This window comes from Rhineura floridana, chromosome 14 (genome assembly GCF_030035675.1).
Source record: "Rhineura floridana isolate rRhiFlo1 chromosome 14, rRhiFlo1.hap2, whole genome shotgun sequence".
NCBI classification, from domain to species: domain Eukaryota; kingdom Metazoa; phylum Chordata; class Lepidosauria; order Squamata; family Rhineuridae; genus Rhineura; species Rhineura floridana.
In genome coordinates, this window is record NC_084493.1 from 2,065,148 (window position 1) to 2,287,697 (window position 222,550).

Consider the following 222,550-nt stretch of genomic DNA (forward strand, 5'->3'; position numbering starts at 1 on the left):
AAGCCAACAGCTGCTCCTGAGACATCTCGCTCCTTGCAGGAGAGTGGCGTGGGTGATGCTCTCTCCCGTCTTTTCATATTTGGAACTCTACGTGAGGCCTATTGGTCCCCTGGAGAGGGAAGCCCCAGACCTGCTGAACAGCAACAAGACAACTATATTCTGTGCTGTCAGACCAGACCATAGTTCCCTCCTCGTTGGTTTGGCCTCATTCTGAGGTCTGTCTTGCTGACTTCCAGCCCTCTCACGCCAGGTTTCATCTCCACCCAAAGCCCAAGAGAGCATCATCCCGTTGACTTGTTCACCCTGGGCAGCAGCAACTGCCTCCTTAATCAAACCAGATGCATGAGAGAGAGATCCTTCTGCCTACCATACACTCGGCATACCTGGAGCTGTGCTAATTTGGCTCAAGGCAGGATGTTGTTTCCTTTTTTTTGTCTTTTCAAAACTGTTAGGAAGAATCCAGCCAGCCTTGATCTTAACAGCTCCCACAGCCGCGGCCATTAACATCGTCATCTGCTTTGGATTAAAGCAGATCTCATCACTGTTTGGTTTGGGAGCTGCAAGAAAAGCTTTTGAGTCGTTTCTACTTGTGCCAAGTATGAAGTGAATGCAGTGAGCAAACACAGCTGAAATGGGTCTCGAAAGATGCGAGTGGGTGTGTGGACGTCTGTGCTCTTTGGGGAGGAAAGAGGGGAGAGAGAGACAGAATGAAGAGTCTTCGTGTTTAGATGTACAGCAGATCAGGAGATAGGGTGGGTTGCCTCTCTTTGCTTCTTGCTAGCTCAAGGAAATGTGGTGCCAAAAGTCGTGTCATTCCAGGGCTGTTCAGTGCAGGGCGAAGAAACGTTTCAGACTGTTCTCCGTCACCACGCTGGAGACTGTTAGTGGAAGCAAGTTCTGATGCTCTTATCTCTTGAGGAAGGGTGGAGCTGTCCAACTTTCTCTGTTTCGATATGTGTAGGCTGTCCGGAATCTGGTGCCTGGCACAACATCTAGATTCCTGAGTATGCTGTCTGCACATGGCAAGAAAAAGAAGAGAAAGTAAATGAGCAGAGCTGTTGCAACGCGTCAGACCTAGAAGGCCCGCTCCATGCTGCCCTGGGCCGACTGGGAGGAAGGGCGGGACATAAATCTAAATATACATGCATAATCCATTGCTTTTAATATGTTTTTTTTTTTTTAAATTTAACCCTTTTTAAAAGATGTTTTTAAAGCTTTTTTAAAAGATGTTTTTAAAGTTGTTTTGTTTTAATGTATTTTAAAGTCTGTTTTTATGATGTTTTGATGTGTTTTTAGTGCTTTTGTTTGCCGCCCTGGGGTCCTGCTGGGAGGAAGGACGGGATATAAATCAAATAATAAATAAATAATAAAATAAATTAGCCCTGCACCTGCTGCCACCAATAAGATAACTGGGTGGTGAGATGAGGTGTGGGCTGCACCAGGCACCGCAAACCCTCTTGTGCTCTCCTGCCGGATGTTAAGAAAAACAAACATGCGGCAGGTTTGGATCTTTGGGAGGGCAAGGGTGCCCTCTAGTGGCCAAACAGTGCACATGGCGTGTGGTGGCAATTTGGATGTTTATCATCCGGGCCAGCCTTGCAGGGCAGCTGAATGAAGTGACCTGTTCCAGGTGGCACCAGGAGGGGGAGATGGAGACAGGAACGTCCCCTGCCTGAAGTAGCCCTGCCGCCGTCACCAAGGACACAGTCCTGTTCAGAGAAACCTCCATGCACACAAAAAGCCCGTCCCGAGTCAGAGGGTTTCAAGAGGGCATGCCTAATTGTGGCAGCAATGCTCAGCTTGAGTAGTCATTCATGCTCATGTAGAGACACAGAGTGCTGTGTAATCTGTAAGATGATCGAAACTCTTTGAACTGAGATTCCACATTAAACATAATGGGGGGAAATACACCACTGAGTCCAAGCCTGAATCTAATGGGGTTGGCCAGGACACTGAAGGCAGGACCCTCCCTCTCTGAGCCCCCCCCCACACCCTTTTGACTGCATTCATTATGATTTTTGCACCTGATGCTATTGCGGCAATCATCCACAATCTCACTTTCCTGCAGCAGTTTCAGGGCAGATGTACCACTTCCTTTCCAATCTGTGCATGTCCCGCAGCTGCCCACTGAAATCCTGTAACCACTTCAGCAGCCCCTTCTACTACAAACTCCCACCTTACAGCTACCAATCCACAGGCTTACAGGGGATCCACAGGCATCATCTGAACCAACCAACCCCCAATCCTGTAACAACAGATACTGTAAAAGTTACCAGAGCGCCGTCAGAAATATCACATCACCCTTCTAAGCAGACCTTTAATGGAGCACATACACACTTTAATGATTCATCATCTGCCTGAAAGATGAATAATGATAATAATGAATATGGCAATATGGTTTGAAGCATGAATAAAACAGGAATTCAATGAATAACTTCTTTTCTGGAAAGGGAGGCAGGAGAAAGAATTTTGCTAGGAGCAGATGGGCAACTGGAGGGGTGGGAGGTGCCTGGATGTTTTCCCACTTCTCCTGGATTAGAGAGAATCTTCTTTGGAATTCAGCCTGGGCATGTGGTAAGCACATTTAGAGGAAAGAATGAACTATAGGAAACAGCTATATGCAAAAAGTGTTCCGTTCATTTGACTCTAGAATGGCTCTTAATGGAAGAAAACCAACTCAAGGCCTTTCCAGAGAATCTATTTTTAGGAAGCTAAATACACACAGTTGTTTCCCATTTGCTGCAGCCTGTCCAGACACCTTTCTTCATGGCCATACCGCCTTTTCTGAATGCTCTAACCACAACATTTTGTAAGTGGGAAAATGTTATTCTTGCCCCTACTCCCCAGATTGCCAGATGTTGGGACGGCTGTATAGAAGATGAGCTGGGTCTGAGCATGAGCGAGGAGTTCAAAATGCCTTGTTTAGCCTTGAGTTCATAATCTCTCAGTGCAAGGAAGGGGTGACACCCTGTAGCCCCAAGGAGTAGACTTAAGAATGTAACAGCCCTGCTGGGTCCGACCAAAGGGAGGGCATATCTAGTCCAGCATCCTGTTCTCACAGTGGCCAGCCAGATGCCTCTGGGAAGCCTGAAAGCAGATGCACGACAGCAACTCTCCCCACTTGTGATTCTCAGCAACAGGTATTCAGAAGCACACTGTGTCTGACAGTAGAGGTAGAATATAGCCATCATGCCTAATAGCCACTGAGAGCCTTATTCTCCATGAATATGTCTAATGGTCTTTCAAAGCCATCTAAGTTGGTAGCCATCACTATTTCTTCCTGAGCCAAATTCTGGATAGTTGTGTCCATCCTTGGGAGCCAACCTTCTCCTTTCCCTCTCTCTTGAAGCTGAATGTGTATAATCTATTTATGTAGCTGAAACTTTTTGTGACTGTTGTTATGTGCCTTCAAGTCGATCACAACTTATGGCAACCCTATGAATCAGCAACCTCCAAGAGCATCTGTCATGAACCACCCTGTTCAGATCTTGTAAGTACAGGTCTGTGGCTTCCTTTATGGAATCAATCTATCTCTTGTTTGCCCTTCCTCTTTTTCTACTCCCATTTTCGCCAGAATTATTGTCTTTTCTAGTGAATCATGTCTTTATGTGTCCAAAGTATGATAAACTCAGTTTCATTTTCCCTTCTAGTGATAATTCTGGTTTAATTTGTTCTAACACCCAATTATTTTGTGGCAATAAGCACCTAATTTGGGAGCTAGCAAAGCCAGTCTCAAAATGTGTCAGTGGATGTGCTTAGGCATGTATTGATAAAAGAAATACTTTAACAATTGACACACTGACACATAACAGAAATGATTCCCTCTTTAAAACTAGAGCAGCCTTCCCCAACCTGGTCCTCCAGATGTTTTTTGACAATAGCTCCTATCAGGCCCAGCTAGTCTTGTGGCCCAAAACATCTGAACCAGAGTTATTCTGAAGAGATTATAGTTTTAGAAACAAGCCAGAAAGTCATCTGCCTCAAACCAGATTCCTCTCCCACTTTCCACCTTTTTTTTTTAAAAAAAGCTTTTTTAAAATTTGCTTTTTTAAAAAAAAAACTTGCTTTAAAAATCTCTTGCTTTTTAAACATTTATTTCTTTTAAAGATTAGAAGGAAGGGAGAAAAACGGAATGGTTTGCATTCAGTGTCAATCACACTCAGAGGAAGCCCACTGAAATGAATAGAGAAGACTATCCTAGTTGGATGCAAATTAATTGGATGCAACTCAATGACTTCTAGTTACATGTAACTCAAATGTTATGATCAGCAATCATATCAGGTCTTTCAAAAAAATAAATGCTAGGTGTCTGGGCAGATAATCGTCCTCAGGAATTTAATATGTGGATTGGGGTGATTTAAGCCTTCCCTCCATAGTCACGATACTGGAGAAAATCACATATCAGGTAGCAATTTATTTTAAGAAAAAAGTAAATGGGATTCCCCCCCCAATGTAAACAGGGAATGGATGAGAAATTTGATTCAGTTTGCATTTAAAGGTGAACCTACCAAACTTGCATTTTGGAAACAAAGTTCAAACTGAACACAGCCATCCTTTGACATTCACAGTTCTCCAAATTTTGCAGTGCAGTTCTCTAGCCATATAATATGTACCAAAATGCATATACTAAGCTAAAGGGTGCAAAAAAAATTCATATGTTTGTGAAATTAACATATAAAATGCATTCTAGAAAATTGCTTTGGAAAAACGTATAAGGCAAAATTGCACACAAACGTGAACGTAAAGGAGAAATTTGCGTCAATAAAAGCAGATGAATTTTCAAGAAGAACTTTCTTTAAAAATCACAAACTGATGTAGAAACATGAAGAACTTTGAATTTAAGACTGGAAAAATGAGAAATGGAGGAAAACCAATATACTGACAGTTTTCTCTGTCTTTAAGGATACATTTACCATGGGGTTGGGGGAGGCTATTTTCACCAATATTGTGGTGGGGAGGGAACGTTTTAAACTCCCCTCTCCACATGCTGAGTTCCTATGGACAATTGGGTACCCCTTATGGCTAGTATTTAAGCTCTTAAAAACCCATGACATGATTGATAATCATGTCATTTGCACCATGTGCCATTAGGACTTCAAAGGCTGGAGGCAGAGGGGACATTAAACTACACCGCTGCAGTAATTTCTCTGTCCACACAGGAAGAAGCTTGGATATTTCCTGCTGATTTGTTTTCATGGAGGGCGGGCGGGCGATGTCATTCTGGATGAATAGGAGCCAGTCTGCATTTTGCCAACACATCTGGGAACCCTTGCCCTGGAGTGATGGGACCAAATGAGTTGATGGGCTTCTAGGTGCTGGCTGAGCCTGTTGCAGAGCTTTCTTTGCACAGCCAAGTCTGCAACGAGTGAAAGACTTGGGGGGGGGAGGAATGTAACCAAAGCAAACAGACAAGGAGCCTGGAAGCAAATTCATTTGCTTTAGCACATCCATCTTGAAAGGAATTCTGCCACATTGCCATCTCCACAAACTCTCCCCAAATAGTCTCCTTGAAGCCACACCAGGGAGGGGGGTCAATGAAGGGCTATTTGGCTGCATCTTCATGGAATCATAGAATTATAGATGGACTAGGCAGATAAATGTTCACGGGATGCCCAGGGGATCTGCTGCTGTAACTCTGCTTGCCTCATAGCGGCAGAAGGAAAAAAATTTTTTTCTCTTGAGTGTGAGGGCATGGGGTGAAGCTGGCAGAGAGGTGGTCAGAGGGAAGGTTCTGTCCTCCTTCCCTGATGGAATCCAGAGGAATGCCTCCTCTGTGACCCGGTTAACCCATGCAATTGAATCACTTGATGGCTGGCTTGCATGAGTGAATGTGTCCAAACAGACCAAACAGACCAGAACCAACTTTTATTTTGCCTCCAACTCAAAATGCCCTTCAGTGGAGTCAGTTCACACATTCAGCTGTCAATTGTCAAGCACTTTGGGCCAGTCACTGCCTCTCAGCCTAGCCTACCTCACCTGCTTGTTGTGGGGATGAAGTGAGGAGGGGGAGAGCCATGTACGCCACCTTGGAGAAAGGTTGGGGTCTGAATGCAGTTAATAATAACAAGAAGATGAGCATTGTGACATTTCGTGCTCACTTCATTTGGAGACCAAAGAATACGCAGAACAAGGAAAGAGTGGAATGCGAGTAAATGCAGGCACGACGGCAGCCCTATAGCTAGGGATGGACAAATCTGTCAGTTCTGGGTTCTATCCATTTCTTATTTTCCCAGTCTTCAGCTCAGTTTGCCACATTTCTGCATCAGTTTGCAATTACGGGTTCAGAGGAGGGCAACGAGGATAATCAAGGGACTGGAAACAAAGCCCTATGCGGAGAGACTGAAAGAATTGGGCAAGTTTAGCCTTGAGAAGAGAAGACTGAGGGGGAGATATGATGATAGCACTCTTCAAGTACTTGAACGATTGCCACACAGAGGCGGGCCAGGATCTCTTCTCGATTGTTCCACAGCCCAGGACACGGAATAATGGGCTCAAGTTGCAGGAAGCCAGATTTTGGCTGAACATCAGGAAAACTTCCTAATTGTTAGAGTGGTACAACCATGGAACCAATGACCTAGGGAGGTGGTGGGCTTTCTAATACTGGAGGCATTCAAGAGGCAGCTGGAAAACCATCTGTCAGGGATGCTTGAACTTGGATTCCTGCATTGAGCAGGGGCTTGGACTCACAGCTGGTCGTTATTCAGCATTTATTCTGATTTCTTTGCAGTGAAGTTATAAGCAGCAGTGTAGTGGCAAATTCAGAAGTGCAAGGTTTGCATAATAGTCAATGCCACGTCCCCTTTTTTGCTGCTGGGTTGAGAATGAGATCCTTGTTATTGCCTTTTCTCACAATAACAGATGTCCTCAGGAGCCACTCAGCATGACAGGGGAGAGGGTTAGTTACTGAGAAGAGTCTTCTCAGTGGGTGACTTGCCCCCTTTCACTCTTATTGGCTCCCATCATCAGGAAAGCACAAAGAAACATGCTAGAAGACTCTTCTCAGTGGCTAACACATTCCCCTTTCATGCTGATTGGCTCATGGGATGCTGGAGACATAGAGACCCTGCTCCCAAAAAAGTAAGGGGTCTAAGATCCCCTGAGACCATGGACGACTACACCCCTGGTTATAAGACAATAAGCATTTGCCCTGCCTTCATCCTGAATTGCTTGCTGGGTGTTTACACATCTTCCTGTTAGTTGTTTGTTCATCCCACACTTTTCAATGCTTTCCATCACTTTCCAAACTGCAAATAAGTCCATTTCTTGTAAAAGTAGATTTGTTGAGCTCAGATGACAGAGGACTTCGATCCACTACAGCTGTGCGAACCTAACATTCCAGTATGCACTTAAATCTCTTCTGCAAAACTGGTGAACGTCTGGAGGGGCCCCCTGCACTTTTTATATTTTTAACAGAACTGTTCATTCACCCCAGGAGGGCACCAGGACTGCAGGTTACATATCCCGGATCCTCCTGACGGTGAGGTGAGGCCTCCGTGGACCAGGGGAAATCCCTCCACTTTCCACAAGAGGGCATTTCCAGGATATTGAAGAGAGATGGGTCTGACCTGAAGCATCTGGATTCTGAGGCTGCAGCTGCGCTCCAAATCCAGAAGCATTTTCGATGTGGGTTTTTTAGGTTGAGCTCATCAGGGGCTCCCAGCCAAGACAAATAATCTCCTCCATTTTTCTTGAGAGGAATGAAGTTCCACTGCCTTTGAAATTGACGTCTTGCTATGGATGACCCGTCCCTTCGCCTGCTCCTTGCCAGTAAAGAAGGCGCTTCGAGTCTGGTGCTGCAGGAAGACCATAAAAGATTATTTCTCACAAGGGGTGGTGGTGGAGGAGGAGTGCAGATTAAATAATGCAAGGCTAGGACAGGCTGCCAAATGCTTATGGCGGGGAAACCAATCAGTTGCCCCAGATTAATGTCTCTAGCAGACCCTGGTGAGTTCATGCAGCTCCAAGTGCCTTTATGACTGTTATTCTAGAGCTCTGCTAAATGGCTTTCAGGTGCAACAAGAAGACAGAATGCAAGATCTTGTCAGGCTCGTCCACTGCTTTCACTCACTAGAGGACATAAATATCCGGCCTTGGAGTGCTGTAGAGGAGATGACAGTGGGGAGAGGGCTTAGGTGATCACTCTCGCCCTTTTGCATGTTTATCCATTTATTTGCATACATTTCTAAGCCCGCTAATACAAAAGTTTCAAAGCAGCATACAACATGTTTAAAAACAAAGTTAAACAAAATACAGTGAGTAAAACAATACAAGTAAAAGTCAAATCTGTATGGACCAGCCAAAATCAGATACCAGCTCACATTGCTATTGCCTGACAGCTTGTTTAATGTTTTTTAAACATATGTCAGAAATCAGGGTTGCATGTCACACATCCAAAGGGAGTGTTCTCCATCTTGTTGGTGCCATCACAGTAAATGGTCTCTTCGAAGTAACCACCAAGTGGATCCCGGGAGTCTGTGGCACCACCAGGAAGTGCTCTTGGGATGACCCCAGTGACCCAGCTCCCCAGTTCTACAAGCTGTGAGATATTCCCTATGTCCTCACTGTGGGAGGCTGTGTGGATCCAGAATTGGCCGCCAGAGTCACTTACGGACCCACCACTGAAGACCTTACCTGGAAGACAATCTTACTCGGCCACGAGTGATCGCCAATGAATGAATGCTTTCCCAAGCTTGATTTCCTTTCGAAGGAGGCCACTGGAGGCTCACTGGCATTTTCTAATACTTGTGTTCATTTACAAACATACAGATTGAGCAACAGTTGACCTTTGCTTTTATTGTATTTTTAATGGTATTTACTGTACACTTGTTATTTTTTGTAAATCGTTTTGATTCTTCTTACAAAATGAAATAGCAGCATACAAATATGTTTGCACTAGGAGGCGTCTGCCTCCCTTCTCACTCTGCTCACAACCCCCCCACCCCCACCACCCCCCACCCCCAACTCCTCCCGTCACCCCTCAGCACCCTCACTCCCCTTGCCAACCTGCTTGCCTCGCCTGTTCCTAACAAATAGTGCTGTCGTGAAGTGCAGCCGGGCCGCAGACCGGCCTCCCATGCACCTTCCTAGGCTGCTGCTGCTCCTTGCCTCCACCTCGCCTGGGCGAATGTCGCCACTGTGCAGTGTGCCACCTGTTGCCTTCCCGCTCCAGCCAGGCTGCCATTGCTGCCTTGCCTGCTTGCCAAGGCGGGTGATGTGAGTGGCATGCAGGTGGGGTGGAAGCATTCAGGCTACAGTTCACAGTGCCACCTGTCTGTGGTGCTGCAAACTGCAATGCAACACTTACGTTCTTATTTAGATAGATATTGATAAATAGTGGATGTTATGGCAATAAACCACTCCAGCAGACACCAAACATTTACTGTGCCCGTATCAGGTCTTCTAGGGCAGCATTCTTTCACCTTGGGCCCCAAGATGTTGGCTACAACTGCCAATGGGCAGGGAAAGAGATAATGTGGCTGAGTGAGATGCTTTTCTGACAGTTTTCTGGAAGAGAGTAAGAAAGTAAATCCATCAGGGCGCCAGGAGTCCAAGGTCATGAATCTTTGAGATCTTGCTGATAAGGATTTGGAGATGGTACTTGAGTTGCCTGTCACTCATTCACTTAGAAATAAGTTGTTGTTATATGCCTTCAAGTCAATTTCGACTTATGGCGACCCTATGAATTAGCGACCTCCAATAGCATCTGTCATAAACCACCCTGTTCAGATCTTGCAGGTTGAGGTCTGTGGCTTCCTTTATGGAATCTATCCATCTCTTGTGTGGCCTTCCTCTTTTTCTACTCCCTTCCATTTTCTCCAGCATTATTGTCTTTTCTAGTGAATCATGACTTCTCATGATGTGTCCAAAGCATGATAACCTCAGTTTCATCATTTTAGCTTCTAATGGTAGTTCTGCTCAGAGCTTGGAAAAGTTACTTTTTTGAACTACAACTCCCATCAGCCCTAGGCAACATGGCCACTGGATTAGGCTGATGGGAGCTGTAGTTCAAAAAAGTAACTTTTCCAAGCTCTGGTTCTGGTTTAATTTGTTGTAACACCCAATTATTTGTCTTTTTCGCAGTCCATGGTATCCGCAAAGCTCTCCTCCAACACCACATTTCAAATGCGTTGATTTTTCTCTTACCTGCTTTTTTCACTGTCCAACTTCCATACATAGAGATCAGGAATAGCATGGTCTGAATGATCCTGACTTTGGTGTTCAGTGACACATCTTTGCATTTGAGATCCTTTTCTAGTTCTAGAAGTAAGTACCAGGACTGTTCCTGGGCTAGGAATGTAAATCGTTTAATGGTTGCATATTAATATTTGTTCACCTTTTCATATATTGTTTCCATCCATTTGATTGGATTGTAGGGGCATTATCCTGATATATTGATATTGTTATGAAATTTCCACCTTAGAGGCAGGATTAGAACACAGAGCAACTTGTTATGTTTAGCCTGGAGAAGAAAGAAGGCTGGTCTGGGGTGGGGGAGGAGAGTTGGTAGCACTGACTGCCAGAACCTCTCCAGGGATTCAGGCGGGGACATTCACAGCTCTACCTGGAGAGGCTAAGGATTGAAACTGGCACCTTCTGCATGCAAAGGAGACGCTCTGCCCCTGAGCTGTGGCCTTTCCTATCAGCCCCAGCCAGCATGGCTGTGCTGGCTGAGGCTGATGGGAGTTGCAGTCCAAACCACCTGAAGTGCACCAGGCTAGGGAAGGATGGGGTATCACATAGAAGAGGGGGGAAATTGTTCTCCACTGCCAGTGGGCTTAAGTTGCAGGAGGTAGGTTTTAGTTGCACATGTGCAGAAGCCTCTTGATGGTAAGAGCGTTACAGGTGTAGGCTTTCTTGACTTGATTCTGGGACTGCCTCGGGTAAAGAGGGCCCAAAAATTGGTTTATATGGAAAAGTGGCCAAGATGAGATTCTTCGAGTAGGGTAAAGAGTCTATAGCAAATGCCCTCGTTTCTCTTTCTTTGTTTCTCCACCTTTGAGGGGAGTGAGAAGGAGCCTGCAGCCTCTGCAAGTAAGTAGTCTTGGGCTAGGTAGTATTTTATATTTCCCTCTCGAATATGTTCAGCTAAGAGCCAGTGTGGCCTAGTGGTTAGAGTGTTGGACTACGACCTGGGAGACCAGGGTTCCAATCCCCACACAGCCACGAAGCTCACTGGGTGACCTTGGGCCAATCACTGCCTCTCAGCCTCAGAGGGAAGCAATGGCAAACCCCCTCTGAATACCGCTTACCACAAAACCCCCATTCATAGGGTCGCCATAAGTCGGCAGCCCATTTCCATTTTCAAGCATTCAGCAAGGTTTCCTTTTTACATGATGTGACATCATGAGCTGCTGGCTTGAAGAGTTTGCATGGCCTTCAGCATTTCAGTGGGTTTGACATTTGCCTTTGGGACTTAACCACGTGTAGAGCTTTGCAAGTATTAAACTGGCAAAGAGCAAAATATAAGTCTCTATTTCTGTTGAACAATAGATGCCTTTGCAAAAGGGGTCATTCTCCAGACAGACAAATGGTGGCAGCAGAAACGCCACTCAGCAGAGCACTTCCAGGGGAAAAGAGATAGAACCATCATAATTACAACCATACAATGCACAGCTTTGTATCCACATAAAGGATTTTATGGAAACATTTCCTCAGGGGGAGAGATCCTATTTTATTAATGGAATATTTAATTCATTTTTGCAGACTGAAAGTGTCTAAGTTGCACTTTGGACTGCAATGACTTTTGAGTGTTGGTGTACAGTGGAAATTATAAGGATTGAATATTCCTGGCAAGGGATAATCTGCAATTCAAAAGGGATGCTTGATGTTTTACAGGTGGGACCTGCAGCAAATGTTACAGCATGGAATGGTCCTGTTCACTGTTCCAGCCAGCCATGCCCTCCTCCAAGATACTCAATTTTATTCTCCCTCCCACATGATTTTCCATGTGTTCCTCCCAGTATGTGTGGCCATTGAACACATTGGGATTTTTTTGGGGGGGAGGAGGTTCCCCTTGGGTATTTTTTCCTAAGAATAATTTTACTTTTATAAATTTCACAATTCCTTTGAGTCTGCCAATACCCCTCCCCCCACTTGTGCATGAACAGTGCTGTTCAGCTAGAGAAGGATCCATGCTCCCACTCTGAACATCAGAAACAGAGGGAATGACACAGACGAACTTTAGATTATACTATTTGTATTGACAAGTTTTTTCCACTTTTCCACTGCAGCAGGTTTAATTATGCTTGGGTTAGAAGAAACATTTTGCAGAGTGGCCCAGAGCATTGCAACTTGTGCACGTAGCCATTTGGAAGGCATGGGATCAACCCAATGTTACTTTTTCTGTGGGTTTTGGTGGACTGAACCAGTCTTGTGAATGTGCTCGGCTTGTGATCCTCAGCCCACATTTTGTAAACTGCCTTTTTATTTATTTATTTGTTTGTTTGTTTATTTATTATTTGATTTATATCCTGCCCTTCCTCCCAGCAGGAGCACAGGGCGGCTTTTAGGATGTGGACACTCGAGGTATTGATGTAAAGGTGAGGTGTCCCACCCCTTAGCTGCGCACCCAGGTGCTTCCCTCATGATGCCTTGTGACAGATTAGCAGAGAATGGGGATGAGGACCCAAGAGCCCTGGGAGAGAGCAGTGCTGAACACAGCCCTCCAGGCTTCTCCATCTGGCCCACAGGACAACCTCCAGGGTGCACACCCTCCTGCATTGCCACCCTCACCAGCCCTGCTTTGCATCTTCCTCATGTGTTTTTGCCTAGCTGGAATGTGCCCTTGAAACGTGATGACGCCTCTTGCGTTCCTGTGAAAGATGGAGAGATCATGTGCGGCGTGTGACCCGTAGCACTATAGCAAATTCAGAAGTGCGGGGTCCCTTCATGATCATCATGCCATGCCCCCTCACAGCCACACCCCCTCACTTGCTTGCTGGCTCGCCAACGTCATCTCCACATGCCTCAGTCCTCCCCACGCGTGCCTTCTCCCACAACAACAGATGTCCCTAGGAGCCCATCAGCATGAAACGAGAATGTGTTACCTACAGAGAAGAGTCTTCTCAGTGGCTGACTCACTTCCTTTCACTCTGATTGGCTCCAATGTTATGTTAATGTTTATTTATACCCCGCCTTTCGGCCAAAAGGCCCTCAAGGCGGCTTACAGAAAAAGTAAACACAAATATAAAAATACATCAGCAAGGCAATACATCAACAAAGCAATACGTTGTACAAAAAATTAAATAGAAATAATATTATATTAAGAAAAAATATCCAGGAAGGCATTCTGTCTCACCTGTACTTACAACTATTTCAAGGGCGGTACACCAGTCCGAAACGGCAATGGCCTGCGCCAAGAGTAGTACAGCTTAAAGCTTGAGGATCTCCATCTGCATGCAGTGGCCCATGACGATGAGGATGCTGGTAGAGTGGAAGCAGGGAGGCGGCAACTGGCAGGCTGACCAACTGGTCTGGCCCGTGGGCCCTCTGACGCTGCAGTGGCAGCTCCCAGACCTTGCAGTCCTGCAGCTCTTCCGGGGCGGTGGGTGCCACCGTAAGTTCCCCTCAGGCTGGCCAAATGACTCCCCGGCAACGGGCAGGCAAGGACAAGGAAGCAGGTTAGAAGCTTTTTCTCAGTGGCTAACACACTCCCCTCTCATGCTGATTGACTTGGAGGATGCTGGAGCCATAGGGACCCTGCTGGGACCCTGATCCCCCCAAAATAAAGGGTGTCAGACACACACCCCAAGACCCCAATGACTGCACCCCTGCATGTGACTCTGACTTTTGCAGGGTTGGAATGTGACCTATCGTACAGAGATGCATCACAGTTGAGGCTCCACCCACCTCTTTTGTGATCAATTTCATTCGACATCCACCCTTCATCAAAGAAGTGATCCCATGATATAATGACTATTAAATGAAAGTAAAATATAGCCAGTTACTTTATTATTAGTTTTACACTATTTGAGCCCAGGGTGGCAACACCCACAAACTAAAACAATGGAGACATCGAGAAACACACAGAGAACAATTCCATGACACATGCAGTTTCCAGTAAAGTTGTGGCCCGAGTGCATCGAGAACCTACATCATTAAAAATGTAGCAGAAGTTGTTTGGTTTTCAGCGCCAGCTAAAATCTTAGCCAAAGAGGTAAGTTTTTAGCTGGTGCTGAAAACCAAACAATGTCGGCACCAACCAAATTTCAAGAGGGAGAGCATTCCAATGCCAGGGAGCCACCACTGGAAAGGCTCTTTCATGAGTTGTAGGGGTACGAACCTCACTCAGTGATTCACTAAGAAGTAGAGCATCCTTGGCAGATCTTAATGCCCAGGCAGGATAGGAACGTAGGAGGCAGACTTATACCAGGTGAGCCCAGGTCTCTACGGCCAAGTTCCACTAAACCACCTTTGCTTGCTCACTAGTCCATGGCTGTCATAGATCAACACAGCTTTCTGTGGGGGCATATGGGCGATTGCACCTGAAAACATATCACGACACCACTGAATCCAAGATTTCTGTTCAACTAAGCCCTACTCAGCACAGACCCATTGAAATGTATGGACCTAAGTAAGCCATGAGAGTCAGTGTGGTGTAGTGGTTAAGGTGTTGCACTACGACCTGGGAGACCAGGATTCGAATCCCCACACAGCCACAAAGCTCACTGGGTGACCTTGGGCCAGTCACTGCCTCTCAGCCCCAGAGAAAGGCAATGGTAAACCACCTCTGAATACGCTTACCATGAAAACCTCATTCATAGGGTTGCCATAAGTCAGAATCATCTTGAAGGCAGTCCATTTCATTTTTTTTCAAGTTAGCCATGTCTGTTAATTTCAGGGGCCCTACTCTGTGTAGGGCTAGTTGGACAGACCTCCAAGACTGAAGGCAGGGCAAATGGGAATCCACCAGAGTCCTGCAAACCACTTGCCCAGTGCCACTCAAAAGGATTGCTTCTTAGGAGGCATGATCAGAAAAGCCAACGATTATCCCAGAAGATGTATTGTTTCAGGAGTAGAGGCATCCCTAAGCAGGGCTCAGCTTGACTGCATTCCCCAAGACCCTTTTCAGTTCCAAGTATCTTCGACAGAATTCCATCACGAAACTCCAGTCACCAGGCACATGCTAAAATTACCAAAGGAAGTGAAGCATCCCCCAGGATCACTGTGGTGAAAAGCTTTCCAAACCGAAAGAGAGTTTGCCATTATTGTGGGGCTGGAGGCTGTGCAGGAAAGGGAGGTAGGGATGTTGAGATGTTATTTGCACCAGGCTGAGCTATGCAGTCAGTTTTTTTCCTGTGCAGCCAGCCTCACTAATGAGCACCATGTGGGCTCCAAGTCACTTGCTGGATTTCCCCCTGGCTTGGAAGCAAAGACTCGTCTCCTCCTTGGCACCAGTTCGTTGTCAGGCTAACTTTGGCAAAAAGGGATTCCATTTACTCCCTCGAGGTACAGCACTGGCCCTTGAGTGGCCCTGCCGGACTGTTAGGGTTACTCTGCCATTTGTCTGGATTTATCAACCTCTTAGGAATTCTCCAACTCATTTGAGAGATTCCAAAAAAAAATAAAAATATTTTTTTAAAAAGAGGTGGATTGTTGAGGAATCTTGGCAGGGTCCAAATGCTAATTCTCTGAAACAATATTATATAGATTATTGTCTTCTTTCCACTGGAACAGGTTCACAAGTAAAGGCATTTCAAAGGGAGCCAAGTCTTCCACTGTAGGCTTCTGCAAAAAAGAAAAAAAGGAGGTATTGTGAATGTGCACAGACAAATGTTTAGCAGGATCTTTTGCAGATTGCTTGGCCAAGCTGGAAATGGGCCTGCTGTCTCAAAAACAGGTCTGGTAAAGGTATATCTAGTATTTGCTATGAAGAGTTAGCAAGATATTGATTTCATGGTGGAAATCTTTACAGAGCTGTGACGGGTTGCCAAAACAACCCATCTTGGAAACACAGCTGTGGCTGGGGATCAATTTTAATTGTTGCATTGGCAGTTTAGTTGGCAAGTCAGATAGAAGCACAGGATCAATTCTTCACAAGAAGAATGAGGCACTTGCTTGCTCCAATGAATCTGAACGTAGGAAGATTCAGGGCAGACAGAAGAAAGCACTTCTGCATGCAGCACATAGTTGAACAACGGAATGGCAATGATGGCCATCAACTTGAATGGCTTTAAAAGAGGATTAGACAAATTCATGGAGGAAAAGGCTATCAATGGCTACTAGCCACAATGGTGATGCACTGCCTCCACTATCAGATGCAATATGTCTCTGAATACCCATTGCTGGAAACCGCAGGCGGGGAGAGTGCTCTTGCCCTCAGGTGCTGCTTTTGCACTTCCCATAATGGGCATCTGGCTGGCCACTGTGAGAACAGGATGCAGGACTAGATGGGCCCCTTTGGCCTGATCCAGCCTCAGGGCTCTTCTTATGTTCTTGTGATGTGTGTCCTGCACTTTGCCCCAGAGAGGAACACGCCAGGAACGAAGCACAGGAAGGCATGTTGATTCTTCACCAGGAAAATCTCAGCTGGATAAAGCATTGGCTGGTGGAGGAGCCTGGGCATGAAAGCAATGGTTTCTGCATTGTGTTCTGGGGAACTCTCAAGTTCCTTGAATGCTTATCAAAGTTTCTTTGGTAAGAAGATCAGTAACAGAGCATTTGCTTTGCATGTAGAATGTCCCAGGTACAATCCCTAACTTCTCCAGGAAAGACCCTGCCCACCACCTGTTCTGAAACCCTGGACAGACACTGCTGGTCAGCACGGAAAATACTGAGCTAGACGGTCTGTTATAAGGCAGCTGCTTCGTTCCTATTAAATCAGACCTTTGTTCAGAACCATGAGGACTGGAACCTCACTTTATTTTGAAGGAAAGGACTGTAGCTCAGTGGCAGAGCATCTGCTTTGCATGCCGCAGGTCCCAGGTTCAACCCCTAACATCTCCAGGTAGGGCTCGAAGAGACCCCACCTGAAACCCTAGAGGGCGGCTCCCAGTCAGTGTAGACAATACTGAGCTGTATAGACCAGTGGTCTGACTCAGTGTGAGGCACCTTCTCCTGTTCCTAATATGGCAACCCATGATAGCTTCACGGGCTCCTTCTGGGAGGAAGGGCAGGATATACATTTAATAAATAAACAAACAAAAAATAGCTTTGGATGGTCATTATTTATTAAGTGCATGTATCTAACATAAAATGCCTCTGTGCAACTTACAATTTAGAAACAAAACATACAATACCAAAAATACTTGGTGTTTTTTTTTTTAAAAAAATAATACATAAACTAAAAATCATAAAACAAACACTGACAGCATACCTACTTTGAGCCAAACGTCTAAACACAAAATCCCCAATTAACAAATTGCAACCTCAGTGAGCAACATTAAGCCACGACATCTGAAAGAGACTAAAAAAACAGGCATTCCTCAGATTACAATATCCATCCGACCAAATGAAGACAACAACAACAGATCAACAGGGCCAACTTGGTTCTGGGTACCAATCAGCTACTACAGGACAGACCTAGAAGCCAAAATGACAGACCACCACTTGTTGTCCCTTAAAGCTCCCAGTTGAAACCACTCAGATATATAATGTTATCTATATTGCATCCGAGGCAATGACACCTCCCTCTCACAGACAGACTTTGGGCAGGAGGAGGAGCCCTGTATGCTTGCTTACCGGCAGCCCCCAACCCAAAGCAGCTACTCACAGTGATACAGACCCAGGACCAGCTCCTGTGGCAGATCCAGATGCCAACTCTGTCCCCATGTCTACTCTGGCAGCACAACGACAGGAGCAAATAATGTCATCCATGACATCAGGGGTTTATTCGCCTGCTCATGCTCCAGTGTGACCTACCCCATCATCGGCCAGCGATGCCTTTCCACATTCTGCCAAGGACAAAGAGGCTGGTCTCTACTCCAGTTGTGGAGAACCTGCGGATGCTTCTGGACTACAGCTCTCATCAGCCCCAGCAAGCATAGCCAAGGATGATGGGGGTTGTAGTTCAGCACCATCTGGAGGACCAAAGGTCCCCCACAACTGCTCTACTCAAAAGTATAAATGGGCACACATCTGGCACTAGAAACAGCAATATTCAAAAGCCGGTGGGGGAGCATTTCAGCCTCCCAGCACATTCTGTAACTGGCCTTAAAGTTGCTATTCTTGAACTTCAAAGGGAGATGTCATGACCCAGGGCTCAGAGACACCATCCTTGGGGAAAGAAGCCATGGGTTCAGAGGACCTCTCAAAGTAGGATAAGAATGTGTCCTCGGAACCAGCCTTTGACATCTCTGCATATTACCATCTTCAGTTTCCAGATCAGAGATAGAATCACAGCCTGTCCCACAGCACCAGAGTACATGGCTTCTAAAATAGGCTGGGTGCCTTTATGTGTAAAGGCTCCACCCATTAGGGGCCCAGCTAGCTGCTGAAAGGAAGCTGCAGGCCTATTTAAGGGTAGAGACATGCTCACTGTTCTGCTGGTTCCAGCACTTCTCCTCCTCAGACTTCTGGAAATGGGGGCATGTGGTGCTAGTCAAACCCAGACCCTTTTTACTGCAAAATCTGGTGGGAGCAGCTTGATTGTGTTTAAAAAACAAAAAACAATCAGCTTCAAACAGATTTCACAACTGATTGGCAGATCCATCCATTCCCCCTCCAGGTGTGGCCAATGGAAATGCTTTGCTGTAGGCAACTAGTGTGTTCACAGGCGAAGGCTCAGTCTGGATTTGCTGGTTATTGGAGCAACGTTCAAGCCTGCCTTGCCTGATGGCTACCCTTGGTGTTACTTGGAGACAAAGGCATGGAGGATAAGGCTATCAACGGCTACTAGTAGCCACAATGGCTATGTTCTGCCTCCACTGCTGGAGTCAAGTGTGCCTCTCAATACCAGTTGCTGGGGATTGCAGGTGGGGAGAGGGCCCTTGTGCTCAAATCCTTCTTTGAGGCTTCCCATGGGCATCTGGTTGGCCGCTGTGAGAACAGGATGCTGAACTAGACAGGCCACTGGCCTGACCCTGCAGCCTCTTCTTAATGACAATTAAAAAAAAGTAAATCTGAAATCTTGAATTTGACTATTTTCATATTTTCAACTATTGATCCCCCCTTTTAATTCCTTTCAAAATCAATGTGAATTTGCATTTTTTCTTATTTATTTATTTTATTTATTTATTTAATTATTTGATTTGTATCCCGCCCTTCCTCCCGGCAGAAGCCCTTAAAAAACGAAAACAAGGCCACCTCCATCCTTAAACTCAACGTCGTGGGTGCTCCTTAATTAGGGTTTTGTTTTTAGTTGCCAGCAACTTTAGTTGTCCCACAGGCAGAATATACTTTGTTTTTTTCTTTTTGTACTCCTAAAGTTGTTGCAGATCTCCACAACCAGGGAAAGGGGGGCATCCCGCCAGCTCCCGGGGTGGCCCCTCCAGGGTGTTGAGAATCTATTTCTTGCCTGGTCCTCTCTCCACTCCTCCCCCCCCCTCCTCCTCCTCCTCCCCCCCCTCCTCCTCCTCCTCCTCCTCCAACGTATTCCCTCCCACTTCCTTTCAAGAGCTGCTTCTTTCAGGGAGCGAAGAACTGCTTGTGGGATAAGCAGAGAGCTCCCCCCCCCCGTGGAGGTGCCGGTCTGCCTCGGTGCCTCAAGCGGATGGTTTGGGAAGAGGACCACCAGAAACCTCGCCGTGCACATGGACTTCTACAGAGGGCTGGCTGTCGCCTGGGTTCTCAGCCTCCTACCAGGTAAGCCAGCCTGCGGAGCTGGATCCTGCAAAGGGGCACAGCCAGGCAGTGCACAGTGGGCGAGGAGGAGGAGGAGGAGGAGGAGGAGGAGGAGGGCTGCTAAGGAGGGAGAAAGCGCTTAGGTCAGCGATAAGATGCAGTTGCTCAGATGATGAAGACTGGAGGGAGAGATTTGTCTCTGATACACACCAGGATGGACTGGGAATGTACCCCCCTTTTTTAAAATGCAAAGGGACAAAATCTTGCTACGCTGCGGAGGAGTTCTGTGCATCTCCAATACGCTGGGCTGTTGGCACCTGGACCCGGCTTTGCATTTTCCAATATGCTCCCTTTTTATGCTTGCTTTGGCACGGGGGCCACCCGAAGGGTTTCTTAAGGGGGCTTTGCTTGCGTTTTCCTGCTTTCAGAGTCTCTGCCATTGCCAAAGGGATGAGGAGGCTTCTCTAGTCCAATGAGTAACTTTGCGCTCCTCTTATTTTTGTTTTTAAAGATGCAGCCCCGGCCCCTACATATGGTTTGATGCGTGGCTGAAGGCGGCCGTGTTAAATTACAGAGGAGGAGGAGGAGGAGGGAGGGAGCGACATTTCGACTTTTTATTGGCTGCATTCCTGCAAAGTAAAAACTCTGTTAGATGGGGGGGGTCCTGATGGAAGGAGATGTGTTTGCTTCAGTTATGTTTGACATCCTTCTGTGTCCAGTTCCAGCTCAGAAGCAAAGAGGGGTGGGAGGGGGGGCTGTGTTGAGATTCCAGAACAAAAGGGAAACTTTTCCGGCTTCTGAACAGAACAGTGGCCCAGTTGGCCTTGGGGAGGGGTTCCAGTCCGTGACTACTCCTGGGAAGGTTTCAGATGTAAATATGTCCCTTTCTCCAAATTGAACAAAACTGGAAAACCTGGAGGCAGCCCAAGGAAGGCGAATTGCGGCTCATGGAGAGAAGTGGTATTGCGCCTTACACGTGGACACGTTGCTGTGTTGTGCTGTCGCCACCCAGCTGAGCGCAGCAACGGGGGACAGCCCTTTGCTTCCGAGGGAGGCTCTTGTGACTCTTGGGGCTTTTGGGGAAAGTTACCCCAGCATCAGACAACCATAGTAACTAGATGGAACGGTTGCATTTGTATTTTTAAGCCATTCGGGTCCTCGTGCACGCTCAAAAGTCTGTGGCATCATCAAATCAAGGGAATCTCAACTGTCAGGCTGCAAGCTTGCTTTTTATTTGCTTATTTCCGTGACAGTATGAATGTTACAGCCATTCTGGAGGGCGAGTGTAGAGCTGAATCGGAAGGATAGGTAGGGTACAGGTGAGGACCGGCATGTCAATGTGGAGCATGTCATTGTCTTTCCAGGAGGCTGGGAGAGGTGCCTTTCAATTCTATACTTCTCTGGCTGTCAGCCCTCAGCTGTGTCTGTCTGGTCGGTCTTGCTCTTTTGTCCTGACGCCAGGCGTGTCCTGTGGTTCTTTCATGCCCGCTCCAGACTTATGTCCAGGATAGGCTCTACCCATATGCCCCAGGATATGGTCTGAAGGCCCATGAGGCCAGCTCCTTGCTGAAGCTAAGCAGGATCAGGTCTGGTCAGTGCCTGGATGGGAGACCGCCTGGGAACCATACGTAAGCCACCTTGGGTTTCATGAACAAAGAAAGGTGGCGTATAAATGTAATAAATAAATAAAAATAAATAATATGTCCCTATCTGGAGGCCTTTTGTTCTGACAGGCACCTGGATCCACCTTTGCCAACCTGGGGCTTCAATTCTAGAATTTCATGCCTTGGGACAGGGAGGGGGAATCTGCTGGACTCCATCTCCACTCAGCCCCAACCAACTTGTCGCAGACTAGCAACATCTGAAAGGCCGCATGCCTACCTTAGTGGGATAGACAACTTTACTGAACAATTAGCAGACACCTGCTTCTGCATCGCTCTGAAGAGCAGGACGGTCACAGCACCCTCCTCTCTCCCATTTTACCCACAGTGTAACAAAGCATGCAGCGTGGAGTCATCCCATCCTGAATTTTCATGAAAGTTGTAAGGATCTGTCAATTCTGGTTCTCTCAGTTTCTCATTTTTTCCAGTCTTAAATTCAGTTCTCCACATTTCTGCAGCAATGGGCTTTTTAAAAAAAAACAAAAAAACACAAAACAACCCCCAAATCCTCATGAGAATTATTCAGCATTTTAGTGTGCATTTCTCCTCCTAAACACATTTTTGTCTGTAGTTTTGACTAACGTGCATATTTTTGCAAGCAATTTCCCCAAATATAATGCATTTTGTATGATTTTCACCAATATATTCATTTTTACGCACACTTTTTCTTAACATATGTGCTTTTTTTGTAAACATTGTTTGGAGAACCACATTGTAAAATTCAGATAAGTGCAAACTTCCCTGCCCCAAGGAGTTTACACACTAAAGTTTGACACGAGGAAAGGGAAGGAAGGCCACAGCTAAACAGGGAAGCCAAGTGTGGCTGTTTCAGTTCCACATACAGTACTTAAATATAGTTACAGGCTTAATTGCAGCAGGGCCCAGAACCTTTGGGTTGTGCCAAAGGCTTCATGGAAAAGGTGGTTTTGTGGAGGGATCAGAAGGAAGTAAGAGGATGCATCTAGGCTTGGGTTGAAACTTCTCAGAAAAGAGAAATATTTTGGGGTGGGAGGGTTGACTCCAAACCACTGGAGAATTTCAGGGAGCCCTGGAGACTATTCAGATAAATGCCCCCCTCCCCACTTCTCTGTCTGAGAATACAGTGGCATAGCTATGGATCCAGTTTCCATAATGTTATATGTCATTTTAATATTATTGCAAGAAGCACTGAGCTTGGCTACTCCTCCTTTCAGTGTTCCTCTCTTAGCCAGTAGTGTACTGGCAAATTCAGACGTGCAGGGCCCCTTTATGTTAATCACAGCTATGCCCCCTCCCAATTTTTTTTGCTGAGGGGTTCAGAATGAGACCCTTGATAATGCCTAGGAACCAATAAGCATAAAAGAGGAGGGTGTTAGTACTTAGAAAAGTCTTCTCTGTGTTTAGGCTTGCCTCCTTTCACTCTGATCGGCTCCAGACAAGGAAGCATGTTAGAAGACTCTTCTCAGTGGCCAACACCCCCCTTTCATGCTGATTGGTTTGTAGGATGCTGGAGACATAGGGACCCTGCTGGGACCCTGGTCCGAAAAATGTAAGATCCGCCGAGACCCTGGACAACTACACCCCTGCTCTTAGCCCATAGCTTGTGGCATCCACCAGGATAAACTAACAGGGTTGCATTCAGTATTGACTTGAACCAAAATTTCTCAGAAGAGAATTTTCTAAGTCTTCTTGAGAATTTTCTTTTCCTGTCGTTCCAAAACTTTTGGAGAATTCTGCTTGCCTCCAGAGAATGTTTGGAGAATTCCCTCCCACGCACATAATTTCACCACCTGGGGAAATGGATGGAGAATTTTTGGGAGCTGACTTCCATGCAGCTCCATTTGCAACATGGTGGGTGTGGGTGTGCTGGAAGAGAAATCCCAGCATGAGGAGCAAGAAGGGAGGCAGGCAGGGAGGGTGAGGTCTTTTGAGGAGAGGGGGCTGGGGCTGGAGGAGTGGAGGTCACATGCAAAGGTGCGTCAAGATGCAAAGATGAGAAGTAAAGTTCGTGGGCAGGGATTTAAGAGTAGAGAGATCCAATACATCCAGGAATGGGCAGGAAGGACATCACGCTATCAAAGTGATGAGAGAGGTGAATGACTTTGGCAGCATAAGACCGTAAAAAGAGTGCTGCTGCCAGATCAGGCCAATGGCCCGTCTAGTCCAGCTTCCTGTTCTCACATGACCAACCAGATGCCTGTTATGGGGACCTGCAGGCAGCAGCGCCTGAGCGCCATAGCACTCTTCCCACTGGTGATTCCTAGCATCTGGCATTAAAGGATGCTGGATAGACATGAAGGGACCATTGTGAGTCAACACACTCAGCATTCGCATAGAGGAAATCTGAATGGGGCTGGTGCACTGAGCAGGAAGCTGGAGCCCCTGGGAGGGGGCACTCAGCCAGTTCGAGATGGAGCTGCATTCCTGCGAGGGAGCAGCTTCCCAGCTTGTGGGCCTTCCTGGATCCAGCTTTGCTGCTGGAGCAAAGGGGAGGTACCTCCAGCCTGAGGGCCAAATGTGGCCCTCCAGTCCTCTCTGTCTGGCCCTCAGGACTCCCCCAGGCTACACCCCTCTCCTTGGGCCTTGCCTCCCATGGGCCCTGCCTCCTCAAGTGCTTTTTCTTGGCTGGCATGTGCCCTTGCACTGTGATCATGCCACTTACGTGCCCAGATGGAGAGATGGAGGCAGTGGGCGGGGGAGAAACGTCTGGCCTTTGTGATGTTGGAATGCGGACTGCTGTACAAATGTAAGAGTCGCATCCATTTCTCAGCGCACAGAAGCATAGAATCATAGGACACTAGAGTTGGAAGGGGCCTATAAGGCCATCAAGTCCAGCCCCCTGCTCAATGCAGGAATCCAAATTAAAATCCCCGACAGGTGGCTGTCCAGCTGCCTCTTGCATGCCTCCAGTGTTGCAGAGCCCTCCATCTCCCAAGGTCATTGGTTCCATTGTCGTACTGCTCTAACATGTAGGAAATATTTCCTGATGTTCAGCCGAAATCTGGCTTCCTGCAAATTGAGCCCGTTATTCCGTGTCCTGCACTCTGGGACGATTGAGAAGAGATCCTGGCCCTCCTCTGTGTGGCAACATTTCAAGGACTTGAAGAGTGCTATCCTATCTCCTCTCAGTCTTCTCATGAAATCATAGAATGGTGCAGTTGGAAGGGGCCTACAAGGCCATCGAGTCCAACCCCCTACTTAATGCAGGAATCCAAATTAAACCATCCCAGACAGGTGACTGTCCAGCTGCCTCTTGAAGGCCTCCAGTGTTGGAGAGCCTGCCACCTCCCTAGGTCATTGGCTGCATTGTCGTGCCGCTGTAACAGTCAGGATGTTTTTCCTGATGTTCAGCCGAAATCTGGCTTCCTGCAACTTGAGCCCATTATCCTGTGTCCTGCACTCTGGGATGGTCTGGTCCTGCCCTTTGCCTGTAGCCCTGCCCACCACCAGCATGTGGTTGCCCATGACAGAATGTGGCCCTTGGGTTGCAAAACAATGCCCACCTCTGAAGGAGAGGCTCACGTAGCCTTGGTGACACAGACATCCTTATCAGCCTTGGCTGATTCACCAGGTGAAGCCTGTCTTGGGCAGTGACAGTCTGGCCGAAATCCTGGCAACCTCTGGACAGAATGGCTGCAGTGCCTTATATGTGGGGCCGCCTTTGGAGGTGGCTCAGAAGCTTCTGCTAGGACAGAATTTAGCTGCCAGAATTTTGACTGCCTTGGCTTATCCAGATCATATTTTGCCAGAGTTAGAAGAGCTCAATGGCTGCCTATTCACTTCTGAGTCCAATTCAAAGTGCAAGTATTGACTGGATTATTTGGATCCTTTCCGAGGATCCAACCCTCACAGGGTTGTTCTGAGGATAAAATCAGGAGGGGGAGAGCCATGTTTGTACACCACTTTGAGGTCCTTGGGGGCAAGGTGGGCTATAAATGTAATAAATAATGGTGGCTTGGAAACTTCAAAATGGAGCCACCAGTGGAGGTAGGACAGGGAAGGTGGCAGTGAGGTTGGTGTGGTCTAAACGCACTAGCAGGAGTGCTGGATTGGCTCTGCCAGTGTGTTTGCACTATATCAGCCACCTCCTTTCTGCCTCCTAGTAAGCAGAAGCAACATGACTGACCAGAGGTGAGGTGAGTGCCAATCTCTCACCACAACATTTGCTACTCGCAGCAGCCCAGATACTACTGGAGGGCGAGACAGCCAGTTCACTGGTTGCCAGTGCGTTTCTGGACCCAGTTTAAACTGATGACATCAACTTTTTGGGTCCTAAATAGCTTAGAGCAAGGTTATTTTAAAGGACTGACTTCACTTATACAAACCTGCCTGCATCCTAAGATTAACATCAGAGACCCTGCTCAAAGTTTGCCTTGGAAGATCAATTGAATTGGCAGGCAAGACAGACGGGGCCTTCTCAGTGGCTGCCCCTTGGTTATGGAGTTGGCTTCCAAAATGATATGCATATGGCTCCATCAGTACATGCTTTTAAATGATTGCTGAAACCCCACTTATCTTGTGTTGTTTTCTCAGCTTGGAGCATTTATATTGCTGCTAATCTGGAAATATTTTCATTGGCTTTTCGTTAATTTTAAATAGTGTGTTGCCTTCCTGTGAATTGTTTTTGGAGAGCTGTTTTAAATTACTGCTTTTATTGAAATTTGATGCTATATTCTATGCTTGTTTTGTTTTTATGCAAGCCATATTGTGGGGGCTGTGCTTTAAAAGGTGGCCTAGAAATACTTAAGTCAGTATAAGCCCTAATTGTTTTAGGACCCAGATTTCTGAAGGGAATGCCTTCCCCCCTACACCATTCTGCATTCTGATATCAGCCACTGAGGCCCTTCTCTCCATGCCATCTCTGTTAGAGGTGAAATGGATGAGGATGAGCGGGTGATCATGGGGAAGGACCCTACCTCAGTGGAGGAACACCTGTTTGGCATGCAGAAGGTCCCATGTTCAGTCCCCAATGGCACCTCCAGGTAGGGCTGGGAAAGACCCCTGCCTGAAAATCTGGAAAGCTGCTGCCAGTTTGTGCAGACAATACTGAGCCAGATGGATCAATAGTCTACCTTGGCACAAGGCAGCTTACTCAGTTTGGCTGGAGCTCTCTGTCTTCGGAACGCCTTCCCCAGGAAGACTTGCCTGGTGCCTGCCCTGATTTCTTTTTGGTGCCAGGTAGAAACCATTGTGGTATTTTTAAGTCTTGTTAGCTGCTCTGTCTTATCTGCCGGTTGAGTGGACTTTTTAATGTTATTTTACTGTACTTTGATATTTCTAGCTTTATTATTTTATTATCATATTTATATCCCATCTTTCCCCCAAGGATCTCAAGATGGGATACATGGTCCTCCCCCTCCCCATTTATCCACACAACAACCAAGTGAGGTAGGCAGGGCAAAGGTACCCTGGACAGCTCCATACAAGGCTCAGGCTGAACATTGCATGAGCACAGAGCTCAGGTGTTGTTTCAGCAGCACGTAGGCTGAGCCTTAAAGAGGAGCTCTGGCTCTACCTGGCAGATAGCTCCCCCTTCACGGAGAGGTGCTGCTTCATTTAAAGGGCCCAGCCTTCAGCCACAGACATTTACTGTGATGCAGCGCAGAGATTCTGGCTGTGCTGGGGCTTTTGAAATGGAGTCTTCTGAGTCAGAGAAGAGCAGCGTGACATCCTCAAACCAGAGGCGGCTGGTGGAAGTAATTCCATTTGCATTTATGCATTACTTACTACAAAAATGTCTCAAAGCACCGTACAACTATAAATGCATACATGATACGAAATTTAAAATACACCCAAAAGATATTGACTAAAAGTGCTCATCCTGCAAAAATGTCACAAAGTACAAACCCTACCCCACCCTGTTGTTGTTGTTATGTGCCTTCAAGTCGATTACGACTTATGGCAACCCTATGAATCCGTGACCTCCAAGCCCACCCTACTAGAAGATAAACACTAACACAAGCTTGGGTATCTTTGTATCCTGTGACCCCAGTTTAAGAGCCAAATGCTTAGGTGAGCAGAGACATCTCTGCCTGGAGCCTAAAAGTTGACGATGATGGTGCCAGGTGCGTCTCTCTGGGGAGAGCATTCTACAGTTGGGGACCCACCACTGAAAAGGTCCATTCTGGCGCCACTAGCTCTTCTTGTGGAGAGTGCTTCCAGTAGGCTAGATGTTTCTAGGGCCAGCCATGAGGGCAATTCCTTCTCCCACTCTGAATCCCCAGAGTCCACTCCCAGGGTCATGATTACACCTTCTGGGTTGTTTGGGAGCAACCTGGGCTGTGGTGTCCCCAGAAAGCTACCTGGTAGTCCAGTCCTCCTAGCAGTGTGACTGGCTGTACAGTCAGGTCCAAGCAAAGCAGCTCCATGATGGATCAGTTCAGAACCTGCTGTCAGCAGCCAAAACACTTTCTGCTACACCTAGTGGAAAAAATAACCACATGCCCTTTCCTTAAAAACATGCTTATCCAAGGTGTGGTATGCAGCAGAGATGGCAAAAAATGTTTGAATGCGTTTAATTAAAGGAAGAAAGGGAATGGATAGGGACATTTTATAAGAACTGGCTGTCATCTCATCAGTTTTATGAAGAGAAGATGTCATCTGAGCATTGTTAGATTTTGTGCAAGTTGTGTCTTTGATATATTATGTGCATTTTATGTTTCCAGTGGCTCGCAACTACTAACTTTACCATTCCAAGGCTGTTCCGACACAGCCCTGATTCAGCGCTTAGCTTCAACATTCATTCTGTATAAACAAATCAGACCAATATGTCGGCATAAATTAATCCCTACAGAATTTCCACTGGCTTACTTGGCCCAGTTTGAACTTTAAAACTGCTGATGTATGAATTCAATGTCTATAATTGTGTGTGTCACTTCCTACAATTTGTGCAGTTCTTCAGTAACTGGTATCTTCTCTTGTTAAGGAGTTGCTATAGTGACTTGTTAATAAATACGTTAGTTCCAACAATTACGTAGATACTAGGCAGGAAATATCTCCCTTTTCTTGCTTATTCATTCTGTTAATTGTAGTCACAGAACTATCCAGAAGTTAAAAAGCAAAGCAAAACAGAGTTCTAGAGAGCAGGAGGGGGGCGCAGCAGTCAGAGTTATTCTGTATTTTCAGATTCACATGAGGAAACTTGTGGGTGGGTTGAAATTCTGGTGATCTCAAGTTATACAGTACATTACAAATTTGAATTGCATGCTTTGAGTGACATGTCCTTAAGAGTCCTGTAATGGCACTTTTGAATAGTTGTATGACAGTTTCACGTGTGATTCATTCCTGAGAGTGACACATAGAAAGCTAACTTGTACTAAGCCATTGGTCCATCCAGCTCAGTATTGTCTACACTGAATGGCAGCAGCTCTTTAGGATTTTAGGCAGGGGTCTTTCTTTACCAGTCCTACCTGGCGGCGCTGGGTGTTGAATACATCTAATTAAATGAGGAAAAGAAATGGATAGGGACATTTGATAAGAACTGGCTGCCATCTCACCAGTACTGAACCTGGGACCTTCTACATGCAAGGCAGATGTTCTATCACTGAGGCCTCCCCTACTGAAAGGCGCCCTGACCGGCCACAAGAGAAGGTCTTTAACTGAGGATTCTGGCAACCCATAGCTGCACTCTGGCAGTTTGCCAGAAGGTGGAGCTGCTGATCCATTCTCAGCCATACATAAGTCTCACCAGTGCTGCAGTAACTGGCACAACCACAGTCAGGTGACACAAAGGGCCAATAGGATTGGCCCTATCAAGCCTCAAAGCTCATCCATACCATACAAAAAATCAACCATACCATACAAAAAAACCCCTGTGTTTTCCATACTGGAATTGTCCTCTGGAGTCCAAACCTGATTGTTTTGCACTTTCTTTGTAATCGAATTGTCTGTAATTGTAGGCATGCCCTTTTTTATTGACAACCCCCCCCTCCCTCCTTCTCATCTTGTGTTGCTGATTGGCTCAGATCAGAAGGGAGAGAGTGAGGGAGCCAATGGGAAGCAGGAGGCATGGAAGGAGGTGAAAATGGAAGAGTGTGCACCCTGCATCCTTCCTGAGCAACTCTTTGTAATCGCTGTTTCTCTCCTTTTCGGTGGATAGTTGGCACTGGAAAGTTCAGATCAAGGGAGGGGAAAGTGTGGCAAGGCAGTGATTGGAGGACGTCATATGGGTGAGGGTTAATTAATGCAGGCACAAAGGGCTCATGCTGGGAGGAAGGGCGGGATATAAATCAAATAATAAACAAACAAACAACCAAATAAAATTACAGATTATATGCATGTATGGAGGAGCCTTCAGATTTCAGGCTGCCTCCTTCCTCTGAACTTGCTGGCTGAGTTAAGACCAGCCCACACTGAGCTTTGCTTTTCCTCCAGACCACCAGCATTTTTGGGTATATCAGCTGGTTGACACTTGCAGCTCCTTACAGCACAGAAACCTTGTGAACCACTCAGGCAAGTGAGTAGCACTTGCCTGAGTGGCCCACTCTGCCTGAGTGGTGTTAAGTAGCATTGGGACAAAATGGATGAAAGAGTGATGGCAGCCAGGAGCATGCACCAACTCTGCTCTTTCATACTCCTGGCCACTCCCTTAGGGTGGGGGTAGGGGTGATGCCCGGTCCTGCTGAGGCAGTCCTCCAACGGATCAAGGGGAGGGGTGTGAACAGGCAGAGGTGGTGGCCATGGTCCTTCCCACCACCACTATGGTTGGGAGAGCAGGCCAGGAAGATGGAGGGGCCCATCCAAAGCACGTTGTTGGGAGCCCCCCAAACATGGAGCCTGCCCTGGTTCTTCGCGTGGTTTATAAGTTCCTTTGTGGCCATAGACAAGCACGGCCATCATCATCCAAGCAATTCAGACCTTCCCTCCTTTTCTCTTAAAAGGAAAAGTGTTTGTGCCTTTGGCATGCAGAGTTAGCATACAGGCCCATTTAACGGTTTTGACAAGAGTCATTCTGTATGCAGAACTAGAAGCAGAGGTTCTCTCTGGGGAAGAATCACATGTGCAAGTTGGATGGTTTCAAAAGAGTGAATTGGATGACTCTAGAAGCCAAATGCATGGAGGATAGGGCTAACAATGGCTACTAGCCATTGAACGTGGGACCTTCTGCATGCCAAGCAGATGTTCTGCCAATCAGCTACAAGCCCCTCCCCTGGAGAGGGTGCCAGGGTCACCCTGCAAGAAAAAGGGCAGTGCCCGCTAGCCAGGCTGGCCCTAGAGCCAGGCTATCCCTAGTCAAAAGACATACAGATGAGGGTTTTCAGAAAGTCAGAGGACAAAATATCAGTTGATCCTCACGTCCAAACAACGGCTGCAAATTCAACTCAAGTTATATCCCTTCTCCTCTCTGGGCCAATTCCTTTCCGCGTTGACAAAGACCAGACACTGCTTTGGTCTCTTTTATTTCCACTATATTATAAGACTGCAATTATGCACGGCAACAAACAACTGGTCCAACATTCCGCTGAATCTCTTCATCCATTGCTAATGCTTAAAAATAATTTGGGCGGGGAGGAAGAAAGGGCAACATTCCTGATTTCTCCTGAATCACTCGAGAGCTGGAATGATGTTGTGGGCAAACGTGAGAGGAAGGGCCACAGCTCGATGGCAGAGCACAGGCCTCATATGTAGAAGGTCCTCAGTTTGACCCCCAGCAACTTTGGGGAAGAACCTCAGAAGAGTCTGCTGGAGAGAATAAAGGAGAAAAGTAACAGGTAAAAGAAACAAATTAATATACCAGTTTCATTCCCCCAGCCTTTCTAGATGACCAGGAATGCAAAAATGAGTGGAGTTTATAGCCTAGTTATTAGCTCAACAGAACTGTGTGGCAGAGTGCTGCTTGAAGCATACCACTGCAGATGAGGTGAGCTGTGTGGACTTTAAAATGTGCCTCCATGCGAAAAACTCCCTGTTATTTAGAAAAGTTGCAAGTGAGAGACAATTTCCGGAGGAGTAGCCATGTTAGTCTTTTGCAGCGTAAGAACCTAAGAGCCTGCTGGATCAGACCAAAGGAGGCCATCTAGTCCACCCTCCTGTTCTCACAGTGGCCAGCCAGATGCCCGTTATGGGAAGCCGGCAAGCAGGACCTGTGCTCAAAAGCCTTTCCCTCTCCTGCTGTTTCCAGCAACTGGCATTCAGAGACAGGCTGCCTCTGACTATGAAGGCAGAGCATAGCCATTGTGGCTAGTAGCCATTGATAGCTTTATCCTCTATGAAATTGTCTAACCCTCTTTTGAAGCCGATCACTGCCTCTTGTAGGAGCGAGTTCCATAGTTTAACAATCCGCTGAGCGAAGAAGTTCTTTCTTTTGTCTGGCATGAATCTTCCAACATTCACCTTCATCGAATGTCCACGAGTTCTGCTGTTACGTGAGAGGGAGGAAAACTTTTCTCTATCCATTTTCTCCATGCCATGCATAACTTGTATCATGTCACCATATGCATAACTTATAAACTTATATCATGTCACCACTGACTCGCCTTTTCTCTAAACTAAAAAGCCCCAAATGTCGCAACCTCTCCCCATAGGGGAGTTGCTCCATCCCCTTGATCATTCTGGTTGCCTGTTTCTGAACCTTTTCCAGCTCTACAATATCCTTTTTGAGGTGAGGCCACCAGGAGGTAGGACTGGGGAATGTTCCTTGCCTGAAATCCTGGACAATCGAGACAATATGGACTGATGGTTTGACCTGGTATAAGCCAGCTTTCTAGGTTCCTATATGAGTCATGAAGTTCAGACTACACCAGGGCTCCTGTGTCTTGTAGACCTTAAGCAAGGCATTCTTTTTTTCGCCCTGCCTCCCCTTTCCCATGTGTAAACTGGAGGCAAAGACCTGGACTAACTTAACTGGTTTCCTGTAAAGATTACTGAGATATGGTTGAGGCACTTCGAATAGGGTGTTGGTGGGAGTCACTGCCTGGTTCAGCAGCAGGGAAGAGTGAGAACGAGGGCAAGGAAATGCTGCCTGGATCATCCTGGTTTCATGTAGACACCATGTAAAGTCTGTTCCTGTTCTAGATTTGAATGGTAGTATACTGGACAGCCCAGTATAAATCCACTACTAATGCACTGTTATTCCATCAATAACATGTTGCAGACTGAAATGGAAATGGGCTGCCTTCAAGTCGATCCCGGCTTATGGCAACCCTATGAATAGGGTTTTCGTGATAAGCGGTATTCAGAGGGGGTTTCCCATTCCCTCCCTCTGAGGCTAGTCCTCCCCAGCTGGCTAGGGCCTGCTCAGCTTGCCACAGCTGCACAAGCCAGCCCCTTCCTTGTCCACAACCGCCAGCTGGGGGGGCAACTGGGCTCCTTGGGACTATGCCGCTTGCCCACGGCTGCACAGGTGGTAGGGCACGTAATCCCTGAGCCACTCACTGTGGGGGTGATCTTTAGCTGCCCTTTACACCCAGGAGACACGAGCGGGGATTTGAACTTTCAGACTCTGGACTCCCAGCCAGGCTCTCCTCCCCACTGTGCTATACCAGCCCTATGTTGCAGACTACACCTGCAAAAAGCACCACCAGTCTGGAGGGGCCCCTTGACGGAAGCCCTGGGTGGGGTTGGCAAGAGTCTGAAGGTTTCCAAACTCCTCCAGATTGCTTATAAGAGGAAGACATGGAAAAGAGGCAGAGAAGTTTGACGAAGGCTGAGGCTGCCTCTTCAGCAGTGCCGGCTGGTGTCACCATGTTGGTGGGACACTGGAATCCGCTCTGGGTTTTAGTCTGAACCTTCAAGGAGCTGAAGCACCTCGGACAGCTCCCTGAAAGTTCTGATTAAAACCCAGAGCAGATTGCACTTTCCCATTGACATGGAGCCATTGGCTGCCACAGCTGGGAACTGTAGTTTAACCCTCTCAGAGCTATAATTCCCAGAACCCATAACAAACTACAGATCCTTTGGAGGAAGTCTTGTGCTTTAAAAGTGCTTCAAATATATGGTGTGTACGTTATTTTCCCATCAAACTAGAGAAGCCCTGTTTGTTCATCATGGGTTCATCATGGACTAAACCCCCCAGCGGATTCCATTGCCCCACTGACATGGAGCCACCACAGGTCCCCAGGATTCTTTGGGGGAAGCCATGTGCTTTAAATGTGTTTTCAGTGTATGTTGTGTGTGCGTCCAGAAAAACAGAGAAATGGCGGAGGGGATTTCAGCCTGTGCTCCTGAAAGAAGGGAACAGCAGCTGTGGTCAGGGGTGTGGGACCCAGCAAACTGTGACAGCAGAATAGAAGTATTCTAAATAAATGTATATATGTATGAAATGAATCTAATGCAAGTGCTCTGTTTTGGAACATTTCCCCTGCGAAATAGATGCCGGCTGTCACTGTGAGAATCAAGAAACCCCAGTCAGGCAGCAGCCACTTCTGGTCAAAAGGTTCTCCTCCTTGCCAGATCAGCATCCCTCCAGTTCAGAAGCCATGTGGCATCCTTATCATGAAAAAATGTTAATAATGTTTCTTCAAAAGAAGAAGAAGAACAGGGATAAACCCCAGATTTTTGGGATTCCTGGAAGACACTCCTGGCTCTACTCTATGCGGGAGGGGGGAATCAACAAATTCTGATGAAGCAAAACAATGAAAAAGAGCTTTATCTTCTGTCCATTGAAAATTCCATTCTGGATTTATAGCAAAAAGACTAACCCAAAAATATGATTGCAGCCCTTCCTTTCCAAGCTGCAAGAATTATCCTTTTATTTGTCACGACTGTCTAGAAATGGGAGGTGTGAAAGAGGGAGAAATGGTAGACGCTTTGATCCAAGTGTAAACCAAGCCAGGCAGCCCTGTCTCTTTCCCTATATATGTTCTTCCTTAATGGCTTGGCACAGATAAAGACTCGGTTCCTTTTCAGAGCCTGGGCACTGAGAAAGAAAAGCAAGGACTGCCCTTCGGAGCCCCGCTCCCTTTACACCCCAGCTCTTTTTCTATGTCTGTGCACAGTGGGGGCTAGTTCATTAGGGCAAAGGGGGAGCTGCCCCACCAAGCCCAGCCCACCCTCAGCCACCCCCCACTTGCCTGCCGCCTTACTTGCAACCCATCTAAAGGGGGGCCCTGCCTGTCAGATTCCTTCTCCTCCTCCTTCGTCTCAGTGTTGCTCTTGTAGAATTCCCCAGGGAGGAAGATGGGGACAAAACTAGAGTTGAGTTGGCTCTGCCTGTCATTGCCTCTGGTGCCACCTACTGTTGGGCTCCCTGCCTTCCGCCCTGCCAATTGCCATTGTCTGTGAAGGAAGCCATATGCAGTACACAAGGCGTTAAGTGCTTTCCTCACTTCAGAAAATTGCTCCTGTAATAAGCAGGCTTTGCCAGACTTAACATATCCCATTTTTGGTGCTTTCCTTTTAGTGCAGCTCAGCGTGGACTCCAGCAGCTGTGCATACCACTGCAAGATGGACAGTTTTCACGGGCCTGACCTCTGCAGACCGCAGCGGACAGCCGGGTTGAGTGGGTGGGGCTGCTTTATTCTGCTGACTTCCAAACGGCACGTGCCTCCGCCATCTACCAAGAGGGAGAGGGACAAGGCAGCAGGGGGTTTGGCATTGTGTGGGCGCAGCATTTGAAGTGCCAAATTGGCTCCATCGCTATGGTACCTGCATGGCCTGGCCCTTCAGATGCTGTCCAAGGAGCTACAGGGCTGCATCCCAGCTGACTAATGTAACCAACGAAGCAACTAAGCCACTGCAGCCTTAATTATGGCCCTGAAATTTTTAACTACAAAGACTTGAGTTGCAGTTTCTAAAAGTGTTCCTCAAAAATGAATTTTGGAATAGAAATTTTTTTTAAAGAGCCCAATCTTAGATTTTCTTTTTATTTACTTATTTTAAATTATATTTATTTTATTAATTTAGAATGGCCATTGTAGCCCTCTTTCCTGCACAACTGAATTCTTTTCATATTTGTTTGTCTCAGGATTCTGTGACGCCTTCAACATTGACACAAAGAAGCCACGAATTATACCAGGCTCTAAAGAAGCGTATTTTGGCTATACGGTTCAGCAGCATGAAATCAATGGGAAGAAATGGTAAATGAATACCATATTGTTCCTAAAGTGAATGCTTATGTTGTGGTGTTGCTTCCTACACTGATGGCAAGTAATATGTCTTTTATTATGTCTCTTAATACCGTTCTGCATCAAAAGTTGATACATGGATGTTTGTTGTTGTTGGCCCTGCTTACACATAACACTAAACCATGGTGAGACGCTACATAGAAAAGCCTCCGTGAGCCCCAATAAAGTGTCAGTCTCATGCACTTCCCCATTCTTCTTCCTCTCATGCAGCTCGGGGGGGGGGGGGAGAGGTTTTCTGCTGAGTTTAGTTTGATTTCAAAGAACCTCGGCTTAGCATTGCATGCAAACCAGGGGCTATGTTTTACAATAGTTAGCTGCTAAACAAGCCAGCTTCAAACCCTGGGTTGTGCAGCTGACATAAACCACAAGCCCCAGTTTGTATGTAATGCTGCACCATAATTGTTTGAAAGAGCAACACAATCTTTCAGAAATCATCCTGCTGGCTACTCAGGAAGAGAAAAGAGACCAAATGAGTTTAACATTTTGCTTCAGCCCATGGAGGCTTACCCACCTAACACTAAACCACAGTTTAGCCTATTAAATGTGAATGCAGCCATTGTATGTGTTGTGAAGAGCTGAAATATCAGTGCTAGGTGTTGTTTGTCCAAATTGCATCACATATTGTTTTAACTAAAGAAGAAAAGGAAAGAAGCTAATTCCATCCATACACAGCAAAACCTGCCCTTCCTTTTCAAGAAAGGATGGAACAGCACAGGACCTTCACACGTTCTTGGGCTTAGGCCCTTAGTGCACAGATTGAACTTCAGGAAGCAAAAGGAAAGGTTGACTACATTGTAGAAGGGTTTGTACCACTGTCTGTTTTATGAGTTTTGCTAATGATGCTGATATGATCATTCGCCCAGCATGTCCTTCAGACCACCAGGAAACTGCTGTGGTCAGTGAGGGGGGCATCTGGTTGTTTGTGAGGATCAGATGCACGGAACTGGAGTACCCAAAAATGTCTGTGATGTATGCTTGCTGGTTGCTTTCCCTTCCCAATCTTGTCACATTGTTAGGTGTCTGGCCTGTGCTCAACGAGAAATTCTCTGTGTGTGTGTGTGTGTGTAATACAAAACAGTAAAGGTAGCTCTGTTGGCCCACAAGAAAAATCCATATTGCCGCCCTTGGCTCCTACTGGGAGGAAGGGCAGGATATAAATTTAATAAAGTCTGCTTCCGTGTTGGAATTGCTTTTTAATGTGTTTTTAAACTTTTTTTTAAACAATGTGTTTTTTAACTTTTTAAAAGATGTCTTCAAAGCTTTTTTAAAAAAATGTTTTTAAAGTTGTTTTGTTTTAATGCATTTTAAAGTCTGTTTTTAGGATGTTTTAAAGTGTTTTTAGTGCTTTTGTTTGCCACCCTGGGCTCCTGCTGGGAGGAAGGACAGGATATAAATCAAATAATAAATTAATAAATAAATAAAGACTGGGGCAATGTCTTTGTTTAGACCAACCAAAATGCCGCAAAATAATGTGAAAGCTTTCGAGTTGTCCAGAACTCTTCATCAGGCTAGGCGAGTGAGGGTGAGGGGCAATTGACTGGTGGTTTAGCCATTTGTGTCTTCTGCATCTGGTAAGAATCTTAAGATGGAAACCGGGAAGAGGCAGGAGACATTAGGAATGCAGGAGAAGAGGAAGTGCCTTATACTGAATCAGACCATTGGGCCATCTAGTTCAGTATTGCCTATCCTGACTTGGGTTTCAGACTGGCGTCTCTGCCAGGGGCTGAATTTGAGGAGTTCTGCATGCTTTTTCCTAGTGAGCTGCAGCCCCTTCTCTAAATGCAAAACCTTTTGCTCCCTGAGGTAAAGGACAAGATGGTGCCCTCCAGAAACCGACTGGACTGGCAGCTGAACCTTCTTGCTAGTGGTGAGGCAGTGTCCACCATGGCACCCGAGGCCAACAGTCTAGCGGAGGTCAGGGCATACCGAACTCGCCATTGCCACCCCCTGAGCATCTGCTGCCTGAAGCAGCCGCCTTGCTTTCCTAGTGGTTGGCCGGCCCTGTGTAAAGGAAGCCTTGTTAGGTGTTCTTCAGGTTTCCGGTTTCACCAAAGCATATTGGGAAGAAGAAACCTATAATGCCATATCCCCCATCTCTGTGTGTGCAGTGTAGCGTTCACTGACAGCTGGATGTACTGACTCCCCATGACATATATTTCCTTTGAGATGGTATGAAAGATTTATCTGGGGCGTTACATCTGTGGAGATGTTGCAGTTCTCAAATCATGGGCACGCATGTGTGAGGAAGCCCTTAAAACTCTTTTTCTTCTCCTCAAATGCCTAAAATGAACACCCAACAATAAAATAAGTAGTTAAAGATATTTGTTTTACCCCAAACCAAAAAGAAAAAAAAAGGAAAAAATGCTATTGTAAAGCCACCATGACTCACTATGGTTAAACTATGAATCACTAAACAAACAAGCCATCTATACTACAAAACCGACAGGCGTATGTTGTGCTACCAAAGAATCCAGTGGCCCAGCAGCGATTGTGGTGCCCAGAGTGAGCCAGCAATGCTAGATCTGAAATCCGCAGGAGGCAGCGCAATGGAAAGAGAGCAAAACCACAGCATGATGTTTAAGGGGGAAAACAGGCAACTGTCCTTGACTGGCGGCCTGCAGGGATTCCAAAATTCCAGCAAGACTCATTGGGAACGAAAAGGAGGGGGGACATCTGAATGACAAACTGAGAAATGCCAGGCTGTGTCGGAAAGACCCTTCTAATGACAGCTCTTACAAATCTTGGCATCCTACCAAGTATTTCAAGAGGAATTTAAACTCGCTTCTCATCTTTGGATTCTTTCGAAGTCTTTCGTCTCCTTTCCCAAAAAGATACTTTTTTTTAAGACCGGAACTTCTCTCGAATATCTTATGCATGTCACAAGTCCTAATTCGCACTTTCTGAAACAGTATGCAAACCGAAATGCAGCCGTCCTCAAAATCCACACTGCTCCTAATTTTGTGATACAGCTCTCCAGCCAAATAATGTCTGCAGAAATGCGAATATTAGGGAACAGTGAGCATAAAATTAGTTAAAATAACTTCTAAAATGCAGTGTAAATATTTGCCAGAAATGCATACAGAAATGAGAAATTTGTGGTAAAGGGCTGGTGGATTTTCATTAGGACTTTGTGGTAAAGAAAAATGAAAACATGTGGAAATGTGGAGAATGGAAGGCTGGGAAAATTAGGAACTGAGAGAAAATCACACTGAGAGATTTGTCTGCCTCTTTGTTTAGGGTTGGGCACCTGTTTGTGGGCTAGACAGAGTCCTTCTGCCTACGGTTCTTCTAGAGGCTTTGAGGATCTTTGCCCCAGGGCTGGCACCAGACATGACTGGGTCCTTGGGCACCAGCCTGCCCCAGGCCCACACCATGTGCATGCACGCCCCACTTACCTCTCCCGTCGCCTCATGTGAATGCCATGTGCGCACATGTCTACCGTCAACCAAGATGGCAGCAGAAGCATCAGCCCTTTAGGGAAGCCTCCGCCACCATCTTGGTTGATGGTAGGTATGTGCACGCAGCGTGCGCAGCATTCACAGCAACAGGAGAGGTAGGTGGGGCATAGGTGCAATCTTATTGAATCCCATGCAGTCTGTATGGGGGGCGGGTGCCTAGGAGCTTCCTCTCCTCGATCCATGGCAGGGTTGGGAGCTGCTGCTGCTGTGAATCATGGAATGGTAACGCTACCTTCCCACCCTAAGGAGGGCCACAGGGGCCCTCTGCCAGGGCCTGACCTGGCCACCCTCTGCCACTGGCCCTATTTGCTCCAACCCTCAGCCCAGGGATAGAGGGGATTTTTTGTCTGATCCTCATCTTTATGCAAACGTACCTAAATACCCACTCCCCCCCCAAAAAGAAAACTCCAAAAAGAAGTCAGGAGATGTATTTTATGCCTTTCCAGATGCTGTCTTCATCTTAGTTTGCTCCCACAACTTACTGCCTTCCCCACATCACATCCACACTCAACCTAGCAAGGTCATCATCAAGAAGTGTGTTGCTATCAGCTTTGGACTTTCCAGCAACATTAGGCATATATCGTTAGGAGGAAGTGTTGTTTTTAAGTAGTTTTTTTTAATTGCATGATTTCATTATTACAAAATATGAATGTGGAGGAAGAGTTTACTTTTGGAAAAGTTTGAGATAGTTTGCCCCTGCAAACAGTTATTGAAATTGGTGTTACTGAGGACTATGAGAAATACAAAATTAATAAACAGCAACAGTAATTTCACCAAGTCAGTGGGTTAACCTCAATAGTTTTGGTCCAAGCCCCCAAATGGTGAAATAACACTAGGTTGCAAATATTTTTCAAATCTTTTGAGCAGCTTTACCTGAACTGGTGCCCTCCACATGTTTCGGACTACAACTCCCATCAGCCCCAGAGAAGTTGTCATTCGAAACATCTGAATGGCACCAGGTTGAGGAAGGCTGCTTTAGAGGACAGGTGACTAATATTGACAAGTGACTACTGTTGTGTCTGTGCTTATGCACATATAAAAAGATCTAAGCAGGGACTGTTTTATTCATTCTGGACTGTGGGGACAGACAGCCAAGAGTTCCACATTTGGGGGAGAGGGGGGTTCAAGAATAACCGAGGTAGTGGAAAGTCTGAAAGGAAGGAATCCAGATTACCAAATTCTGGGAGGGGGGTCAGAAGAAATCATTTAGACTGCTCCCAAATACAGCCAGCATATTAGATCATCTTCTGCCTTCATGGTCTTTCCAGATCAACCATTCAGTCTCATTCTTTCCAAATTTAGTGGGGTTGGCTCCCTTTTCCCTCTTCAAAATGATCCCACGTGTTTGGACCCCTTTTCCTTTCACAATGAGCACAGCAGTCACAGGCTGTTGGTATAATAAGGGTTGCATCAGATGAAGTTGCTCTTTCTTCTTCTTTCATGCTCAAGCTATTGAAATATTCTGAAACATTTTTAACAGGTGTCCCGTCTGTTGAAACTTGAGCACTGAATGCAAGCTCCACATGCCCATGTTGATAAATTAACTGATTTCCTTTACAAGGTTCAATGCAGCTCCCTGGCAGGGATCCTAACACAGGCCTGCATGGGGGCGGGGGGCCGCTTGTGTAAGGCACGGAGATAGATAATTCTAGAGATGGTTCGTTTTGATGCCCCCCTTCACCTGGGCAGAAGTAAGACTCATATTTTTCAAAAATGGGGAAATTCAGGATTTTAGCATAGTTGTGATTAGGCAGCAGGCTGCTATGCCCCCCCCAAAAAACATAGGAATCTGCCTTATATTGAATCAGGGTCCATCTAGCTCAGTGTTGTCTGCACTGACTGGCAGCAGCTCTCCAGGGTTTCAGGCAGGAATCTCTCCCAGCTCTATTTGGAGACGATGTTGGGGACTGAACCTGGGTCCTTCTACATGCAAAGCAGGTGCTCTGACACTAAGTTATGGCTATTTTACCCAAACAAAATGAGCAGCAGAAACAGCAGCTCGTGATCTAACTTAGGCATTTCATTTGAAAAAAATTTAAAGAGAGAGACAGAGAGTTTTAAAATATTTTTATTTGCCCTGCCAATGCAAATACATTATCCACATCAGATGGGGTGGGAGACTGGCTAACAGCTAGAGGGAGAAGGATCTGTCGGTTTTGGTCCTCTTAGTTCCTCATTTTTCCAATCTTAAATTCAGTTCTCTGCATTTTTGCAGCAATTGGTGTGTGCACGCGCGTTTAAATCCTCATGAAAATTCTTCAGCATTTTAGTGTGAATTCCTTCTAATAAACACATTTCTATGCAATTTTGACTAATATACACAATTTCTCCTATTATTACGCATTTTTGAAGGTGTTTTCACGAATGCAGTCATTTTTAGGCACGCTGCTTCCTAACATATGCATTTTTGTAAGCATTGTTTGGTTGGAGAATTGCATCACAAACTTTTGAGTAGTGTGAATTTCGAAAGATGGGTGTGTTTCAGTTCTCATATTGTTTCAAAGCACGAATTTGCTAGATTCACCTTTAAATGTGAACTGAATCCGGTTCCACCTCCCTCCATCCCTACTTACAGCAGACCGCAGCTGTAGTCCAAATTGATCATATTGCATCTTAGACATGTGGCTGAGGTTCCACTGGATTTCCACTCCATAGTTTCCCGCATATAAAACACCCCACAGGTTGCAGCAAAGGTCAGCCTGTTTAGATGCTAACTACCACTGCCTCAGGTCCAAGGTACCCTCTCCACCCAAATCTAGTGCTCAGGTGCATGCTGAAGCCTTTTGCTCCAGGAACTTTCAGCACAAAATAAGGCCTGTGTTGAAAGGAGCAGTGATTCCCATCTTCCCTACAGCCTCGTGTTGGAATGCTTTGATTTGGATTCCTGCATTGAGCAGGGGGTTGGACTCGATGGCCTTATAGGCCCCTTCCAACTCTGCTATTCTAGGGCACCCAGCTGCCCAGTCACAGCCATGCTACAGTCTAGGGTTTGTTTGTTTATTTATTGCATTTATATCTCCCTCTTTCGTTGAAGGAGCTAAGGAGGTGTACATGGTTCTCCCTCCCAAATTTGTCTGCACAACAGCCCTATGAGGTAGGTTAGGCTAAGGGACAGTGATTGGCCCAAGGTCACCCAGTGAGCTTTGTGGCCAAAAGGGGATGTGAACCCTAGTTTTCCTGGTCCCGGTTTGACAATCTAACCACTGCACCACCACTTGTGTTTTCCATGGATAGCTTTCACTTTATAGTGGGATGCGTCCACCTTTCTCTGGCTGCTAGCACGAAAGGGCTGTTGCACTAATGGATGGGTGAGTTTTAATGCTGTGCAAGAAAGGAATTCCAACACAATAGCTGGTGCTAGTGAAAACTCATTGCACAATCTATTGCGCAGCAAGGTTAGCAGCAACTTGACTGTGCTTTCTCTTGCACAACAACTTTTCACTGGTTCAAAACATTTCACCAGCAGAACAAGTATAGTGCTCCCAGTGTTCATGTATCATCCAATAACTAACATTCTCTTGGAGCAGGAGGATGGAATGCCCTACCCTCCGACAGAGATCCAAAAATGGCTTCCAAAGCCAAGGCAGAACCAGGGCACTAGGGCATCCTCCCCCAGACTGGCTCACCAAGGGATGAGAGGGCACAAAGAGGCTGGTCTGTACTTAAGAAGACAGTGCATAGTTCACTTAATGCGGTGGTAGTGATGATGGGGAAAGCGAGTGCATAACTAAGCTGGTGGTTGCACGCAAGAGAGGTGAGAAATATGGAATTGATGGAAGATGGGCGTGTGACCCAGAGCCTCCCTAGAGATTCCTTAGACAGGACTGGCAGACACATGTTTAAGAAGCCGCAAGAGACATTTCTGGCACTCGGGAAAAGAGAGCGAAGTGTTACTTTCCCCTTGTTAATTGTCATAGCACACTCTTCCCGCCCTGGCTCTCTAGAGGAGGACTTCATGACAAATGTTGAAACTGGGGAAGCATCAGCCTCTGTGTGGGGAGAACGGAAAGGCAGGCCATGGCGGCAGGCCAGTACCTTGCAGGATGATAAAAATACTGCTTAATACTGGCCCAGCCTGTCCATCCACTAAGCCCAGGACTGCCCAGGTAGCCTGACTGGCTGTAGGGTCAATCTATTTCCTCTCAGTTTCACATGTGTGCGTTCCTAATTCTATTCCATCCCATTTCTGTACTAATCTGTGAATTATTGGGTTTATCTGCATGAAAATTTGTATTGAAATACATAATTAAATACATAGGGTTGTATTCAATTAATTTTTACTCATTGTCAACCTATTAAAATTAATAGCCATGGCTAACTGAGCTCTATTAATTTCAGTGGGTGTACTCTGAGCAAAGGTTGTTTGAATACAGCCCATATTTGATCACAAAAAGATACATATTGGAATACACATTTTTGTCTCAGTGTGTGCAAGTCTAAGCATGTCATCCTAAAATACACAATTTTTAAAATGTATTTTGGTACATCTTTTGAGCTGAGAGCTGTATTGCAAGATCCACAGAAATACAACATGCAAAGGCTGACTATGTTCCGATCCATGTTTAAGTCCAGGAGGCAGATTAGTTCATTTAAAAATGTGAACTAAATGAAGTTCTCCTTTCCCCCTAGCAGTGTTGGCTGGTGCCCGCTGGGCTGGTGGGGCGGAAGGCAGAGAGACTAACAGTAGATGGAGCCAGAGCCAATTACAGGCACAGCCACCTCCTGTCTGGTTATAAGCAAGAAGGCAGGCAGGTGGGGGTTGGTGGGGCAATGCCTCATTTGCCCTAATGGATCAGCCTCCATTCATTGGCGATCACTTGTGGCCGAGTAAGATTGTCTTCCAAGATAATTTGGTTGGAAGACACCTGTGCGTGAATTTGTTTTATGTGGGGAGATCGGCGCACAACGATCCACACACAATCTTGACAGAAAAAGGCTTTGATCCAATGGCATGGATAGCACGACGATTGGAAGTCTTTTATCTGCTGCAGCCTTCATCTGCCTTCACAGCCATTGTAACATACACATTGTTATCCTCTACCTGTTCTGCCATTGAGGACGTTCTTGGATCGTTCTTTGTCTGGTTCCTCTCCCTTGACCTTACCACCATGGGTGACCCTGCTGGGAGTGCATGACTCCTGACGGCATCGCTCACAGGGCTCATTGGAACATGCAAGCCCACTCACCACTACAAGGTGACGATCCATTGAGTGGGAAACGCCTCTGCTGGCTCCTAACTGCAACTGCCATGGCTCTCCTCCCCAAAACCCCTTTAAGTTGCAATATCAGGAAAATGCTTCTGCAAAGCATGTTGAGCCACCTCTGAACTATGAAATTCCTGCGCCAAGCCCCTTCCAACAGCTCTCCTCAGTCTTGTTTCAGGGCACAAGTAATTCTTCCACACTGTGCATGACAGATATCGCCTGGCCATTACTATTTCTCTGGTGAAGGTGAGGCAAGCCCATGTGTATGATTATTTATTTGGAATGTTCATATCTTACCTTATAGTTGCATGAGGCTCTCAAAAATGGCTCATTTATTTATTTCATTTATTAATTGCTGCTTACAAAGCTTCTCGAAATGATTTCATAATATAATAACAACCGTAAACAAGCAACTGCACATATAAGAAGTTAAAACTGTCTAAAAACAACTGAATATATATGCACAAATTAATAAATTGCATATATACACACCCAAATTAAAGCAATACACACACACTCACAATTATGTATATAAACACAATTTCAAATAAATTCAAATACCGAAAGTCTTCCACAGGAACCAAAAAGGCAAGGGACGGTGCCTGTGTGGTATGTAACATGAGGGAGTTGCAGAAGGGAAGTGCGGCCACACTAAAGGCCCAATTCTTATGTTGCGTGGAACGGATCTCTGGAGAAGACGGGATCTGCAAGTTGCCCTCTCCTGCACAGCACAGCGATCAGCTGGGTGTCTAAGGCATGGTGGCTGAACAAAAGAGTCGTGCTTACAAAGTAAGTGGAATGATGACATTCCATAAGATTGGGGCATATAATCAGAAGTCATTTTTGCCTTCACTCCTGCCTTCCCTGGTGTTGTCAGGCAGCAGACCCACTGAGGCTCTCTGGAGGGAAGGGAAGGTGGCTGGGCAGCTGGATCTCACTGAGCCCATGATGGGGCAGGTCTTCCTCCTGTCCCACCCGAAGCACCAGTCTGGGTCACTAGGGGAGCCCTTGGAGGGGGAAGTGGCCCCAAGCCTTTTGACTGGCTGCTAAAGACCAAGTAGGACTTCCCTCCTTGCCCCCCGGCCTTTCTTTGCTCTGTCATTATTTCATGTGGATCTCCTCTTCTCTAACCATCCTGCTCAGCCACATCTCCAGAAAAAGGAAGAGTCTGCCTCACTTCCTCTCCTCTCCTGGAGCCTCCACTTCACATGTGTGTTTCCAAATGCTGATGTGACCATTTTCTAATCCTGGATAAAAATAAATCCAACCTAATTGCAGACTCTACCCTCAGATGTTCTGCAACAGCCCATTTTTCATCCTGGAAAAAAAAATGACATCTCCTCACCAGAGCAACGCAGTCACTGAAATGGAAACCTGCCCTGGGCCCCAGAGGGTGAAAGAAATGGGGTCACTAATGAGTTTTGATGCGCAAGGCTGGCTAACCATGATCCGATTACTGCAGCTGTTGTGTTCGGCACCTGGGCAAATCATGAAAGGCCTCCCCACCAGCACCACCAATCTGGGGCTTTTTAGATTAAAGTAAAGGCGACTGAGAGAAGACATGATAGAGGTGTATAAAATTATGCCCAGTGTGGAGGATATGGACAGAGAAACGTTTTTCTCCCTCTCACACAATACTAGAACTTGGGTATACCCAACGAAGCTGAATATTAGAAGTTTCAGGACAGACAACAGAAAGCACTATTGAATTTGCTCTGACAAGAGCAGTGATGGCCAACATTTTGGATGGCTTTAAAAGAGGCTTAGACAAATTCATGGAGGATAAAGGCGATCAATGGCTACTAACCCTGATGGCTCTGCTCTGCCTCCACTGTTGCCGGCCAAGGCCTCTAAATGCCAGTTGCTGGAAACTGCGAGAAGGGAGAGTGAGTGCTCTTGTATTTAGGTCCTGCTTGTGGGCTTCCTATTGGGGGCATCTGGTTGGCCAATGTGAGGATGCTGGACTAGATGGGTCACTGGCAGGATCCAGCAGGCTCTTCTTGCGTTCTTATATTATGTAGCCCCCACCCCACCTCTGAGCCCTTTCACACATTACACAGCAACCAACCTGGCTTGGACCCTGAATTCGTACTCTGAAGAAAGCTGCTGCCCATTTGGGTCTCTGATGAGTGTGCTGGTAAAAAGCGTGTGCTTTCAAGCCCCTGTTTGTGGCATTTGCCCTGTACCTTTTTATGTGTATATTTTGAATACCTTAGGTAAACATCTACATCCTCGTCTTTCAAGAGCCCTTTTGGCACATAAGCAGTATATAAACTTATTATTATTATAATAATAATTAGCAGCAGCAGCAGCAACAGTAGCGTTTGCCTGGCTGCAAGGTGTCCTTGAACTCCAATCATTCGTGTTAACGGGCTGGATGGAGAGAGGAGGTAGGAACGTCTGACCGCTGTGTGGTTGGAATGTAGCTTCCGATACAAAGGTAATGCCTCCCTGCTTAGTTTTGCCTCTGCCCCCAGCCACCCCTGGCATGTGGTCCCCACGAGGCTGCCCATGAGGGAATGTGGCCCTCAGGCTGAAAAAGGGTCCCCGCCCCTGATCTAACCTGCTTAAGAGTTCTGGAGGACTCAAATGCTTGAGCTCTGTTTTCATGGGTCTAATAAAGGGGTTGCCCTAATACACATTTTTCTCAACGGCCTTTATTTAATTTTGTGTGTATGTGTGTGTGCCATTTGTTACTTAGCAATGCCTTTCGGTAATCTCTAGTACACTTCTGTGCACAAAAGACTTCTCTGGGTCCCTTGTCCCTCTGATCCTTGAAATCACCCAGAGAACGAAGCAGGAATCTAAAAGAGGCCGATTCCAGCCAAAGAGGCGCGAGGCTTCCAGCCCTCTCTTGTTGCGAGTTAGTTACCACATGGGCTTGGAGAGAAGCTAGTGGCAAACCCCCATATACTTTGGGTAATCACACTGCAGGAGCAGACATGACGTTCTCTGTCTTACGGTAATGTGAAAAAAAAGCAAAGGGACTCGGGGGAGGCAGCATCAAATCTGCTCTGAAGATTTACAGCAACGATTGGGCTGATCTGGAAAAGCAGTTAGTAATTTCTCCAGCTTTCTTGTCTGTCAGTCTCTGGTGGTCTGGCTAGCAACTGCATGCACCAGTGGGGGGGTTGGGGGGAGGCCTTCTTTTGAAGGGGATAGGATAGGAAAGGATAGGATATTAAAAAAAATTGCAACTGGTACAATAAAAGAAAAATACTTCTGTGCAAAAAAGGAATAGAAGGAGAAAATAAACATGTAGAAGAAGCAATAAGGTAGGCTTAACTATACCAATTTCATTCCTCCAGCCTTTCTCGATGACCAGGAATGCAAAACCAAATGGGGTTTATAGCCTAGCTCAACAGAACCGCGTGGCAGAGTGCTGCTTGTATCATACCACTGCAGATGAGGTGGGCTGTGTGGATTTTAAAATGCGCCTCCGTGAAAAACTCCCTGTATTTAGAAAAGTTGCCCTAAGGCTGTAGTCCTAAACACACTTTCTAGCGAGTAAGCCCCATAAAAGATGGTGGGACCTGCCTCAAACTGAGCTGTTAACCAAGGAAAATGCATGATCGTACTCAAGGCAAATGAAATGGTTAAAAAGGAGGAACAGGGTCTTAATGTTGTAGCTGGATGTTCACAACTTGATTTCTTTTTCAGTGTGAAAAGTGCTGTGTCAAAGGTTGTGAAAGGTCTGTGAAAAAAGTTTTACTTCCGCTGTGTTTCACAAATCCCTACCACCACCCAATGCCTGCTCATTATTTCCCTCATTATTATTTTGCATCCTAAAAGACTTGTTTTAGGAATCCCTCCTTGCGTACTGCTAATGTGCATAAATGCCTAGCTTTTAAAATATAATTAAAACTCTCTTTTTAAAAACTTTATTGCAGAATTGTTATTGCGCATAAATACCTGAACATATTTTTTTTTAAATCTGGGTATATTTCCCTTCCCCACCCAAAAGTTATGCCTTCTGAGTGCCCATCCCAACAGGACAGAAAATAGGCGAAAATCTTTCTGAACCACCCCCACCCCAGTTCAGCTCAGGACTTCTGTCGCAAGGAACTCTAGAAAAAACAGACTCTTGCCAGAACTGAACTGTTGTTCCTGAATTTGTTTCAAATGATGGGAGCCAAAGAGATTTTTAATAGAATAGTCCCGCAAACATTTTCCCCACCCTGGAAATTCTAGATGTCCAAAAAAATTGGTTTTGTCTTCTCTTGTGTTGGGATATACTGTTACTGCAGTAGTCACTGCAAACTACAATTCCCATTGTGCTCTCACAAGAAAGGGATGGGGAGTTTCAGGATTTTCTGAGGCCTTGCTTTTATGGTCAGAACAAAATGAGATTTCTCATCGCATATGGACTTGATCACCAACTGTTCTATGCCGTATTTTTGGTTCTGCGACATTGCCGTGATATAGCTAATGATTGCTGTCATTGGGTTCCTTTTGCTGAATTAAGCAGAGCTGACTTAATCAACACACCGTTATCTAGCATGTAGGGCTATCTATCCATATCAGCCTTCTCCAACCTAGTGCCTCCCTGATGTTTTGGTCTACAACTGCCATCAGCCCCAGCCAGCATGTCTTGAAGAACCCATTTTATATATTGATTTTTTCTCCCTTTCAAAAGCGTAGAGAGATGATTCAAACAAGCTTTTATATGTCAAGCAGTGAATTAAGAGATGCACTCCTTTGAAGATGCTATGTAATTAGAACTATCCCTTCCAATCCCAAAGCCACAGTCACTGAGAACATCTGTTTGGATTACAGTTGTGTCAGATTTGGATGAGAGGGCTTGAGCAGGAAGAAAACACTAATTATGATTTGGGAAAAGAAAGCAAGATCACCTCATTGCTTGTTAGAGATTAAAGGGAATATTCATATGGGTTTTCTTCCATTGGGAAACACCTTTTTTTAAAAAAAACTGCAGGATTTTCTAAGGGAAGGTATGAGCTACAGGAAGGAATACCAGCTGTATACATTTGGAGTAGCTCAGTGGCAGAACATCTGTGCTGAGGTCCCAGTTTCAATCCCCAGCATCTCCAAGTGAGGACCAGGAACGAAACCTTGGAGAGATGCTGTCAGACAGTGTAGGTAATGCTGAACAAGATGGACCAACGCTCTGATAGGCAGTTCTCTGTCTTCCTGAGACACCGGTGAAAATAAGAAGGAAGGCTTCAGAAATTGCTTTCTGCATCCTCTGTAGAAATATCTGTTTTATCTTCTGCGTAAACCACTCTGGTTATAAGCGGAGAAGTCAAAGCAGGAATGAAGGAACCAGTGGACCTTCAGATGTGGCTGGACTCCACCTCTCACCATCCCTGGCAACGCTGCCTGCTGGGGATGATCGGAGTTGGAGTACAACAGCATCAGCAAACCCTGTTGTGGTCCATCAGCCTGGGACCACGGGTTCCTTGTCGCTGTGCTAAAGCACAGAGCTGTAGTAACCAGGTGATGATACCAGCACATCTTGCTGTGGGTGGGGCTGAATGTCAGGGATCAAAGTGCAGCCTTCTATCCCAGAAATGGGGATGGACAGGTCCATCAGTTTTGGTTTCTCTCACTTTCTCAGTTGTCCAACGTTAAGTTCAGTTGCAAATGATTTTCTTTTAAAATCCTAGTGAAAATTCGTAAGCATTTTCGTGCAAATTTCTCCTAATATGCACATGTTTGCATGCCATTTTGCCTGATATACATGGTCCGTATGTTTTCACTAATATATGCACTCTTTACCACACTATATGCATTTTTGGCATGAGAACTGCAATGCAAAATTTGGAAAAGTGCAAATTTCAAAGGATGGCTGTGTTTCAATCCATGTATTGTTTCAGAAAGGGTAAATTCGGTACCTTCTCATTTATATGCAAACAGAATAAAATGTCTCCACCATCCCTAATATTTCTGCCTGCACCTGCTCTTTCTTTCTTGGAAACAAAGGACCGATTTTCCCCATTTTGAAATGGCTGCATACTGGCTTCTTTTCACCGTTGGTATGAGCCTAAACATTCTCCTGCCTGAACAAGGAGACGCTAATTGATTTTCCACATGGCTTTGGTCTGGTTTCACAGGTATTAGCTCAGGAATCATTTGCAGAATGGGACAACCCCAAGAGCACTCTCCCAAGCTTGTTTCCTCCCAAGGCATGTGGCTGTTTTCATCTTGTAAAACTCCCAAATGTCTTTCCCACCCCTTCCCAACCCACAAGCAGATCCTTCACTAACAATGATGCTGTAAAAAGTGACAATGAGGACTGCAGTCCTGAGCATACTGACTCCGGAGCAAACTGCTTTGAGCTTGAAAATGAAGGGAAAGAGGGGATGAAAATGATAGACCGTTACAAAGGAGAGCTATGATTACGACTGCACAATGCATTGTGCATTGTCTGTACGTTAAAAAAAAATCCCCCTGGGACAGAGATTAGGATGACTACATGCTCCTAATGCAATTGCCAGAGAAGAAGCTGTAGGACCTATTTCTACAATTAATCATCTGTTTAAGAAATGTGTTTTATTGGAAGTATTATCCTGAAAGGAACATTTTGCAAAAGGGGACTTTACAGCAGTGCCTGAAGCCCCGGACTGTTTTGCATGCAATGTGTCCTTGTAGGACTGCAGGTTCAAGGTTTCCGATCACAAGACTGCCAGTTTCTTAGGGAAACGTTTGGCAGCCAGCTGGAGGGAGGGGGATGATTAATTTAAAGTGTTAAGTCCCTAATGGCCTTTTCAAATCCATCCTGTAAATGCAACAGAACACGATACCCTGCTCTGGAATTCTCGTTGCAACGCCCGTCAGAAGAATGTCATTTTCTGCCCAAGTCTTGCGGATTTTTCGAGGCGCATTCCAGCAGAGCAGCCATGTTGTTCAATAGCACCGAAGAGTTGCTGAACCAGAACAGCTGAGGACTGAATCACACGTGCCCTTAATAACGCCAACCTCTTGTGACAAATTGCATGCACAGCATTGTCAGAGCTTCAGAGAGTGCCAAAACCTTCCGGTGTTGTGTGGTCCAAGGCCCAGCTCTTCAGGACTCTGGTCCAGACTCCACATCTCCAGGCCACCTGCTTCCTTGAGTCTAGCAGGAACATCAGGGGAGGAAGGAACATGAATGTGCACCACCGTTCCACAGTGCCCTCTTCTTCCCTCTCCAGTTTGCCCCGCTGCGCTGACCTGCCTCCTCTTCCTCCTTGAAGTTGCCTCAAAGAAGAGGAGATGAAGCCGTGTCATGGGGACAAACGGGGCAGAGCAGTGTGGTGCACTGGTGTGTTCACCCAACCCCTTGCCTGCTCCACAGTTTGACTCCAGCGGGGGGCAGCCACCTCCCCCTTATCTAAAGCACGCAATGGTACAGAGGTGGCGGTGGCAGGAGGAACATAAGAGCATAAGCAGGGCCTTGCAATTGGATCAGGCCAAAAGGAGCCCTCCTGTGCTCACAGTGGCCAGCCAGATGCCCATTATGGGAAGCCTGCAAACAGGGCATGAGCACAACGGGGCTCTCCCCAACCCACTGCCTGTGCACGAGTTTTGGCCACACAATAGTTCCAGCTGCTCGTACAGACAATGAGGGCCCATCTTGAGTATGCCAAGCGGCAGGGTAGGGAAGGTTATGTAGTGGCAGATTCAGAAGTGCAGGGGTCCCTTCATGCTAGTCAAAGCTACACCCCCTCCCCTTTTTTCTTCTGCTGATGGGTTGAGTCCTGGCCTTGGCCAAAGGTGGTGGAACTATCAAGAGGGACCCCTCTGCTGATCTCAGCACCTGAGAGGGTTTGAACAGGAGCACACTGACTGAGACGAAATAAAAGGAAGATGGAAGCAATATAATGAAGAACTCTATAAAAGAGATGACAGGATGACAGATTCATTCACGGAGGAACCCTATGATGAAGAACCAGACATTTTAGCATGTGAGGTAAAAGCTGCTCTTAAAACACTTGGAAAAAACAAAGCACCAAGAACAGATGGCATACCAATAGAGTTGCTACAAGCAACTGAGACTGAATCTGTCCAAATTTTGACAAAAAATTGTCAACAAGTATGGGTGTTAGAACAAATTAAACCAGTACTATCACTAGAAGCGAAAATGATGAAACTGAGTTTATCATACTTTAGACACATAATGAGAAGACATGATTCACTAGAAAAGACAATAATGCTGGAGAAAACAGAAGGGAGTAGAAAAAGAGGAAGGCCAAACAAGAGGTGGGTTGATTCCAGCCACAGACCTGAATTTAAAAGATCTGAACAGGGTGGTTTATGACAGACGGAGGTCACTGATTCATAGGGTCGCCATAAGTTGTGATCGACTCAAAGGCACATAACAACAACAACTAGCTCTGAGTGTAATTTGTTTTAAACTGTTTTTAATGTTGTATTTTATATTGCTGTTACCTGCCCTGGGACCTTGTGGTGAAGTGGTGGTAGTAGTAGTAGTAATAACTATTATTATTGTTGTTGTTGTTGTTGTTCTGGACACTGCACTATAAGAAGAATGCAGACAAACTGGAACGGGTTCAGAGGAGGGCAACAAGGATGATCAGGGGACTGGAAACAAAGCCCTATGAGGAGAGACTGAAAGAACTGGGCATGTTTAGCCTGGAGAAGAGAAGACTTGAGTGGAAATATGATAGCCCTCTCCAAATACTTGAAAGGTTGTCACACGGAGGAGGGCTCGGTTCTCTTCTCGATCGTCCCAGAGATCAAAACACAGAATAATGGGCTCAAATTACAAGAAGCCAGATTTCGGCTGAACATCAGGAAAAACTTCCTTACTGTTAGAGCCATACGACAATGGAACCAATTACCTGGAGAGGTGGTGAGCTCTGCAACACTGGAGGCATTCAAGAGGCAGCCGGACAGCCACCTGTCAGGGATGCTTTGAGTTGGAGTCCTGTAATGAGCAGGGGGTTGGACTCGATGGCCTTATAGGCCCAATATTCTAAGATTCTATAATACACCCCTAAACTAGTTTTCTGTCCTCATGTGCACCAGGAGATGCGATCCCTTTGCCATTTTAAAAAAATATTTTAATTACTTGTTTTAAACATTTTTATTGATAATTTTAATGTTTTCTGTAAACCACTTAGTTTTTTTACAATCAGTTGGCATACAAATTTTGTTAAATATATAAATAATTGTTGAAGTAAGATGCAACTGCCAATCCAGTCAGTTTCTGTACATGAAGAGAGTGTGTGTGCATGTGTGAGTGTGTGTATGTGCGCGTGTGTGTGCCATCTTGCCTTTTGTCTCAGTCAGCAAAATGTCTTTGGCCAGCCCTGATGTCCAGACCACTTGGTGAATTGACTGCTCACTTCATCTCAGTTCAACTCATGTTCAGAACGTTTATCAGGACCACGGATAAAAGATCTGAGAATTTGCAAGGTTCAAACATGGTTGAGTAGATCAATCCTCTGGCCTAGGGTGAATTAGGAAGCCTGTAGTGTGGAAATGACTCTGCCCTCAAGGTCCTGTGGATAGAAAGCTACATTCTGGGGGTGGGGGGGGAGAGTAAGAAGTGCAAAATGTCAATAGTGCAAAATCTCCTGTATCAGGTCTGCTTGTGATAATTAAAGCAAATAAAAGGTAAGTCTCTTCCGACAGCAATAATCCAACAGCCATCTGTGTATAGTCTTCTCCTCTCTTACAGGGTCCTTCATGCCAAAGCAAAATGGAATGGCTACGCATCACAATTCTGTGGTTACTTCCAGAATTTTAATAATGCTGCCCACTCAAGCCTAAACTTCTCCCACAGAATTCCAGAGGCATCACAATTCCAAAGCTATATAAAGCATTAAGCAGTGAGTCATTCAAGCTCAAAGCTATGGGGGAAACCAAAACCTGTAACAGCCATGACAATGAATGTGGCAAAATCTTGAAATGAATGGAAGCCACATTTTTGTTTTCTTTCTGTCTTTCTTGGACAATGACACATTGTTTTCCACTGGGGTTGAACTTTAGGTTGTTAATGATCTGCGGCAATTGAGCCTCATGGAAACTTGGCAGTCATGAAAATATTTTCATGACTTTAAAGGTGGATATGAGGATTAGTTACTGCAGATGTCTGACTACTGTTTAAAAGGAGTTCTCCATGAGGTGCAGCAACATGGTGTGCTGAAAATGTTCTCTCCTTCATTTGGTTGGTTGGATGCCCTATCTGCAATTCAGATGCTTGGTTCAGTTGTCATATCTGTAGCACAGTGACATTTGGAATGGATGAAAAGCAAGTACCTTCTGATTTTTGCTCTTGATGACAAAGGAATTCATAATGGCAAGGTCCACGGGGATCTAGCCCCTAGGTTTATGCTGCATAATGACTGTGTGATTTTTTTAAAAAATGGGAGCACCTCAGTCACAGAGCTGAAAGGAACTGAAAAATTGGTCCATCTACCAGTCAGGCCCTACCAACCACTCTGTGTCGCAACCAGGGAGCCTGCTTGTCTCCAAAGGAAAACAGCTCCAGAAAAGCTATCTAGTGTGAGCATGGCTAAACGCAGCAGGAACAGCTGGAGGTGATGCCTAAAGAATTCAGGATGTAGGCCCACCTTTCCAAAAGGAGGGACGTTTGACACTTCCTGTTCGCTTTGTTACACACACATACACAGGCACACACCAACAAGTAGAAGAAGCACTTCATTGTAGGCTTTGGCACAAATTATGAACCTGTTCCAGTATTAGGGCTGGCCCTACCATTAGATGCAATGAGGCAGCCACCTCAGGTGGCACTTACTAGAGATAGGGAGGGGGGTCAGGAAAAGAGTTGGCGTACAGACTTGAGTGTGTCCTGCGTCCACTAAGGAGCCTGCTCCCTTGGGTGGGCGGGAGGATGTATCAGGCAGGAAAATGTCTTGAGACGGCCGTCTCCAGTATCAACCAGTGATGTGCTCCAACAGCATCGAGAGCAGGCCAGGAGCAACAGAATGCACACGTCCAGGATTTCATTTGGCCAGAAAGTCTTGCCCCTGCTTGGGCAAGTCTACCCAACCCCACCATAGACGGGTCTACTGGATCAGGCCAGTCTCTCTTCTAGTCCAGCGCCCTGTTCTCACAGTGGCCAGCCTGTTGCCCATTATGGGAAGCCTGAAAGCAGGACCTGAGCGCAAGAGCACTCTTCCTTCCTGAGGTGTCCAGCAGCTGGTATTCCGCAGAATGCTGCCTGCAACCTTACCTCGATAGTATGTGGTACCTTACCCATTGAGCAGCTTGTTCAGGGGGGGAGGGGACGCCTGACCAGATTCCAACCCCTGATTCAAAGCCCTCATCAAAGATAAGGGGGACCTTCCATCTAATCCCCCACACAATATATGAAGACCAACTCTGTTGCCAGGAAATTACACTGAGTGACGTTGTTTCCTGCTCTCCATTGCAATTTGTTTTAAAAATCAGCTGATATATTTCGGTCCCAGACTCTCAGCTCTTGCCAGATTTGGATCTGGGTGATTTGAAAAAGATTTCAATTCCAAACAGGAGTTAGTCATTGTTTAGATTTCTTTATGATTCTCGGCTGTTGTGGGGCACTGCTGGAGCCAAATGAACTCTGTCCTGCTCTGTGAATGTGCTGGGTGGCAGGGAATTAATCTCCTTTCTTATTCTGAACCAGTGACTGCAAACATCCTCTACTACAGTGTGACATGGTGTAACAAGGGTATCTGCAGTGTCCAAATATTGGAAGGTTTTTTAAAAAAAGGAAATTGCACACTTAACTGAATTGAGTCCTTACTGTAGGAATGAGGAATGTGTGGCCCTCCAGTTTATGATAGACTCAACTCCCATCAGCCCCAGCCAATGGGACAACCTCAAGAGCACTCTCCCAATGGCACAGTCCAGAAGTGCAGATGCAGCACTGTTGAAGTATTTTTTTTAGCTGTCCTCTACCAAATAGGGATGGGGTTCACTGCCTGGTTCCGATCCACTTGTATTCCGGCAGTCCGCCATTCCATCCCGATCCACCTCTTTTTTGTTCCCACTTGCTTTGGTGCTTGCCAGTTCAAACCGCTGTCATTGGTTTGGTTGCGGGGGAAATTGTGTAATATTTAACATAAATACCATGAAAACCCTATTCATAGGGTCGCCGTCAGTCGGGATCGAAGGCAGTCCATTTCCATTTCGCCCATGCAGATAACCATGGTCTTCCACGTGGTTTGTTTTTTCCTGTTTATCAAACCTACACACTGTTACAAATGCATCAACGTAGAGGAAATTATGAAGATAATTATGTAAAATTGGGGAGGGAACTGAACAAAAAATCCTTACCGATTACAGTCGCAGCCTGTTGTAAAAAGTCCACACCGATTACAGCCGCAGCCCACCGCAAGAAATCAGTGTCGGTCCCAAAAGACAGTGGACTGTCGAAGTCAGTCGGAAACCGGTACTAAGCCCAATTTAGCGGATATTCCCCCCATCCCTCCTACCAAGCCATCCACTACACTGCATTTTCAAATCACCTTGGTTTAAACTTTACACCTTTGGGGGGGGGTCTAATATGGCCTATTGGCTGCAGGTTAGCCACCTCTGATTTATGGAGTCATTTGTTGTAAGATCTGCTAACGGGGAAATTGCTCTGTGTGTGTGTGCGTGCGGTCGCTTGTGCGGTCGCACTCACTCACTGTCTATTTTTCAGTGAGTTTCTCACACAGCAGCTCCACTCAAGAGCATCATGGAATACATACATGGAGTTGTAACAGGATCCAAATCTAGGATCATGAGGAGGGCACTTTTTGTGGCTATGCCCTGTGACTCTTGGCCAGTAAGAGGAGACAATGCTAGATTAGATGGACCAATGGCCTCAATGGATGTCAGACAGCTCCTTATAAGATGATGGCCTAATATAGCCACCGCCAACCTGATGCCCTCTAAATGTTTTGGACCGCAATTGAGAGCATCTGGAGGGCAACAGATGGGCGAAGGCAGGCCTAATATCATATACACAAGCAAAGGTAAAGTTAGCCAACCATCTCTCTTCCCCTTATCATCCCCTTCAGAATTTGCATTCTGTGGTTTTGTCCAAGGGGAACGCTAAATCGTCATCTGGGGCACGGATCTCCAAGGCCCAGTTTCTACTTTCTCCCTCCATGTTTTCCCTGGACTTAAGAAGAGCCTTGCTGGAAGTTGGATTGGAGCAAAGGGGACCCACCTAGTTCACATCCTCTTCTCAAAGAGACCAACCAGATGCTTATGAGTAGCCTGCAAGCAGAACATGAGTGCAACAGCAATGCTCTCCCCACACGTGATCCCCAGCAAGTCGTATTCAGAGGAATAATGCTGCCGACACTGGAGAGAGCACATAGCCTTTGTGACAAGTAGCCGTTGATGTCCCCAACCCCCACGAATGTGCCCAATATCCATTTAAGCCATCCACATTGGCGCCTATCACTGCATCTTGTGTAAGCAAATTCCACAGATTTACTACGTGCTCTGTGAAGAAGTACTTCCTTTTGTCTGTCTTGACTCATCCAACGTTCAGCTGCACTGGATAACCCCATTGAGTCCTACTACTGTGAGGGAGGGAGAAAAACGTCCCTCTGCCAACTCACACCTACCACATATGCAACTTTTTGCTATGCTTTATTCCATCTTTCCCTGCCTTTACCTTTTCCAGTGCCAATTATGGCATTCCTTTGATGAGGTGCACCTGGCACCACACTGTTATCTTTTTGGCGCCAGGTCAAGACTTTCCTCTTCTCCCAGGCATTTTAGCATGTGTTTTTAAATTGCTTTTTAAAAATGTGTTTTTCAAATTTGTATATTTGTTTTTAATGTTTTTAATTGTTGTAAACCTCCCAGAGAGCTTCGGCTATGGGGCGGTATACAAATGCAATAAATAAATAAATTCCAGCCTAGCTTACTACATCTTGGCTTCATTCTTCAAAATATTATTGTGCCCTTTGCTGAGTAACGTTCCTTGCGGAACGCCTCTTCCGATATGAACCGGCCCGTGCACTACGTTCTGCTACGAAGGCCCTCCTCCGGGTTCCAACTCACAGGGAGGCCCGGAGGGTGATGACAAGATCTAGGGCCTTCTCAGTGGTGGCCCCCAAACTATGGAACAGTCTCCCCGAGGAAGTACGCCTGGCGCCGACTCTGCTCTCCTTCCGGCGCCAGGTCAAAACCTTCCTATTCTCTGAAGCATTTTAAGTTACACTGATTTAATTTTAAAAATGTTTATTGTGTTGGATTGTTGCTTGTATTTTAGTATTGTTTTGTTATTTATTGTATTTTTATGCTGTTTTATGTTCACCGCCCAGAGAGCTATTGCTAGTCGGGCGGTATATAAATTTAATAAATAAATAAATAAAATAAATAAAATAAATATCAGTCTGTTTTTAAAATTATTTTTTAAGACAGCCTGTAGCAATGGCGGCTGGTGGCTCCATGTCAGTGGGGCAATGGAATCCGCTCTGGGTTTTAGTCCAAACTTTCAAGGAGCTGTCCAAGGACTTGAAAGTTCAGACTAAAACCCAGAGCAGATTCCACTGCCCCACTGACACGGAGCTAGCAGCCGTCACTGGCCTGTAGATTAATTCAGTTTTTTCAGTCTTGAAATCCTATAAGACGTTTCCATCAAGCAGACCTATAATGCATGCCTTGTTCCTTCCTAAATTCTGTGACTAATACTTTGTGGGTTGAGGAGGACTGCAAAGAAACGATGGTGATTGTAAATAATTCCTCTGTACCTGCTCAGTGTGGAGCTGTTCAGTGTGTTTGTTGTGGTTGCCATTATAATTGCTGCTGTTAAATATTTTTAAATAACGTAAGAAACAACTAACAATAAGAGACCAAAGTGGACCATACAAAAATAAAATACTCTTTTTAAAAAATCTATTACAATAAGGCAAAAGAATTATACAGTTGTATTCTGTCGCCAAAGCATCAAAATATACTCTCTCATTCTATACATTTGTTTGATAGTTGACCTTGATCCATTTCTTGTACACTACGTCTATCTATCTAGAGTAGCTGCATTCCATATATTGTTAAGCCATTCATTGACAAGGCTTTCCGGTGTTTGTGATGAATTGTGTCATGTGGCCAATAAAAGACTTTCCCCCCACCTCAAAAAGCTTTTGTTTTCCTCCAGGCTGGTGGTCGGAGCCCCGTATGAGATCACTGGGCAACAGAAGACTGGAGATGTCTACAAGTGTTCAGTGAACGGCGAAGCCAACAGTACCTGTTCCAAGCTCAATCTAGGTGAAGTATTGAGATGCAATGTACTGGCAGCATCTTTCCTGTACACGACCATGGGTTGCTCAAGGGCACATGTGCATTCACTCCCATTGATTTCCCTGAGTTTAGGTAGTTTATGTCCATCTGTCTATTACTAACGGGGCTTGCGAGAATAATGTCAGTTATGAACATAGGGAGAGCCTTGCTGGAACAGGCGCTTGTTCTCACAGTAGCCAACCAGTGGCCCATAGGAAGCCCACAAGCAGGCATTTGTAAAAGCCTTTTTGAAAAATCATCCAGCTGGGTGGCCATTGCTATCTCTTGTGGAAGGAAGCTCCTTAGTATAACTATGTGCTGTGTGAAGAAGTACCTCTTTAGGTGTTCCTTAAAGGGATGCTGAAGAGTGATCCACCCAGAGTGACAGCGAGTAGCTGTAGTTCCATGGTCACCCTTTCATGCGCAAGATCTTAGGTTCAGTTGCTGGCAACTCCAGTTAGCTTAAGCAGTCCGGCTTGCCCAAGATCCCGAGGGCCCACTGTTGGCATTGGATCCGTTGGCCGGTACCAGTTCGAAAGCATTCCATGGACCTAACAGTCTGACATTGATTCAAATTCATTCTGTATCCACTGGCTGCTGATTTTATGGGTCTGGGTTGTTATTTTTTCACTGGAAAGAATATCACTATTAATGTAAATATTTTTAAAAGAAGTATTACTTTGAAGGAAATACTGACATTTTAAAAGAAAATATTGATACAGTATCATTCTTACAATCAATGTTTTAGAGGCAGATTTATTTATTTTTAAGTCCATTTTCAAAAATAGCTCCGGAAATTCACTACATTAAAATGTGATTGAAAATAACAAATTAATGGAAAATTAAGTACCAAATCTGAATTGGATGGAATTCTAGCACACCCCTAGCTCACTGCCAGTCATGGTGTAGGGGTTCAGCCCAAGGGCTATGGGGAGCCATGTGACAGTAGTGAGCGGGGCCAGAAACAAAACATGGGTGTGGCCAGAGGCTAAGAAAGATGTTTTGATCTGCCACTGTCACCACCTCATACATGCACGTCATTCTCCACCCAGGCCAGCAAGAGGCAGGGTCACCATTCAAGGACCTGTTGGCACCAACTGGCCGGTGTGAAATGGGGAAATGCCTACTTGTGGGTGGCCTCACAGCGCAAGGGCAACCAGCTTTGAATGGTTCGGTTAGGTTTCAGAATTCAAAGTGCTACCAGTTCACCAGGATGACAATCTCAAAGTGGAGCTGCCTTACAAGTCAAACCATTGGTCCACCTGGGTGGCGCTGCCACTGACTGTCCAGGATGTCGGGCCTACCTGGAGATGCTGGGGAGTAACCCTTCTGCACCCCCAGCAAATGCTCTGCCACGGAGCTATGGCCCTTCCCCTACATGCTCAAGGGTGGTTGCTTTCTGCACACCACCTGATTGTTTTCTCCCCCGAAAAAGCAAGCATTGAAACTGCACAAATACTTTCTAAAGTCCCCCCATGCAACGGCTGTTGCCTCTTTCTGCAGCGCGCCTAACTCTGGCATTCTTTTCCCAAGGAAGAGTAACTCTTTCCAATGTGTCGGAGCGCAAGGATAATATGCGTCTAGGTCTGAGCTTGACCACAAACCCCAAAGACAACAGCTTTCTGGTAAGAAATTATTTACTTGCAGACTTACAGATGTTCTTTGGGTTTTCGTTGTCTTTAGTCGTTGCAAGCCTAGGGCTCACTTTTTTGCCACATAGTTCCATCTTTCTCCGTTATCCTTCTCTTAAGAGAACAACGTTAAGAGTGAAAACGATCTACCCTTGTACGATACCTGACCAGCCAGTCGAAGAGCAATGGTCTGCAACAGAGGTGGTTTGACAGTTTTTGGCCTGAGGGCCACATTCATCCTTGGCTTACCTTCCAGGGGCCGTATGCCAGAGATGGGTGCAGCAGTCACCCCACATTCTTGCACAGACACAGGCTCAGCTGATTTGTGCAGATTAGTCTCCCCTTCCCCTCTTATCAAACGATCAATCTAGTGGCTAGGAAATAAGGATGGAGGTGGAAATCAATTCTATTTGCATTTAAAGGCAAATTTACATAATTTACCATTTCAGAAACAATACACAAACTGAAATATTAGCCATCCATCAAAATCTGGACTTCTCTAAGATTTGCAAGTGCAGTTCTCGAAATAGGGTGCACAAAAATGCATATATTAGTAAAAATAGCATACCCAAGTGCATTATGTTAGGGAAAATTGCTTTGGAAAAATGTGTATATTATTCATGCTAAAATCTGGTGAATTTTCATGATAACTTTTTTTACAAAAAATCACAAACTGCTGTGGAAATGTGGAGAGCTAGATTTAAGACTGGAAGGACGAGAAACTGAAATGCACAGATTCATCTATCCCTGAGGGAGTGAGTGATTTGCATCCCAATCAGGGTTGGGCAGTGAGGTTTATACCTACACAAAAATCCTAGTCTGTGTCACTTTGACCCATGTTTGTGTCTCTGGGTCTGCAGAAAACATCTGAAAGACTTCTGGTCGGCATGCCCAAGGTTCTGAAGGATCTACCCAGGCAACCATCAATAGTTGCCATTCTAAAGCCTTTCCCTCTGTTCTGTTCTCTTCCCCCTTCACACAGGCTTGCAGCCCTCTCTGGTCTCATGAGTGCGGAAGTTCTTACTACACCACAGGAATGTGCTCCAGGGTGAACTCCAACTTCAGATTCTCCAAGACCGTGGCTCCAGCTTTGCAGAGTATGAGAAAGCTCCTGTTATGCAAACCCTGCTCTGTATATCTCTCTGTGTGTGCATGATATGGAAGCCAGAGCAGAGGTTTTAGACCACTCTCAAATCTCTGCAGCACCACTTTGGGAAAACAAACTAGAAAACCCTGCTTGGACAGAGGCAGGATGGCAAAGGGAACGATGTTCGGAGGGGGCAGCAGTTCAAATCAGCTTCCTTCTTCGATGGGAGCAACAGCAAAGCAAACACACCTTTTTCTCCCAGTCCAAAAGGAAGAGGAAAAAAAATGTGTCGTTGATCTGTGCCTTCCTGTTTATGTTAGGGAGCAAAATAAAAACGGTCCAACAAAAGAAAGGTGCCGGGTCTCCTGAGGATGCCAAGAGGTGTCAGATCTTCCTCTCAGTACACTCGGGGTGTGTGTGTGTTGCTGCACCTTCTCCCCTCTTTGCATTGCTTCTCAGTGAATGCTCTCCCTATGGCTCCTCACATCGCAGAGGCCCAGTAGAGTGCCCTGGTGAGCAGCATGTGATATTTCCCTTTCCAGAAGTTGCTAGAATCCAGACGTTCCTGTGCCAAGCCAGAGGGGCACACAGCCTTCCTGTGGCAAGCAACGCAACTGCCCACCCCCGCTCTACCAGCCAACACACACTTCACACCATCCCTAGTAAGATTGGCCAAGACTTTAGGATGGCATCAGGATTCACATTACTCCTCTTCCTTTGAGATGGCAGCAGCTCTGCCTTCTGAGTGGCACAGCTCAGGGCCAGCCCCACCATTAGGTAGAGGGACAGGCGCTGAGGACAGACAGCTGTGCATACCACGTGGCCTACCTTGGGCCTCTTGAGTTAGCCCACTGCCCTCAGGTGCAGTGGAGGACTCTGTCCCATCACCAGCATGGAAGTGCAAATCCACTGTGGAAGGCACCATTTTGTCCTTGGCCTCAGGTGGTAAAATGCCCCTAGTACAGCTACAGGGAGGCAAGCTCAGTCGAGAGACTGACCCTGCCCATGCTTTCCTTTAGACCCCTGAGGGCTACAGCTGATAGGCTTCGTGGTGGTCTCTCTCTGTAGCAGCAGCTGGCAGTGCTTACCTGGCCTCCCATTATTGGTGTCGCTGTGGCTTACCAGGAGGGAGGCAGTGGCAAGGTTGGCACAGTGCAAACACACTTCTGGAAGCATTAGATTGGCTCTGCTGGTGCATTGGCATCACCCCTACCTCATCGCCACCTTGCCCCCTCTCCCTCCCAGTAAGCCACAGCAACGCTGGAGAGAGGAGGTACAGTAAGCACCACCCCCCTGTTGACCGCTACTTCCTCTTCTGGTCTCACACACCTTCATGGCGGGCAGCACTGCTTAGTGCAGCTGCTCTACAAGCGTATACCAGTTGTATGTCAGTTTAATTGTTGTAGCTTCCTCCAAAGAATCCTGGGAACTGTACAGCAGGGCCCCACTCATATGGCGGGTTATGTTCCAGACCCCTGCCTAAAAGTGAAACCCACCTAAAAGAGGAACTCCTTCAATGAAATGGTGCCCGACATCCGAAAAACGCCGTAAAAGCGGAACTAGCGCCATATGAGTAGGGCCTTACTCTAATTTTAGCCGCCGTATTAGCGGAACGCCAAAAAGCGGAGCCCTACTGTACTTTGCTAAGGAGCTTTGTTCCTTTGCCCCCTTACAGAAGTGTCGTTCCCCGAGTTTCTTGAGGAGGGGGAGTGACAACTTTTAAGCCAATTAAAAATGTAATCTAGATACATATCCACAGGGAACCTCAGCAGAGAAGAAACACAGCAGAACCCAGGAAACAATGGGGAGGCAAGATTTCAGAGCAAGGAGGGAGAAAGGGTGGCCTAAGACTCAGGACTCGCTTGCTCCTAAGGGCGGGGAGGGCTATTGGCGGGCCTGCTCCACTTCCTGAAAGTAGCCAAGAACTAATAGCATTCTCCTGTCTGTTCTATCACAGGATGCCAGACATACATGGATATAATTATCGTGCTGGATGGTTCCAACAGCATCTATCCCTGGGTGGAAGTTCAGAATTTCCTGATCAGCATCTTAGAGAAATTTTACATTGGACCAGGCCAGATACAGGTGAGATGTGCTGGATTTCTCTCATATCAGCACATCCTCAGCTTTTATTTTACAGCTTTCCCCGGCTGGCATGCTGGGAAGCCTTGCCTTTGCCAAGCAGGCATGCTTTTCTCCAGGACTCCATGTGTATTTAAAAGAGAAGCTGGCAGAGTCGACACAAATACATTTGATGGCTTTTTTGGGGGGGGAGGTCAAGACCTCTGACATGTAGCAAAAGTCACATCTTTGGGCTGAAGGCCACCAGCATTGATGGACATCATGACCTTGCTTCACACTGCAGAAGCCGGACATCAAGCCTGCCTGGCCAACTCATTTCTTTATCAGGAAGCCACCAGGTGATGAACGGTGTTCTGTCTTGCCAGACGCTAGAGAAATAGCCATTAATCTTTTGACGGCTGCAAGGATATCTACCAGCTGAAACTGGAATAAATCGGGTCTGTCATCAGATGGCTGTTAATAACCTGGAAGATGGTTTGCATCAGCCTTCCTCAACTTGATGTGTTCCATATGTGTTGGACTGTAGTTCCCATCAGCCCTGACCATAGACCATGATGGCTGGGACTGATAGGAGCTATACTCTGAGACATCTGGAAGGCACCAAGTTGGGGAAGACTGGTATTAATTGACTGACTGATTGATTGATTGATTGATTGATTGATTGATTTTATAATCCACCCTTCCTCCCGGAGGAGCCCAAGGTGGCAAACATAAACAAAACCATCTAACAAAAAGGGGGAAAAAAATACTAAAAACTATAAAAAGCACTCCAAAGCACAATTACAATTAAAAACGTTGTAGAACACAGTTAAAACATTCGAAAAGGCAGTTTGAAATATTCTAAAACAGAGCTAAAGACATTCTTTCTCTCACATGATGTTCAAGCTGCCTAGAACAGTCCTCTTCAGCCATCAAATGCCTGGGTAAACAGGAATGTTTTTGAATTCGTCCTGAAAGTTAATAGTGATGGAGACAGACACACCTAATTGGGGAGGGCATTCCATGAACAGAAAGCCACCACTGAAAAGGCCCTGTCATGGCTTAATGCCAGCTGGGCAGCGCTCGGTGGCAGCACCACCAACAAGGCCTTGCCTGCCCATCGTAGGGTCTGAGGCGGTTGATCCTGTTTTAGATACTTGGGTCCCAAGCCATTTAGGGCTTTATATGCTTCTACTAACACCTTGAATTGGGCCCAGGAGCTTACTGGCTGCCAGTGCAGTGCTTTTTAAGCTGCAGTCTACACCCTCTCCTGGTTCTAAGCTGCACTGAAGCCAATCGGACTTAGTTCTGAATAGACATATGTAGAATTCTGCTGTGAAAGGAAGGTATGCAGATATATGTCAGGTTTGTTCAGAAGTGGACAAACTTCTTTGTCTTATGTGTGCTCATTCAAGTATTTTGTTAATAATCTGTACTGTTATGCACTTTATTTTTCTGAATGTCTATCATGTTAATGTCATATTGAAACTAAAACATGTCAAAGCAGGGGTAGCCAGTGTGATGCCCTCCAGATGTTGTTGGATCCCAACTCCCATCAGCCTGAGCCAACATGACCAATGGTCAGGGATGATGGCAGTTGCAGTCCAGCAATATCTGGAGGGCACCATATTGGCTACCTTTGCATTTAAGGATGAACTCTTTTTCCATCCTAGGTTGGAGTTATCCAGTATGGAGAAGATGCTGTGCATGAGTTTCATTTGAACGACTACAGGTCGGTGAAGGATGTGGTAGAAGCCGCTAGGCACATAGAGCAAAGAGGCGGAACGGAAACCCGGACAGCGTTTGGGATAGAATTTGCTCGGTGAGTAGGTGCCCTCCTCCAGTGTTCCATGGAGGAAAATACATCAGGAGAGTGGGCGAGGCTGGGGTCACAGTAAACAGCCAAGCACCATGCCTAGGTAGGGCCGTGGTTGAGCCAAGACAACCTGGACTCAAATGGGCCACAAGTAAAAGCAGGACAAATAAAGTGCATGCAAGCCGATGGCTTCAGAATCTAGGTGACAAAACAAGTGAGGCATACCATACGCTGCATGGCAAGTCAATAACATAAATATGCACAGATATAAACAATTATGATTATGTGTTTGTTTATTTTTGCATTTTTTTGCACCATTATGGGGATGTTGATCCCATTTTGCAGCTGAGGAACACTGAGGCACAACCGTCGGCAACCAGCCCAAGTTCAGTCAGTGGATCCTTGGCACAGGATCATTAAGCACCAGAGTAATACTAAACAGAAAGTTTCTGAGCATATGCAGAGTGCTTTCCCTTTTACCACTGGGCAGTGACTCCCCACACATTTAGGAAGAAAGAAGCTGAGCTTTCAGAGCAATGGTGTATCTCCCACATAAATTAAAGCCCCAACACCTCTCTCTTTAGAAATCAAGCGCCACCACCTCTGCTGGAAGCAGCTACAGCCAGAAAACACAGAGATTCTGTTCCCCTCCAGCCATATCAACAACCCATTCTTCCTCTCCTTCCACAAAGGCAGGGTCTTTTTTTTTTACTTTATAAGTCTCCTCTCAGCAGCACACACACTCTTTCTTGTTATAAGCAAATTCTCTGCGTTCCTGTTCCCCCAGCTTCATTTCTGCTAAAATCTCACCAGAACTCACCATAGAAATCTTTTTGAAGGATGAATCCTGGAACAAGACCAGCCCTACCACAACACAGCTGAAACTCCATTCCGTTTGCCTTTTAATGCAAGCCTACCTAGTTTGCATTTCCTGAAATAATACGCGGACCAAAACACAGCTATCCTTTGAAATTTGCACTTCTCTGAATTTTGCAATGTACTTCTCCAACAAAACTATAAAAATGCATATATTAGGAGAAAGTGTGAATAAAAATGCATATATTGGGGGAAATAACTTTAAAAAATGCATTACATTAGGGACAATTGTTTGCAAAAAGGTGTGTATTTGGCAAGAATTGCATATAAATGTGCACAGTAGCAGAAATGTCCACTAAAATGCTGATGATTTTTAGGCTTATTAAAAAAGCACAAACTGATGCAGAATGTTACACACTGTACTTCAGACTGGGAAAGGGAGAAAACAAAATTGACAAGATTTAGTCATCCCTAGGTGTGGTAGAGAAAAGAGGGAGGAAAGACGCAAAACGGGGGTGTTTGGAGGGTGGTGTTTTCCCTGGGACAATGGGGGGGAAAACTTAAGCCCTTTGATGTAGCCCCATATTATTCTAACTGAACACTTCTATTGATCAGGGTCTGCATTTATTTTATTTCCATATGAACATGTATTGTCATAATATATATAATGGATGTACTATATCACTGGTTCCTCTTCAGATTGAATAATGGATATACTGGATTATGTTGTCAGCCCTAATATACTAGCATAAGTTTTTGTCTAATTGGTTTTTGCCTAAGCACTCAGTATGTAAAGTGTATTGGTTTTTTGTGTAGGTGACTTCATTAGGCACTGAATGTTGTTTATAAGGTAACAAGACCCTAGTGCTGATAGCTTTAATTACGTAACCAAATGCATCTCCTTTGTTCCACCAAACACAATTGCTTTTCAACAAGACCACATAAGCAAAGTGAAAGGCATTGTACAAACAATGGGAACCTTCAAACTCAGTAAGTCCCTTAAAGTGAGCTGGGATATAAGGCAGCTTTAAAATGTTTTGATTCTGACACATTTGTTTCACTCTAGATTTCTTACAGGTCTATTAGGGTAGAGACACATGTACCATTGTGCCAGTTCTAGTGCAGTTCTGTTTTCCTAAAACGGGGGCAGACGACACTAGTCAAATGCCACCCCTTTTTACTCTAAAACCTGGTCAGATCAGCAAAAGTGTTTTTTTTTTAATTCAGCTTTAGACAGATTTCACAACTGATTGGTAGATCAACTTGTTGCCCCTCCAGGTGTGGCCAATGGAAACACTTTGCTGCAGGCTCAGGCAAAGACAGTGATTGGCCCAACGCTTTGCTGTGGGTGGTTCTGACAGGTCTGAAATCAGCAGTGGGGAAGGGAGGCATGTATAGCCAATGGCAGAATCGCTTCAAAATACACCCAGAGAAACCATTCTAGTGTGACTAGTGTGCCCACAGCCTTAAGGCAATCTCATGCTTTCCCTTACTGCCATTTACTATGTTGATTACCAAGATAAAGAGCCCTTTTAAAAAAAAAAATCACCATAGAAACAAGACTGAAAATGAAGCTGTGATGTTCACACTTCATTTGCAAGGTACCTTCTATGGGATGATCTGTTAATTCCCCTGCATCTCTTAAATTTCAGCTCAGAAGCATTTCAGAAAGGGGGGCGGAAGGGCGCCAAGAAAGTGATGATTGTAATCACAGATGGAGAGTCCCATGACAGCCCTGACCTTGAGAAGGTGATTGAAGGCAGCGAGAAAGATAATGTCACCAGATATGCCGTTGCGGTAAGTCACCTTGGGGCACAATCCACCACGAGCTTTTGTTAGAATTGCATTGAAGTGAATGTAAAGACACAGGCAGGCTGTCCACTGGTGAAATGATCAGTGCTAGTTTTCAAAGTTTCTACTTTTGGGGATCATTTCCAACACTTGTCTGCCAGAAAATCCCTGAATCTTGCAGAGGAATCTGGAACATGTTCAAAGGGCACACTGAAAGCCAAATGGCTACAGGTGATGCTTAATGCATAGCGTGCAGCTATATCCCAGCTTTTCCTTTAATTAATTGGGGGGGGGTTGCAGCACACAAGGCAATGGCTGTTTTTGCGCACAACACTAAGCCATGGCTTGTTCAACAAACCATGAGCCACTTCACATATAAGCAAGCCAGCCATGGTTTCTTTCTCCAAAGCTTGGCTTGTTTTCCAACTGCTCTTGCATCTGTCGCTCGGTGAGCATCTGGGGTGGGCTAGCCAAATAAACCATACTTAAGCGAAGATGTTGGGTTCAGACATAATGCCAGTTAAAACAAGCCATGCTTTGTAATCCAATGGCAAATCTTAGCTTCACACACTGGTTTGTTGCAAAACACACACACACACACAAACCATAGTTAGACTGCTGGACTGGTTTCAGACTGTCAGTCAAACCATGGCTTAGTGTTATTTGTGAACGATACCAATTAGAATGAATTTCCCAGACATACATGGCTACAAGGATCAGGAAAAGTTCTTTTTGGTGTCAGTAGTAGGAGTGAGAGAGAAGCATACATTGCTTTTAGAAGGTCCCAGTTTTAATCCCCAGCATGTCCAGTTTGAAGCAGGCCAAGAAAGACCTTCTTCCCAAGGGAGCCACAGCCAGTAGAACAGACAAGGGGTGCACCAGAGGTAGGTTGGGAACTACGGGTAGCTTTCTGGGTGGATTGCAGTAGATTGAGGTGGGTTTCAGACTCTCAGTCCTTTTAGCACTGCTAGCAACAAAATGATGCTCCTTCCTCAATAATACTGCTGAAATGGGGGGGGGGGGAAGCCAGGTAGGAAGGGGTAACCAGGGGTGGGTTCTTGTGTGAAAGGAGTGTCAGCTCAGTTCAGTTCTATTAGTCAAAAGCAAATTCCTGGGCTCAGGATTCTTTCATTCTCAGTGCTGTGTCATTTGCAGCTGCCTCTGGCTGGTGGACCTTGAGGTTCTAGTAGATCCTACATGCCTAAAATCAACAATACCAGGAAAATATCAGTACCAATACATGGTATTTTCCCTGTATGGTGTATATATATATATATATTATATATTTATATATAACATAGAATCCTAGAGTTGGAAGGGGCCTATAAGGCCATCAAGTCCAACCGCCTGCTCAATGCAGGAATCCAACTTAAAGCATACCCGACTGGTGGCTATCTAGCTGCCTCTTGAAGGCCTCCCATGTTGGAAAGCCCACCACCTCCCTATATATATGCATATGCATTAATAATAAATAAATAATAATTGTTTGATATTAAAGTTGGACATTTTTATGTACTTTATTAACTTTGGTATCAATCTTTTTTTATATGCGGATATACAAACCCTATTTATTTATTTATTTATTATTTAATATGTATCCCACCCTTCCTCCCAGCAGGAGCCCAGGGTGGCAAATTCTGTATTGCTATCTGTTTCTATAGGTTGGGTACATATTTTCTTGTTCTTTCATCTAAGGAGCTGAATCCTCTGCCGCCATCTTTGTTGATGGCAGCAATGCGGATCGCGGAAGGAGAGCGGAGGGCCCCCTGTAGCTCCAGGGGCCCTCAGGCCAGTGCCCCACAGGACCCCAAGAGCTCCGGGGCCCTAGGCTTCAGCCTACTAAGCCTAATGGATAATCCAGCCCTGGCCTTCTCCCAAAGAGTCCTACAAACTATGGTTTGTTAAGAGTGCTGGGAATTGTAGCTCTGTGAGGGGTAAACTACAATTCCCAGGATTCTTTGGTGGAAGTTGTGTGCTTTACATGTATGGTGAGAATGTGATAGTGCTGTAACTTAATTGTCTTTGCATTTGAAAGCCTCATTCTGATATGTTTTTGACAAATGCCTTTTATTCCATGGGAAATGTTCTGAGCCACACTTTTCTGCTTTCCAATCCAGGTTCTTGGCTATTACAACAGAAGGGGAATCAATCCTGAAGCCTTTCTGAAAGAAATCAAATATATAGCAAGCGACCCAGATGAAAAGCATTTCTTTAATGTCACTGATGAAGCTGCTCTCAAAGATATCGTGGATGCCCTTGGAGAAAGGATCTTTAGTCTGGAAGGTGAGCCGCATAATTCTCTATATCACTTGTCCCACTTTTGAAGTTCAGTCCTGTAGCTCAATGTCAGGCAGAAGGTAGACTGGGATCTACTGACAAATCTTTGGTTGAATTGTAGTAGAACAACAAGGGCTTTTAACTCCCAATTGTCCAATAGCAACAACTAAAAAAAACCTTTCCCCCCCCCCAAAAAAATAGCTTGCTGAATACCTGACCTGTTGTTGTTTTTTATTTAAAAGAATGTAAGAATTTGGTTCCAGTACTAGGGATAGGGCAGAAATTCAATTTAGTTTGCATTTAAAGGCAAATTATCAAATTTGCACTTTCCAGAACCACATGAGAACTGAAACTCAACCAGCCTTAGAAATTCACAGTTCCCTGAATTTTGCAATGCAGCTCCCCAGCCAAGTAATACCTACAAAAAGGCTTACACTAAATTTGCACCTCTTTACCCTGGCCTTCGACACCTCACATGTACATTTTTAGGACCCACCCTGTTTTCTGTGATGTTGTTTAGGTTGTTTTTAACAGTTTCAATTATGTTTTAAAATTGTTGCAGCAGACCTTGGGACCTCTGAGCGAAGGGCGCATAATAAATTATAATAATAGCAATAAATGATGACGATGATATACTAGGGTAAAGAGTGCATGAAAATGCAGATATTAGCAGAAATAACATTCAAAAATACGTATGTTAGGCAAAATTGCATGCAAACCTATATATTAAGATAAATTTCACTAAAATACTAATGAATTTTCATGAGGACTTAAAAAAAAATCACAAACTAATACAGAAACATGTAGAACTGAACTCAAGACTGAAAAAATGAGAAACTGAAAGTGACATATCTGCCCATCCCTCTCTGGTACGGATCATGAATGACTGGTCTGAGCAGTGTTCCAGGCACCCTCTTCCTTACTTCCTGGTGTATACCTGCCCACTTGAGCCCTTGCGTGCTCTGGTTGATGGGCCGTGGGGTTCTAGTGAAGTATTATGCAAGGCTGAAGTCTACATCCCTCTATAGGAAAGTACTAGATTTTGTTGGAAACTTTTCATTTGAAGTTGGATCTGGCATGAATCTCTATGTGGAAGTCATCTCAAACTCCAGATTGCCTATTTTGACATTCAAATATCAAAATTCTGATATTTGAGTCTTGTGTTTTGCCTGAGGTCACATCCACACCATTCATTGAAAGCACAGTTCCCCCAAAGAATCCTGGAAACTATAGTTTGCCCCTCACAGAGCTACAATTCTCACTACCCATAATAAACTACCAGATACTTTGGGGGAAGCCAGTGTGCTACAAATGAATGGGATGGATGTGACCTCACTGAATTTGGGGGCAGATATGTGTGAATATGAACATGTTGGTAAGAAGGCCTCTTCCTTCATTAAAACTAAATAACATGGAGAACCAAAGTGGTGTAGAAGTTTGAGTGTCGAACTAAGACCTGAGAGACCAGGGTTCAAATCCCCACTCTGCCATGAAGCTCACTTGGTGACCTTGAGCAAGTCACAGTCTCATAGCCAAATCTATCTCACAGGGTCGTTGTAAGGATAAAATGGGGGGGAGGATAACCATGTACACTGCCTTGAGCTCCTTGGAGGAAAAGTGGGATATTAATGTAAAATATATTTTAAAAAATTAAACTATCAAACGTGGTTACTTTTTAAACATCCAGTGCCCAGATCCAGAAAAAGGAATCTATGTGAATGAAGCAGACCTCTGCACATACAGTATTTTCTGGATGAGGAACCAAAGGCGTACATTGAATGTGCATTTGAAGGAAGGTGTCCTCTGTCACCACACTGCATTTCTTCCGACTGGAAATCTGCATTCTGGCATAATGAGTCAGATCTGAGTGTGAATGATCATAGGAGGTACCTATTTTGGGACCTTCTTCCTGATGGTTCTGTTTGGAAGGGGCAGGGAAGGGGCATGCTGTACCAGGGGCCAGCCCAGGACATTTTGTTGCCTGAGACAGAAACTGACTGGGCTGCCACTTGAGTCTCACTTCAGCACTGGTGATGCTGCAGCATCTTCCACTTCACTTGAGGTGGGAGGCCAAATTTGGGAGCCCAGGAGGGGCCATGTGGAAACAGAGGGGAATGTATGGCTGGGGGCTCCCGGGGAACAGCTGTTAAATTAAACTAAAATTGGACTCAGATGACTTGGTCCGTGTTCTGTTCTCGTTCTCTCAGGCTACACCCTCAATTCACTACACTGCATTAATTTTGTACCAAGTACTTAATGCTGAGAAATCAGTGCCTTTTTGGTAAAAATAAATAAATACATAAATTAGGTGCCAGTACTCCTATTTTGATAAAAGTGCAATGGGTGCCAGCACGAAGTGGCTGGCATGGGCAGCTCCCCCCAAAACACATCCCGTGCTGGCGCTCCTTGCCAGCATGTACTGTCACAAAAAAAGTCCTGCGTAAAGTTACACTGGGAAGCGATGGGCTGCCTTCAAGTCGATTCCGACTTATGGCCACCCTACGAATAGGGTTTTCATGGTAAGCAGTATTCAGAGGGGGTTTCCCATTGCCTTCCTCTAAGGCTGAGAGGCAGTGGCTGGCCCAAGGTCACCCAGTGAGCTTCGTGGCTGTATGGGGATTCAAACCTTGGTTTTTGGCATCTGGCTGTTTTTCCATCAAGGGTGTCTGACAATCCCTGAAGTGCTGTTCTCTTTTGTTCTAGGCACCAACAAGAACGAAATATCCTTTGGCCTCGAAATGTCCCAGACTGGATTTTCATCACACATTGTGGAAGTGAGTGAATAACACTCTTGTTTTTTGCTGTTTCCTTCTGTGATTCATGTCTCTTTGGCGCATGGTTGATCTTTGTCAGCCTAGAGAGCTCTTGGTTTGTGACGGATGAGGCCGGTGTATGGTAGTAGATGATACCTGAATTATTTGTGTGCTGAGAAGCGAGAAGCATCTGAGGGTTCTTGTGGGCCAGAACAGCTAATTTCCTGGTGCAATTTGAAATAAAAGTTTTGAGCAAGGGGCCAGAAATTCTCAAATATTTATTTATTTTATTTTATTCAGTTTCTATACCGCCCACAGCCAACGGTTTCTCTTTGGCTCTGTATAGAAAGTGATTCCAAGAAATGGCCCCTTCGTTTATTTTTGAGAATGTGTTGACTGAAAACTTAGATGAAGCCTTTTTTAAAAAATCATTATGATTTTTGCCATCTCTGGGTCAGATTTGTTCCGGGCAGCATGCACAAACCTTCCTATGCCCTATGACCCTTCCTATGACCCTTCCTATGACCCTTCCTATGACCCTTCTATGAACCAGTAGGGCATGAGAGTCTTTCAGTGGCAAGAGATAGTTAGCTCAGCTGTTTAACTTCATATAAAATCAATTGTTAGAATGAGGAAGGTGTCATTTGGTTTTCACCCAGAAGTTTCTCTTATTAAACCTGCTTGGGTGTAAGCTGCCTTTGGCGGAAAGCCACCCACACCATCCAATTAAAGCATACTTAAAGCACATGGTATTCCCTAAAGAATTCTGAGAAGTGTAGTTAAGCCCTCAGAGACCTACGGTTCCCAGCAGCCTTAACAAACCACCGTTCCAAGGATTCTTTGGGGGAAGCGGTGTGCTTGATATATATGTGTGGATGTGACCCACAGATCAATTGATTAATACAATGTGCATTCCACTGAGAGTTTCTGGGAGAGTTGTGCCTCTCCCTCCTCTGCAACAGAGCCAAGGGTCATGGACGATGACTCTTGGATCCTATAGTGTAGTTGCTTGACATGCAAAAAAAAAAAAAAAAACAGGTGCATGCCAATGACTGCAGCTCCATCCTAGACAAAGCTACACCTGTTGAATCTCTGCCTGCTGTACTGCTGTTGAAGGCACAGGAGTCCAGGCCATACTGAAAGAAATGGTGACTGTCTTCTTTCAGCCTGTAGTACTTTTTGGGCAGAAGAGTAGCTTTGAATTGAAATTGATTTACTTTGCTGTTTTCTCAAGGACAATGCTGCTGCTCTCTCTCTCTCTCTCTCTCTCTCTCTCTCTCTCTCTGTGTGTGTGTGTGTGTGTGTGTGTGTGTCTTTTAAAAAGTTGTGCTGCCAAAATTGACAAGTCTGGAGGAACTGGCAGGTTGTAAAATATTTCACTTGCTGACTTGGCAAAGCTTCCTTGCACATTCCCAAACCTCTTTCAGATACTGGATGCTTCTCAGTCACTGTAGCTAAAATATACAGATTAGAGCCAAATGTGCTGGACAGTTCTGAATAACAATGCAAAAGTGATGCACAAGTTAAATGCCAAGGCAAGCTATATGGGTGGCTGTTCCTTGAGAGGGACAGAGGCTGGGACATGACAGAGCCGGGGAAATTTCAGGAAAACTGTCTAACTGCACCAAAAATTGCACATTGATTGCCTAATAGCTCATCTGTCTATAGTTTAACCTCCTACTGCAACAAAGGCGTACCATACACCAAAATGCTCAGGAAGATGAGCTCTGTCGCATACAAAAAGTCTTCCAAATCACCCACTCAAGAAAATTCCCCACACCATTTTTATGGCGTTTTCCATGTTTTCCCCGCCACTCTGTTCTTTATGCAATTTAATGTCTCTTGAAATAACTAAGATAGATGAATGATTGAAGTTTGAGGTTAAACACATTTCTAGTCTATAAATATTCATTGCATTTAGCTCTTTTGACCTCACCCCCACATCTCCCCCATTTATCCCACACACGCACTCCCCAGTTGTCTCCTGTACACTTGAAATTTAGAAGGTAAACTCTGGGCAAGGACCTTTCTTGTTTGCTTCTCATAAAATGTCCTCTCCCTCTCTCTCTCTCTCTCTCTCTCTCTCTCTCTCTCTCTCTCTGTGTCTTCAAGAAATATGAGGTCTAAGAATGCTGCCATCGTAGGGGGTGAGAACTAAGAAAAGAATTTTTTCCTTATTATTTATGAAAAGCATTTCTGTCCTGTTCTTCATTGCAAACAATTTCAGAGCTGGTTACAAGTTAAAATTTAATCCATCTGCATTAAACAATGATATATAAAGAGAAGCAAATAAAATACAACTAAAATAGCTGGAGGCAGTATGCTTCCAAATATCAGTTGCTGGAAACCACAGAAGCGGAGAGTGTTGCTCTTGCATTCAGGCCCTGCTTGTGAGCTTCCCATGGGCATCTGGTTGGCCACTGTGAGAATGGGATGCTGAACTAGATGGGCTGCTGGCCTGATCCAGCAGGCTCTTCTCATGTTCTTATAACAACCACCATCAATCTGACATTAAACTCCAGTGAAGAAGGCCTGGTTGGAAAGGCCAGTCTTTAGCTGGTGCCGAACAGTGATGATGCCAGTCAAATGTCAGAGGAAGTGTTTAAAAATCCAGTTCCTTCACCTGCAATCTGAAGCGGTACAGTCCTTTCTTCTGACTCAAGGCTCTCCCTCTTCATTTGGCTACATGTGTGTGCGATGTCTGATCACATCGTGAGAGGGCTACCATGGAGCATCCTGGGCCAAAAGTGCTTCCCTCTAAGGACGTCCATCTGGCCTGTGCCATCATGATAGCACCTGTAGAGAGGGAATGGGCACAATTCTAGCCCGCCTGCTGTTAGGACCCATCATGACTCTTTCTTGTAGGGTCACCCCTCTCCCCAGCAAGAAAGCGCTTTACCAACAAGATCAGCAGGCAATCTGTCAGGACAATATTTTCCCCTTGGGGTAGTCCCACAAGAAAGATCCTTTTGACATCCCCCCCATGTGGTTGTGAATAATGCCCAGAGAGCAAAGGGAAGCATCTGTTTCTCCCTCACACCTTGACTTTGGGAAGTATCTTGGCATATTGGGTTAACCCTTGTGTGTCATGGTTTCTTGTTTCCCAGTATAACTGAGTAGAAATATAATATCCTTTTTCCAAATTAAAATCAAGCCATTCCTTTGTGAGTGGGGAAATGAGTGCCTTATGACCAACAAAAGTGGCTAACACCCAAGGATCAGGCAAAAAGATTACACGCATATACGTGCACACACACACAATCCTATCCATCCTATTTACGTTATAATGTATAAATAACAGTAGAGCTACTAATAAATGCATAAAGAATGTGTGAGATGGACTGAGTGGCAGCCTCCTCCTGAGCTTTTCCTAAAGATTAAAAAAATTGCTTGGTTTGTCCCAATCTGATTCTGAATTTTAGACTGCTGAATTTTAGATTGCTCCTTGTGGTGTCATCAAGAGCACACCAGGGTGTCCGACTGCAAGAGCATGTATCCACCCCTCAGATCCAGAAACACTTCCGATGTCCCCTTCCCCTACATAGCCTAACCTTTCACAGGTTGCAGCTGTAGCGATAACAACCAGTCCAGCTCTTTTCCCACCTCCCTGGAACGTTAGCATCCCTGGCACCCAGGGAAGGTGAAGTTTTCTGGGCACTAAGGTTCCAGGCATCAGGAATGGTGGAGGCCTCTCAGGCCTCCAGATCTTCAAGTATACCACCATTGTTGCTATAACCCATTGCCAGGCCAAGCCAGGGTTAGCAGAGCAGTAGTGGTGACTTCTTCTCTGGTTTAGGTTATGATCCAAGCCAGAGAATAACTCTGGGGCAGGGTGGGGAGATGGCATTTATTGTTGGATACATGTAAGGATTGCAAACTGGGCAAATTCATGTCCTCAACTACCACCACTCAAATGTGAGCTTTACCTCTACTTAGATGCTGAATTCTGCTGGAAACCACAGGAAGGGAGACTGCAGTTGTATGCAGGTCCAGCTTTGGGGCTTCCCATTGGGGCATCTGGTTGGCCGCTGTGAGAACAGAATGCTGGACTAGGTGGGCCATTGACCTTGATCCAGCAGGCTCTTCTTACGTTCTTATGAATTGGAAACGCTACTATATAAAGCCATTGTGACGCAGCAGCGCATTAGAGCTTTAGGATGAAAAAATGTTGTATTTGTATCTGTGTCTCTGTGTGTGTCAAGCATACACATACAAATCTCTTAGAAATGGCCAGTAGCTCCTTGTCCAACTCTGAACATTTCCCCCCCCCCATGACCAGGATGGGATTTTGCTTGGAGCTGTAGGTGCATATGACTGGAACGGAGCCGTGCTCAAGGAGACCAGCAGTGGCAAAGTTGTTCCTCACCGAGAATCCTATCTCCAAGAGTTTCCAGAGGAGCTGAAGAATCATGGAGCATATCTGGGTAAGGAGAGTAGCCAGAGATGGCTGGGCAAGAGAAGCGTGGCAGATTTGTGCACACAGTCAATTGCTCCCCTTTGTACTGCGGACTACACAATGCTTAAGCAGGGACTTCGATGCAAGCAGTTCATTATCTATAGTGAACAAATCTCTGGATTGTAGCTAGCATCTGCCTCTGCAAAACATCAGCAGTCTCAAATTTATGGAGCTTGTGTGCATCACATGGTTCTTTCTTTCTTTATCCATTTGTTATAAGAATTTATATCCCACTTTTCCATACTCAGTGCCTAAACTGGCTGGCAAGCAAAGAAGCACAATGAAGTAACATATTATAAACATTACCAAAAAGAAAGGTAAGATTAACATTGAAAAAAGTTAGCAGCCAGTTAAATTAAAAGCCAGTAAACAGCACATCAAAGTAAAAATAGATGGCCAAGATTAAAACCAGTCCTTAGCAGTTTGGTGGACGGGTGGAAGGAAGGACCTCCCTCTATTTTGATTATAGAATATGGATCAGAAATGGCATTTTAAAAATTATGATTTATTACCTTGGCACTGGACCAGAGTTGTGCTATCTGTAGAGTTGCACCCTCTGCAATAATATGTTGTACTGCTCTCTCTCTCTCTCTCTCTCTCTCTGTGTGTGTGTGTGTGTGTGTTTTGTAGGTTACACTGTCACCTCAGTGGTATCAACAAGGCTTGACAGGATTTATGTAGCAGGAGCACCCCGGTTCAACCACACAGGGAAGGTTATCATTTTCACAATGCACACCGACCGAAATCTGACAATTCACCAGTCACTGAAAGGAGAACAGGTAAATGGTGTCATTGGGGGCCATTGGGTAGTATCCAATTAATGTTAGCGTGAGGATTTCTGCTTGTGCAGTGGAACTTCTGCCCCTCGTGTGCCCTCTAAATCTGTTCAGGGGGTTCCCCCACCCTCCAGAGAGATTTAGGGCGGGTGCAGGGCACACACAGGGAGGGGGTGGAGTTTTGCCGTGCAAGCTGAAATCGTTGCACTGATGAAAGAAATTACTTAGTGCTACATTCGATAGAACCCGTTGTTTCTGGAGCGAGCTAGGCTGGGTTTGAGAATGTCTCAGCAATTTATTCCAGTATAATACTGAACATTTCGCAAGGGGTGTGTTCAAGGGTTTGTGTCTACCCAAGCGTCCACTGCCGCAATTCTCAAACAAAACTCTGAATTCAGTGCCTGGAGACTCCCCAGTACCATTTTTAAGCAAGCGAACTTCCTGCCCGTATGGCTGCCGAGATACGCTTGAAACTGTGTGGGCACACTTTCGCAGTATCTTCTTCTCCAGGCGGATTGTGCATGTGTAGGGACAGCCACTGTTAGGACCTAACCTCCAAGGAAGCCATTTCCGCCTGTGACCATCCCTGTTTTCTACAGCAGGGGTAAAGACTCTTTTACAGCCTGAGGGCCACGTTCCCTTCTGGGCAACCTCCTGGGGGTCACATGCTGGTGGTGGGTGGTGCCAGAGGCAAAAGCAGGTACAGCAACAAACGCAAAGGTTTCCTTTGCAGAGTAGGCTTGTTTCTACCCACACTCACTCTATCCCTCATGCAGGGAAGTCAGAGGCATTGCCAGAGGTTGAGGACTCATTCCAGGCAGGCAAAGACACTCAAGGAGAGTGTGAAGCAGGGCCGGCGAGGGGTGTAGCCTAGGGAGAGTTTGGGGGGCCAGACAGAGAGGTCTGGGAGGCTGCATTCGGGCCCTGGCCCAGAGCTTCCCTACCCCGTTTCAACAGCAGTGAGTTCCATATGCGGGTTAGGAAGAAGTACTTTCCTTAGCTAGTCGAAGGCCTCTTGCCGTGAGGTTTCCGTGGGTGACCCAGAGGTTTTGCTTTTTGAGAACCTTGAGACAGCCAAATGGGGTTAGAAAGCATATCCGGTGGCGGCTGGTGGCTCCATGTCAGTGGGGCAGTGGAATCTGCTCCGGGTTTTAGTCCAAACTTCCAAAGAGCTGTCCAAGGTGATTTCAGCCCCTTGTACCACCGTGAAAGTTCGGACTAAAACCCAGGGCAGATTCTACTGCCTCACTGACATAGAGCCGCCAGCCGCCGTTGGCCATATCTCCTAGATATTTCAGCATAGACACAATTTTGTCTGTCAAGGAATGCCATCCTGGAAGTCAGTCAAGAAGCTATAGACTCAAAGACTGTATTTTACTTGGTGATGATAGCTTGAACCCCATCATAAATAAACTAATCATTCTCATCATATTCTCTGGGCAAAAAAGGAGCCAAACTCAGGAAGAAGCGACATCTTAGAGAGAAGCCGTCCCTTAATCTTCCAGCATCAAAGTTCTGAGTCTGTCTTTTTTATCCCAGGGGAAATGTCTAGACAAGGAGATGATAGATGGCTTCCGTTAAGAAATACTTCTCATTCCAGTAGTATCATTCTAGATGCCATTCATTTCTTGGAAGCAAGTGAAGATATTAAAATGCACAACACACACACACATATATAATTTTGTTTTTCAGATTGGTGCCTACTATGGAAGTGAAATCAATTCCGTAGATGTTAATGGTGATGGGGTCACTGATGTTTTGTTGGTTGGAGCTCCAATGTATTTCAGCGGAGGAAGAGAGAGGGGGAAGGTGTACATCTACACCCTTAAAAAGGTACTTTACTTCGTCTTGTGCCTACGAACACAAAACAATAAAAAAAACCTGTTTACATTTCCTGCCTTTCGTAAGAGAAGGGCTGGGCCTCAGTGGTGGAGCACTTGATTTGCATGCAAAAGACTCCAGGTTCAACCCCCAATGGCATCTCCAGACAGGGCTGAGAGAGACCCGGCCTGAAAACCTGCAGAGTTGCTGCCAGCAGAGCTTGGAAAAGTTACTTTTTTTGAACTACAACTCCAATCAGCCCCAGCCAGCATGGCCACTGGATTGGGCTGATGGGAGTTGTAGTTCAAAAAAGGAACTTTTCCAAGCTCTGGCTGCCAGTCAGTGCAGACAAAACTGAGCGAGAAGGACCAACGGCCTGACTTCAGCGTAAGCCGGCTTCCTGGGTTCCTAGGTTGTTCCCAGGTTAGTAGTCAAAATGCTGGGGAAAGGCCATAGCCCAGTGGTGGAACATCTGCATGCAGAACGTCCCTGACGTCATGGGAGGTTCAAACCAGGCATGACATGGATTGCACTTTTGCAATTCCTGTGCATATTTAAATTATGTAACTAGCAACTTCAGGGAGGTTTGATCAGAGGAGCAAGCCAACACTTTCTGCCACAGTTCTGAAAAAAAAGAAAAGAATCCCCTCTCCAAAGGCCCTACATGCATTTCAAGGGAAACCTCCGTTGGCATCAAGGACGCCTTCCCTAGAAATGCAAAGAGCACCTTGAGGGAGGCATGGACAGAAAAGCTTAAACACCCCATTCCCCACCCCCGGCCCTGAGTCTGCTCAAGCTTCCCTGCAGTCGTTATTGTTATATATATATAATGTGTACATTAAATAAGAACATAAGAATAGCCTGCTAGATCAGACCAATGGCCCATCGAGTCCAGCATCCTGTTTTTTCAGCCAGGTGCCCAAAAGGGAAGCCTGCAAGCAGGATCTGAGCACCACAGCAACTCTCCCCACTTGTGGAACAGAAACTCAGAGGGTTGCTGCCTTCAACGGTGGAGGTGTGGAACATGCCCATTGTGGGTAGTTCAGTCACACTCTGAACTGCATATCTGGTTTATCCCTGAATTGTCAAACCTTCTCCTTTCCGTCCGTTATCTAACAACATTAATTCGTAGCTATAAATAGCCTGGGGAAAGCTCAAGGGTCCACTGAAAATGCCTTTTGCTCGTTGGCCATCAGTGTGGCTCTTCTCAGGGCAATTTCCCTTCAGCCATCTGCCCCAGATGAACTGCAGAGGTTTTGCTCTCAGGAGTACTATTTTGGGAAAGGGCCACTCAGTTATCCAAAAACATAATTTGACTAGAACGGAAAAACAGACCTCAGCTCAATCCTCTGTTGTGGTCTTGGCCGACTCTTTTTTTGACTCGCAAAGGAAAGGGGTCCCAAAGAGAGGGAGGCTGTTTTTCCTGACTAGAAGGTCACTTGCAGAGCCTCAGTAGTTCTTTGTCTGCAGAAGTCCAGGCTGCGAAGTAAGAACAGAAAACAAAGGGGACAGGGTGGAAGGAAATCTTCTCCTCATCTTGGCCACCCGTGAAGCTTGCCCAAGATTTAAGACTTTGGCAAAGGTGGCAATTGGTAACATTACCTCCATCCCTCTTGGGCATCAGATGCATTCTTTTTGTGGGTTAGAAAAAAAAATTATGTATGTGTAATCAAGAATGCAAAGCAGGACAAGATGGGGGACCTTGATGCAGCCCACAGGCTAGTGGTTTTATTTGCCACCTAGCCTCTGTCCTCAGGCACCTTTTAGGGTAGTCTTTAATGTTTTGAATCCTCTAGTTTGAAATGGCTTTCTTAAGAACATAAGAGCCCTGTTGGATCAAGGCAAAGGCCCATGTAGCCCAACATCCTCTTCTCACAGTGGCCAGGCAGATTCCTCAACTGGCAGGCCACAAGCAGGACCTGAGTGGAACAGCACTTGCCCCACTGGTGACCCCCATCAACTGGTATTCAGAGGCATGCTGCTTCCAACAGTGGAGGCAGAACATCAGAAGAGCCTGGATGCTGGATCCGGCCAAAGGGGGCCCATCTACTCCAGCATCCTCTTCTCATGGTGGACAACCAGAGGCTCCAGAGGGAAGCCCACAAGCAGACTCTGAGTGCAACAGAGCTCTCTCCACTTGAGAATTGGTCCCAGGCTGTGGTCTGAAGGCACATAAGGCCAGCTCCCTGCTGAAGCTAAGCAGGGTCAGGTCTGGTCAGTGCCTGGATGGGAGACTGCTTGGGAACCATATGTAAGCCGCCTTGGGTTTCCATCATGAAAAGAAAAGGCGGGGTATAAATGTAATAAATAAATAATTTCTGGCAACTGACATTCAGAGTTGCCTCTGACAGGTCTGCTCTCTTCTTGCAGCCCTATGTGGCAATTTGCTGTCTTGTATTGACTTGACTTGCTGACTGATCGATGGCATTTTATTGTCCTTTCCTTTCCGTTTTGATGTATTAATATGTCCATTGCTTTGGGGGGCTTTTGGCTGAAAAGCGGTATATAAATAAGCCATACTCCTACCACCATTACTAAATGATTATGGTGTTTCATTTTGCTTTGACTTGCCCCTTAGTCACCTGGGACTGATCTTCCAGGCTGCTTCCACGTGAATATCTGCCATGGATTCATAGGGGACATGGAAAGCTGCCTTATGCAGAGTCAAACCATTGGTCCATCTAGGCCAGTATCGTCTACACTGACTGGCAACGGTTCTCCAGGTTTTCAGGCAGGGGACCTTCTGCATGCAAAGCAGGGCTGTAACCACTGAGCCACAGCCTCATCCCTGTAACTCAGGGCTGCTTATGCTGGCCATTTTTTCCTAGCATCCACATGATGTCGTCCCTATCAAAATGCCACCCTATATGACTCCTTTAATCCAGATTTACCATTTCCTTGGGGGTTTGGGGAGTGTTAATTTATCAGATTTTCTACAGAAATGGTAAATCTGGATTAAATAGGAAAATAACATGAATTGGCATTTTGATGAGGACAACATCATGTGGTCTGTGCACAAAACCTGCGTGCATAAACCGTACCAAGTCCATAATGGGTCGTGCGGATACGCTTTCCTAAATAGACCTACCCTTCCTTTCCTCTGCCTGGCACCTGCCTGCTGCCTTCCCCCCTCCTCTGTTGTCTTATTCAAGCAACTGCTGAAAATTCTCATCTCCAGTGGTTGATCCTCCCCACGCTGTCACATCTGTTCCTGTTCCTCTGAGGCTCTCTTAAGGCTTGGTCTATACAAACGGCAGATCACTTGATGAAACAGTTCAGTGGACGGCATTCATTCAGTCTGCAGGTGGGGAAACTGCAGGTTTGAATGCTTCCCCATTTAAAATAAAACTTGCTGCTGAGTCTGATAAAGGTTAAGCCTTTGCCTTAGTATGTGTTTTTTGAAATTATTTTAAAAATTATTTATGTATTTATTTGGGCTGTGCATGCCCCCTCCCCAATCCAGTGCTTCAGAGGAGCCCTGATCTGACCCGGGACAATCTGAGCCCCAAACTGAATTGGGTGGGGGGAAACATTGTTTAATGAGGGTTTAAAACCCTAACTAAACTTGCAGTTGGGAAGCAAGAGCCTTCGCTACCCCTCTCCTCACCATTCAACTCCCCCCCCATCTGACAGGCCCAGATCCCCCAGAGTGGACTCTATCCAACATGGGTTGATCTGGGGATGCATCAACCCAATCCATCCACATCCGGGGTCAACCCAAATTGGCCTGATTTGGTTCGGGATCCAGCCAGATCTGGTGCACAGCCTTAGCATTTATTGAAATAGTTTTACTCTGTATTAAAATGCTCAAAGCAGCTTCCAAGAAATATTAAAACAAGAAAATGTAATGAGCTATCTTTTTAAAAAATTCAGAAAGGCAGCCAAGCCACAAAGCCAAATGCATGTCAAAAGAGAGAGGTCTTCCTGAGACGCCAAAAAAATCCATGAGTGAAGGGGCAAGGCACGCCTCTGTAGTAGGGAAGGACTGAGAAGCCCAATTTCATCCTGGTTCAGTCTTGTTGCTGCTCAGTCATAGGTTCCTCTCATTTTGTGCAGAGGTCTTGACAACACACACAAAGTTGGATCCAAGGATAGTCAAACTCAGAGTAGACCCACTGCAGTTAGCAGATGTTACTAATTTAGGTTTATTCAATTTCATTTAAACTGTACACATTTTGTATGCACTTTTTAGGAAAAATATGTACTTACTAACCTTGATAGCCCACTTTTCAATATGTTTCCCTGCATTTATCCATAAAATACATTCTGCATTTTGTACACACCTTGTACATAAAATATGTAGCTTTGTGCAAACTTTTTGTGCACAAACACGGTATCACTAAATCTAGAAAAGTGCATGATCTCATTGGGAATTGCATTCTAATCTGCACGCAAGCAAGCAAGTTTAGGAGCATTAGCTCAGATCAGCCCACTGCGAAAAGCAGGCCAATTTAATTCTTCCCATCTCCCTGCTGCCTGGGCATGGCATTCCGGAGGTTAGGTGTGGACATGGAGAAGCTCTCATCTGTATCCCTCTCAAGGCCTGTCCAATTTTATGTGCTTTAACACTTCATTGCTCTGGATTAATCCCTTGCTTCATCTTGTCATCTGGGGTTTTTTTTCTGAACAAAAGCTTGTCTTTTCTGCCTACGCACTTCATTTTGTACCTTTTGGTTAAGAGCTTGGCTAGCTGTCAAGCGTGTTGCATCTATTTGCCCACTGTTTGCTGCAGAGCTTGGAAAAGTTACTTTTTTGAACTACAACTCCCATCAGCCCCAGCCAGCATGGCCACTGGACTGGGCTGATGGGAGTTGTAGTTCAAAAAAGTAACTTTTCCAAGCTCTGGTTTGCTGGTATATTTTGCTTCTTCACTTTTGCCTTTTCTTGGAAGGACCAATTTGTTTCCAATGGGACTCTGGAGGATTTGCCAAGCTACCAGAACTCCAGGTTTGGTTCCTGCATTGCTTCCGTCTTGGACTTGAATCAGGACTCTTACAATGATATTGTTGTGGGTGCACCTCTGGAAGACGAGCATCAGGGAGCAATATATATCTTCCATGGCTATAAGGAAAACCTTGTACGGAAATATAAGCAGGTACAGTTCGCCTGTAGTCTGAAGAGAGAAGATAATTCTTCTTCTTCTTCGTCTTCGTCTTCTTCTTCTTCTTCTTCTTCATCATCATCATCATCATCATCATTATTAGAATTCACTACCCGCCCTTCACTCAGAGGTCCCAGGGCAGGTTACAACAGTTTTAAAACGCACAAAACAGTTAAAAAACAACCTAAAAAATCACAGAAAATAGGGTGGGTCCTAAAAATATACATCTGAGATGTCGAAGGCCAGAGTAAAGAGGGTAAAGAGATAAGCTGAAATTTCTCAAACAAGAAAATTTCTGAGATTTTCCTTTTTTTCTTCCCCTGACCCCAGAAAAAGGCCACTTTGCAGAATTTTTTGCAAAATGTTCTCCACCACATCTTTTGTGGCAGCCGTCATTTCCCCTGCCCCCCACAATGCCCTGGAACAATGCTAGGTATAGGGCATTGCAGAGGATGCAAAATGCTGGCCAGGATGCCAACATACCTGCTGTTGGTGCTTCTTGTGATAGCAGAGGGGGTGGAGGGGAAGAAAGCTATACAACTGCCAACACTAGTGGTGAGCTCCTACCCTGGGAAACTATTGCAGAGTTTCTCCTCCCCTTGGCTCTCCCAAGGTCTCTGCCCAAAAATAGAGTGTTTCAAGACGTTATCTGTTCACAGTTCTAGTTCCAGTGCAGGAAAGCACAGAGGAGGACCAGAGGCAGTCATAGGGGGAGGCCCTTCCTGGGAAGAGGGCGTGATTGTTAAACCACTCTGGGAACTGTAGCTCTGTGAGGGGAATTGGGGTCTCTTCTCAACTCTCAGCACCCTGAGCAAACTACAGCTCCCAGGATTCTTTGGGGGCAACCCTGACTGATTGAAGTGGCGTGATCGTGCGTTCAATGTAAAGTGCAGATGGGGCCCCAGATGAGTTCCTTCTGTGTACCCACACTGCCCGGCTTCACTGCCACCCTCTCCCTAAGTAATCCGGGTAAGCAGCAACGACATCTCTGTGGGGAGGGCGGCTCTGCTGCACCACCCCACCAAGCTGGCCACTCCTGCAAACACAGAGAGAGATGTACCTGTCGAAGTGTTTTGGATCTACGCACTTCCGAAAACATACCGCCACTTTTGAACAGGGTATGTTTGCACCAGAATGTTGAATGGGATTTTCTTCTGTAATTTTTCAGAGAATTGCAGCAGCTGACCTTTCGCCGGGTTTAATGTATTTCGGGTGCAGCATCCACGGCCACTTGGATTTGAATGAAGATGGGCTCATAGACCTCGCCATTGGCTCACTTGGAAATGCAGTCTTATTATGGTTGGTTTGGGCAGATTTATGGTTGCGTAGGCCAGCTTTCATAGGAAGGCTTGCTTGCCAAATCTGACTACCACTCTAATCTTACATATGTGCATAGCTGGATATATACAACTGCAAGGAGGTTTAAGTCAATGTAGTCAGAGCAATGTCTGTGGCTGGACTGCATAAAGTGTTTCAACAGTTCTTATCAGAGTTGTTAAAGAAAACTTAGTTGCTGATCTTGTGTATTTAATCAATTAAATCTGCACATACTTGTCTATAAATATAACAATTATTTGGGAAAAAATCCCGAATTCTCCTTATTTAAGATTCAAATGTGTCTCAAAAAGCACCCTCTTACAATAACTCTTCTTTGCTTTTGCATGCCATTGGCATTTGACCTTATAGTCTCTGAAAAACTCAAATGGGCTCAGTAATGTATCCATTAGCACATCTAAAGTATTAAATGTAATTTTATTATATAATAGCTAGCAATCATAAAACACGATTGAAAACCATCATGTATGGCAATAAAATATCCTTAATACATTCCTGGCATTCAGATCTTGTACTAGATCTTTCCCAAATGCGCTTCAGCCTGTAAAGGTCGTCTTCAGTGGGTACTTTGAATTTTTGGAGGCTGGATGGTCCTGAGGTCCTTTGGCATTCTTGTAAATAATAAATCGATCGATCGATCGATAGATAGATAGACAGATAGATGAATTGATAGATAGATCGACCAACCGACCGACAGACAGACAGACAGACAGACAGATAAAGGAAGCCATGAACCTGAACTTGCAAGATCTGAACAGGGTGGTTCATGACAGATGCTCTTGGAGGTTGCTGATTCATAGGGTCGCCATAAGTCATAATCGACTTGAAGGCATACAACAACAACACCATATATTGTACAGATGTGTATCTTGCTCAGTCTTTTAATTTGGACTGATGAATGAAGGGTAAGAATCCTTGATGATGCAGGCCTCTCAAATTCATGGTTACATTTTTTCTCTCTGTGCCCATTTAGATATATACGGCCAGCCCCATCATCAGGCGAATTGAGATAATTATCTCAGGTAGCAAGGCAATAGCTCAGTGGAAGAGCATCTGCTTTGCACACAACAGGTCTCGCATTCAGTCCCCAACATCACCAAGTAGGGTTGGGACAGACTCTTGCCTGAAACCCTGGAGAGAGCTGCTGGCAGTCAGTGTAGACAATACTGAGCTAGCTGAACCAATGATCTGACTCATGATAAGGTGGCTTCCTATGTGGCAAGCACAGAGGGGTGTGAGGGGCAGTGACTTGGAGCCCCACTTGGCCCCCTTCTCACTTGAAGGTGAATCCTGCAGGCCCTGATGAGACCTCTTGTAGATGGCAGCAGAAGGCTCTGCTCTCTGCCTTGCTCAGAGAAAGGGCCAAGGGGGCGGGGGTTCTTCAGAGCAAGGCATTCTGGGCAAGTTGGTCAGGAAAGCACCGGTACCACCACCATTTCCCTACAGCACCCAGAAGTTCTGTTAATACTTAGGTAACATTTAAAGTTACATTTAAGTTGTGTTAAATGCCGACCCTCGCATCTGCACTGGTAGTGAATTTCTGCCCTGGCTCCAGACATGACTAGACTTTGCCTCTTCTCCATAAGGTCCCGCAGCGTTGTCCAGATCAATGCTAGCATCCAATTTGAGCCATTCAAGATCAACATCTTCAACAAGGACTGCACTCGGAATGGAAAGGATGCCACTTGTCTCTCTGCATTTGTTTGCTTCACAGCCATTTTTCTCTCAGCTCATTTTCAGATGGCAAGCGTAGGTAAGTGGAAATCCCAACTCAGCATCTAGATTTCCTCTCAGAACAAGGTGACCATGTCTCGTCCGCTCCAGGACTGCCCTGTGGAGAGATTTGACATCTAATGCAGCCCTGCCCTGAAGACCCAGCGCAGGTCATAAGAGATACAAATATATCTAAATGTGTAAATTAAAGTTCAGGCAGATTGCCTTAAGCATTGGGCCATATTCACACCATACATTTATTCCACTGTTTAAACAGTCATAGCACTGAGAGTTGTTAGGAGACCCTTATTCCCCTCACAGAGCTCCCTGGGGTGTGATTGTTAAACCACTCTGGGAACAGTTTCGCAAGCAATATTTCCCTAATATTGCACATTTTTGTATTGTTATTTTCATTAATATATGCATTTATATGCACACTTTCCCTTAATATATACATTTTTGTACACATTACTTGGCTGGAGAACTGCATTGTAAAATTTGGATAAGTGCAAATGTCAAAGGACAGCTGTGTGTCACATGTGGCTTCATTGTCTGATGTCCTCCCAGTGTTGTTGCTCTACAGTTTGCATCCTCCCTGATGGCTATGGGAGTTACAGCCAAACAACACCTGGCAGACACCACGTTGGCTGTAGAAAATATAGTTTAAAATGTGGGTTCTGGTCTCACTGTGCTTCTGTAATTTACTCTGTGTGTGCATGCATGCAAATAATTTTGAATTTTGAATTTCAGCACTGAATTACAACGTCACCATTGACGAGCGACGGTACATCCCACGAGCCCATCTGGATGAAAACGGAGACAGGCACACCCACAAGGTGGCTACGTTGTTTGCAGGGCAAGAACATTGTGATAAGCTGAATTTTCATGTCTTAGTAAGTACTGAGATCACTAAAGTTGGACTTTGTTGCCAGCAAAGGAAATTTAGTCTTGAGTTCTGCGTTCAAAAGGCAAAACAATTTGCTCCTTAGACGACCAAGAAAGGTTGCCTTATATGCTCAATATTGTATAACCTCTCTTACAGATAAGCCCACAAAAAGTACTAACCAGCCTGTGCCCAAGCATACCTGTTTAGTCACTTTTGGCTTACAGGATAGAAAGAACTAACTTTTGTCACATTTCTCTGACTGGTTACCTCAGGATGATAAAGTCCCAGGCAACCAAATGAAATGTTTTTCTTACAAGCCTGATGAATATAGCTCAGGAGAAACTTTCCCTGTGCATCTTACACTTGCTGGGCTCTTATTGCAAAAGTGAAAATGAAGGGTAATGGTGATTCCTTTCTCCTTTCCTAGGATACAGCTGATTATGTGAAGCCAGTGACTTTCTCTGTTGACTATGCCCTGGAGAGTCCTGACAATGGCCCAGTGATGGATGATGGATGGCCAACCTCGCTGAAAGTTGCTGTGCGTAACAGTCATTGCATCGGAGGGAAGGCAGAGATGCCGCTTGGACAGTGAATCATGCAGTGAATCATGTTCCTTGACCACTTTGAGAACTTTCCCCCATAGTTTAGATCCAAGATATGAAGGATTTGGCCTTCAGGGGCCAATGGGCTGAGAGTAAGATGGCCGTGACAGGAGCGGTGGATTAGGGAAGTGAGGTGGCAGAGGAACATGGAGGATCAGATTAGTAACCAAGGTCTTTTTCTTGTGCGGATTTACATCAAAAAGTGGTTTAAAATTTTGCAAAAATTAAACAGTAACAGTTTGCAAGGCTGAGGGTTGTATTCAATGCTAGTCCTGCTCAAAGTCAACCCAATGAAATGAATGAACCTAAGTTAGTCATGCCCATTAATTTCAATGGGGCTGCTCTGAATAGGACTAGTGTTGGAAACAACCCTTTATGAACCTATGAAAGGAGAGCAAGCCTGTTGTTTATAAAGGTTTTGTGGTCCTTCTTTTTCATTCCGGAAGCTGAGATGTGTGAACTGACCGAATTGGCTCTGAGCTTTACGTATGAATTTGAACGACCAAAAATCCAGCAGATCAGCCCTTCCGCATATCATCATGTTTGGCACAATCCTAAATCCTACATGCCATTTCAATATTTTACAAAGTCTTGGACTGTAATTTGGGTTACCCAGAACCAGTAGTATAGTGGCAAATTCAGAAGTTCAGGGTCCCTTCATGATAGTCTCAGACTATTTTGCTGCTGGGTTGAGAATGAGATCCTTGTTAATGCTTTCACCCACCACAACAGATATTCCTAGGAGCCGATGAGCATGAAAGAGAACCATGTTAGCTACTGAGAAGAGTCTTCTCAGTGGCTGACTCACCCCCTTTCACTCTGATTGGATCCAATCAGCAGGAAAGGACAAGGAGGCATGTTAGAGGACTTCTCAGTGGCTAACACAGTCCCCTTTCATGCTGATTGGCTCATAGGATGCTGGAGACATAGAGACCCTGCTGGGACCCTGCTCCTAAAAAAGTAAGGGGTCTAAGGCCCCCAGAGACCCTGGACGACTACACCCTTGCCCAGAACTGTCAAGGATGTCTAGTTCTTATCCTGCCATGTAAAAATCAGAGAATCCCAGCATCTTCCCTCTCGCTTGTAGGTGCCTTTCTGGAACGGATGTAACGAGGATGAGCATTGCATCCCTAATTTGGTCCTTGATGCTAAAACCGATGTTCCAACTGCCATGTGAGTAAATAATCTGGAGAGGGGAGACCCTGCTGGGCAGGAAACACTGCACTGAATGAGTGGGATTTGGAAGATCAGATTGCAGGGTTAGCTCTTATAGATTATTGTGAGACGTCATCCAGAATTTGGTGGTGCCTTCCTTTTCCCTTTACCCCGAGCAAACATCATCTGTCTGCAATGAACAGCACCTTTGGGGGACAACAAGAAGTAAGGGAGGGAGGATTTTGGCTGGGAAACTAGGGGTTGTAGACTTACCCAGGGCTCGTCCAAACTGACTTTGATAATTCATGTTTTCCATATGCTCTTTGTCATCTGACAGTCCCCACTAGCCTGTTTGTTCGCTCTTTGCTGATATAAAAACAACCCTTTTTTTGCTCCTGGACACGCAGCGGGGAGGACCCATACTTCTTCTCGCTTTTCCCCAGCTCCGCTCCTGATTGGTTCACTTTTCCCGGGCTTCTTCCCCCGGACATTCGCGCACATGCACACAAGTGTTTGGACGGGAATGACAGAAGGGGTGTGGGGAAGTGGCCCATGAACCGCCTACATCGCTAAAGTCCGGGGTATTGCATCCTAGAGCTATGTTGAAGCGGGTGATTCCCAGTTTTAAAAAAGGAAATAGCATTTTTTGCGATACTGCAGATGCGGATTTAAACGCTATAACATCTGCGAAAACGGGTGACGTCGTATGGACCATGGAAAATTAATGAAGACACAAAGCGATCATATCGCTGATTAAACAGTCGTTTGGATGAGCCAGAGACTAGACCCACTGGAATGAATGGACCTAAGTTAGCCATGCCCACTAATTTCAGTGGGTCTTCTCTGAGTAAAAGTTAGTTGAATGCAACCCTAGACTGAGAGTTCAGTGCAGGACTGAGGTGACACAGTTCCTTTTCTTTCAAAACAAAAGTGGCAGAATTATTCTGTTTTTTAATTTGATTTGTGTACCTCACTCCCAGCTGGGAGCCCAGGGTGGTGTCCAATATAATTAAAACTACCTAATAAAATATTTCACAATAACATCTTTTTTAAAAAATGTAAAAACACAACCTTTCTTAAAAATGGCAGTCCAACATTTCCATTTGGTCCCTGGGGTGCTTAATTCACAAAGGCTTGGCTGAACAAATAACCATCTTTAACTGGTGCTGAAGGCCAGCAATGAGGACGCTTGTATTTCCCCAGGGAGAGAGTTCCAGAGTCTGGGGGGTCACTATTGTGAAGGCCCCGTCTGCGTGTAACCACAGCATGAGCCACTTTCCCAGTGGTGGCACCACGAGGAAGCTTTTTTAAAGATGTGATTAACGTGATGTGTAGTTTGGCCTTGTTGCTATATTGAGCTTCTGTAAACAGATTAGGAACAGCCTTTCTAGTTTAAAAGACCCCACAGGACCACATCAAAAGAGCTTCAAGTATATAAGAATGTAGGAAGCTGCCTTATTCTGAGAGTGGTCCAAGTCAGACCATCTAACTCAGTATTGTCCACACTGACTGACAGCAGTTCTCTGGGATTTCAGACAGAGTTCTCTCCCAGCGCTACCTGGAGAGGCCATTGGGGATTGAACCTGGGACCTTCTGCATGCAAAGCAGATGCCCTGCCACAGAGCTATGGTCCTTCTTGCTAAAACTAAAGAAATATTCTAGTCCTCATGATGGTGAATAAAAGGCTGATTTAAATAGGGATGTAGAAAGCTGCCTTAGGCAAAGTCAGACCACTGGTCATTTATCTCAGTACTGTCTGCACTGACTGCCAGCGACTGACCAGGGTTTCAGACAGAGTTCTCTCCCAGCGCTACCTGGAGATGCCATTGGGGATTGAAGCTGGGACCTTCTGCGTGCACTGAGCTGTGGCCCTTCCCCAATTTGTAGAACTTGAATGCCCCTCCACTCCCACAGCCTTATCTGCTCCACTGCCCCACCTTTTTGCATTGCCCTGCCTCTGGGCTAGCCCATCTCTTGGTCATGTGACCAAGGCACTTTGGGCATTGGCGGCCTGCCCTGGGTGACTCTAGGGGGAGCCTCCTTGGTGCACTGCTGTGGGGAGGGCAGATGCTGCTGCTGCTGCTGTAGCTGCTGCTTTAACGTTTGCTCTTTCCGTAGGGAGTATTGCAGACGCGTCCTGAGAAAGTCGCATTTGGATTGCTCCGCCTACACGCTGTCTTTTGATACCTCCATTTTTGTCATAGAGAGTGCCAGGAGGAGGGTGGCGGTGGAAGCTACGCTGGAGAACAGAGGAGAAAATGCATATAACACCGTTCTAAACATTTCCTTCTCGAGAAACCTGCAGTTTGCGAGCTTGATCCAGAAGGTAAGGAATCCCTTAAAATGCTCCCTCACGCAGCCTATGTGGTTTTGCATCTGCAGGAGTAAGGCTGACTGCAACTTTGAATTTAACATGCATTAAAAAAAATACAAGTAGCAACTCCTTAGGGGAGGGGCTGATCATTATTGTGATCATAGCAAGGGGGGGGGTCCTGTGAGGCCAAAAGAGGATTTCCTTACAATGCAACGCAAATAGCAGCTTCAAGGGAGCAATCTCCACTGGAGTTAAATTCCCCTTCCCTGCCTGCACAGATAGTTATCATCTCCCCACAACACTTGCATTTTGCGTATTTGACATGTGCGTTAAATGCCACATCTAGCTTGGCCCTGAATATTGGACTCTTTGCGAAAGCTATAGACTATGCATCAATCCACGTCTTTTAGGTGAGGCAGTTTTTGGAGCAGAGTGATGGAGGGGGAGAGGTGATTCACCTTCACCCCACCTGACACACTCCCCGCCCCATTTGTTTCACCTAATTCACATTTACCTAATTCACCAATAGGCACCCTCAACTGCAGCTACCCTTTGACATTCACACTGCTCTGGATTTTGCTAAGCAGTTCCGCAAACAAAAAATGCACACAAAGAGCATGTATTAAGGAAGAGTATACACAAATATATATATATATATATATTAGTGACACTAACATACACAAATGTGTTATATTAGGGAAATGTATGTATCAGGGAGAATTGTGTACAAAAATGCCACCTTGAGGGATATGCTGTGGACGTGTTCTGTGATGTCTTGCCTTTGGTCAGAAATCGTTGTCTGTATTAACTTTATTTGGGAAAATTCCTTGCTATCTGCAGATGTTCACATCCTTCCAATCTATATTCCTATGAAGTGGGGGCTCACAGATGGACAACAAAAGTGGGTCCTGTGAACTCTTGTGGTTGCAAAGAGTGATGCTTCAAGGTTGGAAGGATAAATACCCACCATCTATGGGTGGAGACACACTCCCTGTTCTGCTGGTTCCAGCGCGTCTCCACCTCTCTTTTCAGAAAATGGGGGCACACGATGCTAGTCAAACCTACCCCCTTTTTACTCTAAAACCTGGTCATATCAGCTGGAGTGCAGTGGGTTTTTTTAAAAATTCAGCTTCAAACAGATTTCGCAACTGATTGGCAGAGCAACCCATTGCCCCTCCAGGAGTGACCAATGGAAAAGCTTTGCTCTAGGCAACTAGTGTGCTCACAGCCTATTAGTAGTCTGAAGATCTTACTGTCCTTGTCACATTTGAATGGCTTAGATCTGGTCCAACATAGGCAGCAATGTGTCCTTCACTCCATCCTGGGCTCCTGCCTGGAGGAAGGGCTGGATATAAATCAAATAATAAATTAATTAAATAAATCCTACCGAACAAGAATTGCATTGTGAGGAAGCCTTCCGGCAGGATCCCTTCTGCTCCCAAACTCATTGTGGCAATGAGTGGGTTTTTTTCTCATGAGGAAAACTGTGCTTCAGTAGAGAGACTCCATTTGCTTTTCATGGCGGAGTTAATCAGAGCATTTCCAAGTCCACATCACCCTCTTCAATGCTTTACATTTTGATTCTCCCCTCCCTGCTGTTTTGTTCATAAGGAATCAGACTGCAGAAGTATTTCCTGCATCTTCTGAGTTCTCAGAGCTAATGAGATATTTGCTTGCAGATGCAAAATGGGACAGATAGAAACCACAGCAGCCTCCCGTCCCCATGTCTGCTTCTCATGCTTTAGGGTGCTGTGGTGCCCCCAAACTCCTGGTGTTTGGGGCCACATCTGCACCATACTTTTAAAGCACTATGATACCACTTGAAATAGTCATGGCTTCCCTTAAGGAATCATGGGAGCTGTAGTTTGTGAAGGGTGCAGAGAGTTTTAGGAGACCCCTATTCCCCTCACTGGGCTGCAGTTCCCAGAGTGGTTTAACAATCAGTCCCTCTTCCAAGGGAACTCTGGGTATTGTAGCTCTAAGAGGCGAAATGGCTGCGGCCTTCTTTCTTTCAACTGCCACATTTTTCTCACACTGAGCCAAGGCAGAAGGTTTTGCCTGTTTTCACATGGCAGAAATAATATTTTTACACACAGAGAGAGACACACACACACACAACCTGCTGCCATCCCAGATTCTCTTGCTCCCACACAACGTTGCACACAGAAAGACTGGTGCTCTACTTTCCCGGAAGCAACTCCCGTTTGCCCCAGGAGAGTGTTCAATATACTCACATCATTAACAGCTTCATCCATTTTACTCATGGCTTTCAAAAGCATCTCTCTCCTTCTCCTTTTGCTTTTGTGCTTTCTTTTGTGGCCAAGTTTCAGTCAAAGGTGAATTTTTCATGCTGAGTTGTTGCTTCTCTGGAAATAAGGGGCTTAGAAGGGAGGCTGACCTGCGGTGCTGGAGCTGGGCTGGATGATGCCATGGCAAATGCTGCACATGGAAGGAGGTGGTGGAAGGTTTGCCAAGCATCTGCTGAGCACTTGGGGGACCTCGTATAGGAGGACTCTGCTGACAGCCTGCCCTGGAAGCCAGCGAGCATCTGGGAATGCTTTACTGGGGGGGGGGAAATGTCTCTGATTTATAATTTTCATATGGCAGCATCCACGTCAGCTCCTTTGTCAACCTGGTTGTTGCCTGCCTGCGCCTTGGATAAGGCGGCTTTTCTATCACTGCCTCGGCCCACAAGGGTTTGTTGTTAGTACAGCGCTGCTGTAACCACACACTATGCCTCCGTTGGGGGCAGCAAAAGCAACGAGGAGCCATTGGGGTGGCTCATCTCCTTTCAGGTAGGGATGATTGATTCTATCAGCAATAGTGCAGTGGCAAATTCAGAAGTGCAGGGTCCCTTCATGATAGTCACAGCTACACCCCCTCACGGCCACACCCCTGCTAAGATTATACAGCCTAATATTATAGAATAACCTGGCCAAGTGTGAATACGGCTTTCTGCTTCTCTGTCCTTGTTAATGCCCTCTCTCACAACAACAGAAGTCCCTTGGAGCCAATCAGCATGAAAGGGAAATTGTTAGCTACTGAGTAGAGTCTTCTCAGTGGCTGATTCACTTCCTTTCACTCTGCTTGGCAGGAACAGACAAGGAAGTATGTTAGAAGACTCTTCTCAGTGGCTAACACTCTCCCCTTTCATACTGATTGGCTCGTAGACATAAGGACCCTGCTGGGACCCTGCTCTGCAAAAAGTTAAAGGGTCTAAGTCCCTCTGAGACCCTGGGTGACTACACCCCTGTCTGTCAGTTTCAGTTTCTCTCAATATCTTATTTTTTCCAGTCTTAAGTTCTGTGCTCTACATTTTTTTAAGTCCTCATGAAAATTCAGCAGCATTTTACTGTGAATTTATCCTAATTTACACAGTTTTGTATGCAATTTTGCCTAATATACACATTTTTGCAACGCAGTTCCCCCTGATATAATGCATGTTATTTTCACTAATATGTGCATTTAAATGCACACGTAAGCCTAATATGTGCATTTTGTTGTACATTACTTGGCTGGAGAGCTGCTGTGCAGAATTCAGAGAAACACAAATGTCAAAGGATGGCTGTAAGCATCCCTCTGAATTCCACATGCTGGGAAGTGACAGGTGATAACTGTCACCTTTGTGCCCTGCTCAGGGCCTCCCCAGAGGCATTTGTCTGGCTGCTGAAGGTGGGCTGGATGGAGCTGCTTGGTCTGAGCCACCAAGACAGTCCTTACAGCATTCTGCTCAATGGAAGCTGGCCCGTTAAGGGTGAATGGGGCTCTGCCCCATCAGCCTGCCCTCAGCCAGCCCCCATCTGCCTGCCTTCCCACTTGCAACCAGCCCAGGGACTGACTCTGACTGGCATTGGCCCTGACTCCACCTACTCCTTGCCCTCTCTGCCTTTGCCCTCCTGTCCTAATGGGCACCAGCCGCCGCTGATTATATTCCTGTTCATGGGATTAAATTGTGATTACTAACATACTCTCTTTCCATTGTTGCCGTCTAGACTGCAGTAAGTGGCCAAGTGTTGACAGTGTGTGTAAGCACTTTGCTGTGAGCTTTGGACACGCTGCTCTCTCCGTCCCGCTTTTTATTAGTAAATATGCTGAGTTGGCTGTCAAGGCCTCGCTTATCCACTGAGCATCAAGTGTCTCCCTTTGTTGGCTTGGAAAGCTTTGCCAGTGGAACATTGCAGGAAAGATTACCCACAAATAGGGTAAAATGCAAAAGCTTCTCTCTTTTCTGACAGCTCACTCCAAGCTAACCAAAGAAAACATTACGAGATGAAACCAGAGCAAACATAAGGGCAGGGAATAAAGGGAATGTTCTGTCCACTTATAAAAACAGACCTGAGGCTCTCAGCAATTCCATACAAAGAAAGGAATCTCCTATAACTGGGGGGGTGGAGCAGAGGGGAGGAAATCCTGAAGCTGACAGTATGTTACCTCCCCCCCCATGTCAAAATGCTTTTGCAAGTCACCTTTGACTTAGGGACAAAGGGTAGTATCCAGCCAAGGTTTACTCAGAGTAGACCTAAGTTAGTCATGTCCTTCAATGTCAAACTGGCTGCTCTGAGTAGAACTAATATTCCATTCCATACAACACAAATACATCAGCTGTTATCGTCATGGAATCATCTGAATCCTGGATTTTCAGATTCCCTCTCAAAGTTTTGGTCACATCCACGCCATACATTTAAAGCACATGGCTTCCCTGGGAACTGTAATTTACCCCTCATGAAGCTACAATTCCCAGCACCCTTAACAAACTCCAGTTCCCAGGATTCTTTAGGGGAGGGCACCATGTGTTTTAAATGTGCTTTAAATGTATGGTGTGGCTGAGACTTTGGTCACTTGAGCTGACGAGACTCATCTTTCGGGGCCTGGCTTTCCACCGGCAAGTAAAGAGTATCCCCTCCAAGGTGCTGTTTCTCACACCAACCCACCTATATGTCTTCTGGCAAGACGGTGCTCAGTGGTTTTCAAGTACTGTCTTTCCACAGCGACAAAGTTGGGGCTAAGATTGTGTCTGCAGGAAGCAAACCAGTTTCATGCAGGAATTAAATGCAAGGTGGAGTGTCATACCAGGCAGTGCTCTTCCACTTTAAAATGCTTAGGAGGACATGGAAGACCTTTTGGTAAGCTAGATCTTATGCAAAGCTAGTTGCTATTCTTTTCCTTTCATTACAGGATGACCTGGACGTTAACATAGAATGTATGTCTGAAGAGAAGCATCCTAACAGGAGGGTGTGCAATGTCAGCTACCCATTCTTCCGGGCCAAAGCAAAGGTAAGAGCAGTGGTCTCAAAGGAACCCATAAATCAGCCAAACCAGGAAAAGGGGGGTGCCAAGGCAGCCTAGGGTCACAGCCTGCTTCCAGAGAGTTGAGGGCCGGAGAGAAAGATGGGATTTGGGGTGATGTAGCTCAGTCTGGGGGTAGAAACACAGTCACGGTTCTGTCAGTTCCAGCGTGGCTCTATCTCTTCTGAAAATTGGGGCACACAATGGTATTTTAAACCCTGCCCTTTTTTCCTGTAAAATCTGGTGGGTGCCACCTGAGTGCATTTTTTAAAAAAAAATGTGTCTAAGAGATTTTGCAGCTGATTGGCAGATAAACCCATTCCCCCTCCGGGTGTGGCTAATGGATACACTTTGATCCGGTGACTAGTGTGTTTACAGCCTGGGAGTGAAGAAAGACGGTCTGGCACCATCAGGACGCTTCAGGGCAAGGGAAGAGACACAGAAACCTGGCAAAATTCAGGCAGCATCAGAGCAAGGCCAAGTAACTGGAGGAAGGAGCAAGCAGGTACAAGGCACACCCTCCAGATGCAACAAAGCCATGGAGCTCTCTCTAAAAAACAGGAGCTGTTGGCCTGCCTGTTCTTCCTCTTCCTGGTAGAGAGCTCCTGGGAGGCTGGAGACAAGAAATCAAGGAGAACAACATAGTCAAAGATGAGCTTGCCTTCCAAGTAGGAGGTCAGAGCTGAAGAGCAAGGCCTGACACTGGGAAAGCAAGCTTCCCTCCCAAAACCAAACACGGAACATCAAGAACGCTGACCACCATGGCCATTGCTCAATGGTGGAGCATCGGACTTTCAATGCAGGAGGCCCCAGGTTCAGTCCCCGGCATCTTCCAGGTAAAGCTAGGAGAGACTCCCCCTCTGAAATACTGGAGAGTGAGTCACTGCCAATCAGCATAGACAATACTGAGCTAAGCTGGGTAGACCAATGGTCAGAATCAGGCGGCGTCCCTTGTTCCACCAGTTTTGAGCATCAAAAGAAGTCTCCACTTGGACTTTCCAGACTGAAGGGGAAGAGCTGGTGAAGTATTTGGCAACTGTCCTTTCTTGCTTCTGTCACCTTGAGAATCGCTAGCATCATGGAAGATGCTCTTGCTAGGCTTTCTGTCTCTGTTCCTCAACAGGTGGCCTGTAAGCCACGTCAGGCTCACAGAGCCTCCCCAACTGGCCCACCAAGGCTCTTCTTCTCTGCTCTGTCGCCACTGACTCAGTATTGTTCTCTGTTGGTGACCCTTAGCCAGACATCTGATAGCCATGTCTCCTTGGAATACGTCTACATCCATGTGCAAATATACCATATTGTAAGAAAACACGGATGCTAGGACTGGGATGCCAGCATGCGGCACACCGTCTACATGTGTGGGATTGGTGATAATTGCATAGCACAAATTGGGGGGTGGGTGGCTCTCTCCAGAATTTAATGGACTCACACCACCCACTCTGATGCCTGTTGCTTGCCCAGCACAGTTTGTTACATTAAGGATTCCACAAGTGCACAAATAATTGGAATATTTGCTTTTCCAAGGCTGCAAAGCTGTGCTGGACAGCCACGTCAGGACACGACTGGTCAGCAAAGAATGTTCAGCTGCATAAAGATGGCCCAGAATCCTGTCTTTGGGCACTCAGATTGAAACCAGAAAGGCTGTGTCCAAAAAACTTTGTCCTAACCCTCTGGAGCTCTGTGACAGTGGCTTTTTGGATGGCTGTCAGTAATTAACCCCCCCCCCAAATATCTTTGCTGCTGTTACTATATGAGTCACCTTTTTTCCTGTTTTGCAACCACTTGGTTTGGGGTGGGAGGGCAGAATAGAACTGTATTAGAGTCATTTTTCTCCTGTTTTCAGCAATTACCCTTTCAGTCCCACATTAGATTCTTGGAATTGTTAGAGTATTAGACAATCTTGTTACATATGTCCAGGAAAGGACCTTTGGGGATACACAAGTGTGCAAAGATTCCAAGCTGTATGATTCTTGGTAGCCATGACTAATGGATTCCTTCTTATCTTTTATGACTTGTTTATTCCAAGGAATAGTTCATTGCAGTTAAAGATACAGACAATGGCTGTGTGAGCACACTAATTGCCTACAGCCAAGCGCTTCCATTGGCCACACCTGGAGGAGGAATGGGTTGATCTACCAACCAGTTCTGAAATCTCTTTGAAGCAATTTTTTTATTAAAAAAAATGAACTCAAGTTGATTCCACCAGACTTTACAGGAAAAAGAGGTGGGTTTTCACTAGTGTCATGCGCCCCCTTTTTCAGATAAGAGAGGTGGAGATGCACAGGAACCAGCAGAATAGTAACCATGTCTCTATCTCAAAAGCCCAAATCCAGATGTGTCTGCAGAATAGACTGTTGTAACAAAAATTAGGTTTTATTAAGAGCCTAATAATAAGAGCCCTGAAGCTGGATCAGGCCAAAGGGGGCCCATGTAGTCCAGCACCCTGTTCTGACAGTGGCCAGCCAGGTGCCCATTATGGGAAGTGCACATGCAGGACCTGTGTGCAGGAGCAACACTCTCCCCTCCGGTGGTTTCCAGCTCCTTGCATTCAGAGCCGTAATGCCTCTGAGAATCAGGATAGAACATACCCATCAGGGTGAATATTAGCCTCTGATGGCTTTGTCCTCTATGCATTTGTCTAATCCTTTTCCAAGTTGATGGCCATCACTGCTTCTTATGGGAGAGAATTCCAGAGTTTAACTATGTACAGCGTACCGTTCCTTGTCACTCTCTAGCAGGCAAAGGCTTTGTTCCATGCCAGAATGTCAGGCATACTTATAGGAAATTGAAGCTGCAAAATTAAGGATGTATCAAGGCAGAAGTTTGATCACATACGTTTACAGTGCCTTGAGGATAGCCCAGCTTTCCCCAACCTGGTGCTCTCCAGAAGCTGAGGCTGATAGGACTTGTTGTTGTAGCCCGAAACATCTAGCTGGGGAAGGCTAATTTAAAACCTATGACTCTCTCAGAGCCAGCAATGGCCCCTCCCCCTCCTCTGAAAGCATCCCTGCATATCATACTCTTAGCTATGCAAACTCAAGTCTATATCCAAAGTCCACACGCTGTATAGGAGAGGCCAGGGGCCACATGCTGAAGTCCAGTCCCTGGCATCTCCAGTTGAACAACCTCAAGTAGCAGGGCTGCAAAAGCCCTCTCTGCCCAGGAACCTGGAGAGTTGCTGCCAGTCAGAGTAGACAATACTGGCCGAGATGGACCACTGCCCTGACCTAGGAGGAGGCACCTTCATCATTTCATTTTCATAATGACCTCAGGCAGGATTCTTCAGTGAACACAGATGTTCAAGACTTGGAACCACATTTGGCAGCTGGACTCTCCCATCCTAATTTTCAGCTTGCTTGACTCCTTAAACAGAACATGTTTCACCATGTTGTCGTGTATGATATACTGTAGGTGGTTAATAAATTATCTCCCATATACATGACAGGCTGGAGTAAGAGTCTTGGGAGATGTACAAGCAGACATACAAGAAGTGGAAGGCAATAAGTCTTCCCAGATTCAAAATGAAATGTTAGATTGAAACCTCTGCTTGGCAAGGAATTGACAATGGTGGATTCGACCTAGTCAGTGTGCTAGGATTTAGTCCTTCCAATAAAGCTGCTCTGTGCGCTTTTGGGCCCTGAAATACTATCATAATGCATCTATATTGCACTGAATATGTACTGCTTTGCCAAAGCAAAGAGAAGCTGAAAATGGAAAATTCAGCCCTTGAAGCCCAAGGAGGAGAATTCTAATATTATAATCAGCTGTGCACAAGACTGGGGCACATAAAAAAAACCCCACAAATTATTGTGGTGAGAAAACTTTTTTTTGACAGTCACCGGCTGTGCCCTCTCCTACTTCCAACAGGACGACACCTCCACAGTAAGTGAACTGGGTAGCACTATAACTGATCAGACTTGTTAAGTATCTTCCCCAATCTCCGTTGTAACCAGACATGTAGAGCAAAGGGGACAGGCCTGTAGCTCAGTGTCAGAGCATCTTCCTTGCATGCAGGTCCTGGGTCCAATCCCTGGCATCTCAGGGGAAAAACTCCTGCCTGAAACCCTGAGAAGTCACTGCCGGTCAGTGTGGACAGTAGTGGGCTAGGTGAAACAATGGATAAGTGAGCTCCCTGCATTCCTACGCCTTCTGCACTGTACGTCAAGAGCAACTGAGTGGCATTTGGTCAAACTGAATTGATGGAAGCTTGAATCAGTGCATTTTATCCCACCACGAGTCTTCCTGGTATTTGGATTCTAGTGAGTGATTGTGTAATAATATATACAACTGCTTGTGGGAGTTTTATCACTGGGACATACAGCAGACCTGTTCTCACAACTAGTTACTTCGGCTTATTGAAACTAAAGTGATTGGCATAACATTATTTCTTTGCACCCTCACCGAACTACAATTCCCAGGATTCTTAGGGAGAAACCATGACAGTGTGCCATAAAGCCAATAAACATCAGTAGTGTATAAACAGGCACTTTGCCAAAAACTGTATATGCTCTCTCTTTTTTATCAGCTGACTGGTTTGTCAGTCAAGTACGGCAGAACTGGGCAGCTGTACCCCTTTGCCAAGCAGAACGGCGCTACTCCAGCACAATGGCAGTGAGCCTGGCGCTTTGGGAGTCTGCCTGGGACAAGGTTCATGGAAAGGTTCTGGGGCAGGATAGAAGTTCTGTGATGTAGCCAAATAAATTCTCCTTTGCTATGGATAAAGTGTCAAGCCTGTGCCTTCCTTTAAGGTGAAACTGACTAGCCTGTGCCTTTGCTTTGCTAGGGTGAAACTGACTAGCCTGTGCCTTTGCTTTGCATTAAAGAGATCTCTTGCTTTCTCCCAGGGCTGGGGAGGGAAGGATCCAATAAGATTCAGAAGAGGGGAGGGGGAGGGGGAGGGTGCTGCTGAAATTCAGTGACCGAAGTTAGTCAAATCCATTCATTTCAATGGGCCTACTCTGAGTATGACTTAACATTGGATACAACACTGTCCTCCTGACAGGCTATTGTTTGCTCCAGATGACTGTGTGGAAATCTTTCTGAGTTTCTTTGAATGTGTCAATCTGCTTTCAATCTCTGCAGGTGGCTTTTCGCCTGGATTTCGAGTTCAGCAAATCCGTTTTCCTCCAGAATCTGGAGATCTTTTTAACTGCCAACAGGTCAGCAATAACATTATTCATCTCCTTTCTTTGTACATCCATCACCTCCCCCCCCTTTTTGTCTTGTCCTCTGTTTACTTTCAGTAGTCCTGTTTCTTCTACTGCTGCAATGCTGATGATGATGGCGCCCCCACCCCACCCCACCACCCCTCCCTGGACTGTTTCATTCCCTAATGCATTTGAGTCAGAACACAGAGGCTGCCAAAATGTATATATTTTCTGCGCATCTACTGCACATCATCCCAAAGAGTTGGTTAATGCTATATTTTTAAAAAATGAAATGCCAAACAGTTAAAAAGTGCAGGTGCTAGAATCTCAATAATTCACCAGCTCTATGGTTAGGGAGTTCCACAGCTGTTTGTTAAGCGTAGTGGGAATTGTAGCTCTGTGAGGGATAAACTACAGTTCCTGGGATGCTTTGGGGGAAGCCATGACCTTTCAATATATACCGTGGATGTGCACTCTGTGAAGAATTCCTTCCTCTTCTCTGTCTTAAATCTCCCACCTTTCAACTTCATTGGATGACCCCTTTGGACTCTAGCATTATGAGAGAGAGAGAAAAAGTTTCTCTCTATCCACTTTCTCCACACCATGAATAATTTTATACAGTAATTCCTCAGTTAACAAAGTAGATGCATTCCTGGACATTACTTCTTTAACAGAAACTTTGGTACCAGAGGTAGGAATAACATGGAAAGAATTGGGATAGGTTCCTATACCCACTCATAGATGGTGGGGGCAGCTTCAACAGGGGCTTTAAAGGGTCCTACTCGGCACCCACCCACCTACCCTTCCTCCTCCTCTGAATGCTATTAGCTCCTTCCCTTTCCAGCCCTGGGAGAAAGCAAGAGATCTCTTTAATGCAAAGCAAACACATAGGCTTGTCAGTTTCACTCTAGCAAAGCAAAGGCACAGGCTGGTCAGTTTCACCTTAAAGCAAAGGCATAGCCATGAAAGTTTATCCATAGCAAAGAAAACCTGGTCAGTCACCATAAATAAAGCCTTCCTTTCTGGAGGATTGGTTAACTGAGGTATTACCGTACACCTCTGTCATCTTCCCCCTTACTTGCCTTTTTTCCAACCTTTGGGTTCCCAGATGTTGTTGGACTACAACTCCCATCAGCCCCAGCCAGCATGGCCAATGGACAGCAATGTTGGGAACTGTAGTCCAGCAACATCTGGGGCCTCAATAGTTGGGAAAGGCTTGCTCTACCAAATTCACACTTTTTGAAACAATATGCAAACCAAAACTCAGCCACCCTTTGAAATTCACACTTCTCCAAACTATGCAATGCAGTTCTCCAGCCAAGTCATGTCTATTCACTTTTTTCTTTCTCCTCCTCCTTTTCTTCGTCATTTTTTTATTTTTCAATAAAGATTTTTTTTCAAAGAAATGCATAAACTAGGGTAATGTGTGCATAAAAATGCATATATTCTGAAAATAACATATGGGAATGCATTATATTAGGAGAAATTGCTTGCAAAATGTGTATATTAGTTGAAACTGCATACAGAAATATGTTTAGCAAGAGAAATGTGCCCTAAAATGCTGACAATATTCCATGATAATTTTTTTTTTAATCCACAAACTGTTACAGAAATGTGGAGAACCAAATTTAAGGCCATGAGAAGTTTGGAGAACCTAAATGGACATATTTGTCCATCCCCAGCCCCAGGCGTGAGAACAGACTAAACGGGTGTGGTTAATAGAGCAGGGACGTGGCTACAAGGCTAAACAGTACCTTCAGGAGTTTTTCCCCCCTACTTGCATCACTTGCAATGGGAGAGAAAATGAGCTGGTGTTTTCCCAGGACTAAAGAGACCATCCAAACTGCCTGGATATGCTTCTGGTCCTGCTCTGATCGACATCTTCCACATGAGTAGGCTACTGCCCAGCATGGGGTAAAATCCTCAGTTCACATGGACTCTTGAAATTGGATACATTTATGTGCACATATGCAAGCAAATGTGTGTTGGGTGGTTATCTAGCTGTGCTGTAAAAATATATAGTGGGGTACCTAAACACAATAAATGCTGCTTGTAACATTTGAGACCTCTTTGTAAAACCTGCCAGGTCTGCTTTGCTCCTAAGAGACCCTCCAGGCATTATTAAAATAAAACTAACTTTGGCTGTCAGAAAATCTATCAAGCTGCACTTGTAAATCACATCTCCCTGCTGTCACCATCTGAAAGGCAGTAGAGATGTAGCTACCAGCATTCTGCCAAACCCCCTGGAGGAATGGAAAAAAATCACATTCCATGCCTTATAACCTAGACTTGTGAAAATGTAAATATTCCAGTCCAAGGGGGCTTCCACATAGCAATTTACTGTAGACTTAGTGTTGCTCACACTTGCAAGTTTTGCACAGCATCCACACAACATCATCCTCATCCAAATGCAATCCTATATCCCCCACCCCATTTAATCAGGATTTAGCATTTCCAATGGGTTTTTTTTTACTTACAGTAAATCCAGATTAAGTATAATGTGAGACGGCATTTTCTGTTTCAGATGAGTCATTTAGTTACGTTTGTTTTTTAAAAACATTTTGAACATTTTCTTGATTTTATCTTTGTTTTTAAACAATGCTTTTATATACGTCTATTTTCAATTGGTTTGTGTATTTCACTCATGTTTTACACATAATTGAACCTGTACACTGCTTGGAGATTTATTTATTTATTGAGCAAGCAGTTTATAAGTTTTCTAAATAAATAAATGAATTTTGATGGAGATGATTTTGGGAGCACGTTGTGCCAACTTGCATATATGGGGAGCACTGAATTCATTATATACAGTACTTCTGTCTGGAAGCATTTTGCTAAACTTGACAGGACAAGTCTCTTGTTTGAAAGTAGGCAATGATGCAATATCATTAATTGCCCACCTAGAGGGCAACCACCCCAGGCTGGACACCTTTAAGGACAGCAAAGGCTTTCACAGCTCCGTGGGAATGAGCATAGGAGAACTTGCTGCCAAATTGTGCCCTATGAAATGAATGAGAGCAGGTTGCCATTGAGATTTTCTGCCTGAGGCACCAAAGAGTCTTAGCTAAAATGTGTGTTTGGTGGTCTCATTAACAGCAGTGGAGGCTAGTTTCTTTAGGGCAAATGGGGCAGTCCCAATGGCCACAAGCCACTAGTGATTGACAGTGTCAGTGAATTATACCCCTGTCCTAAATCCATCATCTGGAAGGGGGTTACTTTTCCCCTAAAAAAGCCTGTGTTGGGTAGTGGTTAGCATGCCAGACTAAGACCTGAGATAACAGGGTTCAAATCCCCTCTCAGTCATAAAGCTCTCAATGGATGACCTTGGGCCAGTCACCATTTCCCAGCCTAACCTACCTCACAGGGTTGTTGTGAGGATAAAATGAGGAGAGAAGAAGCATGTATGCCACCCTAAGCTCCTTGCAGGAAAGGTGGAATATAAATGTAATAATGAATAAATGAATAAAATAGTTTGTAAAATTTATAAGACCAGTGATGATATATTATGGCATTGCCACTCAGTAAAGGAGACATTCTCTATATGTACCAGAACTGTGAGAGAGTAATAAAATATTGGAAAATGGTTCCCAGCAGCACCTGTTAGATATTCCAGCCTTTGCTAAGTCCCGGCTATTAGACTTATTGAACTAAAATATTAAAAATATTCAATCAGTTAATGCTAATAATCCCTTTCTACAGTGTATATGCTAACTGCAGAGCAGCCAGAATATATGCAAAGCTTTGGAAGGCAACATCAAGAGCTAAAAAGACCTAAACGTTAAATAAAATATGGGACCTTTTCAAACTAATCAAATTGGCTGCTTATAAAACAAACACCTGTTATTAAAATATGCAGCTTGTGTAACTGGGAGGACAGTTATCAATTACAGACAGAATCTCTGTTTTTGGCAATAAAAAAATGAAATTGATGACTAGTTTGTGAATTTGATACAATTTCTTTCCTAGTGTGTCTTATTATTTTATACACTTATTTTAACACAAAGTGTGCTTTTACCTTTTGTTCTGTATTTTTGCATTTTTGCTAAAAGAAAACAAGGGGTGGAGAAAAGTAAAAGACTTCCAAGGAGGTATGTTTAAGCTATGGATGCCAGACTGCATCCACAGAAATGGCCGTGAAGGCCCACGTTTGACATGCGAGGGAAGGTTCTTCAAACTTGGGCATATATATGAGCTTAGAGAACCCAGCGTTGTGTCACAATTGGTAAGATCAGCCATTGGAAAATGACCCAATTTTTTTCTTCGCTTCAACTCCAGAGTGGATTAACTCTTCATGCAGCTCATGAATCATACCGTGTCAGCCAGAAAGCCCTTTTTATGTGCCTGCATTTCCCACGAGGCCAACATAGTATTGGCAGGCAGGAAGGGGAAAGTTCTGTCTGTTGCCGAAGTCACCAAGAGTATAAGTGAGATAAATTGCTCTTGGGAAGGAGGGCATTAATGCCACAAAGGAAAAACTGAGCGCTCTGTGTGTGTGTGTGTGTGTTTACAAGTGCTAACAGCTCACAACTTCATTCTCAGCAACCAGAGCCTCTCCAGAATCCTTTTTTGTTGTGCATTAATTCTGATTTGTGCTTATGATGGCACTGGGGCTGTTATCCACCATCCTGCTCTTAACACTGTTTGCTCCTGCAACAGTTTCCAGGCGGCCACACAGGTTTGTTTCCAGTCAGTGCATGTCACATAACTTCCTGCCGCAACCCTGTAACTTTTCATATGACAAATATTCCATTGTGTGTATGTGGGGGGAGTGTCTGCTTTTGTTGTGCTATAATGCAAGAGTGCCCTTCCAGATGGGGAAAGCTTCACAGAACAACTAATAAAAGCAGAATGTGGATGGTGGATGTGTGGACGGTCTGGTATAAATCCAGCACGAATGCACAATTGTTGCATCAGTGGCATGTTGCAAAATACACCTTTTTAAAAAAACAAAACAAAAACACAACACCAATCTGAAGGGTCCCTTTATTTTCACGTCAAGATTTCCTTATCACTATGTATTCACCTGCTGCGTTCTCTGTCCTGCCATGTCACTTAAATGGGCTTCTGTTTCAACTGTGTTGTAGTGACAGCGAGGAACAGGAAAGCACCAAAGAGGACAATTCTGCTCTCCTGAAGTTTCAGTTGAAATATGAAACAGACCTGCTTTTCACCAGGTACTTCGGATGGGCTTGGAGAGAGGTTTTTATACTGCTATGGTTTTTTTACACTGAAATTTCTACTCGCAGGGTTGTATTTAACTAAGTCCTACTTAGACTAGACCCATTGAAATTAATGAACCTGTTGGTAATATCTGTTAACTTCAATGGGTCTACTTTGAATAGGACTAGCACTGAGTGCAACCGTGTGTGTGTATGTTAATTAAACTATACACAAGGTCTGTACCCTCCTTCCTTTACCCAGAAGCAGTGGCGACTGGTGTCTCCATGTCAGTGGGATAGTGGAAGCAGCTGCTTGAAAATCTGGACTAAAAGCTGGAGCACATTCCACTGCCTCACTGACATGGAGCCACGAGCTGCCACCGCCCAGAAGCCGGGTTCCTGAGAAGCATCTCTGGTGCTGGATCAGTTTTCTTATAAGCTAATTTCTCCTTTTTGCTGCTGTTCAGGAGTTCCAGCCAAGATTACTATGAGATCAAGTCCAACAATTCTCTGGAGAGATACGACAGCATTGGCCCTCCTTTTAATTGCACCTTTAAGGTAACAGAGCCTCTTGTTATAAAGAACTTGGGGGTGGATAGGTGTGGCGGAGAAATCTGATGCAATTTGCATTTAAAGGTGAACACACCCAATGTGCACTTCCCAAAATAAAATATGAACTTTTGCACTTCTCTGAATTTTGCAGTGCAGCTCTTCAGCCAAGTAACCTGTCCAAAATGTATATACTAGAGTAAGTTGTGCATTGAAACGCATATATACAGCCAGGCTGGCATTTGATGGGTGAAGGGGGCTGATCCTGACAACCCAAAGATCACTAAAGAAATAATATTTTAACTTTATTTTAGAGTATGTTAACTGTGTTTTAAAAGGATTTTAATTATAATTGTGTTTTGGAATGTTTTTAACTGTTTTTAGGATGTTCTTTTTTCTTGTTCAATTGTTTTGTTTTTGCTTGCTGCCCTGGTCTTCTTTGGAAGGAGTGGGATATAAATTCAATAAATAATAATGATAGTGAAAATAGCATACAAAGATGCATTATATCTGGGAAACTTGCTGTGCAAAAGTGCTTTGTGTATATTAGGGAAAACTGCATACACAAATATATAATTAGGAGAAATTTGCACTTAAATACTGGTGAATTTTCATGAGGATTTTTTTTAAAATGTGGAAATTTGGAGAACTAAACTTGATAAAGAAAAAATGAGCACTTGGAGAATCCAAAATGGACAGATCCACCCATCTCTAGTGGGGGAGGTGGGGGATGTTCCCTTACAGACTGGTAGTGATCTGGCATTGTTTGTTCACTCTTACAGCTACAGAATCTGGGCCTCTTCCCTGTGGATGGAATGGTTATCAAAATCACAGTCCCAGTGGCCACACGGGGAGGGAATCGCCTCTTGCAGCTGGCTGGTTTCAACACAGATGAGGTAGGCAGATCTTTTATATGGTTCTTTCAGGCAGTTTTAAAAATAGTCTTGAAACACCTTAAAGCATGTGGAAGCTTCTTCCTGTAGAAGAAAGTCGAGCCACAGGATGACTGAGGAAACTCACTGCGCAGGGAGTTTTTCCCCTCTCAGATTTGATTGTGTAATCTTAATAGTCTCACAAGTAACGTGCCATCATCACACCCAGACTTTCCCCACCCCTTGCAAACAAATGCCAGTTCTAGGATCATCCCTCCTTTGGTTTAAGTAAAGAATTACGGTACTTGCACGGAAGTTCTGTAGCTTGGTGGAAGAGTCTCTGCCTTGCATGCAGAAGGTCCCAGGTTCAATCCACGGCATCTCCACGTAGGGCTGGGAGAGATTCCTGTCTGAAATCCTGGAGAGCTGCTGCCAGTCAGTGTAGACAGCACTAAGCTAGACGGACCAGTGGTCTGACTCAGCATAAGGCAGCTTCTTACATTCAGCTTTACTGCTTTTTATAAAATTTGACCCCAAAAAGGCAAATTTAGAAGGTTCTGGTGCACTTCTACCCAGGTGGGTCATTTTCTTATTTCCTCTGCAAAGTCTCCTCTGGAAATAGTTGTTCTTCTGCTCATATGGAGCCAATTATTACACTTTTTTTGGCTCTAAAATACCATATTTGGATTCCCATTCCCAATGTTATTCCAGTCTCCCTCCTTTATTACAGGAACACATAATCTGCAACATTGGAGGGAATAACACAGACTACCGAAGGACACCCTCAGACGAGGACTTCGGGCGCCACCCCCAGCTGGTAGGCAATGTCCATCTTTTTGTACTGGAGGTCTCAGAGCACATGATCAACATTTGTAGTTCTGTGTCTCGGGACAAGACTTGAACCCAGGGCCCAATTCTGGTCTCCTTTTTTGTGTCTGAGCAATGACATTGCAAGACGTTCCCCAACCACATGGCATTTTCCACACAATGGATGCTTTTGATGACTGCAAAAAAAAAAAACCCGTCTGTGGTTTTCATGCTACATGCAGAAAACAAGGTCAGATTGCAAAGTGACTTTGGATCAATTCACTTGTTCAGCTTTTCTGAACCTCTTGCCCCCCAGATGGTTTGGACTACAACTCCTATCAGCTGTTGTCCAAAACATCCAGAGAGCAGGAGGTTGGAGAATGCTGCTCTTGATCAACTGGGCATGTGGCAGTTCTGCATATTACGAAGCTGCTCAGTTGTTTTTAATGTGCCTTGCTAGCCCTGACTTACATGATCTGAAGTGCCAGGAGCCTACTCCTGCATAGGATGGTACCTGCATGTGACTTTTAGGCCTCAAGCCTGGCCAATGGAGAGGCCAGCAGAGGGATCATCCAGGCCACCAAGGAAACCTCAATAGGCTGCAACAAGTCCCGTGGGGATTCTCTGCAGCCCTAGCAAAGCTTTGAGCTCAAGCTTGCTTACTGTTTTGTGCAACAAAAAGATGCCATTAGGAATGGAGAATCGGTGGGGGCCCCTCCAGATGTTGTTGGACTCCAGTTGCTGTCATCTATGATCCCTGGCTAGATATGTAAGAAGGTGTCTTTTTCTGTTCTGCCCTGTATTCTTCACATCCAACACTCTTCCCATTCGATAGCTGTTGTCTTTACATCATTCCACCCCATTCCTTTCAGTGCAAAGGAAACGAAATACAAAAGCATGTGTGTCGAGGGGAACATAATCAATTGCATATTGTATGCAGACTGAAAGCAACAGCAGCAGCAAATATCAATTCTGTGCAATGGATTGGTTTCTGTTTCGGACACAGGATGACTTAGGGATGATCGGCCATTTCCATTTTCGTCAGAATTCTCTGACATCCCTGCCGCTGGCCAGACTGGCTGCGGTTGATGGGATTTCTAGTCCAGCAACATCTGGAGGGCTACAGATGCTCTCCATCACTGCTTATTCCCTGTGATAGGCCACTTGGGACCTCCATATTGGCATGAGCAAGGTCTGACAGACCACCTGATTGTGGGGTCAACTGCTTGCAGCCATTTCAAGGGAATGTTGAGTGGTCACCTCACCACCCAACTACCCAGATAGCTGTGTCAGCCATCCATTCACTCAGCTTCCAGGAGGGGTGGGGTGAATTAGCCTTGTTGTGCCCACCCATTTCTTACTCCTTCCCCCCCTTCCCTTTCAGAACTACAGTAACTCCGACGTGATATCCATAGACTGCAACGTAAATCTGGCTGCCAATGAAGAAGTCAGCTTTCTCTTGTATGGGAATCTGTGGATGAAGTCATTGAAAGCTGTAAGGGCGAGTCAGCAGATGGTGCGGCCTTCATTAGTATCCAGCGAAGGCAGGCCAATTACCCTGCTTATGCTGCTCTGGTATCCTGGGCTCGCCTTGGGCTCCAGGGCCTTTGGCCATGAGGTGGTTTTCAACTTCCCCATTCCTCACCAATTTATCCAGCTGCTAGTAGTTCCCCGCCCGTCCCGAATGGCATACGTAGCTGGGAAACGAGATTGTTCTTTTTCTGAGTGCCACATCAATACCCAGTGCTTAATTACACCAAATGGTGAGAGAATTGGGTCAAACCAAGAACAGCTGTCTTCTTTTACACTAAGATGAACTCTAGAAGAGCTCTTGAAATACAACCCCACTCAGCTGGTTTAAAGCAAAGTATTCTACTACATTCTACTCAGAGCGGACCCATTGAAACCAAGGAGCCTAAGTCACACATATTTATTAATCTCAGTGGGTCTACTCTGAGTAGGACTAGCACTGGATACAACCCAGAATGCTGTCTGAGGCAGCATATAGTCAGCCAGCCAAATTTTGCACTATTTCTTTATTAGGACCATTTATACACCACCACCCCTTCGATAAATCAGTCTAATCCCCATGGAGACTTCCACTGAACAGACTCTTTCCCTCGGTCTCCTGGGCTCCAATCTCTGCGCAGCCATGAAAGCACCCTAGGGTGGCCCTAGGCTCTCTTTTGGGGAAGCGCCATCGTAGCCCAGTGGCAGGACACCTGCTTTGCATGCAGAAGGTCCCAGGTTCAATCCCTGGCAGCCAGTACTGGGCTAGATGGACCTGTGTGTCTTATTCAGTATAAGGCAGCTTGCTGAGTTCCTGTTATAGGAATAGGAGTAGCCACTAGTAAATGTGACCCTACCCCAACTCTGGCCCCTGCCCACATTTAGCCAGATCACCCCCCTCCTTTGTACCCTTCTCAAAACAGTAGCCAAGGGAGCTGGGCCACCTCCTTCTCCCTGGCTTACATGGGGATCTAACAGGCATCAAGGAAGAGATCCCATGGCACAAGAGGGTTTTTTCCCCTGTGTATCACTTAAAATATTTGGGGCAGGGGGACAGCACTGCTCTTTCAAAGGAGACAGCACTGGAGCTCCAGTTTTGCTCAGACCCATGATTAAGCCTCCAAAATGAGCTGAGCCACTGAGTGGCTAAGCGACACTGGATCTCCTGTTGTGACTCTGTCTTGTCCTGTCCAGATGAAATTCAAGTCACTGAGATTCGTGATTAACGCCGCCCTGCAGAGAGGGTTTCACAGTGCCTTTGTCTTCAGAGAAGAGGATCCTAGCAGACAGGTGAGCCGCTTGACCACAGGTGCTCCTCATGGACTTGACTCCTGAGAGGTCACAAGCAACCTGGGCAAGTATGATCCTATCTAGGCCTGGGATTAGGGGTGTGAGGAAGCTTCATTCTCTGTTCAGCCCTCTACTAATCACATGCAGGGCCGTTTCCGTTCTGCCGCACTTTGTCTTCTGCCAAAAACTGTTATTTGTCTTGCTATTTGCTGTGGGGAAATGATGCAGCTTATGGAATTAATTATGTGAATTATGTAAATTACATTGTCATTATGTTATTCCACCCCATTCATTTCACTGCAAAGGAAACACAATGCAAATGCGGGAGGGAGGCATAATCGATGGCATACCATTTGCAGATTGAAAGCAGCAATAAGAGGAGACACTTAGCATTATTCGCTGGATTGATTTCTGTTCTGGACACGGGATGAATTAAGCAAATGTTGGCAATTTCTGTTTTCATCAGAATTCTCCAAGAATTCTCCAACTTGGGATTTGTAGAAGCATGATGTGGGTTGTAGGGGGGCAGGGATTTGCTCTGATGGGCTTATTGGGCTCCCTCGGGGAAGAAAGGTGGAATATACATTTAATAATAATTTAAAATAAAAAATTAAGAAGGAATACAAGCTCTGAAAATTGCTGCTCACTTGGGTTCAAAGGTAACAAGATGCAGCCTGTCATTTCACATCAGTATTTTATTTATTTTTTATTTGATTTATATCCCGCCCTTCCTCCCAGCAGGAGCCCAGGGCAGCAGTGCCTTTATGTGAACTGCAGCTCCTGCCTGTATACTTCTCCTCTCCTCTCTGCCCATTCCCCTTCCCAATTAGATGGCGACTCCACTAGTCATTAGGCACAGGGGATTAACACGGCGATTACAGAAGGGCCAGTTGGTCCATTTCCGTTTCTCACTTTCTCAGTCTTCAGTTCATCACGTTTCTGCAGCAATTTGCATCTTTTAGAAATAAAACAAAAAAACTCCCCATGAAAATCCATCAGTATTTTCATGTGCATTTCTCCTTATAGACACATTATTCTGTGTCATTTTCCCTTATATAAACATTTTTGCAAGCTTTCCCCTTATAATGCATTTTTCTTATGTCATTTTCTCTATGATTTTTAATGTATGTTTTCTCTTAGCATATGCACTTTTGTACACACTTTTTGACTGGCAAACCGCATCGTAAAATTTAGAGAAGGCGAATTTCAAAGAACAGCGGCGTTTCCCTTTGCACATTGATTCAGGAATGGTGAGCTAGGCAGGTTCACATTAAAATACAAACTGAACTGAATTGCTCCCCTCTACCTACTTACCTGTCCTGGGCAGCGGCATCAACACATGCTTTTTGCACCTGGTTTGCCTTCTCTCTGTGCTGCCTTGTGATACCAGCACATGTGCAAATGGTCCTTCCTTACCACCCTCTGCATCCATCCACAGTCAACGGCTGAGCAAGCCCAGCTGACCCCAAACAATTACCTAAGGCAGGCAGCTCTGTGCAATTCTCCCAGACTCTCTTCTCTTGCACACTTTGGGGAGATGTGGGAGAGTGGAAGGCAAGAGGCTTCCACTCATTCTGCCACCTACAGCAATGCAGCCTTGTGGAGCCAACAGCCTGCCAGCTAATGGAACAGGCTGAGACCTGGATCACCCTTTCCACTGTGGTGGGAGAGGTGGCGGCAAGCAGGGGGGGAGCAGATGAAGAGGAGTGGGAGGGAGAAGAGAGGAGTGCATGCCAATCTTTCACCTCGGAGATCCCACACCCAAGACTAAGGATGGCTCATAGGGCCAGGCCTGCTGTCTCCCTGCCTGTTACGGCTTCAACAATGACTGCCCAAGATTCTATCACTTTTCTTAGCAGGCTACGCCAATGATTAGAACAAAAACCTAGATTTCACGCTGCACCTACACTAGGCATATAGTGTGGAATAGCCATGCTCCGTTCACTGGCTTTTAAAGGTCAAAAAGTCACGAGCAAAACATCTTGCTCCTATGTTTTCCTTTTTCAGCTTCTGTTTTTTTCCCTCAGAGTTCAGAAAATCTGACTTAAAAAAAAAACACAATGAAACAGCTGTGCTGCTTCCCCAGATGACCCATCCTGCAGCTTTCCTGTGGGTTTGGGTCTGGTGATGACCTGTATAGATTGCTCTAGCCATTTCCTTCTCTGTGGTTTGTCTCCTCTAGAAATCAGATCTATCACTTTAACCTTTACCCTTCCAAATAGCATTGGCTTCATATCAGTTTCCTCCCCCTCCACCATAAACTGCTCCAAGAGGGCAGGAAATATTTAATCATTTCCTATTACACTATACTCCCAATTAAAACCACCCCACCCCAACATCTGGGACTGGGGAAAGAGGGGAGATTGCCCAATTGGCTACAAAATGCCATCTGGGTTCCAGACATCTGGAAGCAGAGTTTCTCTTCCATGTGCAGTTTAAAGCAGAACAGCAATGATTGGGTGCTTCGATGTGGCCTCATCTGACAGTACGCTCTGCCAATCAGTTGCAAATCCAGCTTAACCCAACAGGGGTAAAATGTACCTTCTGTGCCCAGCATTTCTCCTTAGAAATTAAGCACCGATGAGGGGTCATTGTGCAGTGTTGAATAAGAAAGGAAAAAGAGCCTGTTGGATCAGGCCAATGGTCCACCTAGTCCAGCATCCGGTTCTCACAGTGGCCAACCTGTGGGAAGCCCACACTCAGGATCTGGACACAACAGCACTGTCCCCTCCTGCAGTTTCCAGCAGCTGGTATTCAGAAGCATACTGCCTCCGACAGTGGATGTAGAACATAGCCACCATAGTTAGTAGCCAGTAATAGCCTTCTACTCCTCCATGTATTCCTCTAATCCTCTTTTAAGGTCATCCAAGTTGGTGGCCACCATTGCCTCTTGAGGGAGAAAATTCCATAGTTTCACTACATGCTGTGTGAAGTACTTTCTTTTGTTGTCCTGAGTCTTCCCCTACTAGGAGGAAGGGTGGGATATAAATCTAATAAACAAACAAACAAACATTCAGCTTCATTGAGGGTCCCTGAGTTCTAGTGTTATGAGAGAGGGAATATATATATATATATATATCTCTCTCTCACAGAGCAGAAGATTCTGCATCGCACATTTCTCTTGACAAACTATTCACTTCTGGAAGGTCATCAAAGAGTGGGACACTTGCGCCCTCTCCTGGCAGCAGCTAAAAACTCCTTGTCTTGTACACACTTCTATGGAGTCAGCCGAACAGGAACCATAACCAAACTCTTTTTTTCATCTAGAATTCCCTGCAAATCACACCCACTGTCTTCCTCCTTTTTGCATACAAAAGGAATTGATTGCTGAGGGGAGTTCCATTTGAACAGCTAGTTGCTAGTGCACCATTTTTATTAGGTTTTATTGATATACACAAACACAAACAAAAAAAACGCAACAAATTATTGTCATGTTAAAACAAAAAATGAAAAATATTACCACCAGCCACTTAACTCATGGTCCTTGGGCTTAGTACAATAATCCATATTCTTTGAACTGAATGATCGTATTTATAAAGTCAGAGCTATATTTATTTTTATTTAACAAAATATATAGACAGCTTGATTGTAGTACTATTTCTAAGGGGGTTGCAAAAAGAATAAAGCATTAAAATTATAAATATGAGACAATTAAAAACAGTTATCTAAAAAACATTCAGAAGATAATTAAAATCAACAGTAAGGTTAAAAAAAAAATTTTAAACACCCGTGAACTTTCCACATGTCTGGATAGGGTTGCCTAAACAAAAATGTTTTAAGCAGGGGCCAAAAAGCACACAGTGAAGGCACCTGCCTGATGCCAATAGGCAGGGAGTTCCAAAGTGTAGGTGCTGCCACATCTGGGCTTCTCCTTCTTGCTCTCCCTCATTGCCCTTATTTTATTCCTCTTGCAGATCACATTTGAAATCTCCAAGATAGAGGAGTCCCACATCCCCATCTGGATCATAATTGGGAGCACATTAGGTGGTCTTCTACTGTTAGCACTCTTGGTGCTTGCGCTGTGGAAGGTAAGCCCTCCCCTCCTCCCCACCCACTGTACAGGTGAGGCTCATTTTGTGTAACAATTGCTCCTTCAGAGAGAGAGAGAGAGAGAGAGAGAGAAAGACATTCAGTTGTGGCTCCCCATGTGGACCTTTTCAGAGGTGGCTCATCTGTGCAATGCACTCCACAGTGAGGTCCACCTGGCGCCTTCATCTTTTCGGCACCAGGCCACAATGCACCTTTTTTCCGAGGCATCTGATAGATGGAGATGATGCTTTGTTTTAATACGCTGCCAAACCCTGTGGCTGTGTGGGGGTGCTTTTGCTATTGTTTTGTTGTTTATTGTTATTTTTTTATAGTCTGTTTTATTTGTTTTTAACATTGTGTAAGTTGTTTGGGGACTTTCGGATATCAAGTGACTAATCAATCAAATAAATAAATAAATAAAAATGTTCACCTGCTGAAGCTTGATGGCCAATTACCAATAAACTTATTTGATCTGAGTATAAAATTGGCCAATTTACAGTGGGCGATCATGCAGGCAAATATTGACACATTAAAGATGATAACAAGTTGATGTCTTCATTGCATTTTGAAATATTGAGCTGATCTTGCTTACACTCAGCTGTCTTTAGAAGGCTCATAGCTCAGTAGTAGAGCACTTGCTTTGCATGCAGAAGGTCCCCAATTCCATCCCCAATGGCATCTGCGTGTAGGGCAAGGAGAGACTCCTGCCTGAAACCTTGGAGAGTGGCTGCCAGTCAGTGCAGACAATACTGAGCTAGATGGACCAATTGGTCTGACATGGTATAAGGCATCTTCCTGGGTTCCTGTACCTTAGCACTAAGAATTCTTTGCCAGATGGGCATTTTACACCGTCAGTCTAAACAAAACAGAACACCCCAATGCTTTTACCTAGAAATGTCCTAATCTAGGAGTTCTTAGCCCACTTGCCAGTTTGGATTTTGTAAAATAAACAAAAATAGAATATGTATAAATTATTAACCAAAGATACGTAAGTTATAGATTTCTACTTTAGGAGTTCATCATTGCAGGGCACCTGTCTGCTGATAAGGTGGTGAGTATTGGAGGTTTAATGCAAGATGTTAGCTTAGATAGAATCTCCATTTCTTGCATTTCCGGAAATCAAAAATGTGCAAAGCCTCTTTTCCTTTAAAGGAATTCTTCTGCATGTGTGTTACTAAATCCCCCGCAAATAATGAAAGAACTTTCTTTCAAATGCATCTTTTGATAAACACATCCTTGTATTTGCTTTGAGCTGTGGACACCAGAATTGTGATCCACTGTTGCAGGAGCCACCTCAGTGGTAAAGCCCTTGCTTTGCATATAGAAAGGAGCTCAAGTTGCATTATTGGATGAGGAAGGACCTTTGCTGGAGCTCTTCAGGAGTCACTGAGAGTTGCAACAACCAGCCTTCCCCAACCTGGGGCCCTCCAGCTGTTTTGGACTACAACTCTCATCAGCTCCAGCCAGGCTGCTGGCTAAGATTGATGGGAGTTGTCCGCAACAGCTAAACGGGCACCAGATTGTGGAAGGCTGCTGCTGACAATGGGCGAAATCTGACTCATTTAAAAGACAGCTCAATGTGTTCATATATGAAGTCATTCCCTACCAGGTGCCCTTTTGGTGGGCAGACAGATGAATCAACCAAACAGTTGTTAATCTCCCCCTCATCCCATCAACCAACAATTTCTGTGAAAACTAGTATTCTGCATGCACACAAACCCAAATATGCTTGCTGATAAGCATGTGGCTGTTGCATTGTTTGACAACTAGGGTTGCTACAAGAGCCACGTAACAGGCGGAAACTCAGCTGACTGCAGGCTTTTCCCTTTTCTTATTTCCTAGTTTGTTGGTTGCTGCTTTAACATTTGAATAATTCCTTATTTAATTGTAGGCCACTCTGAAATCACTAAGGTAGGATATAGATAAAGAAAAAAATAAAACAGTGTCACCTACTGAATCATGTGTTTGTGTGTGAGATGCAGCTGGAAGAGGCAGGGAGCGTCAACCAGGGCCAAGGAGCCTGCCTATCAATAGTGCAATTAGTGCAAGGTTGAAGTTAACAGTGGGCTTTTCTTTTTTATCTTCATTTCCCTGCAGCTTGGCTTTTTTAAAAGTGCTAACCGCAAGAGAGATGCAGCCCAAGATCAGAACACCAAAGACTTGGACTGAGGCTGTTATTTCCCCTGAATGATTCAGTGGCTCCTCATAGCCAAGTTTTGTTTGCATTGATCAGACACACCACACACACACACACACACACCCCTTTTCGCTTGAAAGCAACCCAATTGCAGCCGGCTAAAAGGTACTTCAAACTGGTTTAAATTGCTTCCTTCAGCCTAAGACACTGGAAGCTATGCATCAAGGACTGGGAGAGTAAATTTACAAGGACAAAAGAACCCTTCAGTGGTCATCTTTTTCTTTAAAATGACAAATCTTGGCTCCACGAGGCAAAATACGCCAGAATAGCTCTGGGCTGACCCTAAAGCATCAGAGCTCTAGTCTTTATTGCATGACCATGCCTCCTGTTTTCAGTCTGGTTCTCACTGGGGAAAGCTTTGCACACTGCCCACCCCATTCCAAAAAAGTGGAAAGCCTGGATCCCTGGAATGTTTCTTCACAGATTCTTTTTACAGCAACTGCTTATCCAAGATACCATGGAACAATGAACCAGACTGATGTATTCTGTACAGGTGGCCTTCAAGGAGTTAAGATATTATTAATTCAGCATGCCTTCAAAACAGATGAAGTTGCCTTTACAAAATGGTGCAGCACTTAAAACAATTTGAGGACATAACCCAAGGACTCTATGCAAAGCTGATGCTTTAAACCAAGATCCCAGCAAGATATCCGTAAGAGATAACAGAGACCAGGCGACGACAATTAAATGGAGGTTGCAGATGGTTACGGATGTTCTCTAGCAGTTGTTGCATCAGTTGTCAGCAGAAACGAAATGCTGCAAAACCAAGAGACCAAACACTGATAGCATCACTACGCTGTGTGTTTACCAATGAATCAAGAAAGTTCCAAGAGCCTTATTTTGATGCTATTCACCAAACTCTTATGAACAGCCAAAGCAAAAGATATAATGCACCGGGCACTTCTTCTGCACAAGAAACTCCCTTTCATTTTGGAGAGACCAGAGCAGGGGCAGCTGGTGGCTGCATGTCAGCGAGGCCGTGGAATCCGTGCCGGGTTTTAGTCAGAAATTTCGAGGAGCTGTCCAAGGTACTGAAGCTAGTACAGAAGACATGCCCAGCTAGACACAGACCTCCCCTCCCCACCCCATAATGCGTCTTCCATTCTTTACATGGAGCAGTTGAAGAGAGGTCTTAATTGCCTTCTTTTAATGCACTGAATACAAATACCGACAACTGTAAGCACCTTAATGCAACCCTTCAATCCTCAGCTGTATATACTTATTCTGAAAATGTTTACCTTTCTTTTTCTTAAAGTCGACTTTTAAAAAAAACCAGTTTGAAGTGTTTTCCCACAAGTTGTGCAATTGCCAAAAGCAACAAACTTATGGAAAAATGTATTATATGTGTAAATACTTTTGTATGATGGAAAGGTTTTAATTTGACCATTTTTTCTTTTGCATAATAGAATTATTTATGCTATTGTTAATATTAATGACTGAAAGTGAGATATCTGTTCTGCTGAATGCAGTAACGTATGTAAAATGTTGTAGCAGTAGGGTGCATTTTTTTTAAAAAAAGAAAATTAAACTTTTTAAAGTGAAAAGGTATTCGTGTATGGCTTTTTTTCTTTTAAAGGAACTACAAAGTTTGCCTCTTGTTTGGAGGAAATGCAAACACACACATGCCCAAATTCATTAGAGTAGCCTTTGCCAACCTGATGCCTTCCAGCTGTTTTGGATCAAGACTCCCATCAGCCCCCATCACTATGGCTCTGCTGCCTGGGGCTGATGAGAGTTGCAGTCCAAAACATCTGGAGGTCATCAGGTTGGCAAGGGCTGCATTAGAAGGAGCCTGTCATTAACACAGTTGTGGTGCTTGCTGACAGGTACTTCTGCTTTGTAAATATTTCAGTTGCCACAGAAGGGACACTTAAGTGAAACATTGGGGGTGTGAAATTACTCTCACAGAAAATGGAAATGCAAATGGATTGCCATAAGTAAATCCCGACTTATGGCAACCCTACAAATGAGGTTTTCATGGTAAGTGGTGTTCAGAGGGGGTTTCCCATTGCCTTCCTCTGAGGCTGAGAGGCAGTGACTGGCCCAAGGTCACCCAGGGAGCTTCATGGCTAGGTAGGGATTTGAACCCTGGTCTCCCAGGTTGTAGGCCAACACCCTAACCACTACACCAAACTGAAAAGGATGCAAATGACAGGAGAGGGAGACGTTTGGTGCTGGGAATCTCCTAGAGGCCTGGAAGTCCGTCTGGTTCAATTCACCAGCTAAAGTTTGCTTCAGAAGAGCCAAGTCCAATTGCATAATTAATTCTCCATCGCTGCTAGATTGCAGCTCAGGTACCGAATTTGAAAAGATTTCCTTGTCCTTCCTGTGTGTGTGATTTTTTTCTCCTTAGCAACAAGCTCACTGGTAGCCTTGAAACAACCAGACGTCTTTTAAAACTCAGGGCAGTCAGTACAACATATTCAAAGCCCCCAGCCAGCCCTGGGCTTTTAGGGTTGGGGTGCTAAACCACTGGGAGTTGTAGCCCACAACATTGGGAGGGTCCCAGGTTGGCAAAGGCAGACCTAAACATTAATTTTGTTTTCTACTCTCTCCATCCAACTTATTTACTTTGATTTGTTTTCTAGAGAATTCCAGAGAGACAGATAGCTGCTCAGCTTATGATAAAAGCATCCATATCCGTCCCCCACCCCTTTAAGTAAATGAACTTACAAGGGTGGGTCGAGTATGTCAGTGCTGCAATAATCTATTGTCAGCATCTGGAAGGTTGCCTCTTTCTGCAAGAATGTGTATGCTCTGTGCAGGGGCGGCTACAGATTTTCTGAAAGCTCTGCTGGAACACGAGAGGCCCCATATCCATATGGGCATCCTACAGACACTTGACAGACACACCTGTTTAGGCAAGCATTCCCCTGAAATTGAACTTCCTGATCCAAGTGCTTTAATTGCTCTTTTAATTAATTAATAAATTGGTCTTTTAATTGTTTTTAATTATGTGTATATTTTTATGTGTATATTTTAAATGCAGGTGTTTTTAAAGTTCTGATGGAAAGGTTTATGTTTGGATTTTATAATTGATTTAATGCTTGTATACTGCTTAGAAGCCATTCTGGCATGTAAGCAATATATAAATTATTGTTTAATAATAATAATAATATAAAGCCCTGAACAACTCATGACCAGCTACCTGAAAGACTCCCTACCCCGTAGACACCTGCTGAATTGCTTCGATCATCTGGGGCAATTCTCTACAGAATATTATACAGCAGAGACCCCAAACGGGTGCTTTCTGCTGGTGCCCCTGCCCTGTGCAACGCCCTTCCCTCTGCCACCGGGAAGCAGCAGCCGTCAGTTGCTTCAGATGTCTTGTGAAGACATACCTTTTTGCTCAGGCTTTCCCTGACCCTGTTTTTGTCTGTATGAACTCCCTGAATTGCTGCTTTTATACTTCTGTTTTGCTGGTTTTATGTTGTATTTTTGTTTTAATTATATTGTTTACTGTTGTATACTGCCTAGATTTTTGTATAATATGAAGAGGCTTGTTTTAAAAGGAAGTGTCCTAAGGCAACTAAGTTGTGCTCCCATCAAAACTAACCATGGCAAAAGATTTAAAGGCAGTACTGGAAGACTGGGGACCTGGAAAGAATTGCAGCAGGATTCACAGTGCAAAGTCTACTGCCTTAGTGGCAGAGGGGCCAAGGTCCAACTCCCATGCTACCAATTACGAATAGTATCGCTTCTGCAATGGCTCACAGGACCAGGCCATTCATTGATGAAATTTCATCTCACCATATTAACATAATATCAAGAGAGGCTCATAAAGCTTAGACTTACCTAAACCAATCACATTTATTTTGGTCACTGCAACTTTCCTTCTGAAGAAATGTTTTTCTTGCACACAAAATTTAAAATTAAGACGAATACATGAATTGGTGGTATTCAATGCTAGTCCTACTTGAAGCAGACCCATTGAATAGACATGACTAACTTAACTTCATAAATTTTAATGGGTCTGCTCTGAGTAGGATTTAGTTGGATACAACCCTGAGCATTAACTTTTTGATGACTATCAGCACACTAGCTAACTTTTTTTAAACCGTCTTTTTAAAAAAAAGCATCATTTTGAGTTTCAGAAACAAGCATTCACATTCACAAAGTAAGGAGAACCCCCTGGCGGCTTTCAGATCATTTCTCTCTCTCCCCAACCTCACCATGGAGGAATTAACAACCTGCCAATCCAAGCTGCTGAAACGCAGAATGAATTTGAATTCCAGATATACTCAGAATGTGATCCACACAAATGCCACAATGCTCGACAACATTTTTGTTCATTTAAGACGCAGAAAGGAAGAGAGTCTGGCTGAGCAACTTGTTCTTTCTTCACCCTACAATTAAAGCAAAATGCAATCGCACAAAATGACTTCTCTTGGGAAACTAGACAGGCCTGACCCTTACTGACATCCAACAAGAGCAGCAACCAATCACTTTGCAGCAGGATTAATCAGTTTAGTTTCCCATTCAAGATTTTATCTGTAATACAAACACACACATACACACCTGTGCTCAGAATGCCTCTTTTTATTAGAATTCTCTGTTCCATTTTTAAAAAATGACTGCAGAACATTCTTTTCCCATCTGACAGTTAGAAAGTGGCATTTAAAAACATGGGGAGTGTTTTCTGGAACCTGTCAAAACTGGCACTGGGCTGCTGACGTTCCTGCCAAAGAGAGACTTTTCACAGGTCAGACATTCTTCGTACAATCGGGACACTGTGAGTGATTTAAAAGATGGCCTTTGCAAAGGATGATTTGAAGGAGCAGTTATTAAGGGGGGATTATTTTTCTGAAAAGTTCCATAATGAAGGGGGCTGACAACACAATTATTCTTCCCTGATCCTTCCCTACCAGAAGTTTAACATTTTATGGGGGAAAAGAATGAGCTCATCCTTTGAAAACCCACTTTGCCGGCTAGTTGGAAGAAATCAGGAAAATGCAGCAATTAACATTTCAGGTGTGGGATTAAGATCCAGCCTTAATCACTATGCTTTTTACCTTATTGGGAAGGAGGGAACACACCTCACACAAAACAATACACTCATACATACAGATGCACAAGGTATTTCTGCCTTTTGGTACTTTTTAAAAAAGAAGCAAAGGTGGGAATTGATATTTGAGGAGATATGCTTGTTTCCCTCCACCCCCCAACAACAAAGGAGTACTAGTCATTTTAAGTAATGTTGGGCAAGCACATTCACACACCTGAATTTCAACCTGCATTTTCCTTTGTTTGTAAGCAAATGATCAGTTATTTTCATTTCGTTGCAAGCAGAAATGAAAAACAAAATGTTAGCAACAGGTGCAGCAGGAAATGAAAGGTATTTAAAAAACAGGCTGGTGAGGAATAAACTTCCCTGGGTTGCTTTGCGCGCGTTTTAGTAAAATCCCAGCAATAAGATCCTTGTCAGCTTCCTCTTCCTTATTCCCAAAAGAAGACTTTCCAAACTGCTGCACAGCTAACATGCTGGCTCAATTGGTTAAATGCAAACCTCTTTGCAGGTAGCTGCTTCAAGCATTCTTGGCTGTCAATGGTAAAAACCCGTGTACATCATAGTATCAAAATATTTTCCACTCATTCTAATTTTAGAGTTTGATTCTCCACCCTAGCCCAGGTTCATTAAGAGGAAAGAAAGAAAACCATTCATTCTGCCATCTGGACTTTCAGACACCAGAGGGCAGGTTTTCATAAATCAAAGCAAGACAGCAAGTTTATGAGGGGGCTGGTTGCTGTGTACTTGCTACTGAAAAGAAGAGAGAAGAAATGGGAATTCAAAAGCTCTGCCTAGTATTTTATTGACTAGAGTTTGACCTTTCATGGAGGGAAGGAGCACCACCACCTGTTGTTGTGGCTAGTGGAATTCGACAAATTCTTCCAAAGACTTGGGGATCTGGTTGTGATAGCTGATGTGATAAACCCGCACAGCTCGAGCGGCCAGGCACTTCAGACTCAGCTTCATTTGAGTTTTCAAGAGTATTTCGGACACGCCAGTGGTACTTTTGTCTAGAGGAGTCTTCTTCTGCTTGTTCGTCATATCCGTATGAGCGCCAGCCTCAACCAAACTGATGATGATGGAGTGCAAGGTCAAAAAGTCGCTGATGGGCCTGTTGTATTGGACTATGACGTGCAGCGGGGTGTTCCCCTCATGGTCTACAACATTGACATCAGCACCGCAGTCCAAGAGGAGTTTGGTGACCAGCGCATTGGGGAAGCTGCAGACGTCATTGGTATGGAAGTCATCCACTGGGGTACTGGAGTTGACAGCGTGGTGCAGCAAGCTGGACCCATCTCGTGTCCTGGGATCCAAGTGGATCAAGTTATATATCTGCTTGTTAATTCGCGACTGTTCCTCATCCCTGCACTGTGTCTTGGTGGAGATACACACCAAGTACAAGAAGGTGAAGATATTGCATTCATAGTTGTCCATGGCTGTGTGGAGCTCAGCATCCTGAGAGCTTTTGACCCTGGCCATCCCTTGCTCTATCTCCAAGACGCTACACCTCAAGACGCTCTCAATGTCCCTGGCTTTCACCTGCTCGTTCAAGTGTATCATCTGAGAGAAGACTTGAGCAAATCGGAGGAGGTCCTTATGTGTGTTCCTATTGCCTTTCTGCCGTAAATGCAAGGCGTGAAGCCAGAGCTTGATACACTGTTCAAACTGCATGTTATCTGCATACACAGCACCACGATAAATAATGGGGTGCGAGACATCAATGTTGTCAGAACCCAGAATTCGCTCTCGGACAATGAGGCCCTCCATGTGCAGAGCATCTCGGTCCTGCCGAATGGATTCTAGCTCCTGAGGAGTCCGGCACTCCGTCCGGCTGCCATAGGCTTCTATCTGAGGCAGGACCTCCTTCTCTATAATGTTCTCGCTATATTTGTACCGCTCTAGCATGGCTAAATACAAATAATGATAGGTCTTCATGATATCATAATTTTCTCGGTCATTGGCAAACGAGGCACCCAGAAGTTCCAAAGCTTCGATCCTGCTCTTGCGGTCACAATCAGCATGCGCCAGCAGTAGTTCAACAACGTCGGCTTTACAGCTCTCTGCTGCCACTTTTAAAGGTGTCATTCCATGGCCATTTACCATCATGGCAGACTTCCACTTCACCAGTTCACGGACGATCTCCAGGTGGCCAGCCTCAGCTGCAAAGTGCAATGCTGTAGCGCCACAGTGTGCTTTGGCATTGGGATCAGCATGCTGCTCCAGAAGATAGCGCACCACGTCCACGTGACCCTTGTAAGCAGCAATCATAAGGCAAGTGTTGTCATACTTGTTGGCGATGCTGATGTTGGCATTGTTCTCCACCAGGTACTTCACGATGTCAAGCCTGCCGTCAAAGCATGCAGCACGCAGTGGTGTAGAGTTGGTCACAGTAGTGTGGTTGACATTGGCCCCGTGGCTTACCAGGAGCTTAACAACTTCAAAGTGGCCAGCCCCAGCTGCACACCACAGTGCCGTGGCCCCATCGATGACATAACTAGGGAAACAAAGAGACAATGTTAGAACTGGTATAATTCTTTAAAATAGTGTCAAAATAATCTCCTGTAAAACGGTCTAGACTGAACAAAAGTTTCTCGTTGTGGAGAATCAGCTCAGGAAGTAGGGAAATACAGGAAATAGATGCAGAATGGGAGGGTGGATGTAGACAGAGGAGTTATGCAAGGGGTTGGACAGGTACACAGAATGAAACTTCAATGCTGGAGGAGTGCACGACGTCTAGTACATTGTTGTGACCTGCCCTGGGACCGTCTGCTGAAGGGTGGGTAATAAATCTATTTATTTATTTATTTATTACATTTATATCCTGCCCTTCCTCCCAAAGGGAATCCAGGGTGGCAAACAAGATGATAAACCACCCAAAACATCTTTAAAACATGTCGTTATTACTATTGTAGTAAAGGGGGGTTGACGTTCCAAAACAATTATAAAATCCAATATATAAGTGCAGCAGGATTCACCTCACTCCTACAGTTGATGACAGCTATTCAGTAACCCTACTAACAGCCACAGAGAGGACTTGGCCCACAATAATCAATACAGTAAAAAATGAATAGGCATGAGATATCTGCACCCAGCAGCCATACCAAAGGCAGCACACTGTGTCTGTCATCTTAGATGGGTAGAAATCTGGTCAAAGTTACAGGTGCATTCCCATAAACTGACTTCACAGAAAAGAGCCTCCCCCACAGCCCCTACCCTGGCCTCAGATATGCATCTCTGGGATGGAGGGCCCCCCCTCCATGAAATTTGGGGAAACCCTCATCATTGCTTAAGAGCATGAGCATACACAATGCCTTCATCCCCCACAATTGAAAAAACAGTATGGTGGAAATTCAGTTATCTTAGTTAACTGTCTCTGTCGCACAATCCCATGGTGGCCACCTTATCTAAATGGCCCATGTATCTCAAATTGTGACTGATCTCCAAACACTTTGGGAGACCCTGGTCCAGTCAGTCAGTCAGAGAAATGGGGCAGTGGCAGTATCTTTCAGCCTTGTCGCCATACTGCCTGCCCCACAAGTAAGCACTCTGCAGTTTTTCAAACCATTTTAGCTTGTCAGTTACGTCTCACCATGGCTGAATAAAGAACCCCAGGCCAAAAAACTCTCCAGGCAAATGAGTTTAAAGTAATTACAGTTTTAAGAGTCATATTTAGAGGGAGCTTATTGTTGGAACGTGTTGGGACAAAGAAAGCAGCAATCAGTTTTAAAGGCAGCTCAAGGGAAAGGAGGAAGACTCACTGGGCAGCACCCGAAGTAATGCTGAGGCTGGGAAAAAGAAGACTTTTACTACAGCTCCTTGGATGCTCCTGTTGTTTGCTTTGGCTCCTATCAGGCAGGCAGGATATTTCCACTGTCTCTTTGTTTCCTACCTTGCATATCAATGTCAAGCGGTTGTTCTTAAAAGGGGGCCTCGAGTTCTCCCCAGTCATTCAAATATCGGAACAGGGCTCACCGTACCTGCCAGCTTCTCGTAACTAACTAGAATCAACAAGTGACTACTGTTTTAGGAGGCCTACATTTTAGGATAATCTCAGAGAGCTGAATGAGGTACTCCAGCAGAACTCATTGGGGAGTCATTCATCTACACAAGACTCATTCACATCGACAGAACAACAGAAGAATAAGTGAGCAGGGAAAAGGAGCTGTCACTCTCCCCCCCCCCCAAAATATGAGCTGAAGTTCAACTTCCACAGCCCCATCTGACAACCCCATCATTTTCATGAAGTAGAGAGTTGGCTTTCTATCTTCAAATGAGACGTTCTCAGCTGTTTAATCCTCTTCAAAAGTAAAAAATCTTGTATCGTTTCTAGAGCTGCTTTGGGATTAACTTTCCTGTCTAGCCTATCCAGAACCTGAAATGCTAGCATTATACCTAGTCCATTTAGACAGGAGCAAAGGACAGCTTGGAGGTCTGGCTGCAGAGTGGGATATGCTTTTCTCCAGGTGACAGGCCTCCCAGCAACCCAACTCCCCAGCGATGTCACAGAAAGAAATGATCATTTGGCAAAAGCAGAGGGAAAGCACCCTGATTACAAGGTAGATATGCGCAAGGGGAATTCTGAGCTTTACATGTTTGAGCACTCTCTGTTTCCCTTCGGTTCAACAGCCTTAAGAAAGATGAAGCAAGGGTGAGAACTACTTCTGCACCCAAGAAGAACAATATAGCTCTTAAGCCCTCCTGAGCACTGAAGTGAAACAAGAGCCCCAATCAGCATTACTGTCATGACTTGGAAGCACAGACATAGGGAGCTGGGTGAGGCCTTTGAACTATTCTTCTGATGTATTTCAGTTTTTACTTAGGGTTTTCAGAACACAGATGGTCAAGAACTCCCTACAGGTATTACTCAAGCAAAGGAGTCTCCACACGTTATGTCACATTATGACAACTGGGGTGGTGGCAGGACCCCTCTGCCTCTTAACACGCAGAGCCTTTTTTGTGCAAGTAACACATGAACCAGAGTGGGGGAGAAAAGTAGCCAAGTAATACCCCCATATATGGAATTTGATTCAAGCAAGATTTTGAGCAATCCTGTGATTTGCATCTGATAAAGTAGGCTACATAAATCAGGTAACTTTTGTTTTTCCCTGCCGAAAGCATATTTCCCCACACTTTTTTCCTCGTTTAGGGTGGGGAAGGAAAGAGTTCTCAGTCCTCACAACTGCAATAATGATGGCAAGAATGTGACAGGACCAGACTCAAACTAGAGATGGGCAGGGGAGGCCAAAACTCTGCCATCTTCTCCTGAAGCATCATCTGGAATTAGTTGATCAAGTTATCTTAAAAGTGTTGATCTACACAGGTACCTTTCTGCATCGTGCCTGTTCTTTATTTATGGTCCAGCATAGGTGGGGAAGGTCTTGCCTCACAGCAGGCAGCTTTTGGCTCCTTCCACTTTTATGATTCTTGGATGATCATTTACAGAAACAGCATATGCCAATCAAACGAAGGCATGATGTAACCTACTATATTCCATTCAATGAGCGAAAGCACCACAACAACCAGGCTGCACTGTATCGATCCACAGGACCATCCCATCTTCTCCTGTTCGAAAGAAGCCCAAGGCCTCCTCCGCAGCCACAAGTACGTACCCATCGAAACGGACCGTCCCGGTCTGCTGGGTCTGCACACGGTAATGCTCCAGGAGCAGGCGCACAACTTTGGCGTGCCCGTTGCGGGCAGCGATGATGAGAGGAGTTGACCGCTGCCCACCTTGGTGGGTGACGTAGCCCAACAAGTAGCGGATGTCGCTCTCGGAGCGGTTCAGGAGCAGGGCGGCCAAGGTCAGCACCCGTCCCTCGCTGGCCGCCTTGTACACGTAGCCCGCCAGGCTCTCCATGGCCGCCTGCTCCTCCCGGGACCGCCAACGCCAGCCGCCACCTCCCCCAGCCGGCGCCAGGGCCGAGCCGGGATTTTCTTCCTCTTCCTCCTCCTCCGTGGCTCTGCAGTGGGGAGGTGCATGCGGGCCGACCCCCCTGGGGTCAGGGGGGGCACCGGGCCTTCTCGTTGTCCTGCCGTTCCCCGCCACCACCACGCACGGTTTAGGCGAGCTGAGCCACCCCAAAGCGCCTGCCTTCGGAAGCCCCAAGCCCCATGCTCGCAAAGCGGGGGGAGAGAAGGCAGCCTCGGCCCCCGCACCCCTTCGCCCTCCCCAAAAGGGAACCTGGCTGAGGGAAGTGGCGGGGCGGGTTCTCTGCCTGGGCCACAGGCCCCCCTGGGAAGGCTGGAGCCCCACACTGCACGGGCCCGAGGGAGCCCTCAACCCACGCCCGGGGAGAGGGGCAGAGAAAGGCCCAGGGTGCCAGTCCCCGGAAGGCCTTCGCGATGCACCCGGCAAGGGGAACTGGAGCCCGCTCGCTCCTGCTGCTGCTGCTGCTGCTGCCGCTGCTACGAGTCCTCGGAAAGGATGGCAGAGAGCGAGGAAGCGCTGGCGCGTACGGACCGCCGGAGGTGTCTTTCGCAGCCGCCGGACCGGCTTTCCAGTTGCTCCTTCCCTCCTTCCTTCCCGGAAGCGGAAATGGCCAGGCGCGTCCGATCGAAATCGAAGCCGTACTGGGAAACTGCTCTCCGCGGGAGAGTCGTTCCGGGGACAGGCAGGGTCCCCCGCCGCTTCCTGGGCACGGAGAGAGAGGCAGAAGCGGCGAGGCGCGGCTCACGTTTCTGGACCTTCTGCCTCGGCTCCGAGCTACGTTTCGAGAAGGCTCGCCCAAGCTGGGCTCTGTTGCCATATATCTGCCTGGGGAGTGAATCCCAGTTAAATGCATTGGGAAGCAAAATTGGACAGGAGCTGTCCAAGATGTCCCTTGATTGCACTCTGCAAGTCCTTGAACGATTTTGCCACACAAAGGAGGGCCAGGATCTCTTCTCGATCGTCCCACAGTGCAGGACATGGAATAATGGGCTCAAGTTACAGGAAGGAAGCCAGATTTCAGCTGCACATCAGGAAAATCTTCCTAGCTGTGAGAGCAGTACCACAATGGAGCCAATGGCCTAGGGAGACGGTGGGCTCTCCAACACTGCAGGCGTTCAAGAGGCAGCTAGACGGTCACCTGTTGGATTCCTGCATTGAGCAGGGGAATGGACTCGATGGCTTTATAGGCCCCTTCCAACTCTACGATTCTATGATTTCTTCTTTAGAGCCATGTTGGCTTGGGCCAATGGCTGGTACTGGTTGAGGAAGTTACCTTGCTGAGTGTTAGTGACGGGTGCAGGAGTCAGCCTGCTCCAGGGGATTGGGAGCACCTGGCAAAGAGCCCTAGCTCAGTGGAAGAGCATCTGCTTTGCATGCAAAAGGTCTCCAGTTCACTCCCCTGCACCTTGAGGTAGGGCTGGGGAGGTCCCCTGCCTGATATCCTGGAGAGCTGCTGCCTGTCAGTGCAGACTATACTGAGCTAGACAGACCAATGCTTTGACCTTGCTATATGGCAGCAGCTTCCTATGTTCCTAAATACTGTAAGAGGAAGGGCCATCATAGTTCAGTGGTAGGGCACCTGCATTGCATGCAGAAGGTTCAGTTCTTGACATTTGCAGGTAGGCCTGGGGAAAGACCTCTGCTAACGCCAGATACCACACCTTGTAGCTTAGGGAGAGAGTGCACGCAAAAGGCGGCCCCAGGTACAATCCCCTACATCTTCAGATAGGACTGAGGCAGAATGGTTCCTGAGGCCCTGGAGAGCTGCTGCCAGTCTGTGTAAACCAGCATTTGCCAACATGGTTGCTCTCCAGACTAAAACTCCCATTAACCCCAGCCAGCACCATGCTGGCTGGGGCTAATGGGAGTTGCAGTCAGTAGCAGCTGGTGGCTGCATGTCAGTGGGGCAGTGAAATCTGCTCCAGGTTTTAGTATGAAATTTTGAGGCACCTTGGACAGCTCCTTGAAAGTTGGACTAAAACCCAGGGCAGATTCCACTGCCCCACTGATATGGAGTCACCAACCATCACTGGTTGTAGTCCAAAATATCTGGAGGGCACTAGGTAGGCAAAGACTGGTGTGCAGCAACTACTGAGGCAGATGGATCAGTGGTTTGAGTCTGTATGAGGCAGTTTCCTGTCTGCCCCATAAACCCCTGCTCTGGTCTGGGCTTGCCTCCAACGCATTGGCAGGCACACCCAGAACAAGCATAGCAGGGGGAGAGGGCTCCTCTAAGGGCAGGTCACTCTGAAGTCTTCTACGCACTAAAAATAAACCATTTCAGGTATATGAATATAACGTGCCTCCTATTTTAATTGTTCTAAATGTTTAACTGTGTGCCACCGGAATCAGAAGTCTGGAAAACATTTGTCTACAGTTTAGACTCTGAAAGGTTTAAATATGCCTCAGAAAAACTGTGTTAGAATCAATGGGAAATGGGTTTTGCGTGGTTTGATACCCCCTTGATATCAGTGGTGTCCTTTCTACAGACACCCACTAGTGGCATTGTCCCCTCCCTCTCCTAGTAGCAGAGGAAGATGTCTTATATTGAGTTACAAAATTGGTCCATCTAGCTCAGTATTGTCTACAGTAACTGGCAGCAGCTCTCCAGAGTTTCAGGCAGGAGTCTGTCCCAGACTTACCTGGAGATGTTGGGGAATGGATCCTGGGACCTTCTCCATGCAAAATGGTTGCTCTACCACTGAGTTACAGCCCTCTCTCACTCACTCTCACTCTCTCACACACACACACACACAGAGAGAGAGAGAGAGAGAGAGAGAGAGAGAGAGAGAGCCTCTTGTCCTCCTCTCATCATGTTGCAGGTCCCGGTGTCTGTTTCCAGAGGCTTTCAGGGGGAGTCACCTATTGTTATGAACTAGTCATTTGCTGGAGCCGGCTGACATGGTCAGTAATGCGATTCTGCTAATTGGACCCAAGGCCTGTTTGGTGCAATTGTTTCTCAGTGGTTTCAGTAACAACAAAATGAATAGTTAATTGAAAGTCATGCAACTGGAGCTGCTGCCACCTGTGGAAACTATACAAGGGCCAACCCATGCATTATGCATCGGAGGAATGGCCTGACTGTGCCACGTGGCTCTCTTGCTGAGTAACACATGGAAGAGGCAGCAGTGGCAGGAAGGGATTGTGACCATGACTCACCCTCCTGAAACTGGCTGCATTTGTGCAAATCCTTCTCCCCATCACCCTGGCCTGAATCTCCCCTGCCTTCTCTTCCCCTAATCTCCCAGAATTGGTAAAATGATAGTGATTATCCACAGAGCAGCCACAGAGGCATTAAATCCACCACTCAAATGTTCAGCCCAGCATGCCAAGACTCTATGCTGCAGATGCAAGGCACCATACCCTTGATTTTTTCCCATACCCTTTCTTCTGATAAACTGATATTACAGCTTCTCTTTCCCCTAAAATGTTACTTTTGATCACAGATTGGACCACTTCTACAGTGAAGCTGTGTGTTGTGAGGACTGGCCCTACTGTTAGGCAGAGTGAGGCAGATGTCTAAGGCAGCTGGTTTTGGGTATTATGAAAGGGCACCAAATTGTTACTAATTTAATTCATTGCTGTTTTATTGCTAGGGAGGGGCAGAGACGCTTCTGGGATTTTCTGCCTCAGGTACCAAAATAACTGGGCTGGCTGTGGGTACTATGCACCTTGATTTTGGGGGGAGGTACCGTTTGCTGTTCCTCCTCAGGTGACAAAATGCCTCCAGCCAACCCTACATGTATGAACAAACCAAAGTTCAGGCAGGGCCATAGCTCAGTGACAGTGCACATGCTTTGCATGCAGGCGTTCCTGGTTCAACCCGCAGCATCTCCAGGTAGGCTTAGGAGAGACCTCCCCTGCCCCATACTCTAAAGAGCTGCTGCCAGTCAGTGTGGATAATGCTGAACTACATGGACCAACAGTTTGACTCAGTATAAGGCAGCTTCCTGAGCATTGTGACCTATACTGCGAGTATCTGCATGCATATTCAGACAAGGCTCACTGTGTGCAGTGGGACTTACTCCCAGGTAAGTATGCACAGGATCCCACGCCTGTAGCTGTACCATCTCTTGTGCCTCCTCAGTCTCTTGTACACATAGGCCAGGCTTGAAGGAGGGTTCATCAAGGCCCCAGCCAAATATAAGCAGAGCACCTCAGTTCAAAGGTGGGAGGTCCAGCATTAAACAACTGGGACCCAAATGCTCGAAGAAGCCCCTTCCCTACACTAGCCTGCAGGGCAGGCCCTTATCTTGCCATTAGGGAAGGCCTATTGTGCAGCGACATGGTGGTGCCCCATTAAAAGACCTCTTTTCCCTCCGATATATTGCTGGTGCCATCATTCTTTGCCTTCCTGCACTGATTAAAAAAGACACACTTGTTCACCCAGGAGGGGGCCAATCTGAGGTGGTCAACTGAAGACAGGCTGCTTGTCAGGCCGCTGTAGAGCCGTATTCTGGTACTGCACGTTTTATTTGCTGTTTTAATTGTTCTTAGGTGAGTGTTATTCTTGTAGCCTGCCCTGATGATGGGCTGGCTAGACATCAAAGTGATGATCAAATAAATGCAGGAATAATCCCCACAGCAGGGGCGTCACTACCAGGGTGCGGAGGGTGCGGCCCGCACCCGGGTGTCACCATGAGGGGGGTAACACCCAGAGCCGCCCCGCCCCGCGCCGTTACCCGGCAAGGCTGCTCCAGCTCCAACTCCTCCTCGGAGGCACGCCGGCGTTCCCAGGCCTTCTCCGGCTGGGTGCCCCTCCAGCGCGCGCCTTCCCAGGGGCATGGATGGGGTGGCTGGTATCGAGTACATGTGCACACGCACATACCCAGCCACCTCATCCATGCCCCTGGGAGGGCATGCACCGGAGGTCCACCCCCCCCCCCCCCCGCGCACTCCCGCTAGTGACGCCGCTGCCCCACAGCTCTTATGCTACCTTCGGCCAGTCTATTGCTTAGGGCTGGCCCTATCATTAGGCAAAGTGAGGGCACCACCTTAGGGGACAGATGCAGGCGGCAGGGAAAGTGGAAAAGAGGGTGTGGATGTGAGGGGGCGGGGCGGGGTGTGACTGTCAGGAAGGGACCCCGCACGTCCCACCACGCTACTGTGCGGGACCCTGCCTGCAATATAGCCTGCTGTTTAAATGTCAAATTTACATTCATCGCTCCACCCATTTTTGCCACTGGCATTTGGCCCTTGGAAGGTTGCCCGGAAGGGAATGTGGCCCTCCAACGGCTGAAAAAGGTTTCCCACCCCGGCTTAAAAGACAGTTTCAATCCCGGAGCCTGGTAGGCCGAGGAAGGGTGTCCCTTTCTGCCTGCCCTTCCTGGGAAGGGGAGGCTAGGGCCCTTCCTCCAGCTCCCACCACCCCTAAGCTGTAAACCGCCCAGAGAGCTTCGGCTATGGGGCGGTATACAAATACAATAAATAAATATAAATAAATAAATAAATAAGCCCGGGCTGGGCTGCGAGTCCAAAGACAGGCCACCCGCTCGCCACCCCTGCCGAGGATGTGCCAAGGTGGGGCCCGCCAGACTCTGGACACTCTCCCCTTCCCCATCAGGAACGATGAGAGCTGGAGTCCAGCAAGCCCCGGCAGGCACCAGACTGCCCTAGAGCATGTGCAGAGCTCCTTTCCGTCCCCACCTTCCCGGGACGCCGCTCCCGCCCGCTGCTGTGCTCTGTCCTGGGTGCGGCCGAGCCGCGGAAGAGGCGGACCCAGCCCAGAGCGCCCCGCCCCACCCCGCCGCCTCTCTCTCCCGAGCGGTGCCGGGCGGAGCGGACCATGGCGCGCCGCGGCGAAGGGGACGGCGCCGGAGCCCGGGGGCGCCCGCAGGAGCCGCGCTAGGCCGGCCCGGGGGTGGCAGAGGCGAGGCGGGCCTTTCCCAGCGCGCCCATGCAAGGCTCGTCGGTGCGCAGGCGGCAGGCGGCCGCGGGCTCCTCGCCGCCGGGCAGGTGAGCAATCTGCGGGGGCAGATCTTTCCGAAGACCCCCCCCACGCTCCTGCACGGGTGTGGAGGAGCAAGCCTGGGGGTCCTCGCTCCCGCGGCGGCCTCCTCCGGCTTGCGAAGGTCTCTGCCCGAAGGCGCCGCAGCTGCCGAGAGGCGCAGGAGGGAGCCTGAGCCGGGAAGCGGGTGAAGGAGGCGGCGGCTGTGGCACGGGCGGGAGAACGGCTTGCCCCGAAGTAGGACTGGAGGGGCAGGGGACGAGGCCCAAGGGGTCCCAGGATCGGGGCCTCCTTGGCACAGCACTCCCTTGTTGCAAGATTGTTTGCCGTTGGGAGGGAGCGTTGCGGCGCCAGGGCTCGGTGGGGCATCGTTTAAGTGCGCGGGGGGGGGGGGGTCCATTCATTGCATTCTCTCCTCCCTTCTCTTGGCAAGGCTGGTTCTGATCCATGGTGAAATCCATGTAAGCAGGCACGTTCCCTCCCCGCCCGTGTACTATCGTGCAGTGCATGAGTCTAGCAGGAATTACTGAAAGGCCTCTTGTGCAGGCCTTGAGGATCAAAGGCTTTCTCGCGGATTGTGTGTGTTTGTTGTTTTAAACTGGTTTTAAACCGTCTTCGTCTGACAGTTCTAGAGAATCTCCTAGAGGATCTAATCTTTTTCCTAGAATAAATTTCTGCAGCCCACGTGCAACAGCGCAGCAGAGTTCTATGGGATACATTTTTGTTTGTTGTGTATACATTAGTTTGATCTCTGATGGATAGTTTAACTTTGTTTTATTCAGCTGGATTTAATGATACTTTGTTTGATTTGTTTGTGAACCGCCTTGGTACGTATTTCTATTCGAAACGAAAGCTGGTATATAAATTCCTTTAATTATAAATCTGTGTGCATTTTTTTAGAAAAAGCCTTTAAAAATCCTTACTTCTGATCTGTTGGAAGAAACCTCACCATATTATATTTTAAATACTAACTAAAGTTCTGTAGACTTCAGTCCTCTTTGGGTACTTTCTGAGATCCTCTGTTAGGACCTGGGCTCCTTTTGGGAGGAAGTGCGGGATATAAATTTAATAAATAATAATAATAATTAATAATAATTTTAAATAAATCCAGCTCTAGAATTCTAGGACCATTCCAAATACTTCGTTACTAAGCCCGTTAGCTGCCTGTCTCTCTGTGATTTGTCTTATTTTAAGCGTAACTGTGTCTAAATAAAATATTAAAAGGCTCATTTTGGGCAAAGGAGATACTTTTAAGCAGCCTTTCTGGTGCCCCCACCACAAATATTTTGACTTGCATCAGCCCCAGCCAGCACGGCTCTGTAGCTGGGACTCATGGGAGATGTAGTCCAAAATATCTGGAGGGCACCACGTTGGGGGAGTTTGCTTCTAAGCATAGAAAATCTCTTTGGCTTCCCATGAGATAAAATATATATTAAAGCTTACTTTAAATGTGATGAGCCTCTTAAATAAGAGACAGAGACCTCTGATGAAGAGGCTGGAATCGTGTGATGTCCATCTCAGAATCGAGAGCATTGTGGCACTTTAAAGATGGACATTGTGGCCAAAGGCTTTCATTGACTACAGGCCACATTAGGCGCACCAATTTCTTGTTTGTCAGAGAACAGCTAGGTTTTGCTCCCCTCCCCAAATGAACCTGGGTGTTGTAGTTAATTGAGAGAACTCCGGTTATCCAATGGTGTCCAGCAAATGATCAGTTCCTTTCTTCATTGGCTACCCTGGTATTTTAGCAATACTCTGCTGGCATTCCGGTATCCTCCAGATCTTTCCCATAGCCAGTGGGGTGATGAGAGTTGTAGTCCAACCCATTCAGGGGGTATCAACGTGAGGAAGGTTGCCCTGTTGCCTTGAGTGCTGCTGGCTAACCCTGTGTGGTGAATAAAAAGGCAACTTCCTTTTGTGTGAGGTTGTGTTTGCAAGCTACGCTTTACTGTTGACTGACTGCAGGTTGCTCACAGTTCTGTTCTCCTTGGCAGGCATGGAGTGACCCAAGAGGAAGATGCCTGCAGGAATTCCCGCTTCCATTTCGACCTGTGGTTTTATTTCACTCTGCAGAATTGGGTGCTGGACTTTGGCCGCCCCATTGCCATGGTGAGTGCTCCACTGCGTTTTCATTTCCATCTGGTTGCTGTTAAAAGTGTGGGTGCAAGGCAGAAATAGAAGGCTGGTTGCTCTGTGTGACAGAGAATCCAAATTCTGTACCAAACATTCTGGTGGAGGTAACTGGAATTATTTATTTATTTATTTATTTATTACCTCGCCTTCCTTTTCATGGTAGAAACCCAAGGCGGCTTACATATGGTTCCCAGGCAGTCTCCCATCCAGGCACTGACCAGACTTGACGCTGCTTAGCTTCAGCAGGGAGCTGGCCACTTTTGCCTTCAGACCATAGCCTGGAATTCCCCAGAATTGTGAATTGTTGTGTGTTCCTCTCTTCCCTGAATGATGGAAGATTTCAGACAGACATCAGAAAGTAGTTGAACTCTGGAATTGGCTCCCAGAAGAGGCAGTGGTGGCCACCAACTCAGATGGCTTTCAAAGAGGATTAGACAAACCCATGGAGGAGGAGGAGGAGGAGGAGGCTATCAGTGGCTACAAGCCATGATGATTATGTTCTGCTCTCAGGCAGTGTGCTTCTGAAGGCCAGTTTCTGGGAATCACAAATGGGGAGAGTTGCTGTGGCGCTCATGTCTGGCTTAAGGGCTTCTCACTGGGGCATCTGATTTGTCACTGTGAGTACAGGGTGCTGAACTAGGTGGGCCCCCTTTGGCCTGATGCAGCTGCAGGGCGCTTCTTAGGTTCTTAAATTCCTACAGCAGCATTACCCAGCTTGGGTTTTCAGAGATAACACTAGAGAATTAAGGAGTTTTTGAAATATAGGCTTTATTTACAAGTAGTGCATGCACAGACCTGAACTTACAAGATCTGAACAGGGGGGGTTATAACAGATGCTATTGGAGGTCGCTGGTTCACAGGGTCGCCATAAGTCGTAATCGACTTGCAGGTACATAACAACAACAGTGCATGCATGAAGGTAAGCAGGACATGCTTCTCCTATTATCCTATGACAGGGAGAGATCTGCACCCACAAGGTGCCTTCAATGTGTTCCCTCAGTTTGTTCCAGACCCTGTTGCTTTTGTTTGAGTATCCACACATATGCATCATCTCTCCCCACTTTGTTCAGTGGGGGTGAGATTTGCCACCTTCCACAAATACTGATGACTTGATCTCTGCATCAAGACAGCATCTTCTAACAATTAGTTCCAATAAGGAGATTTCTGCTATTTTTAAGAAACATAAGCATTCTTTCGTGAAGAGCAAATCGCAGCAATATTTTGAAAACCATGAGTTGCTGTAGCATGAAGGCAAATAGATGCTGGGTTCTCTGTCTGGTGATTGCTGTTTTGTTGCTCTTAAAGTTGGGGTAAGTCACAGAATCAGATATCTGGAAAGGGAGCAGGTTGATACCCTCAGGATTTCCATAGCCATGCTAGCATGTTGCAGCAAAGACGAAAGAGTCTCGTGGCACATTGAAGATTAACAAATTTATTGTGGCACAGAATCCACGTGATCAGGCACGTGAGGTGTCACTGGCAGGTATAGAGAGAAACGTATACAACGAGATCCAAGGAAAACAAAATGCAAAAATATAGTGTGTGATAATTACATTAAAGCTTAAATACGTGTGAAGTATGTAGAGTGACAATTCACTAAGCAGTGTTATGATAACACATCCTGGCATTGGCAACTTAATTAACATGAGTAGTGGGATAGAAAGCAGTTATCTTGATTCAGGCCATAGGTGATAGAATCAAACTTCTTGAAAAGCTGTAATTCAGCAGTTTCACACTGTAGCCTCATAGCTTCTTAATCTCAAATTGCAACCCCAGTTTGCATGGACTAGCAATTCAAGGGTTTTAACTCCCAAATATATCAGGTCTGAGGGGTGGAACTGCATATTATACTGGCACAAACCTCTGAAAACATTCTGCTGGTTGATACGCGTGCAGGCAGCAACTGTAACCTTTCCTGTGCCTGCACATCCCACCATCTTTCTTTATTTGTGGTGCGAGAGCAATGTGGGGTTAAGAATCAGGCGTTTCTCTTGTCATGTGTTCTACTCTCAGTTCACTCTATTTATTTTCTTACATTTATATCCCACTTTTCTAACAAGGAGCTCAAGCTGGTGTACTTGGTTCCCCCCATTTTATCCATGTAACAACCCTGCGAGGTAGCTTAGGCTGAGGGGCCGTGGCTGGCCCAAGGTCACCCAGTGACCTTCAGTGGCTGAGTGGGGATTCGAACTCTCCCAGGTCATCGTCTAACAACCTAACCATTACTGGCTCTCACTCTGAGCTCTGCTGGGCTTGGCTTTTGCTGCACAAAAGCTGAAAGGAAATATCTTCTGTGGCTAGCCTTGACAAAAAGGACATATCATCAACATCATCATTAAAAAAAAATCCATGGTTCATTATGGATGCCAGTGTTGGAACTCATACCTCTCTGTCTCTCTCTCTCTCCCTCCCCCCCCTTTTATCAGATGCTACTTCCTTTGGAATGGTTTCCTCTGAATAAGCCAAGCGCCGGAGATTATTTTCACATGGCTTACAATGTTATCACACCCTTTATTCTTCTGAAGGTAAATTTTGAGCTGTATTCTTTTCCTCCTTTTTGCTGAGATCTTTTTTGCGGGGGGGGGGTTCTGTTTGTTTTTTAAAGATTAGGTGGCGGGAATGATTGTCAGAGCTGAGCGTGAATTGGCAAGTGAATTCTCTCTGCAACAATGGCACTCGGAAGTAGTGCTGTGCCAAGCATTTCTCCTGTGTATGTGGTCTTTTTTTAACTGTTCATTAACGAGAAAAGAAACTGCATTGGAAAAGTATCAAAAGGAAGAGAAAATTTCAGGGAAATGCTCATGGGTAAGGTGCAGGGTCCTTGTTGTGCTTACCTTACCCTTGAAATGGTCAAGGGGTGTTTGCAAGTGTCTTTCATTCTGCAAATTCTGCACAGTCTCACCCTTGCAGCCATCATGACGTATGTGATCTTGCTGTAATACCTACAGCATCCCTGCTGTGTCAAATGAGTCAGCAAAATAAGCGTTTGGAGCAAACCTGCCTTGAGTGTCTGCTCTCAGAGATGAAACCTTCAGTCAACCTGTGTCATAACCCCCCACACACACACACACAAATGGCGCTTTGCTCAGTGGTAAAGCCTGTACTTTGCATGCAGAAGCTCCCAAGTTCAATTCTGGGCACCTCCAGTTTTGAAACATCAGGTAGCAGGAGATGACATAGACCCTTATCTGCTTGGAACCCTGGTGATCAGCTGCCAGTCTGTGCAGTCAGTGCAAGGCTAGAGGGACAAAGAGTCCAATTTGGTATTTTGCTGTATCATTTTACCCAGCTTTTCTATCTCTGGATACACAACGTGGCTTACAAAATTACACACAGTAGCTCAATTCTACACTCTCTTCCAGTGTACCTGCCAAGGTGTGACTGTGATCAGCTGTAAGATTACACTGCCTATTTCCATTCCTCAGTTCTTCCTTTTGAGGATGTTAACTCTTTCTTGGTGAGCCCTCTGTTCATTCAAACAGTGCCCCTGATGCTTGCCCACACCTGCCTCCACAATCCTTGCCAAAGGACAGCCAGTCAAAGTCTTGGCACACACAACAACTTATTTATTTAACATTTTATTTATTTTAATTTTACTCTTGACCCAGTGTGCAGCAGCTGTGAAAAAGGCAAACTCCATGCTAGCGATCATTAGTAAATGAATTGAAAATAAAACCACTGGTATCATAATGCCTTTGTATAAATCTCTGGTGTGGACGCATTTGGAATACTGTGTACAGTTCTGGTCACCTCACCTCAGAAAGGATATTATAGAATTGGAAAAGGTTCAGAAAAGGGCATCCAAAATGATCAAGGGGATGGAGCGACTCCTCAGTGAGGAAAGGTTGCAGCATTTGGGGCTTTTTAGTTTAGAGAAAAGGTGAGTAAGAGGAGGCATGACAGAGGTGTATGAAATTATACATGGTGTGAAGAAAGCAGATAGAGAAAAGGTTTTCTTCCTCTCTCAAAACATTAGAACTCATGAACATCCAATGAAGATTCAGGACAGACAAAGGAAAGTATTTCTTTATGCAGCTAAACTATGGAATTCACTTGCATAAGAGGCATGATGGCCACCACCTTGGGTGACTTTAAAAAAGAATGGGACAAATCCAGAAAAGGCTATCAGTGGCTACTAACCATGAATGGCAATGTTCCACCTCCACTGCCAGAGGCAGGATGCTTCTGAATACCAGTTGCTGGAAACCGCAGGAGGGCAGAGGGCTCTTGCGTTCAGATCCTGATTGTGGGCTTGCCATAATGGACATATGGTTGCTCACTGTGAGAACACGATGCTGGACTAGATGGGGCATTGGCCTGGCCCAGCAAGGTGGTCTTACATTCTTATCCTGTAGATGCAAGAGAGAGGGCCTCAGATTAAGAATATAAAATGCTGGATTAGGCCAACGGCTCATCTAGTTTAGCCTCCTGTTTTTACAGTGGAACTAGCGAGAATGTTTTGCTGCCAAAGTTAGGCAGTGATAAGAAATAGCTTCTGAGTTATAGGAACTAGAGTTCTGTAATTTCCCAAGCTGGAATTGAAGCATAATTTAGGACCAGTCTTGTCCTTCAGTTCTGCCGTATATGACCGAACAGTTGGCATCTCCTTTTAAATTCCACATGGATTTGCTTTTCAAGAGCATTGCTGGAGAGTAAGATGGGCTGCTGGGGGGGTGTCACAGGGACGCCTTCAAGCAGAACGGGACTGAGTAGACCATCAACTGAATTGGCTGCCTCTAATGAGTCGTGCTTTTGATCTTTCTGACTAATGAATAAAAACCAGTTGCTTTGACTGCAAAGGGTGGTTGAATTAGTTGTAGGTCAGGGGAGGCTGTGAGGTTTTGTTCTGTTTCTGTGTTTTGAAAACAAGCTCAATTAATTATACCAAACAAATTGTTGAAACTAAACAATTGTGGGTGTCTTCTACATTACATCTTTTCTTCCAGGAAGCAGTGATGGTGGTGGTGAAGATGAGGATAATAAAATAAGGATCCTCTCTCTTACTCTTCCTGCCTTCCCTCTCCTTCCTCTTGGCCTCTGTCATCGCAAAGAGAAAAGCCCATCACTTTTGATGGAGCAGTTTTGGTGGACTGTAAAGCCCTGGTTACCTATCCGTTTTCTTTGAGGGTTTCTTTGGGAAATGAGGACGGGGGTGACAGTGCATTAATCCTCATCCCTTCAAGCAGCCTTCCCCAACCTGGTGCCCTCCAGATGTTTTGGATTACAGTGCCCATCAGTCCCAGCTTGTAGTCCAAAACGTCCAGAAGGCACCAGATAAAGGCTGCCTTAAAGTGCTTGCCACATTCAGTGTGTCTCTGTTGACTTGAGGCAGGCAGAGTCCTCACAGGCATCCTTGCGTGGAACCACCATTTGCTGACCCATTGTTCAAAAGAAGGGGTGTGCAAGTGGCAGCCTCAAAGGTGCTGCCTTGCATGCAGCTCTTGGCCTGGGTGGTGCTCCTTCCTGAGCAAGTGCAAAGTGACATTGGCTAGCCAATGGCCACAGTGCATGGCAACCGGCTTCTGAGCCCGCCAGCAACTCCCCCGGTGCAAAACGTTTCCAGCCTTTAGCTGATTAAGAGAACTCTCTCTGTGTCGGGGGGGGGGGAGAGGAGGAGTCTGATTCTCTCTCCATTTTCTTGAGTAAAGTTTTCCAATGCAGCTCATCGAAAGGTCCCCTAAGACTCTTCCCCGGTCCATGGTGTACATCTGCATCATCATATTCGTCATGGGAGCCAGCATCCACTTGGTGGGCGATTCCGTCAATCACCGGCTGATCTTCAGTGGCTACCAGCTCCACCTGTCCGTCCGAGAGAACCCCATAATCAAAAACCTCAAGCCAGAGACGCTGGTAATGAGAGGCTCTGTCTTTGACATCTGCTGGCTGCCTGAGACTCGTTCTCTGTCTTGACTCTGTCATTTCATTCCTTTCCAGATCGATTCCTTTGAACTGCTGTACTATTACGACGAATATCTGGGTCATTCAATGTGGTGAGTAAGCTGCAGAGCTCTGAACAAAGTTTTCCTGGTCTTTGGGGGGGGGTTTAGGAGGAGAAAACACTGCTCAACCATGATGGTGCCTGTTTTAAAAAACCAGAATGTAGTAGGGATTGGCCAGTGCTCCCTACTGTGTGTGCATATCTTTTTGTGTATTTTTCTATTTTAATAAATCTATTTTTAATATATCTATTTGTCTCCTGTAATGTGAGAAGCAACCATGGGGTTACTGAGTTGTTGTCTGTTGGGCTCCTCTGCATTTGAGCCTTTCCCTATTCTGCAAGCTATTTTTACTTCTTATCCTATTGCTATTCCTCCACTATCACTATCATTTATTCCTTAGTTGTTGTTGTTGTAGCAGTAGGCTTGGTTTCCTCTCCTCTGCAATAGGTTTTTAATTAAAAATAATTAAACGGTGTACATATATTTCTGCTCAGTCCCCAAACCCTTATGGAGGTGCATTTTAATGACTCCCCCCCTCTTTTGGGGGAGGCATGGGGTTTTTTGCTTGCCCTCCACCAGTGGTGCCACTTACCCCATGGCAGGCATGTTGTGACTGGCACCCTCGGCCCTCCCCCAAAATTCCAAATGTGCCCACTGGCCCAAAGAGGTTGGTGAGCCTTGCTTCAGTTGATTAAGGGTTAGAGTTTAACTTTCGTTGATTAAGCGGCTGATCAGAGCTTAGCGCAGCCTTCCCCACAGACTGGGGCTGATGGGAGTTGCAGTCCAAACCTTCCGGAGGGCACCCGCTTAGGGAAGACTGGCTTATGTTGTTTAAAAAAAACCAAGTTTCTATATCTTAGGGCTGTCAGGATGTGCTTGGAAATGTCTGCAAAGGACCTGTTGGGAGCCCTGGGGAATGGGGGAAAGCCCTGGCAAGCCTTTGCTCTCACTTCTCTGTTCTTAGGGTGCAGTGACTCTACACTGTCTTCACGTTCCTAGAGCTAGGGGTATCTCTTCGGCAGTAAACTTTGGGAGGTGTGACTCCCTCCAATCCTCCCAGTCCCAGCCCAAGTTCCCATTGACAGCCCCGTTGCATCTCTGTTCCCCCTTGCAGGTATATTCCATTCTTTCTCGTCCTGTGTATATATTTTTCCGGCTGCTTCATACCCATGAAAGAAGAACAGCAGAGGATCCCTGTCGCTGCTCTGCTCCTGATTGGGCCCAGCAGCCTCTATTACTGGTAAGCGAGCCAGGCCGCTATGGCGAGGGGCGGGAAGCCAGTATATGCTGCATAACTGAAAAGCCGCGTGGGGCAGAGTTGGCACACAGTTTGGAAGGTGGCTGCAGGTTGAATGCTGTCTGAGCAGACTTCCCTTTGGTTCCAACCACACGGAGGCTTTTGGTATTGAAAATAAGACAGGTTAGTTTATTATAGGAAATACATGTTTGGATTATTTTTTAAAAAAGAATACCTAGTTCTACCTAAGTAAGTTGGAGGTGCAAGGGAGCCAAGCTTGCTGCTTTGATCTTAGCCGAGAGAGACAAAAACACGTCTCCTCTCCCAAGGTGGGATGAAGACGTAGGAAGTGAGGTCAGCAGCCCTCAGAGTATTACCAGAAGGAAGGGCCAGCACAGAGATCAAAGGATAGTGAGACACTGTAGGAAACTTGGAGGTCCCTCTCTGTAGCTACTCTTTCCCCAGGCAAACCCCCAACAGGCAGAGTTGCATCCCAGCACTTCCAACAGTTCATACATCATCAGTAGAGAGGCAGCCGGTATTTAGAAGCGACTGCAAATGTCATGAATTTTAACCAGGACCCTTAGTTGTATCTTGTAAGTGTGGAATTTGTCACTGTGTTGATCTTCTACAGGGTTGAGGGTGCTTCAGACTGAGGCTGAGGTGTTAATTTCCCAAGTTTGTCCACTGCCCCCCCCCCAAAAAAACCCTGTCCTTGTAGACTGCCAAAATTGGTTGTTGCCTGTTTTCTGTTACTGAAGCAGCTGTGAGAAGTTTGGATGGGGCTCTTTTCAGAGGACCAACCCACGAGGCAACAGCGGGGAGATTTAGTGTATGAGATCCACTAGGTTCAGCTTGCCAGTTGAACAAGCTGTCTAGGGAAGTTGCGGGGACAAAATCTGCTCCCTTGGGGACTTGTAAGAAAAGACTGGGGATAAGGGTTAGTTGGTGATCCTTTGCACATAAAATGTTCCATTCGGGCCAACTTAGTTGACCAATGCAGGGGCCCCTTCAGGCTCTTGATTCTATGAAATCTTAAGTCATCCACCTGATCGTTCTGAAATCTCATCCCTTGAATGAGCTGGATGGAAGCACAGATATGATGCCTCCATCCCTGTTTCCTTTCTATGCAATGGGGTCAATGCATTCTTCAGAGCAGAGGCAGTCGGGTCCTGCTTGTGGGCTTCCCATGGGGGGCATCTGGTGGGCCACTGCAAGATGCCAGATTAGATGGGCCCCCTTTGGCCTGATCCAGTAGGCTCTTCTTATGTTCTTATTGGACCTGAGAGACCTTGTTCATGTGAAGCATCTTTTTCTAGCACTGAAGTTGGGTGCCCTTCCATCTCCCTCCTGAGCACCACCTTCCCCTTCAGCCAGCGAGCACCTGCTTCTGTTTCCCAGCTGACAAAGTAAACTGCATCGGGAGGAAGTGAAGAAGAGCTCTTCGTTCCTGCTCTGACCAGTGTGTTCCTTTTTCCCTTGCAGGTATCTCGTCACGGAAGGGCAGATCTTTATCCTCTTCATTTTCACCTTCTTCGCCCTGATGGCTTTGGTGATGCACCAGAAGCGGAAAGGGTTGCTCATGGATAGCAATGGGCGCTTCCTCTTTTATTCCTTCGTTATCACGCTGGTGTTGATTGCCCTGTGGGTTGGCTGGCTCTGGAATGACAAGATCCTCAGGAAGAAATACCCTGGCATCATCTACATTCCAGAACCATGGGCGTTTTACACCTTGCACATGGGTAATCTGCACTCTGCAAAGGGGGAGAGCATTTAACCTGGCTACTTTTTAAGGGGGGGAGGGATCATTTGAAAATGCAGCCCAGTTTGCTGGAATTTGTCTCCTATGCAAGCACCATTGAAGCAGGGGAGATTTGTGCAGTGGACTGGGCCCACGGTACAGAACAGGAGGAGGAGGTCTTCCCCAAATTTCACTGTAGCTCATATAAAGACTGGATCTTGATCCTGTGCAGGTTTACATGGCAACAAGCTCCACTGAATTCATTGGAGCCTATTCCCAAGTAAGGCTGCAATCCTAATCAGGTCTACTTGGGTGTAATTTGTATTGAATTCAGTGAGGCTTCATCCCAGGTAAATTGGGTTAGGGTTACAGCCTATGTCTGTTTAGGATCTCAACCAGCGTCGGTACTGAGGGCATGCTTGAGTTGAATATTTTTGCAGCCTGACAGGGCCCGCCGTTGAACTTTTAAGCATGCATCTGCTTGATCTCTAGGCGTCTGGGTGTTCTTTATGCTTCTGATCCCTATGGCTGCTATTAAGGTAACCTCGTCAGCGCGTCAGCAGCGTCTGTTAGAATCTCAGGATGTGCAGCAGGCCAGAGCAGGCTCAGAGCTATGCACCCCTTTGTGCTTCCCATTTTCCTTCCGGTATCTGGCAGAATAAACTATGCAAATAAATGAGAATCTACTTGTTCGGTAGAGAATAGCTTAGTCCTAGCTGCATTTTTCTGAAAACCCAGGGTGGGTAGAGGTCTGCCGACTGATGCTTTCAGCAGATCTGCTGCTGGATTTTTTATCTGCTGCTCTTGAAGACTTCAGGAGCACTTGGAGTTGCTCTTTTCATCTTAACGAATCTTGAAACGCTCTCTGATCATTTTTCAAGAGAGAGAATTGAGCATAGAGTAGCTGGCCTTGTATCATCACTGTGGGTTATGCTAATCCTGTCCTCCCGATTCTCTGCAGTCTCTGGTGTGAACAAACTGGTAACTGGCAGGGAGGGAGTGTAGTTCAGGGCTGGGTTTAAGCACTGCATCAGCAACTGTAAGCGGGTTTGCGGGTACTGAATCTGATGTATGTGGAACCTCAGTTGCTGAGGGTTGCCCTTTCTCCATTGGTTTAAAGCAGCCTTTCTCAACCTGACCCTTTTCAGGTGGCTTGGACCACTCCCACCCCATCAGCCTCAACCAGCACAGTCCTATTTCTCTACTCCAGCACAGCTGTCTTATGTTAGGGCTGATGGGAGTTAACAGTCCAAAATAGCTGGAGAGCACCAGCTTGGGAAAGTCCATTTTCTGGGATTGCTATTTATTCCAGAATCTTGCAGAGCTTCTATGACAGAAGGAGATGCTCCTGATTTTGAACACGGCTGTATTGTCCTTCTTACTAAAAAAAAAAAAAAATTCTCCACCCCTCACCACAAGATTGTAACCCTCAAAACAAAGCTGGCTTTAGTGGGACCAAACCAGGGCTGGTAACTGATTGCAGAACTTTTAATTGATGTAATCATCTGCCACTTAGCGTTCATGCATTCAGAAGGACAAGTGAGGCCTTAAAATGGGGAGGGCGCGTAGGTCACCTCGTTCTACCCCCAGTCTTCCCACATTGAGTGGGAAGGTCTGAAAAGGGGATAGTAAGGACATTCAGCCAACTGTGATTACCAGCCCCCTCCAGGCCTTTCTACCAGTGGCAGCTGATGGCGCCATGCCATGCTGCAGCACCCTGGACAGCTCTGTGAAAGTTTGAACTAAGCCCTGGAGCACTCCACTGCCCCACTGACGTGGAGCCACCAGCCACCAGTGCTTTCCACATAACCTGGAAATGCTTGGGGTAGGGCAGGTGGGTCCATGTTCCCCAGTGTAAGTTGCCTGTGTTCTGTTGAATGCTTGAATAGGACAATAGTCTAGTAGTGAACTCAGGCAGGCAGGCAGTTATTTGCTAAAAAGCATTGGTCATCACAAAAAGCACAGGAATACGAGCAGCATTAAGGTACATTTTAGGATAAATGGTCCCCAGCCTCCTGTGCTCCATGTTGAACTCAAGTAGCAAAATGGGGCCACCCCAAAATAAGGAAGTGGCTTCTACGTAGTTGGGGGACTTGTCCCTGGCTACTCAAGAAGTTTGTAAATGAAAATGAATGGTTTTTATTTGTGTGGAGGGAGCTTGAGAAGGATCTGTTGAGATTCTGGGATGGAACAGAATGATGGGGGGTGTCATGGGTGGGGGAGAGAAATGGAACTGGAGGTGGAGGCGATGGTGATGGAGGAGGAGAAGGAAGTGGTTTGCTGGAGCCCTGAAAAGGTTATATCGTTAAGCTTCCTTGAAGAGGAGGATTAGGGTTGGGAGGGCAGAGCTGGTACATCACGAGGTTAAAAACACACACAAAAAACTCCCCTCCCTGCTCTAAGCAGATCTGTTTTGGGAGGCGGAAGAGGGGGAAATAGCAACTTCTCTAGAACCACCTCCTTTCTTTCCCCTGCCCTCTGCAAGCTGGCAGTGAGCTCCAAATAACATAGCACAGGAGCGGGTGGCCTAGCCATGGTTTACATGCATCTTATCTTAGAGTTGCCAGTTACTTCCCTCAGTTGTGGGGTTGCCTCATCTGAAGCTGCTGTGAGCTTAGTGATGAACTCGGGGAAGAACTGAGGGCTCTTCCCTCGAGGCACTATTCTTTTATTTTCAAAAGGTTAGCCCAGAATGCAGCCCACTCTTGCAAGACAAAATAGTAGACCAGCCTTCCCCATCGTGGTGCCCTCCCATGAGCCCCAGCCAGCACAAAAGGGTTGATGGTCATTGCAGTCCAAAACATCTGGAGGGCACCGGGTTAGGGAAGGCTGTAGAAGAGGAGCCAGGCTCAAAACCAGAAGAGCTGCAGTTAAGGTGTATTGCCCAGCTCTCACCACGCAGAGACCAGAAAGGTTGCATTTTTGCTGATTGTCGAAACGAATGCTTCCGATGGACAGTGAGCCACTTTCATTCTGATGTCTTTCGTCCTTCCTGTGCTTTCCCTCCAACCTCTCCTTCAATACTCAGGTAGAAAACTTTAAGGGAGGGGCAGGGTCATTTCTTCAAAGCTCAAAGGAGTAAAACTATGTTTTTGTAACCTGGAATTCCTGGACCGAATCCTCATTCACTGTTTGCGTTCCATGACTTTGCGTTGTGTACATAATCCCGAGTGTGTCCAAACTAAGTGGCTGTAAAACTTTGTTGGCAGATAAAATAAAAGTTTGCTAAACGTCTTTCTGGGCTGAGGGTTTTTTTTTTAAAATGGTTGATATAGATAGAGCCTCCATTTTTATTTGCAGTATATTAGATTTGTATCCTGCCTTTCCCTGAGAAGCTCTATTCTCCACCCACCCCCTGTTTTATCTCACAACCCTGTGAGGTACACTAGGCTGAGAGAATGATTGGCCCAAGGAGTGGCAAAATGAGCTTGGATCCCTCAAGTCCCTACACCGTATTGGCTCCACAGTTCACTATTTGTGGCAAAGAATAATTGTAGACATTAAAAGTACAGTAACAGTACAGGCCATTCTTTTTACAGAACATTATGTATTTTGTTTATGAATTGCTTCGTATGAAGCACCTCAAAGCAATTTACCAAACAGCATACATTAAACAATGACATGTAAAAGCAGTTAAAACAATTGCATATATTAAAAAAATTCAAAAACAAAAGTAAATTGCATATAAAACAACCAATAGTATTTACATATATTAAATCACTGTCAAATCCAGTACAGATACCAGCTGTGAACAGTCTCTGCATTTTGAACTAGCTTCAACTTCCAGGTTAACCACACTGCAGTACTGTAATCTGATCTGGAATGAACAACAGTGGTCAGGCTCTAGTCTGCTCCAGAAATGGTCACAGCTGTCTTACCAACCAAAGCTAGTAAAAGGCACTCCTGGTCAGTAAGGCCACCTGGGCCTCTAGCAGTGGGATTCAGCAGCACCCCTAGACTATGAATCTGCTTCTTCAGGGGCAGTACAACCCCATCCAAAGCAGGCAATTGGTCAGTTATCTGGGCCCGGAAACTGCTCACCCATAGTGCATCCATCTTGCTATGATTCCATCAGTTTATTGGCCTTTATCCAGCCTGCCACAAAGTCTAGGCATTGGTCCAGGACTTGCACAGCCTCTTCTGATTCAGATGTTACAGAGGAATAGAGCTAAATGTCAGCATACTGTTAGCACCTTGCCCCAAATCTCCTGACCATGCCCAACATATTCATGCATTGGGGACAAGATGGTATCCTGCAGCACCCTACAGCACAATTGTCAGGGAACCAAAAAATAATCTCCCAATGCTATTCTCTGAAACTGACCCTGGAGCTAGGAGTGGAACCACTGCAAAACGATGCCCCCAATGGCTATCTCAGGACTGGTTCAGGAGGCTAACACAATCAATGGTATCAAAAGCCACTGAGAGATCAATTGAGAACAATAGGGTCTCACTCTTTCTACCCTTCTCTCAATAGAGGCAAACAAGGCCGATTCAATCCTGCAATAGTCCCAAACCTGAATCCTGATTGGAATAGGTCAAGATAGTTTCATTTGAAAGTACTTGCAACCGTCACACCACAACCCTCTTAATTTCCTTCCCTCCAAAGGGGGCATTTGCAATGGGAATATTTGTAGTTGTCACAATCCACCAGGTCCAGAGTAGACTTTTTCAGGAGTGGTTGAATCACCACCTCTTTCAAGAGTATCTTACTATACAGTTAGGATCCAGTTATGTAAATATATCTACTTTTTTGTCAGACTTTGTTTTTCCTGTATTGCATTTGCCAATTAGTTTGTGTGATGAGAGTAATTGTCCCATGGCATTTTTGGGAGGAAGATCCAAATGGTAGCCCTCCCCTCACTAATTAATACAGGGGGGGAAAGGTAAAGGTGTCCCTGCACTTGTAGTGCGAGTTGTTTCCGACTCTTAGGGTGACATCTTGTGACGTTTACTAGGCAGACCATTTGTATGGGGTGGGATTGCCAGTTCCATCCCCGGCCTTTCTTTACCCCCCAGCATATGCCGGGTACTCATTTTACCAACCACGGATGGATGGAAGGCTGAGTGGACCTCGACCCCTTTTACCGGAGATTCGACTTCCTCCTTTCGTTGAATATGCTTTAAAAACTTCAGGCCACACAGGCCAGAACTCCTTGTCTCCTGCTCTGACACCATTCACTGGCCTCAAAATGTTTATCCTGACCTCATGCTAAGGCCTCCTCTGGAGAAGAACTTCCTGAATCCTAGCAGCATTTTCCGGACCAAATTTAAAAAATAGTGAACCCTTTGCATTTGGGCATTTCTCTCAGTCAGCCTCCCTCTGCGGGGAGATGCCCGGATGCTATCTCCTAGTAGTTGATTGACCTCTGTGTGTCCTTTTGAAACAATTGCATTCAGCATTAGCGAATGGGTGCCACTTGTTGGTATGTAAACCCAGCATGAAGTGTCTTGAACTCTATTTGGGATTACCAGGCATTCGAGGCTCCAAGAACTGCTCTAGTATTTGGGGGATTCCAGGACAATAATGGCTGCTTTAAGTGGGGTGACATTTTCTTTCTAAACTGTCACACTTATTGGTTTCCTTAAAAAAAAATGAAGAGGAGAGATGACAGACAGCATCTACAGAAACAAAATTTCCATGGGCCTCTTGCTCTGTTTAGTAGCTGCTGCTGCTGCTGAAATCCAAGATGCAGTGCGGATCCGGTCCAGTATCCATGACAGCAAAGAGTATTTATTACGCTTCTTGCTACTCTTTGGCACGGATGGACTTTAGACTTCGTTCAAACAAAGTCAGACGCGGAAGACGACGAGAGTGGCAGGCTAGCTGGCTAAAGGGCTTGCACACCACGGCGAGGAGAGCACTAAAGCCAAGCAATGGTGAACGAAGGGGGGGGAATCTAGCTTGTCCATGTGTGTTGGAGAGGAATGGGGGTGATGTTTCTCACTCTGCAGTTTATGGTTTAACTCATTAAATGTTTCCTCTCATTTATTTTTTGTGTTGCAGGCAAAATTTTTGTCCCAGGATCAAATCAATGGTATGTACCTTTTAAATTAACAAAACACTATTTGCAAGCTGCAACTAATTGTGTTTCCTTGCCTTCTTCTTGTGTGCGTCTTGCTCTTCCTTGGGAGAAAGCAGCTTTGGAAGGGTTCTTTTTTGGAAGTCTCCCATCCAGTCACTGATGGGAGTCCATTCCTGCTTCAGTCTTAAGAAACTTGGGCAGCAACTCCCCCTTCTCTCTTCATACACACCCTGCTTCACTGGGCTTTATGCCTTCTCATGATACCACGAACGACACCACTTCACTGTGTAATGTTAATCGCTATTTTTAGACTGCTACTACTACTACTACTAATAATAATAATAAATAGAGACACTTCAGCCTCCAGGGACTGCTGCCTGTCCTTAGCCACAATGTCCATGTTGATATAAAAAGCCAGTGGCTGCTCTGTTTTTTCACTGGTCAATTGCTGTCTTGAATTCTGTTAGCATTATGATTTTTGCCATTTTGTCAAACTGCTTTTCAAGTGTTGCTTATACAGCAGTTATAGCAATCTGAAAAAAAAGTATAATGGAATGATAGAAAGAGCCTCACATTGTTCCTAGTAGGCAACTAGACTCTAGGCTACAAGGGTAGGGATGCACTATTGAGAACGCCTGTTTTATGGCAGCCTTCCCCAGCCTGAAGACCTCCAGATGTTTTAGACCACAACTCTCATCATCCCAAGCCACACTGGCTAGGAATTAGAGGAGTTGGAGTCCAACATACTCTGAAGGGCACTAGGCTAGGGCTAGTTCATGGCCTTGTGGCTCTGAAGGTGACTATTTAGCAACTTCTCTTTAAGCAACCAAATTAGGAGATCAGGATCGGCCTGTCTTGTGTGTCAGGTGAAAGGCTAGATGGCGTTTTGATGGGGAATTTTAAGAGGGGGGCCTTCATAGAATCATCAGAGTTGGAGAAGGCCTTGTCCAACCTGCTGCTCAAAGCAGGCAATCTGCAAGAAATCCCGAATGAGAGCATCCCCTATGGAGAGCTGTCCGCCCTTTGCCGAAGACCTCCAGAGAGAGACAGCTCACTACTCATCCAGGTAATTAGTTCCTTAATCAAAGGCCCTCCTCCGAGTTCCGACCCACAGAGAAGCTCGGAGGGTCGTTACAAGATCTAGGGCCTTTTCAGTGGCTGCCCCCAAATTATGGAACAGTCTTCCCGATGAGGTGCACCTGGCACCTACACTTCTATCCTTTCGGTGCCAGGTTAAAACCTTTTTATTCTCCCAGGCATTTTAATCTATTATTTTAATCTATTTTTAGCTCTTATTGTATACCAGGTTGTTTAATTGTTTAATATGTATGTTTCTACTGTTTCTTGTGATTCTATTGTATTTTATTCCCTGTTGTGCACCGCCCTGAGAGCCTTTTGGGTGTGGGCGGTATAGAAATCAAATAAAAAATAAATTTAAAAAAATCAATTTTATTGTTTTAAAAACCAGTACCAAATGTCCCAAACTTCCGTTATCAGTCCGAAGCTTGAGGATTGAAGGGGCAAAATATCTGTAAAACATCTGTAAAACCACTCCACATTGGGCTCTAAATTCCAATAGGACTGGAAGGGTTTGGTACACTTCTCTTTAGATGCATCTGTGAAATTGAGTTTCTTCCCTTCCCCGTCTAGAGTTCAAAGAATGTTTTTCCCTCTATGATAAGAAACAAAAAGGCAAGATCAAGGCCAGTGACCTCATCACTGTTATGCGCTGTCTGGGGACCAGCCCCACACCAGGAGAGGTGGTGAGGCACCTTCAGCTGCAGAAAATTGGTAAGTAAAGGGAAGATGTCATCTATGCTTTAATAATTATTCTTTAACAAAAGGCAGCCTGTACAGATGACTCTGATCCCACCCTACTATTCATGGTCATGTGTTTGCTTCAAAGGTTTAAAGAGCCAGCATGGTGTAATTGTTAGAGCAGGGTTTGCTAGTGTGGTTTCCTCCAGTTGGACTACAGCTCCCGTAATTCCTGACCTTTGGCACTCCTGGCTGGGACTGATGGGAACTGGAATCCAAAAACAGCTGGTCTAGGTCTAGGGAGATGTGGATTCGAGGCCACAACAAATCTTACTGAGTGGCCTAAGGTCACATCCTCTCAGATGATAGCCTACCTCAACAGAAGAAGGGAGACATGCACATGGCCTTCAGTTCATTGGAAGAAAGGCAGAACCGTTTCCTAAAAAGCCCCTCATAGTTGTAACCTTTTCTCACATGCTCCTTGAAAATTTAGGTTGCCCTTTTCAGAACTTTATTCAGCTCTACATCATCTTTTTGGAGCATGGTGACCAGAACTGGACACAGGGTTCCAAGTATAGTCATGCTATGGATTTGTATAGAAACATGATGATACTGGTAGTATTATTTTCAATCCCTTTCCTAACAGCCCCCAACATAGAATTGGCCTTTTTCACAGTTGTTGGACCCTGGGTTAAAATGTTCATTGAGCTACTCCCCCCTCATGACTTAAAAGATCTCTTTCCTCACGACATCACTTCCTGTTCACACCCAACTAGTATATATGTGTGAATATATATATTTGCCCCAATATGCATCACTTTACACTTGCTCACTTTGAATTGCATTTGGCATTTTAACGCCAATTCCACCAGACAGTTTAGAGAGATCATTCTGGAGTTTTTTGCAATCCCTTTTTATTCTTTCTACTCTAAACTACCCTTTGTCAGCAAACGTAGCCACCTCACCAGCCACCCCGTATTCCAGGTGAAGTACAAACAAGTTAAAACTCTCAGGTCCCAGTCATGACCCATGTGGAGCCCACTTTTTACATCCCTCCATGGGGCCCCTGCTGGCACAGGAAGCCGCCCACATCAGCAGACCACCCTAACCCATCCTGTCTTCCGTTTTCCAGACAGCACTGCAGAACTGGATTTTTCAACTTTCCTGACCATAATCTACAGGCAAATGCAGCAAGAAGACCCCAAGAATGAAATCCTCTTGGCCATGTTAATGGCAGACAGGCAGAAGACGGGATTCATTTCGGTGGAAGAACTGAGGGCCAAGCTGATGAACCTAGGAGAAAAGCTGTCTAGGGAAGAAGGTGAGAGGTTCACACTAGAGAGCTTTTCTCTCCGTTGACATACATTCCAGGCATGCCTCCAACCCTCGTTTAGCAGCCCTCTGGGAAACAAGTTTTTGTGTCATTTAAAGAAACAATATTGAACAAAGGCAATAGAGGAGGAAATGTGTGTGCCAACTGTGGGAAGCAGAAACTCTCAACCCATTTTCCATCCAAACTATTATCAACCACTGTCTTTTAGGGCTGTCTGCCGCAAGCTGGTGCTCGCCAGCATTTTGGACTTTAGCCCCAGCCTGCATTGCCATGCTGGCCGGGAGTGATAGCTGTAATCCAAAACAACAGCTAATTAGCAGCATGGCATTCCATGTAAGTGGTGCATGACTTGAATGCAGTTACAGGCATCCCTTGTCTACCTATATAGCCTTTTCTCAAAAATCTCCGGAAAGATTCTCCAGCCCCCACAATAGCTTGTTCAATTGCTAAAAAAAGGAAAAAAAGGACTGCCTTCAAGTTGATTCTGACTTACGGGCGACCCTATGAATAGGGTTTTCATGGTAAGCGGTATTCAGAGGGGGGTTACCATTGCCTTCCTCTGAGGCTGAGAGGCAGTGACCGGCCCAAGGTCACCCAGTGAGCTTCATGGCTGTGTGGGGATTCGAACCTTGGTCTCCCAGGTCGTAGTCCGACACCTTAACCCCTACACCACACTGGCTTAGTTGCTAACTGAGTTAGTTGCTAAACTAACTCATATTTAGGCTGCTCTGGACCCCTTTGCTTTCCCATTTTCAACATGGTACTTTAAGGGAAGTGACCGAAGTTTGGTAGAGGGACCAGCTCCTGTGCTGTTCCTGAGTGAGAGAGGAGTGAGCTGACACATTAGGAAAATGTTCTGCTATGCCAGAGACAGAAGAGGGAGGTGGAAGAGAGTAGTGCTGAGATGGGGGGGGGGAAACTGTGGCTAGGAACAAACAGGCTTCCTCCCTCCTGTCAACAATCAGCAGAGTTATGTTTCGAAACATAGGCCTCATACTGAATCAGGCTACTGGTCCATCTAGCTCAGTCAGCAATTTTTCAGGGTTTGAAACAGAAGCCTTTCTGGGAGCTGCTGGGGATTCAATTTGGGACCTTCAACATGCAAGGCAGATGCTCTCTCTGCTACAGCACTTCCTAAGAAAAAGAGTTCCCATGCGCCGTTTAGTTTTGAGCAATGTTGTTGCAACATGTGCCTTTGGACTACATGATCTACCTATCCCATTAAAGCAGGTGTGAGGAACCTTTCACCCTCCAGATGTTGAACTATAACTCCCATGATCGCTAACCATTGCTCATGCTTGCTGGGGCTGATGGGAGTTGAAGTTCAGCAACATATCAAGGGCCAAATGTTCCCTGTGCCTGCATTAATGAGGAACACACCTTTGACCTGGAGTAACACTATTGGTTTATACGCTAACGCTGTGAGGTACAGATTAAAAATCCAAAAGAGCGAGCCTAGATATCATCTAAAACTGAACTGAGCAGGTACAAATATTGTGTAATTGTTTACAGTGGACAATCTCTTGAAAGAAGCCAAAGTGGGACACAATGGAATAGTCAAGTATGAAGACTTGGTCCAATCCATCACACAACCTCTTCCTGACTACTGAATTGTGAAGAGAGATCTGGGGCAGCAATCACCCATGTGGTTTGGCTTCATGGAAAAATTGGGTTCTCGCCTGCTTTCTTGTCTTAAATAAATACTTTGCCTTCTGGGACCCTTAGCTACTTAAAAACATAAAGTCGAGATTTTTCAAGGATTAAAGTGAAACCTGTTAAGCATCTGAAGCTATTTTTCAGGCCAAAGTGTTGGCTCAATGCAACTGTGCCATTGGGATTACCCATTTCACTTTGATTTCAACATTTCGAAGACAGGATACCTAAACATTTGTATTTTTTTTTTCAGTGTTATGTCACTGTCCAAAAATATGAAGGTAGCAACACAGGAGAAACTTGCAGTTTACGTATTATTGTGAAGAGTTGCATTTACTGATAATGGTATGAGATATGCAGTGCGTTGTCACTATGTTGACGTGGCCATTCAAAACCATGGTTTCAAAACAATAGACTTTAAAAACCAACCAGTACAACAGGTGTTTAGCAAGTACCACATACACAACCAGTGGGTGCCACAATGTATATATGGTTAATGGTCAACCAAGCCAAATCACAGCCCCCAAGCTGAGGGGGCCTGATTTAAGAGCACCTCCAGCACCCATGGGCAGAAACGAAGAGGCGTAGCAGCATTCACTGCTTCAAATCTGGATTGATTACCCGTAGGGCTTCTCAGTACATATGCATACTTCCATAACAGCTTGCCTGCAAATGTAGATTTATATTGTGCATATTCAGCAACGTTTATTCCAGAAGAGACAACGTAATAATGCTTTTTATTACATCTAAAGATGTTTTACATAAACAGGTAACATTCAGTAGGGTAAACCATTTTTTTTCCAATGCATGTAATAAATATTTTCACTTGATACTTTTATACAAACTGACATTGGTCTACTATACATTTTTTTAAAAGCCACTTTTAAAACTTGTTTGGCATGCTGTATGGAAAACTAAGAGAAAGTTAAGGCAATGAATCACAGATCTGAGTTTATGGAATTAGTAACTTTTTTAGTTTTTGCTTATTTACATATTGTTTTCCCTTTTGTTAATTAAAGCAACAAACAGCAGCACACATCGGGGGCCTCTGGCAGTTCTCTCACAGTAAAAACACACAATTCTTCCAAAATGTATTATGGAAAAAAAAAAAACCCCAGAAATGCTTAATGCAGTGAAAAAGGTTAACCACATTAAGAAATAAGGGCTACACGCTAGTTCAGTGGAAGATTACTAACAGTACCCTCTTCCAGAGGGTTACGATATCTCCTTTGACAAGGAAAAGAAAATCCAGGAATGCAGTTATGAAAGTACTGCAAGACTTTAGCAACAAGCTATCAGTTAAATCTTAGAAAGGTTTAATTTGGTTTTGCTTTTAGGTAAAAAAGCCCTCTGCATCCAGTAATGCCCACAGAAGAGATTCAAAATCACCCTTAACCCTCCTATTATACAAGTAACTTGCATCTGTGCGTACTTGGGTACACACACAAAAATAATTATACAAATTAAGGCATACATCCAAGCAGCACACATACATCTCTCTACCTGTCTGTTGGGAAAAAAAGGACAAAAAAAAAAAAAGCTAACAAGTTATGAAATGCGTAAAAGAATGCTTTACCTATTCAAATTTAACAGGATGTCAAGTTAGCCAAAATATGTATCTCTGCAATTAAAAAAAATAGTATTTTAAAGAAACTGACAGACTGCGGGTAAAGTCAAAATGGAACCTTTTTCCAAGTAACTATTTTAAAAATATTTATCCAACATTAAAACAACCAAAGACCAAAACACACTCTGGCTAGGAAATACCTTTTCAAAAGTTGTTTCTGGAGTTTAAAAAACATCAATTTCCCTGTAAGACACAAGTCAAGGCAGGCTAGGAAACTCTGTTCACTTTGAATTAAGATTCCTTGTTCTTGTTTCATATGAAGAACAAGAGAAGGAGGAGGAAAAAATAAATGAACAAGAGTTAGCTACCTTCAGTTTTCAAGCACTCTGAACACTAAACATTGACCGACTGAATCCCCCCCCCAATATGGCCTACGTCATTCATAATGCTTTGAAATTTCTTATTCTCAAATTCTCAATACTGCTTACAAATGCTACACCCTCCCCTCCCTCTCCCCCGTGATGAGAAGTGGGACTTATTAGAAAACCAGCATGAGAACTTGCAGGCTCAGTATGGCAGGTGGTACCTTTTAATTTCAAAATTAATTGGACTTTCCCCCCAAATTGAACCAATCCTAGCAGATTTTGAGCCCCGTATAGTTCTAGATCTGTATCAAGCACTCGCAGACTAAGAAAGAGGATAGACGCAATCCTCCCCTGCCCCAAAACACCTCACAGGCAAGTCACATTGAACATCACTGCACTCTCAGGCAGCTCCCTTTTACTACAAAGCAGACGGTTATTTCCAGCATTTAAAGGCACCATATTATCTGCCAAACAGCACTCAAAAGCAGAGTAAACATTCCGAGTAGCCTGATGAATGGTTGGGAAGTCTCCTATAATTCTGACTTGCCTGTTGTTTTGTAAGGTGTAGAAGAATCTTGATAAAGTTGCGGATAAAAAAACTATCTGAACTACAGTAAGTGCAGTGGGGGGAAGCCTCACATCGTTGCTAGTGTGCGGTTACACATGCTTATACTGCATCACAATAAATGGGTCATAAATACATTCAGCTGCAGTCCATCATCTTCATGCACTCATTGTACCATATTCTGCCAGGTATCAATAAAGGAAGATGCTTCACACCAAGTCAGACCACTGGTCCATCTAGCTCAGTATTGTCCAGACTGACTGGAAGTGGTTTCCCAACTCTACCTAGAGATACGGGGGATTGAACCTGGAGCCTTCTGCATGCAGAACAAGCTACAGGACACACTTACAGTGTATTTTGCAAGCTAAGGTGGTACCCACACTAGAGTATTAAGTGCCTAATAAAAAACATTCACCTTAAGGTACGGCAGTGCCAGCAGATACCAGCACCACAGGGTTTCATCCGAACACTGTCAATTTCAACACCAGCACACAGATTGTGACCAGACTTGCCAAAGTCAGAAAATCTCTCACATTGCTTTTCAGTGTTTGGAATGATCCCTTCCAACTGGAACATATCGGGGCATAATTCATATTAAGTTGTATTATTATTAAACAAGCTTCATTCTGCTTTTTTTTTTAATTTCAAAAAACAGTTTTGGTGCCTCCAAGCTAGATTGAACTTACATAGGATTCCTGTTTTATTTCAATTTTACTGACATTAAATAAATTATAAACTAGCCAAAGGAAACGTATTAGCCGGACATTAATGGAATACACATGCATGGAACAGACACACTGACACACACAGAGAGAGATCTATAAATACATATATACACACACATATACATATGAACAGACATTTTAAAAATTCAAGTCAGCTTTGAAGATGGCAAAGGGGACACATATATGGAAAACCCACTAGAACATTTATGCAGTCTCTCAACTGGTTGGGGAAAAAAAAGATAATTTCTGATCAAAAAGTGGTGGTTTGCTTTCAATGGAAGGTTTTGCTGAAAAACAGTTGTGAAAACAAATAGCTAACAGGGTCTTTAATAAAGCACAGCCACACACAAAAATCTTGTTTGGTTGTGTCTCCCTCCTTCCTTCCTATTAATTCCTGATATGTTGTAAATCTAGATTTTAAAAGCTAGCTATAAAGTATTTTCACAGCAGAAAACACATCTGCACTCCAATGAGGGCTTTGGGATACATCAAAATTGCTGCCTCCCCCCCCCCATTTACTATGAACAGATTCCTTTTCTCTCTATTTACATGTTCTGTTATTTAGTAAGAAAGGAACCGTTTGAATAATCCACCAGTTTCAAAATACTCTTTCCTAACTAGTCATGCATGTTTCAAGGAGGGGAAGGAGGACAGAGACAAATGCTAAAGGGGAATCAGTTTCACATGTTCAGTTGGAGGGAGGCAAAACCATTCAATAATGATTCAGAAGCCAATGCATGGCAGGGAGAATTGCTCACCCTAGAACATTTTTACATTCAGCCATAACAAAACAACTAAAATGAGGCTTGTGTACAGCTGAGCCACTAGTGTAGCCCAATCCTATGCATATTTATTCCCAAGCAAAACTGCACAGGACTGGACCTTTTAGTTTATATATACTTGCAGAAAGGAACCTGGTATGCTATTTGTCGTTGTCAGCTGCAAAATATACTGATTTCAAATTACATCATTTCCTTCTGATAGGCTTATTGTCATAGCGCAGTATGATGTTGGAGAATCACAAATCAATTTTTTTACGTCCCGGGGAATGAAGTTTGAGCATTAGGCCACAGTTGAACCACCTCAAGAAAGCAAATCTTTAACACAGCGCATACAACACATAGGATGCCTTTATGGCAGCTGGATGCTAAGAACCCTTTCTGCCTCACGCTCAGGATCAGAGAGACCTCCCAATGGAACGGCTTTAACATGCAGGAGGCCTGTGGATTTTTTCCCTCATGAACAAAAATGATAAACACACAAACAAAACAGTATGAGGTCTAATGAAGGACCATGGAAGGTTCTGAACAGACTTTCAGAACCGGAAAGAACAGGTGAAAGAACATTCCAGAAAAGCCACACACCCAGCTGGCAGGCAGAGAATGCTATGGAACCGATGTAAATCACAGAAAAAGAGGAAGGGCCCAATTCACTGGCACAAGACTCAATCATTTCAGTGGAGCTTGTGCAGGAAAACATTCCCAGCAGATTGTGCCCTAAGAGGGGAAAACTGTTCCCCTCCAATTACTCTGGATGCTATCTGTTTTCTCCAGAACTAGAAGTCCCCCGTAACTTTTCAAGACTTCAAATACTCCATTTCTTTTCCATTAGTATCACTGTGAAGAAACAAAGTTAGAAGTCAAAGCTTAAAAAAAAACCCACTCACGACAGAAAGGGAAGTGTGAAATCTTCCGTATCCAAAAACTAGGTTGGGAGTTTCTGTAATTTTTTTTGTTTTACCAGTCAAACCATCTTTTGTTTATATACAAAAGTACAACTGAAAATATAGTTTTGTTCTCTGTACATGTCTTAATATTTTCCCTACAAAAAGGAAAAGCTCGTCTGCATTCCTAAACAAAATAAGATAACACAAAACCCCAGATCTCTCCTCTAGCCAGTCCAGCGACAACTCAACCAAACTCAGTCCAAGGAAATAATATCCGGGATTACGCCAAACAGTGAAGCTGGGTCTGTGCTGCTTCTGTTGGCTATGGGGTGGCCGTGGGTCTCTCGCAGGCTGTTGGAGGACACAAGGCTGCTGTTGCTGCCACTGCTGCTGCCGTTTGTGACCGGAAGGGTGGTGCTCCCTCCTGCGTTTAACTGATCCAGGAACATCTGAGACGAAGCGTAGGGGAAAAACCGGGAGTGCAAGAGTTCTTGATCATCTGAAGCAGACACAGCTGCAGCGGCAGCAGCCAGAAGGGAAGTGCTATAATGCTGGGGGGGGGGGGGGGGAGGGAAAGAGGACAGCTGTGACGGACTGGAGAGCACATTTTAGCAAGTGGCACTAATGCATATTTTTGCTACTACTCTACTGCCTTTGTTTATTTCCCGCCATTTACTGTAAGGTCCAAGGGCCAGTTGCAGCGATATGCTTGTACAGTTATAAAGACAAGTAAAACAATTCTAAGCAAAAGCAGCACAGTATAGATTAAACACAACTGGTGGGTCCCACAGCTGTCACAGGCCAATGAAGAGGGAACTAAGAGTGCTTATGGGCAACGCTCTTTCCTTTACATAGAGTTCGGCAGAACTCCAGCATGCAGATCACAAGCATAAAGTGATGCATTTCTGGGGTGCACTAACCAGACACAGAGCTGAGTGCTCTGAGAATATCAGTTCTCTGCAGTTGCACTCTAAGAAAGAGGGCTTAAGATTCAAGGTTCCACTGAGAGGACAGTTGAAATCAGAACAGGAGGGATAATGGGGAGAAGCCCTGTTTCCTAGACTTCACTGGCAAAATGCATACCCAGGTCCCCCAGTGTTTCCTCGGCGGGGGGGACCCCTAACTCTTCCCCCCCCAAGTGAGAAGTTCCGTTTTCAAGCAATATTTTGCAATGAAATTTGCACAGTTTGGTTCCCCTCAATGACGGAAATCAATACTAGAAGCACATATTCTGCCCGAGATATTCAAGCACATAAAGAATAATTTATAATAATGTTTGCTGATTTCAGAGCATCTGATATTTTCAGTTTGAGATGCTGTATTAAGAAGAAACTCTTCATACAGCTGCATAATGTCTCACCTCTGACTGGCAGGCTTACCTGATTGTCTCCTGGTAAGAAAGAAAAGAAGTCCAATCCTGTGGAACGGAAAAATGAAATGAGGCTCATGTTCTCAAAAGGAAAACCCTCAAAACAAGCGGTTTTAACCAGAGTGCAGCACTGATAATCACAATATTCAAGGCTTGACCAAAACGTACGTTTGAATTTTTTCAGCATATTATCAGCCCATCAACTGGGGCCCTAAAGACATAAAAAAATGGTCTTGGGAATTTTTTTGATCCTGAAGTACAAATTGTTTTGACTGATGGACCTTCTCTTTCAGGGTTGAAACAGACGAACATGTTAAACTTGGCATGGTAGGTTAAAGGCTGAAGTTAAGGTTTTGGTATTGACTTAGAAAGCCCTGAACCACTTGGGATCAGGTTATTGGAGGAAATGCCTTCTCCCATATAGGGCTGCTCGGTCACTAGTATTTTCTACTGAGGATCTACTGGTGGAGTTGCAGCCTGAGGAGGGCCTTTTCTGTTGGGGCACCCACTCTTTGGAATTAAAAAATGGAAATGGCCTTCCTTCAAGTCATTCCCGACTTATGGCGACCCTCTGAATAGGGATTTCATGGTAACTGGTATTCAGAGGGGGTTTCCCATTGCCTCCCTCTGAGGCTAGTCCTCCCCAGCTGGCTAGGGCCTGCTCAGCTTGCCACAGTGGCACAAGCCAGCCCCTTCCTTGTCCGCAACTGCCAGCTGGGTGGCAACCGGGCTCCTTGGGACTCTGCAGCTTGCCCATGGCTGCACAGGTGGGCAGGGCACGTAACCCCTGAGCCACTCCCTGCGGGGGTCATCTTTATCTGGCTCTTTATGCCCAGGAGACACGAGCGGGGATTTGAACTCACAGGCTCTGGACTCCCATCCAGGCTCTCCTCCCCACTGTGCTATACGAGCTGTATCTTTGGAATAATCTCCCCTCAAAAATAAGGTGAGGACCAACAGCAACATAGTTTTGGCTCATGCTAAAAACTTTACTTTTTAAATGAGACTTTTGCCAGCTTTTAACACCACTTGTTATACCACCTGTACTGGCTGTTACTACAATTTGTTATTGCATTTTAACGCATTTTACTGTAAACCCCCCTTGAGATATTTTCATAAAAGGTGCTGTATACACATACTTTTAAGAAAGAATCATGCAGAAAGTCCAGTGGTATCACCCTCTGTGTTAAACACAGATCTTTCCATATGGTGAGAGGAGACAATAACAGCATCGCCAGTTACAACCACATAGCGACCTTTCACCTGGCAACAGCATATTCACCAGCTATCTGTTTTCACCCCAATGCCCCCTATTTTGAGTGGAGAAATGCCTGGTCAAGCAAGCCCTTCTCTCCTCATCCCCATACTAACCTTCCTCAGGTAGTGCTGAGTTTCTTACAACAAGCCACCAAAATGAGTCAGTAAAAAGAAAAATGTGCATGTTTGGCTATAAGTGCTTGGTGAAAGCCTTGCATAGCCATGAAAAGGGACCAGACTTCGTAGAGTGCACGTTGGCGCACAAAAGATTGTGGGCTCAGCCCCCAACATCCCCAGTTCAAAACAGGACTGCAGTACTATTCCCTCCCCTTGAATATTAGGCAGGCACCATCTCAGCTATCTTTTCGGCACCTTTTGAAGACTTTCCTCTTTCAACAAGCCTTTTAAGTTGAGACGTATCCCAGTCTGTGTTAGAATTGCTTGTTAATATGTGTTTTTAACAATATGTTTTTAACCCTTTTTAAAAAGATTTTTAAAGCTTTTTTAAAAAATGTTTTTAACATTGTTTTGTTTTAATGTATTTTAGGATCTGTTTTTATGATGTTTTAAAGTGTCTTTAGCGTTTCTGTTTGCCACCCTGGGCTCCTGCTGGGAGGAAGGGCGGGATATAAATCATCATCATCATCATCATCATCATCATCATCATCATCAGCATCAGCATCAGCATCAGCATCATCATCATCATGAAAAACCTCTGTCACTCAGGGCAAAAACACCACTCCAGTCATGCGGCAGCTCCTTCTGCATTGAGCAGGGGGTTGGACTTGATGGCCTTATAGGCTCCTTCCAACTCTACTATTCTATGATTCTATGTTCAACCAATCGGGAACCTACCTTGGAGGTCATAAGGCATGGGAGTCATATGGAATGGGTGCCTGTAGTCTTGTATGAGCGGCGTGTTAATGTAGCTTGTGTCAACAGCAGGAAGGCTTGGGGTTCTTGAGACAGGAGAAACTTGGTGTGGCAGACTTAATATGCTGCTGCTGCTAAGAAGAAGAAGAAGCCTGAGTTTAGAAGCCACAGTATAGCTGTATGGAAGCTGCAGACTGCTCCTGCAGTTCCCCAAACACACTGAACTCAGAAGTGCAGAGCTAGGCCTTATTGGTCTTTCCAAAAAGACAGCTCTTTCACTTCACACTTTCTGACAGGTGTTTGGCATGGCTAGATTTTTCATGCGTGTGTACACACACACAGACACACACAGACACACACAGACACACACAGACACACACAGACACACACAGACACACACAGACACACACAGACACACACAGACACACACAGACACACACAGACACACACAGACAAAATTCTCTTGCAGGGTCCTTTCACCCTCCCCTGTGGTTTGCACTTCCTACCTGCCATCCTGCTCCCCACAATTCTACCAAATGCAGAACCTGAGAGGGGTTGATTCCTTCTTTGCAGCTCCAAAGCTGGTAGCTCAACAACTATGGGCACATCTCTCTTAAAGTCTGATCTGAGGCTGGAAAAAGGGAGAGTGATCCTCACAAATAATTTATGTGGCACTGCCCTGTATCAAACATTAACTGCAGGGAGGGAAGAATGAATGAGCCCTGTGTGGTTCTGTTCTGGGCTCCTGCTGGGTCCTGCCCTGGGATATAAATTTAATAAATAGATAAATAAAAATAAATAACTGGGGATGGTGAAAGATCTGGCCACCTGGAGGCAATTTTTATTCACCAGAAATGAACAGGTGAGTGGCTAATTGCAAGCCCTTCTGCGTTGTTCAGAAATGAAATATTTGAGGGTATTTTAGGAGATTCCTGAAGGCTGTGAGTTCAAATTTCACATGGTTTTCACTCAGCCTCCTTTCTTTATTCCAGCAATTGAAAATGGGACTTATAAATTTGGGGACAAGGGTTGAATAGTTCAGGCTTCCTGTTCATAGCAATAAATTGCACCCTTCCCTCATGCAACCTAGCCAGAAAAGACACGGGACAGAGTTTGTTCATCCTTAAAGACTGGTTTTTGAAATCTGCTGCATTTTGGTGAGCTAATCACTTTGGTGACACTTTCAGAGATGTCATCTGGTTTTCACAATCGCCCCCAACACTTTTGGGCCCAGAAGTCATACTGCCTCAAGGAAAGTTTTGAAGGAAATTGTAAAACTGTATTGGATAAAATCTCTTGCCACAATATCAACTGCCTTTCTTATGGAAAAAGGAAGCAACAGCAGGGCTTGTCTATTTAATTTGCTACAAAAAATACCATGGGTTGTATCCATTGTTCGTCATCTTTGGAGTAGACCTATTGAAATTAATGGACATGATTAACTTAGGTCTACTAATTTCAATACGTCTACTCGAATACAACCCAATATTTTTAAGATGAAATGGTTCAGTGGCTTACAAGTTGCATAAAATGCAACAGTGGGTCCGTGTCCACAACGAAATCACATCCACGGCTCTGAACAGTAGCCTGCCTGTTTCCGAGACACTTAACTGCATCCTCACCTCTTATTGTTAATGGGTGATGCAGGAGACAGGGAAGGGCAGCTCCTCTTTGCAGATGGTTCCTCCTCCTCTTCATCTGACGAGCTGTCAATAGTTAAGTCAATCACCTCAACTTTCTTATTTTTGTTTGACTGATGAGAAGACACCTGATGATCCACAGACGAACTTAAACAGCCTAGAAAGATACCAGTCAAATGCTAAAGTTCCAGTTCACAAGTAAAGCATTGTTTGTTAATTTGTATCCTACCACACTACCAAATGGTGGCTAACAATATCATATATATAATAAAATACAGTAAAACAACAATAACACAAAATACAAATAAAGCCAGCCAGGTAAAACATCAATAAACTCGTCAGTTAAAACCAATTTCAACACATTTACAAGTCAGGTTTATAGGGCAAAAAACAAATAAAAATGAAATGGACTGCCTTCAAGTCAATTCCGACTTATGGTGACCCTATGAATAAGGTTTTCATGGTAAGTGGTATTCAGAAGAGGTTTACCATTGCCTTCCTCTGAGGCCGAGAGGCAGTGACCGGCCCAAGGTCACCAGTGAGCTTCATGGCTGGGTGGGGATTTGAACCCTTGTCTCCCACGTTGTAGTCCAGCACTCTAACCACTACACCACACTGCCTAAATAAAAATATATTTGCCTGCCTGTGGAAAGTCAGAAATGAAGCATGCTGGGCCTTCTCTGGAAGGCGTTCCGGAGCCTAGGAGCAGCCACCAAGGCGGATCCTCTCTTGTATTTCTGCCAAACCTGCTCCAGATGCCCACAGGGGAAAGAATGCAAAACAAGGGAAGGAAGACACTGGACAAAGGAAAGCAAGAGAGAGGAGGATTCTCGAAGTGCCCCCCAAATAAGTTTATTATAGTTGTTAATGCCTAAAGAACTATAATAAACATTTTGGGAGGACTCTGAGAATCCTCCTGTCACCGCCAGAGAACACAGGAAAGAAGAGTGTTGTCTTGGGATCGGAAAACCCAGACAGGCTCATACGAGAAAACATAGACTTTCAGATAACTTCATACCAAGCCACATATGTCACAACCAGTACTTTGAATTGTGCCTGGAAACAGACTGGTAACCAGGGAAGCTGCATGTTTCCTACAACCAGCCCTGCTCAATAGTCTGACTGCAGCATTCCGAACCAGATGAATTTTTGCAGACACCCGTCAAAGGCAGCCCTGTGATGAGAGTGCTACAGTAGTCAAAACAGGATATAATGGAGGGATCTAAAATTTCAAGGAATGTCTACAAATGGTGCCTTATCTATGCAAAAACACTCCTGAAAGCGCGTCTTCAAAGGCAGCACAACACCTTCCAAGATGACTGAACTGCTGTTGACAAGGAGCACCTCTGGATTAAAGTTCAACTTGTTTGCCCTCATCCAGTCCATTACAGACATCAGACACTGATTTCAGAACTTGAACGGTTTCCTTGGATTTAGAGGAGTAGTAACAAAGCTGGGTCTCATCAATAAAATTCTGGAGAACCTTCCCCAGTTGTTTCATGCAGATGTTACAATAGTACAGACAACAAGATGGAACGTGAAGGACATCACAGGCCAACTGCCACAGTGTCGAACATGAGTGCACCAACATCATATTCTGAAACGCACCCTCTGAGACAGACCAGAGCTACGATAAAACAGCGTCTTCAAGTCGCAGCCCAACCAGGCAGGCCAGACGGATACCATGGCCGTTGATATCAAAAGCTGGAGACAGGTCCAGTAAAACCAACAAGCACACACTCCTCCTAGCCAGTTCCTGGTGTAGGTCGAAATGGCTCTAGGCAGCGTATGCCAACGGGTGTCATCTATATGTTCTGGAGTACAACTTCCAACTGCCGTAGCCAGCACAGCTATATGATCTAGATACTAGACCTAATCCAGAACAGCATACAGGAAAATGACGCAGCACCACAAGGTTTGCAGTTGTGAACTACACACTTACAAAGCAGCAAAATCACCAGCCAGAACAAAAATGAAACAAGGCAGAAACAACAGTTCAGCAAGTCAACCTGAAGCTCACCTTCCACTCCATTAAAAGATGCAGTCACGTCTTGTGTCTCTTTTTTTGATCTCATAGGAGCCCAGGATCCATCTTCCTTAAACTGAATTTCGTCACAATCTGTACAGTATTTCAAGATTTCCATAAACAGCCTATTAAAAAAAAAGAACCTCCTTAGAAAATCAGACATAGAGAAGAACTTGCAGACAAGGAACATTCAGCTTCTGAAATCTGTCATAGGTAGCAAAGAGACACTCAAGCACAACCTCAGTGATTTCAGGATTTCAGGACTGACAAGGGCGGCAAAAATATCTCCAGCCCATTACTAGTATCACTATACCCAGCTTGTATCTGGCTTCCAAAAAATACTCACCCATCAATTATTAAGTGTTCGTAGGGTGCTTTCTTATCACAGACAGGGCAAACCCAGGTGGGCTTCTTCTCATTCATTTGAATGTACAAAGTGGCATCAAAGCACTGCAGATGTGAACAAGTCAGGGACCTGCAAGGTATTGCCAGCCGCATTTTACCAAGCTTTCAAAATAAAAAAATGAAAGTGTTATTGTTTATGTCTGAAAACTGCCAAAGAATGTTGTTTTACAAAAAGAACAAAAGACTCTGCTTGAGAGGCATTTTTAAAGCATGCAACTCTAGATAAGGCAAGCAACAGATCCAGATTGCACATAACAGCGGAAGGCAAGCTGTCCTTCCACTGTCTGCATGATCATCATCATTCCATCTCCCCAAGAATGATAAATTCAATCTTCCCAGTAGTCTTCTGGCTGGCTGGGGTGATCAAGACCTCTGGTGTGAAGAACACCTGACATCTCAAGTCATAGTCTGGTCCAAAAAAAAAACATTAAAAACTTTAGGACAGGGCCAGCTAACCTCTGGCCCTTCAGATGTTGATGAACTACAACTCACAGCAAGGAGCATGACATCTTTGACAACGCTGCCTCTGACATTAACAATGGAAAGAGATCCCTCCTCCTAAAGTTTGATTTGAAACACTATGCCCCATCCTCCAAATCGCAGGGGCTAATAGGAATTGTTGTCCAAAACACCCAGAGGGCACTAGGCTGGGGAAGGCTGATCCATACCAACTACTCTGCTTCTTCACAAGATGATATTGCCAGTTTCAACCCTCTTGGGCTTCAGACATTTTGCATCAACTGACTTTGGGTCTTTAGCTTCTATTAAAATTGACAATGCTACAGTAAAAAAAGAGGAAGGCCAAACAAGAGATGGATTGACTCCATAAAGGAAGCTACAGACCTGAACTTACAAGATCTGAACAGGGTGGTTCACGACAGATGCTCTTGGAGGTCACTGATTCATAGGGTCGCCATAAGTCATAAGCTTTAACCGTTGTTTAAAGATGTTTTTAAAGCTTTTTTAAAAAAATGTTTTTAAAGTTGTTTTGTTTTGGTGTATTTTAAGGTCTGTTATGATGTTTTGATGTGTTTTTAGCGCTTTTGTTTGCCGCCCTGGGCTGCTGCTGGGCGGAAGGGCGGAATATAAATCAAATAATAAATAAATAAAATAATTATGTTGTGATTGCACAAAACAACAACAGTAAATATACGAAAGAGAAGCCATTTTATGGAAACTGCACTTACTGGACATAGAAGAGAAACTCTTAAGCTGGTAGTTGCAATTTCACTGTCCGGATCTGCAGTTAGTTTCTCTTTGACTGTCACGGAAAGAAGAAAGGGGAGGAACAGAAGAATTATTAAATGATACATTTCAAACAGAGTGAGAAACAAGGCTGGCAAGATCAGCAGCAAGGAACTCTTAAATGGGGATACCATCACTTATTCAGGTGGAGCTAGGAAGATGACTTGAATTTAAAGAGCTGCCACCTTAGAAGCCCCTAGATCAGCTGGCCAGTGGAAGAAAGAATAGTAAGACACCAGGACTGACCATCCCCCATGGGATATACCAAAGGACAAAGGACTCACACTCCTCAGCTGTAAGAAGAATGTAAAAGGGACTGAGGGTGTGGCAGACCCAGTCCTGGACTGAGGCCATCTTGTAGGGAAAAGGAGAGAAAGGGTTGGAAAGAACCTCAGCCCAGCACGGACTACAAAGGGTCTTGTGGCACCTTCAAGACTAGCAAATATATTAAGTCACAAGCTTTCATGGACCAGGGTTCACTTCATCAGCTGCATAAAGAGGAATCCTATATCCAGCACACAGACTCAAAGACTCACTCCCATGTTTCAGCTCAGGAGCCTTCACATTCTGAGAGAGGTTCTTTCCCTATTAGTCCCAGGCTACGGTCTGAAGGCACAGGAGGCCAGCTCGCTGCTGAAGCTAAGCAGGGTCAGGTGTGGTCAGTGCTTGGATGGGAGACTGCTTGGGAACCATATGTAAGCCGCCTTGGGTTTCTACCATGAAAAGAAAGGTGGGGTATAAATGTAATAAATAAATAAATAAAATACTGAGAAAATGAAGAGATGGGTTCCACAGAAACTGGGGTCCCTAGATGTGGTAGAATTATCTGGTAGTGGAGAGCACCTCCATTCTGGGCACCTCGAACGTTTCAAGCCCCTGTCAGGCAGCATTGACCAAATTCTCAGCTGCAGAAAGCCAACAACACTGGTTACTCAGCACTGAGAACACCGGCTGCTCAGCCCACATGAGGAATCGCTACCGCAGCATGTGCGTTTGTAAACTGTTTTACACTAGGAAGTTGCATGTGTTGGGGACATACTTAGTGCTCTGGAATGGTCAGGATTCCTTATGCCTTTCGCTCGTAACCTCTGCAACAACACTGTAGAAGACAGCTGCTTGACAAGGTAGACCGCCATAGAATAATTCTGAGGAGGAAAAAACAAGGAAAAAGGAGAATCAACTTGACCAGTGAGCCTGCACCTTATTTTAACAAGTCCAAATTCCCCCCCCCCCCAGTGTTTTTTCAGACTTTACATCTTGGCGTTGTCTTGGAGAAAAGACAATGGAAGAAACATAAGATGCTACAGAGCAATTTCCACAAAAAGCATTATGATTCTGACAAGCTATTCAAAGTCCATCCGTTTGTGTGTGCAAATCCCCCACCTTGCTCCTAAGTGCATGCAGCTGTTGCATTTGCTCCCCTGCTCCCTCCCACCCTTTCCCTCTGATAGCAAAGTGTCACTCACTCTTCCTATTTCTGCAGTCCACGAGACGACGATTGTGTTTGGTACTGTTGTGGACAGTCGCACAAGTGAGGTGATGTTGATTGGTCTACTAGGTCGCTTTGGTTCAACCCCATTTTTGGTTGGTGGAAGATAGCCCTGGAATAACATGCACAACAACAGCCACAAGTCACCATTTTGGCAGGAATGAGCATGCAAAGCAACTTTTTTTAACTTCAAATGATCCCTCCAAAGGAGGTCATTACACCCCTTTATTGGTAGGACACTGATGCTGAGACATGGGCACCTGATGATCAGTGCGACCCCCCACCTGTTGCCTGGGTCCCTCAACGAATGGGAGATTATGTCCAGCCCCTTTCCACATCCTGATATCCTCCTATATCCTCTCAAAGGAGGAGAAAACAGGGCAGGCAGTATAAAAACAGAATTATGCCAAAGTCCCTCTCACGATCTTACATTCCTCCTCTGTACATTTCCCAAAATCCCAGTCCATAAAATCAGAAAGGAGGAAAGAGCCAACAGCAACTGAAACATTGCTAAGTGGAAGCCACAGTCAACCTCGCCTGCTTCTCTTGCATATCACCTGTTGAATCCTTTAATACAAGGTCCCTAAAAGACACTGTGTTAAATTATCTGATACAATTCAGCACATCACTAATTTGATATCCCCCAAAACATTTCTCTTTTTTCCCCCCAAGAAAGGTCAAACGTCTGCAGATACTCACAGGAAGGCTACATGGTTTTCCATTAACTTTCACGCAAAGATTTGGTGGGAAGTGATCTTCCTGTGGGCAACTGGTCTCAGACAAGCAAAACCTAAAGACAGAGAGATCAGTGACATTTTATATGAAATTCTGTACGAGGACTATGAGAACTAAAAGTAAAATGGAAACGTGGTTTTCATACACATCACAGTTATTTATGAGCCAATGTGGCACAGTGCTTAGAAACAGCCTTTGCCAATCAGGTGCCCTCCAAATGTTTTTGACTACAATGCTCATCAGCCCAAGCTGGCATGGGATGATGAGAGTTGTAGTCCAAAAGTCCTAGAGGGCCCCAGGTTGCAAAAGGCCTAGGGCTAGTGACAAACCTTTTCAATTCCCTGCCAGAGATGACTCTCACTGGGTGACCTTGACTGTAGGTGACTAGTCAACCTCCCAGGGTTGGGCAGGGGTTGGACTCAATGGCCCTATAGGCCCCTTCCAACTCTACGACTCTGTGATTCTTGTGAGGGCAAAATGCGAAGGGGAACCGTGTACGCCACCTTGAGCTCCTTGGAGGAGAGGTGGGATATAAATGTATAACAAAGGGGCACATTACTCTTGATATGAACAGTCTGTGCTTTTCAATAAACAGGCAACCCATAACAGAGGTGAAAACGATGAAGTCTCTGGCTCCCCACATCCTGCCCCAGAAAAAGGGAGAACACAAATTACAGGCCAGTGATATAAATATAGTTTTAGAAACAATGTAAGCCAGGAAAATCTACATTAATCTTGTTTTGCATCCAGTTGCCAATTGTGTAGGGCATCATCTGAATTCAGTACTGCGGACTCTGAAACTTGGAAGTACAAAACATGACAGGGTGACAGGAAAAGGGAAGGCCAGGGGCAACCTCTAGACAGAGAAGCCAGATTGTAGCCCTTGGGGGGAGGCAAGTTGCCACTGGGGTGGGGTGGGTACCAAGCTCAGTTCCCTGAATGAATGAAGTTTGTGAAAAAGACACTGGTATCCACAGAAATAGGCTTCCACAGCTTTTGTAAGGAGAAACACCTGTGAGGAACAGTCCTCATCCAAAGAAGCAAATAGGGAAACCCCTACGATGTGCCCACGGTTGCTTCACGTGCATCTCAGAGCCTCCTGTCTCTGGGCCAGTCACTGGCCCAGGGAGACTGCACCCCTGAAAAAGTATGACCACCATCGGGTAGAGGATTTGCTTACAGCCCTCAACCAAAGTTGGTTTGAGATTTGTATGCTGCCCCATAACGTTCCCTGGGTGCCTTATGACAGATAAGTAAAAAAAGCAACAACTGAAATATAGAGTAAAACCAAAAGCACTAAAAAGTATTTAGTTATTTATCAAAGTCCAGAAAGGATCCTGCATGCAACCAATGTGGCTAAGGGCTCGTGCTCCAAGGCGGTCGGCCACAGGCCTCTCCCGCCCAACCTTGTCCTGTGGAAACTGCTTGGGTCTTACAGAGAAGACAACCACCAATGGCAATCCGCTTTCCCATGACAGCCAGTGTGGCATAGTGGTTAAGGTGCTGGACTATGACCTGGGAGAACAGGATTCAAATCCCCACATAGCCATGAAGCTCTCTGGGTGACCCTGGGCCAGTCGCTGCCTCTCAGCCTCATGAAAACCCTGTTCATAGGGTCGCCATAAGTCGGGATCGACTTGAAGGCAGTACATTGACATTTTTTTACAGCTGCTGCAGCTCTCTCATTATTGCCGGCACCAACAGCCAAGACTCTCTAACTCCAGTTCAGCCGCACTCCAATTACATTCACCTCCTGGTGATCCAGGCTTATTGCAAGAGCTGGAGTCTCTCCAGGCCCTTCCCTATGCAAGATGCTGACAAAAGAAAGGTCAGGCCTCCAGGGGGAGGAGCTGCTACAACCCTCTCAAATATTAGCAAACAGAATGCATGTGATTACATGCCCCTAGCCAACTTAATTTTCCCCTCTAAGAATAAGTCAACAACTGGGGGGGGGGGGGGGAGCAAAGGAGGTAAACTTTAGATTTTCCCCCATCACCAGCTTTTAGTTTAATTTGAACCTCAGACATGAATTTAAAAGACTAATGTTGCTATGCTCAGAGAATTACATGCAAAAGTTTTAAGCAGAAAACACGGCAGCAGTGGACGAACGCTCCCATCTTTGCTACTCTGGAATCCAGTTAACACAGCCATTGATGGCTGCCCATTTGCTACCAGGCTAAGTTCAAGGTTCTAGTTTTGGTGTACAAAGCCCTCTACAGCTTGGGACCAGGATACCTGAAAGACCATCTTACCCCTTATATACCCAGACGATCACTGTGCTCTGCAGGTGAGGGCCTCCTGCAGATACCATCTTATCAGGAGGTCTGCTCTGCATAACATAGGAAATGGACCTTTAGTGTAGTGGCACCAACCCTTTGGAATACCCTCCCCTTAAATATTAGGCAGGCGCCATCTCTGTTATCTTTTCGGCATCTACTGAACACCTTCCTCTTTCAACAAGCCTTTTTAGTTGAGACCTTATCCCAGTCTACGTCTGTGTTGGAATTGCTTTTTAATATGTTTTTAACCTTTTTTTAAAAAAAAAGTATTGAAAGCTTTTTAAAAAAACATTTTTAAAGAAGTTTTATTTTAATGTATTCTAAAGTGTTTTTATGATGTTTTAAATTGTTTTTAGTGCTTTGGTTTGCCACCCTGGGCTCCTGCTGGAGGGAGGGTGGGATATAAATCAAATAATAAATAAAATAAAATTCAAGGTGGAAATGGGAAAGAGGAGTGGGAAGTTAATCAGCAGCTAGCAGAGGGAGGAAGGGTGTCACATGCAACTGATACACAAATATCAAGGAGGCAGCGCCACTAGGAGAGGCGTCCTTCTGGGGCTTCAGGCCTCATCGCTTGCTTAGAAATGGCCACAAGGCTGCACACACACAAAGGTGCCTAGGTGCAAGCCCTCCCCTCAGCAGAGAGTGACAGAATTAATGAGAGCAGCAGCCAATCCTTCAGCCACAGGCAAGTTAACGCAGCAGAGTCTTCTTCTTTCCTGGTTCCCAACACTATGGCAGGGGGTGGGGAGAAGAGAATGTGGCAATGATGGTGTGCAGAGCTTACAGTGCCTGGAATTCTTATTTGCTTAAAATGTATGTAAAATAAGCACATGTATGTAAATATTCTCAGTTCACATAATAACTAATAGAGGATGCAAACTTCAGCTTTTTTTTTGGTACAGAACTGGTGGGGATGAGGAGAGAATCCACCAGTAAGGAGACTGAATTGTATGAAAACAATACCTTAGCTGGACCTGCACAGTGAAGTCACATTTGGTTCCAGAAATGTCCCTAGCAAAAACAGTAGACATCAATTAAAGATGGCATGTTAAAATAAGCCAATACACGATTTGAATGTTTAAGACCTGAAAAGTTAAAGCACGCTACCAACAGTCTATGCTGAGTTGCTCCCTGAACTGGACTATTTGCCAGGACCATAGCTTCCTGCACGCATGCACACACGCACGCACACACACCATTCCAACTTCCTTTGATCTGATCCAGCAGCTCACTAAAAATTAACTTCTGCAATGCTTCCTCTCACTTGCACCAGTTATGTGAACACAACACATAATAGCAATTCCATAAAGCACCCAAGACAGCTTTAGGACAGCACTCATTAAATGAGTCCAGCAATGGACTCTAATGGGTTTTCATAATATGCTGCTTTGGGAGATGAGGCCTAGGCTTCTACACACTCAACAAACCTGGAACGTGTCTCGTGAGTCTTGCCTGACACCTACGCTGTGTCATTTCAAACACCAGGCAAGGCCTTTTTATGGTCCTAGGCTTTTTAATCCAACTTGTTTTGTCTCTGCTGATTGCCCTCATACTGCTCTTCTATTTACTGCATTACATTTTATATTCTGCCTTTTCCCCATCACGGAACCCAAGGCAGCATAGACGCGATTCTCATCCAGGCGCTGATCAGCCCCAGACCTGCTTAGCTTCAGCAAAGTGGCGGCCTCGTGAGGCCCACTGGGATCATGCTGCATGATTTTGTTTTAATAATTATTCTTGCAATTTTGGTTTGGTGAAAGGCAGGGTATAATCACAAAAACAATCATGTAAATGAATTAAAATATGTCCCCCCTCCCCCCAGCCCACTATCTCCAAATCTCTACAAGTTTACTCATGCAGCAAAACCCTCTTGCAAATCGCTATAGATTCCCCTTGTTTGCAGTTCTACTCAAACCAAGCCTTCCTTTGGCCTACCGTCCACTGTTAAACCCTTAATGCCTGCCTTGGTTTTCAGTCCTACAGTCACATGCACAGACACGCACACACACTTTAAGGAAGTTTTACGCATTTCAGAAGTCAGATGCAGAGCACTAAAAAGTGTTAAAAGATCATAACCACTTACATGGAACTGCTGATCTGCTGCACTTGCTGTGGAGTCAGGGCAAATGCAAAGCAGGTTTCCCGAAACCTCTGGCTATTATCTGATGCTATGGGAAGACAAGAGGAGATTGAGTGTGCGAGAGGAAGATTGATCTGCTCAACGCTTTTGGAAAACACCAGACACATCTTTGGGAGTCACCACACCCACTTTTGAAAACCCATAAAAACGTAATAATACAGCCCTCTCCAACCAGGTCCCGTCCCCCCGACAAAATGTGTTGAACTACAACTCCCATCTGCTGCAGCTAGCATGTCCAATGGATCGGGGATGATAGGAGTTGTAGTTCAGCACCTTCTGGAGGACACCAGGTTGGAGAATGGTGATTTAATGCCTGACCCATATTCCATCTATAATCAGGAAGATGCACAACCTCACATATATTCTAGTAATGAATACGTCGCTCAGTGATGCATCCTTGCTGTACCTTCCCAATGTTTCCAAAAGAAAAGTTAGAAATTTGGTGAAATACTGAAAAAAAGAACTCCTATGAAATATTTACTCTTTTGGAAAGAATGGAGTGCTTTTAGGACAAAATTCCCCTCACTAAAAATGTGTATTTTGTAAGCTTTTATGCAAGCCAATCTACAGCCAGGTGGGGAACCTGTGGGAACCCTCCAAATATTGTTGGACTTCAGCTGGAGGTATCCAAAAGGCAGCTGGAGCTATCGTGGATTCCTGCACTGAGCAGGAGGTTGGCCTCGATGGCCTTATAGGCCCCGTCCAACGCTATGATTCTCTGATTCTACTCCCATCACCCTTGACCATGCTGGCCGGGACTGATTGGAGTTGGGAGTCTAAAAACATCTGGAGAGCATGCAGAGTTACCATTCCTGAGCTACAGGGGTAAGTGAATGTTTATTCCTGGATACAATGCAAGGCAGACATAGACAATATTCAGATGTTTTTAATGTAGTCATAAAGTTTAACCTACCAAATCACTGCTAGTCCTTAATACTGCTACTTGCTATATGAGAGTTTCTGTCTAAAAACTACACTTCGATTTACTATCAAGTTGGTGGTCTCTATTTTCCACTTTTTTCCTGCTTCTCAGGTAGGAAAAACTAAAATATAAGCACTTAAGCAGCATGAGGTACAGCAATCCCCCCCCCATACTGGCAATATTTACAATTCTGCTTGTGCAAAACCAGGGCATGTATATTTTTGGGGCTGCAACCCTACATGAGCGTACCTGAGAATTAAGCTCCACTTAAACAGATTGGCTTTTCCTTATGAGTAAATATGCACATGCTTACTCTACAAATTTCATAAATACACCAAACAGTAAAAGTTTACATAATTAAAAACAGTAATATTATTTTAGGTTTTATAAGAGGGTATGTGTTGTATATATTTCAATTTCCCTTCAAATTTCAATTTTTTCCAGGGGCCAAAACAAAATTCTCTATGGCTTCAAAATGTCTTGAAGTTTTACATTTCTGTGTGACCTAGCTATTCAAAAAGTGACAACTTGACACAGATCTTACAGTAAAGGTCTTAATAATCAAAGATTTGGAGTATCCCATAAAATAAAGTTTCAGATACTCCCACCCTCTTCCCAAAATATCAAATTAACTGGTTATTCCACGCTAGATGCCACCAGGTAACACAGCATAGACTATAATGCTAAATCTTCAGCATTTTTAAACCAGCCAGTTTCTTAAACTGTATTTCTCCCTATTAAAAGCATAGACTCCCACAACATATTAAATTATTTCAACGTATCTATTCATTGAATAATTCAGAGTGCAAAAATGTACCATCTCATTCACAATGAATTAATTTGCTTCCCAAATACTTAGATCTTTTGATTCAGTGAGGCTTTTAGTACATATCTGTTCAAACAGATGTTGGCAGCACAAGACAATGAGAAATCAGCTATGCAAAGAAGAGACTATGTAGCATTAAACAATAGGGTAATTTAATTAAAATAGAGAAAAGGCATCCTAGGAAGAGTTAAGCATTCATTTTCCATTTCTCAGCTGGTCTCCATGAAGGATGAAATGCTACAGTGACAAAACAAGACACCTTCTGAGCTGAGATCTGTAATAGCCACCACGATGTATTATAAAACCTGCAACCCAAGAGGTAAGCCCATCAATTCCACAGGCATATTTTGTGTGACAGCAGATTAGGCAACAAGCTTTAACCTGAGCTAGGCTGGAAAGCTGCACCATGTAAAGGAAGAGAGAGCAAAAATAATCTTCCCAATTATAAAGGAGAACTGCAAGTAAGCCAAATATATCACTAACAATGTATTATTCATAAAGATGGAAGCTGGCCAGAACTCTAGAACCAAAACTATTCCCCTTGGGAAAACGGCTGGGAAGTCTTTTTATAGCGGGGGGGGGTATTTTGGCCCAGTTATTGCTTATTCTTTACAGACTATTCTGGGGTCCTGACATTAAAAATGTTGTTGTTATGTGCCTTCAAGTCGATTACGACTTATGGCGACCCTATGGATTAGTGACCTCCAATAGCATCTGTTGTAAATGTACAGCATTAAAAATGCAGAATGTCTATTAATATAAGATAAAGGAAGATAAAGTTTCTATGATTTATATTTGTATACTGAGCACATCGGCCTTTGCCAGCTTGGTGCCGCTCTTGGATGTACTGGACTATGACAGACTAGGTGCCCGCCACATGTTGTGGACTACAACACCCATCAGTCCCTGGGGTTGAAGGGAGCTGTAGTCCAACACATCTGGAGGGCACCAGGATGGGGATGACTGGAATATGTTATGTCTCATCTCCCCCTAAGGAGTTTGGGCAGCTGTCCCCCATCAAGGTATATTAGGCCGAAAGAGCAAACCAGGCACTGGAGATCCGTGGCTGAGCGAACCCATACAAGTCCAGCACTATAACTGCATCACACTGGCTCTCCTTTTTAGGCATATTTTAAAAATGCATGTGAAACACATTTTGTATACTAGAGGTGTCAACATGTTTGGCCAAGACAAAGTTAATGCAGATTATGTACGTTGAGGATTAGGTTTAAGAGATGCAATTATAGCTACAGGTGAAAATGTTACAAACCCAATTATGCATTTAATATGAACCTATGAAAGGAAGAAAAATCTTTAAAAACATCCATGCCAGAATTTGCCAATATTAAGTTGGGTGTCTGTATTTCCTTCAGCTTAAAACAAAAATTAATGTACCTCCCTTTCCCTTGGTAGTAGCTAGTGGCTAAATATAGCACCACAATCGTTCTCATTTAAAATATTCCTTGCTGTGCTGGAAAAAGCTCCCCTCAGATAACCATTCAGGAATGTTCTCCCACCGTCTTGGATGAAACGCTGTAGTATTCAGCCTACAGCAGGCTGCACCACTCAATTTCAATGGTCATCAGCTCAATTTGTAAGTTAAGCATGCTTTCCATCTTCCAAATTGGCCATCACTAAATAATTAAAGAGCTTAATGATATGACTATGGATAAAACGTTTCTTGAAGTAACTATCTGCTGTACAGATTTCATGGTACAATAAACTCTGGCTTATTTAAAGTGAGAAAGTGCTTTTGTTGAATTGATGCATTGCATTTCTCTTTCTTAGAAACTGATGTAAAAGGAACCTCCTAGAGACCACACATTATAGTACCCCTATTAAGGTGTGCAAGAGGTACAATTTGATGGAAGTGCAGTCTTGCAAGAATCTGACACATGATGCCAGGACTTGCTGCACCTTCAAATGTATTACATGTATAGCCTGTGGCACACCTACAGCAATGCCAAGACACTATCACCAGCAATGGTTACTGGCAGTAAGACCCAACAGGGACAAGAGAAGACTGCTGCCTTTCATTTACACAGATATAAATCTTTTTTTCACCCCATTTCCATTCATTCCTGCATAGACTCAACCGACCTCTGCATGTCCTTTTGCACGTCTACTATGATCTGCCATGGGCCCGTGGGGAAGGGTTGGTAAAATTCTGAACGAAGCCAGACATAGTTCCTGCTAGCGGAATCCAAAAAATTCCCAAAAAATTGAAAAAAATGAAGAAAAATGGATTATAGAATGTTTTATTTTAGCATGATGAATAAAATGTTTCACTGAATCTTGCCCCCCCCTCTCAGTTCTTTTTATGGGAATGGATGCTTTATGTCTGCTTGACACTGGACGACTAGAGGAGACAAATAATTTTCTTTGTTATTAATGTTGAAGTTTCTTCTCATTTTTATTAAATTGTTTTTTGCCTGCTCCTCATAAACTGGCAAAACAAAAGAGGTTCCTTACAGTTCAGGATCTTGTAGATCCATTTGTTACAAAAAAAAGTAAACATTTTAAAAAGTAAATTCAATTTGTAATAATTGTTTTAATAAAATGTACTTTGAATATACCAAATGTGATAATTTTATGCCAAACCAACTTGTACATTACATTTGATGTTCCTGAAGTAACAAAGTGAGTTTCAATCTGTAAAAAATGCTAATATTGCATTTTTTCAATTTTTCCAAAAATTTCCATTTTTTTCAAAAAAAAAAACAACCACCAGTTTTTTTCCATGGCTTCAAAATTTCCAGAAATTTTACATCTCTATGTATGACCTTCTAGATCTCTCTTGTAGGAGGGCTTGAAGCACTGCTTCTCCAAGTGCAGAACTGGATACCCCCCAAGCCAAATAGAAAGCCAGCCCAAGGGTTATGGGGAGCAAAAACATGCCTTGCCTAACCTATGGCTAGTCAGGTCTATAAACTGAGAAGGCTCAGATTTTTCTAGAGTGCGGACTGCAAGTAATGAGGGGGTGGAGAATGTCTAGTTCTAGGCCCTGTTACCCTCAAGGTGGAGATGAGGTGACAGAGAAGGGGGGAAATGGAAGGGGAAGCAGCAACAAAAGAGATGGAAGAGGATATTAAAAACGGTCTATTCCTTTTCATAAAAGTTGAGGGAAAGATTTAGAACAAAAGATTGTAGAAACTGTCTGCCAGAGTGCGAAATGGAAAACTGTGTTTTCATTTGAATTTCAGCTTTGAAATGCAAAACATGGCAATGAAGAATAAAACAATAAATAAAAACCAAAACAAATTCATCATGTTTCAAGTTTTTCTAGCTCCTACTAAGGGAGGGGTCATTTCATTAGGATTTCATATCCAGGGCAGAAGGAATCAGCAAGACCTATCAACTCAGTTTTAAAACTTTGGAAGTCCTGTCACAAAGCATAAAACGGTCTGTGCTTTTTCTCCAATTGCTATTTCCCCCCCAAGAGTTTCTCAACTTTCCTAACAAATTATTCTATCAGTTATGCAAAGCCAAGATTTGTCTACTGACATAATGAAAAACAGCCCTGTGCCAAATGTTGATAGGTTTGAAAAACATCAAATATTCACAGCATTTCAAACAGGGGACCACAAATTTCAGCTGGGCTTTCTAGCAGCCCACAAGGCTTGACTTTCCACTTTTCTGCTCCACAGAGGCAAAACATGCACTGGTACAATATTGGCCCATATAGCCCAGAACTGGAGCATTACCGATGTAGGGAGTGAGTTTGTGTGGGTGTGGGTGTGTGTACCCCTCCCTTCCAAACCATAATGCTGCTATCCCAACAGCAGAAAGCCAGCCTTGATGCTGTTTTAAAAGACGCGCTCTCTGCCTCCCTAATTTGCCAACTTAAAAAAAAAATCTATTACTCTTGAGACCTACTGAAAGCTTTGTCATCTAGCCCCCAGAATTAAAGTTCTGGTTACTACTGGAAAACGTGTTTGTGACCCACAGGTTTCAAATCACCTTACGCAAGCAGGTTCCTCAGGATATGAAATCAGACGTTTCATTCACTCCAAATGCATTCTGGTTGCCAAGAACAGGATGTGAATGATGTTAAATGATCATAATTGCCCTGTTCCTCTAAAGCATTTTAATATTAGCTACTCTTGGAGACAAGAAGCTGAGCTAGAGTAACCAAACTTGTCTAACCCAATGTGACATGTTTCTACTTGCTTGTTCCCAGAAGTTTCTAAATCTAGCCTAGGTCATTATATAGACCATTTTGACCTTTAGGTGTGCCTGTTTAGCCATCCGGCGCTGTAATTTGTAATTTCTTGTAATCCAAAGACACAGGTGTTTAGTTTACAGAAGATTCAAATATATTTTTATAGTAAATTTGTCCAACCAAAACCAAAGCCAGGCCAGTTGCCACCTGACACTTAAAAGTTTCATGTTCTATGTCAGTAGGTACAAGTTAGCCAAGGCTGCATCTCTCAGCAACCTGGACTGCCCATGTGGATAGAGGCTGGGAGTACTGAAGTACTATTGCTTTGGGACTCCCTGAAGCGTAGATTTCAGAAGATGGTGCTGACAGACACCTGATCCAGACTTTGGGGTATGCAAGCAGAAGGTGGCCAATGTGGTACCATGTAGATATTGTGGACTACAGCTCCCAACAGTCCCAGCCAGCATGACCAACAGAGGTGTTATGTAATGCACAACCAGAGGAGACCAGCTTACTGTAGCTACTTCTAGTGTCCCACACAGTTGCAACATGTACATGAAACTGGTGGGAAAGATCAGTCAGGGATCTGGAACTGCCAATCACCAGCATGCAGATGGCATGCATCTCTAGCTGCACGTGCTAAACATAATCTGTAAGCACTTTGAGGGGCTCCTTTGTCAGAGATGGATGGGTGGGTTATAAGTGCCCTAATAAATAAAAAACAGCAGGTACGTGACCCAGATGCCTGGGAACTGGAAATGTTTTTTCCATGCCTTTTGTCAGTGGGAAACAACCCTTAGCCTTACAAAATCCTTTTCTATTTTGCAAGATTAGAGATGTCCACCTGAGGCAGATCAGCCCATGTTTTTAAATCAACTGGAATATAAACACTCTCATTCATCTAGTGAATCACTTAAGTGGCTTCGACAGGATCATTATTAGTAGGTAAAGGTATGACACGCAGATCTGGCCAGTCCACATTACTTGGGGCATTAACAAAGGAGGTTTAATTCAGTTTGTTTTCAACAAGACACCCTTTGAGATTTGTGTACTAGTCAGAGAAAATCGGTAAGAAAAGCAAATTAGGATTTATTAAGGGAGAGAATAGAGATGGTTTCTGAAAAGGTCCCTTGAATGGCTTGGAGCAAAATCTCATGCATAAGTATCTGCAGTGGCTTTTCTACAGTTAACTCTCTGGGATCCTCTAAGGACTAGAAGATTATGTACTTTTCCCATCTATCTTGTTTGCGGTACTAAAGCTGTATTGTAATGTTTGTTCTCCATCAGTAGGTGTTGCAATGGCAATATTTTTCAATAGCACCTATCAACAAAAAGAGTTCTTTGAAAACAGACCATTTACTTTCTATGGTAGAGATGCATGAGGCTGAATTATACTTGCTTCACACAAGCAAGCAATTTAGAAAGTGAGAACAAGCCAGTTTACACAACAGAACCCACGGGAAATGAGGACTGCTTCAAAGTACGGTTAAGTGACATTTTCCGCTACATAGTTTTCAACACAAATGAACTCCCATGTGAATTGCAGCAGAAAAAACAAGCCCATGTGGTTCTTTATATAAAGTTATCCTTAGATAATGTTAATCAGATTGCATCAGAGAGGGATGCCAGAAGTTGCTAGTTTTAAGTAGCTATAATTTTGTTATGGTTAAGAAAACTGTCAGACAGCTGCGTCCCAGATACTATGGTCCACCAAATCAGGAATGTTTATCTTGGCTTCTCATTAGAAAATCAGGTCTGTCAAAACTCTCCTGGGGCCAGAAAGAGTATAAACCCCTCTAAGTTGGCTGCAGTCAATGTAACCAAATTTTATTAACAGCAATACTGGTGGGTGGGGAGTTCCATGATGCTGATGTTTCAGACAGAATCTGGCCAGGACTGGCAGGGAATTAATTTGTGTGTTTTCTTACACATTCAAGAGTGATTTGGTCATCTTTCAAACAATCAGAGTTTTGTGTGGCTCAGTAATCCAAAGACAATTGCACGATAATCAGAAAAGGCACGCATCTGAGTAAAATGCACCTCTCACCCTCAGCACATGTGTGAAAAGCAAGATGCACACATTGTCATTCACAATATTAGGACATAAGGAGCTGCCTTTACTGAGCCAGACTACTGGCCCATCTAGCTCAGCAATATCTATAATGGCTGATAGTGGCTCTTCATGGCTTCAGGCAGGGGTCTCTGCCAGCCCTACCTAGGGAGGCCGGGGATTGAAACTGAGCCATTCTGCAGGCAAAATGGATGCTATACTAAGGAGCTATGGTCCTTCCCAAACATAGGAAGGCATGGGGCCAAAGCAGGCGCTGTATGAATCTAGCTAAATGTTGTCTGCACTGACTGGCAGCAGGTCTCTCAGAATCTCAGACCAGAGTATTTTGCAGCCCTACCTGAAGATGCTCAGGACTGAACCTGGGACCTTCTGCCATGCAAAGCAAGTGCTCTACCCCTGAACTTCAGAAGCACCAAGTAAATCTGCTTCTCAATAAATGAAAGAAGAGGACAAACTCCTAAAATATCAATGACTGCTACCACCAAATATTGGGAGGGGGTGGAAAGAGAAGCAAATCTAGATGGTTACAATTAAATATTCCAAAGAGCGAAGGGTATTTGTTCAAAAAGTATTTCACTCCCTGACAGAAGAAAATAAATATCCTAAGAGAGACAAGGACATGGGATCCATTTCCCAAGTGGTCAACTCTTCTCGATCTCTCCCACAAGCCACCAAAATGTCAGCATGAAGCGAGCATGGAAATCAAAATTCCTATTGCGCTACGAAGGGGCCCAGAGAGATAGAAAGAAAGCCAGAGATCCTGCAGGGCTGGCTGTAATCCAGGAAGAATTACAAGTGGCTGGAATTTACATCAGCCTTTTGGAGACTAAACAAGTGTCCTCCCCACCCCCACCCCCCAAAAGAACTGGGCACACTCAACATATGAAGTGCTTCAGACCTTTCTGCTTCAGACATGTCCACTTACTACCTTGAGCTAGCAAATGCTAATGAATATTTGTGAATAAACACTCTGACAAGGGCAGTAAATGCATTGTAACATAAGCCATGGCAATACAGTACAACCTTGAGAAATGCTTCCGCACATCTATTTTTTAAGGAGCCCCTTTTTCAAGCTTGAGGTCACCTTGCCAGATCTGGACTGCTTGAACTACTACTGCTTACCCACATCTCCCAAGGCAGTCTTAAAGTCTCCATATAATCACTCTGTCTCATGCCTTTGGAAGGGAGTTGATCCTAAATCTTCTCAACTCAAGCGTCCAAATGTTATTAGTAGCCAACAGCATGGAATAGTCACCAGGCATGAATTTCCGGTTGCCACCGGCCACGGGCAAGTTGAGTGCCCTACCAGAACAAAACTGAAAGGGCCAACGTAGTCTCTTCTCCCCAATGCTTGTGGAAGATGTCCTGTCATGAACAGGCAAATGATTACTTACATACCAGCTGATATCCACAAAAATCTTGCAGAGCTCTCCTGCCAGCAGGCTACTGCAGCCTCTTTGTGGCATTATCTGAAGCTTTAAGAGCCTCTTCCTATAGCTTGGAGGCAGGGATTGCCTCTTTAGGGATCTGCAATGCTTTGCAGCAATGCAGCTCTGCCAGAGACACAGGCACGATGCTGTGAGATGGACAGGATTACCTCTACATAGAACCTTTAATATAAGGAAACCCTTTAAGGATCATCTCGGGAACAAGATTACAATATTGTACAAGAACCATGAAACCCATTAATTGGCTGAGTCTCTTTGGCTCCTAAGAATATTGCCTAGGTAATCAGGCTGGGAAGTTTTTGTCAACTGGAAGAGAGTCCCAAATGACTAAATTAATGTATGCACTAACACTTTTGTAAACTGGCAACTTTTGTGGGACTATGTGAAAGGCTAAATTAATGGATTTGTAAACTTAAATGTTCATCAACATTTTAAAAACGTGGTCACGGCTACCTTCGTATAAAACATTCCTTGGAGAACAGATATGTGAATGAACCACTTTAAATTTGCTGTGACAAAACCTCCTCTTCTTCATGTGTATCAAAGAACAGGCCACTGCACTCTTGACATGGTATCCAAATATCTGGGAGAAGGATTTGTTAAACTGGGGGATACACTCATAATAGCTGTAAAACATTTAATTACACACGATGGCTATGTTCATAACTTTATATCACTCCCTCTCATCTCTAGATTAAACTTTTTACAAGGGGAAATATGCCTCCAACAATCCATACCCCCCCCCGATCAGCAAATTAGTCCGACAAAGACTGGTCAAGGCAAGCACCAGCATTCCCAGGGCAGTAAAAGCACAGCTTAGACCTTCCATTCATTCCCTACATCCCCACACACAGTGAGGGTGTTTGTAAAAAGTGACAGCATTAGAACCTTACCTAGACTGGTTGGTTTTATCAGTTCATCCAACAAGTCATAAAAAGGTAACTTCTGAAGCTTTATGTCTGGATGGACTGGGTGGAGCGCTGAAGTAAGGTGGGGCAGTTCCAATTCATGTTTAGGTCCCATGACAGAAACAGGGAGCAATGGCAAAGTTGCAGGGTGGCTGTCATAAGCAAGCTGTGGAATGGCGGAGGGCGACAAAGTGGCTGACAGGGAGCTTGAGTGGATGCTAGGGATGGACAAGTCTGCAGGCGTCATGATTTTCTGTGGGAACCGCCGCCTGTAAAGTTCTTTGATTTTCATTTGGACAGCAGGACTGCAGCCAGCTTTAAGCAAATGCAGAGCTTTAGTAAGGAGTTCGTGTTTGCGGCCGTGCTTGTTCCTTCCCGCGTATCCCAGAAGCACTTGCAGCTCAGAAACTCGGAGGCTCATCACCATTTGCTTGAACACAAACAAAAACAACAAGACATCAGTGCATACGGCACATTGCAGAGTCATAAAAGCAAAAGAGAACCTTGCCTCAACCTAAATCTGCAAGGGGGAGGAAGGAGGGCAGAAGAGGCTAGGGTAACAAGAAAAAAACACGGAGACACGAGGAAATGCAGTTGCACGTATTTAGGCACCATTTTGGTTGCAGATGAGGACTAAAAACATACGCCAAAGGGTTAAACAGAAGAGGTCAGCTTTGAAGGGAGCAGTGGCTCCACACAGCTGTTCTCTGAAGGTGTTCCACATATAAGAGGCTGCAAGAGAGAATGGGTAGAGCCATTTTTAGAGAAGAAAAGCTCTTAGGGCAAATTAAGACTTGCACCTACAGTACCAAAAGCATTTCTCAACACTTAAAAAACATTTACAATCCAATTCACCATGAACTTCTCCTTTGCAAGCCTCATCAAAGTTAGTGGGAACAGCATAAGAACATATAGTTTCATTCCAAAAAGGCTTGCAGAAAAGTCATTCTAATTTTTTAGTGGCTTGGGACCAGACTACCTGGGAAACGGCCCTCTTCCATGTACCTTACAATTATCTCTGGAGGTCCTGCTTCAGGAGCCCCTGCCAAATGAAGTGATGGGCATTGGAGAGGTCCTTTTCAGTAGTGGCACCCCAGTTATGGAATAGTCACCCCAGAGAGGCTTGCCTGGCACCATCTTTGTATCTTTTTGGCACCAGGTGAAGACCTTTCTGTTTACATGAGCTTTTAAAATAATTTTAATCTGTGTTTTTTAATCTGTTCTTAATTTGGCAGTGTCACAAGTTCTGATGTGTTTTGTTGTACAGTAATACCTCAGTTAGGAAAGAAGCTCCTTTCATTGAAGGCTTTTGTTAAAAGGTGAAACTGACCAGCTTTGCTTTGGATAAACTTTTAATCCTGTGCCTTTGCTTTAAGGTGAAACTGACCAGCCTGTGCCTTTGCTTTGCTAGAGTGAAACTGACAAGCCTATGTGTTTGCTTTGCATTAAAGAGATCTCTTGCTTTCTCCCAGGGCTGGAAAGGGAAGGAGCTAATAGCATTCAGAGGAGGAGGAAGGGTAGGTGGGTGGGTACCGAGTAGGACCCTTTAAAGCCCCTGTTGAAGCTGCCCCCACCATCTATGAGTGGGTATAGGAACCTATCCCAATTCTTTCCATGTTATTCCTACCTCTGGTACCAAAGTTTCTGTTAAACAAGTAATGTCCAGGAACGCATCTACTTTGTTAACTGAGGTATTACTGTATTTATACAAGTCTCTCACCCCTTTTTGATGGTTTTACATATGTATTTCAACTGTTTTTTTTTTTATACTAATTTATTGTAAGCTACCCAGAAAACTTCATGCTATAGGGCAACATACAAAATATCATAAATAAATAAACAAACTGTGTGCCTCTGGTCTTCACAACTGGACTAATGCAGAAGCTCCCCAGGGTCTAAAGCAAACCTCCCCAAAGAACTACAATTTAAAAGGGGGGTTACCAAAACTTTCCTTTAGAAATGTTTGCCTGAGCTATCATCAGCGTTCAACAATCTTACTCATCCCCCCCCCATGGCAAGGGGTCAACTGGGCTCTGGTGAGTAAGACATACCCAAGGCTTCCTCTGACACTACAGAACAGAAAGGACAAACCCCACCCTCTCCCCAATCCCAGCTTGGCTGGTTTTTACTCTGCACTTGGCCAGCACAAATGTAGAGTCATAACAACCCTCCACCTCCTGACTGGAGCTCCAAGCCGGAGGGAGGGAACTGAGGTGTGTCAGCTTACCTCTGTGCGTGACGGGTTCTCCGAGTGACTGACAACCATAGTCCAAAGCACCGCTCTGCCCCTCACTCCAGCTCTAGGGAATTGGGGAGGAGGGGCTTGTTTCTACACTGGGCAAAACCCCCCTTAGAGCTGGAGAGAGGAGGTTGTCCTCTCACCTTGTGGTGCATTTCAGAAGTTCAGCATGACGTTCAGGAACAGCCAAGCTCTATCAACCTTTGGCTATCATTGCATGCATAAAAAAATGAATATGAACAAGCAGCATATTTAAGTATCTGCAATTTGAATATATTGCTATATATCCACAGCCACATAATTTAAAAAATATACACTGCAGGATCCAAAGGCATCCCATTATCCCATTCAGCTATGAGAACATCAGTCTTATCTTAAAGAACTGCTGGGAAAGAGGAGAGAGCAAACTACAGCAAACCCATAACTAGGTGACTGGCACAGACCAAAGGGCAAAATACAAATAAAATTATGCCTTTGTCAAGTTTTAGCTCATCCATTAAAACCTTTACAAAATGACTATTTGACCACCTGTGATATCATGCTCCTTACAGATCCACAGGCTATACCTCATATCCCCCCAAATTATTTTTCCATAATTCCATTTTACTCTACCTTAAGTTTCATGATACATAATATCTGCATAATATCCAAAATGCCGAAAGACAGAATGTTACTGCAGCAGAAGTGAGAGCTGAAGGAATGCTTAAAGACCCCCTCCACTTCTTATGTGCAATATATGACCTCCTACTCTCAAGTGATTGGGACCATTACATCTGCTCCAGCCCCTAGAAATTTTATACTCACACCTAAGGATCTGACAATTTGAGACCTCCTTGGACAGGGCCGGCCTTTATTAAACCTCCAGAACTGGCTTCCAGAATAACAAGGGTGGAGACCACGAATTTGAAATATTTTTTCCATCTGCAAAAATATACTCAGCACACCCAGAATCCGGGGAGTTTAAGCTCAAAATGTTATACACCCTCAAAAGCAGCAAACTGGCTCTTAAATCAACAGAAAGCTGCCCTGTGTTACTCCCAAAAGAACCTGCTCTAGACTCTATCCTCACATCTTCAATACGCTGAGCAGGAAGATACACAATCCTTCAAACACACACAGAATGGCCACAAACACAATGAGTAAAAGTGAGTTATTGTGGATTGCAAAGGCTAAAAAATATTTCAAGAACGCCACATCTGATCAGCCAAAAATCTATGGATTCAAATCCAGAATCACTGGAAGAAATTCAACGTGTACTAGGAAGCTCTTGGAATAAAATTAATTCAGCTCTGGAAATAAGAAACCTCCACCCCTTCCCCAAGGATGCCTCCTAAGGACGTACACATTCAACAAAACGAGTTAACTCCAAACATTTTTGGAATCAAGCCCCATCCACTTCTATCCCGTGAAATCATAATGTCACTGAACATGGGTGGGATTTGCCACTGTCAGTAAGCAGATTACCCTATTTGCTAAGTAAACCAACTGGCCATTATGTTGATGGCCTGCCTTCTATGTGATGTACCATAAGGAAAACATTTCTGTAAATCTTTAAGGAAACAAACTAGAGAAGAGATAGAAGGCCATTTCTCAATAAAAATGCTAATAGTATCAAACTGGCCCTTTCAGTCCTGCTGAAATACTGCCTGTTTACACTCAGTCATCGCCTCATAAAGTTAAAGACTACCATTTAGCCTGTAAGCAAGAACCTAATATTTCCTGTTTGGCCACATAACTTTACATCGCACTAATTCCCATGTGGTGGTTGCTTGCATTATTCATGACCTGAATCTCTTCAGTTCTAGAACCTTACCTTGCTGTCTTCAACCCACCCCACCCTATCAATTGATTGTTCATCTTCTCAATTGACCAAGTCATCTAGCATCACTTTTCTTTACAGACCTGTCTGTGATATATGAGGATGCTCACTGAAATATTGCTCCTGGATTTTATTCTCTCGAAATGCTCAATTCTCTTATTTCCTCCTGTGTCTCTAAAACTTTGGCATAGAAGAGGAAGCTTATTCGAATTGTGGAGGCACAATATTCACAGGTAGGTAATGTTGTTTTGTCTGTAGAAGAAAATAAACTTCCTTTCCATTTTGCCAGATGAAGAGTTATGTGTTATGTTATTCAGTTCCAACTCTGTTGCAGAATTTGACAGCTTTAACAAAGTCCAGCAAAGCCTTATCAGTAACTCACAGCTAGAAGGGTAATCCTCCCATCCAGATTCTTGCAAGCAGAGAAAACAAGGAACGCCTAAAAATTCCTTATCTGAAGTCTACCCCCACCCTTCCCAAAACTGCTCTTGTCTCCCCCATGCAGCACAGCAAAACCTTGCAGCAGAACACATTTGGCGGCCAACACAAGCAAGCTACAGTGGATGTCATCATTTTCATACATCTCTATCCAAACTAAGAAGTAATCTTAGTGAAGCAGAGTGTATAGGGTCTAGGATACTGCCAGTCAACTGCAGATCCCACATGAGGAATACGCCAGCCTTGCCAACTGTTTGGTATGAAGAAAGGACACCCATAACTCTGCCCATTTGAGCAGTAAGGAGTGCATCCCCACGACAACGGAGTTATTATCACAGCAGCGGATGAGTGCACATACAGAGAAGTTACTCTGGGACAAGCACAGAGCAACTGCCAAGTGGGCAGCACAAACCTCACTCCACCTTGCTTACGATTAGAGGGCACGGAACCTGTTGGCCCTCCAGATGTTGCTGGACTCCAACTCCCTTCAGCCCCAGCCAGCATGGCCAATGCTGAGGGATCATAAGAGTTGTGGCCCAGTAACATCTGAAGAGGCACAGGTTCCCCACCTTGTTTACGGAGGGGGATGTGATTTTGCCACACACCATTTTTTCAATTGAAAAATGGAAATATACTGCCTTCAAGTCGATTCCAACTTATGGTGACCCTATGAATAGGGTTTTCATGGTAAGCGGTATTCAGAGGGGGGTTACCATTGCCTTCCTCTGAGGCTAAGAGGTAGCGACTGGCCCAAGGTCACCCAGGGAGTCATTACAATAAGCATTGGGGGGGGGGTCACAAAAATATTTGAGCTTATAAAGGGGGTCCCATACTCATAAAGGTTGGGAACCAGTGTCTTACTGGATCAGTCCAAAGATTCTTCTCTTCAGCCATTCCGTCCTAAAACCAGCCAGCAGCTGGTGCTGAAGACTCACAAAAGATACAAAGGCATTGGATTGCCTCTGCTTTTGTCCCCAGTATCTAGCATTGATTTAACTATCATGGCTAACAGCAGCTGATAAAAGCTTTGTCTAATCCTCCTTTAACAGCACCTAAACCCACACAGCCACATTGCTATAGGATGACAATGTATCATGCAATTTAGATGAGCCAGGAGCCAGGGTGCGTGTTGCTGGATAGCCTGAAAAAACAAACATGCAAATTCCAAGTAAAGTGCATTCTAACTCAACAGAATTTCCATGAGTTCCTTTGGCAGGAAGGGAATTTCACTTCCAAGTTGTGAGGTACAGTCTAGAGCAGCCTTTCCCAACCTGATGCTCCTATCAGCCCCAGAACGACCAATTACCAGAGATATTGGGAGCTGGGAGTCAGGCAGCACCTGAAGGGCACCAGGTTGGAGAAGGCTGGTCTAGAGGTTTGTGTGCTACAAGCACCAGTGAATTATAGTGAGTTACAGAAATAACTGTGAAACGAGAGATTATTATGGAGCAACGTGATCAATATCTTACTTGCAGCAAGATTTTGTTTTATTTGACTAACATTTGCTTCATCATTCATTGTTTTACAGGACAAACTGCTGGAAATCCAGGTTCATATTAAGGCCACTGAGAATAGCAGAAAATGGTTCATGAAGGATAAAAGAGATCCATCGCTATTATACGTAAGCTTGCCTTAAATCCCATTTATAAGATTATAAACCAAGCATGCCATTAGGAAGGGATTAGAAAACCCACCATCACCCAATTGCTGAAGAGTTGCAGATGAAAGCAGGAGAAGAAAAAGTAATGGACTCTCAGATCCTCACCACAGGCCATTGTGTCCTTCCTTTACTGTATGTTTTTGGAGTGCTAAAAGTCAAGAGTTGTTCTAAGTCACCATAGGAGGGGGAATACAGACACAAATATTTCACACATCTTCATCTTTAAGACAGATACATGTAGCTGAAGGGAAAGATTCTTCTGTTCAGATTATGAATACAGAACGAGAAGAAACAGGGAAGAAACAGGATAAGAAGCGTTCAAATATATTTCCTTCCAAAGGTTGCAGCATCTCCCTCCCTCCCAGTGAAACCTTGAAGTGTGACCACAATTATAAAAGCAAAAAGAGAACAGGCCAATCTGCTCAGAGTTTTGGCTGGTTCTCTCCTAGAAGAACTTCTGGGAGTTGCATCAACACTAGAAGCAGACTCACTCTGGCCTCTCCTCCCATTCCAACCTCTTAGCTCGCATGCAGCCGAAGACGCCAGGGGCACTCTGGACAGAAGGCAGGTGTAAATGCTACAGGATGATTTTACCAGCACACACAGGAGATCCAAAAATGGGGCACCAGAGTCCAACAGCAGCCCAAGAGCAAATTGGGAAAACAAATGACACCTTAGGCCACCCAGTAATTCCCTTTTGTCATCTAGTGGCCCCCGAATTGTGGAATAGCCTCCCCGAAGAAATACGCCTGGCGCCGACGCTTCTATCTTTTCGGCGCCAGGTTAAGACCTGGCTATGCTCCCAGGCATTTTAATGCGTTTAATGTTACAATTTTAAATCTCTTTGTTTCAGTTTATTTATTGTGATATTTTGTATTTCTGTACTTTTAATCTTTTGTACACCTCCCAGAGAGCTATTCGCTATGGGCGGTTTAAAAATGAAATAAAATAAATAAATAAATAAAATAAAAGTAACACACAACAACCCTGAGGATTTTCTGTCATATATATATTGTTTGCCAATTTCTAAATGTCTATCTCCTCTATGATTGGATTTGTCTCTTTCCATGTTTCCTGTCTGTTGTTTGCATTTCATTAAGTTATACAAATGATTAATAAAAAGATTCAAACAAAACCCACACTAGATATTGTTCAACAACTTCAACTTCAGCTGGTTCAGAATGCAGCAGCCAGTCTATTGACTGATGATGGTTACAGGAGGCATGTGATTCCCTTGTTATAACAGCTTTATAGGCTACTGGTCCGATTCTAAGCTTAGAGTTATGATTATGACCTACAAATCATTAAACAATGTGGGACCACTTTCTCCCATACAAGCCTATCCAGGTTTTAAGTAGTGACACAGAAGAAGCAACCAATAATCCCAGCACAGGCCGCTCTTTCTGTTGCAACATATGGATCAGATTCCATAGGAACTCAAGACAGGGCCTTCTCAGTGGCTGCTCCCATGCTCTGGAACTCTTTGCCAAGGGAGGCCCAGCTAGCCTTGTCTCTGATGACCTTCTGCCAGCAAATGAAAACATTGTTTAAGGTCTTTGACCCATAAAGCTGACTTGTAAATGTGCTGAAATTCATTTTAACTGGTTGTTTTCTTTTGTATCATCAGCCTAAAATACTGGATTCCATTATGATGGAAACCTATGATAGCACACACTGCCCGAATATATGTCTCCAAAACTTATCCCTAAATTGCAACCCAAATTCAGCATCCAAGACTTTAGTATGCCTCAGGACTAGCCTGGTCTTTTTAGCTCAATACACCCAGCTTCTGCTTTAAGCGTCATTTAAAATTAACAGAACAGCTGAGTTATAGCATTGCTCCCTTTCATTTCAACGGGGCTGTGTAAGGAACACTCACCCCATGCCTTTAAGTTGTGAGGATGCATGCCTATATGATGTTGCAAGTAAAAGATGTTTGAGATTTATTTGCTGTCTGGATTTTATTGTTATTTTTAGATATTAAACAAGGTTGTGGGCTTTAACAGTCTTCTTTATTTTAGTGCTAGAAAAATAAAGTCATCTCTGCTGGCATTTTCCATCTTTATTACTACTGTTGTGTTTAGCCATTCAGATGGGAGCTGTTTTACATTGCTATTTGTTAGCCTAGTTTAAAGACAAGTAATTGCAGAAAATACATTAGCATTAGACACTGGCTTAGCATATACCATGGAGTGTCTAGTGAAGAATTAAAAGAGCTTGCAAGAATGGAGACAAAAGGCAAAAAATAAAGATGACATACTTCAAGGGAGTTGAGAAAGGGTTGTCAGATTAATCTTCCTTTTGTTATTTAAAAAGGGGGTTGCTCCCAAGTACCCTTCCATTCAAGTGGAGAAATATTGTCATTACTTTGGCAACTATTACTGGAGTGTACTAGTCCACAAGTAATTTAAAAGGAAGCTAATTTCAACAGATTGCTCCCATCTTCCAATCCCATAGGATAAGGATCACATTAATGGCAATTTCTTCACATCCAAATACATAAACACCCAGGTTATTTAAAATATATTTTAAAACCATTTCATTACTAAAAAGTACAAAGGTGTACAAAAAAGGAAATACAAAAAGTACAAAGATGTCCAATATTGTAATACTGTTTAATATATTACTTCTACAAACAGTTTAATCCACTAGCACTTCCAATTCACTCCAACTCCATTTCCATCACGTGTCATGCCTTTCACATTAAATAGATTCCTATCTATTCATCAGTGTATTTGACCACAGAGTCCTAACCACCAACCACTTCCTTATACTCCTTGTTTTATCATCATCGTTAGTTTTATTATCCCCGGCTGCTCCCATTACTTTCTAATCAAGAAATCTACTTCAGTTAGTTTTCTATTGTCCTTCCAACATCTGGCATGCAATATCTGTGCTATAAAGTATGTTTGTACAATACCCATGTCTGATATTCTTTAGGTATACCAATACTTAACATATTTTAGTAAGCAGGCAATGGATTCATTATTACTCCAATCTTTAATAATTCATTTATCACCTCAGTTGCCATACACCTGAATCTTTCTGCCTTGGGACATTCCCACCACATATGATAGTAATCGCCTTTTTTTCTATCTTGTCAAAAACCAACAGCGGGGATTTGAACTCACAGACTCTGGACTCCCAGCCAGGCTTTCCTCCCTACTGTGCTATACCAGCCAGCATAATTGCTTTTAAAAATAATAATAAATATTTATTTTTAACATTTCTAGTCTGGCCTGTGCCTCGCCTAAGAGGCTACCTATAGCCATGCAATTGCCAGGATCCAAAAAAGTTACTTTAACTACCAGCAGCTTCTATGCACCCAATAGAAGAGTATGAGGAGAGATTCAGGACAGTGAACAGAGACCGCTTGCTCAAGTACTTTGGAGGCAAAAGGGACGGAAAGAAATGAAAATGTTATTGAGTGGGAGGGAAGAGATTGTTTTGAGGGCAAGGATTTAAGGAACAGAAACGGATGGTGTACAACAGAGTGAGCAGGGAGAGTGCTATGGCGAGTGGATCAGAGAGAGGGGTGAATGCTCCTCAGAAGGAAAGAGCTTTTACAGAAGGAGAATATGGTCATCAGGTAAAAAGGAGAAGTCCAGGCACATCTACCTTGCTCTTACAATGGAGAAGTAAAAGGCAGGGGTTGAGAGACCACCAGATGGCCAGTAGCTTTGCTTGGCAAGGCAGCAGAGCTGCAAGCAAGGTGACGTCACACTGGTGGCAGTCAGCAAGTTTGAGGACGGACTTCCGCCAAAGCTATTCACAGCTGCTGCTCTGAGAGCGAGCAGAGGAAGCCAACAGAGGATGGGAGTCAGCACCAAGGATTAAGAAGGCAGACGGAACCCCAAGAGCGGGGTGGGAGTAAGAGAGATAATGCTGGCAACAGCAGTATCAAGATGGAGGGGAGGAAACAACTGAGGAGCAAAGGGGCAGGAGAAAAGACTGACAGTCCTGTTAGGCAGGTGATGATGGGAGAAGGAGGGCAATGGCAAGAAGATTCAAGAGGATCAATGCATCACTGAAAAGAACATGAAGTACTTTTCAAAACCCTCCATCTCACAACTGCAGAAGATGTCTTTGAAATGGCCCTAAAACCCCAGCTCCTCTTAAAAATCAAGGATCCCGTTATTTCCAAAAAGAATTGGCATGGGTTTTTTTGTCAGCTACTAATAAGAGCCAGATGTTGAAGACATTCTACACTCAGTTTTACCTGAAAAAAAGATGACTACATTCATTTTGAGTCAAGTTCAACTCTGCTGTCAAGACCTGTTGAGATGACACTGAGATCTGAATCATTTCATCCCGTGGCATTTTAACTCCAGTTTGGATGGCACACAAACATGGCTCTGTCTTGTGTGAAAGGCCAAGAAATGTGGGCCTTAGGGTCTCTTGGGGAAGGAACTAGAATGTAAAAGAAGCAACAGGAAGTTGTGTAAGTGCTGAAGAATTCTATTTTCTCTGCCGCTATGCACTGCATTAAAGTGTTCATTGAGCTATGCAGGATGATCCTGGCATTTCTTCCATCTTTTGCTACCATTAGCGATCTGATGAAAGCAAGTATACAGAAAAACAGTGTAGGGATTTTTAAAGGATTTTTTCCCCAAATGAGCATCAGTTTATGGCAAACTTCACACTTCCATTTGCCTTCTGTTGCCCATTCACCAGTTTTCAGACATCCTTTTGGAACTCTTCATAGACTGCTCAAGTCTTCCCATCTTGGATCATTTGGATCATTCGCAAACTTGGCTACTTCCCTGCTCTCCCCAATTCCAGAAAGTTAAAACTGTTGAACAGCACTGGGACAAATACAGATCCTTGGATAACCCCACTGTTCAACCCTTTCCATTGTGAGAACTGTCTGTTGTCATTTCTGTTCTTTAAGCAGTTACCAATCCACAGGACCTTTCATCCCAAGATTGCTAAGTTTACTCAGGGGCATTTTCAGGAGAAAATTCAGCTCAAAATCTTTTTTAAAAAATAATGTCTTACTGCAGGGGTCAGCCAAGGTGGTGCTCTCCAGATGTTATAGACCACCCTCCCATCAGCCCCAGCCAGCACAGCCAACGGTCAGCAGCATCTTCTCTCTCATGGAGAAATGACTCCACTCGCCTGCATAGGGGGAAAATGAAGAGGTTGCTGCTTGGAAAATAGGTTGCAGGGGCAGAAAGAAGAACAACCTCCTCTCCTTACCAAGGGCGCTTGGGATAACAGGGTCCTTGTTGAGGGGTGATATTTCCCCCCACCAGCCACAAGCACCAGCTGTCACTGGATATTGTCCCTCTCAAAGTGTTGGTTGTCATCCTCAATTCTTCCTATGACTCTTCCTTTGGTCTCTTTAAAGTATAAAGCAAGTATAAAGAATGACAGCCTATCTCCATTTAGACCACCTAAAATATTTATGCTATCATTCCAAAATGGATGGTTCCCAAGTCCTGTCAAACCTCCTCGTAGAAGTCAATTTAAACGCACCTCTGTGACCTTTTTTTTTAACACCATGCACCAACAGTCTAGTCGCACTGTGGTTCAAGGGAAGCTAGTCTCTTTTGTACAAAGCAGCTTGTCCCGAAGCCTTACCAGCTTAAACTCCTTCTCTCAACATCCTGCCCTTATTTACATATTGAAATCCCCCATTTTGCCTGTCTACATGATTCTGCATGCAGAACAGATATCATTTCTTAAAATGCTGCCTTGGATGCCCTAACAACCTCATTTTTCCCTTCCAAGGCTGCAACACTGCAGTCACTATCCGTACAGAGGTGCAAATCCTCCCACAATACTCTCGACATGGTATGCTACATCTGGAACCTTTGCATCAGACAGACAAGTAATCTTGTGGTTAGCATGCCCCTCAGAAATCTAGATTCCTAAATATGAACCTAATCTTACCCCCAGAGGCATATTCTTGTTGTCAGAGAATTTCAATTCATCACCAGATAAATTGTCATTTCTATCTGTGCTCTCTTCCTCATTATGATCCCTTCTGCCCCAAGACTTTTCATCCCACAAAACAGACAAGCTGACACCACTACAGCCCTGAGAGTCTCACCTACATATTTCCTCACCCCTCAAGTTCTCCAAGGTGGCCACCTTGGCCTCAATATAAAATCCAGAAGCTCTTTCCATGACCTCTGCTCAGCAGGCAGATGGTCATATGTAGCACTCTGTGCAAAACATTGGATAGCACATGAACATACACATGTGCACACACACACACGCACACACCAGTAAACATCTGTTGGTTTTATAGCATCATAAGGTTTTTGGCTAAAAACTTTTATTTAAAAAGGTTTTTTTTTAATTCCAAGACTTGTGTTTTCAACTACTTACAACATGAAATATCTTGACTTTAACTAAAAGCAGCACATAACAGGTTATCACCATTACCGCAACTATAGCAAAGCTAATGCGTGCTTCTGAAATGAGTGCAAAATGCCACCGTACAGAGATTTGGTCCAGTTTTTTGGGGGGGAAGGGAAATGTACAGCTTTGTAAGGTTATTAGCAAGGCATTTGGATCACATGTGAAAACAGAAGAAGTACAAGCAACATTCATGAAAGCTGCTTATTGGCAGCTGAATTATAACTTATCGTTTCCCCTACCAGGGTCCTTCAACATAAGTGATAAAAGGTATTTCAGCAAAACAGCTCACCAAGATTTCTTTCTACCCTCATTATTTGGTATACACCCTTCTTCAGTCTTGCAGTGAGTTTAAGGGTTCTTTGCAGGGGTCATCAATACTGAACCTCTGACAATATTTTATCCTCATATCCATAGTTTAAAAATATAAAACAGCAACATGGCTGAATTTCAGGAAAATAGTCTATGACAGGTGAACAAACAGCTGTTGCCATGATGTCCCTCAAAACATCAGATCAAGAAGAACCGCAAATTAAAATGTTATTTTCATTTGCATCAAGTTCTGTTGGCGCAAATGCATGCAGGCATTCCAGCTAGAATGAGTTTACATCCATCAAGCAGATTGGAAGGGCAACCATTTTTCACTTTGGGAAAGCTTACTTATGCTATCAGAGCTCCAATCCTGCACACAATTACACAGAAGTTTCTTTAGTTTCACTGGGACTTACTTCCCAGCAAATCTATCTCAGTGAAGATGCAAATCTCTTCTGAGAAAAAGAAGCCTAATATATATTGCAACTTATATACTGATCTAGCCTGCTACATAACAGATGCTACATTATTACATAACTTACATCCATTTATGGCTGAGAATTTGTTCACTTTCTATTCTGACCAATGACACAGACATCATTAAAGGGACGACAACGTCCCAACTAAAAGTTTCCAGCAGCATACTGGCAAATTCTCTACCCAGGTTTTCTACCTGGGTAAGGAAAACCATTATTAATAGACTACAAACTGCCTCGCATCCCATTTTCAGCTCTCTTCTGCTCTACCACCACCTCAAGCAACTGGATGAGCTGATTTAATGACATAGAATGTTCACAAGCATTTTAACTGCTTAAATGGAAACTGTCAGCTATGGAAAGGTGAAAATTCTGTGACCTGAACTTGCATGACAATTCTAGGCCATAGGTTTCACTGATGGTTAAGAGTATTTCCCCACTTTTTTCTGTCTATACCTTTACCCCTCTTCAAAAACAAAAGTCCTGCAAAGGTTTAAGAACTACTACTCTTCATAAAAGGAGTATGTATTGTTACATGAAGAACGTCTTGTACGCAAAAGGTCCTACAGTTCAATTCCTAGCATCTCTAGATGAGATGAGAGACTCCTGCCTGAAACCCTGGAAAGCCACTAACAGTCAGTGTGGACAGTACAAAGCTAGATGGGTCAATGCTCTATAAAGCAGCTTCCTATGATTAACATCTGGATAGGCATTACACGACCCCCGTGAAATAGTTTTGGGCTCTCCCTTGTCTCTGTGACTCATATAACCCATCAAGTCTTCCACATCTGGCAAGAATTCTGTTCTATACATGCACGTGCCCTGAAGCCTTCTCACAAATTTCACTGCAGCTAAATGCCTAGAATGCGAGGCAGCACCTTTTCCAAGGTGAGTAGCACAGAATCTGACAAAGAAAATAAACCAAAGGCTAAATATTGCAGGGGAGACAAATGTAATCTTCTACCCAGAAGCCTTTGCCTGGGAGCCTGAATGCTCTTAAACTTTGCAATTGCTCTTTCTTAAAAAAAAAAAAAGTGAAATTTTGCTTCCCAACAAGAGAGCACAATTACAGAGTAAGGCATGTTGATGGTGCTCAATAGAAGAAATGCAAGCATACTCAACAGTGGTCTCACTTATACGCATAACTTCAACTAACAGAGATTACAAGAGATGTTTAAGAGGGCGAGAAATGCATGGCTCTCTCAGTTAAATTAATACAACTTCATGCATTTTGTTCCCCCCCAAAATATCCCACTAACAAAAATTATGCAAAGATAAAATAAGAACCCAAATGCAACAAAAATTAATTACAAATCAGATTGATCGCATGTTCACATCTTTCCAAACAAAACTGAGGCTAAAGCTAATCAAAAGGTTAACACAGAATTTTGCACATAAATAAGGAAAAGCTTAATGCCAACATCCTATTTATGGGTCCATGCTTTCACATCCTATGGCAGACTCACATTCTTTTCAGTAAACATGAGAACAGGGCTTATGACATGTGGGTCACATCTATTCATTTTAAATATTTCTGTTCCAGAACAGACATAACTGTCTCCTTTACCTCTGTTGGAGGTGAAGTGAGGAGAAGAAGCAATAAAGGGGGCTTCCAGACAGGGGATTCACTCACTTCCCCAAGGATCAGGCTTTTGGCGATAAGGAAAGTGGCAGGAAAATGCATTGGAAAGTGTGGGATGACACTAGCTTTGACGCGTCATCTAACTTCCCTGCAAACCAATCAGAATGAATGTTCATTAAATAGCTAGTGTTGTCTAATCTCCCAGTCAACAAATCAGGATGAATGCTCAGCGAAAAGGTCATCTGGAAGCACCCTCAATCAAATCCTCTATTCAGCCTGGGAAATGTGCTTTTGGTCATTTGGATGCAAATTATGTAGATCTGGACAACAACTTGGAGTAGCACACCTGCCCTCTCTACAAATAGGAAAAGGAAAGATTCACCTAACCAGGTAAGTACATATGGTGAAATTTATGGCACAACGCACACAACATCCATTTGCACCACACAATCATCTAATTCAAATGCTGTATAATTCTTTCATCAGCAACTTGTTCCCAATAATTTGAACAACCTTAAAAAGAGGACAGCCAGCAAACAGAGTTCAAGAATAAAGCTTGTAGATTAACATCATCACTTAGACCTGAAACAAAGTTCAGATCAGGGGAGTGGGTATGCAGAAAGGCCTGCCATGCACTTGAATCAGAGGCACTCAAGCAAGGCATGTTTAAGAGTGAGAGAAACATTACAAGGCATACACGTGGCTGTCCCCCACCCAGCAATAATGTTGTAAACATTTGTTCTTGTACCAAGGCTTCTCCAATGCTGACATAACGCAGTTTTAACTCAGAAAGGAAGATCTGTTTGGGCTTTCTCAAATTTAGTTCTACGTTAGTTTGTGAACAAAGGCTGAGGAGGCAGCACCAAGCAAGTATCGTGAAACAAAAAAAAACATGAGAGCAGAAGATTCCCCAGAGGCCCCTCAAACACAAACTACCACTATTACGAAGAAAGAACAGACAGCTCACAGAGGCATCAGAGTTGCTGACTAATGGTAGGTGGCTATTCTCAACCCTCATCTTTTGAAGAAAAAGCCTTTATTTGGAAAAGTCCCAAGATCTAGCTCTCGCCCTGACATTTTATCCTCAATGTGTAACTTCCAGTTTAAAAATTTAAGGAGAAAATTCTCCCACTTCTCCTACATCACAGGTAGGGAACCTGTGCCCTCCAGATGCTGGAGGACTACAACTCCCGTCATCTCTGTCCATTGGCCATGCTGGCTGGGGCTGATGGGAATTGGGTTCAAACAACATCTTGAGGGCCACACGGTCCCCTCCCAGTTCTACACCAACCTGGCATTGCCTGATAACGGGACCTCCCCCTGCAGAATTTTCACATGCTCTCCTTCTAGTTACCTACAACCAACATCCAGGCTAACTATTACTACTTTGTTTTTTACAATTCTCCAAATCTGCTATTTTCATTATACAACTAGTGCTTGTTCTCTCTCATCTAGATTTTGCTGTGCGAGCCTTTTGTCCTGGTCAAGACTCTTCAATCTATTCCAAATGCCTCTAGAACCCTCTCCTGTCACTCCCGACACACATGTTTGTAGCGGGCAAATATACAAAAGCCACCTTTATTAGGACCAAGTAGTAATATGTTACAAACAGTGGACAAGCTTTTAAAGTTCTCTAAGAGTTCTAAAGCAGCCTTTCCCAACCTTTGGGTCCTCAGATGTTGTCATACTACAGTTCCCATAATTTCTGATCATTGACTATGCTGGCTAGGGCTGATGGGAGTTGTAGTCCAGCAACATCTGGCAACCCAAAGGCTGAGAAAGGCTATTCCAGAGTTCCTGAAAGCTTGCTCCCTATTGTGTGACTTTGGTTCATAATGGCATTACCCTACTGTGGCTTTTGTGGTTTTTTTCTAATGCACCAACACACCTATCTACTTTTCTGCATTTTATACAACATGTTTGCAAGTGTCCTGGCAAAGGGAATTCTGTGAATTGTGATTTGTAATCCCCATTAAAAGTATAATTCCTAGGTAATTGTCTTTTAGGTAAAAACCCTGATTGATCTTCCTGAATAAATTGTTGCAATATTATTTTCAATCTTTCTGCCAAGATCATTGTAAAAATTTTATAGTCATTATTCAATAGAGATATTGGTCGATAATTTTTTGTTTTAGTTAAATCTTGCTCCTCTTTAGGTATTAATGTTATATTAGCATTTTTCCAACTATCCGGTATCTTTCCCTCTTGCAGAATAAGATTCATTGTAGACTGTAAAGGTAGTAAGAGTTCTTCCTCCAAACATTTATAATACATTGCAGATAACCCATCTGGTCCTGGTGCCTTTCCTAATTTAATTTTGTTTATAGCTTCAGATATCTCTCTTGACGTAATAGGACCATTAATAGCTTGTCTCTGAAAGTCTGTAATTCTAGGCAAATTCTGTTTAGATATATACTCTTCTATTTTTTCAGATGGAATTTCCTGACATTTGTACAATGTTGAATAATATTGATGAAAAATCTTTTTAATTTTTACATTATCTGTCAACGTCTCATCTCCTTCTTGTATCTTTAAAATGATATTTTTTTTGCGTTCTTTTCTTAATTTATATGCTAACCATTTCCCAGGTTTATTTGCAAATTCAAAAGTCCTTTGTTTAGCAAAATTTAGTTTTCTTTCAATTTCTCTAACTGTCAGCATTGATACTTGCTTCTGTAACATTTTGATTTCATTTACAATAGAAACTTTAGTTGGATTCTTTTTCAATTCTTCCTCTTTTTGTTTTATTTCTTCCAAGATTAATTGCATTTTCTGTTGTTTCTTTTTTTTTAATTCAGAGTTACATTTAATAAGATATCCCCTCATAAATGCCTTACTTGTATCCCAAACAATATTTTCACTTGTTCCTTTATGTAAATTATGTTCAAAAAACTCTTTTAATTTCTTCTTACATTCTTGTACTACTTTGTCATTCTGTAATAAAGATTCATTTAGTCTCCATCTAAATCCAAGATTTTTCTTTTTTAAAGTTAATATCACAGGGTTATGATCCGAAAAAGTTTTTGGTAATATATCCATTTTAAAAGTGTCCTTCGCTAAAATTTTAGACATCCAAATCATATCAATCCTCGAGAATGTTTTGTGTCTTTCTGAAAAATAAGTAAATTCCTTTGCGTTATCATTTATATATCTCCAGGTATCCACCAATTCTAAATGTTCCATCAGTTCAAAGCAAATCTTCGGTAATTTACCCTGTGTCTCTTTGATATTTTTTTCAGAAAGCCTATCAATTTTTGGTGAGATTACCCCATTCCAATCACCCATAACGCACCAATGGTCATATGAAAACTCTGACAATTTTTCCATAAGTCCTGTGTAAAACCTTGTTTTATCTTCATTGGGGGCATAGATACCCACTATCAAAATGTTTGTACCCTGTAGAGTAATTTCGACCCCCACAAATCTACCACTATCATCCAGTAATACCAATTTAGGAAGCAATTGTGGGTTAATGTAGAGAACAACTCCATTTTTTTTTTTTGGTCCAGCCGAAATAAATTCTTCACCCAAATTTTTACAAATCAAATATTTGGAATCTTTCTTCTTAATATGAGTTTCTTGTAAACAAATTATATCCAATTTTAATTTTTTCAAATAATGAAACACTTTCTTTCTCTTCTGCGCCGTATTGGCTCCATTTATATTCCAAGTTAGATATTTGTAATCCATCTTTAAGAGTGTATTTTAAAATGTGCCTGATGCTCCTTTTAGTCCATCATCTTCCTTCCCTTCCTCTGCATATTTTGTTGACTTTGTTCCCCAGGAATTATATCCATATCTTTGAGTTTATCTTCATCCATATCTTTTGAAGCTTTTCTCAAGAAGTCCCTTGCTTTTTGAACAGTATTCAATCTATATTTCTGTTGTCTGAATGTAAAGATCACTCCTTCTGGAACATCCCATCTAAATTGAATTTTGCGTTGCTTAAGTTTCTCTGTAAAGAAAGCATATTCTTTTCTCTTACGTAAAAGTCTAATAGGAATTTCTTTCATCACCAGTATTTCCTTACCATCAATTTTAAAGGTATTTTTAAAGTGTTGCTGTAATACCATATCTCTGGTCGTCTTCTTTATAAAATGAACAAGCACATCTCTTGGAATTTTATTCATTGTTGCATATCTGGAATTAATTCTATACACTTTATCTATTTCAAATTCCATCTGATCTTCATTCAAATCCAGAAATTTTACTAGAGCATTAACAATTTTATCTCTGATGTCTTCACCTGTTTCCTCAGGAATTGCACGGAATCTCAATGTTCTTTATTTTTCATTTCAGTCACAGCCATATAGTCCAAGTTTTTTTCTAATTCCAGATTTAATATATCTGTTCTATTCTCCAAGATTTGTACCTTTTCTTTAGTGTTTTTTGCATCCTCCTTTATTTGCCCAATTGTCCCTTTAATCTCATCCACTTGTGTTTTAATATAGTCTTTTATATCTGTCAATTCAGTTTTCATTTCCTGTTTTATATCATTAATCCCTTCCATTATTTTTTGAAACATATCTGGGGGTATAACCCCTTCCTGTGGATCAGTAGAACTTCTTCTTCGCTCCTGGGTCTTAGTTGCTTTTTTAGTTGTCATTTTCAAGAAAAGCCTTTAATTTCTGATATTAATCACTGTTCCAAAACCTAGAGGCAGTCTATTTCTTTTTTTTTCCTCCACCAACAAAAAAGTTAATATTCCAGGCCTGTTATTGAAGTCCAGCCAGCACAGCACAGTTCTTATCTACATCCAAGAATGCAAAACAATTCTGGTTGCCAACACCAAACAATTAGTAACATATACGAGCAGCAGATTCGTCCAAAAAGAAATAGTCCAAAGAGAAAAATAGTCCAAAATATAATAATTACCTCTCATCCGTTTTTAAACTTTAAGACTCCAAATTCAGGCCAGCTTTTTGTCGTAAAAAAAGTATATAAGTTGTTTACATTTTCTTTCTTCCTTAATTATATTTAAAAGAGAAAAAGTATGACTCACCCAGGTTTCTCAGTTGCTGATTCGTAAACAAATCCCTTTTATTGTAGTAATTTAAGCCAAATGATAAGATTTAGACAGAAGTAGGCTCGCTGGTTAAGAACGTTTTTTTTTAAGAAGAAAAAAAAGAACGCTTCGCTTTTTTCCAGTACAGCTTGCGTGGAAATCCTGACTCCGTCTTCAGCCGATCGGCATGCCTTCTTATCTCAGGAATTTCCTGATCAATTCCAGCCGCCGACAGCTCAACGAAGTCTTGTGGAAAATCTGATCGGTTCTCCTATACCTTGGAGAACATTTAAGCCAGTCCAAGATTCCTCTTGGCTGGCTTTTAACCTGAAAAAAGCTTCCTCTGAGGCAGAGCTCCCTCAGAGACAACCACCAGCCAGCACTCCTTCCGGGAGTGACAACGTCAGGAATGTCTTGAATGTCTTGGAATATTTAGAACAACGAAATGATAAACAAGCAGCTTTGATTTTTTTAGATGCTGAAAAAGCATTTGATAATTTGAATTGGAAATTTATGTTTCAGGTTTTGGAGCAAATGGATTTTGGAGACAATTTTATAAAATGGATTAGATCGATTTATACATCTCAGAAGGCTCAGATAATTGTTAACGGAGATTTAACGGATTCATGTGAAATACAAAAGGGTACAAGACAAGGATGTCCTTTATCTCCCCTTTTATTTATTTTGGTCTTAGAAGTGCTGCTTAGAGATATAAGGCAAGATAAAAGAATTTCGGGATTAAAGATAAAAAAAGAAGAATATAAATTGAGAGCATTTGCTGATGATTTGATAATTGTACTAGAAAATCCTTTGGAAGGAATTAATGTATTGATGGACAAATTAAAAGAATTTGGACCGTTAGCAGGATTTAAGATCAACAATCAAAAAACAAAGATGTTGGTGAAAAATTTAACTTTAAGGGAACAGAAAGAGTTAATGGACAAGACAGATTTTACAATAGAGAAAAAGTTGAAATATTTAGGTATCATTATGACAAATAAAAATTCAAAGTTGTTTCATAATAATTATGAAAAATTATGGACAGAGATTAAGAAAGATTTGCTAAAATGGGATAAACTACAATTGTCATTAATGGGTAGAATATCTGTGATAAAAATGAATGTATTACCGAGAATGATGTTTTTGTTTCAAACAATACCTGTAATATCCTCTGATTTACCTTTTAAACAATGGCAAAAAGATATCTCTAAATTTGTATGGCAAGGAAAAAAACCAAGAGTTAAATTTAAACTACTACAAGATGCCAAAGAAAGAGGAGGACTGGGATTACCAAATCTGAGACTTTATTTTGCTGCCTGCTGTCTAGTCTGGATAAAGGAATGGATTTTATTGAGGAATAAAAGACTATTGGATTTGGAGGGCCATAATTTGAAGTGGGGATGGCATGGATATCTATGGTATGACAAAGTAAAAGTAAATGTAGACTTTAACAATCATTTCATAAGACGTCCTCTGTTGAAAATATGGAATAGATATAAACCAAGGTTTTATTCGAAAATACCATTATGTGTCTCAAGTCAAGAAGCGTTTTATAGAAGAGAAATGGCTGGAAAAGAGAAATGGTTAACTTATCAAGAACTATTAGAAAATGTACATGGAGAATATACAATGAAAGAGAGAGAACAACTGACAAAGGAAGGATATAGTTTTCAATGGTTTGCCTATTTACAATTGTTAGAAAGATATAAAATGGACAAGAAAATGTATGGGTTTGAAATAAGTAAATCTGATTTTGAAATAGGATTGTGTACAAATGATGAAAATATAATTGCGAAAATGTATAAACTCTTATTGAAAATGGATATGGAGGAAGAACAAGTAAAAGAGTGTATGGTAAAGTGGGCAAAAAATTTTGGTCATAACATACAAATGGATCAATGGGAAAATATGTGGAAAAAAGGTTTGAAATTTACACTATGCTATAATCTTAAAGAAAATTTTTATAAAATGATGTACCGTTGGTACATGACTCCAGAAAAGTTGTCAAAAATGTATAGTAATGTTTCTAATGTTTGTTGGAAATGTAAACAACAAGAAGGATCATTTTATCATATGTGGTGGTTATGTAAAAAGGCAAAATCATTTTGGGCACAGATAGGTAGGAAGATGCAAAAAATTCTAAAGATAAATATTCAGTCAAAACCAGAATTTTTTTTATTGGGTTTTATGGATAAACAAATAGAAAAGAAATATGGAAGAATAATATTATATATGATTACGGCAGCAAGATTATTATATGCACAAAAGTGGAAAATGGAATCAACACCAACAATGGAAGAATGGTTATTGAAATTAATGGACTTAGTAGAAATGGATAAATTGATATGTTTACTTAGAGAAAAATCGACAGATACATTTCTTAAGGAATGGAAACCTCTCTTAGACTTTTTGTTGAAAGATCAAAATAAAATGATGATACTGGGATTTGACGATTAATTAAGACAGCCTATGGAGAAAAGGGACTCTGTATGTATACATTAAGGGACAGGTTTGATGTATATTATATACTTATAGCTGATCTGCGACAAATCGGAAGTCAACTATTTTATTTTCATTTTTTGTTGATGTATTGTTATGTCTTTTTGACTTTGTTTTGTTTGTTTTTTGAAAAATTTGAATAAAAATTATTAAAAAAAAAAAAAAGTATAATTCCTAGGATTACTTTTGCAAACTCATTAAGCCCGATTCACTCTGAACCACATATGCACCTTAAGTACCTACACTGTCTCCCAGTTGATTCCTGTGTGGCTTCCAACATCTTAATCATCCTTGTTTAGGCTGTACACTCTGTCCTTAAATCAAACTTCATTTTCTCTTCATTCCCTTTGGAGTTTCTTCTCTCCATGCAATCAGCTGCTTTGTTTTCTTTTCCCAGGACACTCCTATGTCTCTCCCTTTCAACCCATCCATTCTTCAGACTTCCCTGGATCTAACACAAGTTCATCTGTTCTATAGTTTCTACTATTCTCCTTCTACGCCTGTATCAATCCCTGTCATCTACCATCCATCTAAAACATGCCCAAATCCTAAATGCACTGCATCACGGTTTCCCAAACTGTGGTCTGCAGACCACTGGTGTTCCATAAGCTTCATTCACGTGGTCCACAGGTGGTGTCGATTTGTGTTTGAAGGTGGGAGATGGCACATCTATTGCATTAATTGCATTTTATTGCTCCCCTTGTTTCTTATATTAACTTTGATTGTACTACAATTTGAATTCAAATTGTAATACAACAAAACACAATATATAAGAAATAAAAGTAGTAAGAAAAATGCAATTAGAAATCATACAGCGTCTAGCGCAGTGCATTACAATTGCTACAACATGCAGAAAAATCATTAAGTGGTCCACCAAGACCCTCAGCCATTTTCAAGTGGTCCATGTGCAAAAAGTTTGGTAACCACTGCACTGCATAAAAGCAAGCCTTACTGACATCAATAAAGCCTACTTCATGTACTGCATTTAGGACTGAGAGTTGTTATTTCTGTTCAGCAGCACATCTGAAAATTGCTTTAAATAAATGTTACAATAACAACAACCTAATGGTTACAGATGACTCATGCCTCCTGCAGCAACCACCACCAACATTTTCAGTTCATATTCAATACCTTTAAGCCAATGGAAAGTTAGTTAAAAAAAGAATTTGCAGTCTTTATTTGACAATAGTTACCAGCGTATCCACAAATAAAAAATCTACCCCATACTCCTGTAAATATAATTGATGAGAACTGCTAACGAAGCATAAAACCCTTCACAAACAAGTATGCACACACTATTCATATTTATGTGTGCATGAAATTTGCAACTTAATTTTTATTGGCAAACATACTGAAGTACTATGGGCTAGATTATTATTTTTACAGTGATACACAGCTGCTTATTTGATCTCTGCAGTTTCAACATGAAGAAATAAAGATGTAAAGATTACTTCTCAAAATGCATCCAAGAAGCAAACAAATGGGAAAATTGTAAATAGGAAGATGCATGGTAAGGGCTGCTTATTAAGACAATTTGAATAGTGAAATTACACTGTTTTGTATCCAACACTGAGGTTTAGATAGATCTTCAATTAAAATGGTTTAAGCAAAATTATACGTCAGGAGCTGAAATGTGTGGTTTCTGCTTATTTGGTTATTTTGCCAGTGCAATTATGAAGTTTCCCCATCCTGGGAGGCCTAATCATTATCATCTAAAAATACTAAGCACCCTCCTTGTTAGCAGTCTCCTCACACTCATCAAGACTACCATTGTTTGATTTCTCTTGAGAGAGATGAACAACCACCCAATCACCTTTACATTACTAGATATTTGAATTCAGAATCTTGATTGTGTTTCCATCACCACAATTCTTTAAAATTAAGGAACATAATTATTAAAAAAACACATCAAGGATCTTCTCAGTTTCCAAAGACACTCTTTTAAAATGAGAGTGGTGGAAGTCCTCTCAACACACACTTCTGATACCAGCTTCAGACGACAGCATAAAAAATGACAAAACTGAAAATAATTAAACTGATCTATATGTAAAAGTTATGATAATCCAGAATTGTGTACTGAAGACATTAGCACAAAGATCAGACAACATACTACTCCAGAGTTAACTGTTCATTTATATGCCTCCTTGTTAATAAGAGCTATTATATCACAAAAAAAATTCATAGAAGAGTAAGAATTAGGAATGGGAAATTCATTCCCCCACCTGCCCCCTGAAAAACAATGCTGGTGAGCAAGTTAATGTTTTCAGAACCTGTATAATAAAAAATATAATGATACATAGTCAGAATTTTCTTCTGTAATTTAAAATGTCAAAACTGGCATTCAAGCTATGTACCATCTCAGAACATTTTAGTTAGAATACACTATTCAACAGGAAGCTCTGATATTTACTAAGAAAATACACAGCAAAACAGAAGATCACATCTCCCTCTAATTTAGTGGCACTTAGTGACAGTTTTTAAACACAATGGGTTGGGTCCATACTAAGTTAGTTGAACTTGGGTCTCACTGAAATCAACGGGACAAGCTAGCTATGTCTTAGTTTAATTCCCAGAGATTTCTATGAGAACTAAGTGCAACCAGCTTAGCCTGGATCCAACCCAATAGTATGTGTGCATATGCAGATACTGAGTCCAACTGAAGTTGTCACCACCTACTTTTGGATCCCCACTAGATTTGAAAACTTACTCTCCACAAAAACAGAGGTTTTTTATTTTAATCAGCCAGTATTTTTTATTTTAATGCTTGCATTGATCTTACTTGTTAAGGATGCTCTCAGGAGAAGGACAAAATATTTCCATTTGGAGTGCACATAAATGTTAGCAGAAATTATTATTCATGTTACGGTGAGAATCATTTACATGGTATCAAAAAGATGCCACAGGACTTGAGAAACCATAAAAGATGGAAAGTCTCATTCTAGCCTACTTTATTAGGGAGCACCCTTGAAAATATTAATTACACAAAATTGCAGTCATATTGCCTTGATAATTTATCACTGACCATAACCCCTTCCTGCCATTCCTCAATAAAGCATTTGTCCCATTGGGCATTTCAAGTAGGCTTTCTCAAGAGATCTATAAACCAGCCTGTAATCTTACCACAACTCAGGAAACAGAAGGATTGGACATTTCCTGAGTCACAGAACTGAAGTTTTTGGTTCAGAATATATCTAAAACAGGGAAGCAGAAAACTGAACATAAACTTCAACAGGCAAAATATTTTCCCCTACAATTTGATTGTTAATTTATGAAGAATCCCATGTGTAAACAAAAGTTATTCATTACTTTATCTAAAAGATTATCTCCCAAGCAACAGAAAAGGTTTTTCCTTTTTTTAAAAAAGTCTTCAAGTTTCATCATACCAAGGGCTGGTAGCTTCCCCACCCTCACCACAAAAAAGGCAAAATTGACAAGACTAGTCAGTTTCACATTTGTACCTATAAACCCATAAGGGCAGCAAACTGAATCACATAAATTTTATTAAGCTGATTTCTGATTTTGGAGAAAGCAGAGGAAACCAACAGTACAGGGGGCAGGGCAGAGAAAGGAAAGTTAGCATATCGGTTGAAAAGGTGCTGGATGGAGAGGACAAAGGCTTGCCCTACTCAGATAGGAACTGGAGGTTAGAGGGCAGCGGAAGCCATAGTCCGACTTAAAACTCCAGTTACTAAAAAGAAAACATAGGAACAGCCTGCTACATCAGGCCAAAGAGCCATCTAATCCAGCAGCCTGCTCTCACAGTGGCCAATTAGATATCTATAAGAAGCTGAGCAGCACTCACCCTGCTAGTGAATCCCAGCAGATGGCATTCAGAGGCATACTCCCTCTGACAATGCTATCTATTAAAAAACACAGTACCACCTATAAAAAAAATCTAGTGATTTATCAAGTAATTTTCTCAAGCTTGGAGGGGAGGGATTGAATGCCCACATATGTATTCCCTCTTTCCATAGGGGAATGGAAGGAGGAAGTGAAAGAATGAGGTGGACATTTTTTGCAACCTAGATCACCCAAGCTTAATACTACTCCTATTAAGTGTACCGTCCTAGCCAATAAGAGTCAGTTCTCAATACCTTGCCGTATTTACTTTACTAAGATTAATGAAGCATCCCCATGTGTGAAGGAAAACAAATAAACCTTTTTGTGCTTTACAACAAGCTCTCTGCAGATATGGGCACTAGGTAGTCTCCGAATGCAGCAAGGTTCCATGCACACACACCAAACACAAAAGGCAGTGGAGGTTATAAACAGGATCCATTATTCTTCACCTCACAAAGAGAGCTGCCATCATTGTGTACACAGATCCCAAAGGAGCAAAGAACCTTTCTGAAATCCAGGATTTAAAAAAAAAAAACACCCAGAAAGGCAACATGTGTGATTTCTAAAATCATTAATACATTGAGAGATACTGTAAACAAAATAATCCCTTGGTAAATGAATTTTGACAGGAAAGCATCTGACATGCATTTTGATATGTTATCTATAAAAAGTGTAGTTCATGTAGTTTATTTTGTCTTACAAAAACATCATGATTATAAAAGTCTACAGAAGAAAAAAATCTTCCACTCAATCAAGCAATTTCTTTATTATTAAATATTTACCATGTGACTTTTGTAATCATTGTTGACATGTATAGTATTTAAACAGGCAGATCCTCAAAACATCTTAAGATATTATGAAATACACTGAATACTTAAAAAAAAATTCCTGTATGTTTACTAAGGATAGATATGTTGAGAAATAAAAAAAGGAAATCATTACTGTATTACTAAAATGCCCCCCCTAGGGAATCGCAGCTAGAAAGTAGAAATGTGGCAGATATATCAAACCTCACTCATTTAGAGAGAAGGACCTCATTTCAAGATTTCAGAAAAGGCTTTTAAAAAATATAATATCGCTCTCACACACACACTTTATCAGAATGAAGGACTGGCTGCATGTGAATTCATCTGTGAGATTTTTAAACTCACTCTTTTTTTCTCTAGCTGTCATGCCTAGAGACTATGCTAAGAAAATTGTAGTGCAGAAAAGGGAACAAATGAGAATCAGCACTTTTGGTTTCCTCTCACTTTAAAACAGGAAATGAAGGTGGTGGGTGTTACCTTTTATCTACCATCCCTCCAGGGAGTTCAGGGCACTTTAACTTTCAACAGAAAAGAATTTCAACTCAGGAAATGAGCTAATAAAGCCTTCTCCATCACATATGCTTAAAAATCTAACTACAGCCAAACTTTCTACTCAGTTTCTTACTCTCATTAAAATCAGCCCTTGATTGTTTCATCTATGATTTCAAATAAACTGTAGGTTTCACAAAACTCTTGGGATATACAAAAATGCATGCACAGACTCTTATCGTTTTATTTACTTCCTTGCAAAGGCAGCTGTTGTTCACACACCCATAATTTGGGTTCCTTGCATACTGCACTAGTATCTTTGGATAGACTAATAAAACCTTTGCAATCCAGGTCACCTATTAGAGAAAAAGGAGGGCACTTGACAGCAACCAGCATCAAAACAATCTACTACAACTGGATTCCATACTTTAAAAGTGAAAGTTTGGGAAGGGGTCTGTCAGTTTCCACTCCTTTCACACAACCTCCCACCAGCACATACTAAGCAGTTAAAAATCAGGGACAGCGGGGAGACAAGGAAAGTTAAAATACAAGTTTTCCTCATTGCAAAGCCTGCACTACATTTTTTTCTTGTGCAGTTGAAGAGACCTACCTTAAAAAGAGCCATCCTCTTAGCCCTAGTCAGACAACACACAAATCTTAAATCTTAAAAGAATCAGAGCATGGACCTATTCGGGCCTACAGCCCACGCTGCAGGTTGTGCCCCCACACAGGGAAACAGAATCAACTTTCAGAGCATCCAAAAACTCCCCAGAGAGACCCATTCTATCAGCCTCTGGCATCTGAGAGGGGGTAGAAACGAAGGGAAACAGAAAGTGGTGGGGGAGAGAGAGAGAGAAAATCAAGGCAAATTCTGGCCAACCCCCCCTCCACACACAGCTTGGGCCAAAGAGATGCGGCAGCTTTGTATGAAGGGGAACCCCTTTTAGATTATTCAGTGAACTGGAGGGAGGGACGGAGGGAGGATAATACATAAACTACACCCACTCCTCAAATTCTTGGCCTGCAAGCACCCACTGAGCGAGCTCGAGGAGTGTGTGCATGGGGGTGTGATGCAAGGGGGGGGAAGAGTCTCCCACAACTTAGGCAGAAGGTCTCCTGTCCTACCTAGCCCTGAACAACCTCGCAGGCGGGGGGGGGGAGTTGCAGGGGGGAGAGAGGAAAACGGACCCCCCGGAATGGAGGAGGGAGAGTAGACTCAGGAGGCTCATCCGGGGGGAGGCTTTCTGGGAAGGGGAGGCAGAGAAGAAAAGCACTTTTACAAGCGGGGGAGGCAAACTCTTCCCAGACATGCAGCAGGTCAACGGGTTAGCAAAAGGACCCCCTCCCCCCTCCGCGCCTCCTCCTCCTCCTCCTCCCCCCTCCCCACACACCCCCAGAGCGCCGCCCGTCTCTTCTCCCTCCTCCGCTGGGCCAGCCGGGCCCCGAACCAGGCTGCCTGCGGGGAGAAAGAGGGAGAAGAGCGGAGCCGCGGCCGCGGCGGGGGGGGAGGAAGAGGGAAGGGGGGCGACTTGAAACTGCGCCTTTACCTTTAGTTCCGCACTGTCCGCCATCTTGAATCGCGGGGCGCAGGCGCAGTGAACCCCGCCGGGAGGCCGCCTCCCACCGCCGCCGCCCCGCGCGCTGCGTTTGAATCGACGGCTCGCCGCCGCCGCCATTTTGTTCGTCCCTCCTCAGGGCGGGACGAACAGCGAAGAGGGAGGTTCTGTTCCTGCGGGAAGGGAATAACAGCCCGCGCCCCTCAGTTATTAGACATACTGCCATCAGTTTAGGGGTGTAGTCGTCCAGGGGGGAAGGGGGGAGTCGTAGACCCCTTACTTTTTTGGGAAGCAGGGTCTCAGCCAGGTCCCCATGTACAAGCTAATGGACACGAAACGATAGCGTGTTAGCCACTGAGAAGAGTCCTCGCCCTTTAATGTTGATTGGAGCCAATCAGAGTGAAAGGTGGAGAATCAGCCACTGAGAAGACTCTTCTCAGTAGCTTACATCCTCCCCTTTCATGCTGATTGGCTCCTAGGGACATCTGTTTGTAGCATTGTGTATAGGGAGAGCAAGGAACACAATTAGGAAAGGGGGTGTGGCTGTGAAGGGGTGTAGTGTAACTAGCATTAAGGGGCCCTGCGCTTCTGAATTTGCCACTGCGCTATAGGTCATCATCACCATCATGAATGGAGGGGTATCCAATGTTAATCACACTCCAAGTAGACCCATTGAAGTCAATAGGCAAAAGTAACTCAAGTGCCTACTGGAGTATAATGTGGTTGGCTATCACCCATTATTGGATGGTATTCCATGCTAGTCCTTACTCAGAGTAAACCCATTAAAGTTAGTTGACAAGACTAAGTCAGGCTCAATTTCATCGGGCCTGTTCTGAGCAGCATGAAATTGAATACAACCCATTGTTATTCTCTTATTAATGGGTGGTATCCAATGTTAACCATGAAAAATGCAAATGGACATCCTTCAAGTTGTTCTCGCCTTATGGCAACCCTATGAATGGGGTTTTCATGGTAAACGGTATTCAGAGGGGGTTTCCCATTGCCTTCCTCTGGGGCTGAGAGGCAGTGACTGGCCCAAGGTCACCCAGTGAGCTTCATGGCTGTGTGGGGATTCGAACCCTGTTCTCCCAGGTCGTAGTCCAGCACCTTAACCACTACGCCACACTGGCTGTCTAACATTAATCACAGACCCATTTAAATCAATGGACTTAGGTAAATGAAGGTTTATCTTCTCTTCAGAATGACTTAGTTGGATATCATCCATTATTATTAAGTACAACATGTTTTAATAAGAACTTGTTTTAATCCCCATCACACAATCACCCTGGGGAACCAGTTACACATTTAAATCTGGGACACTGTTAATTGCAACACTAGGGGCACAGGCCCACGATGCAAATTTGCATACACTATTATTTATTTACTTAACAAAATGTATACTGCTCTAAGCAGTTTACAAAACATTAAAATTACCAACAAAACAGTTTAAAAAAATTAAAAATTTATTTAAAACAATTAAAACAGCGACCAAAAGATTAAAACAGATCAATATCTATGTGTCTCTGCACAGGCTTGCCTAAACGGAAAAGTTTTAAGCCGGCACCGAAAGGAAAACAATGAAGGCACCTGCCTGATGTCAATAGGCAGGGAGTTCCAAAGCGTAGGTGCTGCCACCCTCAAGGAACCATTTCTTACAAGTGTGGAACGAGTATTATGTGGCACTCGTAACAGTGCCTGTTCCTCAGAAGGAAGTGTGCAAGTAGGGACATGTATCATGACATGTATGTCTTGCAAGCAAAGGGCTGTTAAGGGCTTTATATACCAGTGGTAACACTTTGAACTTGGCAAGGCAAAAATTGGCAATCAGTGCAGATCTCTGAGCAGAGGTGTTATATGCCAACAGGGTCTCACAGCGACGTGGCTGCAGCATTCTGCATTAATTGCAGTTTTTGGGTCAAGTGCAAGGGAAGCCCCACAGAGTGTATTGCAGCAAACCAGTCTTAAAGTCATCAATGCCTGACCTGCTATGGCCAAGCTCTCCAGATGGAGGAATGGTTTCAGATGTCTCACCAGGTGCAGCTGATAAAAGACACTTCTAGCCAACAAGACTACTTGGGCCTTCAGTGACAGAGCTAAGTCTAAAAGCAGCCCCAGACTGCATAGCTGCTCCTTCAGCAGGAGTGTAACCCCATGCAGGGCAGGCAATTGACCAATTTCTCAGGCACGTGAACCACTCACCCATAGTGCCTCCATCTTGCCAGGATTCAAGCTCAGTCTATTTTCCTTCATCCATCCCACCACTGTGTCCAGACACCTGTCCTGGGCCCGCTCAGCCTCTCCTGATTCTGATGTTATAGAGACGTCGAACTAAGTGTCATCAGCATACTAATGACACCTTGCCCCATAACTCCTAATGACTGCTCCCAGTAGCTTCATATAGATATTAAATATCATTGGGGATAAGATAGTACCCTGCAGCACCCCATAGCATAATTGTCAAGGGGCCAAAAAACAGTCACCCAACGCTACACTCTGGACTCGATCCTGGAGGTAGGACTGGAACCACTGTAACGCAGTGCCCCCAATTCCACAGAGCCAGTCCAGGTCAAAGGAATGGAAAGTCGCAGAGAGATTGAGAAGCAGGAGCAAGGTCACACTCCCCTGTCCCACTATCTATAGAGGTCATCCATCAAGGCAACCAAGGCTGACTCAGTCCCATGGCCAGGCCTGAACCCAAATGCCTAATATGGATAGACAGATGCCATTGCAGGCCAGCTTTGGAGCGGGCAGGAAGACCAAGCTGTGGCTGTTATTAGGGGTTACCGTGTCTTTCAGGATACCAAAATGACTTTCCAAGCCCAATACATTAATTTACCTATGGAAAAATTAAGATGGCAAGTGTCTGGGGTCTCACCAACCCTGCATTTTGCAATGTGTCCAACCACTTTGTAAGCAAACTTTTTTAAAAAAAGTGAAAGAGGAGGTCTGAGGCTCAGCACAAAGTGCTTATGCCCCATCTCCCCTGGGCCACCCCTAACAACCCCCCTGGTGAGTTACAGTTTTGCCCATTTCTTTTGGGGAAATTCAGTGTACCTTTCTTTCCTATGCGCAGTTATGGTCTGAAGGCACACCACGTTGCTGAAGCTAAACACAGATCTAGGTCTGGTCACTGTGTTGAGCTCCATGATGGAAGAAAGAGAGGATATAGAGGGAAGAAATTGAATAAAATTAATTCTAAAATCAGACTTTAATTTATTGGGACTTGAGACACACACATACACATAAGCGTGCATATGTAGGTGAAGGCTGCCTGATCCCATGTTCAAAATCTCACCTCTACCAGGGTCTAGCTTCCATTATTATTTGAGTTTGGCAGCATCAGAATTCAGAGAAGTTTAATAACCAATACTTTTTTTTTTCTCAATAAACCAGCTCAACTCTTCCTACCCCTTCCCAGCAACCGGGCAATGTATCTTGGCATTCTTGAAATGAAAGAGATATAAATTATTTTATTAATAATATTAATCTTATCAGGTTACTCTGATAATTTAACGGCAGCAGAGTTAGAATAGTGGTGAATGTTCTGTGACATCACAG

The 222,550-nt window shown here is 44.4% G+C and overlaps 5 protein-coding genes across 13 annotated transcripts; 3 read left to right on the forward strand and 2 right to left on the reverse strand.

Moving 5' to 3' along the window:
• The first annotated feature begins 19,562 nt into the window (after positions 1-19,562).
• On the forward strand, positions 19,563-122,010 carry ITGA11 (integrin subunit alpha 11). Its single transcript, XM_061595536.1, has 30 exons — positions 19,563-19,740; positions 35,263-35,374; positions 59,158-59,267; positions 60,813-60,904; positions 61,893-62,007; positions 63,955-64,082; positions 65,732-65,880; positions 68,343-68,487; positions 70,599-70,764; positions 73,462-73,532; positions 77,791-77,935; positions 78,598-78,746; positions 80,436-80,576; positions 85,456-85,659; positions 86,834-86,964; positions 88,587-88,753; positions 89,464-89,606; positions 90,027-90,137; positions 91,289-91,374; positions 93,475-93,682; positions 98,846-98,944; positions 104,039-104,115; positions 109,188-109,277; positions 109,730-109,820; positions 110,594-110,707; positions 111,414-111,500; positions 112,875-112,985; positions 114,194-114,289; positions 118,204-118,317; positions 120,416-122,010. The coding sequence occupies exons 1-30, from the start codon at positions 19,689-19,691 to the stop codon at positions 120,485-120,487; spliced, it is 3,576 nt and encodes a 1,191-aa protein (XP_061451520.1). The 5' UTR covers positions 19,563-19,688; the 3' UTR covers positions 120,488-122,010.
• A 4,290-nt stretch (positions 122,011-126,300) lies between these two features.
• On the reverse strand, positions 126,301-132,025 carry FEM1B (fem-1 homolog B). Its single transcript, XM_061595252.1, has 2 exons — positions 131,133-132,025; positions 126,301-128,017 (listed from the first exon to the last, which is right to left on the reverse strand). The coding sequence occupies exons 1-2, from the start codon at positions 131,378-131,380 to the stop codon at positions 126,382-126,384; spliced, it is 1,884 nt and encodes a 627-aa protein (XP_061451236.1). The 5' UTR covers positions 131,381-132,025; the 3' UTR covers positions 126,301-126,381.
• A 5,225-nt stretch (positions 132,026-137,250) lies between these two features.
• Positions 137,251-151,683, forward strand: CLN6 (CLN6 transmembrane ER protein). Its single transcript, XM_061595427.1, has 7 exons — positions 137,251-137,407; positions 139,394-139,508; positions 141,959-142,057; positions 145,194-145,382; positions 145,467-145,522; positions 146,586-146,711; positions 148,194-151,683. The coding sequence occupies exons 1-7, from the start codon at positions 137,349-137,351 to the stop codon at positions 148,483-148,485; spliced, it is 936 nt and encodes a 311-aa protein (XP_061451411.1). The 5' UTR covers positions 137,251-137,348; the 3' UTR covers positions 148,486-151,683.
• Positions 151,684-154,178: 2,495 nt separating this feature from the next.
• CALML4 (calmodulin like 4) lies at positions 154,179-159,309 on the forward strand. Of its 2 annotated transcripts, XM_061595144.1 has the most exons (5): positions 154,179-154,329; positions 154,457-154,487; positions 156,126-156,266; positions 157,366-157,554; positions 159,079-159,309. In XM_061595144.1, exons 1-5 carry the CDS (start codon positions 154,327-154,329, stop codon positions 159,174-159,176), a joined length of 462 nt encoding a protein of 153 aa, XP_061451128.1. In that variant the 5' UTR covers positions 154,179-154,326; the 3' UTR covers positions 159,177-159,309. The 2 variants fall into 2 exon arrangements, with proteins under 2 accessions (XP_061451128.1, XP_061451129.1); XM_061595145.1 differs by lacking the exons at positions 154,179-154,329; positions 154,457-154,487 and adding an exon at positions 155,459-155,541.
• A 606-nt stretch (positions 159,310-159,915) lies between these two features.
• Positions 159,916-219,332, reverse strand: PIAS1 (protein inhibitor of activated STAT 1). Of its 8 annotated transcripts, none has more exons than XM_061594890.1 (15): positions 219,273-219,332; positions 218,984-219,165; positions 189,891-190,335; positions 179,512-179,596; positions 178,392-178,439; positions 175,111-175,201; positions 174,389-174,523; positions 173,962-174,067; positions 172,865-172,938; positions 171,619-171,779; positions 171,267-171,397; positions 169,229-169,403; positions 167,589-167,740; positions 165,487-165,524; positions 159,916-164,658 (listed from the first exon to the last, which is right to left on the reverse strand). In XM_061594890.1, exons 2-15 carry the CDS (start codon positions 219,110-219,112, stop codon positions 164,362-164,364), a joined length of 2,067 nt encoding a protein of 688 aa, XP_061450874.1. In that variant the 5' UTR covers positions 219,113-219,165; positions 219,273-219,332; the 3' UTR covers positions 159,916-164,361. The 8 variants fall into 8 exon arrangements, with proteins under 8 accessions (XP_061450874.1, XP_061450880.1, XP_061450879.1 ...); XM_061594896.1 differs by lacking the exon at positions 219,273-219,332 and adding an exon at positions 201,060-201,179 and having other exon boundaries at positions 218,984-219,023; XM_061594895.1 differs by lacking the exons at positions 218,984-219,165; positions 219,273-219,332 and adding exons at positions 201,060-201,179; positions 201,261-201,406.
• Positions 219,333-222,550: the final 3,218 nt, after the last annotated feature.

What these genes read in the sequence shown, in the direction of transcription:
- CALML4 (XM_061595144.1), top strand. An exon ending in GTCCCAGGATCAAATCAATG is followed by an intron (nt 154,488 to 156,125) that starts GTATGTACCTTT and finishes TTCCCCGTCTAG; the next exon opens with AGTTCAAAGAATGTTTTTCC. An exon ending in AAAGCTGTCTAGGGAAGAAG is followed by an intron (nt 157,555 to 159,078) that starts GTGAGAGGTTCA and finishes AATTGTTTACAG; the next exon opens with TGGACAATCTCTTGAAAGAA.
- PIAS1 (XM_061594890.1), bottom strand. Translation starts at nt 219,112, where the DNA reads ATGGCGGCGGCGGCGAGCCGTCGATTCAAACGCAGCGCGCGGGGCGGC. An exon ending in TGACCATTCCAGAGCACTAA is followed by an intron (nt 172,939 to 173,961) that starts GTATGTCCCCAA and finishes TTTCCGTGACAG; the next exon opens with TCAAAGAGAAACTAACTGCA. An exon ending in GAGTTTCTCTTCTATGTCCA is followed by an intron (nt 171,780 to 172,864) that starts GTAAGTGCAGTT and finishes TTATTTTGAAAG; the next exon opens with CTTGGTAAAATGCGGCTGGC.
- ITGA11 (XM_061595536.1), top strand. Translation starts at nt 19,689, where the DNA reads ATGGACTTCTACAGAGGGCTGGCTGTCGCCTGGGTTCTCAGCCTCCTA. An exon ending in CCAAAGACAACAGCTTTCTG is followed by an intron (nt 60,905 to 61,892) that starts GTAAGAAATTAT and finishes CCCTTCACACAG; the next exon opens with GCTTGCAGCCCTCTCTGGTC. An exon ending in AAGGATCTTTAGTCTGGAAG is followed by an intron (nt 70,765 to 73,461) that starts GTGAGCCGCATA and finishes CTTTTGTTCTAG; the next exon opens with GCACCAACAAGAACGAAATA.
- CLN6 (XM_061595427.1), top strand. Translation starts at nt 137,349, where the DNA reads ATGCAAGGCTCGTCGGTGCGCAGGCGGCAGGCGGCCGCGGGCTCCTCG. An exon ending in TTGGCCGCCCCATTGCCATG is followed by an intron (nt 139,509 to 141,958) that starts GTGAGTGCTCCA and finishes CCCTTTTATCAG; the next exon opens with ATGCTACTTCCTTTGGAATG. An exon ending in CACCCTTTATTCTTCTGAAG is followed by an intron (nt 142,058 to 145,193) that starts GTAAATTTTGAG and finishes TTTCCAATGCAG; the next exon opens with CTCATCGAAAGGTCCCCTAA.
- FEM1B (XM_061595252.1), bottom strand. Translation starts at nt 131,380, where the DNA reads ATGGAGAGCCTGGCGGGCTACGTGTACAAGGCGGCCAGCGAGGGACGG. An exon ending in GGGACGGTCCGTTTCGATGG is followed by an intron (nt 128,018 to 131,132) that starts GTACGTACTTGT and finishes TTGTTTCCCTAG; the next exon opens with TTATGTCATCGATGGGGCCA.